This window comes from Canis lupus, chromosome 21 (assembly GCF_011100685.1).
Source record: "Canis lupus familiaris isolate Mischka breed German Shepherd chromosome 21, alternate assembly UU_Cfam_GSD_1.0, whole genome shotgun sequence".
Taxonomy (NCBI): domain Eukaryota; kingdom Metazoa; phylum Chordata; class Mammalia; order Carnivora; family Canidae; genus Canis; species Canis lupus.
This window is the reverse complement of record NC_049242.1, coordinates 44,902,351-45,163,561: the sequence shown is the minus strand read 5'-3', so window position 1 is coordinate 45,163,561 and position 261,211 is coordinate 44,902,351. Positions and strand designations below refer to the sequence as shown.

At 39.3% G+C, this 261,211-nt stretch overlaps 4 protein-coding genes across 11 annotated transcripts; 3 read left to right on the top strand and 1 right to left on the bottom strand.

Annotated features, from left to right (window-relative positions):
- Window positions 1-40,416: 40,416 nt before the first annotated feature.
- Window positions 40,417-54,053, top strand: CCDC179 (coiled-coil domain containing 179). Its single transcript, NM_001195607.1, has 4 exons — window positions 40,417-40,506; window positions 41,283-41,327; window positions 42,183-42,287; window positions 53,889-54,053. Exons 1-4 carry the CDS (start codon window positions 40,462-40,464, stop codon window positions 53,895-53,897), a joined length of 204 nt encoding a protein of 67 aa, NP_001182536.1. The 5' UTR covers window positions 40,417-40,461; the 3' UTR covers window positions 53,898-54,053.
- Window positions 54,054-62,890: 8,837 nt separating this feature from the next.
- On the top strand, window positions 62,891-72,081 carry SVIP (small VCP interacting protein). Its single transcript, NM_001195609.1, is given in 4 exon segments — window positions 62,891-63,048; window positions 64,803-64,853; window positions 65,323-65,436; window positions 69,635-72,081. Coding segments are annotated over 4 exon segments (234 nt in total). The 5' UTR covers window positions 62,891-62,994; the 3' UTR covers window positions 69,650-72,081.
- Window positions 72,082-74,788: 2,707 nt separating this feature from the next.
- Window positions 74,789-203,121, bottom strand: GAS2 (growth arrest specific 2). 8 transcript variants are annotated; one of them, XM_038569267.1, is made up of 9 exons: window positions 203,048-203,121; window positions 194,333-194,497; window positions 183,249-183,370; window positions 154,700-154,841; window positions 142,809-142,872; window positions 133,460-133,601; window positions 126,283-126,390; window positions 112,428-112,481; window positions 74,789-76,007 (listed from the first exon to the last, which is right to left on the bottom strand). In XM_038569267.1, exons 2-9 carry the CDS (start codon window positions 194,475-194,477, stop codon window positions 75,789-75,791), a joined length of 996 nt encoding a protein of 331 aa, XP_038425195.1. In that variant the 5' UTR covers window positions 194,478-194,497; window positions 203,048-203,121; the 3' UTR covers window positions 74,789-75,788. The 8 variants fall into 8 exon arrangements, with proteins under 8 accessions (XP_038425195.1, XP_038425193.1, XP_038425194.1 ...); XM_038569265.1 differs by lacking the exon at window positions 203,048-203,121 and adding an exon at window positions 202,742-202,842; XM_038569266.1 differs by lacking the exon at window positions 203,048-203,121 and adding an exon at window positions 201,043-201,189.
- Window positions 203,122-225,119: 21,998 nt separating this feature from the next.
- FANCF (FA complementation group F) lies at window positions 225,120-228,041 on the top strand. The gene has a single exon (XM_038568128.1). It carries the CDS (start codon window positions 225,120-225,122, stop codon window positions 226,161-226,163), a length of 1,044 nt encoding a protein of 347 aa, XP_038424056.1. The 3' UTR covers window positions 226,164-228,041.
- Window positions 228,042-261,211: the final 33,170 nt, after the last annotated feature.

Genomic DNA, 261,211 nt, shown 5'->3' with positions numbered 1-261,211 from the left:
CTATTTTTTAATATGTTGAGTTACGTCCATACTGTTTTCCACAATGGCTGCACCATTTTGCATCCCCCCAACATTATAACACGGTTCCTTTTCTCCACATCCTTGCCAACATTTGTTTCTTGAGGTTGCTTGTTCTCTTATTGCTGTGTTTTAAGAGTTCTTTTTATATTTTGGATAGAAGTCCTTAATCTCACATATCTTTTGCAAATATTTTCTCCCAGTCTGTGGGTTTTCTTCGCATTATCTTGAAGATGTCTTTTCACAGAGTAGAAGTTTTTAATTTTAAAATCCAGCTTACCAATTCTTTATTTATCATTTTTGTGTTGTGTCTAAAAAGTTATTGCCACATCCATGGTGAAGATAAGATTTTTCTTCTATATCATCTGCTAGAAGTTTTATAGTTTTGCCTTTTATGAAGTGAGTTCTGTGATCCAGTTTGAGCTATTATTTTTGAAGTGTGTAAGGTCTGTGTCTAGTTTCATTTTGGTTTTGTATGTGGATATCCAATTGTCACATTCTCTTTACATCTTCTTATTATTTAACACTTTGAAACATGTATTATAATGAGATTCCAGACACTAAGTACTTTGTGATTATTATCTTATTTAATCATTGCAATGATTCTATGCATAAGCATATACCTATCCTTATTTTTAAAAATGAGAAAGTCATTTATTTTATTTTTAAACAAATGCACAGTGTCTATTAGAGCTGGAAAGCATACTAAACACTTTAGAAATATTAACTTTCTTAACCCTCATATCAGCCCTCTGAGATAGGGACTATGATTATCCTCAATTTTCAGATGAGAAAACTGAGAATCAAAGGTTAATTATTTCACACAAGATCGTACTGCTAGTTATTGGTAGAGAATTAATTTAAACCGCAGCATTTTGATGCCAGACAAACACTTAATAGTGGTTCAGTGACTTGTCTTAGAATGTACAGCTAATAGTGGATGAACAAGATTTAAACCAAGGTCTAACTATAAAGTATCACCATTAGACTCAAGTAAGAGAAGTTTCTATCCTGGATCCTGTATTTTAGAGGGCTTCCTTTCTGGTCCTCCACTGACTAGGCTCCCATCCATGCACCTTGATCCTACCCCACCTTTCAGAACTATATTACTAGCAACCGACTTCCCAGAATTGCCATTACCAGCCTAAGCATGTCTACTGCTGCTTAGGTGTCTCCTAAGATTTTATTCTACTATTAGAAGTGAACCCACAGGTGTGAAAGAAATACAGACACAGCTTGGACATGCACGTTCAGGACTTCCACATACATGTACAAGAGAAATCTTGCAGTTCAGAACACATTCAGGGATGAGAAGAAAAGGGGATGAGCCATGGTCTACAAGCTAACAGCTTCCTCTGCCCATACTGCCATGTTTCTTTTTGTTTTGATTTCTTTCTTTCTTTCTTTCTTTCTTTCTTTCTTTCTTTCTTTCTTTCTTTCTTTCTTTCTTTCTCTTTCTTTCTTTCTTTCTTTCTTTCTTTCTTTCTTTCTTTCTTTCTTTCTTTCCTTCTTTTTTTCTGTCATGTTTCAGCACAAAATTTGATAGACCTTGAGCATTCTAAATTTGAAAATATGGTCTTTCAGGTCATTATGGGGAATATTTATGTTTTCAGGATGATTTGAAAGTTATCTAGGTAATTTGGTAAGACAGGTGACTTGGGGACACTACTCTTCCGCCATCTTGCCCCCTCCCCCCTGGAGCTAGATTCTCTGGGGAATATTTATGTAAGTAAGAAAATAAGACATGTTTTATCAATTTCTTAATTTTGTAACATTTACCTACTTAAATACCTGACCTGCATGTGAATTCTTGCCTGGGCCCCAAAAATTTTAGGGGTGGATCTATCTACCTATCTATCTAGATAATTCCAATAAACACACATTTCTAATCCTTATGCCATTCTGCTCCTCTTTTACAGTTTCACAAAGTAGTATTTGGGGAGTCTGACAACTGAAATGCCCTTCCTACAAATTTCTGTGACACTGTTTTCCTGGAAGGTACTCAAGTTTTTGCTAATTATTTCATTATGATAGCAATCCATCTTATTCAAAGCCTTAGTAATAGTAAAGAAATAGTATATAAGTTGATTTGAAAAATGCTTACAATTTGCAACAAAATATAACTTCAGAGAAAAATCAATATTATATTAACTCAGGGTTTTGAAAGAATATATGAAGGAGTCAAACATACTAAGACTAGCCACAAAGAATACAGAAGAAAAGACAATTATGCAAGGTCAAACTTTCTTATTAGAGACAGAATTCCCAATAAAAAAAAAAATTAGTCTTTCCGTTGTAAGTTAATATACCTCTATTTTGAAAAATGGGCTTTGAAAGGGCTGGTCACACATGAGTAAAACGATGCTTCTAGCCAACCCAGTAGATTAAAGCTGTTCACTTTGGAAGTGAAAGAGCAATTATTGAAAAAGTTCAGGAACTTTTAGTACGCCATTAAAAAGTTTTCTATTTGATCATTTTTAATAGCTTTTCTATTTGAAGATTTTTATTTTATGAAGGTGAAATGGAAGTGATGGTCACATCTAGTTCTTTAAAAACATCCGTAACATATAGGGAGAGGTCCAACTGGAATGCTAAATCAGATTCCCACGTGTTCACTCTTACAGCCTGTTTTCTGGGCGGACTGCTGTTTCATGGTCCAGTTCAACTGCCTCGTTAGGGACAGATACATTGATATTGAACAACATCTGCCCTACTAAGTCTGGGTCTTTGTAACAAGACGTCATCGTTCATCCTTATTCTATTGGGTTAAGTTCAGGTTATTGAGTTTGAAAAGCATCATTGGACCTGGGCCCACTGATTCCAATTTTGCTTTTACTATTCCGTTCATTAAAGTTAACAGCTTTATCATAGTATCCAATATTTGTGCCCCGCGGATGGATTCCAAAGCCACTTTGGACCAAGGTTGAAACAAAGATCACAGAAGTAAAAAGCAGGATATGTTTATCCCTCTATTTTCTCATTTTAGTTCTTGCCACCCAGTGGTATCTTCGGCTCTAACTCCTTGACTATTGTATCTAAATTTGGATGCCATAATATTTGTCAATGTCTCAGCTCACTACATTTACCGCTAACAGTGATAGCTAGCACTTACCTAAATCTTGCTATGTGCCAGACACTACCTAAGCATTTTGGCTCTAAATTATAAGAACCCTATGAGGTAGGTAGGATTCTTTATTTTTACAGAGGGGCTCTTGGTTCTGTTGTCCTTATTGGTTCCCTCACATTTAATTCAATCATGTACTCATTCAGCAAACAATTGTTGAGCCTCTGCTGTGTGCAAGGCACTGTACTTACCACTGAAGGAGATCAATGACAAATATGCATACACATTCTCTTCTTTTATAACCAAATTCAAGGGCTTCTCTCCTCAGGGTGCCTTAAGTTGAACTCAACCCAAGAAAGTGTTAAAAGCAAAGAATTGTATTACTTATTACAAGTAAGGAGACAGGGAGATAACTCTGGAAGTACAGTCTTCCCTTAGGCTTAGTACAGAAAGCCTTTATTCAGGGTACTAGGGGCAGGGACACGGAGCTTGCATATACAATTAAGAAGCCTATACATATTCTATTACTTAGGCATTTAAGCGGAACCCCCACATCATTAGGGTGTCAACATGCTAGGGCATATCTCCTACATCCAAAAAATGGCATTCAACCCTGCCCATAGGAGGAGATCTTAGTATTATAATGACCAAAAGTAACTTTAGGGCAAGTCAGGGGGCTTCTGCACAGGTCCTCAGCTCCAATCCGGCTCAAACCAGCACACCCAAGGACATATGGTGGAACACATGGCCATACCTCTCCTTGCTGGGAACTGCTAGTTCTGCAAAACAAGCCCATTCTTTCCTTGCTATTGTCCCTTCCCCCTCCTCCATTTTGCTGATAACTTTCAGCCCTCTGATCTGAGTAACTCCCTGTTGCAACTGAGCTAACACTTTCACAGAGAGTAAAATCTAGAGGGGGAGGCAAAGAAACCACGAGCCAATAGGTACATGCAGAGGGTTCCTAGTGTCAAAGGGGGGCCATATGAATCATACCAGGGGCATCTGAAGACTTTCTTTCTTTCTTTCTTTCTTTTTTTTTTTTTTTTTGAAGACTTTCTTGTATTCTTGTATAGAAGACTTTCTTGTATAAGGAGCACTTACCGTGAATTTAGAAGGACAAATACTAATTCACTGGAGAAAAGTGTTGGTGAGGGACAGAATTCGGGTGGGAGGGTGAGGCAGTACTTGTCATTCCAGGCAGAGGAAACAGTATGTGTAGCAATGATTTGGGCTATTTGTAAGAAAAAGTTTGACCTGTGGCAAAAATGTAATTTTAATGAGATGTAATTTTTAAACAAAATGCAGGTAGGAGGTATAGAGGGGTGGGGACTGGCAGTTACTTAGCCAGTGGGAGAGTCCAGTGCACTACCCAACAGCCATATCTCATATATTATTTTTGTCCATACTTATCTAGTTCATCATAAATTTCCTTGTGAAATAAAAATACATTTTAGGGAGTTTACGATAAACATAATAAAATTTATGATTCTTGATTTTGTGAGTATATTCCCTGGAAATACAACTCTTGAAAAGAGAGAGAACAAGAGGTGGACAGACAGGAGAAATAGAAATAGATTCCAGAAAAAGATAAGAACTATTTATGAATTAAGGTACACATAAAGGTCTTCCAAACACTCATCTTGGAGATTCTTGTTGAGAATAAACTCTCCTCTGTTAGCTTGTTAGCATCTAATTCCCTCAAGTTTGAATAAATGTATTCTTGTCCTAACCGTCACTTCTTGTTACCAGTAGCAGATATAGATATGCCCCCACTGTTAGACAAAATCTATGACTGTATATAATAATTTACATTTATTTTTACTTAATCTAACTTAATCTTTCACACGGAGTTAAGGGTTACTACACAGCACAGCATTCAGCATCACAAATGTTGCAGTAAGAGAGACCTTGTCCCATTCACTCAGGCAGCTCAGGCCAATCTCATCCCAGCAGTCATCTCCATGACCCATCCCCTACCGAGCACACATGAAGCTCTTGGCAGTCCCCTATCGTGCTGATTTGCTTTCCCAGAAGTGGAAGTCAGATGACGCTGGCTTCCACAAGTGTGAGTCAGGCATCCATTCTCCATGACTCCCACTGCAGGAAACATATTTTGAAGTTCTCCAAGAGGAACTTTTGATCAAATGTGGAGTCAGAAAACAGCCCGCCCCTACCCACCACCATATGGACACTTGTAATACACCCACAGCTCTCCAGAGAAAGCTTTTCACCAGTAACCTCTCCTCTCTTGATCTTTTTCGATCTTAGAAGTGGGTGAAGGGTTTCACATATCATAGAACAGCTTGTCTCCTTCTCCTTTGTAAAAGATCTATGGGTGAAGGGGATGCATTTGGCTTGACACTCACTTTTGTATCCTTAAAATATCTAAAACTGAGCCAAGAGGAATTCCTTTCTAGAATGTTATTGCATAAGAATTTGACATTAAATCCAAATGATATGAATTTAAATTTTCATTTCAGAAACTTAAGACATTGTTAGATTATTCAAACAACATTAAAGTTAAGAAAATAAAACATTTTCAGAGCTATCCTCTTAAATATCAGCACTGAACTCTAGATCCCTTCTCCCCTTTTATTGTACCCAGTAGGATAAAAAAAAAAGTCCAAAGGAGTTTTTTTAAATCAATTGAATAAAAAACTTATAAAGCAAAAGCATGTTTATAGGCAAGTCACAGATCAAGAAGAGACCCAGGAAATCAACATTTTTCTCTTAATATAGTTTTGCTAAGATTGTTTTATAATAAATAGTTTCTAGTGAAGGCTGGTCTGAGTTATTTAAAGTCATCATAAGTCACCTAAGAGTGACACTGAAATAGATGAAGGGGAAAACTATAGCCATTAAGATATTTAATAGTTCTACTGTTCCTTAATAGGAAGTATAATCTGATTTAGAAAACCAAGGTTCTTTTTTTTTATGGATTCGTAATCCCTTATCCAAAATTCTTGAGGGTAGATTGTTTTGGAGTTCGGAATATTTATGATTTTAGAAAAGTAGTAAAGTGCATGTTCTGGGTAGTACATTTTACCCCAGAGGGGTCTGAGGCAGTATCCTCTACCAAACACATAAATATTCCTGCAGGGAGATGTGTGACCATTCACAATAAATGGGAAAAATGAAGGCCATTAACAGATTCAGATCAATTCATTTCAGGTTTTGCCATGAAATCTTTTAACTTTTCTGATACATTTCAAAATTGTAGATATGGGGTTGTGAATGCATGCCACCTTGAGATAGAATATTTAGCTGGCTGAACAAAAAGCACAGAACACTTAAAGAGATAAAGGAAATCTCAGGGGCACGTAAAAAGAAAATGAAGTCTTCTCCCATAATAAGTAATGATTTGTAGTCTGAAAAGAACTTAAACCTTGTCAATAAAATTGTAAAAGTTAATTCTCTCCTTAAAGGGAATCTTAGGCAGGTGCACCAAATGCCCTAGGACTACATTACAAAGCACACACATAAGACAATTAGCAAAATCTAGGAAACTGAAGGAATAATAATTTTCTTCACCACGTTAGTCAACAGATTTCATCAATTTTTCAGGGGGGAGAATGACTGGAAATTAAAATTATTACCAGAATAATTAAAATTATTCTACATTTCTGAACGTATGAATATTTGTAAGTCAACTCTCTAGTTATCAGCATAGTGTCCTCAGTCTACAGTATGAGTTGAGCCAATCATTAGTAAAGCCTGAAGTGAAGAATCATTTTATTCATATAAATCATGCAGAATTCTTCTCCATTCTGTAGCTAAACTTTAAATGGTAATGGGGGCAGATTTGGTGGGTATAATTCTGAAATGGGTGCTTCCTACTGTCCTGCCAGATTTCCTGTGTGCATGCGCCTTTTATGTCATAAGCATTAAGGTGTGAGATAATATGTAGAATTAGTTAATTAATTAGCAATAAAGTAATTTTTATCCTGCTCAATTCCAAAAGAGATCGATGTGCAAACTAAAAGCACAGTGTGATAGATCTAAACAATGAATTTTTAAAAAATAAAGTGTATAAAAATGGGGGTGAGATGTGGAGAAAAACAGTATTAATTTATTTTTTTTTTAGGATAAAGTAATTGTGTACAAAAATTTAACCATAAGCTTACAAGTAATCATGACAAAAATGATGAATATAATCATATGCTTTCAGTGAAGTAAGGCCAGATTCACTGATAGAGATATTTCCCTTATTTTATAATTAATATTGTGAATTGCCTGCATAACCTTATTTTAGCATAAAAGTTTTGACTCCATTCTTTGAAATATGTATGAATACTATATAAAGGTGTAATGAGTTTGGGGAGATCCATGTCAATTTTAATGATTTCTATTCTGTCTTTATTTTGTCAAAAAACTTCAGAGGTCAGTTTCTTTTTTTTAAATAATTCTCAAGATGCAAAAGTTGAGATCACTAGTCTAGGTAGAAAATGAAGCTAATTGGTTAAAATTTTACTGCAGGGGAGAAAATTTATAAGGCAAGACTATATCCATGCTTCTTTGAAAAAAGTATTTCACTGAGCGGTTATCAAAATTTTGTGTAATATGAATAATGAAAAGCACTGAAACAAGTACTTTCTGTGATTCTTCTACATCAAAGTAATTTTAATAAAAGTACCTCTTTTTCAATATGATTAATGAAGGAAGGAAAGATTATTTCAAATTTACTTACATCCTTGAATAGCCTTCATATTTCCACATTCCCACTGCTGGAGTTTCTCGAGCTAGTGCTCCCATTCCCCACAAGATATACAATATGTGAAACAACAATAGAACCATGGAATATACCTGAAGAATAAATTTCTCTGGAAAATTTCAGAACAGTTAATTTTATATTAAAACAAGGTATATTTTAAAGTAGAATGAAAAATCTGTATGATCTTTTAAAGAAAAGAATCTAGACTTCAAAGGATAGCTGTGCCACTGGTGGGGCAACTCAAACCTCATCCCAGAAAATTATCACCTCGAGGAATGACTCAGGAGGACTGGAGATCTTTCCATAATGGCAAAATGTCCCTTTCCCTTCACCCCCCAACAGAGAAAATAAAATAATGTTCCTATTTAAGAAAGATAATATATTTAAATGAATGGAAAAATGCTATTTTCATTGCCTTTAACACATAATTGAAGTGAAAATAAGGAGTATCTTCTAAACTTTTTCCCAGTTTCCCTAAGTTTCCAATATATATACACTTTGGAAAAGGCCCTCCTCCCAGGACTCCTGGGGTTACACCTACCTTTCTTTTGGGGGAGGAGGGAGGGATGGGAGGGAGGAGGGAGGGAGGGAGGGAGGGAGGGTAGGAGAGGTAGGGAGGAGGGAGGAGGGAGGGAGGGCAGGAAGGAAGAGAGGGGGAGTAGGAAGACCCCTCTTCCTGCAGTCCTTTTCATTCCTATTAGGTCTTTCTTCTTTCTTTCTTTCTTTCTTCTTTCTTCTTTCTTTCTTCTTTCTTTCTTCTTTCTTCTTTCTTTCTTTCTTTCTTTCTTTCTTTCTTTCTTTCTTTCTTTCTTCTTTTCTTTCTAGATTTATTTATTTAGGGATGCCTGGGTGGCTCAGTTAGTTAAGCATCTGCCTTCAGCTCAGGTCATGGTCTCAGGGTCATGGAATCAAACCCCACATTGGGCTCTCTGATCAGTGAGGAGTCTGCTTCTCCCTCTCCCTTTGCCCCTCCCCTCTGACTTGTGCTCTCTCTCTTCTTTGAGAGAGAGAGAGCATGGGGGAAGGGGCAGAGGGAGAGAGAAACTCAACTAGACTCCATGCTGAGCGCAGAGCTTCACACAGGGCTTAATCCCAAGACCCTGAGATCATGACCTGTGCAGAAACCAAGAGTCCAATGCCTAACCATCTGCACCATCCAGGCTCCCCACGTTTATTTTTCTCTGCCAAAAAAAAAAAATTATTTTAGACAGAACATTTAAGATGCATGACCCTAGATCATATGATCTACAAGAATAAGGAATCTGATTTCTCCGTGTGTTCTCAGAACCGACGTGGTGTCTGAGCTCAGTGAATTTTTATTATAGTGAATTTTTCTCACTTTCTTCTATTTAAATATTCCAAAAGCCAAAACCACATAAATTAAAAACCACATAAATTCATTTCCAAACTTTTCACAAAAGCTCACACAGAGATCTGGAATTCAAATGATTTTCTTTCTTACTGGCTAAGCAGAACATTTTCAGTGGAATTATAAAATACCAATGATTCAGGGGCACCCGGGGGGTGCAGTTGGTTAAGTGTGCAACTCTTGGTTTCAGCTCAGGACTGATCTCATGAGATTATCGAGCCTGAACTGGGCTTCCTGCTCAGTATGGAGTCGGCTGAAGTTTCTCTCTCCCTCTCCTTCTGCCCCAGCCCCCTACACTCTCTCTCTAATAAATAAATAAAGCTTAAAAAAAAAAACAAACAAGTATCAATGATTCATTAATCGTTATTATTACTGCCTCACCAGTTTGTGTATGTCAACTACCGTGAAGTCATGTAAATCCAAAAAGGCAAGAATGTGGAATATATATGCCACAACTCTCCCCATGGAAGATGGGAGAAACTATTCAATCCCAGGACACCTTCCTGCTAATCAATATGGGCCCCCCTGTTCTCAGACCCACATTCCAGGTAGCCACACCTAGGTGAACTGAGTAGAACGTGAGATGAAATTTGTTTGCCATCCATCATGTAGATAAAGATTAATGAGCTATTCATGAGGAACTAATGTAAATAAAGAAGATTTTTATGTTCATTTATTAAGTCTTAAGCATCTCTACAAAAATGCTACCTCAGGTCCACGCATTCTGGAATCACTACAATGTGAATAAAGAATAGCACCACCAAGGGCTTTATTCTCTGGGACCGAGAGAGAGACTGCAATTTATCTGACAGGTATGAATTTAGTTAACCAGTCCACTCTAAAAACCTATTTCAGAAAGATTATTTACATCAAAATTACTGAGATAACACGTGCTTGTGTTCCAAGTAAAATGGAGTAAACGCACCCCACCGTATCACTCACACTGACAGTAATTATAAAATATTATACAGCAGCTATTTGAGAATTCTGAAAAGGAAATAGTAGTAGGTGGATTGAGGAAGAAGATCAGTATTTAAAGTACCAATGGAACCATGAGGCAGTTTGCCATATATTCCTGCCTTTGATCTATCCCCATCCTAGACCCAACAGAACCTGAAACATGGAATTGGGTCATGATGTGGATAGTGAGAGCTCCCAAGGTACTTTCTGGGTCTGACTTGTGAGCTAGAACAGGGTTTCTTCATGCTGTGTAGGAAAGGGGGCTGTACAGGTGGAGGTGCGGGAAGGGGGGGTAAGAGTCCCTTATTTGTTTGGGGTTTTTTGCTTCTTTTCTCATTCTCTAGCATCTCCAAAACCCCAAACAACAGTGGTGACAATGGTGCCCATAGGACTAAATCTTTAAGGAAAGAGACATTTTCTCCCTGATTGGAGGTCCTTACGAGGTGGGACAAGCTCCCATTCCTCTCTATTTTCCTATTTGGCCCTGAACAAGGGCATACCCATGGAAAATGTATAGCTTGAGTAAGGTAAAGCCCAGATTTCTAGCCAGAGGACAGAAAAAGGTAGCCCAGAGAAACAGAAAAGACTAGAGAGAACCTTGAGAGAGATGAGTTCAAGAAGCACCTCATAAAGTTGTGAGGTGTACACGCGTGGGTCAGATACTAAGTAACATACCAAAGATATTAAGAATTTTTGTTTGTTTTTATTGAAGTTCAATTTGACAACATGTAGTATCACACCATCCCATCAAGTGCTCTCCTCAGTGCCTGTCACCCCCAAAGATATTAAGAATTTAGGTACAGGATAGATCACTGCCCAAATTCCAACTGGGTGTTGGGGGGGGGTGCATACAAGAGACAGATCTGAATAATATAACTAAAGCTTTGAAAATGCAAGTGACACTGGCACCAAAACAAAGCTGATTAGAACTTGTAGCTTGAATTCAGCTCAGATAGTTAATTACCTGCTATAGCAAAAATATCTATATTGTTCATGGGATATAAATGAAAACCCAGGTTTCAGGTCATACTTAAAATGTCCAAGATACACCCCCAAGTCACTTGCCAGACCAAGAGTCAGGAAAATTACACCAATGTCTGAATGACATCAACGTTGAAATTATCACAAAAGGACTTGAAAGTAGCTTCTATAAAGATTCTCTGAGAATTGAGGGTAAAAGCCCTTGAAATAAATGGGAAAACAGAAAATAGCAGCAATGAGTGTAGAACAAAAAAAGCCAAGTGAAAATTTCAGAATATTAAACACAGTAACTGAAATAGTAACTCAGTCAGTGATCTCAATAGTCAAATTGACATGACAGAGGAAATAGTGAGCTTGAAGATAGATAAACAGAAATTATGGGAGCTGAACAACAAGGAGAAAAAAAAAAAGAGTGAAAAAAATAAATAAAGGAGACTCAGGAGCCTGTGAGAAAATAATATCCATGTTACTGGAGTCCCAGGAGACTGGATAGTGGAGAAAAACATATTCTAAGAAATAATGTGTGAAAACTGCCCAAATTTGGCAATAGACAAGAATTCAGCAAATCCAAACAGGAAGGGCAAAAAGAAAAACAAAAATCCATATCCAGACACATAGCAGCCAAACGACCAAAAGCTAAAGACGATGAAAAAATGTTTGAAAATCACCAGAGATAAATGACATATTCCTTAGGGGCAGTGGCTCTCCACAGGGGTGACTCTGTCCTCCCTGCCCCCAGGGGAACACTTGGCAAAGTCCGGAGCCAGTTCTAAGAGTCACCAAGGGGAAGAGGTGCTACTGCCATCTAGTGGGTAGGGGCAGGGGATGCTGTGAAGCTTCCAGTAGGCCCAGGAAAGCCTCCCCAAAACAAAGACCAGTTGGGCCCCAAGTATCAATAATGCTGGAGTTGAGAAACCTTGCTCACAGGAGGAGGAAACCCATTCACATGACTGAGAATTTATCTGAAACCATGGAGGCCAGAAAGGAGTGAAACTATTTTAAATGCAAAGAATTGCGGACCCAGAATTCTACATTCAGTGAAAACATCCACCAGAAAGGAAGATGAAATAAAGACATTCCCAAATGAGAAAATAATAAGAATTGTTCCCAGCGGACCTGCTCTTTTAACAAGTTACGTCAAGGGGCACCTGGGTGGCTCAGTTGGTTAAGCATCTGACTCTTGATTTCAGCTCAAGAGGGGAGCCCGAAGGAATTTATTTTAAAGTAAACTACTATAATCACCATAGTTTTCAAGATAGAAAATACCTTTGTGCATGCAAGGTTATAAATTAGGCAGCCAAATATACTCTAAATTGAAGTGCTTTAAATTGCTCTAAATTGAAGTGCTCAGGTCGCGACTTGAGGGTAGTGAGATCAAGCCCTACACAGGGCTCTGTGCTGGGTGTGAAGCCTGCTTAAGATTCTCTCCCTTCCTTCCTCTCCCTCTGCGCCTCCTTACCCCCAATTTGAGTACGCTCTCTTGCTATCTCTTTCTCGCTCTCAAAAAAAAGAAAAAATTGTGTTGATACCTATAAATTATACTAATGACAAACTTAAATGTGATAACAAAGATGTTCAAATCGAAAGAAAATGAAAGAGGATCTAGACCACTGAAATAGAGAGGAAGGAGACAGGAAATCTAATGCTGAATAACTCAGCCTTTTATATTTTATATGATTATGTTTTTACGATATTCTTGAACTAACAAAACTGCAGTCTTCATCTGGAGTTCAAGTTGGCAGGAGGGTGTAAATAAAAAGCCACAGCACAAGGCCATTTGGAGAGGTGATGGCATTTTCCTGTATCCTGATAGTGGTTGTAGTCAAACAAATATATATACACACATAGTGGAATTTCTAGAACTGTATGTCTGAAAGAGTAGACACTGACTCTCCCAGTGCCCTGATCTTGGACTTCCCAGCCCCCATAACTGTGAGAAATAAATTTCTGTTGTTTATAAGCTTCCCAGTTTACGGTGTTCTGCGAAAACATTCTGAACTAACGTTGATGGAAATGAAATAACGGGAAGCATCTTTAAAAAGTACAAATATTTCATTTGTCGATTACTTCTAAAAGTAGCAACTGTAAAAATTAATAATTAATTAATAGATGGACGGGAGGAAGGGGGGCGTGAGGGAGGGATGAATATAAATAAAAGCCCCATGAATGTCTGATAAAAAAAAAAAAGGTGATAGGCTAAGTCAACAGTGTAATATAACATAGTCATTCATAATTACGAAGTCTCTTAAGACACAGGAGAAATGTATAGTAAGACTTCAAAATCAGAAATGCTGTCGATGTTATGACTACAACTATTTAAAATGTGCATATGTATGCGGATTGGAGAGCAACTTTCTTCTGTGAAAGAGAGAACGTCATCAGGAGAGCAAAATTCTGGAAGCTTTTTTCTTCTTTCCGAAAATATTCAATTTGCTATATTTCTACCTCCAATGATAAAAGAAAGCACTTCAATTTAGAGTATATTTGGCTGCCTAATTCATAAACTTGCATGCACAAAGGTATTTTCTATCTTGAAAACTATGGTGATTATAATAATTTACTTTAAAATAAATTCCTTCGGGCTCCCCTCGAGGAGCCTGCTTCTCCTGCTGCCTGTATTTCTGCCTCTCTTTCTGCGTCTCTCATGATTAAAATAAATAAAATCTTTAAAATAATAAATAAAATAAAATAAATTCTTAAAAATGAGTGTCTTATAGGAGATCGACAGGCAAAACAGTCGCTTTTAGGAAAAAGATAATAAATTTAGGCAATGTAACTCATACATAACTTACTTTGAAAAACATTTACCCTTGATAGGATACAGTCGACAGTATGTCTGGCAGCAAACTAAAATAGCAGTAAGAGGCTAGCTAGCCTGAGTGAATGAATGAACGAATGAATGAATGAACAGAATTCAATTTTGGTTACTTTTATTCAAGATCTGTCTCAATATACTATAAGCTGAGGGAAAAATTAAAGAGCATGCGTTTCCAGGGCTTTATGAAGTGCTTTTTATACATGTGGAAGTAGAAAGTGATAAGTAAAGATTAGCCCAACTTTATGATATAAAAAGATTAAAACATAGAGCAGACAAGATTGTAATTAAATATACGTGTGTGTTCATGAAGACAGAACATGAGAACCCAATGGAAACTCAGAATCCTCTCTAAATATCCAGTTATACTCAATCTCTCTCTCTCTCTCTCTCTCTCTCTCAATTATGCTTTAATCATGCATATTGCCAAAAGTCGTATTAGTCATGCAAACCAAAAATGATAAAACTTTCACAGAAATTCTAGGTCTAAAACAGGAACAGCCTCATAGTCTGAGCCTGATTATACACTGCCTGGTGACACATGTGAACACTGAGTCACTCACTGTTGGTCACCCAGAGTACAAACCTCCCTGTAGCTGAGGAAGCTGAACCAAAGGAGGGTAAGTATTGTCCGCTTGTGTATACTTTGACCCTTCACAGGAGAGATAAAGGAAGTGATTAATTTCTGAGTGTCCCTTGTGAGCCTTCTATCTTGCATACGTGATACCATTTTTTCTAAACAACCACCCTGAGGTAAGTATGAGAGGAGGCTCCATTTCTCAGATGAGGATAGCAAGGCTCAGTTTCTTACATTTCCCAAGTCCGCTTGCTCACAAGGGAATAAAACTAGCTGTCTCCCTCCTAGTTATTTCACTATTCTCGTCCTCTTTCTCTTTGTCCCTCTCCCCCTCTTTGTTCTCCTGCCTTACATAAAAACAATGGAGATATGAAAAACTGAATCCATTTAAAGGAATAAAATAATATTGTCATTCCAGCGTTCAACTTCCATCAGGCATGTGTTACTAGAATCCCAATAAATACCAGAATGTCATACCTGAGTTTCCACTGGGCAAAACCAAAAAGGCGGCCTTACGTTCCAGGGTTGGCAAACAACAGAGCTGTAGGGATGGCAAGGAGCCATCGCATGTAGGTCACAACCCAGTCTTCTATAGAAATACCATATCCAACTGGGAAACCTACTCATGTTTGGAGATAGAAGGCAAAATGAAAGGTATAACCTATACTTAAAGCCAAAGAGAATCATTCCTATCCCCATATTCCCTCTTATCTTGGCAGCTGCAGCTGACTGAACAACATGTCCTGGTTGCACACAATTGAGACTTCCTGAGCAGCTGGGGCGTAGATCTGCTTTCCTTACTCTGTTCATTATTAAACGAAAATGTAAATGGAGCTTGGAGAAATCATTTTAAATGCACTAACGATCAAAACATTCTAATCATTTGCTTTATTCTTAGTATGTTGTTTGGGAAATGGAGCTTGTGCTAAAAGCACAGGTCAATAACATGTCGTAATTAAATTATGTACTTTCATATCTGGTGAATTAAAACCAAAGCACTCAAATGACCAGATGGTCCATCGAGTTTTAGTCCCTCATTTTATGACATACCACAAGGGCCAGGTGTATAACACACGGATACCCAAAAGAGCAGCCCTCAAATCAATGACCAATATAATTAGACGTCATTGTAGATTTTCGTCTTTCAATCCCCATATGCCTAGGGATTATGTCTCTGTTCACTTCCATATCAAGGATCTGTTTCTTGGATATTTCTAACTGTGTTTTGGTAAATTCTGCAGTTATATTTATTACCATTTTATCCACTCATAAAGGGCTACATATCAATGAAATTTCCAATATAAGACTTTTACTGTAGTCATCTTTTATCAGTCTGGAGAGGTTGAGATAGCCTTCAACAACAACAATAACAACAAATACCTAATATATATTGTCCATTACGTTGATATTTATCAATGATATATTTCTTGCAATTAGTAGAAGTAAACATTTTGGGTGCACAATCATCTTTATGTGACTTTTTAAAGTAAAGAATAAGTGATCTTAAGAGACTCATGGAATTTTAAAATTTATTGAGCCATAAACAACTGAAACCTTAACAAATAATGACTTAACGAAACAGGTGTTTGATCTTGGACTTCCAGCCTCTAGAACTGTGAGAAAGACATTTTTTGTCAGTCACGTTTCACTGTTGTTTCTGAGCTACCGAATCTGTGGTATTTTGTTATAGCAGCCCAAATAGACTAAGAAAGCTGGCTCTGAGAAGTTGGGGTGCTACAGTAACAAATACCTTCCGATTTGAACTTCTCTGATAGATCAGCTGCTCTAGGTCAAAGAGTTCCTTTTCCTGTTTCTGACCAGATATAGTGCTACGGGTTTTAATGAGCAGGGTTTTGGAGCCAGGTGAGATGTCCATATCACCTAAGAGCTGGGAGTCTGAGTTGGAAGGCCAAACTGAAAGTCCTGTGAGAATTCTCCTTGGTTCGTTCAGTCTCCCTCCAAGAGTTGACCATGGTTTCAGGGGAGCTGATACCTTCCAATACAGTCAGCTAAACAAACAAGTCACCAAATTATCTTCAACACCCTCAAACTCAGGGGCAAGTTTCTCTCATAATACATTTAACAAGTTATATGCACATCCATTAATGACCATTTTAAAAACTGGAAAAGGTTAAAAGCTTCAGGGACAGTGAATCTGAATTCACTGTAAGATGTAACTTTTGAAACGTAGGTCCCTTTAGCAGGAACCTTGAAAATCTCCTTCAGTGCAAACTTGCAGCTACATATACATGATATCCAGAAAGAAACACATTTTTCCCAGCCGTAGGGACTATGTGCTTGAATTCCCTTGGAAGTGCATTTAAATCAGCTGGACTAGTCCTCGTGATAAAAATTCATGGGTTCACTCTATAGCTAGACCTACTGTAGATCACTAAAGTTAATATATAGAATAAAAATGAAAAAAAAATATGTAGAATAAAAATGTACCAAATATATGCAAAAAGTATGGGTTGGCCTGAAAAGCATCCATGCTGAAGGACTATATTATGCTGGGGAATAATATATTCCTGATCGTTTGCTCCAGTACCTATGACTTTAATTATGTTATTACAAAAATTGCTTCCTCGGAGACTACTGAGATTTTTGTTCTGCAATTTCATCTGATACAATTATTTGCAAACTTTGAGAAGTAAATTAGCTTACTTTTCAATTTTTCTACCCGGCTGATTTCGAGTTATAACTAATTGCAATGGAATACAAGAAACTTTTTGTCAAGGCCAGCTCCACTGATAATAAAAAAATTGCTTCATTGTAGCCAAGGAGTGAGTTTTGCACTAATAACTGGCATGAAGTAGATTTTCATTAAGCATGTATGTGTCCGTGCACACATATTCCTTCATTTGGTCCAGTTATTACCCATCTTCCGAATTGATGCCTTCAGAGGCTGACTTGCACAAATTACATCAACAGCTCTTAGTACCTCTGGCTTCCACTTAGATTTACCCAAAGGGTAAAGTTGCCGAAGGAGAGTAAGATCACGGCACTGATTCCAGTAGTTATCTCCTTTCAAGTAACTTGTATCTCTTAATAAAGATCTTTTCTCCGATCACAATGAACATCTTATTTGACTCTGTCCATGGTCCTGTAACAATGCCTTCCCACAATTTCTTCCAATTCTCCCTGTAGGCGTGGACTAGGAAGATGGGAAATCACTTTGTGATCCTTCTGATGCAAGAAGTCTGGAAGTTTCTTTCCTCCCACCTTAGTAGCAGTAGGAAGGGGGAATAAAGGAAAAACAGTATCTTCCCCTGACAAGCTTCCAGATATCAGTGGGAAAGAGAATACAAGATGGCTACTCTTAGGAATAAGGGAGTCCCTTCTTGCTGAAGGATTCATTACAGAAAGGAGATAAACAATTATCAAGGGGACTACCATGAACACACCTACTCTGAGCAAGAGGTTGCCCATCACCAGATATCAGAAAGGTTCTCACATTCAGACAAGTAGAAATTTCTCCACACAAGAGTTTCTAGTAGCTTCCTGTGATTTTTATGATGCTAAACATTGACCCAAAGAAAATAAGCTTCAATAAAACTTTGATCTTATAAACTGAACATTTTATTGCCTGTTTGTTAATTAGGTATCTTTTATAATCATGCATAGTGTTTGTTTCACTCCCATGCCTGATAGTTATACCCATCCCAGTAGATCCAGCTTCTTTGGATTCATATCTCACATAGTTTAATACTGTAGAGATTTCAAACACATTAAAAAAATAAGTGTTCTCCAAATTGATTCCTGGGTAAAATCCAGGAGTCTGACCCATATTTCATCATTGCAAGATGCAAGAATGACCTGATTCATCTATAATAGAGGTTTTAAAGCCAGGCACCTGGACCACAAGGGTAGACAGTGCAATGAGATAGTTAAGAACATTTGATTCAGGGTCATCAGGCAGATATGGATCCAGTCTTGACTTTGACAATTACTGGATGTGTGTCTCTTGGCAGGTTACTAACATTCAAAGAGTCCCAGTTTCAAAGCTGTAAACAAAATCTGTATATGGAGAAAATATCCACCCCACAGGGTCACTGTATTTATGTAGGCATGAAAAAAATGCAAGCAAACTGAGCACGAAACCTGGTACAGAGTAAAATCTTGACAAATCTGGACTGCTACCACCTAATGGACATGTCTTAGAGGAGACCTGAGACTTAGTGAAATGAGGACTTCCATCTTACCTCCCAAAGCAACTCTACTATTATTCAGTTTCTATTTTGGGCTTTCAGTGAAGATTCTATTGGAAGAGAGATTTTTCACCAAAAAAAAAAAAAAAAAAAAATGAAAACAGGACTTTAAGAAAATAATAATAATCAACATGCTTTGATATTTATCACATCTAGGCACTATTCTGAGTGCTTTCCATGCATTAATTAATTTTTACAGCAAACTTTGTGAGAGAAATAACTATCTACACTTTATAGATGAACAAAAGGAGACACAAAGAAGATAGGTAATTTGATCAAGTCTACCCAGTTAATGACCTGAAAAGTCAGGATTTGAAACCAGGGACACTAGCACCAGAGCTGGCATAATTAGCAGACGCCAACGTGGCTTATACTCAGAAGTACAGTACTTTCTGAGTAAAGCCATTCTCTGTAAACCCCAAGTGCTTCTTTCTTCCTGTGTTTTAAGGGGAACAACTATATCATTCACTTCATTGCACAAAACAAGATATGGGGGCAGCCTGGGTGGCTCAGCAGTTTAGCGCTGGCTTCAGCCCAGGGCATGATCTTGGAGACCCGGGATTGAGTCCCACGTCAGGCTCCCTGCATGGAGCCTGCTTCTTCCTCTGCCTGTGTCTCTGCCTCTCTCTCTCTCTCTCTCTCTCTCTCTGATGAATAAATAAATAAAATCTTAAAAAAAAAACATGATATGGACTGGCAATGAAAGATTTTAAAAGTTGGCACTCCAGGAACAAACTATGGTAGTCAAAAATATTCCCAGCATCCTATATACATGTAAAATACTATAAATTCTTCCAATGAAAGGTCATGAACTTTAAAGTCAGGTAGACTTTATTCAAATCCAAGATGTGGCCACAGCAGCTGCAAATTCTCTATTAGAACTCTCAAAGTGATAAACACTCAGCTCTTCACCGGCATAAGGATTTAGAGATTGACTGGAAAACTACTAGATGCCTTCCAAGCCAAAGCACAAACAATAAAAAATGTCTACAGACATAACTAAATGCCTCCCTAAATCATGGCTTTAGGAAATCCTTATCTAATGAGACAAAACCCATTTTCTATTATAAAAAGTGAAAATTTCAAATGCTTGTTGTCCTGGCCTTTCTGGAAATTGAGGCTCAGGGATGTAGCCCACTCTCCTCCAATCACATATACCCATCCTAGATTTTGAGTCATATGTTAGTAGTGCAAAACCCAGTCTATTTTGCAGCGGTGCCATCAACAGAAAAGTTCCATCATTGCTAAGCTACACTGCAGATCTAAGATAGTGCCATAGATCAGTGTTGATGGTGTCTGCAGAGTAAACTGAGGTAACTATGACCAAGTCAGTGGGTATCTAGACCCATTCTTCAGTGTCCTTTGGGGAATAGTTTCTATCCTTGGGTTTTGTACCATTTTCTGAGATTCTGACAGCTGCCAATAAGCTTTCAATAAATCTTCTTTTCAGAGTAGTTATTATTGTTGTTTATACTTAATAATCCTGACTGATACAGTAGCTAATGCATAAATCCAGATGTTTCAGGACGCCTTGACAAATGACTATGAAATATATATAACCTTTTGAAAAAAAAAAAAAAAAAAGAAATATATATAACCTGTTTTCAGGTGAGTGTTCTTGCTCCATCCTCTAGAGAGACTGGCCAACCCCTTCTTGACATCTACTTGTTGGAAGAGAAACATCAAAGATAGGTATTTCATGTTGTATTAGAGAAACAGATTCTACTGGTTCTGATAGAGAAAGATTGCCTTTAAAGGGAAAAGCTAGCTTGACAGAAAAAGAAAGTATGCCCTTTGCTATATTTTGGTGCAAATTTTGTAAGGTTCCTGTACAACATGGCGCTGTAATCCCTGAAAGATGGTAACTGGTCCAGTGCCAAACTCATAAAGGGCTCTTAGGAGAAGCTTCTTAATTTGACTATATGAAGCACAGTATATGAACATTCCCTAATCATATTTTTTTTTTTTTTACCAGTTTCTGAACAGAATGTTGCTTTGGCTGGTGATTTTAGAATAAGAGCTATTCTGTAGAAAATCACATACCAGAACTTCTCATTCAGAGACCTACAAATCCGCTTCTTAACACAAGATGCCTTCTGTAGTTCAGAGCTCAGGGAAAGGGGAATTGAAAAGATGCTGGGATGTTAGAAAGAAGACTCATTTATCTGTCTGAAGTTGTGCTTTTAAGCCACAATCACACACTCCTTAGGGTGCAAGAGAGCATCCAATAACTACCAGCCTTGGGCATCTTATCTCTTTCATGAAAATACACTTAATTATCTCATTTGACCCATAGTCTTAGCTTCTACTGTCCCATCCAGGGACTTCGGATCTTTTGTGTCTTAGGCTTTATTTTCAGCTTCGGGTGTACTTGGACGTTAGGATTTTCCTTGGCTTTGTATCTCTAAGCTCCTTGGAAATTGACTTGCACTCATGTGAACATTTTTTCCTCATCCAGATGCTTCAGATGCCCCTTCCTTCTGACTCAATTTTATTCCACTATATCCTGGCACAAATTCAGGGGAATTGAGTTAGGAACAAATGGGGCTAGGCAGGGCTAGGTAGGGGGCCATGGAAGCAGGCTCACAGAAACCCCAAAAATACTGAGGTGTAAGGAAACCAGAAATGAGGGAACAGGCCAGATCACCCTGCCCTAGGTGTGGGTGGGGTGGAAAGGTGTCTTTTTTATGACGGTCATCTGTGATCAGCAAAGAATAACCAGACCCCAAAGAAGAAGTGAGCCATGAAAGATGTTATCACTAGTCCTTACTCAATGGTGATATCAATAGATAATGTTAAAAGGATTTAGGTTCCCTGGTTGGCTTTCAGTAAAAGACCAACCTTACAAGCCCTCAGTGGCAACCCTGTGGGGACCCCTCTCACTCTTAAGAACTCTCTGTGTAGCCTTGCTTACTAAAACTTCTATGGCTTTACTCACTCTCCTTTGTCTGCGAGATTCATTCTTGGACTCCATGAGACAAGAACCAAGCTCTCCCATATCAAAATGATGACCCAGTTTGTTCAAAAAATCAAAAAGGGTATCAAATGCCATGCTCTGGCCCTGAAAGAATGCAATCTCCAGCTGAAACCAGTTAAAACAACACTGGCACTTTCTACCATAAGGCTAGGGTAGGAGGAGCTAGCCTTAGAGCAGATATTCAGCATTATTGTCAACGATCCAAAGTCTTTCCAGATTTTCTCTCTGCCACCCCTGTGCTGGCAATGAGTCCCACGGGGCAGGAGGTTGCTGCCACAGCCTGGGGCACAGTAGCTTTTCAAAGCAGAAAAAGAGGAGCAGAGGTGAATTGGTGGCCGGGAAGATGGAAGAGTAGGAGGACCCTAAGCCTATATCATCCCAAGGATACAATTAGACGAAGCTTGCATCGGTGTAAACAGCCCAGGAAATAACCCAGAAACTAGCAGAACGTCAAAACCAGACTTAGAGAAGAGGACACATCGCGGAGACTAGGAGGGGCAGAGACACAGTGGGGAGCAAACAGACTGTGAGACCCCAGAGTGAGGGGCCCTTAGGCCGGGGGAGAGAGAGAGAAAAAGACCATCCTTCTGGGGAGTCCACACAGCAAGATGAATCTCCATAACATCTGGCCTTGAAAACTGGAGGGGCCAACGTCCTTGAGTCCTTACCATCAGGGTGACTTACAGCCTGGAGTGTTGAAATTCAGCAGGCTTGCTTCTGGAACAGCAGGGAGAGCACCCAAACCTGAGTCCCCACCCTTGAAGACACAACACAACCAACAGTCCGTGGAGATACAGCATAGAGGCAGCCGGAGGCCTACAGGAAGGAGAGTTATTTTGCTAAATCTCAGGGCAGGTCCCAGAGGGACAGAGATCCCTGAGAGACTGTTCCAGGAACAAAGGAGCGGACATGCACAGTTTCCCTCCCCCACCCACCAGTGTAAACACACTGCAGCCTGTGAAAACCAGCCTGGCTGACACTCACTGCCTAACTTGCTACCATCGCTGCCTCCCCTTCTTCCCCATCCACTTCTTTCCACTCACACTTGCCTCAGTCCCAGCCCTATAAGTCCCATCCCTTAGAAGACCAGCATCAACCTTGCAAACATCCTAAGTCCCGACCCACACCCTTTTCAAGACCCCACTGTAGCCTCTGCAATGTTGGCTGCTGCTCCTCTGTGGTGGATCCCCTCCCACATAGGACAGGCATGCACCCTTGTTAAAATTGCACACCCTGCCCATACACACTTTGTGGATCAACCCAGCTCGCCCTGGTCTCAACAATGGTGGCACAGACCCTCTCACTGGTTGTATCCTTTGCTGTGCAGAAGCTTTTTTATTTTGATTTATTTTGATGTAGTTTTATTTTTGCTTTTATTTCCCTTGCCTCAGGAGACATTATCTAGAAGGATGTGATGGCCAATGTCAGAGAAATTACTGTCTGTGTTCCCTTCTAGGATTTTTATGGTTTCAGGTCTCACACTCAGATCCTTAGTCCATTTTCAGTTTATTTTCGGGTATGGGTGTAAGACAGTGGTCTAGTTTCATTCTTTTGCAAGTAGCTGTCCAGTTTTTCCAACACAATTCGTTGAAGGGACTGTCTTTTTCCCATTGGATATTCTTTTCTCTTTTGTTGAAGATTAATTGACCATACACCGTGGGCCTACTTCTGGGCTTTTCTATCCTGTTCCATTGATCTATGGGTCTATTTTTGTGCCTGAACCATACTCTTTTGATTAGTATAGCTTTCTAATATAACTTGAAGTCTAAATTCTGATCTCTCCATTTTTATTTTTATTTTTAAAGACTGTTTTGGCTATTCAGGGTCTTTTATGGTTCCAAACAAATTTTAGGATTGTTTATTCTAGTCTTTTAAAACCTCTTGTGTGCTGAATGCCTTGCTTTGATGCATTATCTCTGGTTGTGAAAATCCTTACAGATAACTAAATGAGGTTCAGAGAGATTTTCCCGGGATGACACAACTCATACAGGATGGGGCTGGTCTTCGAACCCAAGTCTGTCTGATGCTAAAGCCCATTTGCTATCTCCTCCTACACTATTTCATATGTGCTAGTATTTCTCATAAAACCAGCGATACTTCAGGCCATCAAAAATGCCAAACGTGAGGAAGAGGGAAAGAGGACAAGAGCCACAAAGAGGAGCTGCTGAATCTAATCCTGTGAGGGGCACAGAAAGGGCAGGGGTAAAAGACTGATTCAAAGGGCCTCAGAGGAGCACCTGGGTGGCTCAGTGGGTTAAGCATCATCAGGTCCTTCTACTTTAGCAGAGATCCCAGCAAGTCCTGGGATGGAGCCTCCCACTGGGCTCCCTGCTCAGCAGGGAGTCTGCTTCTCCCTCTCCCTCTGCTGCTCCCCCTGTTTGTGCTCTCTCTCTGTCAAATAAATCAATAAAATCTTAAAAAAAAAAAAGTCCCCATAATAGGAGGACTGACTATTAAGAAATGCTGCTATAAGTAGTCGGGAAGAGTAAATCAAGAAAATTAAAACAACACGGAATATTTTTGCTGCTGAATCTTAATACTGGCAATATTCATAAAGCATTTCATATCATTACACTGAAGTTCTAGATTTTCCTCATTCCAATGAACATAGAAATGTCTTGAAGCTATTTCTGGATGTGTCCGTGAGGGTGTTTTCAGATGAGAGCAGCGTCTGAGTCAGTGGACTCAGTAGATTGGCCTCCCCAGTGAGGCTGGGCATCATCTAATCTGTTGAGGACCTGAGTAGAACAAAAGGTGGAAGAAGGAGGAATTCACCCGTTTTCGCCTCCTTCCTGCCTGCTTGAGTTTGGGACATCTCATTTTATCTTCTCCAGCCCTCAGACTGGGGTTTAAACCATCAGCCCCTAGTGCTTGGGTCTTCAGACTGGGACTGAATTATATGACCAGTTCTCCCCGGGTCTACAGCTTATAGGTCACAGATGTAGGAAATTCTCAGCTTCCATAATCATGTGAGCCAATTGTTCATAATAAGCCCTCTCTCTCTCCCTACTTCTTTCTTCTCTCCCTCCATATTTATATGTGAAAAGCACAGGTTGCAAAGTATGTCCTAGTCTATGATCACATATATGACGCACATGCGCACACACACACACACACACACACACACACACACACCACAAATCAGGAGTTGTCAGATACCACTGACAAAAATTAAGGTGAATAATGATTAGGAAAAAAATGAACCTGGGGTACCTGGGTGGCTCCATCGATTAAGTGTCTGCCTTTGGCTTAGGTCATGATCCAGGGTCTTGGGATCAAGCCCCGAGTTGGGCAACCTGCTCAGTGAGGAGCCTGCTTCTCCCTCTGCTGCTCCCCCAGCTTGTCCTCTCTTGCTCTCTCTCTCTCTCTCTCTCTCTAATAAATATTTTTTTAGATCTTTAAAGAAATGAACGTTTTGTTTCCTATAACCTATAAATGGGACTTAGGGGTGCTACGATTGGAGGCCACAAGGTTTGTTGTCCAGAAAAATGTAGAAGGATTGAAGTAGAGTTTCCTAAAAGAAAAATGGATGTTGTTTTTACCTAAAGAAGGGTAGGAAAGACTGCTGAACAAGCCAGGAAAATAATAACTACTTCCAACTGAATAGATGAAACAGACAGATAGATGGTTAGATAAACAGACTAGCGCACATGGAAAAAATAATAGATATGTGACGCATACTAATAGCTATTTTATGTGGATGGTCATATCTGGATAGTTAATTTTTTTTTCCTTTTTGGACATTCTCTACGTGTGGTGGATACTTTGACTCTCAACCCCCATTCTACTCTTCTTCAATTTGGAGGCTCTAGAAAGCTATCACTTAGATCCCCCCAATATTCTTGCAGCTAGAGACCGAGGGAAAAAGCAGACTTCCTTCTGAGCAGAGAGCCTCATGTGGGGTTCCATCCCAGGACTCTGAGATCATGACCCTAGCCAAAGGCAGACTCTTAACCTACTGAGCCACCCCGGCGCCCCCCTGGTCTATCTTCCTAATACCTGGATCACAGCTTCAGCTGCTCTTTCTCCACTGTGGGAGGCAGTTGTCCCAGGATATAATCATGGCTGCTTCAGAGATAGGAGCTCCTCTTGTGGATCAGCTCTGTATTATTCTGGAAACCAGTCCAGAAAGTCTGGCCCAGGAATTCTTCCGTCAGCCCTTCCAAAAATTGGATAAGTACCTAATAGCTTGTCATTAAATTCCTTTCTGCTTGAAATACCTAATTTCTTTTTCCTGCATATGGCCCTACTGATTCACCTATATTTCACCCTATGGTGACTGTTAGTATACCCATCTTGTATAACAAAAATATTTCTTCTGAATCTCATTCCACTCCTCTCCAACACAAACTTATTTAAGGTGGTCTAAAAATGCCCTCTGTTCATTCTTCTGTGTATGCATTTGTGTTGTCTGTGTCTCCCCTTTGGCACATGGTGCAGCAGCAAAGGGTTCTAACATTCCTGCCACATCCCCCCCCCCCGCCCCCCAGCCCCATGCCCAATAAAGCAACTGCAATCTGTGTAGGGAAACGGTAGTGTTCAATATGACAGGACAAAGATGTAGCAGGATGATGTGGTTGGAAATCCTCTGAGCCCATAAAAAAGTTGAGGTGCTAAGAGACTTTTTCCAAAGTCTAGAGCTTCTCCTTGAGCTGATAAAAACAAGAGCCAGGATGATTCAGAAGCATGTGCTTATATATTCTCATCTCTACGTATGATTTCATTATCATTCTTCTCTCAACAGAACTCTGAATTTTGACAGTGCACCCTGGAACTGAAAACCATTGATGTCTGTTTGGCTATGATTCATTTCCTCCTCTTTCTTCTTATAGAAGAAAGTTAACATCAGATGGTATTATTTAGTGTCCTTCTTAGTTTTTTTTTTTTTTTTTTTTAAAGGTAAATGCATATGGGAAAAGTCTGAGCTACCAAAGTATGTCAAATGGGTAAAAAGGGAGTTTCTGACCATCCCAGGCAATCCCTCTGCCCAGGGATAATCACTGCCACCAATTTGGATAAAGCTTTTGTGACCTCTTTTGATGTATTTACATACATTACCTTTTTTTTTTTTTTAATGTGAAACACTGTACATACTGTTTGCTACTTGATATTTTCTCTTAAAAATATATCATGGACACATTTCCGTGTCAGTGTTAATTATACTATCTCAGTCTTTTAAAAGGCTGCATGTGGCCTACTTTATGTAGTTTATTTAACCTTTATCCTATTAATCAACTTTGAGATCATTTCCTCATTTTGATTAATGAAAACAATGAGGCAATCTGTATCTTAATGCGGTTGGAGTTTGCTTGATTGAAAAAAACTCAAATGAAGGTTTTATGTGTCATCTACCAAGAAAAAATGTTAAGAACTATTTAATTTATATATTATGAGGCCTGAGGATAAATTAATACTTTTATTTGTAGTTTGACATAAAATCTGGGTAGGCAAAGTTATGAGTTAGTGTATTAAGTGTAAAGATCATGAACCTCTTTCCTGCAGTAGACTGAAAATAAATTCATGGAACAAAGATCCCATTAACCACTTGCGTTTATAAATGAAATTAAGAAGATTAATATATTTGAAATACAGGATGTATCCACCTCCTAAAAGGAAATTGGACAAAATCAAAATCCGAAAGTATTCTATGAATTGTATCAGTAAATCTTATCAGCGATTTAGTAAAAAGTTAATTAAACATGTAATTTGAAATAGATGATTTCAGTTATCAGAGAAAGTAATAAATACATCTGAAACAAGTTCTGGTCATATTTTGTTTCAAACATATCCCAAGAAGTGGCTGAAAATAAGAGTTTAAGCTGAACTTCATGGTACAGATCACGCTAGGAAATCACTTATTCTTGAAAGTCCTAAACACAATGATACTTAACCCCGAGAACTCTCAGGAGAACTCTAATCCCCACCCCAGTTAGCAGTGGCCTCAAAAGGCAATCAGCAGGGGGAAAGACAAATCAGACCTCCATGGAACCTCAAAGCTCAAAGGCCACCTAACCCACTGGCCTTGGAATTCCCTTAGCTGCTCCCTACTAGGACTACTAGCTTACGTTGCAGGCCGTTCCTTACCTACCACAGAATCTTGTCCTGTTTTCAGATACTCTGTTTTTCAAATCTTGGATTTAGCTCCTCCTGTGAACTTTTGGTTTTAGATCAACCATGGAGCCCTCCCGTGACACAACAATCTTAGAGATATCTGAAGGACAGTTATCACCTCCTTCCTGACGTTCTCTTAAGGGTAAACGTCTTGCCAGTGGAAACTATTCTGAACCCACCAAGTCAATTACACTTTCCAGAAGCCTCTGATCTTCATCATTGATCTTTATTCGTTTTATCAACCCACTAGTACTGATCGACAGCTTCCCACTTGTCAAGCATGACACTCTTACTCCCTGTGAATACCACAGTGAGAAAAGCAAACTTCATGAAGCTTACCTGAGAGTTAGGGCAAAAAAAGACATTGACTGATGTATGTGCTATAAATCATGTCCAGTTACGGAGGGGAGGGCCGTAAAGAAGAGGTGTTCAGTGCTGTTGGGAGCACATGGTAGAGAGCCTTGACCTAGCCCTCGGTGACCGTGGGCTTTCTGGAGAAAGGGATGTGTGAGCTCTGATCTGAAAAATACTTAAGAGACACATGGGTGGAGACACAGGAAAGCAGCCTTCCTAACTGAAAGAAGACTTTTGCTAGATTTTTAGAAGGAGGGACCAAAGCCTGAGGAAGGCGGTATAGCAAGCACGTAGGAAATGACCAGAAAGAATGCCAAATGAACCAGTAACAATTTTTAGAAGTCTCTGCTAAGATAAAAGTTTAAAACAAAGTCACAAAGCAGTTTAATTTTAATTTCCTATTATTTTGGAGGATTAAGGACTTGAACGCTGAATATACAAAGATACAAAAATTAAACAGTAGTTTCTAAAAGTCCAAGAAACGTTTGAAGCATTTCTTTTTTCTAATTTGGACACGTCAGAAAATGTATCCGCAGATTTTAATTTAGTGTTTCATCTTCTTAAAAGAATCTTAGAGGAAGAATAAAAGGAAAACAGCAAGGAATTTAGGGATGGATAAGTGCTTATATTTTTTAAAAAGGTATAATCATGAAGCCTATGAAAATAGAAGAACAGTAAAAAAATAAAATAAAATATTTTAAATATAATCTTTCTTTGGAAAGACTGCAAGAGGTAAAAAGTAGAGCCAGGAAGTAGTTCTTCCTTTTATGAGCTGGTCAGGATCCTTTTATTGTAAAAGTAATAATACATCGGAAGTTTAAATTTGAAGCCACTGGATATATTAAAGAATCCCAAACAATGGTGTCAACAATACTGTGATTATAAACCCTGGAAATCAGAACTGAAGTTGCCTATCTCAAAAGCAGACAATGCTTTTTTAAAGATTGGTCACCTAGCACCATCTTCTGGCTACATGTAATTTTTGTTTTCTCCCTCCCTTCAAATACTTACTGTATAACTATTAGGATTGTGGTGCCACCTGCTGGATATACATATATATAATATATACATATATATGTACATATATGTATATATTTTTATATACATAAAAACATTTAAACATAAAAACATTTTTATGTATATAAAAATATATATGGTTTTTTTTGTCTAAAAACAATATAACCCTGAAGAGTTGCCAAGGCATTAAATAATTATCTGCAAGGGCATAACTTCTACTCACCCTAGAAAAGAAAGATATATGCAAACAGCTAGACCTCCTGATTCTAAGAATTATTATAAATTATCCACACAATTATCCACATAATTATAATATAATTATAATATTATTATTACAATATTCTAAACCATGATAATGTATTCTACTATGGACAAAGAGGCTATATATTCCTTTAGTAACTCACTTTGGTAGTTCCTTTTGCTGTCCCCACACAACCTTTAGACACATGAGAAATTACCTACCCATTAGTTAAGAGGAAAATAAAATAACACTTGAGCAAACCTGAATACATTATTTCTTAAATTTTATCATGCTGAGAAATGGTATTAGCCCCACTGGAAAACAGAGATGTAATTTAGTCACATCTAAAATATCTATTATCAGGGGCACCTGGGTGGCTCAGTTGGTTAAGTGTCTGCCTTTGGCTCAGGTCATGGTCCTGGGGTCCTGGGATCGAGCCCTGTGCCAGGCTCCCTGCTTGGTGGGGAGCCTGCTTCTCCCTCTCCCTCTGCTGCTCCCCCTGCTTGTGTTCACTCAAGTAAATAAATATAATCTTTTTAAAAAATAAAATGTTTTATTAAAGTGGAACACAGAGAATTTGGGGGTTTTTTAAATTATTTTTTATTTGAGAGAGAGAAAACATAAGCAGGGAGAGGGGCAGAAGGAGAAGCAGACCCCCCATTGAGCAGGGAGCCTGATGCAGGGTTTCTATCCCAACACCCTGGGATCATGACCTGAGCGGAAGGCAGATGTTTAACCAGCTGAGTCACCCAGGCGCCGCATGAACACAGAGAATTGTGAACCAATTTTAATTTTTACACTTCATTTTTACACTGAAGCCTCTGCTTTTTCTACACCATTTGTTTTCATTGCTACTTAATGAGGTTTAGGTAAATGTAGACTGTCCATAAATATGATTATTTAAAGCCTATTAAAAGGTCTTCTAATCTCCATAATATGTTTCCTTGTTGGAACTTTCCAGCTTTCAGTCAAGATCACTTCATATCCTTTTATTAACTTTTCCACAGGCTAACCACCACATTTTCTATCTGTCACCATGGCCTTCTTTCTGCCTGGGTATCTGTAAAATCAACCACAAATTCAAATTTTCCATATTGGTATTTGGACAGAATAGCTTGTCACTTTTTCTGAAGTGTTGATTACTTTGAACCTAAAAATAAAAATGCTAAAATTTCTGAGTTTAAAAAAAAAAAAAATGCTATTACTCTCCTAACACTAATCATATTTAATGTGATTTAACCTGAGCTTTTTAATTATGCATTTCAAATGTTCTCTTAACTGGCAATATATATGCCAATCAGAATTCTCATCAAAAGGACTTTCTCTTAGATTGTGGGTCAAATTGCACAAAGGATAGTAACTTGGCAGGATGGAGGCAGGTGCTAGGGATCCCCATTGTCCGCAGAAAAACCTATTTGCAGCAAGACAAAGGCCAACCTACAGAAGGAAGCAATGCTAATAGAAACCAATAATTATTATTTGACTGAAGGAGATCTCCTCCTGTATTTCCCAAGCATGCAGACTGAAAAAGAATCCCTTTCACTTTGTTTCTGTTCTTGCAAATAAAGGAATACTAATACAATACTCCAGAAATATTTATTGACTTAATTAATGTTGGATGGAATGGCCTCCATTAGTTCCTCTAAGGTCACTGAGCTTCCATTTTTAAAAATCAATTATAGGGGCACCTGGGTCGCTGAGGAGGTTGAGCATCCAACTCTTGATTTTGACTCAGGTAATGATCTCAGGGTGATGAGATTGAGCCACTCCGTGCCAAGCATGGAGTTGGCTTAAGATTCTTTCTCTCCCTCTCCCTCTGCTTCCCACCTCACACTCACATGCTCTCTCTAAAAAATAATAATAATAAACAAGCCAATTCAATCATAAAATAAAGGGATTCATATATACTTTACTTTCCTCTCAAGCTTTATGGAGCTCAAGTGAAATGAACACCCTCTGAAAGAGTTCTAATTGAAAAACTTAGGAACGTATTATAAATATCAAGATCTCTTCATATCATTTATATGAATACAATATAAATATAAACCTGAATTGAACGCCAATAAAAAATACAAAAAAATATGTATATATATGGCAGGTTTGTATATATATATTTATATATATTATATATATTATATTTTTAAATATATATTATATTTTTATATATATATAAACCTGCCATCCTATTGAAGAAATCAATCCACGTGCCCAGAAGAGTGCTTCTTAAATACGGTATATGTTCAATAAAGTTTAACCTGTTTGCTGTGTCAGTTCTAACACATGAAGATAGGAATGGGGGGGCTTTCCAAAGGACTTATTATTTAATACAACGCTATTACTCACTGTTGTGACAAACTAAGTTAAGTTTGTGTATCCGTATAACAATCACTGGCATCTGTATTTGTCATTCAATGGGCACTTGAAAGAAAATAAGAAAATACATTGCATTTACATCTTCTTCTCTTTCCTAGAAAAGTCAAGTCATTATGTCTCTCAATACAAAGTGAGAATCATTTCCCACGCTGAGTTTTCAGTTCCTGCTACCTGGAAAACGACTTCCATGAAATACTGATGCAGCTCTTAATGTTCCTGTGATTGTACAAAGAATTGCAAGAGCAATTCATGTTTATCTCTATGATGCTAAGTTTTGGTAGACTAATTAAAGATCTAAGGTAAGATGGAATCAGATGTCTTGAAATAACGGTCTTCAGTAGAGATGAGTGTAACTTCAATAAGGTTACATTGTCTTGCTTACCAAATAGGTCCGTGCTCTATTTGAACCCCCAATTCTATACTATGTATTTTCATGTGTCCTCAAAATAGCAACCTCGTGTAGAAAATTTTAAGATAGCCAAAACTAGAGAATATATGCAGAAGAGATTTGTTGCCCTTGTGAACTTGAATACAATTATCTCCTCTTACGCAGGATGATAGTTTTAGGGTGCTCACCTTTCCTCATCATTTGAAATTTTAAGACTTTTTAAATACTCTTTCTTTATTACTACAACTCAACTCTTAATTAACCTTTGCTCTAAAAACAAATTGCTCGTACTTTTTTCCAATAAGTATAAACTAAATAAACCATAGATGGCAAAAAAAAAAAATTTGAATAAGAAGAGTCTTCAAGTAAGTCCTTTAACTTTTTTGTCCCTGTAAATTCAAATAAAACAGTGTAAACGTAGAGGAAATGGAGAGTAACGAGGAGCTATGACTTACTACAAGAGACCATGAGTCTCGAACATTACTGACACTCACATCCAGTTACTTTTTTTTTTTTAAGATTTTGCTTATTTTTTCATGAGAGACACACAGAGAGAGAGAGAGAGAGCCAGAGACACAGGCAGAGGGAGAAGCAGGCTCCATGCAGGGAGCCCGACATGGGACCCAATCCCTTGTCTCCAGGATCAGGCCCTGGGCTGAAGGCGGCGCTAAACCGATGAGCCACCCACATCCAGTTACTTTCAATAGATAATTTCTAGAAATGGATTCTATCTAATAAAGATGGATCCGGTACAGCCATTTAAGGCATGCCCTATTCAGATGAAAAGTTAAGTACTCAACAGTTAAAAAGTATGACTATAAGTCATTCATTTCACCTTTGCTTTAATAATTTCCTGAAAATTAGTGTTAGATTCTTAAATTCAGGGTTGTTTTTTTCCAAGACAGTTAACTGCCAATCCTGCTAAATAATCCACTATTAGGTTATCTTTAGATTTGTAACATTTCCAAGATGAAACATGAAAATATCGGCACCTTTGGAAGATTTCTCCAGATAGAAATTAAACCACTAGGGTTTTCTGTCCCTCTCTGAAGATCACCCTTAGTAGGGAAAAGATTGTTTAAATTTTGCTGTGAAAGTTGATCACCAGTAGCACAACAAGTCTTTTTTGCGTTGTTGATAATGGCATTTGGAAAACGCTGAAGATCCACCCTATTCTTGTGTGTGAAGATCTGCCTTTCAGGATGATGGAGATAAGAAACCAAGGCCATTCCTAACTAATATATTTTTCTGAAAAACTTAACTTTTTCAAGCTCAAGTAATTGAAAAATAGCTCTAAAACACAGAGACTTCATAATGTTCTGGCATAAAGTGACTTAATCTCTTCTGAGGAATAATTTTGAGGAAAGACCTAGTTTTATATTGGGGCAGTCATGATAGGTGCAGAGTCAGCAAAGGTAAAGAGGCTGAAATGCAGATAAATGCAAAACAACCTAGGAGCAAGTTTCCTTGAGTGGCAGCAGGGTTCATGGCATATGACAGGGAGGTGTGGTGCTATAAAGAAGAACAAAAAATGCTCTTGACAGGATGGACCAAGTTGAATCTAAAAACATGTAACTTATTATAGAGACAAATTTAAAGTCTATAACCTAGATTTCACCATACAATTGCCCAAGTACAGAAAAAAAAAAAATCTGTTATAAACTCATACATGGCAATGAAAGACAGACAGACAATTTCTCAAAAACTTTGAAAGGTAGGTTCAAGACCACTTAGGTGATTTGCAGGTCCCAGTGCCAAATAAAAACACAGAGCTATTAAAAAATAAGAGGTTTAAGACCACAAGAACAGAGCTTTCAAGACATGACTCCCTGTGTATTTTGCACAGACCCTACAACCATGAAGTTGGCTGCACCCTGGTATTATTTTAAAGGAGGTCCCATTCACAGAAGATTCATTATCTGCCCACTCAGTACAAAGACCTCAGCGCAAGGCACAGATTCTAGAACAAAAAGAGGACTCGGTGGATACAGAGATCAGTTGAATGAAAGAATGGTCCAAAGGGGTGGTGAATCTGTCCACGTCCTTCGTACTAAGCAGACAAACAGCATTTTATTGTGGAAAAGGAACAGACTTTAACCAGAAGAAATATTTTCAGTGTTTGAACTCTTAGGACTTGAAAAGGATTTCCTCCTTTTCATAAAGTCACGGGGAAACCCTGAATGTAGAAATAGTCACACGTGTCCCTTTTACCTTATAAAACAGTTTCAGAACAAAAGATAAACTTTGAAGTCAAAGCAAATAATTAAATTTTCTTAATGCCCCAGCATAGGTTCCATGACCCTCTGGGAACTCAGAAAATAGATAAAACAGAAAATCTGTGAATAATGGTACAAAATAAACCAATGTTGATACTCCATTTGTGTTTCTGCAACAAGTTGTTTCATTTACGGAGAAAAGCCTACAACTTAATTCTTTAAGAACCTGCACTATTTTTGTACAAATTTACGAAAATAAAATCTAATTATGGAAACATCAAACAAGTAGGATGAGCTGTTTTTTCTTAAGGTGTAAATGAAATATTAAAATATTTCTATAAATCCTGTTACTAATAACCAAGTTTTATTAAAATCCTGGGGATGGCAGAAGAAAAGTGAAGGACCAAATGATTTCATTTGAAAAAAAATGAAAGAAACACTTAATATTTAAACTAAGGAACAATGTGTCACTGTTCAATTTCACAAATCCTATCTTATTCATCTACCTAGGACAGATAAAGCATTCATTGGTGCCATGTTGCTTTGACCGGCTTCATCAGTGTATATTTGTTTATCAAATACTCAGGGAAAGAGAATAAAAACACCAGCTACCTTCTGGAAACATCCTAACAGGTAATTTTCTTTGCATTATGCAACAGACATTTTAGACATCAATAAATGAGCAAACATTCCTTAGATAGAAAAGGAGAAAAATCATTGGATGTGACAAAATTGTGATTTACATATTGATATCCAGAATCATCAATGTAGTTTATGACATAACAAGGCCAGGCTTGACTAACTCTGGAAACTGAGGAGTGCTAGAGGGGAGGTGGGTGGGAGGATGGGGTAAGGGCATTAGGGAGGGCACGGATGTGCTGCGATGAGCGTTGAGTTTTACCCAACTGACAAATTATCAAAAACTGCATCAGAAAATAATTAATACTATATGTTGGCAAACTGAATTTAAATTTTAAAAAAGGTAACTGTAAGATGATTGTGTTAACTGTGTAAATATCTCATAATGCATACATATATCGAAATATATCGTACATTTTAAATGTATTTGATTTTGTCATTTATACCTCACTAAAACTGGAAAAAGTCATTTAAAAAACCCCAAGGCCATACTTAAAGTAATATAAAATAATACTTAGCTATTCAAAAACAACTGCTATCTTTAATCTAGAATTCTCTATATATAAGACCCCTGAAAAGAGGGTCCCAAAAGCAAATAAGTTGGAGAAACAATGTATGATATATATCCTTCTAGAAATTCATAATCCTTTATTATAGGTTCTGTGTTGTCTGGCAGTAGAGATACGTGTTTAACTTTGTTTAACCTACAGGGTTCCAAACTTCTATGAACCTGGTATCCATGTTTGCATAAAGAGAAGAGGTGCTTGTTTGTTTTTCACATAAAACTATAAACATTTTGGAATGCCCATAGTTTCTGGAGTTGACCTTGAGAAAAGCAGCTCTCTACTAATTAAACATGACAAACAGAAGGAGTTTTCATAATTTATTTGATAGCTGAAATTTATCCATTTTTGCAAGGACAGTTTTTATGCAAAGGTACTGACCACACTTGGGAAGGTAATGCTTTGGCCCCTTTACTCTCAGTCATATCACACTCTGAGCTCTGTGCTCATGCAGCACAGTGATGACCGTCCTGCAACACCGCTGTCGACCTGGATAGTGGGGAGATTTGAACCATCCTAACGCAGGTGATCCGGGGCCATTCTGGTTGCTGTGCCACATTCACAGGTTGCCTTTCAGCTCTAGACCTGCCCCTCCGTGGCCTACCTTGTGATACGGTATTACAAGTAGGGCTGGGACTTTGTATATTTTTTCTCTTTAGAATTAAAAAGTTGGGAATTTAGCCAGCTCAAGCTCTGGTAGGTTCAGCCAGTGGCGGGGGGCGAGGGAGGTGAGGATGCTGGAGGAAGATTGGAAGGTGAGTGGAGTGGAGGAGGATCTTCCTGGTGCCTGGTTTCTGGCTCTCCGTGTCACGCCAGTGGCGACGCTCCACCTGGCACTAGCATTTGTCTCGACCAGCAGTTGTTTCCAGTTTCTATTTTTTTCTACAACCCAGAGATGGTTTGATGGCTCGCCCTTAATCATACAGCCCCTGCCAGCTGAGAATGCCCCTTCCTAAGAGATCTCTGAGCCTCAGCTCCCAAAGGATTCCCCTCATCCAGTGTCCTGCGGTACCACTTCAGCCTGACAATATTCCCCTCCTCGGAGGTCTATTCCCACCCTGTGGGGGCCCCTCTTCCAAGGCTGTGGAGTCTGACAATCTCAGCCTCTTCCCCAACCTCATCACCAGGCGGAGGAGAATTAGTTTATTTTGTGAGGCCCATGAGGACAGACCTAGCACCAGTGAAGTAGCAGGTTCCTATAATTAGAGACGACAAAAAACTGAAGGAACTGCCCTGATTTTCCTATCCATTCATTCAACCAAAAGAAGGCTCTGCCACAGAATCAACACATGGACAGAATGAAAGCATCAGATGGGAGACTGGACCGGATGAGATACGAGGTTCTTTCCAGTTGGATGATTCAATAGTAAAAGGTAACTACGATTATTGAGCAACTCCCCAGTTAGTAAGGAATGAACTCCCCAATTCCTTACTTATAATATTCTTTTAAAAAAAGTATTTATTCATGACAAACACAGACAGAGAGGCAGAGACACAGGCAGAGGGAGAAGCAGGCTCCCTGCAAGGAGCCCGATGTGGGACTCGATCCCAACTTCTAATATTCTTAATGCTCATAAGCAACTCTGTTGTTGGAGGAGCTCATGGAAAGGATGTGACTACAGTTGACTTGGAGAGCTGGACCCTGAAAATGCCAGAGGCTTCTCACCCCCTCCTTTGTCTTTGGAATGCATACGTTCTAGCTACTGTTTCTATAGTGAAAGCCATCGTCAAGGACACAGCCTTGAGAGAGAGTAAGGTGCTTTTGAGACCCTACAGGCTTATGAGGTACCCAAACCCCATTAAGACGTTTATTCAAACCTCCAAGATTCAAGTGGGCAAGTGCAGAGACCTACTCATCTTTTGAGCGCCCAAGGCAAGCCTCGCTTGTAAGTTTTCTTACCTACTGAACCTGCCACCTGCCAACCTGGAGTGGCGAGGGGCCGCCTCTTCCGCCTGCCTCTCCTTGTCTCCCAGGAACAGGGGTCAGGTTCAGATTTCACCAGGGAAATTCCCGAGTTTTTGAACCAACACCTATGTTGTTAGATACTATCATCCCCGTCTTATAAATGTAGAAAGGAGAATGGAAGCTGATGTGAGATCATTAATAGGCCAGGATTACAAAGTTTTCAAGTGAAGGCGATGAAGGCAGAATGTGGACTCCCTGTGAGTCCCACCACCCAAGTCCCCATAAGCCTCTGACATCACACTCAGAGACATTCCCTTGCAGCCGTCTCACAGGGCCTGAGTCCTGTGAAATACATTTGAAATAAATAAATAAATAAATAAATAAATAAATAAATAAATAAATAAATAAACAAACAAATTTCAACCTCAGCCCTGGTGGCTTTGTTTGCTCTGCAGGAGAAAGGAGGAGGAAAGGCAATGAGAAGTTGATGAATGAAGAGTGATAACCCCTTGACGGTAGTTACTCATTCATCAAATCCCATCAAAGCCCTACTCCTGCCATCTGGACAGGCTGCTCTGTCCATCAGGAACACTCTGGCTCTAGAACCCCCACACATCCTTTAAAGTACAGCTCAGGCACTTCCACAGGCACTTTCAGGTTCTGTCCTTAAACCCAATGCAACTGCTTTAAAGATATTATCCAACCCAGGGGCGGCACCAGGAGAATCCACCTGTGGACACATCATTCCTGGAAGGCAAAGGTAGATGAGGAACTCAGAAGGATGGAACCATTATCCGCGGCCAGTCTGGCTACCCCAGTCGCAATGATGTTGGCATGACCCTGAAGGCTTCATCTTTAGACGGAATCAGAGGCTTCTGCATTTCTGCACAACATGTGTCCCCTATTACTGTTCCCAATTATGCCGTTTTCCTGTTTTTTTCTTGCTATTTTATCTGACTTGCCTTCAGGGCAGTAATTCAGCTTATTCATTGTTCTATTCCCAGGACCTAGCAAGATATATAAGAGTAAGTATCCGAAACATATGTTCTTGAGGTAACATGAGATAGTGAAGACAGCACAGGATTTCAAGTCATTTCCTGGATTGTGAACATGAGCGAGATTACATAATTCTTTAAACTCGTATTCTTAAAAAAATAAAAATAAATAAATAAAGTCGTATTCTTCCCAGACAGGAGAACTTCAGGAAGGAAGTGGTCAGTGGATTCAAGCACTATCGGTGGGCAAGATTATCTCATTTTCCTAAGCCTAACTCTCCCAAGAGAACTGGCTGTGGTTCCTGACACTGCGCAAAAGCCACAAGGTAAAAAGTGTCTGTTGAATTTAGTAGGAAGATCACCAGTGACCACTTTAAAACAAGTACCAGTGGGGGTAGTAAGAGTAGGAAGCAGGTTGCAGAGCAATATTGCACTGGATTCATGTAAAGAAGAGGAGATGGGAACCACAGGCGGTGCTTTTTACTGTAAATACAGGAAATGGGCAATGGTCACAATTAGTTGCTTTTCAAAGGGCTTTGGTTTATTAGTTTCAATAGGGGATGACTTGAGCGTATTGCAGTTAATTGTTTAAAGAAAACAGACAATACAGATTGGGTAACAAGGGGAGGGAATAATCTTACACAGGATCTCTGAGAAGATGGGAACAAAAATGAACAGATTTACTGGAGACAAAAAGAGGGGCAACTAACTTTTTCCATTTCACAGGATTACAGGGAAAGGATAATATGGGTACAAATGAGGTGACAGACTTAAAGGTGGTAAGGACGTGAGGTAGCTCCAGTCTGGGCTTTTCGAAGCAATTGGTGGCATAGCACGGAGGTGGAAGAGCACAGGCCTGGAAGCAGGCTTTGTGGATTTAAGTCCCAGCAGAGCTTCTAATGGCGTAACCTCAGGCAGGATATTTAACACGCTAATGCCTTATTTCCCAGATGATAATAATCATGCTCTTACTGCTCTTACTCTCTCCGGTTGTTGTAAGGAGTTGACGACTTAATACATGTACATTCATCCAACAGTGCTGAGCACAAGCTCTGGTGTCCTGTTAGCCAAGCTCCGTGTGTGAAGCAACAGCTGTGTGGGCTCAGACGTTTCAACAGAGGAGAGACAGTTTGAAGAGAACGCCGTAGAGTACAAAAAAAAAGGAAGATCTAGGCAAACACAAAAGAGGTGGGAAGCAATGGTGAAGACCCGGTTCCAGCTGGCGATCATGGGGGTGCCTGGGTGGCTCCACTGGTGAAGCGTCTGCCTTTGCTCAGGTCATGACCCCAGGGCCCTGGGATGGAGCCCCTACATTGGGCTCCCCGCTCAGCAGGGGGGTCTGCTTCTCCCTCTCCCTCTGCCCCTCACCCCTGCTTTTGTGCTCTTTCTCTCTCAAATAAATAAAATCTTCAAATGAAAAAAAGTTGGTGGTCATGGGCAACCTGTAATTGGGGCATTTCTCAAAGCCCACTTCCCTTCCTTCAGGGCAGCAGTCCACAGGGAGAAGGCAGGGGGATGGGGCCAGTGAATGCTGCGGTGGGCCAAGAGTGAGGGGAGGGAATGGGGAGCCCCAACAGCAGGCTGAGGGGCAGGGCCAGGGACCAAAGCCAGAGGGCTCCCGAAGCCGAGAGGGCTCCCCAGGAAGAGGGCAGAGGTTGAGAAGTAAGAAAACGATGGAACGACCATGTTCGGGCTGGTGGGAGCAGGCCTGCTGGGAGAACTGTGGCAACCTGGGCCCTGGCCCTTGCCTGCGGGGCCAGGCGGGAGCTGGGGGTGGGAGTGAGGGCTAGGGCAAGGGTGAGGCTCGGGGACAAAGGGAATTGTGATGGGTCTGGCAGGAAGCTGGGGGCAAGGGCAAGGGCGTGGCCCTGGGACAAAGGGAATTGTGATGGGGCCGGGTGGGGCCCGGGCAAGGCCAGGCGGGGGACAGGGTGAGCCCTGGTCACTGCAGGGGTTGTCCAGCCTGGGCCTTAGCAGCATGTGCCTGTGCTGCACAGAAGATGATGCCATCCAAGTGAACCCCGTGAGTGCCCAGGGCCCCCCTTCGCCCTGGGGCCCTGTGATTCCCACCATCAGGTTGTGACCACAGCGGGTGGTCCTGGGGCACAGGTTTGGGGGTCCCTGGGAAGTAGACAGACGAGATCCTGGGTTGCAGGACCCACTTAGGAGCAGGGAAAGCCCCCACCTCAAGTGCTTCTAGAAGTCAGGCACAGTCAGCAGGGTGTTTGTTGACTGACCCACTGCTCTGCCCCAGAGGTGGCATGGGGCTGACAGAGCGGGGAGGCAGGAAGTTTCTCAATATTGGGGAGGATGAGGGCAGGACATTGCTTCTGGCTCTTTGGATTAAACAAGTGGATCAAAATGAGGTGCAGGGGAGGTATTTAAGGTACAATTTAGAAATCAGCAGAAGGTGTGGGAACCCCACAAACTAAACAGCCAAGCTCCTCATATCTCAGAAAACCATACCGCTTGCTGGGGCTCCTCGGTCACCCCAAGGACCGGCAGAAACATGTTTTGATTTCTTGTCCACCCTTTTCTTCATGATAAATCTCAGTACTCTACATGCTCCCTCCATGTGGTTCATGACACTATTGCCATCCTCCACCCTGATTTTTACCTTAATGTTCTTATTCTGAGCCTGCCTCTTGCCATTGAGATAATATCCATATGTTACATAAATTTTTAAAAAGTAGCATAGGCTTCCTATTATAATAACTAGTATTTCTATTTGCTCGTGTGTGTGTGTGTGTGTGTGTGTGTGGTTTGTTTTGTTTTAATTTCATTTTACCTTTTGTGTAGGAAGGGCCAAGATGGCAGCATCCTTCGGAAGTCACTGCAAGGCAGGTAATGTTTCAATAAATAATTCAATAAATAAGTTAAAATTGTACCTTGGTTATGTTCCTTTATGCCTAGTGGTCTCCAGTATGATAGAACGTTTATTATCTAGATGCTTCAGTGTCACCTTTCATGGGACTCTGGGATCTTGAGACCACTATGAGAATGAGTCTTAACTAGGATAACTTAAATGCTTAATATTCTTGTTTTTTAACGTAATAGGAATAGAATGGCTGGATCATAGGGAACGCAATTTTTTCATTGTTATAAAGTAATGTGACGTAGTTTTCAAAGCCATTATGCCAAGTGTACTCCCAATGGAAATGGATAAAGTTTCTCTTATTCATATAACCTGCACCCCGATGCTCCATTATCTTCAAAGCATTCCAGTTAGACCCTGAGATCTCTGCACTTATGGAGGCCACACAATTGGGGACATAAAAATCGCTGCTTAACATATGCAGCATTTAAGAGAACTAAAGAATGTGCATGAGTTTTGTTTTCTTATTTCTATAAAGAAAATCCCTTTGGGTTTTTTTTAATGAGCATTACTTTTAAGATAAAAGTAAACATATATATCCATGAGCCTTAGATCCTACCGTTGCTGAAGTGGGAATCAAAAGTAAATAGTATCACTTGAAAACTCTAGAGATGCTCCGATGGGTTTTCTTCATCTATGAACCCCGTATTTGAAAAATAGATTTGTTCCTACTTTTATGTAGCTATGTAAACCATATCCACTGACTGTGTTTATCTTTTTTTTTATCTTTTTTTATTGGCACCAACCAAAAATATAACCAGCATGTTAACTTTTTATGTTATAAAAAGTATAATTTGTCTTCCTTCCCTTTAATTTTCCAAAAGTCCAGAGATAAACGCATTGAGAATATGAAAAACATAAGGAAAGAGAAGAGGAAATTTAATAAACGGTTTGCAAGACCTGCTCCTCTTCCAGAACCAGGACTCCTAGTAAGTACAATATAGGCATCCCTGGGTGGCGCAGCGGTTTGGCGCCTGCCTTTGGCCCAGGGCACGATCCTGGAGACCTGGGATCGAATCCCACATCAGGCTCCCGGTGCATGGAGCCTGCTTCTCCCTCTGCCTGTGTCTCTGCCTCTCTCTCTCTCTCTGTGACTATCATAAATAAATAAAAATTAAAAAAAATAAAATAAGTACAATATAGAGACTTCACTAAAAGTAACAGGTCCTTAAATGCAAAAGATTTCTTTAATTTATGTAGTACTCTAAATTTTGGCTTTCCTCTTTCCTTTGAGAAATAGTGTAGGTGTAGTCTGAGAGATTACTTTAAAACTCCTCTAATCAAAATCTCAACTATTATTTAAATCTCTTTGTCTGGGTAAACTTTACTGATGGGACATGACAAGGTAGGGCTTTCTAAACCCTTCTTTAGGGGGTCTGAGATGGATTCCAGGCCAGGAGATTCTCAGTGCATTGGCAAATGAATTGAGGCAAGGACTCTATAGCAACTGAGGGCTTCTCTCTTCCTCTTGTACTCTCCCTGGATTTAGGGACTCTTACTCCTTGGAGGGCGTGTGGACCACAGGTCCACCACCCAGATGCTGTAGCCAATTCATGGTCATACCAGGAAATGAAGTTGGCAAAGTGGTCATTGAGAGCAATGCCAGCCCCAGCATCAAAGGTAGAAGAGTGTCACTGTTGAAGTTTCAGGAAACAACCTGGTTAGTGTAGCCCACGGTGCCATTGAGGGGGCCCTCTGATGCCTGCTTCACCATCTTCTAGAAGTCAGCATGTTTGGCAGCTGTCTCCGGGCAGCAGGTCAGATCTGTAACTAATACATTGGGGGTGGGCACATTGAAGACCATGACAATAAGCTTCCTATTCAGCTCAGGGATGGCTTTGTCTTCCCCAATAGAAGCAGGAATGATGTTCTGGGCGGCCCCTTGGCCGTCATGATACAACTTCCCAGAGAGCTCACCCACAGGTCTTCTGGATGGCAGTGATAGCAGGGACTGTGGTCATAATTCTCTCCATAATGCCAAAGTTGTCATGGATGACCTTGGCCACAGGGGCCATGCAGCTGGTGATGCAGCAGGTACTGTTGATAATCTTGAGGGAGTTGCCATACTTCTCATGGTTCACATCCATCACAAACATGGAGCATTACCAAAAGGGTCAGATAATGACCTTCTTGGCTCCACCCTTCTAGTGAGCCCCAGCTTTCTCCATAGTACTGAAGACACCAGAGAACTCCACAACATATTGAGCAAGAACATCACCCCGTTTGATGTTGGTGGGCTTTTGCTCCTTCAAGATGGAGACGGGCTTTCCATTGATGCCATGTTTCCAGTTCTCAGCCTTGACTGTGCTATTGAATTTGCCAGGATGGAATCCTACTGGAACATGCAGACCATGTAGTTGAGGTCAATGAAGCAGGTCATAAATGGTGACAACATCCAGTTTTTCAAAGTGAACTGTAGCTCCATCCACAGTTTGGCTATTGTGGACCTTGCTGCTGTAAACATCGGGGTGCAGGTGTCTTGGTCTTTCACTGCATCTGTGTCTTTGGGGTAAATCCCCAGCAGTGCAATGGCTGGGTGGTAGGGCATCTCTATCTTTAACTCCTTGAGGAGCCTCCACACAGTTTTCAGGAGTGCCCAACCAGCTCCCATTCCCACCAACAGTGCAGGAGGGTTCCCCTTTCTCCACATCCTCTCCACCATTTTTGGTTTCCTGTCTTGTTGATTTCACCCATTCTCACTGGTGTGAGGTGGGATCTCATTGTGGTTTGGGTTTGTATTTCCCTGATGGCCAGTGATGCGGAGCATGTTCTCATGTGCTTGTTGGCCATGTGTAGGTCTTCTTTGGTGAAATTTCTATTCATGTCTTTTGCCCATTTCATGATTTGTTTGTTTGTTTCTTTGCTGTTGAGTTTAATAAGTTCTTTATGGATCTTGATATCAGCCCTTTATCTGATATGCCATTTGCAAATATCTTCTCCCATCTGTAGATTGTCTTTTAGTTTTATTGACTGCTTCCTTTTGCTGTGCAGAAGCTTTTTATCTTGATGAAGTCCCAATAATTCATTTTTGCTTTTGTTTCCCTTGCCTTCATGGATGTATCTTGCAAGAAGTTATTGTGGCCAAGTTCAAAAAGGGTGTTGCCTGTGTTCTCCTCTAGGATTTTGATGGATCTTCGTCTCAAATTTAGATCTTTCATCCATTTTGAGTCTATCTTGGTGTCTGGTATAAGAGAATGGTCCAGTTTCATTCTTCTGCATGTGGCTGTCCAATGTGTCCAGCACCATTTATTGAAGAGACTGTACTTTCTCCAGTGGATAGTCTTTCCTGCTTTGTCAAATATTAGTTGACCATAGAGCTGGGGGTCCATTTCTGGGTTCTCTATTCTGTTCCATTGATCTATGTCTGTTTTTGTGCCAGTACCACACTGTCTTGATGATCACAGCTTTGTAGTACAACCTGAAATCTGGCATTGTGATGCCCCCGGCTCTGGTTTTCCTTTACAACATTTGCCTGGCTATGCAGGGTCTTTTCTGATTCCATACAAATCTTAAGATGATTTGTTTCAACTCTCTGAAGAAAGTCCATGGTATTTTGATAGGGATTGTATTAAATGTGTAAATTGTCCTGGGTAACATTGACATTTTCACAATATTAATTCTTCTAATCCATGAGCATGGAATATTTTTCCATCATTTTGTGTCTTCCTCAATTCCTTTCAGAAGTGTTCTGTAGTTTTTAGGGTATAGATCCTTTACCTCTTTGGTTAGGTATATTCCTAGGTATCTTATGCTTTTAGGTGCAATTATAAATGGGATTGACTCTTTAATTTCTCTTTCTTCAGTCTTGTTGTTAGTGTATAGAAATGCCACTGATTTCTGGGCATTGATTTTGTATCCTGCCATATTGCTCAATTGCTGTATGAGTTCTAGCAATCTTGGGGTGGAGTCTTTGGGTTTTCTATGTACAGGATCATGTAATCTGTGAAGAGGGAGAGTTTGACTTCTTCTTTGCCAATTCGAATGCCTTTAATGTCTTTTTGTTGTCTGATTGCTGAGGCTAGGACTTCCAGTACTATGTTGAATAGCAGTGGTGAGAGTGGACATCCCTGTCATGTTCCTGATCTTAGGGGAAAGGCTCCCAGTTTTTTTTCCCATTGAGAATGATATTTGCTGTGGGCTTTTCGTAGATGGCTTTTTTTTTTATTTTTTTTATTATTTATTTTTATGATAGGCACACAGTGAGAGAGAGAGGCAGAGACACAGGCAGAGGGAGAAGCAGGCTCCATGCACCGGGAGCCCGACGTGGGATTCGATCCTGGGTCTCCAGGATCGCGCCCTGGGCCAAAGGCAGGCGCTAAACCGCTGCGCCACCCAGGGATCCGTCGTAGATGGCTTTTAAGATGCTGAGGAATGTTCCCTCTATCCTTACACTCTGAAGAGTTTTGATGAGGAATGGATGCTGTATTTTGTCAAATGCTTTCTCTGCATCTATTGAGAGGATCATATGGTTCTTGTTTTTTTCTCTTGTTGATATGATCTATCACATTGATTGTTTTATGAGTGTTGAACCAGCCTTGCATCCTGGGGATAAATCCCACTCGGTCATGGTGAATAATCTTCTTAATGTACTATTGGATCCTATTGGCTAGTATCTTGTTGAGAATTTTTGCATCTATGTTCATCAGGGATATTGGTCTATAATTCTCCTTTTTGGTGGGGTCTTTGTCTGGTTTTGGAATTAAGGTGATGCTGGCCTCATAGAACGAGTTTGGAAGTATTCCGTCCCTTTCTATCTTTCAGAACAGCTTTAGTAGAGTAGGTATTATTTCTTTAAATGTTTGATAGAATTCCCCTGGGAAGCCATCTGGCCCTGGAGTTTTGTATCTTGGGAGGTTTTTGATGACTGCTTCAATCACCTCCCTGGTTATTGGCCTGTTCAGGTTTTCTATTCGTTCCTGTTCCAGTTTTGGTAGTTTGTGGTTTTCCAGAAATGCGTCCATTTCTTCTAGATTGCCTAATTTATTGACATATAGCTGCTCATAATACGTTTTTAAATCATTTGTATTTCCTTGGTATTGGTTGTGATCTCTCCTTTTTCATTCATGATTTTATTAATTTGAGTCTTTTTTCTTTTTACTAAGGGTGACTAATGGTTTATCTATCTTATTAATTCTTTCAAAGAACCAACTCCTCATTTTGTTGATCTCTTCTACAGTTCTTCTGGTCTCTATTTCATTGAGTTCTGCTCGAATCTTTATTATCCCTCTTCTTCTGCTGGGTGTAGGTTTTATTTGCTGTTCTTTCTCCAGTTCCTTTAGGTGCGAGGTTAGCTTGTGTACTTGAGTTTTTTCCAATGTTTTGAGGGATGCTTGTATTGTGATGTATTTCCCTCTTAGGACTGCTTTTGCTGTATCCCAAAGATTTTGAATGGTTGTATCTTCATTTTCATTAGTTTCCATGAATCTTTTTAATTCTTCTCTAATTTCCTGGTTGACCCTTTCATCATTTAGTAGGATGCTCTTTAACCTCCAAGTGTTTGAGTTTCTTCCAAATTTCTTCTTGTGATGAGTTCTAGTTTCAAAGCATTATGGTCAAAAATATGCTTTGACATGGATTTAAAAGTGCTTCCACATAACCTGTCATATTGCTTCCATGAGTTTTTTACTGGTAGTGTTAATTATATTTCTCATAGTCAAATATAAATCCAATGGCCCTCCATTTTAAAGCCCTTCAGGTATTTGAGCAAAACTGTTACCTTCCTTCATATTCAGGTTTTCTTCAGGGTGAAAATCCCCATTTCCTCATCCATTCCTTTTCTTTTTTTTTTTTTTTTTAATTTTTATTTATTTATGATAGTTACAGAGAGAGAGAGAGAGAGAGGCAGAGACACAGGCAGAGGGAGAAGCAGGCTCCATGCACCGGGAGCCCAATGTGGGACTCGATCCCGGGTCTCCAGGATCACGCCCTGGGCCAAAGGCAGGCGCCAAACCGCTGCGCCACCAGGGATCCCTCATCCATTCCTTTTCAACTTTGTACTGAGCCCTGGCCTTATTCAGGCAATCTTCAGGATGAGAATTATATTTTATTATGAAAAGATTTGTGAAAAAATATATTTCTAAGAATTAAGATTTTTTTCTGTTGGTTTTCTTTTAGAAAAAAAAAATATAAGCACAGCTAATGGATAGCTATGGCAATCAGTAATTTGCTAACTTTAGGTTCTAATAAGAGAAACTCAATTTCAGTGGCTTAACCAAATAGGAGTATAGTTTTTCTCCAAAGAAGAACTCCTGACCTAGGCAGTCTATACCTGACATGGTGGTTCCAAAAATCACTAAAGAAGTTCCAGGCTTCTCTCTATCTCTATGATCCTTCAAGCTTTTCACGTGACTGTCATTTGCATGGTCTCACAAAGGCTTCTACAATAGGAAACATTGTGTTTACATTCCAGGAGAAAACAGTATAGGACAAAAGGCAAGAAACATATGCCAGCAGCTGAGTCAACTCCCCTTTAGGCAGAAAAAGAGCCTCCTTTATATATAAATATATATTTATATACAAATAAAAATATAAAATATATTTGTATTTTATATACTTATATACAATTTATATATTTTTATATATTATATTATATATTTAGAAATATGTTATATATATTTTATATACATATATATAATCTTGGTTGTGGTAATGGTTTCATGAGTATACATGTGCTAAAATATTTTAAAATTGCACACTTTAAATATGCACAAGTCACTGTATGTCAACTTTCCTTCAATAAAGCTGATAATATATATATATATTTATATGTTACATTGGGTTCACTCTTTGAATTGTATAATTCTATGGGTTTTGACAAATGCATAACGTCTTTATCCACCCTGACAGTACCATACAGAATAGTTTCACTGCCCTAAAAATCTCTGTGCGCCACCTTTGACCCTTTGCTCTTCCTTCACCTGCCTCAAGGCCCTAGCAATCACTGAACTTTTTACTGTCTCTATAGCTTTGCCTTTTCCAGAATGTCATATAGTTGCAATCTTATAGTATGGAGCCTTTGAAATTGGCTTCTTTCACTCAGTAATATGTATTTAAGGTCCCCCCATATCTTTTCATGGCTTGACAACCCATTTCTTTTTGTCACTGAATAATATTCCATTGTTTATATGATCCCATTGTTTATATGGTAAACAATGGAAACAATGGAATCAATGGTTTAGTCATGCACCTATTCAAAGACACCTTGGTTGTTTCCAATTTTGGGTAATCATGAATAAAGCTGCTATAAATATTCATATGCAGATTTTTGCATGGACATAAATTTTCAACTCATTTGGCTAATTAGGAGTACAGTTGCTGGATCATATGGTAAAACTATGTTGAGTTTTGTAAGAAATTGGAAAATTGTCTTCCAAAGTAGCTGTTAATTTTGCATCCCTAACAGTAATGAATGAGAGTTTCTGCTGTTCCACAACATTCTTGCCAACATTTGATGTTATCAGTGTTTTGGATTTTAGCCATTCTCACAGGTGTGTAGTGATATTTCATTGTTTTAATTTGCAATTCCTTGTTGACATATACTATTGATAATATCTTCATATGTTTGTCTGCTATCTGTATAACTTCTCTGGCACAATGTCTATTTCAATGTTTTGCCCACTTTTTAATTGAATTCACTTTCTTATTGAGTTTTAACAGCCATTTTTATATTTTGGATACCAGTTCTTTATAAGATGTGTTTTTGCAAATATTTTTCCCACTGTTTTCATTATTCTAATAGTATCTTTCCCAGAGTAGAAGTTTTCAACTTTAATGAAGTCTAATTTATTAATTATTTCTTTCATGGATCATGCTTTTGGTATCGTATCTAAAAACTCCAAGATCACATTGATTTTTCTCTTGTATTATCTAGAAGCTTTACAATTTTGCATTTTACATTTAGGTCTATGATACATTTTGAGTCACTTTTTGAAAAGTACAAGGTATCTAGATTTTTTTTTTTTTTTTTTTTGCATATAGATGTTGTTCCATTTGTTTTAGTACCATTTGTTGAAAAGACTGTCCTTTCTCTATTGTATTGCCTTTGCTCCTTTGTCAAAGATCTGTTGACTAACTATTTAGGTCTATTTACAGGCTGTCTATTCTATTCCATTGAATAAAATATTTATCTGTTCTTTCACCATTACTATACTATGTTGATTACTATAACTTTACTGTAAATCTTGAAGTCTGGCAGTGTCAGTCTTCCAATTTGGTTCTTTCACTTCAATGCTGTGTTAGCAACTCTGTATATTTTTGCTTTACTATATAAAATTTAGATTCAGCTTGTCAAAATCCACAATGTAACTTGCTTGAGTGATTTAAATTGTGTTGAATCTATAGATCCATTTGGAAAGAATTGAGTCTTCCTGTAAATGAACATTGGGCTTCTCCTATTTATTTAGATCATTGACTTTTTTCGTCAAATTTTTATAGTTTTCCTCATTCAGACTCTGTACATATTTTGTTAGATAGATTTATATCTAAGTATTTCCTTTTTTTGGTATTAATGTAAATGGTACTCTGTTGTTAACTTCAAATTCAAATTGTTCATTACCGGTATATAGGAAGTCAAATGACTCTTCTGTAGTAGACTTATATCCTGCAACCTTGCCCAATAATTCCAGGATTTTTTTTGTTTTTCTTATTGTTGATTCATTGGGATTTACTACATAAATAAATATATCATCTGTGAATAATAGTTTAATTTCTTCCTTCCCAATCTGTATACCTTTTTCTTTTTATTTATTTATTTATTTTAGTTTTAGAATTGCATTAAACATTTATTTTCACAGCTCATCTTTTACAAAGACAATAAGAAATTCCTGAAGTCTACCTTTGAGTTCTTTTGGGATTCACTTTGACTAAGCAACATTTTTAGTTGAGAAAGATGTTTCTTTTTATTTTCTTTTATATTGCATTAGCTAGGACTTCTAGATGATGTTGAATAGAAATGTTGAATTACTAGCATTTGCTTCTGATTATTTCTTAGTTTCCTTTTCTCTTTACATTATCAAACTGTTCTTGCATCTTGTCCACTTTTCCATTAGAGCCCTTAGCATAATTATCATAATTATTTTAAATTTCCAGTCTGATCATTTCAAAATCTCTGTCATAACTGAGTCTGGATTGGATGATTGCTTTGTCTCTTTAGACAGTTTTCTTTTTTGGTTTTGTTTTTTACTTTTTAGCATGTCTTATATTTTTGTTATTGTTAAGAGCCAGACATGATCGATTAAGTTAGAAAATAAGATAGATAAGTCTTTAATGTGAGGTTTTGTGTTTATCTGGCTAGGATTTAGGCTGTTTTTTTGTTTTCTGTAGCTGTGGTTTCAGAGGTAAAAATTCATTCCTGGTTTTTGTGTCTCCTCTTATATTTGGGTTCCCCTGTAGCCTCTTTCTTAAATAAGAACTGAGGCTTGCAGTTCTTTAAGCTGACCTCCTTGATGTTATATAGGAGACTTATTAATGTGGTGGCAAGTTGTTGGAGCAAGAGAAGCATATTATAGGCCTATGAGTAGATTTTAACATTTTAGTGAGCCTGTGTCCCTAAGACATGACTTTCTCAACAACTACTTAGCTACCCTTACCCTTCAGTGAAACAGGAAGGCTACAGGGGACTAGAGTTGGGTATTTCCCTCTGCTATGTAGAAGAGTATAGATTTGGCTGTTTCCCTTCCCTAGGTCAGTAAGGGTTTAATAAAACCCAGGTTCATTAAGTTGTGATAAAATGGTTTCCCTTGAGGACAGTCCCTATTAAGGAGGAGAGCTTGGAAGAATTTCAAAATAGTTGCTTTTCCCCTCCCACTGCTGGAAGCAAAAGGAGATTTTTCCTCCTGATTATTGCAGTAAGACCTGGTGGGGCTCCTGGAGGTAAGACTCAAGGAAATATGGGGGCCTCCCTAAGACTGACCCCTGCACTCTAAGTTTTTAACTTTGAAGCTAATCCATCATGAGGTTCAGCAATTCATCTGTTGAGGTTTGAGTGTTCCTACTGGAACAGTATCAGCTCCAGCAGCATCGTTGTGTCTCCAGTTTCCAGCACAGCAGCTTGTCCCACGATCTCAATTCTCTAATGGATCCAAGAAGAGATGTTGATTTTCCATTTGTTCTGCATTTTTCTTGTGAGGATGGGACTGATGATTTCCAAGTTCTTTGACATGTCAGACTGGAAACCCCACTTATATTCTTTGGTCAAAACTGAGTCCCTGGCCACCCCAAGCTGCAAGTACATTTAGAGTAGTGAAATGCTGAACTGGCTTCTTTGCTGCTCTGACAAGAATTGAGGTTCCATTAGTGTGGAATAAAGTACTTTCTTTTTTTGTGCTGTGATGGTCCTCCTTTCATAATTCACCCTCCTCTCTTAATTTTGGAGTAAATACAAATTATGAGTAATGGTTCAGCCCTTCAGCTTTTTTTTCTTCTATTTATCTTTGCATAGTCAAGGGGCCTTATGCATTGCCACCTAGAAACTCAGGATCCTCAAGCTTCTAGAGTTACTGCACTGTCTTAAATATCTACAGTTCTTCTCTTGCAGATATGTTAGTGTTTGAAATACCATCCACATAATCATGGTCTCTCAGATATGCATTAAGATATTAAGATATGTCTGCACAATGTATCTTACATCCGTATAGTTATCCCTTAGTAAAATATAATTATATGGGATATGGGGAGGGGAGGGAGCAGTGATTCTTGAGACCATCTTTCTGTTGAGTATGGCAATTACCACTTCTGAGCCCTTTAAACTTTTGACTAATTTCCACACATTAATTTGGCTAATTTTTCTATCTCACTGCCAGTTCAGATGTCTTGTGCCATCAATCTTTTCTCCTCATGACTTACTCCTCAACACCAAACCATTTAGGATTTTTCCATTAAAAAACTCCCTCCTTTCTTTCTTGAGCTACCAGTTTTATGTAGAAATGCCTACAGAATTGTTCTATCTCAATTAGAGATAATTATCTCAATTATACAGACAACACACTTGAGCTCTCAAAGACAAATAAAATGTCTCTATAAAAATATAAAAAACAAAACGCATGATACGTGAGAAGCCTGAGTTCAATCTGGTACTTAGTACTTATTCTCCTTACTACATGGATTCTTGGAATTGTCTTCAAAACATCTAGATATTTTTCCTGTGGCCGTATTACGCAGAATGAAAGTTCAGATATCCTGTAGAAGAGAAAATACACCCTTTTCCCAAGAAAGAACATCAGGGGCTCAAAGCCCCAAAGTACACACTATGCTAAAGGGCCTCTCAGGACTCACCAAAGAATAATAATAGCAAGGAGGTACTGTGAACAGTCTATTCTAGTGTTTCTTCTATATATTGACCAAGATGTGTAATGTGTCATATTTAAGCTTGAACTCTCAGTGCTTCTCAAATTTGGTCAGGACCAATTTTGTTTCATTTGGTTTGGTTTGATTTCCAAATCATTGTGGACTGTCGTTGTGTAACATATGATCAGAATGTCACAGCAATGTCAAATTGTTATAAATGAACATAAGTATTTATTCCCCATTTGCCTAAATAATCTTGTTGCAAAGTTGTAATGACTGTTAGACTAGCACTAAAACCAGGACACACAGAATAACACATCTTTAAACTGTACTGATCCTTTCACTGTTTTTCCCTTTAAACCTTTTGCAAATTGTTGAGTTATAAGCAGCATCCCTACTAACACCCTCTTCTATTTTTCTTTCTTCTTAAACTGATCTTTGGCTTCAAAAAAATATAGCAGTATTTATACAACTTAAATGGTTTGGGATGAAAATAAAAATCTGAGTCCATACGTATAAGTATCTTTAACATATGGGTTGGGCCCAGTAGAACAGAGGATGAGGATAGAGCACTCAGTTGTAAAAAGTTTGACAAAGTATTTTTGTTTTGATATTTGTCTGTCTAAAGTCTCTATACCAAAACTGCCTCTTAATTATTTTATTAATAATCTTAATCATGGATATTAAAATAATCATGAAATATTCTCTTATGGTTAAATTCCTGCCAATACTGATATTTCTATTTTTACTTATTTGTCCCTGTTGCTCACTTCAACTCATTTCAAGACTTAAAAACTCTCAATGGATACATATAATAATATGCTTTCTTGGCCAACCAAAGATCATAAGACTGGAAAAGAAAACTCCTTTTAACATCCCTGTCACATCCATTATGTTTAGAAATGACTTTAACCTTTTCTCTAACCTGTTGTTTTTGGTTTCTACAAATTCTTCCTCCTTGTAGTGTTTGTTATCTGACTCATAGAAGAAAAAAAATTTATATCATACTCATTCCCAGATATGAGTTATTTCATAAAAGTGCTTTTCGTATCTGGCTATTATCTTAATGTGATGTTACAATAATTTAGAATAGCACTTCTAGCTCTTTATAAAAATTCCTTTGTGTAAGAAAGCCTACTCCCTTTGAGATCTTTTCCAGATGATTTATTACTATGTATAAACTTTGTATAAGTTTCCTTATATACATTTTAATTGAATTTATATCTATGTATTTTAATTTCTTCCAGTGGACATAAAGCTGAATGAAGTCTGTATGGAAGAAATCATGCCAGACCAAAATATGTGCATTTATGACATCAAGTGGCATTTCATAATTTGACTTCATTTGAAAAATAAAGACACCTCTCTGTTGTTTCAGCAAAATAAAAGCAGTGCAACCATCTGACATCCAAGACATTGAGTCTAAAATTTTATTAATGACCATAACTAATTACCACTTTCTTTTCTGTGGTAAATTTGAGATTTGCTGCTTTTCAACAAACAATATGTACAGGCCTTTAAAAGTGATATACTCCTCTTTAAAGTTTTACAATTAAATTTATGACTTATCTAAAGATTTAGAATTATGCTTTAATAATAGGGGAAATGCCCCTAACTTAGAAGCAGCCAAATATATAAATCAATTAAAAACAAACTTAAAGAAATGAGAGTAGGGGATTTTAACACCCCATTCACAGCAATGGACAGATCATCAAAGCAGAAGATCAACAAGGAAACAAGGGCTTTGAATGACACATTGGACCAAATGGATTTAACAGATGTATTCAGAGCATTCCATCCCAAAGCAGCAAAATACACATTTTTTTCAGTGCACATGGGACATTTTCCAGAATATATCACATATTGGGCCACACATCAGGTCTCAACCCACAAGGTCAGGAACACAACAGAGAGGTCCACTCTCGCTGTCATTCAACATAGAACTGCAAGTCCTAGCCTCAGCAATTAGACAACAGAAAGAAACAGAAGGCATCCAAATCAGCAAGGAAGAAGTCAAACTTTTACTTTTGCAGGCAACATGATACTCTCTGCAGAAAACCCAAAGACTCCACCAAAACATTGCTAAAACTTATACAGGAATTCGGCAGTTGCAGGATATAAAATCAATGCACAAAAGTCTGTTGCATTTTTATACATCAATAATGAAGCAGCAGAGAGGGAAATCAAGGAATTGATCCCATTTATAATTTCACCAAAAATTTTAAGGTACCTAGGAATAAATCTAACCAAAGATGTAAAAGATCTGTGCTCTGAAAACTATATTACACTTATGAAAGAAATTAAGGAAAACACAAAGAAAGGGAAAAAGATTCCATGCTCATGGATCAGAAGAACAAATACTGTCAAAAATGTCTACACTACCCAAAGCAATCTATACATTCAATCCAATTCCTATCAAAATACCACCAGCATTTTTCACAGAGCTGGAAAAAGCAATTCTAAAATTTGTATGGAACAAGAAAAGGCCCTGAATAGCCAAAGAAACATAAAAGCTGGAAGCATCACAAGTCTGCTGTATTACAGAATTCAAGTTGTATTACAAAGCTGTAATCATCAAGACAGTATTGTACTGGCACAAAAACACACAGATCATTGGAACAGAATAGAGAATTCAGAAATGGACCCTCAACTCTGGGGTCAACTAATCTTTGACAAAGCAGGAAAGAATATCCAATGGAGAAGACAGTCTCTTCAATAAATGGTGTTGGGAAAATCGGATAGCCACATGCAGAAGAATGAAACTGGACCACTTTCTTACACCATATACAAAAATAAACTCAAAATTGATGAAAGACCTAAATGTGAGACAGGAATCCATCAAAATCCAAGAGGAGAACACAGGCAGCAATCTCTCTGAATTCAGCCATAGCAACTTCTTACTAGACACATCTCCAGAAACAAGGGAACAAAAGCAAAAAATAAACTATTGAGACTTGCTCAAGATAAAAAGCTTCTGCACAGCAAAGGAAACAATCAACAAAACTAAAGGGCAACCTACAAAGTGGGAGAAAATATTTGCAAATGACATATTAGATAAAGGGCTAGTATCCAAAATCTAAAGAACTGATCAAACTCAATATTCAAAAAGTAAAAAAAAAAAAATTATGAAATGGACAGAAGACATGAACAGACATTTCTCCAAAGAAGAACTACAAATGGGCAATAGACACATGAAAAGATGCAAAACATCACCATGCATCAGAGAAATACAAATGAAAACCACAATGAGATACCGCTCACACCAGACAGAATGGCTAAAATTAACAAGTCAGGAAACAACAGATGTTGGCAAGGATCCAGAGAAAGGGGAACCCTCTTGCACTGTTGGTGAAAATGCAAACTGGTGCAGCCCCTCTAGAAAACAGTATAGAAGTTCCTCAAAAAGTTAAAAATAGAGCTTATGACCTAACAATTGCACTTGCAGGTATTTATCCAAAGAATACAGAGCGATTGGAAGGGGCACAATATTTATAGCAGCATTATTAACAATAGCCAAAATATGGAAAGAGCCCAGATGTCCGTTGACTGATGAATGGATAAAGAAGGTGTGTGTATACATACATTATGCTTATTATATTATATATATATACATATATATACATAATGTAATATTGCCTCAGCCATCAAAAATAATGAATCTTGCTGTTTGCAATTACATGGATGGAGCTAGAGTGTATTATGCTAAGCAAAATAAGACAAAGACAAATATATGATTTCACTCATATGTGGAATTTAAGAAACAAAACAGATGAACACAGAGGAAGAGAAGAAAAAATAAAATAAAATAAAAACAGAGAGGGAGGTAAACCACAAGAGATTCTTAACTATAGGAAACAAACAAGGTTGCTGGAGGTGAGCAGGATTGGGAGGATGGGGTAACTTGGTGATGGCATGATGGAGGGCACTTGCAATGAACATTGGGTGTTATATGCAAATGATGAACCACTAAATTTTCACCCTGAAACTAATAATACACTATAAGTTAATAAACTTAAATTTTTTTAAAGATTTTATTTTTTCATGAGAGACACAGAGAGAAAGAGAGAGGCAGAGACACAAGGCAGAGGGAGAAGCAGGCTCCATGCAGGGAACTTGACCGGGACTTGATCCCGGGTCTCCAGGATCACGTTCTGGGCTGAAGGCGGCGCTAAACCGCTGAGCCACCCGGGGTGCCCAATAAACTTAAATTTAAGTAAAAATCTAAAACAAAACAAAAAGAGAAAAAAAAACAATACAGGGAAACAGATTTCCTTTGCTGTATATTTATAATGACTTGTGTTTAAACAAAATATTTAAAATCTTTACACAGTCCTAGGAAAAGGTTATACTATAACTACTGGCTATGTTATATCTCGATATTGCAAATAAGCTATCATGTAGTTAAAATTTCCATTTAAGGTAACATTTGAATATTGAATTGAATTTTACTTTTACATATAAAATTATAATCCCATCTGTCTCTGTAAATGCTATCTTAATTACAAAAATAATTTCTAACATGCAAATGCAATTATCACAATTATTTCATAAACAAATTATTGACTGTGAATTAATGAAAACATTACATTCAGTTACTGATTTGCAGTTTCCAAAATAAAGAGAGGAGAAATGAAATTTTTCCAGATCTGGATGAAGGGAAGACAATCATAAGCAGAGCAGAGTAGTTTTCCTGAGTTAAGGATAAACTGAGGAACAGAGATAAGAATTCAGGAGTCTTGGAGTAACTGGAAGTTGTAGGGCCAAATTCCAAAAGCAAGGAACTATTCAAAGTACTTTGTAGATCTGTAGTAGTTTGCATTGAGTCTTTGATGAAAGCTAAACTGCATATGTATACAGTGAAACTCAGAATGGTCAGATCTGTTTACTCCTTGTCTACTATCAATATCCAATGTCTATTATCCAATCAAAATTAGGCATGATAAGAAATAGCAAATTGTAACACATAATCAAAAGGAAATCAGGTCAATTGAAAGAGATACAGAATGAAAAGAGATGACAGACTTGGAAGAATTAAACATCTGTTACAAAAATGTTGGCTACGCACAGCAATTTAGAGGAAAATGTGAATGCATTTCACAGGACATTTCAAGGACAAAAATGAAAGATATCAAAAACAACTAAATGGAACTTTTAGAACTGAAAAATATCTGAAAGTTTAAAATTCACCAAGTGATATTAACAGTGCATTTGATGTAAAAAAAAAAAGTCACTGAAATTTAAGATATAGGAGATATAGCAATAAAATGGTTCCAACTGAGGCAAAGAGAAAAAAAAAAAAAAAACTAGGAAAAGATTAGCTCCTTGATGAACTGTGAAATAATATCAAGTAGTCTAACATATGAATAATTGGGAATGTCTGAAAGAAGGAGGATGGGAGTAAAAAATATTCCCAAAATGTTTCCAAATTTGATGAAAATGAATCCCACAGATGCACAAATTTTAATGAACACCATGTAAGATGAAGACCAAACCTTACGAAATTACCTGATAAACTGCTGAAAAACACCCAAAAGAGAAGGAAAACATCAGGGAGGACTGGGGTACTTTAAATACTAAGAAATAAGTATAAGAAAAAACAAACCACATTAGAAACCAAGTAAACCAGAATGGCATCGTTAAAGAAAAAAAAAAAAAAAAAGCCTAAGTTTTATATGGATCAAAAATATCCTTCAAAACTGAAAGCAAAAATGCAGAATGTTTTCTTCAGAAAATAAGAGCCAAAAAAAAAAAAATTATCACTAGCAGACTTGCAGGAGAAAGTTCTTTAGGTGGAAGAAAAATTATATCAGATAAATTTTTGGATCTTCGCAAAACAACTAAGAGCTCTGGAAATGATACATGCATATGTCAATATAAGATAATTTTATTCTAATTTAAAAAAATAATGCTGTTTTACGCAAAACTAATGTATTTTGGTATTAATAACATGCAGGGATAAAATGTATGACAATAATAACAAAGGATGGGAGAAGGTTAATGGAAGTAGAATTCATTGAAAGCTTATATTTTACATGAAGACATATATTGTTTGAAGGGGGACTCAGATATATTAAAGACATGTATTGTAAATACCATAGAAACCACACACACACACATACACACAAAGAGATACAGCTATTGGTGGAGATAAAAATGGGATGCTGAAAATCCATCCAAAAAAGATAGAAAAAGAAGAAAAAAGAACAGATTTGAAAATAAACAAGTGTCAAGATGATCAATCCCAAACTGATCAATAGCTACATTAAATGCAAATGGTCTAAACACTCCAACTAAAAGGAAGTAGCAAGAACTGTGAAGGATTTTAGATTTTATTTTCACAGAGGCTGGCAGAAAACAAAGGACTTTGTTACCTCAAGGGCACGCTTACCCTGGTTTCCCTTAACTCTCAGCCCCATGGGAGTAATGGGAGGTATGCCAGGTGGATGCTGTGCACACAGTGGGTTTGTACCCAGCCAAGGAAGCCCCAGTCTTACATAAGAGGTTACTAGCAAACCTCCCCAACTTTTGCTCTCGAGGAGACATTATCTCTATTATGCTAGACAGTAAACAAATCTACTCTAGAGGAGACTATATTTTCCAAGTTTGCTTACTATACAAATAACCTTGAAAAGATCGTCTAGAACAAAAAAATATTAAAACCTTTGCTTAGAAAACAAAAACATGAAAGACCCCTAGAAAATTTTCCCCAAACGGGCAGAGACTATCAAACTGCATTTCTAAGATGCAAAAAGATCGTCTAGATCAAAAAAATATTAAAACCTTTGCTTAGAAAACAAAAACATGAAAGACCCCTAGAAAATTTTCCCCAAACGGGCAGAGACTATCAAATTGCATTTCTAAGATGCAAAAACTACTACAAATTATTAGAAACACACTTTGTATATAAATATTTAGGTTTAAATATTAGACATATGCAATAAAAACACTCTTAAGAAAACTATAATGGCTGTATTCATGGCATACATTGGTTGTCAGAACAAGTCATATTATCAATGTATAGATGATAGGCTGTATATGAGTGTATAGATTTTATAATGAAAGGTTCACACAAAATAATAATAATCATAAGCATATGCACCCAATAACAGAGCACCAAAATATGTTAAGCAAAACCAGAAAATGCAAAGAAGAGACAAAGCCACAACTATAACTGAAATATGACCTTCCTGTCTTAGAAATTGAGAAAATCAGTAGAGACAGGAGATTTAAATGACATTACCAGCCAATCATCTTACTGATAAAGCATACTCCAACATAAAGAGAACACACATTCTTTAAAGTACCCCATGGAACAATAAAATAGACCGTCTGCTGAACCTTAAAGTAACTCTCAGTAGATTACATAGGATTGAAGTGATAATATGTTGACTACAAGAAAAAAAAAAAAAAGCAAAACAACTTTTCGAACTAAAGAATATAAACATTCCATAAAGTGGACAAAGGATTTGAACTATTTCTAAAAAGATATACAAATATCCAAGATGTGCATGAGAAGATGGTAAATGCAAATTAATACCCCTATACACCTATTAGAATTGGTAAAATTTAAAAAGCTGACCATATCAACTTTGGCTAGGATAAGAAATAACTGCTACTTCCTTACTTACATCATTGCTATGAATGGAAACAGCATAAGCACTGTGACCTACGAAAAGAAATTCCTGACAGTTTTCCATACATGTGAGATATGATCCAGTTATTCCACTCAGGTGTTCGCTAAAAAGAAATAAACATGTTCACACAAAGAATTGTACATGAATATGTACACAGCTTTGTTCAGAACAGCCTCAAAATGCAAACAGCCCATTAAGTCCATGGGTAGGAAAACTGAGTTTTAAAATGTAGTATATCGGGGCAGCTGGCTCTGGGTTTTGGCTTGGGTCATGAGTTGGGTCAGTGCAGAGTCTGCTTGGGATTCTCTCTCTCTCTCCCTCTCCCTCTGTCCTTCCTCCTGCTCACATTCTCTCAAGTAAATAATAATCTTTAAAAAAATGAAAACCTGTGGTATATTTACTTATCTGATGAGCACTGAGTAATGTACAGAATTGTTGAATCACTGTATTGTACACTAGAAATTAAAACTACGTTAACTATATCGGATTTAAAATAAAATAAAATAAGGTATATCTACAGCAATGGAATATTATTGAAGGAACTTACAATCATACTGATGAACTTTAAAAACTCTCTTTTTAGTTAGATAACTAAAGATAAGGCATATATGATATTCCATTTATCCGAAATTCTAGAAAATATCCTCAACCTCTAGGGACAGAAAGCAATCAGTGTTCACCATGGACACAAATAAATGAGAAAATATCCTGTTCGTAGGTAAGAATTAATACTGTTAAAATGTCTATACTGTCAAAAGCGATCTACAGATCCAATGCAATCTCTATCAAAATTCCAATGTCATTTTTCACAGAAATAGTAAAACATCCTAAAATTTGTATGGAACCACAAAGACCCTGAATTGCCAAAGCATTCTTAAGAAAGAAGGAGGCTAGAATCCTCACATTTCCTGATTTCAAACTGTATTCCAAAACTATTGTAGTCAAGACTGTACAGTTTGGCATAAAAACAGACATAAAGGTCAATGGAGCAGACTAGAAAGCCCAGAAATAAGTCCACATACATATGGCCAGTTAATTTTTTGACAAAGGATGCTAGAACATACAATGGGAAGAGGGTAGTGTCTTCAATAACTGGTGTTTGGAAAACTGCACAACCACATGCAAGAGAACAAAAAATGGTCTTAACACCATACACAAAAGTCAAGTCAAATGGATGAGAGATCTGAACATAAGACCTTAAACCATAAAACTCCTAGAAGAAAATATAAGCAGTAAGCTCACTGCCCTTGGTCTTGGTGATATTTTGGATTTGACACCAACAGCAAGGCAACAAAGGCAAAAAATAAACATCACACTAAAAAACCCTTCTGCACAGCAAAGGAAGCTACAAAGTGAAAAGGCAACCTATGGAATGGAGAAAATATCTGCAAATCACATATCGGATGATGGGTTAACATCTAAAATATACAAGTAAATCCTACAATTGGAGCAAAAAACCATAAATGACCCAATTTTTTAAAAATGAGCAAAGTACCTAAATGGACATTTTTCCAACAATATATGAATGAATGGCCACTGAAATGCGCTCAACATCATTAATTATCAGGGAATTCAAATCAAAACCACGACGAGGTATCGAGTCACACCTGCTATGATGTCTTTTACCTAAAAGACAAGAGGGCCTTGCTGGCCAGGATGTGGAGAAAAGGGAGCCCTGTAGCTGCTGCTGGGATGGTCAACTGGCGCAGCCACCATGGAAAGCGTTATGGAGATTCCTTAGCAATTAAAATTAAAACTGCTCTGTAAATGGCCCAGGAATCTCATTTTTGGGTATATGGACAAGGACACCAAAGGATTATGATGAAGAGGTACCTGTAACCCCAAGTTCATGGCGGTATTAAAAAGGCAACCTATGAAAACAACTTAATCTGCCCACTGACAAATGAATAAAGAGAATGTGGGGCTTCTATTTCTGTCTCCCTCCCGCTCTCTGCGCAAACGCAGCAGGCTCCCGGCCACCTGGGGCGGAGGCCTCGTCTGCCCCCCCCCGGCATTGGTCTGGCGGGAGGGGGCGGGAGGGGGCGGAGCCAGGCGGGAGGGGGCGGAGCCAGGGCGGGGCGGGGCGCGGCAGAGGGGCGGGGCCACGGCGGAGCGTTGCCGCAGAGGGATGGAGTGGGGGCGGGGCCAGGGGTGGGGCGTTGCCGCAGATGGGGGCGGAGCCGTGGTGGAGGGGCGGGGCCAGGGCGGTCCGTGGCGGGGGCGGGGCCATGGGCGGGGCGTTATCGTAGAGGGGCGGGGCGAAGCCGCGGGAGAGGGGACGGAGTGTGGGGGGGGAACCGGGCGGGGCCGGAGCGTCGCCACAAGGGGCGGGGCGTTGTCCTGGGGGGCGGAGTCGGGGGCGGGGCGATGCCGCCGGGGCGGGGCGGGGCCGGGCGGGGGCGGAGCGTCGCCACAAGGGACGGGGCGTTGTCCTGGGGGGCGGAGCCGGGGGCGGGGCGTTGCCGCCGGGGCGGGGCGGGGGCGGAGCGTGGCCACAAGGGGCGGGGCCGGGGCGGGCCGGGGGCGGGGCCGGGGCGGGGCGGGGGCGGGGCCGGGGGCCGGCCGGGCGGGGCGGGGCCGGCCGGGCGGGGCGGGGCGGGGCCGGGCCGGGCGGGGGCGGGGCGAGCGCAGGAACCTGGGCCGCCGCGCTCCGGGCGCCGCTCGCACTGCGGGTCGGGTCGGGTCGGGGCGGGCCCGCGGGCCCCCAGCCGCTGTCCCCATGGGGCTGTGCTTTCCGTGTCCCGGGGAGTCGGCGCCCCCGTCGCCGGCCCTGGTGAGTAGGCCGCGGCCGGCCCGTAGCTCGCGTCCGCCGACCGCGCACCTGCTCCGGGGGGGAGGGGAGGCGCGGGCGGCGGGAGGCGGCGGCGGAGACGGGCGGCTCCGAGGCGGCGCTGCAGGGCCGAGGCTCGGTGCCCGCCGGGCTGCAGGGGCGGTGCGGCCGCTGGGCCTCCGCGGGCGGGGGCGGGGGCGGGGCGGGGGCGCCCCCCGGATCCGCGCCCCGGGGCTGAGCCTGAGCCCTCCCTGCCTCCCTCCCTCCCTCCCTCCTCCGAGGACCGCGCGCTGTCCGCGGTCACGAGGGGACGATTTGTGACGTTGCCACATTTAGCAAATACAAAGCGCAGGGCGCCCACTTAAATTCCAAGTTGTTTTTTTTTTAATTTTATTTTCCTTAAGACTTTATTCATTTATTCGTGAGACGCAGAGCGAGAGAGAGAGAGGCCGAGACGCGGGCGCGGGAGCAGCAGGCTCCGTGCGGGGCGCCGGCGGCGGGGCTCGATCCCGGGGCCCGGGTCCCGCCGGGCGAGGGCGGCGCTTCCCGGGCGGCAGCGCTGGGACGTGCTCACGCGGGAGTGATCGCGGCCGGGCCGGGGTCGGGGCCGGGGTCGGGGTCGGGCCGGGGTCGGGCGCCGGGAGCGGCCGTGGCTCCGCGGACACCCCGCCCCTGGCGTCGTCCGAGGAGAAGGCGGTGGAGGAAGCGAGCTGTTGGGGGAGAGCTTGCCGCACGCCCCGCTGCCGCCCCCGCTGCCCCGGTGACCCCGCTGCTGCCCCGGGGACCCCGCTGCTGCCCTGCCCGCCGGTGTCGGCTAGGCCCTCCCCTCCCCCAGGTGGGCACAGGGCTCGCACCCGCATGTCACCCACCTTTGCAGTTGCTGGGGGCCACCCTAGCTGAAGCGGACCCCCCCGGCCCCCATCCTGATCCCCCGCACGCCCCTGTGCATCCCCTCAAAGCGCCCACGGCTGTGCAGCACCTGCACCCACCCGGTTGCACTCACCTCCGTCCGCCCATCGCGTGTGGACACATTGGCGTGTTTTCACCGCTGCATCCTCAGCGCTTGGAATAAGGTCCTGGGGCAGGTAGTTGCCCAGGAACTGCGCGTGCAGTGGAGGAATGGATGTGCTTATTGTGGCATGAAAAACAAACGCAGCCAAGAGAATTCTATTTACTGTCTTAGAGATTTTAAGGAACTTACCAAGGCCAGCAGTACAGGATAGAAAGAGGACCCCCCCCCCCCGCCCCCCGCCCGTGTCCCAGCATGGAGCAGGGCCTCCTAACAAGTTTCCTTCGGGGCTTGGTGTCCTGCACGATGGCATGAGCCCTGGTCATCCGTGGACATTTCCCGGAAACCCCAGCCTACTTCAAACCACGCATTCCGCTCCTTGTCTTACTAAAAGTCATTTGTTCTATATTCTTGCCCTGACTAGCGTATAAGCCCCCCTTTTTAAAAAATAAGTAATAAATAATAAATAATTTTACAGGCCAACCCGATCTTGTGTATGTCTTATATGCATATAAAACATTTATTATGTAAATGTGTCTTAAATGTGCTTACCTGAAGGTAATATCAACTGGGAGGATGACATTCAGGAAGTTGAGGATTTCCTAAACAGTGTAAATAGCGACAGTCTTAGTGGACATTTTGAACAAATACTAAATATTTTTGTAAATTACATCGCCTCTAAGACAGGACTTCTCCGCGATAATGTTTGCTTTGATTCTAAAAACCTGCTTTTACACATTTTCTTTAGGAAGAGAAAAGAGCAAAGCTTGCAGAGGCTGCAGAGAGAAGACAGAAGGAGGTAAGAGTAGACATAAAATCCTGCCCACAGAGATAACTGTGTACTTTATTCTATTTATTACTAGTGTTCTCTAGTGAAAATGCTGTCCGCTAACGTGTAAATTTACATGTAGTCATTTTTCAAAATGATTTCTGTAGGTTACATAAATGCATTTATATCATTTAATACATGAAGATTACAGACGTCTTCTGTAACATAAGATTGGCCCTTAAATGACCTCCTTCCCTGGGATAATGCTACCTTGCCTTTTAAAACACTGACAGATGTGAGATTTACAGAAAAAAATACCCAATGAAGAAATAGTAAGATGTTTTCTATGAAGCTCTTATAGAAATAGTCTAGCTCTTTATAGCCAGAATTAAAACCCCTCACCTTCCAAGAAAAACCCAAAAAGCAACAAACCCACACCTTTTGGATATTGAATACTGATTTTGTTGTTTCCCTGTACCACTTAATACATTCTCTAAAGGCTGCATCTCGGGGCATTCTGGATGTTCGGTCTGTGGAAGAAAAAAGAAAGAAAAAGGAAAAAATAGAAAAACAAATGGCTGAATCTGGGCCCCCACCAGAAGGTGGACTTAGGGTAAGTATTAAAATTTACTTAAGGTTTAATTTATCTGGAGTTTTTAAAACCTTCAGTAGCAGTCTATTGAATAATTTCCTCTTGCAATAGATTATCAGAAAATTTTGAATTAATTTAAAAGCATGAATAATAGAGATTGGAAGAAGTGGCAATTTATTTGGACATTCCAACATTTGTTGTAGTAGATCTGCCTTTTTTTTCCCCAAAATGAAAATAGATTGTTTTTTCCTGATTACCTTAACACTATCTTAGTACTTTATATAATTAACACTAATACATGGGAAACTTACTATGAAGAGTATAAAGAAGAACATAAAAATTACCCCGAATTCAGTGTCACTTTACAGACATTTCTAATCTCCATTTGTACATTAATCTTATTAAATTGGATTACACGAGGGATCCCTGTTTGCAAATAACCTTTATTTTTTCACTCAGTGGTTTGAGGTTTTCGAGCTTTCCGCTGTCACTCATTATCATGGTTAAGTAACTGTCAATTTGGACAATACGGGGGTGGGGGAGGGGATGTGCATGTGATCCGTGTACCTCCCACCTCCCAAGGTAGCAGTTGCAGTTCTTGACGGTCTGCAGGACTATGAAGATTTTGTTTTACATGTTAAAGCTCAAGAAAATAATTGTGCAGATACTAAGATTTTATTCTTTGGTCCATTTTTAATATTTGTGAAAAGGACAATGTCCTGAATTTCAGTCATTTATATTTAACTTGTCAGTGACTTATTGGCACTTATTTAGCTGATTTACTATTTTCTCAATTCTGTTGGGTTTTTTTAACATAGTTTTTTTAAGTCTAGTTAATACACAACGTTACCTTAGTTTCGGTGTACTACATAGTGATTCGTCTCCTCCGTGTGTTTTGCTATCCTCACTTCGACTTAGCTACCCATACAACAGCATCACAACACCGCTGGCTTTTCTTTGCTCTTAAAACTATGTAAATACCATATATATATCCTTCTAGCCTGTGGGGCAGGCAGTTTAGGAACTTCCTGAGCAGAGGTGATTCTGGCTTCTTAGAATATCACATAGAGATAAGAGTCGTCTATGTGTTTTTTACCATATTACTTCATCTAATTTTGTATAATAAATGAAATTAAAAGAAAACAAATTTCTTAATCATTAACAACGTGTAGGATGATTGGTTTCAATGTTAAGGTAAATAGCTGTGACCATTGTGCTAACATTTTTTTTATATACTTCCAGAAGAGAATAGAAGAAATTTGTAAAGTAAAACAGTTGGTTGATACAAAGGCAAATGTTTATCAGAAGTATAGATATTGAATTATTCTGCTGAGATACAGGTCTATGCCACTTCATAGAAGGTTCTCAAAGTGCAAAAACAGAAATTAATTCTCATAATTTCTGTTTTTGATTTACTGTTTTCTCAATTCTGTTGGGTTTTACAAATTAAATTGTAGGACTGGAAATAATGCTGAGTTTCAGTGTTTCATAATAGAAGAAATAGAGGTGCTGGCTGACAATCAAAGTCACATATAATGTTATAAGAAAAAGACACTTTATGTGTAGCCAGAATTAAGAAGGTACTTACTTGACATACCCTAACCTAACAAATTTCACATCAGCTTATAGCTTTTAAACTCTAAGAAAGAAAGGAGCCTTCTTAATTAAACCTGAAGCATAGCCAGCAGCCTATAGATTAGAAGTAAATTAGGCCACGTACAGCTGCTGATCCCTCCAGAAATGCTCAGAATTAAAATAAATCATCTCAGTTTTAAATTAAGTACCTGTTTTTCTCTGTGGACGGTTCTTACAAGAAAGCTCTCTGGCTCCGTTAATAAAAATCGCCATCAAAGTTGGACCGTGGCTCATTCTGATACACAACGGCTGTTGCACGCTGTGTCATTTTCCCTTGGGATATTCCTAACCAGCCACCATAAATACACTAGCTTTAAGGAACGTGCCCCTTTCTCCTTGACCACCTGCACAGAGCATCGAAAGCATACAGTGACGTTCAAAATAAATTTTAGAGGCTCAGAGCTAACAGAAGGGGATGCATAAGGCAGAGTATAACTTTAATTTTCAAACCCCTTGGCCTAGGGTCCTTAATAGCTGCTGCCAGGCCTGGAGATCCTGTTCTGTAGCTAGATTCTTCCTAACTGGACTCCGTAGTACGAGGAAAACCTGTCCTTTCCCTGTCTCTGCCCAGGATAATTGGAAAGGCAGTCTTACTTGTTTACCTTTTTAATTTCTTTTTATGGACACACAATGTGATGTCAGATTCAGGTGTGCAGCAGAGTGACCCACAAGTCTCCACGTTACGCTGTGCTCACCACGAGTGCAGCTGCCATCTGTCACCGTACGTGGACTGTGTTCTCCGTGCCGTACCTTCCCCCCCCCCCCCCCGTGACTTACTCGTTCCGTGATGGGAAGCCTGTATCTCCCACTAACCCTCACCCGTTTTCCCCATCCTCCTGCTCCTCCCTCCCAGCAGCCAGCAGCTTGTTCTCTGTACTTAATGACTCTGTTTTCTGCTTTTTAAAATTTGTTTTGTTTTTTACATTCCACATATAAGGGAAATCATATAGTATTTGTCTGATTAATTTCACCTTGCATAATACCCTCGAGGCCCACGCAGGTTGTTGCAAATGGCAAGATCTCATCCTTTTTTATGGCTGAGTAATATTCCACAGGTGTGTGTGTGTGTGTGTGTGTGTGTGTGTGTGTACACAGCACATCTTTATCCATTCATCTATTGATAGACACTTAGATTGCTTGCATATCTTGGTTATTGTAAGCGTGTTGCAATAAATATACAGGTGCATATATCTCTTCAAATTGGTGTTTTCATTTTCTTTCTTTCTTCTTTCTTTCTTTCTTTCTTTCTTTCTTTCTTTCTTTCTTTCTTTCTTTCTTTCTTCTTTCTCTTTCTTTCTTTCTTCTTTCTTTCTTTCTTTCTTTCTTTCTTTCTTTCTTCTTTCTTTCTTTCTTCTTTCTTTCTTTCTTTCTTTCTTTCTTTCTTTCTTTCTTTCTTTCTTTCTTTCTTTTTCTTTCTTTTTCTTTCTTTTTCTTTCTTTTTTGTGTTTTCATTTTCTTTGGGTAAATACCCACTAGTAGAATTACCAGATCATATGGTATTTCTGTTTTTCATTTCTTGAGGACCCCTCCCCCCCATACTGTCTTTCACAGCAGGGCAGCCAGTGTGCTGCTGGCATCAGGGTGCAAGCTGCTGTACATACAGGATATGACAGGACGGGACTAGTGGCAGTCGGCGCACGCAGTGGCTCTCAACCTTGGCCACACGGGAGAATGTCAGGAGGAGCTTTCAAAAACGGTCGACCCCCGGATCCCACCCCATACCAGTCGGAACCTCTGAGAGTGAGCTTTAGTCATCAGGACTTCTTTAAGCTCCTCAAGGGAGCCTAAAGCCAAACCAGATAGAGAATCACTGCTCCGGTGTTTTTAACACTCATCTTCAGAGATCTGTTGTGGGAAACAGAGTACCGTGGTAAAAACAAACCAAATTTAAATCCTGGATACCACATTGTGCACTGAATCCCTTTCTTAGAGATTACAAAAGGCAGTGTTGGAGTCCACTAGAAGCCCTAAGATAAACAAAAGCAACTTTACTTGGATGAACCCTTGATTCTTAAAACTTTAAATACAGATTTTTAGAAAATGCATAACACCCAATAAAATTCCTTGGATGTACATGAAAACCAGTCCTCGGGAGACTGGTAAATCCCTGGTACCATCCCAGTGGCTCTTTTCGGGATTTACTGCTGCAGATTTAATAGACCTCAGTGAACAGAACAAATTTCTCGAGTCAAGCAAGGAAAAGACCTTGCCAAACCATTATGTAATTTCTGCCATAGCTGGGATCCCTGCCGCAAGTGGGAATTCCTCTGTTTTTATTTTAAGGGTTCATTGTTTTTTATTTTGTGGTCTCTTGTGTTTTTCCTGAGCTGACCTGGATATCTGGGATTTAGCTACTCATTCATCTGCCTAGAGATTTCGTTTGACTTCATTAGGTTTTTAAACGATCACATGTCTTGTTTCAGACGTTTGACCATAATGTAAAATTATACTAACCACTGCTACGTGCAGAAATCATTTTGCATTTCTATAGCCCATATTCCTATTTCTGTTCACTAGGATATTTTTATTTTTCCATCACTTTACATGAAATTTACTTTTCTCCATATATTTTTATCTTTTCTAGTGGACAGTCTCATAAGCATAGCATGAGTGGAAGAGTCTACTGCCAGTAACTACTATCTGCAATCAAGTGGACGTCCTCAGCTTAATTTCTTCTCTTTGAATAAACAAATATTTAGACTTTGTAATTTTAGTGCCATTAAATGCAGTCAGTGCTTTTTCAATATTGATGTAAAATGCTTTTGATTTCCTAACATAGAAAACGGCCAGACTTTTCATTAAATACTTACTTTCTTATATTTGCTCTTCTGCAGGTGGCAGGTGATTCGCCTTTTTTAGTACTTAAAATATGGACCTTAATAGTGAATGAATATATATCGCATGTAAAGTCTGCATACATCTCAGACATTAAAGTTTGCCGTTGTATTTTCTCTCCTCTATTAATGACCTCGCAGTCTGTAGTTTTCTGCTCAGCCTTATATCTCCTTTTATTTCATTATCTATGAAGGCTTTTGCTTAAACTTATGGACTTTGTGCCTTTAAACTGATCATCAGGGAAAATCTTGAAGGGCTTATGTGAAGGAACACTGTAAACTTTTATAACTTACTAAGTAATGAAAATTTGTAGAAAATGATAAATTTCTCCTAATTTATTTTCTATTTCTGTGGCTTATAAAATTAACATATGGTATTTTACATTGCAATAAAAGTGGGTTTTTTTGCTTGCTGAATTTGAAATTATATGTTAGCAGTGCCATCAGAGGGCAGTGATGTACTATTGCACAATACCAGATTCAGCTCTGAAGATCTTTGTGGGAAACGAATGAGGTTAAACTAAGAATCTGGATGGGTTATACTGAGTAGTAATATATTTGTCCAAATTTCACAGGTGTTTTTATTCTTTTGTATTTATTTATACAGATGCGTAATTGCCAAGGTAAATGTGAACGTATGAAATAGAAATAGGTGTTGTATTTTAAAAGGTCTACTTTAAACATAAAGATATATGAGGTAATTCTATGTGATGCAGACTTCTAAACTTTCCAGATTTTTGTTTATTAGTAACATTAGTTTACAGCATTTTTGCTTTTTGAGTTTTCTTTCTAGTATATATATAATAAGCTACAATAGAAGAATTGCTGTATCTTCTAATTTGGTTGCTAACTCTTTTGGATGACAGGGCCACAATCTGAGCCCTAAATCAGAATTCATAGACAGTACCAATAGAGATTATAAGTTAAATAGACCAGCTCATTCGATTTACAAAAAACTGAGCCATTATTGTGCTCATCCCACAAAACTTATGTTATATGGCAGTATGTTGTATATGCTAATTTTAAAGAATTTGAACTCTAATACAAATCTCTTGACTCTTCATTGGAAAAATTACATTTTTTCTATTATGGTGTAAAATGGGTTATGAATATCCAGTCAAGATATATATTTAGATAGGCTCAATTTTCTTCATCCTTTAGAAGATGAGTGCTCTTTTTGTTCACAAAGGATAGTGAAATCATTAAACTGTATCTTAGAAATAAAATTCTTGACTTTATGAACATGTTAATTTCTCCAAGGGAAAAAGATCCTCAGTAGCTGAACATAGAACCAAAGCATATTATCCCTGAACTGTGTAAATCCCTCCTTCTGCTTTAATATAGAAAGAACAATTTTAACTGTACTGTATTTAAAGAATTACAACTTGGGTTGGTATAAACAAAGGTTTACATCCAGGGATAATGCCCTATTTCTAACAAAGTTCATATCCAAATACCAGGTTTATTTACTGTTGAACCTTGAATGAGATGTTGATGTATTTTGCTTTCTAGGAAGAGTGGGATATGCTGCTCCAGCCAGTCATGCATGGCCTGCCTCCATGGGTGTAGTCCACTTTCCCAAAAACCACATGGGACGCAGAGGCCAATGGGTGATACAAAAGCATTAAGAATAGTTTTAGGAAGGGGAAGGGAAAAGAGGAGACTAGATGCTTGATAGGAAACCAATAAGTGACTACTAGAAAAAAAAATTGTACGTATATATCCAAGCATCTCCCTCATCAAGTTATGAATCAGTTCCTGATGAAAACCTTAACTTGGAGCCAGCTTCCCATAAATCCTAATTTAAATAGGAAAACACGGTAATGCTTAACATGTCACCCAAGCCCTCCAACAGATTACTAAAATATAACTGAAACAGTAAAGTGCATATATATTAACTGTCATGTTAAAATGTAAAATGCTAAAACCACTGCTTTTTTTAACTACTGCTTCTTGATTCTAATAGTCAAATTAATATGATAACAAAAAGTTGTTATAATCACACAGCCCTTTTGTTGACATGCTGCATGTCTTTTAAAACATCTGTATGTGATACTTTGGTTCCACCGACTGTATTTGGAATGTAATTAATAGTTTTCACACACATGGTTTGTTATACATTCTGTATTGCTTTATGGGGACACAAATATACTTTTTTCCTATATAAAAATTGACTTTGGCCATCTCTTTAACAAAATTTTATCTTTACTGAGTATTAAATAATTAGAACTTGGGTGAAAGGTTATGGAAACCATGATACTTTCAGCTCTTTGGGATGAACGAGAACAAGAGAACTAAAGGCTAGTTTGGTATGTCCATACAATCCCTGAATTTATAGGAATATAAAGTTCTTAAGAATTTATAGATAAGTATGCTTCTTTTTCTGTACTCTGAAGGAGAAATGACATTTTAGTGTTCTGTGTTCATTGAGAAATAGCAAAGTAATATAAAGATTCTAGCTATCATCCCTGGTACCCCAGGAGAATCGACACAAGCTTTGAATTTTCCTTTTCTCTTCCAACAGTTTGACTTATTTATCTTTACTAAGAATTTATACTACACCCTTAGAAGAAAAAGTAACTTGTCAGTTTTAGCTTTGAATAATATCTGCATAAATAGGTCAATAAGAGAGACGTAGGCAGATAGGCATTCCTTTCTATGTTGACGTATATATAACGTGTTTGGTGCTTTTTTAAAAAGAACGTTTTCAGACAAGCACCTCAAATTCCAATGACTACTACATGTGTTTTGGGTTGATTCAAATATGGCTCCACAGCCATTTTCTTTGATTTTCTCAAAAGCCACTGAGAAGGCATTTGTATATTTTACAGGCTTTAAACACGTTTTGGGTTAAATCAGAGAAGTTTGTTTCAACAACTCAAACAGTTTAAATTTTTCATATGACATAACTTTTTATTAACCTGTTCTCCGTGATCTAGATATGTTTCATCTTGCAAATGTTGCCTCTAAGTATGATTATTATGGTCTTAGAACTGAATATTCATAAGTTAATTGGCTAGTTACTTTATTATATTCTGGATTGCATTGCCTATTTTTATAGCACCATACCTGACTTGAGTTTCAAATTAGCATCCTCTAGTCACAGACAGGTTTGAGCCAACTTTTTGCAAGTACGTCAAACATACACTCAAATGGAACTAATTAGTTTTGCCCACAAATTGACTCTTTCTAGGCTATTTTTCTGAAATCTGTTTCATCACGTAAGTTAGAAGTCAAGGAGTTATCCTAACTCCTTACTCTACCTAATTCCTAAGGTACTCTTTTCTCATTCTACATTTCTCAGATAGAGGTTATAAGTTACAGACCTACTTAAAGTAGGTTAAAAAATACCAAGCATCTCATGTAGACAATTCTTAAGTATCTATACACAAATTCGTAGAACTAATGAGTTTTAGCAAGTTTGCAGAATACCAAATCAATAAGAAAATGTCAGTTCTATTTCTGTATGCAAGTAATAATCTGAAAATTAAGAAATAATTTCAATCATAGTATCACATAGAATAAAATTCTTAGGAAGTAAAAGATCTGAACTAAAAGTTATAAAACACAGTTGAGAAATTTAAAAAAAAATCTAAATGGTTGAGACTATTGCATGTTTATGGCAAAAGTATTTTGCAAATGTGATTCAGTTAATGACCTTAAAATAGGGAGATTATATTGCATTTTCTAGGTGGACCCAGTCTAATCATCTGGATCCTCAAAAGCAGAAAATCCTTCCAACCTGTGGTCAAACAGGTGTAAATAAAGAAGTATCAGCGAGATATTATATTGCTGGCTTTAAAGATAGAGAAAGGAAGACATGAGCCAAGGAAATGAGGCAGCCTCTAGAAAGTGGAAAACCCAAAGAATCGGATTCAGTCCTAGGCTCCCAGAAGGGAGCACAGTCCTGCTGACATCTTGATTTTAGCCCTGTGAGACAGTCTCAAATTTCTGACCTATGGAACTATAAAACATAATAAATGTGTGTTGTTTAAGACACTAAGTTCCTGGTGATTTGGTACATTAGCATAGAAAACAAAATAGATGATGGCATTAGTATTATTTTTGTTAACCTATGCATTTTTAAACCAAATTAATGAAATGAATTTTATTATTGAAGACATAGATACATTTATGGAGAAAATTTAAGCATAGGAGAAAGTTTTGATGAAAACATTATTGCCGGGATCCCTGGGTGGCTCAGCGGTTTAGTGCCTGCCTTCCGCCCAGGGCGTGACCCTGGAGTCCCGGGATCGAGTCCCGCGTCAGGCTCCCTGCATGGAGCCTGCTTCTCCCTCTGCCTGGGTCTCTCTCTCTCTCTCATAAATAAAATCTTAAAAAAAAAAAAAAGAAAGAAAAGAAAACATTATTTCCAATAGAAATGCAGTGCTAATATTAGGCTAGTAACAAAAATCAAATGGCTCAACATCTGCGTTTTAAAAGATACTACAATTATTACTGTTCCAAGGTGATTTTATTTCTGATAAAACTTTGTTTCCCCAGAATGATTACTACCACTTCCAGTACCACATTCTAGTACAATGTCTTTTGTTTAAAAACTTCACCATTAGGTTGTGTGTACTTTGACTAAATCAGTCATGTGACAAAATGAGCTACTTCCTAACTTTCTGCAACAAGAAAGGTGGATTTTTGCTGCTGTTGTCGAAAAATGAGGAGATGAAAAATTAACTCTGCCTATACTTATACTCAGGGTAGCACTTAAGGGATCATCTATGATAATATTTAAATTTTCTGCTAGGGGAACAAACAGTGCCATCACCCAGCTGCCCAACACAAAGAAGTACTAGGTAACCCTAATTTGACTCTTCCTAGAACTTCCTAGAAAGTTGCCATTTAAAGATCATCTTTATTTCAGAATGAAGCATTGATATGGAGACAGATGATTTTTTTTAAATTTATCTTTTTAATTCTTGAATCAGTGAGGACAATAGTGTGCTGTTTATGGGTACAGAACAGCCCTGTCCTAGGTATACAAGGGTATACATAAGTCTGTAACATCATCAGCTACAGTGAATTTACTTTACTAGACAGCATAGCAAAGTAGGATTAACTAAAGATATATTTTCATAAGAAAATGCTTTAAAATAATATGAAGTCAATGAACATTTGACTGTACAGTTTACTCTGTCAAAATATAAACGTATGGCAGCTTATGTGTGTGAATTACACTAGGTCAGTCTCAACACAACCAGGTGCTTAGGAATGTGTGAAACACTTCATAAGCGATTCTCTAAGGGGTGTACTGAAAATTTCCAAAAGTACCCCAGATATTTGGTCAAAGGTAAAGGATAAACTTTAAGGCAATCTTCCAAGTGAATGTAAACTTTTCTGAAGTGGCCTTTCCATTAAAGTATTACTGTCGTGAACACTCTGTACTTATTAATAGTGCTGTTGAATATTTTTTAGTAGCACATTATCACATTAATTGTCGCTTTTTAAAAATTATCTTAAAAATCCTGCAATGATAAAAGTCTGGGGTGCCTTTTGTAGACATAAGGCAGGCACTTCCTGTTGACTTATCTAGAAATCCTAAATATTTTCTCCTAATAGCAGTTTTTATCTCTAGCTAGAATTGTATTTTTTTTTTTAGAATTGTATTTCTAATATCGTGTACTAAATGCTGTGTTCACATAATTGAGAAATAATAATTTGCCTACACTTTCTCTAATTTAAATCTGAGCTTAGAATTTCTTTTAATTGGTCATTGTCTACAGAAGCATCAAAATAAATAGTGCTACTCTCTGAACGTTTTTCAGTAATGACGTTTTTCTGTCTGTTACGCCTTTTTCCAAAGTAATTTTCAGAGCGTGTGAACTAAACTGACTACACTGGAGGAGTGGGTACAGGCCATTATGAGAGTCCCCTTGCAGCGACCAACTAGTTTCATTTAATCTCCTTCTTGGCCTTATAATTGGCAGAGACCACCAAGTAATTATCTGGATTCATGTCCTTAAGGGTTGGAGATTTGCTCTGGATGGGGGATGTTTTGCCATCCACACGGGAGATCTGCAGCATCCGGCAGGGGTCGTGTTTCAACAAATACCCTGCAAAAGTTTCCCATCCTCCGCCCACACGGACCATGACATGTTTGTTATGCAGCATCTGAAACGAAAGAAGAGCAGAAAGATTCATTTCTGAGAATTCTTACGGTATCTCAAATCGGCCTTCATTCCTAGCACTGTTAGGGATTTTTTTGTCTGTCTGGTTTTTCATGCCCCCTTGTTTTCCTACTTGGTGCACAGTGTCTGAGTTAGCATTTAGTTTATGAAAGAAGCTTTGTTTTTCCCATGCAAGTGGACCATGGGCACACGTCCCCGGGATCCAGCTTCACCCACCCATGGGAATCCGGATCCATGTATAATCCCTTATTTGGTTGAATATGTCCAGGGGCTTCTCTCTGACATCTGATGTTCCAAGACAGCCTCATCACTGCCCCTGTTTTCTGTCCACTGCCTCGGATAAGTGCTCTATTCTTGGCCCCAGGTTATATCCCTTTGAACCAGGACTCAAAAGAGCATGGAAATGTCTGCTACTGTATGTAATGTGAATAATCACACAAATAATCAACATGAAACAGAACAGAAATGCACTCAGGAGCATCCAAGTCTTCCCCAGTCACTGAGGCCTTCAAGGCAAGATGTTGCTGAATGGCCAAACATTCGTTTTCCTTTACTCCTATTCTTCTAATTCTTCTAATTACTTAAGAAATAACTTACCTTCCGGCCTACAGGCCATCTAGAGTTCCAGATTAACAAAGCTACAGATTAAGAAAGTGAAGCATATATGGTTCTTTTTATCTAGTAAAAACATGTCAGAGCTGTAGAGGTTTGGCATGGAGAGCCAAAGAATTTGATCTTGGCTTCTTTCAATTATCAGAAAATATAAGGTGATGGAGAGATGCTGCTCCATCATCAAAGACCCTGCTGACTCTGTTCCCTGCGCACAATATTCTGCATACGCACTGGCAATGTAACCTTGGGAAGGACATAGGGTGGTGTGAGGGGATCTGGGGAGTCATTTTCATTGCAGAGACTATAAAATCTATTTGAATTCCTCTTGCTGTGTCGGTTTGGGATCTGGAGTATTTTTATACCCATCAAGTGGAAGATGATTTGTGCTGACTGCTTTCATTTACCTGTTGAGAATCTGATGGAAATTCTGGACTTTCTTTTCGAATGCCTGTATCCATGAAATTTTGTATGTGTGTTCAGGGGTTTCACAGACTCCCAGAAATCCATCCATGGACTCAAGTTACAAAATCCTGATTCATGTGGTTGACGTGAAGCAGTTTCAGGTGTTGAGCAACATAATAAAATTGTAATTGTGCTAGATATCAATAAAAACTGAGACTCATGAAAAAAATTGTAGTTAAATTTTACTCTACTGGTTATTCTCATTTAGAGAATAAAACTGAGAATAGAATCAGAATAGAAAGGGTCTTCAGAAACATCTAGCTAGAAGTTTTTAAACTTATGGCATGAGAATCTACTCATTAAAACCTCAACGGGAACCCCTGTAATATAAAGCAGACAAAAGGAGTCAGGATTCAGCTGTAACCCTATTGCCTCCTCTGGTCCTGCCAGTGGCACCACAATCCTGATTTTCAGATGAAGATCCTGAGGCCCAGATCTTTGGGGTTGCTCAGACTAGCACCCAGATTTCCTGACTCTAGTCCAATACGTGTCCCACAACAGTTCATTGTAAAACAAAATCCATCAAGGCTTTTATAACTTGACTGGCCTACTTCCATTCCCACAAGCTCCTGTGTGTGTCTCTACTGCCTGCTTCCAAAATGTGGACTTACTGGGACAAAAATTGTAATCAAAACAGTACTCTGACCCCTTTTCCCAGCTGTTCTGGAGAACAGCTTTACCTATTGTTGATGTTCCAGCACCTCCCAGCTCTGCAAATTACACTGAGGAGTTGCCTCCAAACATCCTTGGTATGAAGCCTGACATAACACCCAAATACAGTTGACCACGAGCAGGCTATTTCCAGAAATGTTTTTTTTTTTTTTTCTGTCTGGCATATGTGATCATTTCGGTACAAACCCTTCTTGCAGATTCTTTAAGGAATCCGCACATGCAGAGTGGATCCAACGTGAAACAGAGTCATGCTGAATGTGAACGACATAGGAATCGATTTCTGCCCCCCTCCTTTTCCATATCCTTTGATAGCTAATCAGCAGTCTATACCTCGCTAAGGAGGCCAGTGGTCAAACTGAACAAGAGTTTCAAGCATGGGATTAAGATTTCAGGGTCATAAGCGTTTACATCCTTGATTATGGAGATTTAAATCCCATGCCTTATCTTCATACATCCTAAATTTCAGGATAAAAAATAATAATAATACTCATCCCCATCTCCATAAACAAAACCCCTACAGTTTAACCTAAAATCCAATCAAACTGCTATAAACCAAACCACTTTCAACTCTTCCCTCCCACCTCCCACAGGGCGCGCCCTACAAAACCCCAGCTTTGGTTTAAGTGTATAATCTTCCTTCTAAATCAGGATAGAGCAGCTGAGCTCCTGCTGGAAGAACTCTTTTCATCTCAGGGATTAGTGATGTGAGGCCAGTTGCAATTAATTGAACCTTGAGGTTTGGGGCAGCTCCATTTCCTCCTATTCCTCTTTGTTCCTCTCAAACACGCTACTCAGCTCTGTCCCCATCATTCTACTGATGGCCTCACCATCATCGGGCTTAGCTTCCTCTCTCAGCACCTCCACTGGCTAATTTTGGCCAATCTACGTTGGTCCTTTTCTCCATTTTCCTCATCACAGAAAGAAGTCCTTCCGTCTAAAGTCAACCCCTCCCCATATGTCCTAACTCCCATTACCTCCATGCAGAAGCTCCTGCATCAAACATCACGTCTCTCCTCTCTGTCTCCAACTTACCATATGATGATCTTTATCCTTCGTGCCCAAGCCTCTCCCACTCTTGTACAAAGCAAAACTCTCCTCCTTCCACCCAAGGCTCCTTCGTTTTCCTACCTTTTCCTTACATCTGAGGTTTCTGGTAAACTTAGACGTGGTGCCTTCACTTCCAACTTCTTTTCATTGTCCGGCGCGCTACCCACTGCTGCTGCCCCCACCTGTTAACCCACCGTACACTGAAGGGAATCGGATGTCTTCTAGAATCATCAAATCGAATGGATGGTCCTTAATCCTTATGTTTCTTGATCACTCAACTAAGGGGTCTGATAGTGTGGACCACTCCTTCTGTGAAACTCCCTACTCTTTAATTCTCTTTCCTGGACGTCCTCCTGCCTCCCTCCTTGTACTTTCTCTGCCTCTCTCACAGGTTCCATTTCTTCTGCCTACTTTTAAGCTTTGCTGTTGCAAAGGATTCTGAAGGATTCAGTCCTTTCTCCACTGCGTTTCTCACTCTGACCACTCTGTACTTGGAATCTCCGAGTTTTCTCTGCTATCTACTTTTGTCTCTCAAATTATAGTTCTGGTCCTTGCTGCTTCCCTGAGCTTCCAAATAAATGCAAGGGCATAACGGGCCCGCCACCTTCCACCTTCTAGCTCCGCAGGCCTTTTTCTAAAAGAGTTGGGAGGATGGGCATTCTCCGTAACTAGTCAGACACCAAAAGCATTCATTTCTCCCCAAGATGTGTCTCAGGGTCTATGCTACTGTGGCTGCTATTCATCTAGGCATCTCATCGTTTCCATGGGCCACCCTGAGGATCCCACTGCCTCTAGCCTTGCTGATTCTGATCCATTTAGTAAATCTATTTCCCCCGAAGGGAATTCCAATGCCTTTGGAGTCCAACAGGGAATGCCTGTCAGATGGTCTCAGGCCTAAATGCCTTCCCTAGCTCCCCGCTCTCCCTTGGGCTCCTGTTCATTCCCCTTTATTTGCATACATTATTCACCAAGACCCCTCCTGCTGGCCTCACCTGCCCCTCCCTGAGCTCAGGGGCCAGTGAATTATTTTAGTTCTGTGTTCCCTGACAACAGCAGGGAACTTGCATGTTTGTCTTGCTTTTGCATGCTTGTCCCTAAATGTGGAGTGTCCTTTCTGCTTTGCCCTCCCTACTTGCCAGGACCCCAGACATTATTTCAAACCTCACCTCTGTCTGAAGAATTATCCACCATCACCTTCCTCAACTAGATAAGTGAATGCTTCCTTGCTGCTGTGCCTTTTAGATTACTGGTGATCTCAGTGTTTCGCTCAGTGTCCTGTAATTGCCCATCTACCTGCCCCGCACACCTCTTTTAATAACACGTGAGCTCTCCGAAGGCAGTGATGACGTATTTCTCAAGTCTCCCATATGCGAGCCCAGAACAGTAGCAATAGTGCAATCGCATTAATACCCTTTTCCACATATGCTTCCACAGCCTCTACTTGATTTTACTTAACCGATAATGTCGTTTTCAGCATTGCTCCATTTTATAAGATGGGAAAACGGATGCTTTGAGAAGAACTGATGCCCTTAAGCAAGCTGTGCAAGATCACAGCCCGAATCAATGACAGAACTGAGCAAGAATCGTTTTTCCCGTTACGCCACACCCACTAGTTTCTGTAAAACTTTTAGATTTGGATTTTCCTAGCTGCTTCCTTACCAGGTGAAATTTAGCACAGGCAAGGAACCATCAATGTCAGGAGTAGTAATAAGCAGCCCAAGCAAATTAAATGCCCATGTAAAATGATTTATGGTGCTACGTTCTAATAAACCCTATATAAACATCAAATTTCATCGCAGAAGCTTAATTTGCTGTGGTCCCAAGGACTTCAGAAATAAACATGTGTCAAGTGCAGGTACTAGGATGGAACGTGTTTCTAGCCAGATAGCTATAGGTTTAAGTAGGACTGGGCTTTGATTCTCCAGTTACACTGCCTTTCTTTTTAATGCTCCCCAATATTGAACAATCTTGTGTTCTCCGTTCCCGAAGATAGCCCCTCTCGACTGGAAGCAGCCATGCACATGTCAACTGAGTATTTAATATTGGTTTTCTATGCTGTTGTTTGATTTGTTTCTTCTCAAGCGAAGAAAAATAAGTTAGAATTGCTACAAATCTTCTCCAGTACTATTATGCTGGGAAGCAGTAGTGTTTGCACGTTAGGCCTATGCTGGCTGTTACTGGTTTTTACAACCAGCCTCATGCCTCACTGTGCCTTCGATCCTATAAAAGGAAGAAGATTCATTACAGACTTAGCAACATCTCTCAGTGCTGAAGGGAAAAAAAAAAACCAACAAGACAAATAAAAATCTGTCTCAACATTTCTCCCAATGGCCTTGATGAAGTTTAAGCAGATCTGGGCTGCTGCAAACACTGCAAATTGGAAGAAACAATTTCCCAGCGATTCTGATATCCCCTCTGTGACCTCTGTCCCTCCCCTGCCAGCTCTGAGAACAACCAGCCTGACGCACAAAACACTGGTTGGTTCGGCTACTCTTCCTTCCCCACCTGCTTTCTCACTATGCCTTCATGACCACACTGCTTTCCAGGTTGTGCACTGTACAACGATGCAGCTACTGGGTGGCCCTCCTTGTCCGTGCCCATGCCTGCACTCTAAATTACCTAACCCACAGATATTCTGGGCTCCTTGGAAGTCCCCTAAAAGTTTCATGCCTATCTACAGAGAAGGCAGAGGGCTGTTCCATACTCCCCAGGTAAATCAGAGTGAGCCCCTTCCTTGGGCCATTTGACGAGTATTTACTGAGTGCCAGGCAAGGTTATGCCTGAGTAAATTTCATGCCTTGGGGCCCTAGTGCAGTTCCAAGTATACAATGGGCACTCAATAAATGCTTGCTCAATTAATGAATAAATAGGGTTAATGCCTACTAATGCTCCACTTAGGCATCCCTGCCTTTATGAAATATTTTTGCTCTCTCCAACCTTTAGATTATTTTTTTTGGGGGGGTGTAACCTTGAGATTTTCCTGCACAGACTTCAAGCAGAGTATCTATCATATTTTGTTGCCTTTTCTTTAAAAAAAAAAAAAAAAAAAGATTTTATTTATTTATTTATTTATTTGAGAGAGTGAGAGAGCGCGAGGGCAGAGGCAGAGGGAGAAGCAGGCTCCCCACTGAGCAGGGAGCCCAACTCCCAGGACCCCGGGATCATGACCTGAGCCAAAGGCAGACGCTTCACTGACTGAGCCACCAGGCGCCCTGATGCCTTATTTTCTTGTCCATCTTTCTCTAATTCGCTGTGACCGCTTTAAACGGTGACCAGCTTTGGAAACCTGGCAACAATTACAATGTATAATATGTAGAAGAAAGACATTACTTATTTACAGAAAAGAACAAGGAAAAGATGAAATGATTTGTCTGTAGGAGGGACAGTCTGGAAAAACTAGAATGTGAATGAAAGTCCACATGGACCACTGCTTAGAGAATTCCTTTGAGATAAAGATGCATTTTGGGTCAAAGAATAAAGAAGCAGGAATCATACAGGAGAGAGGAGAGAGCACTGGGCAGGAGAGACAGAGAGGAGAAGGGGGAAGGGAGGAGAAAAGAAGGAAATATCTCGAATGGATCCAGAATCAAGTGTATTATTCTCTTCATTATCTCCCTTCACAGATTTTCATTACATCCAGAATTCAGTGTTTAGGAAATATCATTCACTATAGTAACAGATTACTTAATAAAAATTTTACTTCCTCCAAATATACAACCTAACCTCACACCGAAAGGAGCTGGGAAAAGAACAGCAAATAAAGCCTAAATCCAGCAGGAGAAGGGAAATAACAGAGATTAGAATCAGAAATAAATGATACAGAAATAAAAAACAACAACAGTAGAACAGATCAACGAAACTAGAAGCTGGTTCTTCGAGAGAATTAACAAAACTGATAAACCCCTAGCCAGACTTGTCAAAAAAGAAAAGAGAAAGGACCCAAATCAAATCACAAATGAAGCAGGAGAGATCACAACCAACAACGCAGAAATGCAATTATAAGAGAATATTACGGGCAATTATCTGGCAACTAACTGGGCAATCTGGAAGAAACGGATAAATCCCAGAAACACAGGAACTACCAAAATGGAAACGGGAAGAAGTGGAAAATGTGAACAGGCCCAGAGTCCTTTCTCTGTTTTAATGCTTAAGTGTGCGGAGTCCCTCAGCACAACTCTGGCTCTCACCAGGCCGTCCCCCCACAACCGGCACCAGGGCTCCTATTCCTGCCCAGTCTGTTAGCTGCTCCCCACCACAGCCATCCCTGAGAGAGACAACTGGCTCTGACACCGGCTGCCTCGAGGAGCAAGCCACCTACATTTAAATCAGTTGAGCCTCCTGGGACATCATATGCTTCCTAACACCTCCCCGTCAACCCCGCTCACTGCGTGTTTTTACAAGCCGTCATAACTCGAGTGAAAATATTGGTTTTAGAACGCAGTCATCTGCTCTCCAGAGAAAGAGTGTTAAATTAATTTATAGGACAACAGACACTGTCGTCAACTGATATTACCCTGAAATGGCATATGCTCAAAATTGGATGACTGGGAATTCAGCTGGCTGCCTGAGGTTCGTGGACACATGGAGGAGTGAGGTGACAGGTGTTCCAGTCGCTAGTTTGCCATGTTGAAAGCCTGCTCCCTGCATCTTCAAGGCAAGTGATAAGGTCACCTGTCAGCAGAGTGAGTGAGGCCCTGGTGACCGACCGCAGAGGCCACGTGAAGACTTCTTAGTCAAAGGCTGGAGACTCAGCTCAACCTTTCCAGCTCTCTGAAATCGTAAGTGGTTAAATACTATCCAAACAGACAAGCTTCTGGAATTATCACTTTATTGCCTGCAAAACATTTTTCATAGGCACTGTTTCATTTTCCTCGTCCTAATAGTCCTTTCTGCACTTTCCTTAGACTAAAGCTGCAAAGAGACGCGTGACAGCGGAGCAGAACCTGCCACGTCTTTGTCTTCACCAGAAGGCCTGGATATGGTTGCCACGAACCATCTGGACATAGAGCCCGAAGATACTATTCAATCTCTCTGTGCCTCGCTCTCTCATCTGGAGAATGTCTATAACAGAGTTTTTTGGACAAAGATCGGTGTCAGCGTGTAGTAACATTGCCGGGCACGTGATGCTCAACGGTTGCCTGCCATCATCTTTGTTGTTATTATTTTTCCAACCATAACGTTGTTATTGTGATGATGATGATGGTAAGCAAGCTCCTCGCAGGTTCCATTTCAGCTAGTTCTTGCAGCACCTCTGAGTGGATTGCACTGTTAGCCACATGGACAGATGGGAAAGTGGCAGCTCCAGGAAGGTTAAGTAAATTGCCCAAAGTCACGTAGCTAGGAAATGACAAAGTTTAGACTTGAACCTGAGTCTCTCCCACTTAAAAGACAGTACTCATTATCACTTACACACACACCCCCTCAAAAGGCTTTGCCAAGGGGTTATGGTTATTGGACTTCTTATCTAGACTATTTCTGTGGACAACGCCCCCTTTTTCTAGGAATACGTGTTGTCGCTTTATGGTGTCTCCACTGATGATCATATTGCTCAGCTCTAAATGTGCCCTTGTCCCAGAAAAAAAGAAGGTGTTTTAACAAGTGTTCAGAAGGGCTTACTTGAATTTGAATCTGATGTTTCACCCATACAGAAATGTTGAAATTAGCCCCCCCCCCCAGAGTGCTTGGCTGTGGGTCCCACACTCTACAAGGAAACTAATAGAGGAGGCCCCTGACAGTCTGCAAAGTGCTTTCTCTTAAATTATTTCACTTGGTTATCACACGTGCCCTGTAGTTCAGCAGGCCAGTATTACTGTTCCCATTGCATAAATGGAGAAATCGAGGCTCGGAGAGGTTAAGCACGTGGCCCACAGACACAGAGCAGGAACGTGGCCCTGGTGCTTGGGCTCCCAGTTTTGTGATTTGTTGTCTTCCGTAGTAAAATCATACATTAGAGAGAACACAATCCTCAAACCCTCAGGTGAAGGATGAACTACTGCAGTGTCCCAGCAAGGTGACAAACAATCCTTCAACACGAATAGGGCCTTGAGTCAGAAATCTGGCTACTGAGGCTGGCCAGAAAAAAAAAAAAAAAAAAATTCCTGGCCTGCTGTTGTTGCGAGAAGGGGAGGGAACAGTTCACTTCCCAGGCTCACCGTAGACAAATGACTGCCAGTAGCTTCTTTCTGGAAGCAAACATGAGAAGAGCAGCTTGCAGATGAATGTAACGATCGACTGGCAAAAAGTTCCATTTGCATCGGCCTGGAAATATGTGTAGGAGCACTTAATGCCAACTGCCTGTCAGTTCTTATCGACTTGTTATGTAAGGTCTCCATTTTCTCAGCTCTGCACCAAATGCAATTAAGAAGCCTTAGCTGCAGTCTAATTACCAGTCTATGGCACCATTTCAGGCAGGAAAGGCAAAATTATGATAAATATTTCATAGAACACTCAGCAGAGTGAAAGCGATGAGGTGAAACGGCTGGTGGCGGCAGGAGAAGAGCTGACTAGGGGAAGGATCTGTAGGTGGTATCGGTCAGTGGAAACTAGGCTTCATCTACCCCAAAGATCTAACAACTTCAGCAGAGGGAGCTGGGCTCCGAGGGGCAACGAGAACCCATTCCTTCTGCTAATCAGATGGGGTCACGTTTGTCTGACTCAGCCTGAGCTCACGTTCTCTCGCCTGAACACTGATACCAAAACCCAACAGCCCAGAGAGAGCCAAAGGCTAACCTTTCACGACAATGGTGCACATCAGTGGTTCCCAACCTGGGGTCCTCCTGGGTCCTGAAAGGCAACAACAGTGTCTGTAACGCAGACACTGGAAAAACTATTACTTTGCTACTGTTTTTAATGTAGCCTTGGTATACTGGTAGATCCATCAAAATGGAAAACAAAGTATGAATAAACACAGTTAGCTCTTCTCTATCAACAAAATAGTTGACAACATGAGTCTCTGTCTTCTCAGGGGCCCATTCAAGTGAAAGGCCAGGAATAAAAACGTTCTGAAACCACAGGACAGAGGGAGATTGAGAGGGTAGACGGTAGATAAGAAAGGTCAACACATTCTTAGAAGATGGAAAACAGAGGGAAGAATCGTGACCCACCACGGGTGGAGAGAGCTGAAACTTGAAACCTGAAATAACAGCTTTGCCAAGAAGAAGCAAGTCAAACCATGCCTTGAAGCGATAGGACATGCAGGTTTTGGGACCCTCAGGTCCTTCCATCAGGTGAGGAGTGACGTGCAGCCAGAGAAAGGAGAACTGGTTGCAAGTCAGTCTAAGGCTTGGCGAGGCCCTCAGATGTGCTGCGCCTGTTGAGTAGCCCATAGCGCAAATGACTCCGTTACCCCAGCAGGACACCGAAGGTTTATCTTTGCAGAAATTGAATCAGAGATGCTCCCAACCAGGGGATGATACAGGACCCGGATGGAGAGATGGATAAACACACCGATACAGCAAATACGGCAAAGTGTCCATTATAGAAGCCAGAAGGTGGTTCTGTGGGTATTCTCCGTATGTTTGAACGTTTTCACAAGAAAATGTGAAAGGAAGAATTCATCCTGAATCCCATCTGTCCTCCCCAGCTCCCCTCCTATCTCCTTACACCCAAATCTCCTCCATTTTACCTGGATTACTGTACCTCCAACTGCTCCTCCTGCGTCTGCCCTTGGAACCTTAGTAAATTCTCGACAGAGAACCTGGGGGATCTTGTTTCAACGGAAGTCACCTCATGCTACAGCTCGGCTCAAAACCCTGGGTGGCTCCCCATTTCACTGAGAGTAAACTACAGAGTCCTTCCAAAGGCCTCTAAGTCCCCATATGATCTGGACTCCTGTTACCGCTCTGATGTCACGTCCCACCGCAGAGCCCGGCCCATGCTCTGATTTAGCCATCCTGGCCTCCTGGCTATTTCTCAAACACTCCAAGGCTACTCCCAGCATGCTCTCGACTTGGTGTCCCTTCTGTTCAGAAGATATTTTGCCCTGATAACCACAAAGATAACCCCTCACCTCCTTCATGCCCTGACAAGCTCTCCCTTTCTCAAGGAGGCTACCCTAACCGCCCTTTTAAAATTGTCATCTCTGCTCCTGGCCCTCCCAACCTGCCTTACCCTGCCCCGCTTCTCCTTTCCCACCCTCACATGGATTTTATCACTTTCTAGCAAGTATTTGCATATTTATTATGTTCACTGTCTATACAATATACTCCTTCCAAATTAAGGTTGCCAGATTTATCATACAAAAATACAAGAAGCCCAGTTAAATTTGAATGTCCGATAAACAACAAACATTCTCTCAGTGTAAGTATGTCCCCTGCAAGATTTGGAACGTAACATATTAAAAAGTATTTGTTGTTTGCCTGACATTAAATACATTATTGGTATTTGATCTGGCAACCTGGCATCTCCCCCCACCCCCACCCCTACCCCCAACCCCGCCAACACAACACTCAGACACACACAGAGTAGCATAAAGGCCCTCAAGTCTTTAAGGAAGTCAGGGCTCAGCTGTGGTTTTTCCCTGATACATCTTTAGCTCTTCGCACAGGTGCTTATTTCATAATAGATGTTCAGGCAATAGCTGTTGAATGAATGAACGATTATGCATTTTCTCAGGATGACCCTAAGAAGACAAGGGAGCAATCCCCTGAAGACCTGCGATCCAGGAGACAGGGGCTGCAACATAAGAGCAAACTGAAGTGTCGATTGATACTGCGAGGCCAACCTGGGGAAGGACAGACACGGAGGGACAGAAATGAGACTCCTAGATTAGCTGGTGTCTCTGCGGAGGACACCGTTGCCACAGGTTTCATAGTTCTCTAAGGGGATCTGGTAAGGGCGTCTTAGTCCCTACTTCGGAAAAGAAGCTGTGGTCTATGTATGCAATGGAATATTCCTCAGCCATCAGAAATGACAAATACCCACCATTGGCTTTGATGTGGATGGAACTGGAGGGTACTATGCTGAGTGAAGTAAGTCAATCGGGAAAGGACAAACATCATATGGTCTCATTCATTCGGGGAATATAAAAATTAATGAAAGGGAGTAAAGGAGAAGGAGAGAAAATGAGTGAAAATATCAGTGAGGGTGACAAAACATGAGAGACTCCTAACTCTGGGAAACGAACAAGGGGTAGTGGAAGGGGAGGTGGGTGGGGGGTTGGGGGACTGGGTGATGGGCACTGAGAGGGGGCACTTGGCGGGATGAGCACTGGGTGTTATGCTAAATGTTGGGAAATTGAACTCCAATAAAAAAAAAAAAAAGGAATGGCCATAAAAAGGAAAGATAATCATGGCCCACGACAATATTTACATGAGTGTTATAAAGTAAACACTGAATACTGATTTGACCAACGTTGGTATCACCAATGATGCTGGGCAAACAAGGAAGGAAAACCCATGTGCGGGGGAGGGGGGAGATGGGGGCAGAAGACTGCCAAATCATCATCTTCCTACTCCCACTACCCTGCGCGTAGGAGAATCCCATAGAAAAATGTCCAACGTGTCAGCACTAAGATAGACTAAGCATAATTATATAATTTGGAAACTTGGAGATAAATAACAGAAGAGACAGCTATGAAAGATGAAACAAAGCTCCTTCTGGGAGAACTCCAGGGAGAGAAGGACGGGGAAGGGGGGAAGAGGGTGGAGCAGGCTTGCGGGTTGGGATCATAACTCTTACAGCACCATTTTGCTACCTACATACCTGTAGGTATTTTTCTTTATAAAAATGAAAATTAAATTTAAGAAAACCAAAGAAAAGAGAAAAAAATCAAATTTCCAAAACACAGGGAAAAATACATATTAATCATCCAGAAAATTATTTATTGCTATGAAAACCTTTTCCTTCTTTGCAAACTATCTGGCAGGCTCTCACATACTTCCTGATACAAGGACGCACCTTTACCTGGAATCATAGCAGGATTAATGATGAGCTTTTTTCCCCTTCCACATACTTTATGGACAAACATGCAGACCTCAGGTACAACCTGGCTACCTAATCTCACATATGTTTTCTAACATTTTAGTAGTACTTTATGACATCATTTTATGTTATCCTCTAAGGCCACTGTTCAGATTATTTTCATATTATGCATATTATGCATTTTTGGATTTCTCCCAACAATCACACCAAATCATCACAATATCCTCATGTAAGACTATGCATGACATGAACTTAGGAAAAAGCTCTCCGATTTGCATGGTTTTCCTTTGGTTTGTTTTATCCCCTCTCTCCTATATTTCTGAGTCTTGAACAGTTAGGTTATAAACCTTAGCATTTCCCTTCCAGAAGCTTCCTTTCCAAGATCATGACTGCTAATTCTTCCTACTTCATGCGACGCTCTAATAAAATGCCTTTGTAGTCCCTATAATCCTAATTGACTCCCAAAACCTTCTCTGAGATGCAAAAGTATCCCTCTTCCTGTTTTTGTTTTAATTTTTTAAAGATTTATTTATTTATTTATTTATTTATTTACTTATTCATTCATTCATTCATTCATTCATTCATGATAGACATAAAGAGAGAGAGAGAGAGAGAGGCAGAGACACAGGAGGAGGGAGAAGCAGGCTCCATGCAGGGAGCCTGACGTGGGACTCGATCCCGGGACTCCAGGATCACGCCCTGGGCTAAAGGCAGGTGCCAAATCGCTGAGCCACCCAGGGATCCCCCCCTAACTGGTTTCTTATGCCACTTACACAGCTCAAGAATATAGAAGAATAATAAAAACCAATCTCAGTTATCAATAAACCCATAAAATATCACTTTTGGAGATGGCTTTTAAAAAACCTTTGTCTTTCTCTTTCACACAGACATACCCTTGGCCACATCTTTTAAGTAGATGGTGCTATTTTGATTCAAACATCTTGCTTTGCTGAATATTCTATTTCCAACTTTCATTCTCCAAAATGAGTAGGTGAAGTTCGGAGCTCACTTCCCATTATCCAGTCTTCCTAAAGATGAAGTCCAGAAGAATTAAACAATTCACCACAGACTGACCATCCATTCTTGCTTCGGGAACAGGTCACATGCTCACTTACAAAGGAGACTATTGTTCCATGGGGCCACCCAGAGGTCCCAGGAGGGAGGATGACACAAACTCTCTTGATAAAAGCCACACATAACGAATGCCTTAAAAAATGATCACTGGAAACCACTTGCTCAAATTCACCATTTTCAGATATGAAGTCTCCAAACTCCCTCCCACGTTGACTTTCTTTGCTTTTACATTTACTTTCCCCTCCAAGAATGCTAGTTACGCCTCATGTCAAAGTTTACACTAAAATTTTCACCAGCCCATCTCTCAGCTTTATGTTTTTTATAATTTTATATCCCTATTCTCTCATTTCTGTAATTTTGCTTTTTCAAGTCTTTCATAAGTAACTCTGTCGGGGCATAGGGGGGTGGGTGTGTTATATACACACATATAGTTTGGGAAATAACTTCCCCCAATTTATCCCATGTCATATAAATATATACACATGCATCCCCATCCCCATGCAGTTTTCCCCCCTCAACTATTATTAGACGGATATCATTTGCCTAATGAAGGCCTGGCTGGCCTACCCAGTGGAATGACCTTCTGTCTGTTTAGTCCTGCTCTCAGAATGTACATTTTCTTGTGACAAAATCCACAGAGCACATCCTCAGCCAGGTGGGTCCCCTGGCCACTGGCTTCGCTCTCAACAACCCACAGCATGTGATGGCCTATTTCTGTTTGTTCAAACATCTTCATATATTCGAAGAACTTTCCAGCACAGCTCTCTCTCTGCATGTCGACTAGAATTTACTGTTTTTCTGACAAACCCTTTCCCGCGTCCCTTTTATTCTAAGTTAAATTATGACAGAGGAACAAGATCCATCTACTCCTCACCGGCAAGTAGAACCTATCCTTCCTAACACCCTGATTCGAATTCAGCTAAGCCTCCAGTAAAGTGCTCGTTCATGTCAGGGCCTTGCATAAAGCCTCCCCTCTGCTTGCTAACAGGAACATCCCCACCGTCGACAGCCCGAAGCCATCCCCTTATCAGAAGTGTGGGTCCAAGGCAGCGAGCTGATGACAGTATGGCTCGCTCTGATTCTGCTCCTTCTTTGGTTTTTAATGTCCTCTTTTGTTTGTTCTACTGTCTCACGAGGCCACGCAAAGCTATTTCCTGTCACTTTGTGATTCGTGTCCCCCAGCACCTAACAAACTTCTACGGCAAGATCAAAACAAAAATTTTATAATTAATGTTAAAGTCCCACCAGTGGCCTCCAGATTTGAGACCTCTCCTTTCTCCTTTTGTACATGATTAATACAAATTATTTAATGGAAGTGGATACTCTATATTTTGCCCATTAGCTTCTAAAGTACTGATTAAAAGCATGACTGTCTGAGGTTTCGAAGCCTCAGCATGTGCTATCCATCAACACCAACCTGGCCATGGTCTTTGAAGTGTGACATCAGGACCTAACCCCCACTCTTCCCTGCTTGCCTCATTCATTTAGAGGACTCTCCTTCCCCCTCTATCCCTTCTAGCCTCTTACACAGCCTCACAAAACTCCATTATCCAGACTCTCACACTTTGACCATCATTCATTCTTAAATCTCAGACGTCTCCCCCTTCTTCTCTGTCTCTCCCAAATCCTAAGAGGTCTTCACGAAGGGGATTTAATCTTGCCTGATCGGTCTTTACTTTTCATCCAGAGACTATGTGATCTTCGAGGGAAGCTGTTCCTGCTCAAATGTCTACACCTTCGTAGGAGTCTTGTTGCTGTCTACATCCTCACGTTATTTTTACTCCTCCCGGAGGTACATTTTTGTAGGTTGTTTTATTTCCATGTTCCTTGACACTCTGGAGCAAAAACAGGTCTTCTCTACATGTACCATGTTTTAAATTTCTTTTTATTCTAACACAATTTGAATCATCTCCCACGTACCCTCGTCAAGCTTGCTCTGATAAAGGTTTGCAAAGGATGCTATGAACGCCAACTAGAAATACTTTCAGCCTAGTCTTTGAGGGGCGAGGGTTCTTGTGAATATTTCTTGGAGGAAGTCATCCGAGTCTCAAAGAGCACTCTCGAGATTTCACTGGATAAAGGAGCAACAGAAGGACACCAAGGCTGCAGGAAAAGCACATGCAAAGGGACAGGCACATGAAGCAGCATGGTCTGTATATAACACTGAGTAGTTTACTACTTCCACAGCTGAGATGCGAGAGGGAGAGGAGAGACTGCTAGGAGATTCAGCCAGTGAGGTAGAAAGGGACCACACATAAGATGACCGTGAATCCCTTTCTAGGCACAGGAGGCAACAAGGGTCCCTGACAGATTTTAGGCAAGGGATTGGCCTGGCAAGATTTCTACTGCACAAAGATCTTCCATAGACCCACAGAAGAGTCAAGACTTGGAGCAAGAGATTAGCTAAGAGACTTCTACAGTACATAGGAAAGAGGTAGAGAAGACTGAGATTTTCATGAAGATGAAGAGAAAGGGACCCCTTGAGGTGAACTTTCTGGGGTCCTTTGACCACCAAGTAACTTTATACGATATCCATTCCAGCTCCTGTTATGGGAGACAACAGGACATGATGAGCATTAGGTCTCAATGCTTCATCTTGAAATCTCTTCTAGCCCAGGGCTGGACACCACCTGGTTACAGGATCCCAGGATTGGAAAGAGTTTGTTCATAGAGATGAACCAGAAGAAATCTCAGGAGGAAAGGGCGATTTAGGGAATATCTCAGGACACACGGCTCTGGACAAGGGATGGGCAGGACAGACTCAAAATGGGACCCAGAAGCTAAAAAGCCAGCCCACGCTAGGCAGTCGCCATGCCCAATAGGCTTGAACTTCCGATGCTTCTCAAATCGGTTCCAGGCTTTCCTATTCCCATAGGCCATTATCAGGTCTTTGTTCTCTTCCTGGAATGAGCAATGGTTGCTTCTCATTGCTCAACTTTCTTTTCCACGGGCCTGGGTACACTGTGCTGGAAGACTGAACCTATTAGCCTTTACCTGGAAATCCGTGACATGTACATTCTAGGTCCTTTCAGATATGGCCTGAACTCAACTCTTTAAGCCTTCTTCCTCTTATTTTTGTTTTGTCTTGTTTTGTTTTTAGCCTTCTTCCTCTTAGACACCTACCTGACACAGCCATCAGCCAAACAACTGGTTCCTGGATGTTATCATTTTCTTTAAATAGAATACGCCCTCCTTGATAACATGCAGAAAGCAATCCTAAATCTGTTCCTTTCCTGGATGTTTTCCTGGCTTTCATACCTTCCTATCACAAATCAGATGCCATTTGCCCCTCCTCTGAGAAAATTCCACTCTCCTGGAATTTTTAAATTATAATTACTTGCTTATTTCCCTCATCTCTTACCAAATGAAGAAAAGGGAAAAATAAATGCTTACTGTGAACTGGAGTCTCACCCAACATTTTGTCCTCACAGTGGCAAAAATAGGTTCTTTGTACTCTTTATTCTTTCTCCCACAAAACACTCACTAACAAACTACTATATGGCAGATAATAACCACTGGAAATGATTCATATAGAATAAATCCAACATTCTCCTGCCTTCATGGAGCTTAGAGTCAACTGAAGAAATAGACATTAACCCAATAAATGCAAATGTGTTGGGTGCCATAGAGGACGACTGCAGGGAGCTAAGGATCAAAGAACACGTTCTAAAAGTCAGTTTAGGTTAAGTGACCCAGAGTCCATTCTCAATCCCCGCTCTTTTGCTTCTATGCTAGGTATTAATAAGTCAAAGTACTTTCTCTGCTTTCCTTGCAGTGGGATGGCTATCACTCTACTGGCCAACAAGTAGTAACACATTCTGCAAAAAGAAGCCATGACTGGCACCACTCTTTCCACCTCCTTCCAGCCTTAAACTCAGACACACTGGCCCCAGCTTTCAACAGCCATCTTAGAACCATGAGAGAAGAGATGTGCACATGGAAGCCAAGGCACTTCAGCAGAGCTCAAGACAAGAAAATCCCTTGTCTCCTAATGGGATCAGTGTGGTGGTCAATGAACAGCAGTAGTAACCAACCTCTGAACCTCTCTTTTTGTGACGTTCAAGCCATTAGTCAACACAGTTTTTTGTTACATCTAACCAAATGCAATCCAAATGGACCCAAAGGAAGAGTAACAGTGTTGGGAAGCCCAAGAAGGCTGCCTGGAAGATGAGCCTTGAAGGGATGTGTGTGTGCGTTGATCTGTCAAAGGAAGCTGGGGGCAGCAGCAGGCAGAGAACATTCCAGCCACAGGAATCAAGGTGGGCGCTGATGTGGAGCACCTGGCTCCCTGCAGATGCTGCAGAAGTGCATGTGGTGACAAAGGTGATGAAAACAAGGCGGAGAGTGTCAGCGTACCAGCCTGGAGAACCAGGCAGGAGTCCTGTTGAGCCATTTAAGGATTCTGGTATCTAAATTCAATGCAAAACCTTTCAAGGACTCTGAGGGGGGAAATAATGTGTTTACACTTTTACTAGCTCATTCTAGCTGCGCTGTGATGACCAGATAGAAAGAGGAGGTATAGTAGATGGCCAGTCTGGAGGCCAGAGCGGTGGGCCAGGCCGAAGATGGCTGCCAGGGCAAGGTGGTGGATGCCTCCCTGAATATTTCCTATTGTAGCCCAATTATCTCATTCTCACCTCATTTCCCCCCAGGGTAGGCACTTATCTTCTTCCCAGAACATACCCCTGATGCACAGGTGGGAATCATGTCTTCCTCTCTACACCGTGTGAGGAAGGTGGAGAGAGGAAGGAGCACATTCCCCGTGTGATGGAAAAAAGTGAGACATGGAAGGCAAAATGCCTCACCAAACAGTTCATGACTTTAGAGCAGCTTCCAGAACAGGCTCTCAGACCCAGGTCTGTATATCATGGTAGAAAGACATCAAATGGGGCGCTTGGGTGGGTCAGTCAGCTAAGCGCCCAGCTTGATTTGGGCTCAGATCATCATCTCAGGGTTGTGAGATTTAGCCCCATGATGGCTCCATACTCAGTCTGCTTGAGATGCCCTCCCTCTCCCTCTGTTCTTGACCCTGCTCTCCCTCAGGCTCTCTCTCTAAAATAAATCTTTAGAAAAAAAAAAAGAAAAACACTGAAATAATTAGTGTATCATCATCAACCTTCACTTTATTTTTATTTTTCTATTTTTTGATTTTTCTAGAGAGGGAGCCTGACATAAGGAGCCCTGAGATCATGACCTGACCCGAAATCAAGAGCTGGACAGTGAAGCTACTGAGCTGCCCAGGTGCCCCAATCAACCTTCACTTTAAATTGCTTCACAGTTTATAATTCAGCCTAAAACTGAGCTATAAACACAGGTAAAGCATATTTCAGAGGTAACACATATTTCGTTTCTGCTAATTAATTTCAGAGTATGTACAGTGATATAATTTTCTTAAATCTAGGGGTCGAAATACTGCTCCAGGGTGTTGGGTTTTTCTCTGCTTCAGCTGATTAATTATTGACTATCAGGAGATTCTCTAAAAGCGTCTCCGTCATCTACTGGCAATCTCAATAAAAATGACATCTAAGAGGGCCGTGTGCTTCCTCATCTACCACAATAGTAATCAAAATAACTAGGCATGCCTTTATGTAACTCCTTTCACAACTTCATTTTGGAAAAAATAGGTTAGCCAGCACTATCTCCCTAGTGAGTGGCACGATCCTTGGCATAGAGCGTTAATTAAAAATATCTATTACGCAATAACTAATAATCATCATGTAACTACTCATTAGTAAACACTGTGCTAAAGACTTTAAATACAATATCTCATTTGATTTTCACATTAATCTTATGAAGCAGATACAATTACCAGCTTAGAGTCGAGGGAAATGAAACTGAGAGACGTTATTTATTTAATCACAGTATTTAGTTGGTTGCAGAGCTGGGATTCGAATTCAGAGCACTTATTAATATATGACACTGCCTCTCTTGAATGTATGAGTGAGGGAATAAATCCAGGAGCCGATTGACTGAATTTGCTGCTGATGCACCAGGCATTATAAATCTTACCCCCAATTAGTACAAACCCTAGGCTAATTAACAAGTGTAAAAATCACCTGTTTATATGTAATTACCGTAGTCTGCTTTCACCTTAGTTATTCTCCACCCAGGGGACGTTTGGACGGCCCAGGGGGAGCTGCACCGGCACCTGGTGGGTAGAGACCCAGGGCCCGCTCGGCCTCCTCCGCCGCACAGGTCAGCCCCCCACAGCAGAGACCTACCAGCCTGGGGAGTCGTCAGTGCCAGATCCGAGGGGCCTTGTTCTGTAATGTACGGCTGCTCACGTGAGGTCAGATCACACCGAAACCCTCCCTGTAACGCACACACACACGCACACACGCACACACGTCAATCACTGACCCAGCCTCAGCCATCATTTCTTGTTTCTCCTGCTGCTTTTTCTCCAACTCACAAAGGAGCATTCACTATAGGAACAACCGAGGAGACCCCAGTGGTGGCAACATCCATTCCTCTTGCAGGGCTGAGCAGTGGCCGCGCACACCACTTCATGGTGCGCAGAGAGCGCCTTGCACGCCTGAGGGACCCACCGACCGGGTGCCCAGCAGGACGTCAGGAAGCCAGGCCAGGCGGGCCAGCGGCGGTTCCCTGGGACACGATCCCGGAGGGCAGGGGACGAGGAGATTCCCACAGACACATCCCAACATTATCTGACGTCTGTTTCCAAATGACTAGCGAGGAGGCGAGCTGTTCTCCAACCTGGAAGACCAAGGCCAGGGCCCAGCGGCGGAGCTGCAGCCACGCACCCCGGCACCAGGTGTAGCTCACAGGTGCGTGATCACCTGTTCCCACCTGCAGGGCGGAGGGCCTGGGCGAGCCCCACTGCTAGGATGGGGGGGGGCATTTCCTTCTCCCCAGGGTTTCCCACCATTGACTTATTTCATTTACTGGACTGAGAAAACATCATGAGGTTCCTTTAGTTTTTCCAGAGAAGCCTACTTTTCATTCCAGAATAGTTCTCCATGTGAAAGTAACAATCGTTAGGTGTGCACGTGCCACACGCTCTGTACACACGTATACACACACACAGTCACGCTGCATGCACAGAGTCGCGTATATCGTGATTGCTTAAGTGACACACATTCAGTTGACAAAAGGAGGGACAGTCACCACGAAATGATCATCACGTCAGTCGCTTTCTGGTGCACACGTTCTCCCATGTAGTACTTCCAGCCACCTTAGGGGAGGGTAGTAGCTTCCTCCCCTCGCAGTGTCACTGCCAAGGAGCAGGGAGATCGGACAGCTTGGCCAGACTCCCGCAGCCTAAGGGGCTGCAGACGTGGCATTCAGGGAGCTCCAAGTCGGCGAGGTTTCTGAGATCAGGGGTCTGCTCTTAAGTTCTGAGCCCTTAGCAAACACGGATACGCGCTGCACCTGTCTTGTATCAGCTGTAAGACTAGCTGGTGCCTATTCGGTGGTGTTAAGGAGCCACAGTTCACGTGGGAACAAGGAAAGCAGTTCCCAGGATGCGTGTTGACATGCAGATTCCCTGGGTGCCTGGGTGGCGCAGCTGGTTAAGCACTCACCTTTTTTTTTTTTTTTTTTTGAAAGGTTATTTATTTATTTATTTAATCATGAGGCAGAGACACAGACAGAGGGAGAAGCAGGCTCCCTGCGGGGAACCCGATGCGGGACTCGACCCTAGCACCCTGGGGTCACGCCCTGGGCTGAAGGCAGATGCTCAACCGCTGAGCCCCCCAGGCGCCCCAAGCACTCACCTCGTGATGTCAGTGCAGGTCTTGATCTCAGGGTCCTGAGATGGAGACCCCCCCTCCCCACCCCAGGCTCTGTGCTCAGCACAGAGTCTACTTGGGTTTCTCTTTCTGTCACCCTCTGCCCCTCCCTGGCCACTAAAAATAAATAAAATCTTTCTTTTTTTTTTATTTATGATAGTCACAGAGAGAGAGAGAGGCAGAGACACACGCAGAGAGAGAAGCAGGCTCCGTGCAGGGAGCCCGATGTGGGACTCGATCCCAGGGTCTCCAGGATCGCGCCCTGGGCCAAAGGCAGGTGCTAAACCGCTGCGCCACCCAGGGATCCCAAATAAAATCTTTCTTAAAAGGGGTGGGGAGGGGGGAGAATCACCAAGCCCCAGCCCAGACTAATTAAATCAGAACTTCTTATGAGAGTAGTTTTCTTAAAGGTTTCCAGGTGATTCTAATAGGCAGCTATTGTACAGTCGTGACTGAGAGACGAGTCTTGAGCAGTCTTGGAAGGCTTTTCTTGCCTCTTTTTGATGAGCCCTCAAATACAGGATGGAAAATGTGAAAGAGCTTGGAGAAGGTTATGAAAACGATGTTTGGGCAGCCCGGGTGGCTCAGCAGTTTAGCGTCTGCCTTCGGCCCAGGGCCTGATCCTGGAGACCCGGGATGGAGTCCCACGTCGGGCTCCCTGCGTGGAGCCTGCTTCTCCCTCTGCCTGTGTCTCTGCCTCTCTCTCTCTCTCTGTGTCTCTCAGGAATAAATAAATATAATCTTAAAAAAAAAAAAAAAAGAAAATGATGTTTGGCACTGAAGGAGATCCACATGTCCCGCCCTCTTGTATTGTATCGTGTGATGGATCCTGTGACTTCAGTGACAAAGATGGGAATCCTTTTTTTGCCTATTTTCACGAAGAGCACTTCCATGCAAGACCAACCTTCACAGAAGTCAGTGGTATATACAGTTAGAATCCTCTTCGTGCTACACTGCGGATTGTCTTCTAGGATCTCAGCAAGATGTTCAGGATGTATCCCGAGATATGATTTACTATTAATACCAACTCTAAATCACAGTTATTGCACACAATGGGCAAGTGATGACCTACTGCTACCTGAGTATGTGGGTAAATGGACGGAGGGTGACAGGTCACCCTTGTTCAGTGAGGAGACTTATGGCTGGTCTTCTTGGTTAATCTTCAAAACCCACTTCAAGGCTTGCTCGGTAATCTTTACCGGTCTCTCTAGCCAGTTAATTAAAACACAATAAAGACCGAGGCAGACACCTCAGCTAACTTTCTCCTTTTCACATTTTTTTTTTAAGCCAACTGATTTGAATGCAGATATGTTATCAGAACTGAGGGTCTGGCAAGCTCTGTGATTTTTTAGGCCTCACTATGAGATATGATCAGGACCACTTTATGCTATTCTGAGGGGGCCACAGCCAAAGTGGCTTGCCTTTGGGAAGATAAAATAAAAAGTGAGTGGGGGTTTACTGTTGTTGGTTGGTTGGTTTGCTTTGCTTTGGGTTTCCATCAAAGCTTTCATGGAAAACGAAGTCCTTTTGTAGGACTTAGCTGAGAGGAGGTCTGCTTCATTTCGTGTTCTGCTCCTTCATGTTCAGAATCCACTCAGATCACTACATGTAACTCGTGGCATAAAAGCAATCCGTGGACGTGCCAGCGTGCGGACATCTTCCAGAGTGCTAATGTCAATCCCTCCATAAAAGTAAAACCATCTAGGGCAGCCCAGGTGGCTCAGCGGTTTGGTGCTGCCTTCAGCCCAGGGCGTGATCCTGGAGACCCGGGATCGAGTCCCACGTCGGGCTCCCGGTGCATGGAGCCTGCTCCTCCCTCTGCCTGTGTCTCTGCCTCTCTCTCTCTCTCCTCATGAAAAATAAATAAAATCTTAAAAAAAAAAAAAAAAGTAAAACCATCTGTGTTAATAGCTAGTTTGTTTTTGTATTTGCCTTCCCGTAGACACCATCCTGCAGCCCGGCACTTGGTTCTTGGGAGGCAAACAACCCTGACAGGGACCGGGACACACCATCCAGGACTCTGAATGGCAGAAAGCTCAGAGCAAAAGACCCAAGCGCTGCACGCAGGTGCAGTAACAAAAGTGAAGGTGGAGACACACGTAGCAAAGAGTCCCCCCAAGAAGCTTGGAATCCATAGGGATTGTCAAGGCACAGCTGTGGAGGTGACTGGGGCATTCCCTGAGTCCCAAGACATCAGCAAAGTCCTTTAATCAGCACGTACATTGTTCTGTTCCGCCTATAATATTGTTCTTGAATATTAAGCAGCTGGTGATTCAGTGCCATCTGGCACTTCCTGGTTAAGCAGGGCTCTGATACAGTAGGAATGTGTCCGGAGGAAGGGAAGAGCGTTTCCAGGGAGGATAATGTGTCAGGATGACTCAGGGAGGCTGGGTGAGAGTGGGGGGGAAGCTGGAAAACCCACTCATTCAGGATGAATAGAAAACGAGGGGCGGGTAGGGTACCTAATGCTTTGTGCCACTGACCCTCTTTGTCCACGCAGCCTATAAGGATGTGCTTTCCAAAAAAATTTAATAAATAAATAAATAAATAAAAATTAAAACAAAACAAAACAAAAGGATGTGCTTTCCGAGGGCTGTGGGGGTTTTCTCCCTTAGCAATGATGTTGTGAAGCATGGGCCTGTGATCCAGAGAGTAGGTTGGACCTGGACGACAGCAGGATAACCGCTCGCACAGGTCATACAGGCTGTCCCTGGCGGTCAGAAGCCCTGGAGATGGAGCATGTAGAGCGCGACAGTGGAACCTTGGAGTTTTCCTTATCTTCCTCCCTTTTTTCTTCTCTGAGAGTGAGGACGTCCTTGCGATGGAGCCACGGGGGTTTTGCCTATGTCAGGTTTCCTGGAGCTTTCTGTGGCCACACCAGAAGACGCAAGAATGGTCTACAAAGGGATCTGACCCGCGACCTCAGGCCTTACAGAGTCAACAACCAGTGGAGAAAACCAGGTGGAAAAAGAATCAAGAGAGATGACCTCAGAAATGAAGGGCGAATGTCATTGCCGAAGAGTAGGGAGAGGGGAGGGCTTAGGAGAACAGGGTGCAGGACTGGGTTGGGTTTCCAGGCCTTGGAGGAAGGACGCGGGCCATGTGGCCCATCCGCAGAGAGCGTGGCCAGGATGGTGAAGGACCCGGGAAACCTTGCTTGTGGGAAGGGCTGAGCGAACGCCGTTGAGATACCGGCTGCCACTTACTCTGAACCAATTTCATACGTGCCAGGCTTTTCCTATGTGCTCCAGAAAGCAGATGTTTCCATCTCCGTTGTGCAAAGGAAACAGGCTCACAGAAGAGCAGTGTCTATAGCCGAGCCGGGGAGGGGACATCTCGGTTGGGTGGTGCCGAATACAGATGATCTAAGCTAGAAAGCGGATCTTAGAGACGAGCAATCCAGTGCTTTCCCCCTTTCCCCCCACAGATGATAAGGATCTCTGCAATGCTATTGTGGCTTGCTCCAGCCGGCTTTCCCCAGAGTGACTGAGTCCTAACTTTGGTGACAGTCTGCTTGCCGTGTGCTGCTTAGGGGCCAGGGATGAGCCTTAGCTCTCCCAACTGGCTTATGGGACCAGGGATGAGCTCTAGATCTCCCCACTGGCTCAGGGGGCCAGGGATGAGCCCTAGCTCTCCCCACTGGCTCAGGGGGCCAGGGACGAGCCCTAGCTCTCCCAACTGGCTCAGGGGGCCAGGGATGAGCCCTAGTCTCCCAACAACTTTGTCACAGACGCCACAGAGCCCCTTTGTACCCATGAGAGAATTCCTTGTCACAGAAGCTGCATGGCCTACTCAAAGTGACGTCGCAGTGCCAGGGCTGCATCGGATATTTTATTCTAAAATCCGCACTTTTTATACATCTCACGCCGAGAAAGCCTGTCTGCCAAACCTATTCGTTAAGAAATGACTTAGACCCATTCTAATTAATCAAAAACGAAGCTGTGCTAAACAGAACACAAATTGATTAGTACAAAGACACAATTATTCCACTGATCTGACCTAAGACCTGATAGTTTGGTGAGCCCCCTGCTAGTGGTGAAGAGACCAGTTCCATCGTGCTTTCTGGGATACGGAGATTGGCCTACAAACCCCCACTTCCACCAGCAAAGACCTGGGGACCGAGATGCCTCAAGGTAGGAACCACTTTGTTACATTAATACAAAAAAAAAAAAAAATAGTCCCCATTAATATTCTATTCTATTTTGTAAACCATTACACCGAGTCGAACAATAAACCTCAGGGAGTTTACGCATACGTCTGTAATTAAAAGCGCAGGCCAACGATTATGATTTGCTTTCCACTGAGGCTCACAGGGAAAATCTATGAGTTGTCAAAGGGGTTATGAATCTCTTCCTACACAGACACGAGCACCATAAACACACATGGGGTAACGAGCACCAAGCTTCTCTCTCTCAGAGAGAGAGAGAGAAAAAAAAAATCACAAAAGAGAAATGATAGATGGTGCCTGCTAGAAATTTTAATTAAACCTGTGAGTGAAAAATTCTGAATCAGGCCAAGTGGCAGCTGCAGTCAGACGTGACCTGCTGTAACAGCAGAGGCGGGACCCACGTCAGGAAATGGATATCCTGTGAGAACAGCCGTAATATCCTTGAATTTCATTTCATCTGGCTCTCCGAAAGGTCTAGCTCTGAAGGGCCTTCTGGGAGCCTCCCCCACCCCCCACCGCCCCACCAGCCGAGTGAATAACTCAGAATACAAAGAAATCTGCTCTTGGTTGCTTAGTGACAGCAGAGTGTGGACCACAGCATCTTTAGTGCATGTGTGTGTGCATGTGTGTGTGCGTGTGTGTGTGTGCGTGTGTGTGTGCTGTCCCTTGTTTGCTGAAAGGCCGTACACCCTGGCAGGCTGCTGGCTCTGCTGCAGTAATTAACTGATGAAAAGCCCTGACCATGGAAGATTCCATAAAAGATTTCTCTCAGGCCTATGATTCCAGAATAATAGCCATCCCTGCAAATGTCATGATGAACCGTCCCTCTCCTATCGCCTGCTTTGCCAATAAGGCATTTAGGAGGTGTCTCTTCTTGTCCCTAGTCCCCATGTTCCCTCACCTGGTTTCCGTAGGCCTCTGGGGACAGGGGGAGGAGCCTGGCCTTACCAGGAGCAGATATAGGAGCAGAGCTCAGCCTTAACCCCATCTCTCACTAGTTGCCTGGCCCTGGCCCAGTCTGTTCATTCCCATGGTTCTTATCCATCCATCGGCCTCACTTCTGGGGGGCTGCTGGGGGCCACATGTCCTTCACTCAATCTGCTTTGTCAACGGTCATGCATCAAACACACATCAAGTGTCGTGACTATTTTCTCCCCTTTGTTTCTAAACTTCACTTCCTCTTCTTTATCCTGCTTTTTTGCAGGTTAGAGACCTACATGGCTGATGGAACTGAATCTCGAATTCCAAGTTACAGTGAAACTGCTTGCAAGTCAACCCATTTCATGCGAAAAGCGCGCTATTTCTTTTTGAAAACATTCCTTGACGTGCGTGTCTCCTATATGGACTCCAGTAAAACAAAAACAGAAGCCGCTACTCAAAAGAATGGATTGTTTTAGTATCAGTAACCCCTGCACCTTTTCACTTTCATTACAAATTACAGACTCGAAGCCTTAAATCCAAGGCCACGATTCATGCTTGAGAGCAGGTGTGTGGTCATTCAGCATACACCCGGTCTCTGGGATGTTTACTCCGACCTCCTGGGAAAGAAAAAGTCCATCTGTATGGGACCTCCTATCTCCCTCTAGAGCAGCAGAAGTGGAGGTGGGCAATATCTGCCCAGTATAAAGGCTGCCTACTTGGTCTCCCATGCAGGTGGGTGAGTCCAGTGAGTCAGGAACTTCCCATAAGTGGCACAAGCACTTTGTCCCTTCTTCATCTTTTCCTCCATGTCTTTTCCTCATGTGCCCCCCGGGGTCACAGAGACATCGGAGACCACATGTCTGAGACCCACCCCCAGTGATGGCAGAGGGTTGAGCTGGAGAAAGCCTGAGTCCCTGAGGACTGGGAGGAGCAGAGTCCCCCAACCAGCCCTGGACATTCACAGGAGAGAGACACACATCTATCTTCTCTAAGTCACTGATGTTGGTTCCCATTACTCACAGCCAAGCAGTGAAATTACTTCCCCACATCTTTGTGTTCAGAGTCCCTCAACTTTCAAGAATTGCACGGTGCCTCAACAGTACCTGTTTATTGCAGTGCAATACGGCTGAAGATGTTATGCAAGTCTCGTAGGCAAGACCAAGCACCGGAGAGAAGTCAGTGAGCAACTACCACACGAGTCATACCCCTAAGGGCCTTAACGGTGAAGGAGAAGTACAGGGTGCTTGGGATCAGTGCACCTCAACAGAGGAACCTCACTGAACGGGGGCCCAATGTGGGGAGCACGGAAGTTTTGTCCGATGACAGGCATTAGGAGTAATGACTTAAAAACGAAATGTTAGGTAACGGGCAGAGAGAGGAGGTGCATTCCATTAAAAAAAACAATATTTAAAAAAATAATAAAATAAAAAGAATAATATTTCCAAAGACCTTTGAGGAAACAACACGATGTGTTGAAAGAAGAGAAGTCCAGTGACTGGAGCAGAGCAAGAAAGACACCGGAAGGAAGGGTTGAGGAAGTTAAGAGTCCAAAACCTTCCACTATCTTCTCTACTGTCTCCCCATCGCGTTCTAAACTAGGGACATGGGCCGAAAAATAAGAAATGAGGACAAGAGTTCATCAAGAAGAAAATTCTATGGCCCTTTTTTCAGAATTTTTCTCCTGGGTGAGGAGTTAGAATTTACACCCACACCACGGAATCGAAGCATTCCCTGATTCTGGTTTCTCTGCCCACACCCCCACCCCCACCCCCACCAAAAAGGAAAAACACTGAAGTGAGAAAAGACAACCCTTAATGGGACCATTGTTTTGCCCTAGTTTATATAAGAATGAACAGACCAGACCAAAATATGCAAGTCATCCCTCTCAACAGAACACTGCTTGTTCCCCTCTGTCTCCAAGCCTTCTCATTTGCAAATATAAAGAAATGAATATAAATCTGCTCTTTGACAGAAGCTGGCTTCTTAGAAATTTGTTTTCTTTGTTTCCTACCTACGTGAACGCATTTCACTGAATGCAGAACCACTTTTAACATCCCCCAGGCACTGAGAAGAGGTAAGGAAAATCCTATTAAAGGCTTAAATAACCCGGGGAGGACACTAGAGGGCAGGTGTCCCCTTTAAATCTGCCACAATTTCCGCCCACAGCCGATGGCCCATCACTAAGACTGTAGGGACGCATACCTAAATTGGTCTCCTTTTCCAGAACTGTTGTAACACAAGGTGATAAATAAATAGATAAATTAATTAATTAATTAATTAATTAATTCTGCTCCACTGCTCCTCAAATAAGCTGAGCTTTGCACTTGCTCTCCCTGTCATCTTGTCCCTGCTCCTCTCAAGCCGGGCTCCTTCTCATGGTTTAGGTCTCTCTTCAAAGATCCCCTCCTTGGAGAGGCCATCCTTTAGGCCTTTATCTGGGCAACCCCTCCTGAATCCCACTGTTCTCTATTGCATGTTTCCTTTTAACGTTACCCAAAACCCCAAACTACCCTGAGCGCTTGCTTACTTGAAAATAATCTGTCCCTACGACAGAGCATGCTCCTTAAAGGCAGTGAGTGACTGTGCCTTAGTCACCGCTCTCCTCCCAGGAGCTAGAAAATGATTTGTGTCTTACCTGCTGACCGAACGAACGCACGCTCAGTCCTCGAAAATGAGCACTATCGTGGTTCCCAGTACAGATGCCTTACAGAGACCTCAGAAGAACACGATCAAAGTTATGCAGCAAGTCGACAGCAGAATCACGTTGACCTCAGAGACTCTTTCAAGCTCTATGTTTCTTTTTATATTTTTGGGGGGGGGGAGGGGAAGCTAATTTCTCATAAGAAAATCCCCATTTTCAAAAATCTAGTTTCTTCCTTGCCTCTTTCCTGTACTCTACGAATATCCAGTCAAGCCTACCCTCAAAATACTGTTCACATCATTCTTTCCACTCCTCCTGCCACCATTTTAATTAATGCTCATCTCCTAAGAATAACCTTTTTTTTTATTTAGTTGCATTTGCCTTTAGTTTCTTCCTGCTGCGATCAATAATCCTATATATAAACCTCTCCCAAATTAATTGCCTTACATTTCAACTTTATCAGGCTATTGATCAACACCTTCCATGTCTGTCCAATGCCTTCAGGTCAAAATGGAGAGTTTTTGGCTTTATTTTCAAGGCTGTTGCCCCCAGCGTACCTTTCTCACACTAGTCCCTACTTAAATTCCCTCCGTGGGCTCCCGCTACCCTGGCCTATTCACTACTTAAACCTCTCTTGAATTTCTACTATTCTTCCACCAGCGACACTGACCCTATTGTCCTCCAAAAATGCTCTCCCACAACCAAATCCCATTCATTTCTCAAAACACTGGACAATTTCCACCTTCTCTTTGAAAGCTTTCCAGATACATCCCACGCACACGGATCCACCTGTCTCTAAGTTCATCAGGGCCTAGAACAGCATCCAGCTCATTGTTGGTGCTCAGCACATTTTTGTCAAATGAACTGCTGAATCCGTAGTTGAAATCAGGCCCTGTCTTACGGCTACCTTTATTTTCTCTTTTATTTCCTTTGTGGTATTAATTCTTGGATCCCATCCCAACTGGATGTTTGAGGTCTGAGTCATAACTTCTATTCAGCTCCTTATATCTTTTCTCTGTTACCCTAAGCTCTTGGAACTAACTCCACATGCTTTAACTATCAATAGTATTATTGATAAACTTGTAATCTCTCATTTCTGGGATGGCTCAGAATTTAATAACTGCCCAGAAAACAGTAAATCCTACCGACCTTATCTGAGAGACCTCTTGGGAATCAAAAGTCTATCTCTTCTCTTTCTTTTCTTCAATTAATGTTTTACCATCATTGATACGTTGTGAAAGCAAATTATCAAGCAGCGGCCCTTTCTTGTTGGAATACCTCGCTGCGTTCCTTAATTTGACTTTTCTGATCCTCACGATTCGATAACCTAATAGTTAGTGTGTGTCAACAACATAGGGGCACCAAACTAGGCACTTAAGATAGAAACTAGTACAAAACAGGTTCAGACACTTCAGAGCAGCAAAAGGCAACTGACCAATATTGCATTTTCTCAATGTTAACTTAGTACCATCATTTAATAAGTGCCACGGAAATTCAGAGGAATTACAAATTAATGAAGACTGGGACAGTACGGGAAGCCATCTGAAACTGTCATCAACAAGACTCCAACAATTATTAAGTCCCTGCACATGTCAGGCTGCTCTCTACAGTTCCTACCTTCTAGAACTTTGTGATCTGTAACTTACCTTTAATAGCTTTAGGTATATTCTAAGAGAAAGACAGATGATGTTGTCAACTTGCTCTTTAATCATTCAGATGCCGATTTAATCCAGTCCCAAGGAACCACGGATGCCAACGCAGCCACACGCAGACCTCTCTTCTACATCATCCCATTCTATCCTCTCTCTTATTAGTACGTGAGAACGGCCTACTTATTTATTGATCTATGTCGGGGTCAGCAAAATATGGCCCATGGGACAAATCTAGCACCCATTCTACTTTTATAAATAAAGTTTTATTGGAATACAGCTACACTCATCCATTTTACATTGTCTTCAACCGGCGTTTGTGCTAAAACAATAGAGTTGAGTAGTTGTGACAGACACTGTATGGCCCACAGAGCCTAAGACATTTACATCTTGCTTTTTACTGTCTGCCCCATGGCCCACCTGTTTATTGTTTGACTTTTCACAACAGAATACGAAGGGAGACCGTTTTGTTCGCTGTCCTGACAGCGAGATGTATATCTGGGACATAGTAGGTGCTTAATATCTGTTGCTGACCACTCATAGACTTGACAGGAGAGGAGGATAACTTGCATTAACATGGACCTCGGAAAGCTCTGAATCTGGCCACACATCTGGAATCACTGCTTTCTGGGCATATAGGTAATGAACTCATGTAAAGAAATTTGTAAATGGCCAAAGAATACTCTGGGGAGGATTCTTGGCCCAAGGAATAGTTTTCACTGAAAATGCCTTGGTCTCACTGCTGGGCTTATTTGGGGACAGAGCACCGTATTTTTTATAGCCCTGCTACGCTAAATGAAATATGTACTAAATCACCAGGCGGGCCTGGAACTGAGAAACTGGGTAACATCTGGAAAATAAGAGCTTAGGGTAACAAACTTCTAAAAACTTGTTGATAGGAGCACCAACATGGGCCTTTCTATTAATTTATTTGACTCCTGTCAATTGATATTACCCAGAGGTTTAAAAAAAGAAAAAGAAAAAGAATAAGAAAAAAAGAAAAAGAAAAAAAAGAAAAAGAAAAAGAAAGAAAAAGAAAAAGAAAAAAAAAAGAAAAAGAAAAAGAAAAAGAAAAAGAAAAAGAAAAAAAAAACCAGCCATGGTTGTAAAATATAAAAACACCATTTCCCGTCCTTCTTTTTTTCAGTTTCCACGAGTAACTTACAATTTTGTTCTATGTAAAATTCATACCAAAGAAACTCTTTATTAACAGACAGAAATTCTGACCTACTGAAACCCAGCCAATGCCAGGCAGAGGTAGCAGAACAAGCCAAAATCAACATGCTGGTTTTTAGATATTCTGTTTAAGGGGCAAACAGTGTTTCAGTTCTGAGTAACCTATATACCAAGATGGACAGCCTCACCCAGGAGACCACAACATGCCTTATATTTCAGATTTTTATCAGCTAGGTCTCCAGGCTGAGCTGCCTTGCCATGACCCGCCCACTTCCCAGGCCAACCTGGTAGACCAGTACTCCCCAGCAGTACACCCTTTCTATTCATTCCCTGTGCTATGGCCTGAGGGATTTAGAATGTAATCTATCCTTATCTTTTCCCATTTAAAAATTCTTCAAATCTCTGTACTGCCTTCAGGGGAAAGCCAAAGCTCTCATAACACAGGAGGATCTTCATGAATTGGCTTTGTGTGCCTGCCGACCCGTCTCCCCTTGCCATGTGCCCCTCTTAGCCCTCTCCTCCCCTTCCCTTCTGGTCTAAAGGCAGGACTTCTAGGAGTTTTGATAATGTCTCATTCTCTTTCTTCCTTTTGTCCCTTTCTCTTTCTCCTTTTCTCTTCCCTCTGGGGCTTCTGAGCCTTTGCACTTGCTCTTTCCTTTCTGCTTCTGCTTGAAGCACTTTTCCTTCGCTTGTCTGGCTAACCTCAGTTTACTCCCTGAGTCTCACCTCAGATTTCTCCCTAATAGCCTTTCTGGGTTCTCAAAGTCCAGATTAACAGAAAAATCTCAGGAGTAACACTCTAAGGAACTAGGTAACCCTCTACTAGGAACTCCAAATCGAATCCCAAAGAATGTATCGCATGAAAGATTAAAGAGGAGATCCCTGGGTGGCTCAGCGGTTTAGCGCCTACCTTCGGCCCAGGGCCTGATCCTGGAGACCTGGGATCAAGTCCCACGTCAGGCTCCCTGCATGAAGCCTGCTTCTCCCTCTGCCTGTGTCTCTCCCCCTCTCTGTGTGTCTCTCATGAATAAATAAATTTTAAAAATCTTTAAAAAAATAAATTAGAAAAAGACAGATTAATGAAAGGTAGATCTCTAACTTATTTTGATGTCACCCCCAACATGGTCTAAATTCTTAAAGTCAATGTACAAGTTCTGCCTTAAGCATGCTCCCAAAGCAATTCAACTATGGGTCTCCTAGATAAATTTTCAAATCCTTTGCTATCAGACAAACAGAAAGTCCAGGAATTGTCCTTCTAAAATACGGTACAAGTGTTCTGTTCAAAATGCATACTAAATATACTGCAATCAAAGACATAACGTTTGCCTTGAAATCTTTCACTTCCAAGAAATCAAGGAGAGAACACGGATGAAGATAAACCACTTGAATGGCTCCAACACCTGGCAATATGAGAAGTTACTGCGTTATTCTGGAGAGATACTTATTACAGAGTGCACAGGTTTGAAGATCACTGAATATGAAATTGCACAAAAAAATGAAAGTGGACCTTGATGTATTCAACTAGCAACGTCTGGGCTGCAACACTGGGCACATCAACACCTCCTGCAATAGCCTCTGGTTATGTAGGAGGTGCTGCAATCTAAATGGTTACAATGATGCCTGTCATCTTTTTTATAACCTGGCGTGGCAAGTAAAATCTGGGGGGTAAAAAGGATTGATCTACCAAGTGCCAACAACAGCAAGCAGAATAGATAATCTTGCTTCAGAGAGAACAACAGTTCATAGCAAATAAGTCCCAAGGCAGGTGGCCAATTCTAGGCCTCTACAGATCTGGCAAGATTTGAAGGTGGTCCGAACTGGAGAGACGAGGATTGAGGTGTGGCCTTGGTTATGAAGAGGGAAGAGGATTAGAGCATTAAATCCCACCTGTGGAAAGGTGTTTGAAACAAGGCAGGGAACACTGGACCGAGGGTAAAGGCTTGGCTAATGAGAGTCAAGAAAGAAAACAGCTTGACAGCCTCCCCAACAGGAGTTAGAAAAGCCACAGCTTGAGCTTCCTCTAGAGAACAGCGTGAAAGCAAAGTGGGACCACAAGAAGCAGACTGCAGCCTCCAGGAGAGGCGGTTGGCCGGGGCCGGCCTCCAGGTATACCAGCCCTTGGGGCCACGCTGTGACAAGGCTTCCTAAATCCTGTTTGCCACTGTCGAGGAAGCTCTTAGTACTCTCCCAGAACCTCCTGGGTTCAAGAGAAAGGAGAAATAACTCCTGAAAGGACCATACCTACCAAGTGTTGAGCAAGCTAAAGCTTAGCTCAAAACTCTTTCTTTAGGCACTGCAGGGTCTTTGAGAAATGCCTCCAGGAAGCAAGCGTGGCTGCTGAATTTAGCTCATTTCACTCCTGTTAGGACAATGCCAGTGTTGTCATTCTATGTCCATACTTACACAGAAGGAAGAACAAGGAACCAGGACAGGGGCGCCACCTTTAAAAATTTGGCAAAGTACACTCCCTTCCTCCATGCCTCTTCTCAGGGGACAGAGGAGAAGGCAGAGAGAAAGGGAGAAGAGAGCTCTGCACAGCTTTTAGCCTCCCCAAAGGGAGATGCAAACTCCACCCCCCCCCCCAAAGAACTGGCGTGCCAGCTTCATTACAAAACTCTCCCATAAAATCTGCAAGGCCTTCTGAGATCACGCTAACTTCAAAGATTTTCTATAGAGGTTCACCCTTAAAATACGAATAATCATGATGTGGGTGAGCAGGTAATCACCTTGCTGACTTTCCAGTGCAATCTACATGCTTCTTAAAAAAAAAAAATCTTCAAACTTACTATGATCTCAAGAGGCATCGTGGATTTTTTTTTAACTTCGAAAAAAAAAAAAAAATGCCCAGGGAAGCAAGGAGAGGTGTAACAATTTAAGCAGCGAAAAGAACACAGTCACTCATGTTTTTAAAAGAAGAAAACCTGTAGGACAACCTCTGACATGTCACATTCAGTGACATCTGAATATTGATGAAGGAAACTGCACCCAGACAGCAGGAGCGGTTCAATCAACTTTGGTGATAGATGCGGGTCAAGGCTGTGACAGCCGGGTTAGCACAACCAATCCAGATTTCACCCTTACTTTAGTAGTAACTTGCTTCACAAAGACCTGATGCAATGTCTTGCAACAGGTCCAAAAAAAGTCACACCTGGTATTTCTGCCACTCGGCTTGGTCCCCTGTCTGATGTCCTGTAACATTCTCAGGTTCGTTGAGAAGATTTCAGAAGTGACTTTAAGGGAACTCATCCATCTCTCTCCCTTGTCAGTTATTAACATGGACGACCAATTAAATTATATTTCATCTTCAGAATTATTAGCAGTATATATGACCCATTATTTACATCGTTAAGCATGATTCTTACAAAGGAACAGAGAAGCTGTATCCTCAGGATTTCTGGGAGTTCTTTGCACACAGCGCACACTCATGTATTTGGTGCATGAATAATGAGGCAAATTACAGATCAAGAAATGCATTTAACAATACTTTAGAGATCTAAAATAATTCTCATAATTAGCTTCCAGATATAGTCATCCGGTTTTAAAGAGAATTCACCAAATGGGGCTTTTCTAACAGCCATTTTATGTTTATGTGGAATAGATACTTGAGTAAGCTGTTTTTTCTAGATCATAACTGTTGATATTTAAAAACTAAAGATGATCCAACATGTCTGTTTACACTGGCAACCTCAAGGCATCAAATTCAGGCCTTATTCCAGTCCCAACCTCTTTAACTTTTTATTGTACTAAAGTGGGAACTCACATGTGTTCGTTTAAGCACTGCTGATACGTTGGGAGGTTAGGTGTGGTGTCAGATACAAAAATTTGGAAGAGGTCCACGAGTTTCCACGTGTTCAACCACAAAGGGCAATTTGTGCAATGGGAATAGTATGGAAATATTATGGAATTATATTGTGTTTCATGTTTATTCCACAAGTGTATTATCTTAAATATTTTAAAGCAAAGTTAAGCTGATGCTGCATACAGAAGCCAAACCCAGGTTAATACTTTCAAAGAATTCTAATAATAAGCTCAGTCGAGGAACACGCTGGAGCAGGGAAATTGTACTAAGAAAAGACAGAAATCACCAGGTTACTGCCTGCCACCCATGCACAACAAGCCCCACGTTGCTATTTTTACCAAGTATTATGGGAAAACCAAAGAAGAAACAGCATTTTAACACCTCGCTGAGTTTTAAAGCAGGTACAATATTCACGTTTGGGTGCCCAACTCCCCTCGTTTGATTTGAGGCCAAGGCTCCACAGTGAAAGCAAAGTGGAGAGGTTTTCCCCTTAATTATCTAAGTAATTACCTTAAATGTCTGCTTTGCTTTGGCTGTGGAGACATAGTCACAACCATGAAGACCCTACTGAAAACAAGAAGATACGAAGTTCATAAAATGCTCTTCGTCTCCGTTGCAGAAAGGCACACGAACATCACCTGAAAATGCAAACTGTGATCTTTTGCAACAAGATTAGAGAACACCAGGTTTTGTCAAGCTGCAGTAAGAACTATTCCTGCATTTCCTCGTATCCTACAGTGAAGGGAACGTCTGTTGCCTAATAACCCACACTCAGTGACTCCTGAAGCACAGCCAGACGGACAATTGTGGACTGTGCTGGCCATGGGCATTGTAAAACATACGTACTGGAATGATCTATTATGTGGTGTCCTTCAGTCTTCTGCTCCTTGCTCAGAGCTCTCATACAAGAGATTTCTGCAAGGAAGTAAGTTCGCCGGGGAAACAGACATCAAGTCTGTGTCTCGATTCCATGAGAACGTACCTCACCCTAGAGAATATCTAATGAAATCCTAGAGAAAGTGGTTAAGTAAACAAAGTGTTTATTTTCTGTATGAAACTTCCTATTTTAAGGGAACATCCTGTCATCTTGTTCTGGCTTCGCTGGTGCCCATTCTCCTTGTTTGGCCTCTTGCTTTTCCTCAAGGCCCTACCACAATATTCGCCCTCAGGAAATTGTGTGACGCACAAGTTACTCTACCCCTTCCTTCCATTGTGATTTAAAATGTATGTAGAATTCTGATCTCACAATTGTCACACACTCACAAGGAGACACCTAGCTTACCTGAAAAGTCACTTAGCGAAAATTCTTTCCTCAGCATTGAAGGATGTATCTAGATTCTCTGCCCTGAGCATCAGAGTTCCAAGTAAAGTCACTCTTGGGACACACTGGTTTCCCTTCCCATGGATACTGGATACTATCATGGCTGTAACTTCTTATTAGTCAAAGAGGGAACTGTTAGGCTTGGAATATTCCATCCTCACCTTTCCCCTAGTTGATATACTTCAATGTGTTATTCATCAGCTCTAAGGATGCTGTACACCTGAGGGAAGATCCTAGTCAATCTTTGGTGCCAAGATGTCAATTAAAATTCAGGTTTCTCTGGAATTCTTTCGGAGCTCACTGGAAAATTTCTTTTTGTTAAGCTACTGAGTAAATACAGGAGATTAGATAAGATTTTCAAGGTTGATATGTGAGACGTTCCTCCCTTTGCTTCCAAGAACACTACATTCCTAGTTCCTTGTCATGTTGGCTGCAGACATAAAGGAGGTAGAAAGGCATTTTGTGGACATTGTGATGGGAAAGGAATTCGGTGACATATACTTTGGGGTCCAAAGTGCTTTGCTATGCATGACTGAAGCCCACCTTAGCCTTAGTCCCATCAGGTGGGCAGGCAATGAGACATTAGCAATATTCCCAAGGTTCTGTGTGCCATATAAGTTTCCATATTTTTTTTTCTGTCAACCCAGGACTTCAAAACACCATGCTTATTAAAAAAAAAAAAAATCCTGGACCGGATAACATTATCATGGCTAACACACTGGTGGATGATGACAAATTAACGGGTAACTATTTGTCTTGGTGTTGCCATTTTAGAATGTGACTCTTGGAGGCCTTCTGCCTGATGCCAAAGTTAGAAGACAGATTTGAAATCATCCCTGCCCTTTACCTGCCTTGAAATGAGGTTTCAGACAGACTATTTAATTATCTCTGCCTCACATATTCTATGAAGCTGGACTTCAAGAAAAACATGACAAATGGCACATTCAGAATAAAAAAGACTGTTAACCAAAGGTAAAATGAAAGGATCTAACACTGAATGGGTTGGTTTAAAAAAAAAAAAAAAAAAAAAAAGGATGAAAAAGCCCTTTGCATGGTGATTATCTCAAGTAATTATCAGTTTTTTCCATGGAGTTTACAGGCCCCTAAAATTTGTCTATAACACAAGTAGATTATAAGAACTTGGGGTGAAAAGAAGGCATTTCTTTATAATAGCCAGGAGCATTAGGAGAACAATGGGTGAGTGTAATGCAGGAGGATTGGAAGTCGGTGAGAGAAGCAAACGTGTGTAGAAGAAATGACAATGTAAAAGAAAGCTGCAACTAGAAGACCAATGTCATAATGTACTGATTTCTTGCTGGTGTTCTTTTAGGGAGACAGGGAAAATATTGCCAAAGAACTCATCAGGATTTGGATTTTTTTTGGCAACAACGAGATTTTTATTATAAAGCAAATTGAGTATATACCTACCCTAAGGCCAACATTAAAATGAAATTCTTATACTTTGTTCCTCCCCCAAATCTGCACAAGGACTTCCTCAAGATCTTAGTATGCTTGTAACAAGATGGCAGGAATTGGGCCGAACGTATTCTAAAACAACACACAACCCAGCTTCAAGTGAAAATGTTGATACTAGTAAAATTGGAACATGCTACTCCAGTGAACTAAAATTTGATGTGAATCAGAAAGGCTCTTGCAAGCAAAGGCTTGGCAGTTAGGTAATGATGGTACCTGCTGGGTCCAGGACTGAGAATTCATGTTTTTACTGAGCAACTGAAATTCAAAATGCCAAGTTTAGAGGAGAAATGCAAGGAAGTCTAAAACGACCAAGTCATGCAGACACTTGATTGATTTTATGAAAGAGATACCACTAAATAAATGAATCCTAATTTATTGTAGTCAACCTTCATAATGAAATTCCATCATCTTGATTGACTACATTTGATACGAACTCAGGATGGCCACATTTGCAAAGTGTCTCTTAATGCATCTCGCTACAACCTGGTTATGGTACTTGAGCCCACAGGATAATTATGTACAATTATTTAATTATTTATTTTCAAGTAGGCTCCACACCCACATGGAGCTTGAACTTATGACACTGAGAAGAAAAGCTCTATGCTCTACTAGCTAGCTGCTCGAGCCAGCCGGGCACCCCTAATTATGTACGATTTACAATGACAGATATTTCACTGGTTTGTTCTTTGCCTTCTAGAAGACTCATCAATCATTCAAGAACATGATATATTATGCATAATTGTTTCATTTCTTTCCCTTTTGTAAAATTCGTTGATACTAATCACTAAAAATTATTCTCATTTATATCAGCATTGTACATATAAACCAAGAAATGTTCTTGTGGGGATGATGACAAAAGGAAGGAAGATAAAAATCTTACAAACTTTACAATCTCATTACTATGAAATGTCTACTTTGCAAACAAGGCCAGTGATCCTTAAAGTAAAAACACAGTGAACAACTAAGTGTTTTCACTCATGTTAAGATTTAAAAAAACAAAAAAACAAAAAAACAAAACTCAAAGGGACATTTTATTGTGTGAAACTTAAAATATATGGAATTTAATATATAAAAAACAATGATATGATTGAACCCTGGATCAACCATTTGCTAGCTGGATTACCTTGGGAAAGTTGTTAAATCTCCATTACCTGCAGTTTCCTCATCAAAAAGTGGTATAAATCAACAACCACACTGATGTTTCTCATTGAGTAGTAGTGAAAATAATATAAGATAATGTATAGGTGAATGTACTTTACAAATCATATAAAAGTAAGATGTACTCAACCACTGTGAAGTACCAGGATAGAAATTAAAGAATAAATGTTATTTAAAAGTCACTTGGCATCCATTTTTAAGGAACTTGCTTTCAAAAGCATCAATAGCTATGCCAAAAATGTTCAGGTTGTACTTCACCATAAGTCTAATTTATTAGATCCTTTAATAAAAGTATAAAAAGGTTCAAAAGACAATTTCAACTCCCTACTCCACCATAGCATGTGTAGGAAATCCTTTCATACATAATCAGACTAAGGGTCTTACTCTTAACTGCATAAAGCAAACTGGAAATGGAAATATGGCAATGTATAATTACAGTAACTTGAAAATATTTCTAAATATCCTCATTCTCAGAATAAACTTTTGCTTTGGGAAGGCTTCTCAAACCTGGTCAATATATTGAAAATCAATGAATACATTGAACAATGTGAAAATCACTCTGGCTGGTTTCTCTCTATTTTTTTTTGGGGGGGGGGAGGGGACTGTTATTGTTTTATATGATGTTTTGTTTCCTGGGCACTCTTCCTACACTCCAACAGGGATTAGCTATTCAATTCCATTTCTCAGAGCATCACTTAGTAACGGATGCTGAAAAGTTGAGCGGCAATACTCACAACATGACTTGCCAAATGACTAGATGGTCTGAAACAGAATGAATAATGTATAGTTAAAATCAGGGCCCTGATATCAGATATGTCGAATTCAAAGAAAGTCTGACTGTTAAAGCTTTGTGACTTTTGGCAAGCAGTTAACTCCCTAGTGCTTGGTTTCCTTACCGATAAAGCAGAGATAATTGTAGTGCCTATTTCAAACAGTTATGAGGGCTAAATAAAAGAATCCAAAGGAAAAAAAAAAAAAAGAATCCAAGGAAAGTACTTAGAGAAGCATCTAACATGCAGAAAACATTCAGTGAGTGTTAAATAGTATATGTAAAGAAATACAGACAAAATAAGAGGTTTATTTTTTTCATAAAATCCTTGACTAGAGATTTTAGGCATAGAAAAATCAACTTGAGAACATTTTAACAATCAAAATGCCAAATCATTGAACTAATTCAACTCAATATTGCGCCTTTTCCTTACATATACATGTGCATACATGCATGTGTGTATACCCATATGCACACACATGTTACTATATAAGGCACACACACACAAATTTATCTTGATGGCAGGAAGGCTACAGCAATGCAGATCATAGAACCTGTGCTTTTCTTCAATTAAGCCGTTTGATTTTCCAATGCTTCTGTAAGTTCAAATAATTTTGATTTGTGGCCAGTGGGGGGAAAAAATTGTCCATTTCTTTAGATGCAGTACGATGGCAAAAGGAAGTGATTCAAGGTGAAATATGGTCACACATGCATTGTACAATTTAAAGGCTTGGTAAATCTATGGTAAATCCTGTTGGAGATGAATGAAAATGCTTATCAGGTCAGCTGAAAAGCAGACACAATTTTTAAAAACCTTCTTAACGCTAAGTGGCCAATAGTGGCAAATTCGCAGGGAAAGGGGATCTTTGGTTTTTGAGTTCTCATGTATTTATTGTTCTTCACACTTGATAAACCTTTTTAACAGTTCAATGAAAGGAGCAGTGAATTCTCCAGTAAGAAAGAGTATAGAGAACTGTCCCATTTGTTAACGAATCTTTCCATTCTTGTAAGAGATATTAAATTGCATTTTTTCTTCTTGCTTTCAAAAGTGGTGTCACGTGTCATAATGGGTGCAATTTTGGACAAAGTCAAGTTTGAATTTCTCCATGTTTAAAGGTTTTCAAACTCAAGGGATAAATCTCAGAAAGATAGTACTACATCAGCTAAATTTTTCACAGCAGTGGTTAATCACTATTTATTGTGCATTCATCCAAGATCTAAGCCTTTCTCAGGAAAAAGAGGTGAAGAGAACTTATTAACATTTGCAAAGTCCTTTGAGAGATGTGTTACCAAAGTGTAAATTATATCCATGTTATTAACCCAGCCTCATTGAACATGAATAAATTACAAACAAATGAAAGTGCCTTTAGTGGAGCAACACTATTACACAAAAATAATTTAAAATATGAAATTAAAGTGTTTGAATTAATTTTAAATGCCATTGCTTGTTTTTCCTGAATCAGTGTTCAATTTTGAGGCAGCTGGGCAAAGAAAGGGACCCAATTTGGAAATATTCGCATTCTAACAGCCATGCTTCTCTCACCATGGATCAGAGCACTATAGACACTGCCTGAGATCTTACGTATGTCAGAGGCAAACGTGGCCGTATTTTTTTGCATAGAAAAGAATATAAGCCATTGGATAGTTCTGAAATCATAATCAATGCTCCTATAAATTGCTAAATTAGAGGAAAGGTTTATATTCATGTTACTCAAAAAATGAATTTTCCACATCCAGTTGCTGAGTAATGGCTGTTTGTGCAATGTTTCCGCTAAGATAAATGAAAGTTTTATTTTCCCTGCTACTTGTTTAAAACTCCTTTGCATTTTTACACAACAGCCCATTTTTCATTACCAGGAAAGGTATGCAATTTGAACCATGCTACTCTTAACTCACAGTAAATCAATATGTGTCATAAGAGCAGAAAAGAAAGTAATATCACTCGCTATCATTGGACCTTCCCTTAGAGCCAGTCCCAGAAGACACTGCCAGGTTGGGTTGCTATAGCAACCGAGCTGGTGTGGGCCTCTCTTGCTTGGTTTGTTACAGGGAATTGATCTTTACCACGCAGGTATAAACCTGAAGAATTCTTATGGTAAATAAGAAATTACAAAGAATCGATAACAAGGTGTTTGACCTTTCCATTGATCGGAGATGATCTAATTCAAAAGTAGTATTAAGAAGGTGGACTCCCTAAGATTTCAAATTCCTCTGCTGACTTCCAACTAAATTATTCATTGTCTTTTCTTTAGGATCCTTAAGTAGTCACAATTCTCAAAACGTTGGGGGTGGGGTGGGGAGGGTAATACCTTGCACCATTAGACTGCTAGCATGGAACCTCATCTGGTTTTACCCAACAGTGAAGGTCTACTATAAAAATGTCTTGAAATAGTATTAATCTACTTTAAAAAAAATATCTACAATTAGTAAGAAGATTCAACGAGACTCTATGGGTAATAGAGAAAAATTAAATTCTAACGTCTATGAAAAAGATACCAGGACAGATAATATATCTTAAAATATAGAGGGTTCTACTTCATTTGCCTATTAAACAACATAGGCCATATAAAGCATCTGGCTGGCATACAAGTAAGCACCTAATCCTAATAAACACTGTTAGGATTTTTTTTCACTATCATAATACACATTATACCTCTTTCTTTACAGTAGGCACTACTGATTATGCAATTGTAGTGACCTCTGCATTCAGAGTATTTTTTAAGTAAAAGTGATATAGAATACACCACTATGTGCTGAGCCTTAAATGTACTGTAAAAGGGGCAGGTCCTTTTTGGAAGATTAGCCTTGTGAATAAAATATCTGCATTTAAGGGACAGGCCCCAGGGAGGCAGCCTGGAGTGGAGTGTGTAATGTGTTCGGCAGTTGGGACTTCAGTTTGTTCATCATACTACTTACTCGAGACATTAAACTCTCTAAGACTTTGTATTTTCATCTGCAATGAAAAGATAAAGCAGTTTCAAAACGGGCTGTGAGGTGGAGAGAATCCAGTGAGACAATGCATAGAAAGCCCCCGGGGAAACGCTGGTACAAATGATACCTTTTACATGATTTTAATACTTTTCACATTTTAGCTGCCTTTCTTTTAAGGATTTTCCAGTCATTTCCTTGAATCATTGTTTCCAAATGGAAGTTGAAGGGCAAAATGGATATAAATGCAACGTTTCTTAGCAGTACTTTAAGACAGATGGGTTGTAAGTCTGGCAAAAGGTAAGAAACTTTCACTATAACTCTATGTTACAAATTATTTTTTTTAATCTGCTTCAATGGATAATGTTTTTCCCAAAGCATATTTCCATGGCCTCCTAGCTTAGGATGATGCTCTGGGGGGACAAAAATGGCAGGAGAGGGAACATTTCTATGCTCAGATGTACTTAGCCTTAGTACATCTCGCTCTAGGAATTAATAGGTCACATGAGCACATCCAACCCTCTGAGAAATCCCAGATAATCTCAGATAAAGAAATCAATGTTGCTCTGTGGTAAAGAGCACTGAGTGGGAGTTAGGCCTGTGAATGCTGCTTTTGCTGCTTATGAGCTTATCACTTTGGGAAGTTATTCAACTTCCATGCTTCAGCTTCCTCATCTGTAAAATGGGAACGTGTCTACCTCACCCAATGGGAGGTTAAAATGAGATCTGCCCTGTGCCCAGACAGAGGCTAATAAAGTCAGTTCAATAAAAAGAGTTCTTAAAGAAGCCTATTTAAACTCTCTAGCATGATAACTGTTCTTCCCAAATAATCTCTCTGGATACCTTCGGGAACTATTATTCCTTGGAGCACACTCTGTACAATGTTAGGGTGGTGACAAACTGTAATTAAGTAAAAGACTATTCAGCATCTTAGTGGCCAAGTCAAGTAGCACAGAAAATCAGCTGCCTCACCATGTGATCCCACTGGCTTGCTATTTCTTGCCAGAAAGTCCTACTACCTGGACATTAGAGCAACTATGCTAAGTGTAAAGCTCCTGCCCCCTCGATGCTCTACTCATTAGAGCCATTTACATTTATTTCATGTATTAGCAGAGATCAGTTCATCATATTAGGCCATTTGCATGTCACTAAAAATTGAGCCATAAGGGAAAGGAATAAAAAAAGGATTAAAGGTTTAATAACAAGTTGAGAGAAAATTGAATATATGGCTTACTGATAGGGTTTGCAAAGAGAAGGGACATTATCCCGATGTTTGCTTGCTTCCTAGCATGAACCTGAAATAATTTGAGTCAATTTTCAAAATGGAGAGATAAAATAGTAAAAAAAGATAAGAAAAGGTGAAAGCTTCATACAAGAAAACAATATGCTGCAAGTGCACAGCAAGATGCAAAGTCCTCCCTCATCTAAATAACACAATTCCAATAAACCTCCTGACCCTTTTCCAAAACATGGGAAGTTCAGCCAATGACCAGAAAAATGAGTCGTCAGCTAATTAGTCTGACACCTTTTAGAAGTGTCTTTATTTTCAGATTTGCAATTGTATCAAGTTGCTGGCTTTTCTTCTTTTAAATAGTTCATATTTTAATGTCATCATCAGAAATGAATGCAGAACAAAAAAAAAAAACAGCTCACTCATAATTCCATGCCCTCGGCAATTAAAAACTTTTTAATAATTATTTCTTTTCCCTTCAAGCCTTAATCGTAATTATATATAATTTTTATAGAGAGATATTTTACATATAAATATAATTTAAAAGTCTAGCTTTTTCTACTTAACATTATATCTAATTTCCTCACAATGATACGTAGAAGTCTTTAAAATGATCATGTCTAGTATCTGAATGGTTACATTTTTCCAGGGTCAGACATGCAAATTATTTGTAATTGTGCTGTGGTACAACAACCTCTTCCTTCATATAGTTCTTCCCATCTTTTAGATTAGTGATTTCAAATTTCAGCACACATCAGAATTACCTGGATGGCTTGTTAATACACAGGTGGCTGGGCCTCAGGTGAGGCCCAAGAATTTGCAATTCCAACAAGTTCCCAGATGATGCCCATGGCTGCTTTTCTGGGAGATCACTTTTTTTTTTTTTTAAGTGTAATTTTTCTTTCTTTCTTTCTTTTTTTTTTTTAACTAAGCTCTATGCCCAGGATGGGCTTGAACTCATGACCCCATGGATCAAGAGTCATATGCTCTACCAACTGAGCCAGCCAGGTGTGCCTCAGGGAGATCACTTTAATTACTCTTATTTATATAGAATATTATCATCACTGAGTTGGGATTGACAAATCAAATAGTACTTTTTTATGGCATCTAAGACATATTTCTGAAAACCTGTCCTACAAGCTTATACAGATTTATATTGCCACCTGACTTGATATTCGAAAGCCTGGGTAGGAACCAACTAACTGAATAAATAAAACAATAGAAAATTGGTACTTTTCTCCTCAAAATGACAACTTGAAGCCTCAGATCCATCGATTTATATTTCAAATATACATAGCATGGCTAAATGGTAAGATTCAAATATCTGTTACCATAGATATCAACGAAGACTGTTATCACCATTGTCCAATTTCAATAGTCACTGAAAACTAACTGAAATATTCATACCTTGGAGGAGAGTAAATGTGTATCTGCCCTGTGCAGAGGCAAATTCGCTGCACTTAGCTTGCTTGTCCACCAGACAGTTCAAAAACAGTGTCACTCACTGGAAGATGTAGGGCAAAAATCTGGCTTCAAGAAATAGTTTTCGAAAAGTTAGAAATAAGAGCATTCTGACTTTGGCAGGGGATTAGTAGTATGTTTGCCTAAAAGCCACAGTAAAAAAGCTCAGAGGTTCTCTCTTGTACGAAAAGATTCTTCATATTTGGGTAGAGATTAATCCCCCACCGTTAAATAGAGACATATGCATATAAATAAACATACCCACATAAGCATATGGACGTGTGTATATAAGTAAATATTAGATAGCCAGAGATGCAGAGTAGCTATTCACACACTGGTTTCTAGAAACCCACAGATAAAACATATGCTTAGCAAAGATATCTTCTGCAGAAAATGTCTTCTGGGCTCTTTCACTGTAATCTGCAAACATTCTTATATTTTTCACTTGGCATTGTATCTCTCTGAATGTATATTTAAAGAAAAACTGTGTCCAGATACATAATAATCATAAAACCATACACAAGTAAAGTGACTGGGTGTTGTCAACAAACCTTGAAATCTAGTCAGCAACGAACTTGTTAACTCTGGCTCGTGTTGAAAAGAGTAGATGTAGAGTAAAAATATGAGAATCTTTTAAGAATAAGGGAATCTTGTATTTATGACTTCCTACGGGATGGTTTTTACTGAGTTAGCATTTTGGTAATTCCGTTATCTTTAAGTAAGAGCTAAGTCAATAGTCCTAACAGCCTTAATTGACTCTAAATTGTTCTTTGCATGGACAGGTTCATTATGGCCATATGAACACACTGCTGCTCTCAGAATGGACAGAAAACTAGCAGATAAACGCTAATATAACATACCACGTATATTTCACTGTAGGTATGTTTTCTACGATAAAAATGCGTAATTGCATCTACTTATATTATGTAGTAAATATGGCCACACCTTGCATCCTCTAAAGAGACATGGCAAATTTTAAAATATGCAAATGTTAAAAACGTAAACTTAAGAAACACAGGACTGCGATGCAGAGACAGTGAGGCAGTCACTCCCCTTGTGTGTTTGAGATTCTGACTATAGGTACTTAGTACTTGAATTCAGGTGATCAGAGCAAACTAAAATTACAATATTAGCAGCAACAACCATGTGATCACTTGAAAACCAATACCTCTACGCATTTTTGAGTCATAACTGTCAGCTCCTTACAGTGAGTGCAGAATGACAAATATAGTCCAAGCCACAAATCAAAAAGTACTAGCCAAAGTGTATACGCATCAGTAAGGCTTTTTTAGCTTGTCCATTCAGTGTAGAAGAAGAAATAGGGAGATAACATGTAATGAAAGGTGCAGATGGTCTTCATGTGAAATTTCAGCTCCTAAACTCAATAGAATGGGAGGGAAAGGCCTTTAGGGCAAACACAGACAAGGAGAAGGACCTTTTAAAAATCAGTTTACTCATCAGGGTGGGAATGGAGCCCTAGCAAGCTGAAGGATAGGAATTTCAATGAATACATATTAATGGATATTTTCCTTTTTTGACAAATAGTTTTAGCTTCCAATTTATGCAGTGATAGTAAGTTTCCTTTTAAAAGGATCGAAAAAAAAATGGGCCACTTTTAAAGTAAAACCTGTTGCAAAAAAAACAAAAAACAAAAAACAAAACAAACAGTATAAATTATCTGTGGACAGTGTAAAAAGAGAAAGGGTTTAGTACAGGTCATTACTACACCATTCTACAGTACTTGTCATAGCTGAGTAATCCCATTACTTGCTGGGCCAATCAGGGAATGATCATATTCCAGTTAATTCTCTTATTGCAGCTCACGTGGAACACCAGAAGCATGAAACTGAATGTGTGCAATATGTTATGCTGTGTTAACTGATATTAAATTCAAATGCTCTCACTCAGGACTTGGATGCAATTTTTTTCAGCAAAGCAAATCTCAATTCTTCTATAAACAATACATGAAAAGATTGCACCAAAAGGAAACCATCTTCTGAACAGAAAAACAGAACATCAAAAAATACCTTAATGTCCAATATGATATAAATTTATATTTTTCATAAATGTGGATATCAAATTCTCTGACCATTAACTAAATATGGAAGACCTGACACAAATAGCCATATGTGATATATATTCTTGCTTAAAGATATTAGATTACATTATAGGGAGAAGGATCTAATTTATTAATCATGTGCTTGTCAACACTTGTATTATAAAAATAAAAAGCAATAATTAAATAAATGAAGCCCTAGGTTTTGATTCTAGGCTCAATGGCCTAATATTCTCAAGAAGTCTGAGTCTCAAGAAAGGTTGATCTGAGAAAGATCAACCTAGTAAAATTCAAAAAATTTTAATACAATTATTATTTTTTAATGTACAAAAGCAAAAGAAGGTAGCTTGGCAAAAATAAACATATATTATTTTTGTAATAAAGACCAAGAGAATAATAAGCAAATACCAGGGCAACTCTCCATATTAGTGAGGCCATTCTTCTAGATTTTTTCTCAAACCCCTAATCATTATATATCATTATATTTTTCTCATTGTCATTCCACAGCAAAACAGCAATTACTACCTGGAAATTGTTTTAAATATCAATAAACATGGCCCTAAAGTTATATTAAAAAAACAAAATGATCAACATTATTTTTGAAGGCAAATTACAGTCAAACTTTTCTTCAACTAACATGTTGTAGAACCTTAAAAAATTTGTCATATAAATAAGTGTCAGTCAAAAGTTGAAATTAAGACAACTTTACACTCATCATTGACTTTGAGTATTGTTAAGAATTTTCATTGATGGGGCAGCCCGGGTGGCGCAGCGGTTTAGCGCCGCCTGCAGCCCAGGGCGTGATCCTGGAGATCCGGGATCGAGTCCCAATCGGGCTCCCTGCATGGAGCCTGCTTCTCCCTCTGCCTGTGTCTCTGCCTCTCTCTCTCCTGTTCTGTATCTCTCATGATTAAATAAAATAAAATCTTTAAAAAAAAAAAGAATTTTCATTGATGGTACTTGCTGCACACATTCAATCTGCTCTACCAGATTAACAAGCAAGATATTTTAACTTATTCAAATGAGAGAATACAATTCCTTTGAATCATAAGCTGTTCTTCAGGAAATGACTAAGACTATGGTAGAAAATACTTATTAATTGCAGATTTCTAGGATTATATGAGTGCTATATTTTCATTTTCTTACGTTTGAAAAGAAGAAGCTTGGCCTCAGGAAATGTTACAAACTTATTTTGAGTTCAAATTATCTTGATTATTAGCAAAAAAAGGATCACAAGTGAAAAGTATGAAATGTTACTTTGAGCCACTAATAACCTAAAACTTCTTATGATATCTAGTCAGAGTTTTCATTAGTAAAGTGGACATTAATGACTGTAAATGATTGTAAAATGGACAGAGATCACCAGAACATTCATTGGCACACATCCATGCTTCATTATTCTAACCCAGAAAACGAAGTGAAAAATGGCAGTCACAACTTAACCATGCCTTTGTAATGAGTCTGCATTCTCACTCTGGTTCATGACCCAAGCTTCTTGAAAAAAAAAAAGCCTTTTCAAATAATTTCAAAGTTACCAGGATCAACAGGATGATCATTTCCCAAACTTGGGATATGGAAGACCCAGGAAGAAAACTCTTTCTGTTTCCCATGGGGTTTGGGGCCTTGGGGACAGGGCAAGGTGTCTAGTTCTTTTGAAACTAAATGCATAAACAAAAAAGGAATTTGGTTTCTCTTTTTCTCATTGCAGTTGATCTCTATGATCTGTTTGGCATGTGTGTTTGTATATGTGCAAAAAGAGAAAGACAGTTCTATTTATTTAGCCCTCAGTAATAATTATGTATAATATATTAACAAATGTTCATACCTCGTATCTTCAACTCCAACTGTAAGCAGCATAAGGGAAGTTCCTGCTTAGTGACGGGTCATATTTCCCCTATAATTCCCAACTCAAGTCCTGAATAGTCTCATAAGGCACAAGAGAACAAGTGAAAAGTAAAACTTTACCCTAATGAAGAGGATCTTTTCTCCCACTCGGTATCTTCCTTGAGAGAGCCTCTCCACACAGAATTTGTTTGGGCATTTGCAAGGAGGATCTTCAGAAATTCGCTTCACCTAAAAGAAAAGAGCAGACAAGTTCAATTTTCCTTAATCAGGTTCCATTTAGATTAATTTGTTCCATGGGATCAAAGGCCCCTGGACCATTAAATGCTTTTAAATTTGTTCTAGATCAAACTATGGACATGATATGAGCACAGAAATATCACATTCGGGGATCCCTGGGTGGCGCAGCGGTTTGGCGCCTGCCTTTGGCCCAGGGCGCGATCCTGGAGACCCGGGATCGAATCCCACATCGGGCTCCCGGTGCATGGAGCCTGCTTCTCCCTCTGCCTGTGTCTCTGCCTCTCTCTCTCTCTCTCTCTCTCTCTCTCTCTGTGTGACTATCATAAATAAATAAAAATTAAAAAAAAAAAAAAAAAAAAGAAATATCACATTCAATCCTAACTATGTAAAAGTCAGGCCCTGGGGGCATTTTCTGAAGGCCAATAACAGCACTAAGGCATAAGTTGGATGATGACAATAATAATAATGCTGGAGGATAATGATGAGCAAACCAATTGGCAGTATAGGAATAATGAGCTAAAAAATAAATAAATAAATAAATAAATAAAATAAAAAAAAAAAGGAATAATGAGCTAGTTTCTCATTTGGGAAGAATTAAAAAGATCGTATACGTTGTGTTGCCAAGATAAATATCCTGAAAGCTAGAATAGAATGTATGTTAACAGGATACATTGTCCTCATTACAATGGTAGTGATATTAATCTTGCCATTTCTAAAATAAATGAGAATTAATTTTTCAAAAATGAGCCTACTATTTCATATTATTTTGAACTCTAAGATTTCCTTGAGGAAGTCATCTCTTCTTCACCCAGAGTCACCCAGCATTTCTCCCCATCTCAGTAAGTCTCACCTACCAAAACCTACTTCTGTGGCAATACCTTACAATGTACATGCTGTCTAGAATCCATGTGTGAATATTAGACTTCATTTCTATTTTATCCATCTCCTTACACCTTAAAAAATACATAATCTAAGGGAGATGCACACAATTCTTATAAATAGTTGTGGCTCTTGGAAGATCATGAGTAGTCCATGATTTTAGGAATAGGTTTATATTTATGTTTTCCTGGGTTGAGAAGCTACCATGTTGTATCTCACGACTGCCCTCTGTTCAACCAACCAACCAAACAAACCAGAACAATAATTCCCTGAGTCAAAGTTGCCATGGAAGAAAGATCTAATAATGCATAGCATGCATTTGAGAAGCGAGATCGAGTTAGTTGAGATTCTACAGGAATACGCTTGGGCTCCCCTCACTCAAATTCTTTTTACCGCAAATAAATGGTTCCTGGAGTTTTTTCATTAAAGAAACTCAAACAGTCCCTTGATTCAATGTCTGACTTCAATTAGTAAAAACCATTGGGAAGAGTGACACACGCACACACTTGCATGTTGATGTGAAGGACTCAAGCACCTTGGTTTCCCTAGAATAACAGAGGTTTTAGAAAGAATGGATGCATAAGACACTAGAGGGAAAACCAGAAAGGACGGAGGAATTCGGAAGCAAAACTTACCTTAAGAACTAAACCATTAATGCCTCAGTGAAGACCAATAAAGAAGAACCAACACTACCGCTGAGGGAAAGAGAACCAATCTCAAGACGCAGATTGTCATCAGTCCTAGAATCCCTAATTCTTTCATTTTTTTTATTAAATATTTTATTCATTTATTTGAGAGCGAGAGAAAGCACACAAGCAGGGGGAGCAGGAAAGGGAGAAACAGGCTCCGGGAACCGGATGCAAGGTTCGATCCCAGGATCCTGGGACCATGACCTGAGCCCAAGGCAGATGCTTAACCAACGGAGTCCCCCAGGGGGACTAAAACATTTAAAAAATGTTTAATTTATACCATATCTTTTCACCACAATAAGGGCTTCCAGGAGAAAGGAAAGAAGAGAGAGAGGGCAGGAAGGGAGAGATGGAGAAGGACTTTCACCATCCAGCAGAAAATCAGATAGCTTCATAAAAACACTTGGCCCAAACTTTAGGAGAGCCGTGCTTGACACAGCTTCACTGCCACAGGGGAACTGGGCAAGATGGTAAATTGGTGTTCAAGTGGTTCCTCTGCCAGGACAAGACAATCATGATTATGTATGGAAAGTGGTTCCATCTTGAAGTGTCCTAGATGAAACCCAGAAACCACTGGCTGGCATCAAATGGAGTAAAAGACAAGAAACATATTCTCAAGTGACCTGCCCTTCTCCATTGCCTTCTGAGCTTTGAAATTGGACTCGTTTTTTTTTTGTTTTTTTTTTTTTTTAAATCAAGGGCTTTTTTGTAGTTGTGTGAGAGGTAGAGGCAGAAATAGAAGAGACAAGGCCAGACTGTGGGTAGTGGAAATATATTGTTAAGTCAACAGTGACCGATGACATCTGTGCTTCTTCTATTACCTTGGGACAAGTCAGCCTGGCAGGTGCTCTGGTTCTGGCCAGGAACTCAGCCAATTTTCTGCTGAAATAGGATTTCAAGAGGAGCTTGATTGCTCAGAATTATACTATCTTTCATCCCCAGACTGAGGAAGTTGGTGGAGAAGAGGAAGAAAGTAAGAATGGTTTCTTAGAACTGTATTCATTGCACTGTGTGGGAACGCGCTCACCGGGAGGGAAGGCAAACACAGAACTCAACACACCCCTATTTTATTTTTTTTTATTCACAGCTGATGCCCTCTATCAGGACATCTGGAGAATATATTAATCTGAATAGACACACATTCACTGTGTTTCTTGGATGATATCTTGATTAAAGAAGGTGGCATGAATTATTGGCATAAAGGCTCATCTATTTTTTTTTCAATTTTTCACAATTCCCCTAAGAAAATGGGAGGATATATTGAAAGTTGCAAACTGGCAGTTATTGTTGAAACTGGAAAATGGAATATATCTTAGGTCAGCTTCTTTTTCTTTATTCTTTTGTCTTTTTCCCCCTTCTTCTTTTGCTCTCCCCCCTTATTCTCCTTTTCCTCCCTTCTTTTTTCTTTTTTTTTGTGAAATAATAACTTTGCTAGAGTAAAAATATCCAATATATCCAATAGTATTAACTAACCACAGGGACTTTGCAAGCAATCTCTATCTTACACCCTATTTTTTAAAATATTTTATTTATTTATTCATGAGAGACAGAGGTAGAGACATAGGCAGAGGGAGAAGCAGGCTCTATGCAGGGAGCCTGACGTGGGACTCGATCCCAGGACCCCGGGGATCACGACCTGAGCCAAAGGCAGGTGCTCAACCACTGAGCCACCCAGGGGCCCCTCTTATACCCTATTCTACAGCACACACTGCAGCTTATGAATTTCAACTCCCCAACAGCTGTATATGCCTCACAAGTAGTGAAACAGTTGCCATAGGGACTTTACTTTCTTATACTTGACATATGAAGCTCTGTTCTAAACCATGGGTGAGGCACAAATTATTTTTCTCTTTGTTCCACTGTCCCTGAAATAAAACATACCAATGAAAAAACTATCACTCAAACAGAATGTGGATATTAGGTGCAATTTTGCCAACATAGACTGAGGGAGACTACAAAAGACTGCTGTGGCTAAATAAATTTAGAAGATTTAAGATTAAATAAGATCCTCTCAGGGGCAACTGGGCGGCTCAGCAGTTGAGCATCTGCCTCGGGCTCAGGTCGTGAACCTGGGTCCTGGGATCAAGTCCCACATCGGGCCCCCTCCAGGGAGCCTGCTTCTCCCTCTGCCTGTGTCTCTGCCTCTCTCTCTGTATCTCTCTCTCTCTCTGTCTCTCATGAATAAATAAATAAAAATTAAAATTAAAACATTAAAAAAATATCTCTCGTGAATAAAACAATTCTTTAAAAAATAATAAAATATCTCTCGTGAATAAAACAATTCTTTAAAAAATAATAAAATAAAAATAATAAAAAGGGCAACCCGAGTGGCTCAGAGGTTTAGCACCACCTTCAGCCCAGGGCCTGATCCTGGAGTCCTGGGATCGAGTCCCACATCGGGCTCCCTGCAGGGAGCCTGCTTCTCCCTCTGCCAGTGTCTCTGCCTCTCTCTCTCTCTCTCTCTCTCTGTCTCTCATGAATAAATAAATAAAAATTAAAATTAAAACATTAAAAAAATAAACAAGATCCTCTCAGAGAACTCACTACTGTCTCTGATATGGCAAAGTGCATTGCCACATTCTAGTTAGGGACTATAGTAAGCTATATTTCTCAAACTAACATAACCATGGAATTCTTTTCCCCATGGGGCATCTGGCAGTGTGTCTGATTAAACATTATTTGAGAAATATGGATTTAAAGACTTTCAGAACATAGTATTCTAAGGAGGCAATAGTACAGACAAAACCCAGTTCATACATTTCCTACAATCGATTAAAACCCCTTAACTAAACAGATGGTTGTGTTCCCAAACTCCATTTGGTAAGCATTACAGGGGGTTTAAAGCCCTTGTGAAATCCCCTGCACTGTTTGCAGTGGAGAGAACAGGAGCTGGGGTAGAGGGAACAGCCGCAGAGCGACAGCGCTGCCATCCTGAAGGGAGTACCCAACTCATCACCTCCCCAGCTGCAGTACTGGCAAGACTCTCCCCAAATCCCTTCCACTCTTCGCACCACCTTCTCTCTCCCATCCTTTTACTCCCCTACTCGAGGATGAGGGGTGGCCACATGGGGGACAAGCTGGTGAAGAAAAGGACCCAGCTTCCTTCTAGCGACTGCACCCAGGTTCATGTGAACAGCTTCGAGTGGCAACGTCCGCACCCTCTGCAAAGCCACAACCTTTGAGCCACAGCCCCACTGAGTAGCACACATATTTGCAGAGCACACAGCTCTTCGCGACACATGGAAAAAGGCAGAAGCTTCTTAAAAACTTGTATCACCTATACGGGTAATTTATCCAGGATGCTTGGTGTTGGATAGACGCAGATGAAAAAAAAATAAGATATGATCCTGTGATAGAGAATGGGCATTGATGCCCAAGAAAGCACGTACCTCATTAAATACCCACAAAACTTTGGGGGATCAAGAACTAGCTTGTAGGCTTGGCCTGGCATGAGAGACACTGACAAAAACTTCACATAGGAGGCTGTGCAACCTGAGTTCTAAAAGGTGAAAGAGGGCTCATAGGAAAGTTCAAATGGTGAGTAAGCAGCAGTGTGATGAGGGAAGCCAGCGCGGAAAAGCCAGGGTTAGGATTACCCGAGAAACCTGGGATCGGCGTGGGTACATCACAGGCAAGAATAACTCCACGGGGTAAAAATCCAGGGAAGACAAAATGGGCCAGAACACGGAGGGCTTACGCAACACGTAAATGAGCTTGGGCGTTACCCCGGAATGCTGCAGGGCACCCCTGTAAACATTTTGATCAAATCTGAGCTGCATCTTTTGGCTGACCATTCAGGTAGCAATAATGTTCCGGTGGGAGAATCTGAAGGACAAACAGTATCAAACAGCAGAAGGTGGTCTCATAATTTGCAAACTAAACAAAATAATAATAATAATAATAATAATAATAATAATAATAATAATTTGAGGGGGCACCTGGGCGGTTCAATCGGTGAAGTGTGGAAGCATCCTGACTCTTGATTTCAACTCAGGTCATGATCTCAGGGTCGTGAGATCGAGCCCGGCCTCGGGCTCCAGGCTCAGCCCGGACTCTGCTTGTCCCTCTCTCTCCCTGCCTCTCTCTGCCTCTCCCTGGTGTGTGCTCTCTCTCTCTCTCTAAGATAAATAAATAAAAATAAAATCCTTAAAACATTTTTTCATTTGATTCAGTAATTCATTCATTAAAAGGCTAAGGGGTGACATTGGCCAGAACTCTGCCTATAATGCACTGGAGAAAGTGAACGGAGGTGACAGCTAAGAGGAGAAGGAGAAAAATCAAGTGTAGCAGCCCTAGAGGAACCCATTCCTAAGGAAGACTAAAGGAACATCTTACTCGAAAGTTAAGTTGAATCAGAAGAGCGTGACTGGCAGAGAAGGAACATTGTGCTCATCAATATATAAATAATATGCCTTTGCCTAGTGTTAAAACAACATGTCATTCAATTTCCTTACACAATAAAAGTAAAATAATATGACAAGCAAGGCATCCTAAAAGAGTCCTTGACTTTAAAATCCTTTTAGATGGTATTGCATTAAAATGCCCTGCCTCGTCTTTAATTCCTGAGGGGATTGAACAAAAGAAACAAAATGAAATTGGTATTGGCTAAGAAGCCTTGACAAGCTAAGTTTAGGTTTGCTGCCCTCAGAAATGGAAATTCTCAGTCTGTCAAACTGTTGTACTTCTGCTTATCTGACTCTGCAAGACAGCCACAGTGTGGCCCAGGGAAAAGCAAAGGGTGAGGCCATCACTCTTCCACATCCTACAGAGTCAGGCGGCCCCTTCCCAGCCCTTTGCAGCTCAGAGCCTAGAGAAGGAAGCTCTCAGCTAAGGGTCAGCACTGCTTCTCAGCCTAATCTGTTCTCTGGGATTACGAGGGTACGTGGAAACATTCCCTAATCTGCCAAAGACAATGCATGACTCAATTACTCTGCTAAGTAGAGGGCTGGGGATCCCAGACAGCAAAAGTGGGTTGGAATCAAAGCTCCTCTCCCCTCAGCAGGTGATTCGACTCCTGTTTCAGTTTTTTCAACAAGAAATGAGCCCTATGACAAGAGCATTTGAAAACCAATGATGGGCTCTGGCCCATGGCAGGCAGGTGGCAAAGGCCAATTATGTTCTCTGTGGTATGTTTGTGTCCTCTTCTCCCGCCTCAGGCTTCTCATCTGTGAGACAAGAACCGTGAACCAAAACCATCAAGGTTGAGCTGTTTCGCAAAGAGAATTTTTAGGAAGTTAACTTGTAATCCTAAAATTGTAGATAGACTCAGTAGAGTCCAGTGACACTGAATTTGAAATGACCGGCTCAGTTTCGAATCTCAAAAATGACTACTTCTGTCGTTGTAGGACTACAGACATTTTCATCAGACTTAAAAGTGAATTTCAGTGAAACTGCAATAGGTAAAGGTCAGACTGACAAAATATTGTGTAGAATGGGTTTTGAAGTCCAAAAACGACTAAGTGCTAGTAAGAAATTCAACCAATTGTACTGACCGCATCATCCAGGAGGTTCCCCGTACTCTTTTTTCCAGAAGACTTTGATGAAGGAGAAGGTGAAGGAGAAGGAGCAGAAAGTGTTTCTTCTTGTTCAATCTCTTTTTCCAATTTTATCAAACCGGGAGGCTCCACACCATACCTTTTGAAAGACACCAGATCAATACACACGCATGACTAGTAACGGTACATTTATCATATGTTACATTTGATCATGAACACCATAGGGCCAAACTGCTGGCTGTTAAAACTCATTTTCTCTGGCACAGAAATAGTAAGTTCTTAAAACAGCCTCCTTCTAAGCAGGAAAAAAAAAACACACACACACACAGATCTGATTTTGATATAGTTACACACACACATATGTAGGTTTGGATGTGTACATAGACACATGAATAGACACCTGGACATATTAAGAATAAAAATACTCCACAGAACATATTGAGGCAATAACATGAATTATCATGCAAAATTTAGTCTTCAGCTTTTAGATTTACTAGCTCTGAGATTTGTAATTGAATCCCTATTTGGAACACGAGCGTGTTAAAGATGAAAATAGCAAAACCCCAAAACAAACATCCTTAAATGATTTAACAGAGAAGAAATTCACTGTTAATGGTACATCCCCTCTGAGCCCAGGGCAATGCAGTGTGGGGTTATACACCTAAAAACAACATAATGAAAGCATGGATAGGGGCACAGTGAAGGAAAATGAAAAGAGAGGAAACAGAAATAATTTAGAATAACGATATGTTAAAAAGTATGTGTTGTAAATTTTCAACACCATAGAAGTTCAAAGAGAGAAAGAGATGCAGTTGTTATTTGCATTCTTTACCTCCCATAATCATGTTTTTCTTAGGCTAAATTTAAAATTGGTTTGGTTTCTTAGATGGATATTAGTTTACCAAGGTGGAGAAGACCAAAGGTAATTCCAGAATTTGAGAGTTGTGAAGGGCCTTTGGGATCATCCGGTTATACTCTTTACAGAATAAAGAATTTAAAGATCCAGAAAGGGCACAGAATTGGCTAGAAGTAAGACAAAGATGCAAATCCAGATTTTCTGAATGTGGGGTTGAGGCTCTTTTTTTCCCTGACATTTTAATCAGGTGATTCCATGTTAGAAAGGAGGGGGAACAAGTTGTTTGGAAAGCTAAAATATAGGTAATGGATAATCTGCAAAGAAAATCATCTACATAGAGAGAACTAATAAGTACACGGTATGTCCACTACCTTAGAGTGAGTAATGTATTTAAAAGATCATTAAGGGGAACCCTGGGTGGCTCAGTGGTTTAGCGCCTACCTTCGGCCCAGGGTGTGATCCCAGAGTCCTGGGATCGAGTCCCATGTCAGGCTCCTTGCATGGAGCCTGCTTCTGTCTCTGCCTCTCTTTCTCTCTGTGTCTCTAATAAATCAATAAAATCTTAAAAAATAAAAATAAAAGATCATTACATGCAAAAGCTTAGATTATCATCCCGTTCTAATGGCTTATTATGTTAACTTACATCATCAGACATGTGTTCAGGACACACTTCCAGAGGAAGCAATTTCCCCACCCTTGACGTCTTGTTCTTGTCAAGGGTGCTCAATTAGTTTAATCCCTGGCTTCTGCCTTTCATTGCTCATTCTTCTCCAACAAGATGAAGGGGTGTATCAAATTGTAGACTCTAAGACTCAGCTGAGCATGCCTGATTCAGTTGCCCTTCTTCCAGGAGGCAGCCCACAGGAAGGCCTCCAGAGGAAACTCCACCCTGTTCATTCTTGTTTGTAATTCGGTCGTTAATTGGCCTACTTCTGGAGGTCAGTTAAAGACACCAAGCATGGGATCCCTGGGTGGCGCAGCGGTTTGGCGCCTGCCTTTGGCCCAGGGCGCGATCCTGGAGACCCGGGATCGAATCCCACGTCAGGCTCCCTGCATGGAGCCTGCTTCTCCCTCTGCCTGTGTCTCTGCCTCTCTCTCTCTCTGTGACTATCATAAATAAATAAAAATTAAAAAAAAAAAAAGACACCAAGCATGTCTGTCACCTTGGATCTTATCTGTAGTAAAGCTGATATTTGATGTTCCATCTGCAACTCTTTTATTTCATTTTCTAATTTTTCTTCAGAACTTAGAGGGTAAGGATGCATATTGTGTCAGATGCTCTTTGAAAGCTGAAAACGTAGAATTTAGTACAAAACAGTTTAGGCTGTCCTAACAGCTGAACAACTGCTTTTCTGAGAACTGTCTCTAATGAACAGAATAATTTTTAGTTAAATAAGTCATTAGCTAAAAGACCTAGGCGCCGTTCATCATATTTCTAATGTTTTCTACATATTATCCAGTTAATAGGACATAATGGAAACATGCACCTGACTGGAAATCTGTAACAGCAGAGACCACTGTCTAATTCACAGCATCCCAAGAGCTAGCATACATCCTGGCACACAGTAGGTACTTAAAAGCACTGTGTGAATGAAAAAAATATCTCCTAGTATCATATGATGATGATTTGTGGTTCCAAATATGAATTTGCTTTCATTGTTCTGGATCTCTAATTGCACATCACTTTATTTTTTAAGGTATTTACTTGTGTATTTAGAGTGCACATGAGCAAGGGATAAGACATATCAATATTACGTGCACATAAATGCTTTATCAAAAGTTTTCCCAGAAGATTGTAAACCCTATCCAAAACCAAACCAAATACTTTTTTTTTTCACCCTTTCTAGTAGTTCATTAATTACACTGAACTCAACCCAGCATCTCACTACTGTTGACAAGTTCCAACAACACTCACATGGAGATTTGTGTATCATTCTTCCCCGAGGTAGACTTGAGCTCACTGTGCCATTAACCTGCTCTTTAAATTTAGCAAATCACTTAACCTCTAGAAGTCTGTTTTCTATCAGGAAAAGTAGAAAGGAAAATGGCCTGCCCTAGAAGTCTGATGTAATGGTGTGGGAGGTGGAGAGGATGTGGGAACAGCAACCACTGTTGGACCTCTTCAGTGTAAGAGCACAGTTGGGCATCATGCAATGCATTATTTCTGAGCCTCCTTGTAAGTTCAATGTAAATGGGAATTCTAACTCCTGTGTTTTAATGTTATTAGAAGAAATTAAAAGAGTGTCCATTACATGAGCGGTACAGTGTCTAACACATGGCCTAGCCTCTGAAATGGCCTTGATAAGTGATGTATCAAAGCTTTTACCACTAAGAAACTGCTGCACTAACGTGCTTTTGCCAACGCTTTTTGAAAAATATATTATACCACCAAGAGAAAATAATGTAACGGCATGAAAATTAAGATGTAAAGTAGTAAGATTACTACTGTTTATATTATCACTATTGTTTGTGACCTTTACAAAAGAACTTATTACAGGCCTTCTCTATACCAGTTTTCCTAGAATTATGGAACAGCAGAAATAACTCAGTGCTGGATGTAGCCAAGCCAGTTAGAAATTCAGCTTTGCCACTAACTCACTGGATGAACTTCAGCAGGCAACTGAGGTTTTTAATCTCCCTAGACTTCTTTGAATTCTTGGTCCATCAAGGTATAAAATTTTGTTATATTTAATATTCTTAAGAGAATAACACAAACTGAGCGGTGAAGCGAGAGGAATGTAACACACTAGAATTCACAGCCAATTAAAAGTCAATCCTAAGTAAAAGCATCGTATTTGAATGCATAAATTAAGCCAATTGGAAAATATGATTTCATTTGTAATTGTCGGTGGATTCAGGCCACCTCTCAGGAATACGGTGCATAATTTTTTCTTTTTTCTCTCTCCTCTTTTTTTTTTTTTTTTTTTACAAAGTAAAATAATTAGATGTTACTAGAGAAACAACAGGCTTCACCATGTCTGCTACCAAGTTTGAGCAAACTAAGTTTGAATGAAGTTGGTAACAAAGTCATCCATGGAAAACTTGCCCTGGAGAATTTTTCTTTATCTGGGAATGCTGAAAATTAGCTCTGCCACTGAACATAGAAAATCAACACTAAGCTCCAAATCTCTGCTTATATTGGCTTTTAAATACTTCAAGCTGCCTAAGGTAGAGTCAGCCAGCCCCAAAATGCACACTTAAATACGATTCATTGGCTTCCTGTCTGTCTGGAGATGTCAACAGGCTGTAAATCATGACACTCCCCTGGGGCCCAGGGCTCACACCTGCAAGCCAACTTAGTCACCAAATAGGTCTTTTTTCCTACTCTCCAAAAGGCTGCTTCATTCTGGTTTCCATGATTAATTCTATACCACTTTGTCTGTAAGGTTTTCCCAAATCTATACTGTTTTCTACTTCTTTCTGGCTACAAAATTTTAGAGTTTTAGGAGAGAGAATTTGTCGCTCTCACACTGAAATCAGGGTCAAACTAAAGATAGCAAGAAGGTTGAATCCACTAAAACCAAACCCTCCCATCTGAATACCCCATTGATGGGAGAGTGGAGTGAAGAATGAAAGGGCAATGACTTTGGTTTTGTCTGATTGAAAAAAAAAAAATGCAACATGCTAGGGAAAGGGTCTTCTGGTTAATAACTTTATGAAGTTTCTAGGAGTGAACTTTCCATTTTTCTGGCATGTGACACAATTTTTGAGATGTGTCTAGATGACATAATTGAGCTTCCAAACTGAGCCCTGAACTACAGAATTTACTCAAACTATTTAGCAGACTAAATAGACTAAGTACACTACTTAAGTAGACTTCAGTAGAGTTTTCAAACAAAAGACATCTGGGGCCTATTTCACTAGAGTTAGGGGGATACATTTTTGGAACCCCCTCCCCTTTTTAAGGCAGATAAGTTTATGATAAGTAGATAAGTTGATATTTAACAGACGGCTTATATAGGCTCTTGCAAGATAGTTTTGCTCCATTTCTATTCTGTTTTGAAGTAACTTAAAGATAGATTTACATTGGGAAGGAAATTTCACCCATGTGAACACATGTGATAGTCTTAGCAGAGTCAAATCCTTTAAATAGGATGTGTTAATTAATAAACCTTGTCTAAGAATAGTTTTATTTTAAGCAACACTCCGTTAGGCCACAGATTGAAACGGGAGACCAGGGAGGATGTTCACCAAGTATATTTCTTTCAAATGGTCATAAATTTTGTTCAAAACTAAGGAAGTACTCAAAAATTAAAATATCAAAAGCTCTCCTAAGATATTAATTCTTGATTATGGCCCCAAATCAAAATATCAAAAGTTTTCCATTTTTAGCATAAAGCTGATCTTAATTCTGTAGTCTGAAAAAAGGCTGAACTCATGGGCAAATTTTTCAGCAATGAATATCAAAGCATTGTCATTAAAAAGATCTTTCAGGTTTTATTGTATTGACCTGCTTTTGCTGAGTGTTTTGCTTTTCAAAAGGAAAACATGCATATTTTACACTCAGAAACTGACATGGTTTCTGCAATATTAATAGTGGGATTTCACTCTCCAGTGATGATAGCTCTATTTAGTTGAAAATAAAAGGAAGTTTTACCCCTGAGAACAAAAAATAAGTGGTCTCAGTCTCCCAACTCAGAACTCAGAGAGGCCCACAGCTCTCAAAGGAGCCTCGCTGGGTGTTCGCAGGCAGGAGAACACGGCAGACAATCAGAAACATCTTGAGAATCATATCTGAAGTGATGTTGATGCTTTTAAGACGACATTTATGTAACTTTAAGGAGTAAATGTTCAGAATCAAATGTAAAAAAAACCCCACATCATCTATCAGTGATTTTTAAAAATGCTCACAACTCAAGATTGTGCTGGGGATTTTGTTATGGTCAAAGCTCCTCTCCTGTGTATACGAAGTAATGTCCTGATTTCTAAGAGCTCTCCTCGAATCGCTTCTAGTTTTGGCTAATGCTGTCTTAACTCAACAATTTATGGAGCCCTCTGTGGAGGAGTGGGGAAAGGAGGAAGCACAAAATAAAGATGCAGACATAGTTTAAATATCTTCAAAGAAATATTTAGGAGTAAAATTAGCTCACGTGGTTGAGTTTTCCTTTTTTTCTCTTTAACTAATATGCTCTCACATACAGCTTAGGTAGTGAAATTTGGGCTTACAGGGTTTGTCTGTAAAGCACAATTGAGCTTCCATTAACATTTTTTTTTTTAGAAAGTTCTTCAAATGTGTACAGATAGAAACTTAAGTAGATGTTTATATTTACTTTATGCTGCACACAACAAAAACAACAGCCTAAATAAATAATCTTGGCTTATTTTCCGGTTTTCAGCTTAGGTGTGCAATACTTCACACCACTCAAGTAGGTGAAGAAAATAAATAACAATGTTTACAAACTGAGCACTGTAACATAGGGGTTATCTTAATCCTTAGATAATTTCTTTGTGAAATTAGTAATTGTTTTTTTAGATTTTATTTATTTATTTATTTATTTATTATTTATTTATTTAACAGAGAGATAGGGAGAGAGAGAGAGAGTGCACATAAGCAGGGGGAGTGGCAGGCAGGCAGAGGGAGAGGGAGAAGCAGGCTCAGGGAGCCTGACGTGGGCTGGATCCCAGGGTCCTGGGGCCATGAGCTGAGCTGAAGGCAGACACTTCGCCACTTGACCACCAAGTGCCCCATAATATTTTTGTAATATGAATAATTACTGCTTTAGCCAGCTCACATGGTCATAAGTGTGCTCAGAAATGGAGCAACCCATTCTTATCATAAAATAACAATGATGATGGTGATAATTTTCATCAGAGGATGAAAATTTGGGGGGTGACAGACAGATTCACTACACAGATTGAAGTTTGGTTTCACATTTGTATACTTATCTCCAAACTCATGAACTTGTATACATTAAAAATCTACAGTATTTTGTAGGTCAATCATACCCAACAAACTGGTTAAGAAAAAGAAGAAAGAAAAAGAGCAACTCAGAATCTCAATTGAATATTACTCAGCTATTAGAAATGACAAATACCCACCATTTGCTTCAACGTGGATGGAACTGGAGGGTATTATGCTGAGTGAAGTAAGTCAGTGGGAGAAGGACAAACATTATATGTTCTCATTCATTTGGGGAATATAAATAATAGTGAAAGGGAATATAAGGGAAGGGGGAAGAAATGTGTGGGAAATATCAGAAAGGGAGACAGAACGTAAAGACTGCTAACTCTGGGAAACGAACTAGGGGTGGTAGAAGGGGAGGAGGGTGGGGGGTTATTCTATATGTTAGTAAATTGAACACCAATAAAAAATAAATTTAAAAAAATCAATTTCAAAATATTTGGGAGAAAAAAAATAACCTCCACAAAAGTTGACATGATCCTTCACCATGAAAGGGGATTTCTAAAGGGATTTTGTCACTGGGTAGCATGTCTTCTCTTTTGATGACTCCATCACAGTTAGAAAGTCTAGTCGGCAGGATTCCTAATCAGTGCGTTCCAGTAATAAAAAGTGTAATTACAAAAAAATAAAATAAACCCAGAAAAGAGGCAAAAAATAAAAACTCTAAAGAAGAGGATAATGACGTCTCACAGCTAACTCTGCAGGTGGTGCAACCCCTTCTCCTTACCTATCAATGACTTTCAGAATCGCAATGCTGATTTGACTCGTATATTTAGATTATTAAAGCAACAAAATGGAATTTGGCGCGTCAGAATATTCTAGCAGTATAATTAAAATAGACAACAAATAGTGTTCTGCGCAATTTCCTATTAAATAGGAACTCTAGACCACCCGTGTTTCTCTCACTCTAACATTTCAGTGGCAGTTACTCATTTATTGAGATTTCACTTTGTTGTGTTTCCTTCCCCCTGTGTTTTTAACCTTCTCCTTTTTAGGGGATATCTGTAGAGTCCTTGGTATTCTTTGGACTCCAGGTTGTCTGCCCTACAGCTCAGAAGCCCCAACACTGGGGCTAGAAGCAACTGATACCTTTGTCTTGCTCTCTCATAGAACCCAAGAAGGGGGCAGCACTGTAGGGAAGTGGGGTTGAAACAGCTGGACACTACAAGCTCAAACCAAGCTCCAGCAGTAGAGACCTGGTGGACAGAGGGCGAGGGGAGCCCCCCTCAAGGCCTTCCACAGTATCTGGGAACAATATGGGAGAGAACAGGGAAGCCTCCAAATGTCTCAAATTGGCTTTTCCACTCTGAGTGAAGCCTCAATCATATTTGAATTTGAATTTTTTTTAAAGACTCTTCCTTGTATCCACTTATTGTGGTAAAGTAAAATCCACACCTGATGTACAATTTGTTGAAACTATGTTGGCTATCATGTTTTACAGAACTTGGAGTTACTTCTGATTGCAGGTGGATTTTCCATTGGATCAAAAACAACGACAAAAAAATCAAACCCACATCTATTCACCGGCAGCAAGCTTTCTACCCATTGCTGTAGTTTGCTGGTGTGTATACTTTGTATTTTCTTTACTCTGATTTTCTACCCAGAGATGGCTCTCACTTATCTTATTGGCTCATCTGATCTCTATCCTAAAAATATACCTAGATCTAGATGAAAATCATATAATTAATTCTGAATTTTTGTTTTTTTTTTAATTTTTATTTTGAATCAAGACTTCTTCATCCATTTATAGCCTCATTTCTAAATCTTTGGGCTTCACAGGGCTGTCAGAAGTTCTGCTTGGTCATTTGTCAGATAATAAAATATAAAACGTGAAACCCAAACAAGTCAGCTGAGGTAATAAAACCCCTTTCTCTGCCTATTTAGCTATGATTATGACCTTTACAATTACTTCTTTTTTCCGAGAACAAAATGATTCCAAACATATCTCCACATATGAAGGATAATATTCTACTTCTTTCTGTAATCAAAATAGGAAGGATAATTTAAAAACTACCCCCCTACCCAGAAGTAGAAGCTAAAAGACGTGAGAGATGGGATGCTGGATGAGGGAAAATGAGAGAAAAGGAACAAGAGAGGATACAAGTATTACAATTATTAAATTTTAATACATTTATTAAATATTAATAGATGATATTAGGGATTTTTTAAAGAAATAAGTTATAAAGAGTAAACAGGGAGAGAAGAGGTAAAGGAGTTGGAAGAGAGAGGCATAACGGGAATAGACTTCAGTGGAAAGAGTAATTGTCACACACAACTTTGTGTATAAGACACCTACCCCCACCCCCACCCCCAAGAAAAGGTTGGAGGGAAAATGTATTAGATTAGATGATAGGCTTTTGGTAAATGCTCCCTAGACGTCGTGGCTTTGACAAGATCGCGGTGCTAAGAATATGGGTGGCATGCTTTTAGTGTGAACAACCACTCTTGAGATGTTTGTAACAATTATATTAGAAAAAGTAGCTTCTCAATACGCAGGTTAAATTAGCAATGAAAAGCCAGCAAGCTTTTCAGTTACTTCTGTGCTGAGATGGTCCACGTCTTGACATAGTGGCAGCGGTGTGACCTACCTGGCTGCAATCCGGCCAAGCTCTAGCAAACAGAGACACACTTCTCTGGGTTGCTTGTGGAGGACTGAAAGACAAGACAGAGGTGGACACCTTTACAATAGAAGGGATTGTAAAGCAGCTCAATAGTGAACAGGCTTGCCAATGACCTCTCATCCCTCATGCTTCCAGTGAATGAGCTAGTCTTCATTCTCACCTTCACAGAAACCATCCCATCCCTGCGCTCTACTAAAGTCTTGAGGCAACTTTCAAAACTCTCTGCCTAACCTCACTTCTCAAAGTCACGAGTCCCTGGAAATCTCTCCCTGAGTAAATCTCATCCTGAAGAATGTTTTCTTTTAGTAGGTAATATTAGTTAAGTCAATACTGGAAAACGTGTAGCTGTCATGATGATATAAATGGTTGATGTTTTAAGATACATAGCACACAGTAGACTATGGAGCAAGACTGGACTTTGCAAAATCCTGAGTCTATCTCCACCAGTGATTTGCGCAGAAATAATGCAATGAATAAGGATAAAAATTATACACCACAGCCCTTTGTTATCCTCCAAGCAATGACATCAAGGGAGATGACATCAAGTAAGACTCTGAAACTTGATGTCCTCTCCTAATCAAATCTGGTTAAATGATACTTTAGAAAGACATATCTTAAACTGAATGGATTTGTAAATATGTATCAATATATACCATCAGCCAGCTTTGCCCCTAAAAAGAGCAAGTTAGAAGACTCTTCTTTGTATTGATCAGATTCTAATATAATCTGATGACTTAATAAATCTTGCTTTAGGGCAGCCCAGTAGCTTAGAGGTTAGCGCCACCTTCAGCCTGGGGTGTGATCCTGGAGACCCGGGATGGAGTCCTGCATCGGGCTCCCTCTGTGGAGTCTGCTTCTCCCTCTGCCTGTGTCTCTGCCTTCCTCTCTCTGTCTCTGTCTCTCTGTCTCTCATGGATAAATAAAATCTTTACAAATAAAAATAAAAATAAAAAAATAAACCTTGCTTTACTAATTGCTCTGGACACATTCAATAATGCTGACAAATCATACTTGCATTTGTTGAGCCTACCAAAAATGTATGTCCTGCTTACATTGCCCTCTTTTTAACCAAGATTAGAGAATTTTTAAAATATTGTTATATAGGACATCTAATAAAGTCAATAGATATTGAAAAAATATATTGCATTGAGAATGGTCTTTACATAGACAATATCCTGATAAAAGAAAATACTAGCTTATTGATATCTTATTGATAAATTTTAAGAGAAATAGGAATATTGCTTTAATTGTTAAACATAGACTCATGTAATAATTCCATTTCCCAGCATTATTCTATTCCTTTAACTTAAATATCTAATTCTTTCACTCCACAGATCATGGTAGTGGCAATATTTGGTCCACTGATACCAGAATGTAATTTGTTAGGAGTTTATGGTGAATAAAAAAAGAGTACACTTATTTGGACTATAAAAGTATATAATTGGCTTTAAACGGACACAATTTTATTATCTTGTTATAAAATGTCACCTTTAAAGCTTACAAAATAAATTCTATTCCCAGCAGCAATGCTCATTAAAATAGAATTATGGAAAATCTCAGTTACAGAGTATTTCAATTCTTGGTAATAGAGAATTTAGTTTTAGCTGACCTTTAGTGAATTCGTCTAATCAAGGAGCCTAAAATTATTTCTAAATACAGGATCTCAAAATAAGGGTATTTAATAACACCAATTTCAAGTGCAGTACTGGTTGGCTAGAAAAACTTCACAACTTCATTAAATCAACTTCAATGCAATATAACTTACGGACTGTAATATCACATAGGCATCAATTTCAAAAAAAGAACAATAACAAACATCACAAAACGGAAGCAAACAAATGAAAATCAGTCTTTCTGTCTAGATAATCAATTCTTTCCGATTCTGCCCTTAAAAAAAATCCTATCCATGGAAAAAAACAATAAGCAGGAATTTTGAGTGGAAAAACAAATACATAAAAATTGAGGAGAGGAAGATTTGTTTAGGCCCTCATCTTCAGCGAAAGCTGTGTGAAGCAAGTGACTATGGCTCTGCAAGACCTGAATACAATCTCATGTATTCCTTGACGGAAACAGTGTCAAATTTTAAAAATTACTAGTGAGTTGACCAAATTGTGTCAATGTGCAGTCAACAGCCAACTATAAAAAGCAGGGTCTGACCTAACTATAATGATTCCTTAACCAATTCATTATACATATAGTTTGAGGACTATATAAGCATTGGAATAGATACATGTTATAGAAAATAAAATTCATCCTGAAGAAAAACAATAATGCAGATAATAAGGACAAAGTGATATGTAAGACACATTACTACTGCGTACTTCTTTGCTTCCTCAACTGAGCCATCAACTTAAAACGGCTTTGGCATGCCCAAACTCAACCGTTGAATCTATCATGGACTCATTAGAAAATCAATTTTGGTAAACTAAAAAGTAATTGCATGATTCTTCATTTTATATCTTATAAAATTTAAGAGAAATTAACCTCTCCTCAGCATTATTTCTTAGGAATGACTAATAGAATAATAATATTTTACATCTCAATTTTCTTGGAAATATTATTTTTCATAAAGGAAAAATTTTTTCAAAAAACAATTAGTGTTAGTGTCTCACATATTAATGGCTTTTTAAATAGCAGGTGTATTATGTCTGGCTCATAATGACCAGAAAACGCTACAAAAAAAACAAAAATGACTGTGAGCAATGAATGAGTTGAATCTGTAGAGGTGCATGACAATCATCTGGTGATGATGGTAGTTGTGACAATGAATAAGCTAAATACAGACTAAAATCTTACCTAATGTCTTAAAAAAATAATGACAATGTTTACTTAATTTGAAAACAAATACTCTTGCCTTATTGCTATCTCAAAAAATTCAAGAGTCTTTAAATAGCATCTAAATTTGCCAAAGAGTTGACTTTGTTTGGTTTTTGCACTCAACCAAGTTCTAAAGTTAAGTTAATAGAGTACAGTGGCCATGGGATTCAAACCACAAAGATTGGGTGTGAGTATTAACTCTAAGGCTTACTGGTTGCATTATCTTGGGAGGTTATTCTATAAAATCTAATTTTTCTGAAGAGAGACAAAAGCGTATACCTTGCAATGTTTTGGTGAGGATAATCAAACAGAATAATATTTATTCTTATTCTTAGCACAGTGTGTGGCACATAGGAAAGACTTGCCCAAGGTTAACTTCATTATTTTTTTATTTTTTTTATTATAAATTACTTAAGATTGTCTTCATTCGGCTTAGTCTATAATAATTAATTTTTTTTTCTAAAAACATTTTTCCGTGTGTAGACCAATTAGGTCTCAGTCACTATACTAAGCACTACAAAAACTCTGGAATAAAAAAAATTACTGCTTGTATAATATGCATAATTTAAAGCAGTCCAATTATAATGAGTATATATTACATATTTTATCATTTATACTATATCGGAGACCACTAATTATAAATCAATCTAAATCAAGTGCCAGTTTAGGCCAATTTAACCAGCACATACAGAAACATAAAGCAGATATTCTACAGCTACCACAAGTTTGTGCTAAGTATAAGGCTTAGGTAACAATTATATTAAAATGTGTCATTCTGTGAAATGGCAAACACCTTACCATTAATTTTCCTGTCTCTGAGAATATAATAATTTAGATGAGTCCATCTCTAATAAATTACTTAGGTGGATTATGTACTATATATTTTAGAAGATCAAATAATTGAGTGCTTGTCTTTGTCAGAATGATTAAAAAGAAAACTTTTAGTCTATTGCATTTGAACTAAAGCATAAATAAACTCATAAATTGAGTCATAAATGTACTCAACTTAAATCATTTTAATGATTCATCTTTTCATAAAAAAAACAAGAAAACTTTTACTTATACTGAAGTTTACAGTAGAAAACATTTTTTTTTTCCACTCTATCACTGAAACGTTCATATGGTCTTTTGCTTTGAGTTAGAAGAGGGGATTGCTTGCTTTCTTTGCTCTAAAAAATTCTTTTTGAAACAAATAAAAAGCTCTGCTGTCGATGGTAGTTATTATGCAAAAGGATTTATCATTGGATTTTTTAAAAATAATCAAAGCCATCTCAAAGAGAGGCATAATGCAGAACACCTCTGGGGACAGTAACACAGATCCCTATTCAAAAATATGTGACAAGAGACTCAATCGTATAACCTAGATTCTATAAAAATCTCATGGGCATCAAATGTCAAATGGAGTGCTGCTAGCTCCAGGAATAGAAAATGAGGTCTTCCACTAAAGCAAAGGGTAGAATTTCAATGTCACAATTTTGCAAGGATAAAATGCATTCAACCATAAATGTATAATTTAGCTAAACATATTAAGTTTTAACACACGGGCAAAGAAATGAAAGCATGAAAAGCTGTAATGTCTATTTGATATCTATACAATAGAGACTACAATATTCACACTGGTTTTGAAGGAAACGGGTTTTTAGATTTGTATTTAGGAGGGAAATTTGAAAAAAATATTTTTAGCTGAATATCATTGAACTATGAAAGTACCATGAATTAATAGTTGTCTATCTTCCTAGAATTGAGAACAAGTTCAAATACTCAGAAAGAGTGGTATGATAGAAAATACAATAAACTAGAAGTCCAAGGATGGGTTCTAGTCGAGGCTGTATAATTGTTCATCTCTCAAACAGGCATCTTGCCTTCTACTTACTCTTCCTTATGAGTTGGTTTTATGGTTAAAAGTACTTGGTACACAAGACAAGCACTCAATAAATGTTACTCCCTTGGTACATAAGTAGGGTCCACTGACCAGCAGCTCTGGCCTCAGTGGGGAGCTGAATAAAAATACAAATTATTGACTCCCTCCCAAAACTTATTCATCCGAAATCTCCATTTAAACAAGCTCTCCAGGTGATGAGTATGCACTTCAATGCTGGTGAAGCACTGTACTAACCGATGCTGCGTATTATAATAAACATCAGTTACGATTCCTCTGCTTTGTTAAAAACATTCAAATGTGCTCTGCAAATGTTTCAGATAATAGTTGGTGATGATGATGATGAACAGAAGGAAAATAGTTCATGCTTTGGATTAGGCCTTAATGAGTATCATGGGCTCCTGCCTAGGATTAATAAGGTACAAAAGATGCTTCCCAAAAAGTGAAGGGCTAGTCACAAACTGCTCCCTATATCATGTCATCCCTGGTAAGACTCCTGCAGAAACCTTTGAGTTTCAAGGCTAAGAGGCAATTTAGGGGCCTTAAAACTGATCTTGGGGAGGCTAACGAGAAGTAAAGGCAAAGAAGCTCACCAGCTCATGAATGATGAGTGTGTGTGTATCCAGATTTCTCAGAACCACCAGTCACATTTAGAATAGGCTATAATAGACATATATTCAGGTAAACAAGAATAATTCGCTTATATTCTCATCAGTTATAGAGGATATATAGAATAAAATGTAGTTAATTGCTTATGCCACTAAGTTGGGAAATGTCCTGGAACAAGTAGTGCCCTTCCTTTCTCCAGACCCAATCTTATGTTAAATTAATAGATAAAGCCACAAATACTCAGAACAGCAATAAGAGGCAAGAATCTTTTCTAATTTGATTTATATTTATGTTTTATTTTTCCTCCTGCTTGAAATAATCATATGAACTTCTAAAATTGTTCAAACAGAGCATAACTTCCTATAACACAGGGGCATGATCCCTGGAGGTAAAAGGAGCAGAATTCAAATTCCAGCTGGGCCCTTGAGAAGTGGACATGGGGAAAGTTATTTAATTCTCTGGGTTCCAGCATTCTCATTTATGAAATGATGATTGTTGGAGGAATAGATACGATAATGTGTGTGCTACTTGGTAACCACTATTGAGCACATAGCTACTATTATTGAATATTGTGCAGCAAAAATTTGATTCTGGAAAAGCTGGAAAGCCATCCACTTCCCTCATTCAACTCTGCCTCCATTGAGTCTTGATATGATTATCATTCCAGGGAGACATTTAGCCCTCAATCAGATTCTATATTGTTTTCTCTTACATTTGCTTTGGCATATGGCAAATGGCTAAATTTGGGAAGAATATCTGAGTTCAAAAGTAAAAAAGTGAATCGAGATGCCAATCAATCAACTTTAAGAACAAGTGTTAAAAAAAAACGAAAGTCTAAAATAAATTATCCCTGGTAAAGAAACTGAATATGAATAACCCAAGTGCTGACTGGGTATCTTGAAATTGCTGTCCCATACTAATAAAAGTAGCATAGCTTTTTTTCCACAGAAATACTCTAAGAGTCCTCAATACAAACAAGAAATGACTTATCAAACACTGGAAGGTAGGCAGAGATTTTTTTTCTGATATATCAGGTGACTTTAAAGTATAAAATAGAAAACACTGCTTACAACTCTACACATAATCCTTAAGTTTCGGCAGCAATACCAAACTAATACTGCAGCTAGATCAGTGCTTGATCAATGTTCAATAAAACAGAGGATTTTGTAAAAACTGCTCATCAGAGTCATGCATCAACAGAAGACAGTGCCACACAGCAAACACGAACACAGAAAATAAAAACAAAGAACAAATCACACACATTTGCATGCTAGCACAGCAGAGAGCAAACCCTTTTCTTGCTGAGTAGATTCTTTCTCTGAGAAATAGATGAAGAATAGTCACTGGCTTCCAAATCCTACAATCATCCAATAACATCATGATATTGACACAATTAGAGCAAATAAAAATTATGCATTTTTAAAGTATTTCCCTCCCATCCCTTTTTCTTCCCCATCTCCCAGCTCACCACAACACATACAAAATTAAGCAACGTAAATAAGCTCGGGGAGAAATAATTATATTTGACAAATTTCTAAATTAGTACACTAACGTAAATTACAAATAATCCGCGACAAAAGAATATCACTAATTGAAGGAAAGAGTTTCTTACTTAAATTGTCTTAGAAAGATTCATATAAGAGCATCAACTTTAGGATTCATTACTCAGAATTTTTTAAGATTGAGAATCAATCATAGAGTTTTGGTCTTAAATGATAAAAAATGAGCCAAATCAAAATATTCAGCATTGTGTTAGAATAGGCTATTAAAGCATTTAACCTTGGAAAAATATACATTTACTATCAGGAGGAATATTGATACATTCTATTAACTTTTATACCTCTATCAAACTGAAAACAGAAATACTTTCACACCTGGAGTCTTCTAAATATTTTTTTCTTCACCATTAAAAGTAAAGTTCACTTCTTTAACAATAATTTTTGGGGAAGCATTTTGCCTTTAGGCTGATAAACCACATACTATTATATTCAAGGAAACATTCATGTTCATCTCTTTAACCTAAAGCATATCCTAAACATTTTTAAGGAATCCAGTGAAACCAATTACAAAATATGAAAAAAAAATCTCCATTAGTCACTGACTGATAATCAGCCTGGTTTGAACAGTGGGGGTTGTGGCTGAGCAGGACGTGTAGACCTGAAATGTTAAGCATGTTCCACAGAGCACACAAAGGGCCATGTCATCTGTTCTTACAGTGGCATCAAAGTCTATAATCACTGGAAATGTCAGTTTAACCTCAGTAGTGCAAAATAGCCATTATAACTCTCACTATGTAAAATCTTATGTCAACAAATAACTATCTTCTATGCAAATTGGTTCGAATTATATCTTAGTATAAATAAAATTAATTGTTCGTGCTTCACATTACATGCCACACCTGTTTTGCTCTCCAAATTTTGTTAATAATGGAAAAAGAAAATGATACAATTTATGGAGTAATTACTATTTATCTTTCCTTCAAATTCTGAATATATTTTACTGTTACTTACTAGATATAAATTTGTGGCCTCATGTTCATAGTATAATGTAAGTTTTCTATATTATTTATTTATTTATTTAATTTATTTTTAGTTTTCTATATCCTTAAGTAGTCTAAAGAATATTATTTTTGGTTGGTATCCACGGATGACTCTAGTTTAAGATTCCACTAAACGTCATCGATTCCATTCATTTCCATTTGTTTTACTATTATAAAAAACATTTCAGTGGACATTCTGGTGCCTGCCTCTACTTATTTCCTTTGAATAAACTTTTGGAAGTACACCAGTTTGACAAAAGAACATGAACACTTGTGAGTCTTTGATACATGTCAAATTGCCCTCTAAGGAAGGCATACCAATTTCTAGTTTTCTTCAGCAATGTATAGAAGATCCTATTTTCCTAAGTACTGAACAAAAAATGTTTAATTTTCTTAATCTCCATTAATTTTTATAGCTTTTATTTTCATTACTTTACTGCTAAAATGTCCAACATTTTCATATCTTTATTAGTTATTTCTAAATCTTCTATGACAAGGCTGTTCATGACCCTTATGCATTTTTCTATTGACTCATTTTGGAAACACTATTCAGGATATAGTGAATTTACGATCTGAGACTTGACATTTCACAGAGGAAAAATTATCAAGAATTTCATAGAAGATAAACTACGGGTTATACTCTGTGTGAGACTGTATTGTGTGGCCTCAGAAGTTATCTGCCAAGAATCAAAAAAGGTAAGAAACATGAGAGAAGCATATGGAATAGGGTGCGATCCATACTCCCCAGTTCATCCCTGGCATACCTTCCCCACCACTGAGATTTCTTGTCATTAGCTGTTGGGGAGAGAGGACAGATTGAGTGAGTTGTGAATCAAGATCCCCTTGCAAATAACTGTACAAAAAAGCACTGCAACAGAGGGGACCATATCAGTTGCCACAAAGATAAGAATGCTTTATGCAGGCAAAGACCTTTGAACAGCTAAAGACAGAAGCCTCTTGATACACACTCGGTACAGTGATCTACTTTATCATTCACTCAAACAGATTTTTCCCCTTCATCAGGGCATCTTTTCATTTTATTTGCTGTTCAAAACACTGGGACACAAAGGATGCACTTCATCTTGTGTGCTACTGAAATGAAATCTTGAGGTAGGAAAAAAGAAAAACCCTTGTCCTAAATTCCCTTTCAAAAGTGAAGTGTGAAAAGACATCAAGCAGAGTACACAGTGTTATTGTTGCAAGAAAGTCAATTCTGCAATACAGAGTCCAAGGCCATCAGCAGTGACTCAATCACTTCCTTACCTACAGTGAATAATAAGAAAAATCCAAGAAGAAAGGGTTCCACTTGGGGAAATGGAATTTCTCGTTGTCCTTCCTCTTGATTATCATTAGCATCTATGGGCACAGCTGTTTCCTTTCTCTGAATAATCCTAAAGTCAATGCTATAATATTGGCTCCCTTCTTCTCTCTCTACAGGGCCTATTACACCTCACCTCGTCTCCTATTCTGAGCAGCAGAAATCTCAAATCTGTCTTTTCACTGAGCAGCAAACCAGAAAGCCTATCTGCTTTAGTTTGGTGCTGAGTGGATTAAAAATTACTTGAAAACTTGGTCTCCTTAAACCTTCTTGGATATATAAATACATCTTAATTGCAAGTTATAAGCTAAGTTATAATATAGACGATAATTAAAATGAAAGATGTTTAAACAAAATACTCAGTAGCAAAAAAAAAATACTCAGTAGCTATCATGTATAAATTATCTTGGACTTTCTTTTTATAAAGTCAGGGTTTTTTTTTTTTTTTTTTTCCAAACAGAGTGAAGAACTAGGCCATTTCAAAGTTCATCCTGACATAATTTTATATGCCGCAAAGTATGTATTTATATACCGGGGCCATTATTATACAGTTGCTTTAGGCTTTATTGTTTCAAGATAAAATGTATTACTTATCTGAAGGAGGTTTTAAAAATCCATCCAAGCCTCTTGGTTTCCAGCTGAAAGTTTTATAGGTTCAACTAACAAAAGAACTCAGAGGCAGTGAGAAAATTGAGATAAGATCCTATTCCCACTGACAGCTTCTAGTCACCCACCTTGGCCTATGGTGGGTGCTTCGTATTTTTGCCTTTTTCAAAATTTTATGTAAATTGTAGTTAGTTACTACCTAATGTAATATCGGCTTCAGGAGTAGAATTTAGTGATTCATTACTTACCTATAACCTCCAGTGCTCAACACAAGTGCCTCCCTTAATGCCCATCACCCACTTTGCCCATTCCCCACCAACCTCCCCTCCAGCGACTCTCAGTTTGTTCTCTGTGGTTAGAAGTCTCTAATGACTTTTTTTCCCCCATGTTCCCCTACATTCATCTGTTTTGTTTCTTAAAGATGCTTCTTAAATGAAAACCTGTTCAATAAACACATTCATGAACAATAGAGCAGTTTCCCAGGGGCATCTGGGTGGCTCAGTGGTTGAGCATGATCTGGGGTCCTGGGATCGAGTTCTGCTCCCTGCATGGAGCCTGCTTCTCCCTCTGTCTGTGTCTCTGCCTGCCTCCTTCTGTGTCTCTCATGAATAAATAAATAAAATCTTAAAAAAAAAAAAAAAAAAACAGAGCAGTTTTCCCATTTGGCAGTTCTTTAAGCAATGCAGGGGCACTTTAGAATTCTAAATCATGATGTTGTTTGCCCACGTAAGAAAAGTATACTCCTAGTGACTAAGATCTGAATTATTTATTTATTACTCATTCATTTGATCTTTCAGAGGTTTTTATTTTTTGTTTTCGTTTTTTTTTTTTTGCAAATAATTCCATCATACTCCCTCCCTATAATTCTTCACTCATTAGTTTCCTATAAACCTGAAAGTTAAAATTTATTTGTAAAATTGCCATCAGATTGAAATAGGGCTACATCCCTCCACACACATCTTCCACTAAGTTTGGTTAATTTTAATGTGAGAAAATAGTAAGAGCAGTCAAAGTCCCTTTTCTATAGCAATCATTTCAGGAGCACACTGCGTACATAGTAGGCTACTGTGCAATTATTCTAGTTTATTTTTTCTATCAGGTATAAAGTGTTCTCCTAATCTAAATCCATATCATCTTCTCTGTTGAGAGAATTCTCAGAAATTGTATACCCATTCTCTCTGAAGGATCCTCAGTTTACTTCCACGCTAATATTTGGTATGATGTGATTTGGTGAACTGATTTTTTAAAGCCTCAGGCAAAACAACCCAGGCTCCCCTCCTTTTCCCACAGAGGTCTCCTTTCTCCACTCAGTTCTATTTCATTAGAATGGGACTTTAATTCCAATACTCTCCATATGGGAGCCGTCCTGGTCAGAGCTGATACAGGAGGGCTGGACATTTAACAGTAGCCTAACAAGGAATGTCGAAACACTGTTGAACAATGTACGTTTTCCCCCAAGGAAATACAAAAGCTTGTTTTATGGTCTGGAAATGGCTTTGCCAAAATTCAATCATAAGGTAAAATAAGACAAGAACCCCACAATTATCTGGGCAGGTTTAGATGCTAAGGTATCTATCTTTTGTTTCACCATCTTCAATTATCCCAATCTCCTGCTTGCGTACCTGATTTTTAGCTCACTAAAAATAGATCAATGAGTAGACTTCCATTTCAACAAACATAGACTTTATAGGAAATGGCGTTTCATCCTTCTGTAGAGGTAAGACAATAGTGCCTTTATGTCTGGAGCATATACAGCTCCCCTTCAAGTCCAGCTCGAGCCTAATGGTAAAATATAAGCCTACATTTTCTGAATATCCCCAATTTTGCATTGTGTATACTTGACTTCAGCTTAGAAAGACTTGTGCTACTTATATTCCTACCCTTTCATGCACAAAGTGACCAATAGTAAAAGGGCATGCATTTTTCTACCTTCAAAGATTAAGTTTACAACCAACCCGTAAATTTACAACAAACTGAATTTTTCAAAGTTAACAATCTACGAAATGACATCACACAAAAAAATTTTGATAGTTATACTGACAAAGATACATAATAATTTCATCAGCTAAAATTCTGAAGGAAATACATACCCAAACCTTCCGATTCAAATAGACATGTTTCATCTACCCCTAAATCTCGGCACCAGGATAAGAAATTTGCTGTATTGTCTCGGGCAAAAAAGGAGCCTGAGGGTGCAGTGGCTTTGCATGGAATCTTCTTCAAGGGTAGATTCTGAAAAACAAAGAAAGCTCACTCTGATGGAATGTCTAGCAAAGTCATCACAGTGACACATTAAATATACATTTATGTTCTCAACAAAATGTTTGGAATGACCTCATGTCAATAAATAGGTCAATGGAGAAATATAGAAAAAGAAGTGAAATGCACATGAAACTTACTGGTCATTAAGAAACTATAAAAGAGGGCAGCCAGGTGGCTCAGCGGTTTAGCATCGCCTTCAGCCCAGGGTGTGATCCTGGAGACCCGGGATCGAGTCCCACATCAGGCTCCCTGCATGGAGCCTGCTTCTCCCTCTGCCTGTGACTCTGCCTCTCTCTCTCTATGTTTCTCATGAATAAATAAATAAAATCTTAAAAAAAAAAACTATAAAAGAAGGCGATTGGTTTGGTCAATTGGTTAAGCATCTGCCTTTGGCTCAGATCAGGCTCCCTACTCCACAGGGAGTCTGCTTCTCCCTCTGCCTCACCCCCTACTCATTCGCTCTTTCTCTCTCAAATAAATAAATAAAATCTTAAAAAAAAAACTATAAAAGATCTGTGTAGGTAAACAAATCCTTGCCTTTTTTACTATCTAGTAATAAATACATGTTAAGTTCCTTCCCCAGCTCATATTGCCTCTTTTCTCGCTTTTCTATTTTTGTTTTGTTTTTTGGTCTTACGTTTCATCCAAATATTCTACCATAATTTTTAAAAATTATTTATAAATGTATTTTCCATTTGTGAAAGAAGAATGAAGCACGACTATATGAATTTACACAATATGTAACACACAAGCCTGCATTTTTATGTGCATACATACATAGACATATCAATATGTTATATTATTAATGATTTACATTATAAAATGTAATTCTGTTGGATTCCTGCTATCTGACCTTGAAATATATTGACATTCTGCATCATTTTTCTCCTGGGATAAGAAAATGCTTAAGGGGAACCTGGATGGTTCAGTTGGTTAAGCATCTGCCTTCGGCTCAGGTCATGACCCCAGAGTCTTGGGATCAAGCCCTGCATTGGGCTTCCTGCTCAGTGGGGAGCCTGCTTCTCCCTTTGCTCCTCCTCCTGCACATGCTCTCGCTCTCTCTCTATATATATATAATAAATAAATAAATCATTTTTTAAAAAAGAAAATACTTAAGGGAGGGTGTGAACCTGGACAGACTTTTTTATTAAGAGTCTGTCACAAATTTTAGCCAAGAAATATCAACTGGCACCATACCAATTTTTATAAAGAGTTGTATGGTCTTTTTTTTTTAACAGAACGGTAACCAGTTTCCATGGCATTCCAGGAAGGCACAGAATGCAATTCTCTGTGATGTGAAAGACTGAGCAACAGATTTGGATGATGTGGGTTACATAGGGCTTCACCTCAAAGAGAGGAAAGATAAAGGGAGAAGCACCTAATGACTTAAGTTCGTAAAATGTTTCCTCCATTCACTGAGAACCAACAAACAAAAGCAAAATGTTGTTGATTGTTGAACTCATTCGCAAGAATGGTTATAGAAAATGAGATAGTGGCCTTAGAGGATTGGTGAAGTCCTGCTAACATCATACTATTACTAGAGTTCTTCATGTCCAACAATTTTATGGCCACATAACTAAAACATTCAATTACTATATCACTTAATGTCTGTGTCTGTCCAGTCTCAAAGGTCTATTTCTTTCTTGTGGACTGAATCTAATTTAGAGGAGACATAATCAAGATTTTTGCATGAATACACAAATATTTGTATAGCCATATATTTTAGGCATGACTGATTTACAAATCATATATAAGGTTACTTGTGTAGTAATGCCTCCTTAACCATTTTAGTTAAGTAATTGTTTTCAAAATGATTTTTTACATAAGTTGTAAAAATCATCAGAAATAGCATAAGATCTCCGTTATAAAATATTCACAAACATCAGTCAGTATTTATTAAAATTAAAAAATATATATCCTTAAATCTAGCAATTCACTTCTAAGAATATATCCCAAAGACATCATAGCATTAGTGCTTAAAATAAAATATATGTATGTATTTTATATATATATTTATACATATATATATTTGTTAAAACAATGACTGAACAAAAAATATAGAAATAAGAATATGTCAAAAGAGGGCTGATGGAATAATATATAGTATACATACAATGGAATTCTATGCAATCTTTTAAAAAGAGTAAGATAGGGGATCCCTGGGTGGCGCAGCGGTTTGGCGCCTGCCTTTGGCCCAGGGCGCGATCCTGGAGACCCGGGATCAAATCCCATGTCGGGCTCCCAGTGCATGGAGCCTGCTTCTCCCTCAGCCTGTGTCTCTGCCTCTCTCTCTCTCTCTGTGTGACTATCATAAATAAATAAAAATTTTAAAAAATAAAATAAAATAAAAATTGTTTAAAAAAAATAAAAAATAAAAAGAATAAGATAAATGTATATATGTTGAATCATATAGATGTTCAGCATGTACCTGTAGGCAGAAACAAAAAATTTGCAAACAGATATGTATATCACAATTTCATTTTGTGGTCATATGTATATGTGTACATACACACACACACACACACACACACACACTATATGTCCACTTTTCAATTTGACCTAAGGAAGTACTACTAAGTTTTGAGTGTTGCCTAGGTGTTTGAGAAGCCTAAAGTCATCAAGATGAAATCTAACATCAAAAAATTGGAAGCCAAGTAACTTGTGCAGAAGGAATACACAGAAAACTTGGGGTGGTTTAGTTAGAGTATAATTAGAGGAGGGTGTGCATAGGTAGATTTTTCTGGTTTTCAGAAATTGAATTGTAATTTTTTTGATGTGCTATTTCAATTTTTAGTAGCAAATGTGTATGTAGAGGATCTTATTAAAATTGAGACTTATTTGAATAAAAAAATATGTGTATATATACACACTATATATGTGTGTGTGTATACATATATATGTGATATATAAGATTAAGTTGCATATAAATATATTTATAAATATGAATATTGTACTCATTTTTATAATATTAGTTTCAGGAAAATTTGCAAGAAGGACATGCACCAAATTGATACTAATTACCTTGGAGGAAGGTGATTGATGCATAGTTTCATTTACCTCGTTACATAATTCCAAAATAAGTAGGAGGATTTTAAATGACTTTTAAATCTTATCAGTATTTTCAGATTAAATAATTAAAATTGGTAAACTGTGTCAAACAAAACATAAGAGAGGATTTGCTGGAAACAAAAATCTCTACACGATGACTATAAAGCTTTTTTATGATATGACTAAAGCCAAGGTCATCTCTAAGAAAAGAACATAAATAGATTAAAATACAGAGCCATGTTAAGATTTACCACCTCTATCCCTGAGTGGGGAAAGAAAGAAACATGTAAAGCCACTTAAAGCCCAGAAATGAGTTTGCATATAGGAAGTATAACCTAGAATTATGAACTCTCTGACACTGCTAAGGGCACCTAAGGACATAAGGCTCATGGCTTGTGTAGCAGAAAGGAATACAATATCCATATTGCACTCAAGAAGCTAGAGATTGATGTGACACTTAATCTATCAAGGGACACATTTTGAGAGAATACCCGCAAGCAACAAGCCCTCAAAAATCATTCAGTCTACTATTTAAAAACTTACAAGGACAAGCACCGAGCATAGAAGTGAAAATGGCATTCTTCCCTTAAGAGCTTGTGATCTGCACAAAGTTATTTACATAACACACATCTGAGGATAAGTATTTAAAATTCATTCCTATTCAAAGACACGGAGGTTATTTTAGGACAAATAAAACAAAAGCTGGCTATTGATAGTTCATAATTTAGGGACTCCCAATGCAGAGGAATTCAATAGCAACAGCAATTGAACAAAGTGGTAGTTAAGTGATTTATGGGATATCTGTTTCTGTTCTGGAGGTCAGATTTAGTGCTTCCATGTCCCCTGAAGACTTAGGACACTGTAAATAGTGTGAATGGAAGCTTCCAGTCCTCAACCAGATGAAATGTTTTATTTGGTAAAATTGTTACAAGTCATCCTCATTATTTCAGATGACTAATGAACTGAGCCCCTCCCCCCCCACCCCTCACAGTACCTATAAAGCTCGTTACACATAGCCAGAAATAAGGATCTCTGTGCTTGGCAAAGAGCAGTAGCATGCTTGTAGGATCTAATATTCCTCCTGGTTGAACACCAATCACAAATCAAAGGGCTTTCCAGGGTTATGGTGCCATTTATAATTAAGAGCCTAAGGGCAAAAGTTTGACTTCATTTGAATTCAAGAACAAATGAATGATTTGTTCATTGATGATTCAATAATATCAGCACTCAATACCTTTAGAACTTAAATGTATTTTTGACATCTTTTACACAAAAGTCTTTATAAAGTTCTCAAAATCCTGGCAAGTGTATCTCTTCCAGGTCTGTGATCTTTTTTTTTTTTTTTAAATTTGTTAATTTCTCCAGGTTCTCATGAAAATCCTGGGGGGGAAGCCAGCTCTGGATCTCTTCGGTATCAACAAATGCAATAAAAACCAATAGATTGAGTGACAACTATTTTCTTGCTGATTTCCTTGCCAAGGGAATCCTGAGGATGAGTTTTAGAATACAGAACTGCCCTAAAACTCATGGATGTGTATACCTGAAAAGCTGAGAACTAACTACAGATATGGAGAGGAATACTTCTGATCTAAAGATATGGAGATTCGAAAGGGAACCTCCCCCACATGGCTCATCTGATATACCTTCCATATTACTTTTCCCTTCACTGCTCACCTCTTCAAATAACTCCTACAGCAATAGACCATCTTCAGTTATTTACCTATGTAATTTTTTCCAGACAGCGCTGTTACATATTATGTCCTCAAAACCTGACTGATGACTGCATGCATGAACAGTAAGACTTGACCCCTCAAACTAGATTGTAATCAATATGGAGCAGGAGTAAACACTGTATTAGAGTTTTTACATTCCAATGGGACACATTTACAGGGCCTTCAAAATTCACTAAATTCATAACATAACTTCTACATTAAATGAATTCCACAAATTAAGATATGTATAACTGAAAAATTTAAGTGACACCTCTGAACTATTTTTGAAAGTTAATGAATATAGAATGATGAGTAGAGAATAATTGCCATGCTGAACTGAGATTGGGTAAAAATTTAGGCTCACTTACTGGCAGGAGTCACACTACTGTTGCCCAGCCTCCAGGGTGTGGGATTCAATTTTTTGCATTAGCAAAATGAGAAGTGACTACTAGTAAACCATCACACAGGTGCACATTAATTTCTCTATTATCAAGAATCTAATGTTTACCTTATTTCTGTCAGGGGGACTAACTCGGAATATGTACTCATGGCCCCCAATATACTTATAGACTGGATGATTAACATACAAAAAATGGTTTGAATTCCAAAAGTGCCTTCCCTTTCCTTTCAGGCAATAAGCAAGTTAGGTTGCAAAAAGAATTTAAATTTAGTTCCAAAGGCTTTTAATTTAATCCATTATCTGCTGGGGTTTTGGAGTCCAATTCCTGAGTTCAGACTCAGCTAACTCACCTTCTTAGGATGATACTTTGGGAAAATTACTTAGTGTTTCTGTATGTCACTCTCCTATTCAATGTACACAGAAAACAGTGCATCTCATCAGCTATGTGTGTGTGAATGTGAATTAAATAATATAACTCAAGTACAGAATTAAATGTTCCATGCAGATGACTTATTACCCCTGTGATCAATGCATGTAAAAATATGCCAAATTACCTATGATTTCCTTCTTTCATATCTTCTTGCAAATATTTCTTTTTGTTGTTGTTGTTGTTTCTGTTATGGGTACTAGGACTCAGGAAAAGACTGACAAACAATTTCCTTCTATCTTCACCCAAAAACTTGAACCTCACCTTTTGAATAGTTTTCCCATAGAACTTTCTGTGCTGGTGGCAATGTTTTGTATCCCCACTAGTAACTACTAGTGACATGGGGCTGTTGAACACTGGAACTGTGGTTGTAAATTTTACTTCACTTTAATCTATGTGAAATGATGAATGTAGTTCAACCTATTGTGGGATTCCTTTCACAATTTATGCAAATCAAACCATCATGCCATATGCCTTAAACATATACAGTAATGTATGTCAAGTATTTCTCACTAATACTGGGAAAAGACCCATTTAAACTTAAATAGCCATATGTGGCTTGTGGTTATCCTGTTAGCACATGCATAATCGGGAAAGGAAAGCCAGTATTTGGGGTTTGAGAGTCCAATATTTGACCACTGGACTAGTTTCCCTTGAACTGATACCATTCCCATGTCTTTTAACTACCCTCAAATCCAATAATTCCCCTGGATATAGCTACTGAGACACAAAACTATGTTGGTCACTTACAAAGAGTTTACTTCTATGCTGCAGAGTGCAACCTCTATGTCCTAGTTAAGGTTGTGAGCGTTACAGCTTCAAAAGGGCAGTAGTGATTATTTATAGTACTTATAGATCTATTTATAATTCTTATAATAGCCTACAGCTAGAGAACCAGGATCTTATTTACCGTTTTACTGCCATTGCACCAAATATAGAGTTTCATCTATTAGCAGTACTGACTTTTTTTTTCCTGAATCATATGATGGGTGGGAAAGGAGGGAATTAACACCGTGAGTGTAAACCATGCCTTAGGCACACAAAACTTACTTTCATACAGATTATCCTATTTAATTCTCAAAAAAATTGATGCCCTGAATTAGGTAGGTAATAGTTTCTCTATTTTTTCCAAGATGAAAAAATTGAGCTCATACATATTTAAAGTCAAATCATTCAATCCCTTATGCCCATAGACTTCTAACCGTTCTCTGACAGCTCACCGACGGCTGGAAGTTAATATATTTCAGCAGTTGATTTATTCCCCCTTTTTTTGGCCAGGTGACATTAAAATAAAGAATATGTACTCTCTTTCCCCTATTCAAACTACAAAGAAAATTGAGAGAATGCCCTCTCCACTTCTCTACATGCAACGAACTGAACATTTAATACTAGTAGTTTAAATAATCCATTCTTCACAAAAGTTTGAGGCAAGCTACTCCCTTTGATTGCATCGAGTAGACGTTTTAGATATAAAACAGAAGAGATACATTAAAGAAGATGTGGAAATTGCCAAGAACTAATATCTTTCTTTTTCCAAAGGGCATATAGAATGTACTGTTCAAATATGCAGGCAATAAAGTCACTCTTTCCATGATGGAAAGAATGTTTCCACTTGCATTGTCTTGCTGCTTTTAGTTCCCATATATATTTTACTGGGGAAAATCTCTCAATAAAATTATTTGAACATTCACGGTATCAAGGTATCTAAAAATAACTACCAAGTGGCTTTAGAAAGAATGAAAATGTATTCCTTAAGATCAAAATCATTAAAACAAAAAATAGGGCGAAAACACTTTCTGGTGCCACCAACCTCTGCAGGGGATTTTGCTATAGGGCCTCATGCCTCAGACAGGGTGAGCTGTGATTTAGTACAGTAGCAGATGAACTCACTTGATTGGATCCAAACTAGACCTCTCCTCTCCTTTCCTTCTCCAGATATATTCCACTCTAGAGAGAACAGGTCTTATAGCAAAATTTAGTGTGATCTTCATGTTCTGACGCCCTACAAATATTCACATAAATTTTAAAACTATGAAAAAAAAAAGTTTCTCATATCAGAATTCTGGTATACCCAGCCAAATCATGAGGAAATCACTTAAATAACAAAGACAGAAAAATATGTTAAGAATTTGAATTATCTGAAATTATCTGTCGGGATCCCTGGGTGGCGCAGCGGTTTGGTGCCTGCCTTTGGCCCAGGGCACGATCCTGGAGACCCGGGATCGAATCCCACATCGGGCTCCCGGTGTATGGAGCCTGCTTCTCCCTCTGCCTGTATCTCTGCCTCTCTCTCTCTCTGTGACTATCATAAATAAATAAAAATTAAAAAAAAAATTATCTGTCATTATGTAAATGATGCTAGTAATGAAATTCAAGCTTAGTGCTCAAACGTGAGGCTTAAAGGATGAGATCGATGATGAAAAGTTAAGATAAAAATGAGTTAAAAACTTACATCCACATGAAAACCTCACCTGGCTATTCACAGCACACTTTATTATTTAAAGCATTTATTTATTTAAACATGCTTAATTCATAATTGCCAAAACTTGGAAGCAAGCAAGATGCCCTTCAATAGGTGAACTGTCATACATCCAGACAATGGAATATTATTCAGCACTAAAAAGAAATGAGCTATGAAGCTATAAAAGACATGTTAGAACCTCCAATGTATATTACTAAATGAAAGAAGCCAATCTGAAAAGGCTCTATATTGCATGAGTCCAACTACATGACATTCTAGAAAAGGTAAAATTATAGAGACAGTCAGATAATTAAAGGTTAGGGAAAAGGGAGAGATGCATAGGAGATTCATCATGAGATTCACCACAAAGAATTTTCGGGGCTGTGACACTATTGTAAGATACTATCATGGTGGACATACATCATCACACATTGGTGAAAACCCATAGAATGCACAGCCCCAAGAGCGAATCCTAATGTAACCGTAGACTTCAAGTGATAATGGTGTCAAAGTAGGCGTAGTATTTGTAACCAAGCTACCATTCTCTTGCATTTCCTGCTCAATTGTGCTATGAATTTAAAACTGCTCTAAAAATTAAAGTATATAAAAGCGTTATTATTATGTTATTGATAGTTGTTTACAAGTATCGAATGCTTCACAAGGAGAGAAAAACATGGTGTTAAACAAAAATGCATTCTTTCCATTTTTATGTGCATTGTGCCTAATTTTACATATACACCCATATGGCAATCATTATATAAATGCTACACTACTATGGGAAGCTTCTGTTCTCCCAACTAAGTATTCACATATGACTGGACAGAGACTAGCTTCTTAAAAATTTCAGAAGTCTAGTCCTACACATTAAAATTCGGTTAACTGGTATGGCTAGTAATTTTAAATAGAAATAATTTAATCGGATTCACTTCAGCCCATCTGTATTAAATCACAACCCCACATCAGCTGTGACACTTAGCACCGGGAGACTGAAATAGAAAAAAGATAAGGCCAAGTTTCCTTTCTGGAAACCCGCAGTGTCCTACTTTGAAATCAATGTTTCATATGGTAAGAAATACAATCGAAGCTTAAGTATTTACGTGGTAGTTAAAATTTAACTCTGTGGGAAATGTCAAGGTGTGCATTCAACTTTGGGGAGGGGCAGATCTCACCTCATCCCAGGAAGGCCTTACAAAGGAGCAGCAATGTGCAAAATTGAAGGATATCAAATGCTTAACAGGCATAGAGATGAAGGGCAGTACATTCCATGAGGAGAAAGCTCTGACGCGACCTGGAGAAGCATGGGTGTTCTAGATGAGCGGGGAAATGCATGTAGAAGAGAAAAATGAAACCTGAAATGTCAACTGGGCCAGAATCACAAAGGGTATTTTATACCTAACAGGAATTACCAATACTATAATCCCAACCAGGATTGTTATAAAGTCAAAGGCTCAGAAGTGGCCATACAGATCAAATAAAGGAATGAAGTGCTAGCTCCAGGGGACTGTAAGGAGTGGTGGGGACTGTGCAAAACTGAAGAGCTCATGCCATGTCCAGGAGGGGCAGCCATATCTATTTAATTCTAAGTTGTTACCATAAATACTGTCTCAATGTTGTCAGACCTTTCATTTTTTTTATATGAATTTGGAAATCCAGATATTTTAATGTGAAAACTTCTGGATGCTGAATAACTGAATAGATAGACAGATGCATGTGGTTGCCTGCTTAAAATCTCAGTGTTCCCACTGGGGAGTAATGAAAAGATTTTGACGTTTTAAACGAAGAAGGAATCCAATGATATGTGTCCTTTGGAAAAATAATTATATGTCATTTATTGTTAAGGGTGAATGGAAGGAATGAGGAAAAAATTTTCAGTAATTCTATGAAAGTTAAAAAAAAAAAAGGTCTTTTTGTTCTGCTACACGCATCTTCAGAGCTGGAGTATCAGGACTGCATGAGTAAGGCTTCCATGGGAAGAAGAGAGGCTTACTCTGTGAACATGGAAGATTTCTCAGAGAAAGGGCTGTGGGATACCAGGCACAGCAGTCCCTCAGATTCTCAACAAAGTTAACAGTAATTGTTAACTATGAATTAATTACAGTGGCTTAAATGAAATTATGATAGTTTTAAAGACATTAGTGAGAATACATGTTTTGGGTCCCTTATTTTTTTTTTTTTTCCTACGTCCCTTCTAAAATTAAGATATTACATTAAGGAAACCAGCAAGAAAACTCTTTTAAAATGTGCCTTGAATTTTTCCTTCCCAGCAAACATTTTGTGCATGTCAAGACATCACGATTTATAATCATTGGCAGCAAATTCTGAGTTCACGTAGTCACTGATTCCAATATTTTAATTAAAACTACTTTTTGGTAGGCATCTGTAGAATAGTCAACAAAGAAAAAGCATTATTAGGAGTCCTAAGATTGTTTTCTGAATGGATTCCAGGAAACCCAACTTATTTTAGTGGCTAACGTACTTCCAAACACCTTTTGAGCAAAGATTCTCTCTCTCTCTCCCTCCCTCTGTCTCTCTGTCTCTCTGTCTCTCTCTCTCTCTCTCTCTCGTTTTGCTTTGCCTCATTGCACTGCAGACTTGGGGCACGCTGTACGTGTTCATCAACAGAGATATCTCTCTGGACTCTCAGTAAATTTGAAAGATAAGAATGTTTAACTTATAGTAAATCAAAGAGGCAAGGCTTATGCCTCGAAACTACCACTCACCAGCAATAAGACGCAGTCATCAAGAACAGTTACTTGCAAATTGAACACCAATAAAAAATAATTTTTTTATTTAAAAAAAAAGAACAGTTGCTTAATCTATTTAGCCTTTTCGAACCTGAGATCTATCATCCATAACATGTTTTGAGGGCTAAATGTTTTGGAAAGTGCCTAATACCAATCCTAGACCATTGCTTATCTTCAATTATTGTTAATGTTTTCAGATACATGTCTACATTCGTTTCTATTTACAAAGAATGTCCCTAGGAGAGCTGAAAAATAGTTACATTGTCACATCTGTAATTTCTATAATAAGCCTACATGTATTTAGGGGAAAAAAATTTTAAACAGATGGTCCACATTTGTATGGTGATTTAATTACGATTTGTTTTTATCCATCTTCTAATTTTTTTAAATTATTATTACGCTGTGCGTTCATATCTGTTTGCCACACTCTACAGTGGACTTTTCAAAAGGCAAATGTAGCTTCCCAGTGCTTTTAGGATATAGGCAAAGCTCCCTATAATTCAGCTTCCACTGTTTGTATTAGCCTTGTTCCTACCTGCTGACCTAGCACCATGACCTCTCAATCTCCCCTACAGGCCCACTAGCTTTTGCTCCCACCCTCGCATGTCCCCCATGCTCCCTCCCACCACACAGCCCTGACATATAAGGGTTCTCTCTACCTTTCTCTTACCTCTCTGCCCAACTAAATCTGCATACTCATTTGCTTATATTTTTTCTTGAGCAGAAATGTAAGGAGTGGTATGAGAAGGAGCCCACAGGGCTCATAATCCTTGGGTACCCATGCAGGCATAATGCATAGAAACCCATTATTTTTCTCCCATTCCTACTCTTCCTCTGACTTTCCAATTGTAAAATAAAGCATCACCATCCATTTCTTCACATCTGAAACCGGGGACCAATCTCCCTCACTTTTGCTACCCAATTCATCACCAAATCCTGCCAAGCCAAAGGAAAGGGGAGCAGATATGCCACCCCAGCATACGCCACTTTTGATATATTGACTCTTGAATTAAAGGTACTTGAGAAACAGCCAGAATATGGACAAACCCTCAGAGAGCAGGAGATAAATCTCCCATGTAAAATGTACCGTCCCTGTACCAGGAGGGCAGATGGCATCCTTATCACCAGAGAATGGAAATTTAGGGGCTAAGGAGTCTCTATAAACAAATCTTACGCTTCTTTACTTCTTCATCAGTATACTACCCCAAGTCCAAACCCTTTTGTCTTGTCAATTCTTCACAAAGGTATTGTTTCTTTGTCTAAAAAGTACAAAAGCTTCCTGCTTTGGTCCCTTCTTTGAGTCATATATTTTTATGGAACTCCCAAACTATGAAATTAAATTTGTTTTTCTCCTCTTAATCTGCCTTATGTCAGTTTAATTATTAGACTAGCCAAAGAACCTACAAAGGAAGAAGGGAAACGGTTTCCTATCCCGATCCCACCAAGTTTCAATAGATCTCAGAGCCATGTGCTTCATTCCCAGTACTACACTAGCATCTTAGGCTAATGGTCATCATCTCTCACCTGACCAGGGCAATAGCTTCCTAGGAGAGCTCTTCCCTTCCGCATTCACCTCTCCATCCCAATCCATTTACCACTCTGCAAATGTTATCTTTTTAAAAGATTTTATCATGCTCCTATTTAAAATACTTCAATAGCATAATGTTGTTCTTAATATAGAGGCCAATATCCAGTAGATTTAGCTCTGGTCTCATCTCCGGACACCAGTATTACATGCTGGCATCCAAACACCAGCTTTCCTTTAGTTCCTCAAAGTCACCATGCACCTCCACATCTGAGGGCTTTCCCAGGTGCATATTTTGTGTTTGGAATGTCCTAGATTCCTCTCTATCTATTTACCATTCCTGCTTCAGAATAATATAAAAGTCCTGGCACACCTATGTGGCTCAGTGGTTGAGCGTCTGCTTTTGGCTCAGGTCGTGACTGGGGGGTCCTGGGATTGAGTCCTGCATCAAGCTCCCTATGGGGAGCTTCCTTCTCCCTCTGCCTGTGTCTCTGCCTCTCTCCCTGTGTCTCTCAAGAATAAATAATAAATAAAATCGTTTTAAAAAAGGAATAATATAAAAGTCCCTTTTACAAGACTAAGTCAGGTTGCCTGCTTAAAGCCACTCATCAGCTTGGATTTTCCTATATTTATACATAACACAGTAATTATTCACTGTTAGCTTAATTATTAGCTTGATGTTATTCTTCCTTCCCTGCTACTCTATAAGGCACCCAGTCCTGCATATTTTAGATGTTTAATAAATGTTTTTGAATAATCGATTGAATGGCATCAATGTAATGTATGCTGTGGTGATACAACAGCACCTGCTGGTATCTGGTTTTTTTTTTTATATGTTCATATTTTATTTACTTAACTAGGTGGTAAGCCCTTTGAGAGGGGACAGGAATGCCCGCTCTTCTTGTTATCTATCAGTGTCTTGAATACATCACTCAAAAATGTCTATCAGTTGAAAATTCAGGATCATCTGTGAAAGACTTTACATAGGGAGGTCTGGGGAGACATTATGACCGAAAGACATTTGAGCAGAGACCTAAAGCGAATGAGGGACAACTCATACACATATCTGAGAAAGAGTAAGAAGATAGAAGAACAATTGCAAAGGGCCTGTGGTAGTTGGGACCTGATCGTTGGGTTCAAAGAACAAGGAGGTCATTATGACAGCATCACACAGTAGAGTGAGGGGAATGTCAGAGGAAATGGGATCAGATAGTTAGCTGGGGAACAGAATACATAGGGCCTGGAGGCGGTCATAAGGACTTTGGCTTTTAGTTGAAATAATGGTGCCATTAGATAATTTTGCACTAAGAAGTGGCATGATCTGATTTAAGTTTTAAATTACTTGATGATTTAATCCACGTTAAAGTTCTGACACAGAATAAGTACCTAGCAAATGCCTGCTTTATTATGACACCTCATGGCATTCAGGAAGTCTGAGAAAAAGATCAGATAGCTACTTCTCCAACTTTAAACAATGTTTAAATATAGCAAATATGACAACATGGAACAAAATATGAGTTGGTTCCTCATTTATGATTTTCAATATATATAATTTATACATATATATTTTTATATGTTTGCACTTGTATTTATTATATACATAGAAATATAAAGATTAATCTCTCCTGTCCTAATTTTCCCACTGTAGTTATTTAAAATCTGTTTATTCTGAGTTTTGCATGTCTATGATATTATTCTCACTAGATTGTGATCATTCAGAATAAGTTCTTGGTCTGGGAAGACCATGACTTGAGATGAGCAAAAATTATCTTTTAGTCTCCTCTATCTGAATTTTAATATTCTTTTATTATGAACATAATCAAACTACATAGCTTTCTCACCAACAGAAATTGTACATGTTTTTATTTTATATTACAAATGTTGCATATGTCTGGAAATATTACGTTTACTTTCTCCTATGCTTTAAAACTACAGCATTTTTCGGAACCCTCTTCCACTGTTGGTAGGAATGCAAACTGGTGTAGCCACAGTGGAAGACGGTGCGGAGGTTCCTCAAAAAATTAAATATAGAACCACCCTATGATCCAGTAATTGCACTATTGGGTATTTACCCAAAGACTACAAAAACACTAAATCGAAAGGGTATATGAACTCTTATGGTTACTGCAGCATTATTTACAGCAGCCAAAATATGGAAGCAGCCTAAGTGTCCATTGAAAAATGAATGGAGGGGCAGCTTGGGTGGCTCAGCGGTTTGGCGCCCGCCTTTGGCCCAGGGCATGATCCTGGGGTCCCGGGATCGAGTCCCATGTCGGGCTCCCTGCATGGAGCCTGCTTCTCCCTCTGCCTGTGTCTCTGCCTCTCTCTCTCTGTGTCTCTCATAAATAAATAAATAAAATCATTTTTAAAAAATGAAAAATGAATGGATAAAAAAGATGTGTATGTATACAATGGAATATTTCTCAGCCATAAAAAATTGAGCTCTTGTCATTTCCAACAACATGGACAGACCTAGAGAGTTTAATTCTAAGTGAAATAAACTAGTCAGAAAAAGACAAATACCCTGTAATTTCATTCATACGTGGAATTTAAGAAAACAAATGAATAAAGGGGAAAAAGAAGAGACAAACCAAAAAACAGACTCTTAACTATAGTGACAAACAAAAGGTTACCAGAGAGGAGGTGGGGGTGGGGTGGGGTGGGTGAAACAGGTGAAGGAGAATAAGAGTACACTTATCTTTTTCTTGTGTTGTTGTTTCAATTTTTTACTTAAATTCTAGTTAGTTAACATGGAGCATAATATTGGTTTCAGGAGTAAAATTCTGTGATTCATCACTTGCATATAACACCCAGGGTTTTTCAAGAGTACACTTATCTTGATGAGCACTGAGTGATGTACTGAATTGTTGAATCACTACACTGTACATCTGAAGCTAATGCAGCACTGTATGTTAATTAAAATTTTTTAAAAAATTAAAACTATACTATTTTCAAAACCAATTCCAGGTTAATAAAATGAACAACCATACTGCTTATTTTTTAACTTGTGCTTTAATATTTATTTTTAAGGCTGTAGTGACCATATTTCAATAAAATTGATTCTCTCTCTCGTGCGTTTGTACTCCGTGTTTTATTTCATGTCTCTAAAGACATGGTCATGAAAAAGGATTGGCAGGCTTCGCCCAGTGGCTAAAGGAGGCATGGTACAGAAACAAAGAAGTATTTCTCATCTAGGAGGAAGAGTCTATGACTTATTGGCCTTCACGTCCTTCATAACATCTAGTACATAACTGACTCTCACTGGAGTCCCTGCACTTATTCAGAAGTTAGTTCACTCCCATTTTAAGATGAGAGGGTTCAATTCTTCTTCTTTTTAAAGATTTTATGTATTTATTCGTGAGACAGAGAGAGAGAGAGACGCAGAGACATAGGCAGATTCTTTTTAACAACTGTCGATAGAGCGAAGTTTTTGTTCTGTTTAGATTTTAGTTTTGGCTTCAAGATACAGGAATTACTGCATTATTTATTTCTTAGACGGAGCAGCGATGCTAGCGAGGCACCCATTAGATGAACAGCCTACACTGTGTGAAATTAGACATGACTAGCAAAGCAGTATAAACACAAAATACACACTACACAGCTTCATGCATGATAGGTAATGCATTTTCAAACTGCTAAGCAAAACAATAGCAGGTATTCATACAGTCAGCCCCTAAAAGCTTAAGATACAGCTGAAGAGCCCCATACACCATAAACTGGATTACCTCATCTAAAAAACATTATGCCATTACTCTGTAACGTACCAGTGCCACATACTTTGGACCACACACACATATAGATGGTGAGAACTTACATTGTAAGTCGTCTAGCCATCCTCAGACATTTTCAAATTAAGAAGAAACATTTTCCCCCTCAAATTTCCAGTCCCTTAAAAAAAGGTTCTTGTTATAAAATCTGTAAACGCTCTACTTTAAGAAGTGGCATGCATGATCACTATTTGAGTTGTTTCAGTGACCTGGATTTCTCCAAAGCATTTAGTAACAGCTCATTTTAAAGCAATTAATTTTCTATTCTCCATATGGTGAGAGTGAGTTTTCTTGACATAGTATTCTATACCCACAGTGCTTTGAAACAGCAGTGGCCACAGTCAGTGCGATCAAGTATCAGGAAAACAGCTCCCCAGTTACACTCCTTGCCCATGTGCCTGCATGTGGTTAAATGCAGGATGTGAGCCTGTACGTGGAAGAGATGAGGTCATTGTGGAAAAATTCGATCAGGTTTACTTTTAAGCTCAGGGGGCAACGTTCTGCTGATGCTATGAAATTATGTAGATGAAAAATGTGTGTGTGCATTTGTGCATGTGTGTTCTCCTCCTCCTTCCAATGCAGATTTTGTTTTAATTGTTTTCCATGCTTTCGGAATTTCAATTCGACCTGTTTTATTTTTAGTCTTATGCTTCTAATGCAACCATTATTGACACTACCAAACAATAGCTCACAGTTTTAATCTTTGAAAAGCTAGAACTGCTGAGCAGTGTTAAAGGAGGGTCCTATCTCAGCAGATTCACAGAAACTTTTAGCCTCTGAAACTTTAAATTTCTAGATTGTATGTTTTTTTTCTTAAGATTTTATTTATTTATTCATGAGAGACAGAGAGAGAGAGAGAGAGAGAGGCAGAGACACAGGCAGAGGGAGAAGCAGGCTCCATGCAGGGAGCCCGACGTGGGACTTGATCCCGGGACTCCAGGATCATGCCCTGAACTGAAGGCAGGTGCTCAACCACTGAGCCACCCGGGCGTCCCAAATTTCTAGGTTTAATGCTGCCACCTTGCCTTTCCCCTCTCCCCCTCGCTGCTCCGGAATGTGGGGATCCTCAGCAAAGTACTGAATAAGGCTAGAAATGCCCTCCCACATCTCCTGGCTCATCATAAGCAAACTCCAATATGAAAAGAACAGTAGAATTTGGGAAAATGACCTCCTCTTGCTCATACAAAGAAGGTTGGCAATAGTGGTCGATAACAAGTAAGGAGCCAAACATAATAATAGCAGATTACATTTTATTCTCTTGTTATCTGAGAGAAATTCTAAAATAATTCTGATTCCTTTGTTTCTTCATACATAAAAAGAAAACCTGAGTGCTTGCCCCAAAGGTTAATTCCAGGCTTTGAACCTGGTTATATTCCATTTGGCTAGGACCTGTACACTTGTCCAAATAATAATTGTTAAGTATGCAAATATGCTTCTAATTTCATCAAACAGATAATTCAACAAACTGTATAGCGTTTTAAGTAGTTTCCCCAAATAACCTCAGCCCACCTTCTTAGACAGTGGCTATCTTGGCTCCTACCAAAAGAATTATATAAGAGGAACAGTGGCAATTCTATGGTTTACTGAGGACAACCAAATGAGAATGATTTAAATTTTGACTTTGTGATAATACAAGAGGAAAGAGATACAATAATTATGTGTGGGTAGCAGGAATGGTCAAATTAATATCCTGAAATCCACTTAAAATCATTGCAATAGCCTCATATATAGGCACACTGGGCACTGAGATATGTGTAGCCATTATATTTTATAAAGCATTTTAACTGGTGTACCTTTGATTTAGGAAGTAGATGACACACACCCGAAATAAAAATGGTAAACAGCTACACGTAGGAAAACTTTTCAAGGTTTTATCACACAAAAACCATATCAACAACAACTAAATGCTTTAAATTCTAAATTCAGCCACATGGTAAAATGTTGCCTTTCTTTTATTTAACCTATGACTGCTTAAAATTAATTTTTTTTCAAATCCCTTTGTAAGCTTGATCTCAAAACCTATGTAATACCACATATACCTTATTTCTCCCCAATATAGAGTAAATTCCTTGAGGAGATTGTGTCTACCTTTACACCACGACCTTTCTTACCAACAACACGTATGCACATAAATATTCATAGAAAATCACATCATCTCTCATTCCTAACATATATTCACCAATCATCTATCAAATTATAAAATAACATATATATGAGTAAAGACTCAGTTATCACAAAATGTTTGTAGTTTATAATATTCTGTATTATTAAAAGTTGTTAAAATGATGATCTTGCTACACACCATCATCATTTTCATCTCCTTTTCTGAGTTACCCCCTAGCCGATAAAAAAGCACATTTTTGGCAAACTGATAGCATTTATTCTTCATTGCTTCTACGCACTGGAACGCTCTGATTCCCTCCTGCAGTTCTACAGAAACTATTTTTATCGTGATTGTTAGAGACTGTTTTGGTCAATGGCTAATTAGGGCTTCTGAGAAGAAACAATGGTTTTTACATTCCCATTTCACTCACCAACTATTTTATTGGACAAAGGGGGCAGTTATTGAGAAAAAGATGCAAAGAAAACACTTCCTTAGCGATTTCATCTTTACAGCTCCTTCAGTAATTGAAAGACACAACCCTTACTTACTATAGTAATACCTCATTTCAGGTCAAAATATCTCTTGAGAACTTATTCCATGAAAGGGCCTACAATTATTCTTTTTCTTAATTATCCATGATTATTAATTATTATTAATTATTCATAAAACCACTAGTTATCATTCATCCGATCCTTATTTTATTGGAACCATGGTAAACACTAAAAGCAGGTCTTGAAAGATACTCCTCAAATGGAATGAAACAAAAAAACAAAAAAACAAAAATTAAAAAAAAAAAAAACCAATGGAATGAAGCACTTGGATATTAATGTGCTCATTTTGTCATCATTTTTACCTTTATAAAATGCCCTAAACTCAAATAATAACATACCATGTGACTGTATGATAACATTTTCAATTAGCTTAAATGACCAACCTCCAGAACTCTCTTACTAATTTAGACTTCCATGGTCTATTACTTCACCAATCTCTTGTCAGCACTTCAAATGTCCTCAGATCCTTTTTATTTCCCTGAACCACCCCAAAATTCTCCAGTTCTCTGTCTTTCCCGTTACTTAAACATCATTAAAAATTTTTAACATCAAAGACTTTTGGGTTAAAAACCAGCCAAGGGAGAAATTTCAAACTTGGTGAGAATAAAAGTCTTCATGATTTCAAATCAAGAATTGCTGAAACCCACTGACAACAAAATTCTGAATCTACAAGTAGGCATCTACATTGGACCATTCATTCATTCATTCGTTCATCCAAAAACATATCTACTGAGCACCTATATATCAGATTTTATGGAAGACTGATATACAAATAAAACATTAATCATGTTCTCGAAGATCTTAGAGTCCTGTAAAGGGATAAAAGGAAGCTAACAATTAAGTATAACAATATGGTACAGGTGCTCTGATGGATAGAGAAACCATAAATATGGAGGCCGAACTACCTACACAGTATGATCATTAAAAACCTCTACTCTTGGGATCCCTGGGTGGCGCAGCGGTTTGGCGCCTGCCTTTGGCCCAGGGCGTGATCCTGGAGACCCGGGATTGAGTCCCACATCGGGCTCCCGGTGCATGGAGCCTGCTTCTCCCTCTGCCTCTCTCTCTCTCTCTGTGACTATCATAAATAAATAAAAATTTAAAAATAAGTTAATAAAAAATAAAAAAAAAATAAAAACCTCTACTCTTCCAAGATCCCTCTTCCTTTAGGAAATCATCCCTCTCTCATTTTATTCACTCAGAACATGTCAATCAAGGTGAGGCCATAACCTGGCTGGAGAGTTGGCTGTTAATCATACGAATCAGATCCCTCTTGCTAAAATTTGAAACTTGAGAGAAATGATAAATGGATTTAATAGCTTCATGTTAATGAGCACCCATATGTACCAGGTATTACTCAGTGCTTACATAGATTAAATTTAGGCTCTATAACAACTTATTATTAGCTACATGTTACAAATGAGGAAATTAAGGCAAAGAGAAATTAAGCAATTTTCCCAAGCTAATTAACAGTGGAGTCATGATTTAAACCCAGGAAGTGTAGCTGTTGGGTCCACATGATAAACCATGCTGCTTAGCTGAGCTCTCAAAAAGTGTTAAAAATTATTCATTCTGGCAGTGGTACTCTGAAGTGGCTGCCCAAGTATCTATATTTTATAGCCTTAGGATTTGGTATAATTCCTAGGTCCTCCAAAGCTATTGGTTTTTATTTCTTTAATATCAGAGAATAAAGTTCAGGCATTGGGCATTAGAAAAAATATGAGATATCTGGAATTGATGTTGAGGCTAATACTGGAACAAAACCAGAATGGAAAACGAGCACTCTCTTTTTGGAGAATAAACTGTTTTTGTGGGCTTTTAAGTTTACCCTATTTTGGCATCCTTTTTATGAAAAAGAATATAGGATTATGAATATAAAAATAGATATGGAATTAGTTACTTATTTAGGAAATAAAAGAAGGCACAATAAATAAATAACTTTTAAAAGATAATATACACTAGAACTATCAAAAGCACACAAAAAAGACATAATATTTTAATTGATTAACTGCCTGACATAACTCTAAGTTACTTTTCTTCTTTTTTTTTTTAAGATTTTTTATTTATTCTTAGAGATGCAGAGAGAGGCAGAGACACAGGCAGAGGGAGAAGCAGGCTCCATGCAGGGAGCCTGACGTGGGACTCGATCCAGGGTCTCCAGGATCAGGCCCTGGGCTGCAGGCGGCGCTAAACCGTTGTGCCACCGGGGCTGCCCTATTTTACTTTTCCTTATAGATTTTAGCCCTATACTTTCAGGTTACCTCTTCACAAACAATAACTTAGAAATATTTTCATAGGGAGAATATAGAGATAACCGAATCTTTTAGCATGATTAAGCAAAACAAGTCTTTTTAATACTTTAGAATAATCTCTTTCAATCTCATAACTCATTATTGATAAATACCATTAATTTTGAAATCTACAAAAAGTCTATTGTCCTAGTGAGAGAAATCGATCAAGTTTCTTTTACACGTGAGCCTTTGGACGCAGAAGACTGTTTCACAGAATAGATGTGGTATAAAGAACTCAAATATGATTTGCGTTTGGCATTGGGTCCTGTCCTTTGCTTAATTCCTGTCCCCTAACCAGTTTGTTTCCAAATGGGAAAGAGCTGACTTCTTATCTTGGGGGGAGGGGACAGAGACCTTACGTGGGGGAGTGTAGGCTGGGACTCCCTCTCAGGAAGTAGGGAAGGTACCTGGTGGATTCCCATACCTCGGTGTTCTCCTGGACCAGGCTAAGAGGAGTATCAACCAACCTGGACATTCTTGGAACCATGGCTCTGTCCTTAAAGTCTCAGCTAGCCATAGTCAGAGCTGATGATCTCCACCAGGTATCAAAACATTGCGGCCTGGATTAGGTTGGACTTCGATCCATCTCCCAGCATGACTCGTAGCCAATACAGGAATTCTTGGCTGACTGGCGACATGGTCTCAACATACATTTAAAATCTTGCGTGCCACTGAGTGTATTATGGCAGGGTTTTTCTCTACTTATGCAGTAGACTTTGACGGTGTTAGTTTGAAGAAAGCAGGATGTAATTTTAGATTTGGCAGATTTAATGAAATTGAACTGCACTAACTAGAATTCAGTGTGCTAGCATGGACAGCTACAGATGATCTGTTAATAGCCTGCTAGATTTGCTAACACAAACGTAGATGCAATACTGGCACACGCTAAGTGGCACTAAAAGGCCAGAATCACTTGGAAAATATAGAGAAAGGAATTCAGGACTTGGAAAAGAAATGTTGCATGCAATTTATAATGTGCACCTCACCTAAGCATACTTCTTACAGTGTCACTCGGTGGGGCCCAAAGAGGCTCTACATTTTACTAAGATAGGAAGAACAGGTTGGTGAGGAAAGTTCCAGAAGCTCCTAATGTGACTTTTTGCTCCAGAAAGAGGACGCTGGTAACAAGAGTTTTGTCTTGTTACTGTGAATGGGGACTCTCGAGGTGGCAGGAATACATACATAGCGACACTTAACTTTCACAGGCAAGGTGGATGTGGTTGCCAGAAGGCAAAGTAGGCTAATCAGATCTCAGGATAACCAGTCCGTCAGGAGACCTGACTATGGTGTATTAATCATGGGGCTTTTAGCTGTAAATTGCCTAAGTTCTTGATTTGTATGACAGAAACACCACCAGCAACAAAATGAGAGAATATTTCTGATGACCCAGTTCTTAGACTAGAGCCGATCTGTAGACACCCAGGACCCACTGAATACAAGGAGTAATGATCTCAAGCCTTTCCTATAAAGCTTTCTCCTAATCTTTAAAGGGACCTGATAGTTTGCTATCCATTAGGGAAAGGGAAGTACCTTATGGAGTTACACTATGTTACACTATGACTATTGTGCCTTTATACATATAGAAGTTATTTTTATATTTTTCCCTGAATGTGCAATTGGCAAGGGTAATCTCAGCAACTGTCATAATTTTTATTCCCTAACATTTAGGATAAAATACCACAACTTGGAAAGGCAGAGATTCGTGCTACTATCAATGACCTGAACATTGCAAGGAAAGTGATTCCCATCACATCTCCACTCAACTCAAGCCAATACAAAAGATGGATGCGACGTGGGCAACAGCAGGGAAATTATCATGAAGTAATAGTTTTAATCAGAGTTGCCGTCCCAGAAGTGGTGTTTCCGCTGAAGCATACGTATTAGAAAATATCCTAGGGGCACCTGGGTGGCTCAGTCGGTTTACGTGTCTGACTCTTGATTTAGGCTCTGGTCATGATTTCAGGGTCATGAGATTGAGCCCCATGTCAGGCTTCATGCTGAGTGTGGAGTCTGCTAGAGAACCTCTCTCTCCCTCTGCCTCTGCTCCTCACTCCCTCTCTCTCCCTCTCTCTCAAAATAAATAAATAAAACCCTACAAAAGGATAAAAGAAAATATCCTAGTACTTAACATGCATCTGTTGGTCTGGAAAATGCAATTTTCTTAATCCTGATAAATAGAGAATTCCAGAAGCGGTTTGCATACAATTGACAAAAATAACAGAGGTGTCTTACTATCCTGTACATCAGCTCAGGCTCTGTGACATAACCTATAGGAACATGTCAACACCACATGACACATTCTTCTGTTAGATCATGGTATTTTGCAGACTTGATATTACAGAGCAGGAAAAGTAGGCAAACCAGTTGGCTTCATAACATCCATGGACTCCAGAGGGCAGGAGATACATCATGTGACAACCCAACTCAATGAAGTTTCTAGGTCCAGTAGGAGGGGCCATGTAGGAACATTGCCTTCTTTGTCGAAGATATCATGCAAATGTTCCTCAATTGTCTGATGGAGACTGAATCTCCATCTTGGGACACGAAGGACCATGGAACTTGAGATGTTCATTATGAACTTAGTGCCAGATGATCAACTTGGCCACATTTTTAGTTGTGCCCAGCAATATTCCATCACCTACAGAAATTCTGTCGCATTGGCACTAGTTCAATTAGATTGAGATTCAGGTAAATTCCATAAGTACATCACTCACTTTCTATTATGTCTACTTTTTGCTTTCCTTAGCCCACACATATAGCAACCCAGATCAAGGCCCATATCAAGTGTCTTATGACTAGTTGACTATGAATAGGGAAAAAAACCTCAGCAAGATATTTCATTGTTTCTGACTAAAAGATGAAAGATTTTCCCCATGGTCCAGAACTTAGAGAAATGGTGACAGGGGAATTAATTTTATACTGGGAAATCATTTATTTTATATATTTAAAACTTGAAGATATTTGTATTTTTTTAAATCCTGAGGAACTGGACTTTCTTACTAACTTTTCTTGTTTTCCTTTTCCTCTCAGTCCCAGGCAGCAAAATAACCCATAAAAAATCATTTATTTCCACATGATGACACCTGTATTCCTTCCATTTATCATGACTCCCTTGGTTGGCTTATATAGTCCTAGCATTACATTTGCATTGAAAAACCATGAATTTATTAAGGAAAACACAATCATTTTAGCTGTGTAGCCACATATAGATGACTCGAGATTATTCACAGCTGAGATTTTCTTTTCAAGAAAAACCTTTTATTTACTTCTACCACACTTTCTTGTTCTCTCAGAGGTATCAGGAGTAAACACACATTTCTGGATTTCTCTGAAATCTATCTTGATAAGATGTTTTCTAAACAAAATGTGCTATTGATTTTTGAGGGTAAAAACTCTAATCTCTATGTTTTATTTAATTCCTGGATGGTAAAACATCCTGAGGTAGTGTTATCTTGCAGCCCAGAGAACTAGATATTCTTGATGGGCAAATGTGCTATGGACATTCTATCTGACTAGGATGTTCTTTCCCCCAAACAAGGACTGAATTCTACATTTAGATGGTGAATGTTCAGTTCCTTCCTTGGAGCATAATGTAGCATTCTACTAGGTAACAGAACTTCTTTTTTTGTCTTTTCCCTTCATGTGCTTCAAAACTGATCTAACCACCCAGGGCTCTTTGAAGTCAAAGGAAGCTCTGAACCCAGGGAAACTCTGATGTCTGGGGCAGGGACTCTCAAGATAAATGAGACAAACAGAAAGGAATGTTAGGAGAAAAAGAGAGGTTGAACCCTTTGAATGTCGTGCACCGTGTTCATGCCCCAGTGGTTGAATCTTGTACACAAATCAGCAAGTCATGACTGGTGGAAAAAGAACACAGTAAATAGACAATAACAAGCGGTTCATGCAGCTGAATTCTATCTGGACCAGGAAGTGAAAGTTCATACATCAGTGTAGCGATTATGCTGTCTTGATTGGAGATGCCAACTTTGAGTCAGGTAACCAAGGGTCAAAAAGAATAAAATCTGACCTTGGACTTATCGCTTATTTTGGTTTTCTCACCCCAATAGGATACTGGAAAGATTAGTTTGGGTTAGATTTTTACCTTTCAAGGTCCTGAGCTCCAAGAATATTTTGTAGTTAGAGTGAATTAATCATATTATGGTACATATAAACTAATCAAAATCAGATTGTATTGTAAACTGCTGCACACTAGTCTCAAATGTGTCTAGCTATTGCCTAATTCTGTGAAATTTCTATATTGTTTCCATGCAAAGTGAGAAAATACAAAGGCTAGGATTAACTACTGATAGTCAACAAACTCAAAGGGGCAATTTCTACTGAGCTATTGAAGCCTAGAATAAAGAATCAAAGGATATCATTTATTTTCATTCAGAGTATTTTATCAAGCCACAATAGGATATGATTCATGGATTTATAACTAAAATTTTAAATATGTAAACCGTCTAACATAGTTATTAAGTATACTTGCAAATATTAGGAGTGTGTAAGGCACTCTTAACATGGACATACCTCACATATACCGGGCATAACTTCCTTGTTCAAATGTGTTTACACAGGTGTAAAATCCCCAAATTAAAGATCAATCAGGAAAAGTAACAATATTGCTGTGAGAATGAGCATGTGAGATTTAAGTGTCAGGAGAAAATTACAAAGGGCTTCCTGTGACATGACTTTAGGTGGGATCCAGTTTGTGGTGGTTGTTTTTTTTTTTTTTTTTTTTTTTTTTTTAAGTAAGTCTGTTTTAGCATCTCCCTAACAGTTTCACTAATTCATCAAAGGTATTGACCAACTTATCTGTCTTTATCACTATTGTTCCTAGATTTTAAAATGCCAAGGTGGAAAATAATTACACACACACACACACACACACACACACACACAAGCAGGCAATACTGTAGTCTACAGGCTATTTATATCAATTTGAAAGCCTCCTTTTATTCTATGGATAATATTCAATGTAAACCTAACTGCCTGAGTTTTAGCAAATTTATTCTTGTTTAAAGTTAGATTTAATAAAAGCAAAATGCTATATAATTTCATATAATGTCTATTTCTATTTTAGACAAAAGATGGATTGAAAACAAAATTATACTGGACTTACAAAAATGCTCATGTCAAACTTGGATGGGTTGACAAAATTATATTTATGACCCATAATCGCTATGATGTATTAGCCATTTGGCTTCACATCTATTGAAAAATCTCTCATAAAATGCAAAAAAAAAAACAAAAAACTAGCCTTCTTTGCATTTTTTTCATATAGTAAGACACATGCTATTTTGATTTAAGCTGCATATTGTTGGAAGTAAGTTGTGAAATATATAATTCTGCCAAGGACACAGAAGGTAATTCAGTCAAGAGTAACTGTGTCAACTTCTAACTCAGATTAAATTTGATTTTTTGAGCACTGAAAGTGAGTCATAAAGGGTATTTTTAAATCTATGTTTATTCAATTACCACAGTTGAGGTTTTATACTAAAATATATTTATCGTAATCAGAAAAAATTTAGACTTTATATTTAATTAAAAAATACTTCCTTGGGGTCAAGGAACTATTTTGAGTTTAATAAATCCTTGCTGCAGTTTTACTCACTTCGAAAGGAAAACGTAATCTGTTTCTTTTTATATTTTATAGTTTTATTATAAAAATGATATAATTTGAAATGAATGTTTCAGAGGGAAAACAGCTATCAAAATCCTGATCCATAGCTATTCTCAACATCACATATTATCCTGGAGATTTAGGCAGAGCTTTGGAAACATCCCAATCCCCAGGTTGCACCGCATTGGGAATTTTTTTTTTTTAATTTTTATCTATTTATTTGACACAGAGAGAGGAAGAGGACAAGCAGGGGGAGTGGCAGGCAGAGGGGAAAGGGAGAAGCAGGCCCCCCACAAAGCAGGGAACCCCACGCAGGACTCGATCCCAGGTCCCTGGGATCACGACCTGAGTCGAAGGCAGATGCTTCAACCGACTGAGCCACCCAGGCACCACCCCCTCATAGGGATTGATTCAGGATGTTCCGGCACGGGAGCCAGGCTGAGTAAATTTTAAAGATACACAATGATTCCAATGTGCAGCAACATTTGGGAGCCACTGAAATAATTAATACTTTCAGAGAGCTCCTTTTAAGAGGAAAAGAAAATGGAGGGGCTTTGTATACAGCATATAATACTTTACAGGGTGATGTGAAATATAACCCCCAAAGGAAGTACAGTGCTGTAAAAAAAATACATTATTTTAAGAAGCTTGATTTTTGTTTGAATTTTAGTTGAACGAATCATTTAAAAAAATACATAAGTAATCAGTGTCACTCTATTTTTTTGCCAGCATTATAGCCAATCTAACAATTCTTGAAATCTTCACCTTATTCATTTCAATTTTCATTTTCCTTTCACTTAAAGCTATCTTTAACATTATTTTATCCTTAGTTGTTTCTTAATTTTTCCTTCTCTTTTAAAAATTAAGAAAAGTGTCACCTATCTTGTTTCCTTCAAAAATGATCAAACACCAGGCTTTCATTATGTGCTTATAATCATCACAAAGGAACACATGGGGGCACCTGGGTGTCTCAGTCGGTTATGTGTCTGACTCTTGATTCAGGCTCAGGTCATGATCTCAGGGCCGTGGGGTCGAGCCCCCTGGGGGTCTCTGTGCTCAGTGTAGAGTCTGCTTGAGATTCTCTCTCTCCCTCCCTCTCTATCCCTCCCACACTCCCGGTTCCAAGTGCATGTGCAGGGTGTGGGCTCGCTCTCAGTATCTCTCTCTTTCTCTCAAATTAATTAATTAATTTTTTTAAAAAAGGAAGGAAAAAAGAAGTGCAGAAAAGAAATCTGAGCAGTCAGAAAAAAAAATGTCCAAAGTGACTTAGTTCAATGCTACTCCTTATTTAAAAAAACAAATATGTACACACTCTAGATATGTTGTTCTAATAACCTGCCATAATAATCTATTTAGAAACAAAGACTGATCTCGTAAATCTTTCTTGGCCAGATCTTTTTCGTCACCTTGATGACATGAATTATTTCTGGGCTAAATTTGTAATCGATACATCAGATTCAACCGGCTTATACACAGTACTTGTTTTGTTATTAACACCAACAATTTCCATAACCTTCTAGTTAATTAGACTTACCAAAAGGATTATGTAATTTATGTAATTAGAGTGCAAATAACATGCTGCCTAATTAAAATGTACCCTCTGTGTTTCCTTAATAGACACATTAATATATCCATTGACAACAAAATACTAAAATTAAACTCTGTTCATAAGCAACTAGAAATGTAATCCACCTCCTGAATGATTCTGCCTGGGGACCTCTTACCTTTGGAGGCTTATTAGCATCCATGCCCTCTTTGAATTTCTCCTGCACAGTTTCTGCAAGTTGACAGAGCAAGGCACCATTATCCAATTTCTCCATAAAAGTTTCTGCTGTAATCTCCTTCCCTGCAATGACATAAAGAAGCGTTATAAAAGCACAATCATTCCCTGTTGCACATGTGACATGCCTGCCAACGTAGTTGACACGGTTTTTATCACCAAAATTTCTATTCCAGCTGAGTTACATATCTCTGGGATGGGAACTCAAGGACAGAACGGTTCTTTGGAATTTTAGATTTTCCTTTGGTGGCAGGAATCTCAGGGTTTTATATTTTCATAACACAATTTCAACCGCGTAGAAAGTTTTATTTCGTGTTAAAAGCAGCAAAATGATATCCTACGGGAGAGTCCCACCGCTTGGCAATAGGAATAAAAACCAGCCAGTCAATGAAACCCACACAGTTTTACCAGTGGTCACACTACCCGACCTCTGAGGTTCATTCAAGGCTCATTCCTCAACAGGCCCTGTGCTCACCCTGGCCTGCAGGGCAGAGGCAGAAGCAGAACAGGCATCCTGTGGTCTGCTCACATCTTGGATTACAAGAACCCCGGAGCTCTTGTTTCTTTAATTTTAAGTAGAGTCGTGGTGCATCAAAAATCAACCACCACTGGCAACTGCAGTAGTGTGGCCAATGCAGAAGCCACGTTTCTAAGTTCTACTGAGCTTGTTTTCCTGATTAAGATGAGGCCGGCAAAATCCACACGAGTGATAGACTCTGAAAGAACCCCCCCCCACCACCATTCCTCTTCCTGCCCTCACCTTTGAACAGTGGGTCCTCAGGCCCAGTCTCTGTTCTTCTCTCCCCTCAAACCCTCTCAGCTTCTACTACTGCTCTTAGGCACATGACTTGCGGTTGTCTGTCCCTGTCATTTTAACCAGTGACAAGGCTATTTTCTTTCCTACCATCTTCCACAACGTATTTTTGCTTCTTCTTTTTCCTTTTATTTTATAGGGTTTCATTGCGATATAACTCCCACACCTTACAATTCACCCATTTAAAGTGTGTCATTCAGGGGCTTTTAGTGCATTCAGAGTTGTGTGACCATCACCACCACCAATTTCAGAACATCTTATCGCCCCCCAAAGGAGCCCTATCTCCTATATCACTCCTGACTCCTTCTTTCCTTCAGCTTTATAAACCCACTACTATTTTTTCTTGTATACTCCCAAATTCATCTTTCCCAAAGCTCTCTCCTTTTCCTGGTGCTCTAATTCTCTAAGTTTCAGCATATTTTATTTTCCTGCCTTAATTTCCTAGAACTTATTAGTCACAAGTCCTTGTAGACTCATGCGTCCTTCTGTTTCTGGTACCATAATCTCAATAAAAATGTTCGTGATTTGATACCTAAACCTCAAGCAACGAAAGCAATGGCTATTCCTTGTACCCTCAATTTCTCTCTCCAATATGTATCACACTCATTGCTAAAATTACTGTGGCTAAACACCGCCCTCACTGGGGCATTACACTACTTCACTGCATAGTCCCTAATCTTCCCTTCCACCAAAAATATGAAATCTATCCACTTGAACATATCCAAAGGCTGACCCCTATGCCTCTAATCCACTTCTCTAATCAACCATCCTTATACCCTCTCTGATTCTTAGTTTGCACCCTGCCTTCACAGTTCCTCCAGCAAGGCCTTCCCATTCCTACTGCCATGCCTTTTTTCCTGGCCTGGCCCCTTCCTACGATGTCCTCCTCCCTTGTATCTGCCCCACCAAGTTCTATCTTGCCTTAATCAAAAAGCCAGAAAGATTTTCCCAGTGCATTCTGATCTCTTTTTCTATATGGTGGCACTCAAGGGCAACACTCATTTTGGCAACTTCTCAAACCTCCTCTATTTCTAATAATTATGTCTTGTGTAAAGTTCTTGTCTTCCTCAAACCTCTTGGGGCATATTGTGTGTGTGTGTGTGTGTGTGTGCGTGTGCACACACGCACATTCCTGCAGAGGTAAATATAATGTTATTACCATCGTAGGCACCTAGGAAATGTGTCCAGTGAGCATGTAAATTAACAAATGAAGAAACAAACTGCTGAAAAACTTTGAGAAAATGTTGGGTATTATTTTTGTAAAAAGTAGTTAAGTTGGAGCCAAGAAAAAAAAAAAGGGAGCACCTTAAAGTTTTATAGTGAGACTCTCACAGGATTAGCTTTAATCTTAAGAAAAATGCATGCAAAAAGAAAAAAAGAAAAAAAGAAAAAAAAAGAAAAGAAAAATGCATGCAGCTCAATTCCATGAACACTTAAAAATATTACCCAACTGGAACACAGATAAACTACTGGCTTAAAGTTAAACTCACGATATGTAATATATTTGGATTGCAAGAAACATCTGTTTGAAATTTTTTTTTTAACGTTTTGGGGGAAGGGCAGGTAAAGGAGGAAGGAAAGGAGAAAAAAAAGAAAGGAAAGAAGGAAAGAAAATCACCTTTTTAAAAATGTTCTTTTCTCCCTACTGGATACTTCACATTTTAGCCCCCAGTTAGGATAATGACTTCTGCAGGTGGCAAAACATCAGTAGCTCTAACTACTCACCACAGAAGTAGCCTGTACAAAACGACTATTATTTCAAAATCGTATGCAGCTCAACTTCATTCAGGAATGAAAGTAAAATATTCTCAAGATACGAAAAGCCAGCACAACAAAATTTGTATTATGCATTCACCATACTGGCCTGCATTTGCTAATAAGACAGTTATTTTGGAAATAGATATTTTGGAAAAATAAATATTAGAAATATTTGAAAATTGCCAATTAAATTTCAAGGTAAAGAAAGTAAATTTTGCTCCAAATTGTCAAATGACTCCTTTATAAATTACTTATAAGATTCTCTACATTTGAGAGAGGTCTTTAGGTATTAGTATTTCATTATATCCATGGCAATTTAAAGATTCTATTCATAATGTTAAGTGACAAGATGATTACAATTAATTTAAAAGAACTTGTAAAGTATAAAAAGAAAAATGCCTTTCATTAAAAGGTTATTAGCAATTTACCAAAAGGTATGATTGTTGCGTTTTATATGTTATACCTGAAAATTTTTAGTTATCCCGATTTTCATGAATACTTGAAGAAAGAATTTACATTAAACATCTGTATCTAATGAAAAATATATTAGGTGTCAGCTTTCAATTCTGTGTATTTTATAGCTCCAAAGGTGGATGGTTTTTTTTTTTGTTTTTTTTTTTGCTAAAACAGACACTGGTACATACTTTACAGTTGAAACATACTACCTCAAATGAAGGAAAAATGCAAGATGGAGAAGTTATTTTTTTTTTAAATCTTCATATGTAATATATTTTCCACTCAAAGAATCATAAAATACACATTTTAAACATACATTATAATTGTAAGAAATCAATATAAGCTCTATTTGGAATGTTGTATTATCTCACTCTTATTACATTAATATTACAAACAATTTTTTTAAAAATCATACATAAAAGTCAGCTCAATTGAACCATGAGAAGTCCATTAGAACAAACTATATGAAGCAGTAATTACAATTTCTTGAGTAAACATTGTAAAAAGCTAACTATCTCTGTTAGGCAAAACCAGATCTTCTTTAATCAGAATTGTGTGGCTCTTTTGAGACATGAGATTATAAATACGAGATGCAGTAGGATTCTAGAACTATAGAATCCCTTCTTCCCCAGCTCTGTCCTTCCGTGTTATTGGTGTGTTTAGGAAAAGATAGGGCAATGCATAGATACAATTAAATCATCTTGGAGTACCGACTGATCCACACTGGAGCGAAAAGACTATTGACTTGAACGTTAATCTAAAATAGCCTAGTCTAACGATGTCTGGGTGGCTCAGTTGGGTAAGCTTCTGACTCTTGATCTCAGCTCAGGTCTTGATCTCAGGATTATGAGTTCAAGCCCCATGCTGGGCTCCATGCTGGGTGTGGAGCCTACTTAAAAAAAAAAAATTGCCTAGTCTAAAAGTAATACCTTTACTTCTTGAGTTCATAATTGTGGACTTTGATCTTCCTACCACCAATTGAGTCATGACTGACAGCCTGCCAATAGACAAAGATCAAGGAATTTGGTTAAAGATTGTGGTTAGTCATTTCCTCATAAAATGGCAGGGCACAATCATATGACGTAAAGATCTGCCTGAAATTTTCTTGTCAACTAACTAAATCAGAACACATGCTTATACACATCAGTGTATTCTTCCCAGAAATACGAGCTTGCCATAATTTCCATAATGATTAAGTATCAATCTGTAGTGTTTTAGACTGGAGCCACCTTAAAAAGAATCCTTTTTCTCTTCTACTTTGCTGAGAAAAAAAGTTTTCGTCCCAATAAATTAGCAGTACTAAACTCAGTTTCCTAAATACATGGCAACATCTAATAATGGTATTTAACATTTGAGACTTAACTATATGCCAGGCACATTACAACTATTCATCTGTTTAATCTCCTCATCAATAAAGTGCTTTTATTGTAGCCATTTTACAGATTATGAAAACTGAAGTTTTAGATTCAGTAATCTGCTAAAAATTACTCAGTGAATCTGGATCTTTAACCCATGATGTCTAGCATTAGAGTCTAGTGTTCTTAGCCACTATGCTTGGCTACTTAAACAAGTATTTTTGCTAACTACATAAAAGACTATTTTCTACAATAAAGCGTTCTCCCTAATTCTGTAGTTATTTTTCTCTGCAGAAACTCCATCAAAAGCCCTTCAGAAACAACAACAACAACAACAACCAAAAATCACTTGGGGCTGAAAACTGAAGAGAAGTCCATGGTGTAGACTGGAGAATGGCTGAGAGAGTCACTCAGGCATGTTCTGATGTGTGGCCTGGTTCACTGCGGAAGAAGACTAGGGTATATCATCTCTAAAGCTGATCCAGACGGGATCAAACTCTATTCCAAACTCAAGGGCACTTCTTTCCAGCAGATTTCTCTAATTGGAGAACTCAAACCAATCTGTTCATCTCTTTTCTTAACTCAGATTATTCAGTGCTTTGAAGGTTGGGAAATAGGATATGATTCATTATACCCAGAAGTCCTAGATCAGCACCTGCTCCCCACTGATTCAAAGCATCCATCCTGCATTTATATCAAGAAAAGATAAAGCTGCTTCTGTTTGAAAAGTTGGGTTAAAAAAAATGAGGCAGTATCTCTCTCAAAGCTGTCAACTTGTGAACATGAATCTGATTCTTTAAACTTTTGAACCAGCATAAGATACCACCTTTCTTAAAGAATTTTTTTGACTATATCAAGAATATGGGAACTCTGCATGATAAGGATCTGGTAATGCGCTTTAAGAAAAAAGAAAGAAAAGCTGAACTCATTAGACAGCAGTTGCATTTGACAACAGCAACTCCAATAAATAGGTGCTTAACTTTTTAATACTGAAATAGGTTAATTTTAGAAATAAGTGAAAATTCTAAAATATTATATATTGATCACATTAAGCATATAACAACTAGATTTTTCTTTCTGTGCATGTAAGAAAGTCAGACAAAGGGTAAATGATCATCATATCAATTGTTATGATGCATTTCTAAATTTAAGTGAAATCAATTAAACATAACATAATTTGTAATAGATTTTATGATTTACTCAAAGTCTCTGCATATAGCCAAATACATATATCTTTAAAACAATCTTTAAAAACAATGTCAGTTTCTTTGATACTTAATAACTAGAATATTTTCTCAAAAATATATTGCCATATGGTTCATATTAGTGTTATTAACTAAATACTGATTAAAGATAAAGGTAGACAATTATTTTCAAATGATTAAAGAAACACAGTGAAATATACCATTTGAGAGCATTTACATTAGTATTCTCATTTCAAATTTAAGCCAACAACAATCTTCAAGACTCCATGAGCAACCAGGAAATTCATAGAATGTGCCTCATCTATTTGAATGATGGGTGGAGACTATAATTTGGGACTGTTAATTTAATAATATGCTGTCTACTCAAAGTGACAACCAAATGATCACTCAAGATTTTTTTGTACAATGATTTGATGTTCAGACATGTCCTAAGGACACAGTTAAATAACCATGGCCAATAGCAAGTTCATGAACAAAAATAACAAAACATAAGACTGCAAATAAATATGAAATGTATATATTTAATGTGTAGCAGAGGACAGCGGCCAAAGAAATGTTCTATAGGGAAGAATAAAGGGATCCTTTCTGAAAGTTGGTAATAAATGCTCCATGGTGCCAGCTATTGGAAAACATACTTGGACTACAAAGACTATTTTCAATAAGATCAGTAGGTATTTCCAAGGATATGTGAGTAGTCAGTAAACATTACATGATGATCTTGCCATGAATCAAGTTGGTATGCTATCTCTTAAATAAATCCCAACTACCATAACTATTTATTCATCCTAATTAGTTAATTTATCACAAGATGGTTGGCATTTAATATTCTAATATATAAATTTTAATCTAAAAGTTTGCTACTGTTGATTTAATTCTATACCTAAGAATGTAGGGTGGTATTTATTATTGTTACTAAGTATATACTACCTGAAAATTATGTATTATACCTCCATACATGGCATGAATGTGAATATTAGTCTATGAACCAATGAAACGATTTTTTCTCTATCACACATTTTTTTTTCTATCACACATTTTTAACTACCAAAGAAGCCTAAATATATTGAATGTTCTTTAAGAATCTACATCTTACAAGTGACATTTTATATATAGGACCAGAAATACATGAATTTAGAAAACCACTAACAGGGGCACCTGGGTAGGTCAGTGGTTGAGCATCTGCCTTTGGCTCAGGTCATGATCCCAGGGTCCTGGGATCGAGTCCCACATTGGGCTCCCTGCATGGAACCTGCTTCTCCCTCGGCCAATGTCTCTGCCTCTGTCTTTGTATCTCTCATGAATAAATAAATAAAATCTTTAAAAAAACAACAACAACAACAAAAGAAAACCGTTAACAAAAGAAACAAGTAAGGTCACATCATAATGGCAACATCTAAATAAAAGTTTTAATTTAGTATGTAAATGTCTACCTCTCCAAAAAATGCAGATACTTTACACAGAGACAGTATCAACTTTGAAACTATTTTCAAAACATCTCTACCTTTCAAGTAGATGAAAAACAAGAATTAAAAGAGAACTACACAGTGTAAATTTGCAAATATTCAAGGTGATAAAACTGTCACTAATAAATAATTTTAAAATTTACTTTAATGGCTCATTTCCAAAATATGTAAAATCTAAATGTATCTATTATGTGTAATGCAAATATCTTCTAACACAGCCATACTTTTTTGAGTTTTTGAAGATGAAGGAAGACCACTTTTTTTTAATTATTAAAAAAACACAAGTGAAATGAACAATTTCAGAGCATTTACATTAGTATATTCATTTCAAAGTTAAGCCAACTTAGTTTTCTTAACTCCAAATGTTTTACCACTTTCAAATAATCTCAAGTTATTGGTCTACTTTCTAAGTTACCATGAGGATATTTACATGAAAGTCATTATCTATCTACTTCTATGAATTTAAGTCAACACAGGGTTGTTGACTTCCTTGACTATATCTTGAAGTTAAGATTCCTTTTCTGAGGAAATTTCACAAGCCATCAGTTGCATTTTTGTTACCAACTACTAGCATTATTTTTTTTTCTTTTTATTCTTTAAAAGAAAGATTATTCACTTATGTAAATTGTGTTCTCCCTGTTTATGCATATTGATGATCTCAAACTGGGACTCAAGAGATGGATTTCTTGGAAACCTAGACTTTTGGAACTGGAAAGGACATTAGAGATCATCCACTCCAAGCTCTTCATTTTATGGTTGAGGACACTGAGCCCAGAAAAGATAGCTGAGTGACTTTGGGCAAATTTCCTACTGAGTGGCAGAGCCAGAATCAGAAGCCAGGTCTCCTGACACCCATTTAGGAGCCAGGTCTCCTGACTTTGAGTCCAAGGATCTTTCCATTACACACACACTGACTCTCTATTCTTTGAGGATGTCTTGGGCTGCTTACCCTGATCAAACTGCTTTGTAAATGATTACATTCACCAAATAAAATACCTTTGATGACAAGTCATGGGGCCTTGGAGCATGCCTATACAATCAGGCTATACTCTAATGATGATCTTTCCCTGCCTAGAACATGTCAATGACTCCTCCTTGACCGTACAATAAATTATTAAGCTCCTTAACACAATCTTCAAAGCAGTATGTGACCCACCCCCAACAAGTTGCATGAAATTCTCCCCCTCTTGATCACTGCTATTGATGCCAGCCTTCATTCAGTTCTTCCTATTTCAGTACATGCCATTCCCTCCACTCAGGCTCTTCTCCCGTGCTTTGTCTGGCTAGCTATTAGTTATTCTTTAGTTCTTAGTTAAACAGAAAACCTTTTAGGAGCACCTGGGGGGCTCAGTGGTTGAGCATCTGCCTTTGGCTCAGGTCGTGATCCTGGGGTCCTGGGATGGAGTCTCCCTCTGCCTGTGTCTCTGCCTGTCTCCGGGGGATTCTCATGAATAAATAAATAAAATCTTTTATTAAAAAAGACCTTTTAAAGAGGACCCCCCCATCCCAAGCCCTCTGATGTTTTATTCTAATCCCATGTCATTCTTTTTACATTCTTTTTTTAAAAGATTTTATTTATTTGAGAGAGAGAGAGAGCACAGAAGGAGAAGCAGACTCCCTGCTGAACAGGATCCTAACATGGAGACTTGATCCTAGGACCCTGAGATCATGACTTGAGCCAAAGGCGGATGCTTGACCAACTGAGCCACCCAGGCATCCCTCTTTTTACATTATTATTGTAACCTGTATCTTTTAGTGTTTACAACAAACCCAATTCATGAACTATTTATTCACTTACTTATTTAAAATGTTTCTTTTTCAATCCATTTCAAGCCCTAAAAGAACCGGCACTCTTATTTCTAATCACTCAGCAGACTGTGCCTAAAACACAGTTAATTACAATGCTAAGTATTTACTAGCTAGTTGATCATTATGTGCCAGATCTTGTTCTAAAGCTGGTGATCTCATTCAAATTTCCAACAATCCTATGAGGTTGGTACCAGTACTATAGTTATGTTACTGGTGACAAAGCTGAGGCACAGTGCATTAGGACACTTGCCTAGGATCACAGGGCTGGTAACTTGCGGAGGGGAGATTTGAATTCAAGCATTCTGATCCCAGAGTCTATTTTTTAGACTAATATATGCTGCAGCGCACTCAAATATTTGTTGAATACACAGACTTACCCACAAAATCAAAGTAATGCTATCATTGAACTATATACAAATGGCATAACAGCGACAAAACCTTCAGTATTTACAATATGCCCAGCACTAAGTAGTACACATATTGTAACCATGTAAGCCCACAACAGCCCTGTCAAGGGGACACTACTATTATTACCACTTTCCCAATGAGGAGACTGAGGCACACAGAGAGGTCAAGCAACTTGCCCAAGATCATATTGCTAATCAGTGGCAGATCTGGGGTTCAAACACAACGAGCAGTGGTTGTAACTTCCCTTCTATGCTGCTGTCCTTGCCACAGCCCATATCTGACGACAGCTCAACGTCAGTAACAAATTACTTATGTAACGATCACTAGTGAACCCTCGAAAGACAAAAAAATTCTAAAAAAAAAAAAAGAGAGAAAGAGAAAAAAATCCATCTGTTCAAACTTGACTCCCTGTATGTGATAAAGATAAAAACTCCTTTTTTTTTTTTGTACCAATGTCTTACAAAAAGGGGATAGCCCCTTCCTTTTAGCAGATATAGTGCCATAGCACAGAAAAGGGTCTTGCTGAGAATGCCTCCTGCATCTCTGCCTTTACCCTGTGGCTGGGAACCCTGGTGAAGGCTATAACCTGCACACCCACACGCAGTAGCTCTGGCTACACAGCACAGAGTCGTCAAAAACAGTGTACACACTGAGGAAAAAAGGAGACATCTGCCCTTAGGATGAAGGCTTAAAAAAAAAAAAAAAAAAACTGCAAAACTCCAGAGCCATGGTGAACAAAAGGAAAATTTTGCTAAAATGTGATAAAATCTTGCTGAACCTTGTTAAAACCTTGCTAGGACTTTATCTAAACAGGATGCTCCCCACTAAGCTCCTTAGTTTCATCAGCTAGACAGTGGGGATAAAAAAAAAAAAACTTGCCTTGAAGGATTCCTTAAACAAGAAAATCACATTAGTGAAATCCCTTCTGCAAATGATAAAGCACCACATAAATTCTATGTTTGCTCAATATTCAAATCTTCTATGTCAGATGTCTATAAGGATCCTTCCCTCAGGTTTTCATTCTGTTCACTGTCAAAAACTGCCAGTGAAAACAGTGCTGTTGTACATGGTGATCCTTTAAATGCACGATTTCATCTCGCACATGGTTGAAATTTTATCCCACAAATATGGCAGCACCATAGAAACAGAAAAGAAGAGGGAGGCTTAACAAGAGGCAAGCCTTTTTCTCAGAGACAACTTTTGGAAGACTACTTCAAAAACAAAAGTGAAATGAGAAAGAAAAATTTCAGTTCAAGGCTGGATGACCCCAGGTAGCTCATTTAGACAAAGGATAGATGTTTTTGTTCTAGAGTCTGGGTATTCAGCAGTTTCAGAAGGTGTCCTATGAAAGTAGGGCAAAGCAATCCAGTTTTGGAAGTCAGATTTCACATACTGTGGCCTGTGTACAACGTCAAAAGAACAGGACAAATTGGTCAGCCGCACGAGAGAAAATAAGCAGAGATATAAATAAAGAAATAAAAAATAAATCAGATCAACATGCAGATGGAACAAGCCATTGGACCACACTTTTCCACATTTCAAGGTATGACAGTGGAATTACTAAGCCCAGTTAACATAAGAGATATTGAGAAATTCATTTAAATCTTCCACATGCTTCAGGTTTCCCAGATGCAAAATCCAAATAATGCAATCTTTCTTCCCAAGGAGCTGTCACATGCTTAGGTGAAGGACACGACATGAGGGAAGAAAAAAAACAAACGTGTTATCTTTGCTCCCCAAATGAGATCTTATAACCTTACCTAATAGATTGGTTAACCACAAGGCCAGATCTTCTTTCATCGGGAGCAAATTAGCTTCATGTCTGCTGGCCAGCCATTGGCTATACTGATGCATATCAGAGAGGCCAGGTCCACTGCGTACCTTTGGGCTCAGAGCAGTGCACATTATTTATCCACTTGTAGTACCTGTTTTGGAAACAAAAAAAAAAAGCAGTTGCCTTTTATATAGATGTCTCTTGTTAAAATCGTTCTGCCAATGACGGAGAAAGGAACCAGGTCGATGGGACGTTTTGATGACAGGTCAGGTTATTAATTATTAAACCCCATGAAACACTATTTGCTTTTTTCTGTACTGAGCCTATCACTTTTGACCAACCACCTGGTAGGAAACAGCAGCAATCTAAGGCCAACTAGCAAAATCAAACACTGAGCTCTAAGCTCATATAAAACATCGATGTATACTGAGAAAAGTCAGCTTGTAAGGCAAGAAAGTCCTCTGATCCAAAAGCAATAAAAAGGGCTTGACTAAAATGTTAGCATCTAAATTGTAAACTCCCAATGTTTCGGTTAATATTTGAAACCACAGATTTCCACAGAATTTTAGTACTGAGTGCAAGCAGGGACATAACTTGCACAATTTACTGTAAACATAAGGTCACTACTCTTAAAACTATTACCTGGAAGCTTAAACAGAGCACTTGGTTCTCTGCAGGTGGAGTCATGTTTAGAGAATTGAGGGGGAGACAGGGTAGACGGTGCCTTCAGAGAGTACCTACTACATTTTTCTCATTTTACACTTAATCAAAAAAAAAAAGAAAAAAAAAAAAGGAAAGAGAGGATAGGTGACTTAACTAAAATCATGTATAGAAGATCATGGCAGAGTCAGGCTTGAACCTGGCTCTTCAGCATTATTTCCAGAATGATATATTTCACAAAATAGATTCATCAAGAACCCACATGATAACACAAGAATCCAACACAATTCTAATAAGTACTGCCATAGGGTTTTCTTTTATCTTACTTTTACCTTCCCACCTTATATATTTCACAGACTAGTTTTGCTTGCAATCATCTTTCGAGCAGAAGTAGTTAAATGTCTTAGGTCTACAAAATAAGCGATGATTTCATTAACCTGGCCACCTTATGAGTGGCGCAGTCGCCTGCATGGGTCATAGAGAAGATGTTTGAACGTACATGTGGCCTTGACACGTAGCACTCAGTATGCAGCATTTATAGGACCTAAGACTATGCAAGTAATATTGAAGTAGCTAAGGTAAACAAATCCATCAGTTTAACAATGTGGAAGACTCTATTTTGTACCCAAATAGTGAACCGAGTGTATTATGAAATGATAATGAAAATGAAAACATTTACATTTACAGCTGGCAAGAAGTATGATAGAATAAACTGGAGTTTCCAGCTGTGTTTCAATATTTATATATTGATATATATAAATGTATTTATATATTATATATAATATTTATATTTATATTTTTTAAATTTACCAATACAAGGTTGTATATACTTTCGTCAGTTTTATTCCTTGAGACATCACAAAGTATTCCTTTCTACTTAAAATCAAACTCTAAATCTCTTAGCATAGGTTAATTTTTTTTTTTTTGCCTTTTCAAGACTGCTTTTGAAAAAAAAAAATAAGACCACACTAGTGTTCAGAAAATTGCATGACGTGACTGTCTCCCCAACATTCTGCTGTAGTATCAGAAAAGACCGATGAAGTGGTATAATTTAAAATCAGAAGCATAATAAATGTATAATTTAAAATCAGAAGCAATTTCATTTCCAAAGCAATTAGGCATTGGTATAACTTCTTGCAAAAAAAAAATTATCATAAATTGTCTTTGAAAATACTTTTATAAGTCTCTATAGTATCTAATTATCTGAAGTGAGCCAGTGCAAATGTGTAATATTTTTAATACATTTTGTCATATGTTACTAAATTATCATTTCAGGAGCCAGAGTATCATCATTGCCTACTTTTTTGCAGTTTATCATCACATTATTCATATAATGTCCTGAATCTTTCTCCAAACCTTGTGATTAAATACCAGAAATCTAAAACATTTTTGCTCCAGTTCTTTTAAAAATAGAAAACAAGACATCTCCCTGTGGCTAGTTAGGATTCCTATACGCTGGCCAGCCCCCAAAACAAACATTTAAGTAATAATACATTTAAGCACATGATTCATATGTTTAAATAACTAATTGAAATCTTAAAAGGGTTACCTCTAAAATGCCTTTCTTCTCAAGACACAATCTCTCCCACTACTTTCCTGAAAGTGAGATGTGCTACTTCAGTAACCTTACCTACATCCTATTATGTGCTCTGCAAACTTCCATTTAAGCCCCAGAATCCTACCTTGCTCTGTAAAAGCAAGAAGACACCTCAGATTCTTAAGCTTATTGTCCAGCAAAGAATTCATCAAGGGATAGTTTACAGTAGGCCTAATGGCATGTAACAGTTTCAATGAGCCAGAGGGACACAATCCTTCCCCTCAATGCTTCCAAACAGTGAAGTTTTTCTTTTCCTTGACAGTGGCACATTTATTTCTCATGTAGTCTGTCCTGTATTTTGCCAGAAATGCAATTCAAACTATCTTCTAATATTTATAGATGATCATTAAGTAAAAACAATAAGAGTAATTAAGCCATCTTCGTTTTGCTGTTTCGGATATAATCCAAATTGTATACAAAGGGGAGAAAACAGTAATAGGATTATACTTTTCCAGGAAGCAAAAGTGGGAGAAAGAAGGCTTAGTGGGTAATCAGCAGGTGATAAAAGTGAAACAATTAAACATATGCCAAATATGTGGACACCGAAAGCCACTGTCATAGATAGGGACTTTTCTGTTTATGTGCCTTGGGAAAAAAAAAACTGGGATTTCAACCCAAGTTCTCCTGATCCATTTTCCGAATTGCAAATCACCATCAAACCTAGCATGATTGTGGTCTAGTTGAAAGTCACTACATGGAAGTCTTCGATTTAAATATGGCAGAGACATGAATAGGAAACACAGAAATGAATCTGGCAAGGATCGAAATTTAGAGTGCGGAAGCTATCCCACAGTGAAGTGGTTTCTAACTGAAATGTTTAAACTGGAATGAATAACTATCAGATAGATTTAGATTACTCAGATAAAAAGATCACTACAGGATTGTAGCCTTTCTATAATTTTTTTACTTTAACCAACCAGATGAGTCGAATTAGATCACAAATAACACACCATAACAAAAAAAGGTACCTTCTGATCCTTTGAATTCATTCAAAAGTTTCCAAAAACCAAAGGAGATGCCAAAGAATAGCTTTTGAAGATGGGAAATAATATGACGAAGGGTCCACTAGATTTGAAGGAAAAAGTTAGGTTTGGGGGAAAGAAAACGTTTTGCATAATATAATCTAAACACCGAAAGATGTTACCATGAAAATTCATATAATCCAAATATTTTAAAAGCTTGATAAATGACCTTGGTAACTACTAACCAAAGCCAGTTGCTTTGGAAACAGAAGGACTCAAAGGCTTCTATGCCTCTCTGAACTGTGGCTTCTCCAAGCTCTATGGGTCTACCTAAAAACGGATAACGCAATCCTTAGGATTTGGAATTCAGAAAAATAAAACTTGAAGGGAAAAACATGCAGAAACTTAATACAGAATTCTTCAAAGAATGTGTGTGTGTATTATTTTTTTTCTTTCTTTCCATAGTAGAACCGATTCTGGAATAACCATTATGAGTATGATGAGACTGAGCTAGCCCAGGGGAAAAAGAAAAAAAATTAATGACTCCATAAGTAAAATATCACATGTTCAGTCTGTTGCTCCAGAATCCCAGTCGAAGACATCATAGTTCTGACTCTGAAAAAAATAATATTCTTTCACACCACCTAGAGGTGTGCTTCAATTAGGACCAAGGTGGTTTCCAGCCTATCTCTGCACTGCTGACATGGTATCAAAAAATGTATCACATAGAAAATAAATCAGAAAGAAAGAAAAATAAGAACAAAGTGATAAACATTGTATCACTACTGTCTGCTATGAGATCCACTCAGCAGCCTGATTAATGGATAGACCATTGGGGGCGCCCGGGTGGCTCGGCCAGTTGAGTTTCATCTCAGGTCATGATCTCAGGGTCCTGGGATTGAGCCCCACATCGGGCTCCACGCTCAGTGCAGAGTCTGCTTGTCCCGCTCCCTCCCCCTCTATTCCTGCCTACACTCGTGTGCACTCGTGTCTCTCAAACAAATAAGTTAATCAATAAAAATCTTTTTAAAGAATGAATAGAAGATGAGATTCAGAATGAGAAGTGCTGGAGTCCAGTTAGACGACTTCTCCTCTTGGTGCTGGCGTTCCCAGTGCGTACAATGGAGGCAGATACCGCAGATATAATTATGAAGATTAAATACTTGGGCCGGTTTTTGGCATATCCAATAAATACTAGCTAAACCTAAATCATCTTGCAGAAAATGTGCCAATATAAAACTCCTATTGACATATTTTAAAAAGAAAAAAAATCTGTAACAAAACAAATATTTTATAGGACGATACTTTAAAAAAAAAAAAGCCAAAAAAGAGAGAAATGAAAACAAAGTATTGATGAAATAAAACCCAAAATAGTGGAAAATCCAAATTTTCTTCATCTTGATGGGGGCGGGCGGGGGATGAAACCCCAAGGTGATGAATGAAATGTTAAGCTCTAAAATGAGAAGTTCACTTGTATTCTTAACAGCAAAGTTTGGTAACAAATTATACTTCATTTTTGACACCAGTTAAAGACAGAGGAATGCTAAGCCTCTAAAATAAATGAGAAAGGTTGTCACTACACAATCCCGCTCCAACACACACATGCTCCTTAGTGGTAACTATTTAAAATAGAGTGGCAATGAACCGACAGTCAAGTGACACATCCCTAAAGGCCAACTTTGTTCTGACTCTCATCTCTAATTCAATTTTGTGTTATAAGACAATGAAGAAACAAAATGTATAGGCCAATAACACCATTTTAAAAAATTAAACAATAATGCCTCAAGTCAAAACCCCTTCCAAAATCTGGAAGGAGAAAATGCTATCCTTCAATTGAGATTCAAAGAACTAATAACCAAGGACCACTCTGGATGGCTCTTCCATCATTCTGAGTTCTCTCCTCCTATGTGATTCATTTTGGCTAACCAATAATAATATCTCTACAAAGCGACATATTCTCAACCAATGTCACGAATGCCAAATCTTAACCTAAGGGCCTAATTCGCAAATAAAAGTCTAAAATCTAAACAGAAAGATGATTCTAGATCTTAGAAATGGACCTGCACTCTAGCGAAGAGGCACAACTTGTCCACAAATTTTAAAAAGCACCAAGAATAAAGACAAAATGACACTCATTGTCGATTTTCCTAATTTAAACTCAAACGGACCTTAGAAGATGTAGCAGCCAAATTCCTGGTTTTTAATAAGAGGCTGGAGGCCTACGACATTTTGGCCAAAGTAACAAGGTTATTTAGTCACAGAGTCATTAAAAATATCCTACTCAGCTACCCTGGTGTCCAATTTCGAGTAATGTTAAGGTGTTTTTTTTTTTTTTTTTTTCCCCAGGAAGTCTCTTTTCTTGCAGCTCCATGATGATCTGTCTTAAGCTAAATGATGGTATAGCTGTGATAATGATTCCTTCTCAAATCATGACCAAAAAAATGAACACTGAGTGGGTACTGGATCCTTGTATCCTTGTGGCTTTGAAATTCTTTCGAGTCTTTAAGAATCCTGCTCCTCTATTCTTCCAAACAAGTTAGCACTGGTTTATTGAACCCCTACCAGATGAACTTGAAACATCATTCGAATAGGAAACCATCTGAAAGTCATTCATCAATTGGGCTATGTAAGGGTTTACTTCAAAATTCCATCTAAGTTGATTCAGTAAACCTTAATTCATGAGAACATTTCGGGGGCTCTGATGCTGTGATACACAGATTTCTGTTTCACTTGACCTCAAGGTGGTTGAGAGCTAGCAGCGATCTACACTCTGCTGATTATATCTACACACATAAACCCGTTGTGCATTGTCTCCTATAGGGCGAGAACAGTAGCAAAAAAGTCCATCGACCCTAACAACATTTCGGACAGACACCTTACACAGCATTACTCGTTGACGAGAGCTATGATCTACCTTCTCTTCGGTTCTTTTCTCTAGTCTGAAAACACTGAGCGGAAAACCTTGAGCGTTGCTCGAGAGAAATGAGGAAAAAAAAAAAAAGAAAAAAAAAAAAAGCACCTCTCTATCAAACCCCCAAAGATACCAACGTGGCCTTCCCATCAGTTGTAGTTCTCACAAAACTCGGCAAGCTGTCAAGAGCCTCGTTACCTGGTTTTCAACCAAGACACCTTGGGCCTTCCCGAGCCTCCAGAAGTCTGCACCGTACAGACTCGCAGCCTTGAGCCAAGACGGTGATTACCCCCCAGGAACCTGCATTCATGCACGGCCCCACACCTGCCCACCTGCCCGTCGCTGCGGGTTTGACGAGGGTCTAGAGAGCTTAGCGGCGACCCCGTGACCTGCGGCCCCGGTGCAATCCGGGGGGCCAGGCGCCCGCCCCTCGCGGGCAGGCACAGCTGCACACGGCAGAGCGGAGGGGAAGCGACAAGCCCGGGGCCCACCTGCCGCTGCCTTTCGGTCCCGGGGAGGCAGGTGCGCCGGCTGCCCGCCCCTCGCCTCGGCCCCGCGAGCCCTACCTTGTCTAGGCGGTCAGGAGCAGGGCGCCCACGTCGGACTAGGCCGCCGCACCAGCCCTGCTCCTCCGCGGCTAGGGGGGCGCATTCTTGGAGGAGGACCCCATGGATCGCGGCCCAGGCTGGGAGGCTAGGCCCGGCGGCAGAGCAGCGCCCACCTGCTGAGAGGTCGGGGGCGGGGGGGGGGGGGATGCGCGGGGAGGCCGGGCCTGGGCGCCAGGTGGGGGCAGGTGGCGCTCGGCTGGGCTCCCGGGGCTCGGCAGGCCCTGCAGGCTCCTCGCTCGCTCGCGGGCCTTTATCCTAACGCTCGGAGGCCAAGGGGGTGTTCCCGGGCGCCCGCGGATCTTATTTCCCCCACAAAAGAGCTCCCAGGCGCGAGCGGTTGGCTCGGGAGGGGGACCCTGAAGTCTGCGAAGTCGCGGCCGGCGGCGGGGGGGGGGGGGCAGGGACGGCGGAGAGGGTGGGGGAGGAGGCGCTGCTCCCCAGAAAGGTGCAACCGAGCCCCCCCCCCCCCCCCAGCCCCGGGACTGCACCGCACAGGCTCGGTTAACCCGCCGTGCTCCGCGCCGGGCCGTCGGACGTCTGCGCCTCCGCGTAGGGACAAGTCCCCTGGCCCCCCCGGGAGGATGGACGCAGCCTCGGACCCCCCAAGGCTCGGGCAGGGCGCCCCCCCCCCCCCCCCGGGAAGACCCGAAGGCCGCTCTCCGGCTGCGCAGAGCCCGGCCGCCCTGCGAAATCCGCCCCGAGGGTGGAGCGCTCGGGAGAAAACCCGACTCGGGCTGTGAAACTCATCAGCGAAAACACCGAGTATCTGCCCAAACCCGCCGCGCGGCGCCCCTTCCTCCGCCCCCCGCCTGCCGAGGGACCCGCGGAGACCCCTCCCCGCGCACCAGGCCCGCCGCGCGCCCCGCAGCTCACGTGCCCGCCGCCCCCGCGCCCCTGCAGCAGGGCTCCGGGGGGCTGCAGCGTCCGGACCAGCCCCTGGGCTGTCGGGGCACCCCCGCCCCCCACACCCCTGCAGCAGGGCTCCGGGCGGCTGCCGCGTCGGGACCAGCCCCTTAGGCTGTCGGGGCAGCCCGGACCCCCCACCCCGCACCCCTGCTCCCGGGCTGTCCGGGCATCCCCGGCGCCCCCCCACCCCGCGCCCCTGCAACAGGGCTCCTGGGGGCTGCAGCATCGGGACGAGCCCCCTAGGCTGTGGGGCAGCCCCCACCCCGCGCCCCTGCAGCAGGGCTCCTGGAGGCTGCAGCGTCGGGACAAGTCCCCTAGGCTGTCAGGGCATCACCGCCCCCCCCCCCCGCGCCCCTGCAACAGGGCTCCTGGGGGCTGCAGTGTCAGGACGAGCCCCCTAGGCTGTGGGGCAGCCCCCCACCCCGCGCCCCTGCAGCAGGGCTCCTGGGGGCTGCAGCGTCGGGACAAGTCCCCTAGGCTGTCAGGGCATCACCGCCCCCCCCCCACCCCGCGCCCCTGCAACAGGGCTCCTGGGGGCTGCAGTGTCAGGACGAGCCCCCTAGGCTGTGGGGCAGCCCCCTACCCCGCGCCCCTGCAGCAGGGCTCCCGGGCGGCTGCCGCGTCGGGACGAGCCCCCTGGGCTGTCGGGGCAGCCCGTCCCCCCCGCCCCCCGCCCCGCGCCCCTGCAGCAGGGCTCCCGCACCCCTGGCGGCGGCGGCGGCGGCGGGGAGCGGCTCGGCCGGCGGCTCACCCCGCGTCCGGAGCTGGCTGCTGGCGGCCCCCGGGGCGCGGGGCGGGGGGCTCGGCTCCCGCGGGGTGTCGGGGCCCCTGGCGCAGGTCGTGGCGGCCGCGCTCCGCACCCAGCAGCCCGGCGGCGGCAGCTCCAGCCGCGCGGCCCCTCCTCATACTTCTCTGGTGGCTCCTCTCGCTGCTGTTTGGGAAAACGATTCCCCCTCCCCGCCCCCGCCCCCCGCCCCCTCCCCGCCCCCGCCCCCGCCCGGAACACCTCGCTTCAGCTCCTCGGGCCGCGTGGAGCGAGCGGGGGCTTAGGGCTTACTTTCTCGGGTGGACGGCCCCGCGGGGAGCCGATTTCCCCTTCGCAGGGGGAGAGATCGCGTTGCACGCCCTGGGCAGGGGGGGGGGCGGGGAGCCCCGGGCCCCCAGCGCGGCCCGGGAGCGGGGGTGCGGCGGGAGGGGACCAGGTTTAACTCCGGGGCTTGAGCACAGCCCGGGGCTTTAGCTCGACATTGAAACTGGGTGTTGGAAAAGTCCTGCCCCGCTGGCCGCGGGTTCTGCAGACGCAGGGGCAAGAGCTTTCCAGCACCCCGGCCGCCCTCCGTTCCAAACTGGACGATCTGATTTCCTACGATTCTTTTTCAGCTGCAGGTTTTGGAAGAGCCAGCGCTCAGCTCACGGCTGTTTTCGCTTTTGCAAAAGGAAACACAAGTCCGCCCTCCCCTCCCCGCGCCTGCAGCTCAGCTGTATGTTGCATAGGTCGTGGGCCATTGTCTCCAACTGCTGTCTGTCTGTCTGTCTTCTCCAACTGCTGTCTGTCTTCCCGTGGCGTGCACGGAGGTGCGAGGCCCGCCCCACCTCTGCTACCCACGCTCAGGGTCCCCACGGCGGCCAGTGACCGCTTTCCGCCCAGAGTCCGACCCAATGACCACGTTTTCTGTGTTTGCTTTCGTTTACGTGTCCATCAGTCGCCTGTGCATCTCCGACCGACGCATAGGATGGCCTTGGCCCAGGTAGTCCGATCCTCTCCTGGACCTCCTTTCTGTTTTAGCGTAGTGAGTAACCTACCCACCCCACCCCCCACCCCCCAAAATAGAAACTACCTGTAGATCCATATAGCTAAGTGATGTCGAGAGTTGCAAAGTTGCAAAAAGGCATTTTGCATTCATTATTGCTCTCATCTGGAAGGGGTTACTTGCTTTAACACATCCAGAAACTGCATCAGTTGCTTGCTGGAGCTGGTAGTACAAGTAAAGAGGAAAGGGACAAAGGATTTTGAAGTTTGGTGGCATTGAGCTCTGAGGTTTTTCGTCTTAGTTCGGTCTGATGTTGCAGCTGGCAGCTCCCTATTCCTCCTGGGCTCCCCACAAGCCAGTGAAAAGAACCACTCTTCATTTGAAGGAGAAATGACATTATAAAAAGCCTGTGTTGTCGCTCAGACACACAGGAACGACAACAGCGAAGCACACAGAGCGGGTTAGTGATGAATTCGAGCAAATGATGCTGACATTTCTCAGAATTTAACCAGATCTGAGTATTCCAATAAAGTCTCTTGAGTTTCTGAATCTGTGCCATTTAGGAAAAAGACCAAACACCCTCGATAATTGTTCATGATCGAAATATCATCAGCCGATAGATGGTTAATTTAAGTATCATCGAGGTATATAATAAGAGTTCAAAGAATCTAACACCATGAATTTTGAAAATTGTATGTCCTATTTTTCTGCAGATATAAATATTGTCACATTGTTCAATATTGATAATATAAAAAGCAATATTTTTGTTGGTTTAGGAGCAGTGTTCAACCCAGTGTAGGAAAATAAGGAAGCTTAACAGAGGCATGGGGAAAGCATAGTCATTCAAATGACTCCTCCAAGGCCCTCCTTTCCAGGTATTTTTAGTGTTAGTATTGGCCTTATAGCAGATCCTCTGTCCTTTTAGGAAGAGCCAACAAGGAAAAGCGGAGGAGAAATATGCATTTTTTCCCCCTTAACATCTGAGCATTGTGTTGAATATTCTTTTGATGTCAAAAGAGAAGTAATACAGGGCTCAGTTAGTTAAGCAACCAACTCTTGATTTCCTGATTTCTGCTCAGGTCATGATCTCAGGGTTGTAAGATCAAACCCTGTGTAGGGATCTGCACTCAGTGTGGAGTCTGCTTAAGATTCTCTCTCTCCCATTGCCTCTGTTCCTCCCACTGCTCATATACTCTTTCTCTCTCTCTCTCTCTCTCTCTCAGAATAAATAAAATATTTCAAAAAAGAGAAATAATACATATTTCTAAAGAGGCATGAAAATAATATTTCCATTTAACATTTTTTTCAGCATTTTTAACAACTCCTGTTTGATTTCATTTTGTGATTTACAAAATCAGATTTCTGTTTATGTATTCCAATTGGCCACTGGTACATTTGTCAGACACTCTTTGTCCAAGAATTTTCCTGCCTTGGTCTCAATCTGAACGTATTCATCTTGGGAAACCATGGCCCAACAGACTCAACTATAACTTCTGCAGTGTGAAAGTGAAGGAAACAAATTCCTCATCTAACAAGGTAAAAAAAAGAAAAAAAAAAGTCTAAATACATTCTTGAAGCTTGACAGCATAAAGAAGAAAAGTCAAGCCAGATTCAGGTTAGTTTTCTTTGTAAGTTATCACAGCTTAGAGGATTCTCATATTGAAAGTTTAGGGGTTAATATGTGTTTTGGGCATTCTAAACCTTCAATATTGTCTCGCATATGAACTGGACCTTTTCTCTTAAAAAATACATATGCAGAAAATGAACAATACAATTATTTTTGTCCTCATCTTTAGGATAGCCTCTCCTCCTCCTCCACGTCCCCCTCCCTTTTTCTCCCTCTTCTCTCCCCCATAGAAATAATAAATACTCACTTATTCTGTAACATAGGGCAAACTTTCACTGGATGAGGGGGATCTGTCGGCGTGTTGGAAGACGTTAAATCACGTGGCGAGAGATACTGGGTAAAATAAATTTGCAAAGGTGACCAAGGCATTCTTATATTTCTAAATAACTGCGAAAGGCATTTAACGGTGGCAAATGATGGCTGGAGAAGCAAGTGAGAATGATGATGCTGAAAGCAGCATAAAGACGTGCAGGGGGGCTGGAGAAGCACATGAAGCAATGGAATAAGTGAAAGCACTTACATTTTACTGAAATCCTTTATCAGTGATGTTGAACATCTTTATATTTCCCTCCCTAGCAGCTTGGCCCACAGGGTAGGCCTTCCATTGATATATACTGAAATAAAATGTTTTAATGTCTTAAGGCAGACAGAAGTCCTAATATGGTAATTACAGCTACTGTTAGGGATAACTGGTAAAGGCTGTGACTTTTCATCACCACTCATATATAAAACTACAAAGAATAAGTGAGAAATTTCATGGGAAAAGTTCAAGGTTTACTCAGTTTGACATGCTACTTAAAAAAAAAAAAATCTATTGCTTTACTCTCAATGGAGAACTTTAAACTTTATAAGCACAGCACAACAGTAGCATCGATATTCATTCCCTACTGTTCAAGACTCATATTTTTGCAAAATGTGTGCTATATATAAGGCCACGTCTTCTCATTTTTACACAGGGGATAGATTAAAATCGTTTTATGAAATATGCCATTTATCTCATCTAGTTTTAAGTCCCCTATACAGTACATACTGTTGTGTGATTTTTCTCGTTCAAGTTGGAATTGGGCTTTTTATTTTACCTTCATTAAATATTCTTATGGCTTGTTCCTAAAACTTCTGTTAAAATATCATGCCATCCTAATCGCAAGCTCAAATTTAATAATGAGTGTTTAATGTAAAATATTTTTATTTCGATCATCTTGTCTTTCTTTTATACCATTGTTATCTCCAGCATCTAGAACGCCAATGGGTATATAGTAGGCACTCGATAAATAATTGTTGAATGAAAAAATGACTATTACAGTAAAAGCCAGTCTCTTAGGAAACTTAGGACTAATTGGTTAGATTTTTATATATTGTCTTTAATTTAGTAGTTTGGAACTCAGAATAGAAAAATAATGTTAAAATAACATCATAAATGATGGTTTCAGTCCCAAGCTAGAATCATTTCATCTGGTAAAATGTAACTAGCATTCAGTAAAACAGATGCTTGCCTGTGTGCCAGGCTTATAAATGAGGTCAGTCTGTGTCACTTGTCACTTCATTAAAACCCAAGGTTGATTTGGACTCAAGGTTTAATCATAACCAATATAATACGAGTGCAATGAAAAGTAATAGAAAAAAATTACTACCTCAGTGGCTTTCAAACTTTTTTTTTATTGTGACCCATAATAAAAAATACATTATGGAACAGACACATAGACACACACTCAGACACCCACGACCAACCCACGCAGTTTCACAGAACAGTACTTACCTTCCTCTATCAATGCACTTGGATATTTTTTTTTAATTTTATTCTGATATTTTTCTACTTGGCTTTATTCTAGTCTTTCTATGCCATTCAGTTGAAAAGAAATGCTGTTGAAGAACTGCTAAATATATTTCACAACCCACAGTTGAAAAAAAAAAAAAAAAACGACCTGGAAACTAAACTAAGAATATCAGTCAAAATGAAGATAGGGTATCAGTGAACAGACGATTTCATTATAAACTACAAACCAGATGTGCGTATATATTGTTAGCAGTGGACTTGACATGATGTCATGTCACAATATCCCAAACATCATACACCCTCACACCTCCATGCCATTGCTCATGCTGACTAGAATGATCTTTTACCTTTTACTTTCTCCCTTGGAAGAAATCAGATTCATTCTTCCAGGACCAGCTTAATAGTCGTCTTCTTTGTCGCTCTCCTGATCTCTCTGGCAGAAATATTGCTGTGCTCTGAGAATTTTTCCATTTCTTGTATCTCATTTATGATGTAGCGTCACGGTGATTTTCTTATGCATCTCTATCCCCACCCCCCCACTAAACTGTGAGTCCCTTGAGAGCAGTTAAATCCATCTTTGCATATCAAGTACTCAACAGAGTACCAACCAAAGGTTGTTGAATGATGGAGTGAATGAATAAATGAGCCATAAACCATGGAATATCTGAAAGAGAAGAAGTGGTATTCACTGGGTGATGGAACGGATAAAAGTGTGTGCATCAAAAGAGAATTAAATGGGAATTCTGCAGAGATGGTGGCAGCTGTTGGTTTTGCGTCATCATGGATAGAAAAATTTACAAGTGACGTTTTACAATCACTTTTCTTGGGACTCTCTCGCAGGTAGACTTTGGTCGAGCTATCCATTAATTTTTAAGAACACCGATAATGACAAACTTAGGAGTACTTTGCTGGGGGATGAGAAAACTTGCTGAAATTTCCATTGTTGTAACTAGAACGTAGTTTACGAACATGGGATCTTTGCCAATCTCTGATTTACACCAAACATTTAGAGAAATGGCTCTTAAAGTTATCTCATGGAAGGGCTTTTCTAGACTAGGCAATAGGTCACAAAAGGTGTCACAGCCCCAAAATGAGAGAGCAGCGCAGGAAGGGGTCAGGGGCTTCTCTTGGCAGAGGAAAATACTGTTGCTGTCACAGTGGCCACAAGGACTTGAGAGATTTGCAAAGAGCTTTCACTAGTCATTGTCCCCACTGGAGCTGTCAAGGAAGGAGACATGCTAAATTGTAAAAATAATAGTCATTACAGTTAGCATTGTAATTAAGGGTCCAGGTTGGAGACAGACAAAACCAAGGTCAAATTCTAGTGTCTTCACTTAGTTCCTAAAAATTATGGGCAAATCACCTAACCTTTTGAGTTATCAGTTTCCACAACCATAAAGTGAGGATATCAAATAGCTCCTCACTCATAGGCATGACTCAAGTGCTATATAATACCCATAAAGCATTTAGTTTGCTGTCTGACCTACAGCAAGTGTCAAGTCAATGTTAGGTATTTTATTACTGAGCCCCTAAATCATCTCATTGATTCATGATAACAATCTACTCCCCCACCCCGGGATAGGAACATTACTGTCATTAGATACACAGAAGAGTGAAAAATTTTATGAACCCTTTCTCTGAATCTTTCTCTCCTCCTCACTTTATGGCTTCCCATTTTATACCATTTTATACCAATGGCTTCATGGTTTATCCATTCATCCATCCATCCCTCCATCCATCCATCCTCCAGCCTTGTGTGTGCACTTGTTATATAAACGTGAAGTTGCAGGGCCTGCTCTCCAGGAGCTCACAACCTAGTAGGGAAAATGGTCTAGTGAACAGCAGGGGTGGGACTGACCTCATGTCTTCCTTCTTCCTTCCTTTCTTCCTTCTTTTCCTCCTTTCTTCTTCTTTCCTTCTGACCATGCTTTCTTTTTTCTTTCTTTTTAAAGAGAGGGAAGAGCCCATACATTAATAGTTTTACTTCTGAGATAAAATTAGAATGAACCGATGTTCAAATTTTAAAATACAGTAATGCAATAATACTCAGAAAAATAACAGAATCATTTTTGAAAAGACGAGACCACCTGTGTCAGGTGTCCTAACTCAAGGTCAGATGAGCTGCCCCTGGGGCCAAGGGCTCCACGTCACAAAGAATTAAGTCAAATACTCTATAGCAATATAAAGAACTCATTGAAGGAACACAGAAGATACGATGATAAAGCTTCTAACCAAGAAAAGTCAAGAGAAGATTTCAAACACTATCTAGAAATAGTTTCCTTCCTTTTGGCTTTGGCTGCAGGAGAGGATAGATGTAAGTTAGGGAAGGCTTCTTGCTAATTAGGTCCCACAGCATAAGCAGGCCAAATAGCCCAGAGACCGAAGGAGATGATTATAAGAAACTGGTTCTTGTGATTATGGAAGTTGACAAGTCCCAAGATCCACAGGCTGAGATGGCAAGCTGGAGACTCAGCAGAGCTGAGGGTGTAGGTCCAACATGAAGTCCAGAAGTCTCAAGACCCAGGAAGGCAGAAAGAAAGGCCATATTCTAGTTCAAGATCAGTCAAGCATTCACTCTTACTCAACGGAGAGTCATTCTTTTTAGTCAACCAGGCCTTCAACTGATTAGACGAGACCCATCCACAGTAGGGAGGTCAATACACCGATTTAAATATTAAAACATTTAAAACGTCTAAAAACATTCTCACAGAAACACTCAGAATGATGTCAGATCAATATTTGGGCCTAGTCAAGCTGACACATAAAATTAACCACCACAGGAGAAAGAGGTGAAGAGGAAATATCCACCCACAATTGCCCTAATCTCCCTGGGGCCAGGTATCAGACAATTAGCAGAGCCCCTTTACCTTACATTTGCAAAATTATTCCAAATATCCAGTCCCCTGGGAGCTCTGAAAAGATTTGTAAAGCCACTGAGCTTGCCATACAGAAGCCATCCCCCACGCGTAACAGTTTGCTTTACCGTGTCCCAGGGTGCAAGCCCTGGTGGGGCTTTGCCCAGCACCGTCCTCTCCTTTGGATTGTAACAAAGAGTCATGACTTTCATCTAGGGTCACCACGTTCTGATGTGTCCTGCCATGAAAAGTTAAATTTATAAAATCGGATGGAGGAGAGGGAAAACTCTGGTTTTATCCTACTTCCCTTTCTTCACCTTGTTCCAATTTCCAGAATTATTCTTATGTGATATCCAGATTCTTTGTGCTTCGTTGTCCTCCTCTCTTAGAATGTTCCTTCCTTCCCGCTATCTCCTTTCCATAGAAATCTACTAATCATATGTCATGTGAATGTTTGTAAGTCACCTCAAAATACTTTCTAAAAGTGAAAACTAAAGAAGAGTAAAAAAAATATTAAAGCTTTGGGATCCCTGGGTGGGTCAGCGGTTTAGCGCCGCCTTCAGCCCACGGCGTGATCCTGGAGACCTGGGATCGAGTCCCACGTCGGGCTCCCTGCGTGGAGCCTGCTTCTCCCTCTGCCTGTGTCTCTGCCTCTCTCTCTCTCTCTCTCTCTCTCTCTCTGTATATCATGAATAAATAAATAAAGTATTTAAAAAATATATTAAAGCTTTGATAGAATAAAAATGAAAATATCCAGTGTAGAGTATAAATGTATGTAAGCACTATAAGTAACACACACACACACACACACACACACACACATACACACACTCATGACCGACACCTCCGGTGGGAAAATAATAAGCAATACCTCTGCATGATATCCACTGTAACTTGAACTGCCTGTGACCATTTCCACTGTCAGCAATTTTCTTTAGCTCATATATCTTGCAGCCTATGAACAAAGAACGGGGATGATTTTCATTTGTTAATCTTGCCTTACCACTTGGTTGTGGATTTGTCAAAGCATAAGGTTTCCTTTTCGGTGCTTTTTATTTATTTTTTTTTAATTCCAGTAATTGTTTTTTTAAAAGTTACCTGGATTATACATTGTTGGGGTTTTTTTCCCCAATATGTGAACATTCTCTTCACATTCATTCGATTTTTTTTTCTCTTTTTTACATGATCATATTCTATTTTTTTTCTTTTTCTTACATCATTCTCTTTGCTTCATCAGATATTTATTTTCAACATTCTATGCCTTAGGCAGATCGCCTTAATTGGTGGTTGGTGTCTGTCATGTGCTGAATTAAGAACAATAGCAGGAAAGTTACCCAACTCCCTTCATTAATGACATATGTTGCTGCAACTCATAAGGAGACTAGGGAAAGCTTCAAGTTTCAGGAAATATAGCCAAGTTTAAGACCCAAGTTCTAAGTCAAGAATCAGAGGAGACATCAACAACTAGTATATGCTCTGGTTTAAGGTTTGTAGAAATTATAGATGTGATTGAAATAAGAAATTTCCAACTTGTTTTGAAACATTTTTCATTCCTTATTGATGAATAACCTTGGTCTGCAGTCTTATTCAGACAATATGACGCCACATAAAGATATTTTTATTTTTTACTAAATAATATTTCTATGAAATAATAGGGGAAAAAGTATGATCCAAGAGGCACAGAAAGTACAAAAACATGCTACAGACAAAAAGTTTACTTAACACTCCTCCTTGGAATTATTAAATGACTTATAAAATCTCACATACTCACCTTTAATGATTGCACTAATTTTCCTAATGAAAATTTAATATTTAACCTAAATATTTGTGCCAGGCACACAGAAGGTAAGGGAATAAAGCTAGGCTCTGTACCAAGAAGGAATATTATTTACATTTTATGGTTTGGTTTAACTTTTTTTTTTCTGCTGAGTGAGCTGATGAGGCATTTGTGAGGCCTGCCAAACCGTACATTAATTTTTTTCACTGAGGCAGAGCTTGTGGAACCACGTTATGTATGGGAATTATACAGACGTCTTCCTGAGACACTAATTTTTTCCAAAGCAAATTGGCAATTTTTACAATTTGGAGTTTATGATTCCAACAAAGTTCAGTAATTTTCTTGTTGTTCTTGCTTTTCAAGTTCTTTGAACAAATTTTGGAATTAAAGAACAGATGGAGATTCGGATAGTGTTTTGGGAAGGCTTCTTGCCATATTATATAAACTTACTTCTGAATATTTTCTATCTGTATTTTTTATCATTTAGGAAATCTTTATTAAGTACATAAGATAGGTCCTGTGGGAATGCAAAGATGAATCTTTCCCTTGAAAAATCTTCCATTGGTGAAGGAAGCAGACATGAAGAATGAGCCTAATGTGGAATGAAATAAATGCTAAATATTGATACAAATGACCATCTACAGGAAAACGAAGTGATGAAAGGGCAGCATGTCTCTGGGAATCAGGGCAGGCGACATGGTGGGGTGACTTTCAGGATAATGCAGGGGAGGTGAGCCCAGGAGTGGAAGTGCAAAAGTGTACAGTCTTCAGGAAATGAGAAGAGTCTGGAGAGCCTGGGTGTTCAGTTTATAGAAGCTGGGATGAGGCTCTGACCAGATTTTAGATAGTGTTGGATACGAAATTTAAAAGTTTGAACTCTTAAACACATAACTCAAGTTTCAATTCAATTAATTTTCTAACAGATGTGGTTATTAATTCAGACGTACGCATCACACAATAGGTTTTTTTCTCTAATGAAAATTTTTATTTTCTAACCATGAGGACTAAACAGTTAACCCATTTAACTCTTTACAGTCTATCTATCTATTAGTTTCATAATAAAGGTCCAGGGAGATACTACACATTGGGAAAAATGTCCCTTTTTATCAGAAAAAAAAAAGGGGGCAACTTTTACATTATTTATTATTTATTTCCTATCACTTGAACCTATGAGTTACTTTACAAGTTATTTTACACTTACTTAGGAAGGAAAGTATTTAAATAATTCTAACTGGAGGGGTTTTAAAATGTTATTGAACCATTAAGTGATAATGACCTCATAGTCTTTAGCCTGGTTTTGAATTAAGCACCTTCGTCCAGGTAACACCTCATGCTCTAGTTTCTATTGCCGTGTAACAAACCACCCCAGATTTAACGATGTAAAACAACCACCCATAATTTTGCTAACAAACCCTATGGAAAATATCACACGGAGCACTGCAGGGATGGCTTATCTCTGTTCCAAGATGCCTGGGGTTTCAGGTAGGGAAACTCAGGGATTGGAATATCCTGCAGACTCTGCCACTCGCACACATCTGGTGTCTGAGGTTGGATGACTGAAGGCTTCTTCATGTGAATTGGCCTGCTCACAGCATGGTGGCCAGATTCCTAGAGGGAGTGTTGCTAGAGGAATGTCCTGGAGCAAGCCATCTGAGAAAACCATGGAAGCTGCATGACGTTTTCAGGTCTAGCCTCAGGAGGCACATAGCCTCCTTTTTGTTGTGCAATATTGGTCTATCCTTTCAATAGGAGAAGTGTCAAAGATTCCTGGGATCCTGTTGAAAACTGCCACATAATTGGGAAAGGGAAAGAGAACTCTCTAATAGGAATTGTACGTAGTGTACTAGTAATGTGCTAGAAGCCTTGCAACATGATTTTACTGAGTCCTCCTAACAACCTTATGACACATATTATTATCTTTTCTTTATAGATGAAGGAATAGACTCAGAAAAGTTAAGTAACTTGTCCAAGGCTAATGTAAAAGCAACACTGGTACCAACTATGTAACAGTGATTATGCTAAGAACCAGAGGTTCAAAGCCTTAGTCCCTCCACCTTAGAAGCTCAACGTCTGTTGAAAAGAAGTCTTACCATGTAAGAAAATGCATATCCTTTCCAGTCCATCATCTTGCATTCCTGCACTCTGCAAAGTACTATAAACATTATTGTGGACTTTAGAAAACGTCCTTAAGACACAGTCATCCCATTCAAAAAGGTGAAAGTTAGAGCTGAGGTGCACACATCCGCTTGAAAATGTAATCAGCTCGTGTATTTGTGCCGTTTTTGTGGAGGAGAGTCCCTACACAATGAACCCGGACTATTGAACCCTTGTAGTAGCAATATACGGAGCTTGGTAATGGATCCAGGAGGTTCATGTCATTAAACTATTATGCTGTTTGCATCATAAAAGGAACCTAGCTTGTAGTAAAAGGCAGTAAATAGCAAATGACAAATTAACAGTCCAACCACAAGTGTTATAGGAATCTGCAAGTGAAACAGATTACTTTCAGCTGCAGCTATCAGGAAAGACTCATAAAGGAGGTAGGCTTGGACTTAGGTTGTGTAGCATGGTAGGAAGTGTTTCACGCAAAGCAGAAGGGAAGACAATGATTCCAGGTGCAAGAAACATTAGTCCTATAGTGGCTGAGGAAAGAAAGAACAAGACTGTTGTGGAATAGAAATAAGATTACTTTGGTCAAGATAGAGGTAAGGTGCATTTTTTTTTTTTTTTGGAAAACATCATAAAATAAAGTCTGCATGTATTTCTCACTGCTCCAATTTACACAAAATAATATTACCTCCCTTTTCTGAGTGCTTTGTATTCAGAGAAGCTGGTGAGTCTTTCTCTGACCATATATAAAAACAAAGGAGTGAACAAAAGAAAAGAAACAAGAGCAATATCAAAAAGAAAAGGAGGGAAGGAAGAGGAAGTGAGGGAAGAAAGTGTAGAAAGAGAAAACAAACTTGGCAGGGTGCTAATACTACTTCACTAAGCTGGTGTGTGAAGGAGGTTTTTGATTTCTGGATTACCTTCTAAAAGAGACGCCACACAAAACCCATTTAACACAGTCAGTCAGATGTTTTATGACTGTGTTTCCCAAACACCCCACCTTTCTCAAAACAGACTTTTCTTTTGGCAGTTCCAATTGCTTATTTCCTTTAATGCTGTGTGGGGAGTCCTTCCAATTTCCTATCACCTAGGTATCAGATTAATAATATTCATAGTTTAGGTTCCTCAACCATATACCTTAAGAGATTACAAAATTCAAGAACACATCGATGGGTTCAAAGTTGGAAATACTTGAACTGCTAGAACTTGAGTGCTAGATTTAGTGGACTTTAAGTTTGAAAAAGTTGAGGAAAGTAAAGGAAAACCTGGCAGCTGGCATAGGCAAAAGGCGGCAAGCCCATCCTCATGCTCGCTGTAGAGATATTCAGTCATCCTGTTTGAATTACGTTTTTTTTTTCCCTTTTTACTCAAATCTATTTAAAAAAAAAACTAATTAGAACTGTCACATTACAAAGCTAGAGGAGAACACAGAGTTCACTTCAATCATTTCTCCTTATACAGAATTGTGAATATTCACAGATATTCTCCTGGTTGGGCAGAGGATAAAAACATCAAATTGTTTTTACTCACTTAGAGGAGTAAAATCATGTGTATTTTGTATTTTTACAACCAAGAACACCATCGACAGAAAATACTAGAAAAAGTTAAGAACATTATACCTTGGTGAATGAATTCCAATCAACAATGGAGCCAGGAAATAGGAAATGGGGAATCTCACGAGTGCACCCTCAGAAGAACCCAATTTAAGAGCCGAGAGACTGATTTCCCATAAATGCCTGCTTTACAGAAGAGGAAGATTTACCTCCTGACCAATTCACATCTGCTAAGACTCCCTCTCCATCTTCAAGCCAATGCACTTACTGCTTGGACGATGAGTGAACTCCCTACTCTTTGCGCTCCTGGGCCATAAACGCAGCCCACTCCAAACCTTCAATGGATTCACCTGTATGTAGCTTGCTACAGCATCCCCTTCCCAAGCTGTAATTCCTCTGCTATTCCCGAATAAACTCAATTTCTGGGAACTTGAGCTTGCCTCAGTTTATCTCTTTACTTAGGTTGACATGCTTTAAAAATTATAATGTTTAATACACAAAAGTTTTGACTAGAAAATTTGACATTTTCAAAATCTTCAAAAATTATATTGTTGGTTGAAATCCCTGACTTTGTAGAATCTCAGTAACGTTATTGTTTAGGCAAAAATCTCCCTGGAAGAAAACGTTCCTCAATGTTTCCCATTATGTAGTCAAATTTAAGTTGCTACATGTATTTTCTGAAACCTTGCCTTTATTATTATAAGTACTTTTTTCCTCCTACCCTACAATTCCCTCAGCAATTTTGTCTTGTTCTAAACTCTTGGCATTTTCTGACATGCCAGATTGTCTAAGGAATACTGAAATGTCTTTAAGTGGCTACAGGTATTATGAACACATCCTGGAAGAAGAGATGCTGCTCGGTTGTGTACATCTCATCCTCTATGCCCAGTGTCCATAAAATAGATGAACACCAAAATACATCAACTAGAGAAAAGGTGAAGAAGACTCATGATACTCTAAGATACCGAGAAATAGGGGCCTTTACTCACTGGGTCAGTGTAAGTAATGATACACAACCTGTAAGAAAATTACAACTTTCATTAATCCATTCAAAAGAATCAAGAAAAAAGAAATATCAGTTACAGCACATTTGCTTCAAACGTCCCCCCCCCCCCCATGGAGTGTTTCCCTCAAATCTGATGGTGGAATATTCCCTTTAAAGCCTCCCTTTATATTTAAAATTGTGTAACTTACTGATAAAAACATTACCAGAAAGAATTTTTACCTTCCAATAAAACGTTTCTGTGATACTGTGAATTTTGTTTTAATCACTTATTTGGCTTATTTCAGCCAGTTTATTTTGCAATGTTAGGAATCTTTGGGGAAAACATTTCTTGACATTAATGATATTAACAGACTAGCCCAATCTAAGAACTAAGATTAGGTCTGGAAGTTATTAAAAACAAGAAGGTTTCTTGATGACTTTTTTACCATATTTGCTGCTCAGTGGAGAGAATATTAATATGAAAAATCAGATTTATCTATTGCTTTTTCAAGGAAAATTTAAAATGATTTTATGTGTCTATATGCATGTATTATACATGTATACTTTGCTTTCCATTTCCTTAGCTTTATTTTTTTTATATGTTAATTCTCTCAGGACATTTCAGGTTATATGTCTGGAAACTTCAGCCATCCAGAAAAAAAAAAAAAAAAAAAAAAAAGAAGGTTGGGAAATAATGAAAAAAATGTGCTGAAAGAATTCACATAAAAGTTTTGGAGACTTGAAAATGGGAACAACAGACATTTAAAAAGTTATTGAACCAGAAAAAAAAAAAAAAAAAAAGCCCTTCCTGGCAGGTAGTTATATAGCAAGAGACTGATAACTGTGGGATAAGAATACAGGCATCCAGACATTACTACAGAGCTCTCCTGCATGGAAATCAAACTCCTAATTCGAAAGTAGAGAAACTGATTCATATTTTTTTTTTCTTTCTGGTTTGGACATTAGAAAAAAAATCACCAACTGTAAAAGAAAAATCTTAAAAATAAATGTAATTCAATTATTTGGCCCAAGCATCTTCTTACTAGAAATTTCATCTAGGGGGCACCCAGGTGGCTCAGTGGTTGAGCGTCTGCCTTTGGCTCAGGGCATGATCCCGGGGTCCCAGGGTCGAGTCCCACGTCGGGCTCCCTGCATGGAGCCTGCTTCCCCCTCTGCCTCGGTCTCTGCCTCTGTGTGTGTGTGTCTCTCATGAATAAATAAATAAAATCTTTTTTTTAAAAAAAGAAATTTCATCTCATTTACTTCTATACAAATACATATAAATAGAGAAAATAGAGAAGGGTGTTTAATCTATTAATATATAGTGTTAAATGATATATTTATATTAAATGATATATTCAACCAATGCCAACATGAGTTTCATCATTGTCCCTTACAGATAGAATTTCTTTTCAAAACATGTGCCAAGGAAAAACAAAAACAAAAAAAGCAAAAGCAAAAACGTGCCAAACGGTGGACAAAATATAAAAATGATAAAAGTCTGGAGAGCTTCTTCCACTGTGATTAATTCAATTATTTCAGTAGTTTCTGAATGCAAGACATATCACGGTAAATGTTCAGATTCTGGGAGTTGCATTAGAGATTATTTAAAGAAGGGGAGAGAGATTCTGGTCTAAATTCCTCTTTTTGCATAATTCAACCCATGTTTTCAATAACTCCATCCTCAGGCAATCAAGATGTCTCCTGGAGTTATCACACTACTCAAAAATCATTTGTTCTACTATGTAATATACATAATCCAGGGGATAAAAATTTCTGCCTAGCCATGTTTGGCTATGAGTTTTTATTTTCTTCTCTTTTTTTTCTCAAAACTGTATCAGTCAAAATCAATACCAGTCCAAGCATTCCATTCCAAAGGTAAAGAGACGTCGCCAGTCACTTACAAGAGAATATGCCTAGTAATTTTGATTCTCCTCTCCATTAAGGAATTGATTCTTCTTCACAAAGAATTTTCCAATCTATTTACCACCCTCTCCCCACCCCTCCTTCATGTTTGCTCAGCTGCTTCCTTAGTGAAACTGTCGTTTTACAGACTTTTGCAATATTTTTCTACTGGACCTCCCTCTCCAGCCGTTTGCCCCCGTTGGCTACCACCAATTGTCTACATTATGTTAGAGCATTCATGATCGTAGGCATTCTTGTGCTCCAAAACTATCAATAGCATTTGATTGCCAATTGAACACAGATCCAAGGTTTTCACAAATTCTGCTATCATTTCCTACACCACGACAGGCGATTTTCGGAGTTCTGGATTTCACAGATTTATAGTCTATATATCCAGATGTAAACATGCATCTATTCTCACATACACATATATTTTATTTTATTATTATTATTTTCTTTTTCACACATATATTTTAAAGTAGGTTTCTGAGATAATAGTGGCAAACTTTAATCTTTCCAAAGAACGAAAACACAAAATTACCACTTAATATCACCACTGCTTTACAATGAAATGCTTTCCCCCCCTTTGCTTAAATTATGTTTATGAAAACATTTCACATTTTCTGTCATATTTTTCATGTATCACTGTCATAATGATGACTTTGTCATAGATTAGCAGCAGTGTATGGCAAAGAAAGGTATCTGGGAATCATGGTGCTAGACTACTCAGTGTTCCCTAAACATATACTGCTTGATGGTATTAGGATTCACAGACTTCTGTTAATTCAAATAACTGTGTCCATCAAGGTCTTGGCAGGAAACAGGCACAGTCAGCAGGGATTTTAAAAATAATCTAACAGGGCAATATTTACAAAGGTATGGCCAGGGATAAGGGCATCAATAAGGCATGGGGAAGCATCCAGGGATTAGTAGCAGCAGGAAGTACCCAGGGCTGCAGGGAACAATAGTTGCTATCAAAACTCAGGGGGCACTTCTAGAACTTTTAGAGGAAGGAACAAGAATTCTGAGGCCTTCGCAGAGAGCAGAGAAAGAAAAGTCTCTTCTCCTTCTGACTGCTTGCTGATGCCTCTCACTGGTCAATTTAGCAGCAAAAAGAGGGTAGGAGACGAGGTGGACACAGTCTAGGGTCAGACCCGTCCTCTGTGCAGAGCAGGGAAAAGGAAGAGAAAACAGATGAAGTGAAATGGGAAGTACAAAAGGAAAATAAGGAGCCAACGAACTTTCTCCCCATTCTATTTACAAAAACATAAGGCTAATTTGAATTGCAGAATTGCAATGTCCCTTCTTTGTTTCCCTTTCTTTAGCTAACTGCCTTGGAATGCCTATGTGCAGCAATCTTTTCCACCCTTTTCACATGGTGGCACCTAGCAGTCAACAAAGAGGGTTCGGGAGCCATGCATAAAATACTGGGTGGGAAAAGCTTTTTTTTTTTTTTTCACTTTCTTATCTTAGAACGCTAGTACAGAGATGATTCTACATATTAAATTTACGTGAAACTTCTTCATTTAAAATTCTGAAATTTTTTAGCAAGAAAATCTTGATTCCATGATTTTTTGTTTTGTTTTGCATATTGGTTTTATGTTTGGCAGGGTCAGTCCACAATGCTTAAGACGTTAAGTTCTCTTCATATTCTTGAGAGTCACTACTGACTAAAAATGTTGTTAATGAAACAGATAAACCACTTTTATGGCCAATCAAAATTTATAAGAAATGAGATATATTTAGTCTTTTTTTTTTTTTTTCTTTTTTTCTTTTTAATAGGCACCCAGCGTGGAGTCCAGTGCAGGGCTTGAAGTCACAACCCTGAGTTCAAGACCTGAGCTGAGATCAACCAACAGTTGGCTGCTTAACGGGCTGAGCCACCCAGGCACCCCCACAATGAGATAGTCTTTAAAGAAAAGCTCTTCTTTCCTTATAAAGGCAACATAGTGTTAAACTTTATCATGATGATGCAAATGGATTTTGAATCTGAAGATTTCTCGTATCAAGTATTTCAAAATTTTTCTGGAAGTTCCGATTTTCAGAACATAGATGCATTGTTAGAGTGGTCTTTCTACTGTCAGCTTTGAGGCTGCTTAAAGCCACATATGGTGCAAGTGGAAAGGAGTGTCTCAAATTTGTGGGAAAAGAGATTTGGAGGGGACATCCTACACCTGTGCCTACGAGGTGAGTTCTCCAACAAGCTCCCCTGAATTCACTAGGGTGACGCCCTGTCCTTCTTGGACATCTGGAACCCTTCCGCTGACTTCCTGGGCCCCTCACCCGGGACAGTTTTCCCGAGAAAGATGGATTGCATTGTTGGAAAAAAAATGACAAATGTGTCTGCAAAGTTTTTACGAGAGATCTCTCTTCAAAAGTTGTGCCAACTTGACAGATGGTAACTATACTTATTGTGGTGAGCACTGCTCAATGTATGGAATTGTCAGCTCCCTAAGTTGTACATCTGAAACTAATATAACATTATATGTCGGCTGTATTTCAATAATAAATTTTTTTAAAAGGTGTGCCAGCTTGTTATTTATTGTTGTTACTGAAGCATACAGAGACCCTATTCTTACCCCTGTTTTTGAATGAGGTCATGGGGTCAGGATGAAGGTGTAATCATTGCCCAGCATATCTGCCCCCCACCCCAGGGACTGTAAAAAGGTCAAAACACTTTCCTCCCATGAAGCAGGTTCCTGGATGAAGGAAAAGCCCTCTATGTCTGTCTTGCCTGAAGATGTGGCATCCAGGTTTACTTATTTTTATAGACAAAGATTATTTCAACAACCACATAGCTGAAATTAATATGGTGATGTGTAAATATGGCATTTTCCAGAGTAGAATAAGGAGATATCAGAGTATTTCTTTTCTGTTGGTTGCTCAGCTGCATTGTCTCCTATAATTTCTGGCTGATTGTATATCTTAAAAGAAACAAAAATGTAGACCTGACCTAGAAACTAAACCCAATTCGACTTTTCTAGTCTTTATAGTCCACTGAACAACATTGTATTAGAAAACTCACGGGACCAAGAGTAAATATTGCAGCAGCAAGATGCATCTCTCTTCAATCAAGTCTTCTTCACCATTGCCCATACCAGTGTCGGTGGTCGCTCTTTTACACTTGGGACGAGTGGAATTTAGGGAAGATGTGGGAAGATGTATACTTTGGAGGCTTATATAATAACAAGTGCCAGTGTTTGTTGTTTATATATGTCATACGCTGTTCTACAGGCTTGTACTAGTTGGGTGCACGTAGCTGAAAGTGACAAAAATGAAACTGAAACTGGCACATGTGCCAAAAGCAAACCAACAAACCCAAACAACCAAACAAATAACACACCCACACAACCCCACAACTGGGAACATTTAGGGCTATGATCCCAAACAGGGTTAGTCTTAGCATTGTTGTGATCCAACGTAGTCTTTGTGATTCTGAGATTCTTTAGGCCCTGGGAAGTCGATGGCTGTGGCAGCTTTGGGCTTCATATAAATATATAGCAATATCAAGAGGAAGACAGAAACTCTAGCGTGCCTGCTACTCACCTTGTATACGCTCGGCCTGTTGCCACTTCCTCTTCCTACTGGTCAATGCTCACGCTCAGCGTTCATGCTCGATCAACTCTGAAGAGTAAGAAAGCATCCTCTGAGTCATCTAGGCCTAACTGATGGAAAATGATTCACCTGGTCATTGTTGAAAGAATTTCTGTCATTAGGAAACGCTATCCATTGAAAGGCTTAGGACTGGTTTCCTAAATCAATTCTGAATTAAGAGAAGGAGGGGCAGGTTAAGATGACTGGTTCAAGATTACCAGGCACTACCCTTGGGCGAAGTCAGTATTCCAAATCGCATTGTTACCATTCAAAGTGGGTGGGAGTGGGCAGCCCCAGTGGCTCAGCCCTTTAGCGCCTGGCATCAGCCCAGGGCCTGATCCTGGAGACCCGGGATCGAGTCCCATGTCGGGCTCCCTGCGTGGAGCCTGCTTCTCCCTCTGCCTGTGTCTCTGCCTCTCTCTGTGTGTTTCTCATGAATAAATAAATAAATAATAATAAAAAAAAAAACTTTAAAAAAAAAAGTGGGTGGGAGTGACTGTAGAATGGATATTAAGAGACAGTCAAGAAACCGAGTACGGCATTTGGCATTTGCTATCTCATTTCATCTTCCCCAAGACCCCATGAGGTAGGATTCTCGTGGAAGCCTTTCTTTTCTGAACCTCAGCTGTTGATGTTGCTTAACCGCCACGGTTTGAATGATTACCACGTTTTAACAAAAATCTGAAACTCGGCCTTCTATCCGCTGTCCTAATTTACGGCTACCCTGGGAATTTAGGGATCAGAACCAGGAAGCTGGAGATTGCTCCTGGTAATTGTAGACCACACTGTACATGTTGTTTTACCTTACTATTTCTCTCATTTGAATTTTCCCTTATTCCATGATTGCTCAAACAGCTTAAGGCCTAAATGAAGTACTGGTCCTTTATAAAGCTTTCCTCAAACTCCCCAGTTTACAACTGGCCTGTCCCAGAACCATTCTTACAATTTTTAAAACATAGGACATGTGATTTGCGTTACCGTTAAGTGTGTTTTCGTGTCCCTCCCCACTCCAGCCTCAAGACTGTATGTTTAAGGAAAGCCCTGTCATCATCATCTTCCAACCCCCAACACTTTGCATTTCGTAGAAGTTCAGTAAATGCTCACTGAAGGTTGTTGAATTAAATGGAACATTAAAGAGAAGCTCTAAACCCCAGGTTTTTTTCTTTCTTCTAAAGCGGAAAACTTCCTAGACCTTGTTTACTGAAAATAGGCTAATGGGAAATATGTATAAATTTACACATTATAATGCTCAAGTAAGGACTTACAATAAAATAGCATTTTAAACAGGTAAGTGGAAAGGTGGGAGACTGGAAATGTTAATATGAACACAACTTGCCATAAGGTCTCACTCCATCCTGAACTAAAGGCATCTTTATTGAATTTCTTTCACCTCCTTGAATGGATTAGACCTTCTCAACTCAGGTACCTGCGACCTAACGGTTCCCTCGGCCATGAAAACAATTCTCAACCCTCAGCTTTTGAGTTTTCAGGTGAAAAGCCAGTTTCTTCAGGAGGCCTCCCTTATCAGGTAAGTCTTCCTGACTTGTCTCTATTAGATCCTCCCATCACATTTCAGGCCATTTGTTTAAGGTCTCTCTTCCATGTCAGGAGGTGAACCCCTCCAGTGGGACAAGAGCTACATTTATCACTAAATCCCTAGTGTCTACATGAGGAGACATAAGTGATCAATAAAGGAATAAATGAACGAATGAGTGACGGCTGTATATTTCCCAAAGGCAGGCTGCACGTTGGGCTCAAAGTGTCTAGGAGTCAATACAAAGAATTTTAGGGTATATGGTATCCTGGGCTTAAAACCAAGTAATACTACAGGACGAAATGAGTGTGGGTTGATAAATATCAAAAACTGAAGGGCATCTGGGTGGCCCAGTGGGCCCAGGTCCTGGACTAAGTCCTCCCCTTGAGCTCCCTGCTCAGCCAGGAGCCCGCTTCTCCTCCTCCTCCTCAACCCATGCTCTAATAAATGGATAAAATCTTAAAAAAAAAAAAAAAAAAAAAAAAGAATTAACAACATAAGCATCACTACTTTATTTGTCCGTTAAAAAAAAAAAAAGATGTAGGAATACTCATTCTAATAAATGAAACATGCTTCTTCCCCCTCTTAAATTTCTCTTTCCCTTTTGTTGAGACAAAACATCAGTTGCGTCGGCTTCAATTAGAGTTTTGGCCGGTGTTTTCAAGCCTGTCAATTCCGCTCACCTGAGCCATGTCACCAACATCAGGAAGCGAAATTCTTGTGGGCATTTGCAACAATGCAACCTCTAAAAAAAAAAAAAAAAAAAAAAAAAAGTGCAACCTCTAGAAGGTGGCAAATACATATCTGCTAAGTGCATGAATGGGTGAAGAATCCAGGGGCCCCTCCAGAAACAGATCCTTCCTCCTCTCCCCCGTGCCCTGCCCCAGTCTTAGTCAAACACCCCCTTGTCATTTTGCTCCATTAGTCGTTTGCATGAAATAAAATTCCACTAAGCTGCCTTGCCATGGAAATAATGAAAACGAAAAAAAAAAAAAAAAAGGTGCAATATTGCAATGAAAATTTAAGCTCTTTTTTTTAAAAAAAATATTTTTAATGAAGCATCAATATTGAAATTTCCTGGTTTCCTTCAAAGAAACTGGGCCTCCAGTGCTAATATAACGAACCAGCAACATGAAGGCCCGGAATCGAAGAGAGTTAGTTAGTTAATTAAATAATTAATTAATCAATTAATGGGAGGTCAGCACTTTTTTTTTTTTTTTTAAACTAAACTGAATCAACTACGGATTTCGTCCACTGTGGAGCAGCATGCCTGGCATGACCCACTCGGCAGACCGTCTCAGGCAAAGCTCAGGAAACTTCCACTGGGGGTTGCTTCCCAACTGGAAGGAAGCGTGCAGACGCCGGGGACCCCCGAGCATCTCCCCGAGATGCTCCGCCCCCACCTGCGGCGCCCCGGGTTTATTGTCCGCCGACCCCGACCGCCCCCTTAAGGGCGGCGGCCCCCTTAAGAGCGGCGGGCTCCCCCCAGCTCCCGCCTTCAAGGGCCCAGGATGCCCGGATGGAAGCCCCGTGCGATTGGCAGGGGGCTGGCCCAATAGCGCCGGACGGGGGGCGGAGCCTTCCCGCGGGCGCCCCAATCGGCGCGCGGGGGCGCGGCGTGCCCGGGGCGGACGCGGACGCGGAAGCGGAAGCGCGCGCGGCCGCATGGAGTCGCTGCTGCAGCAGCTGGAGCGCTTCTCGGAGGTGCTGGCCGTGTCCCGCACGGCGGCGGTCAGCGCCTGGGGCCCCGCCGCCGTGCGCAGGGCCGTGCAGTGGGCTCGCTACCTGCGCCGCGCGCACGGCCGGCTCCGCGCGGCTCTGGAGGGGCGGCGGCGGGCGGGGCCGCGCCTCGGGGCCTGGGGCGGCCGCGACGTGGTGCTGTCGGCGCGCCTGCTGGGGAACCGCGCGCTGGGCGCCGCCGCGCACCGCTGCCTGCTGCGCCTGCTCTTCCCGGGCCCCGCCGCGCCCGCGCCCGCCCCCGCCGCCGCGCTGCAGGCCCGCCTCGCCCGCCTCGCCCGCCGCCGCGGCGCCGTCCGCCTGCTGCTCCGCGGGGGCCCCGCCGAGGACGCGGCGCTGCGCACGCAGGCGGAGCTGCTGCTGCGGCGGCTGCGCGACGGGCCGGCCGGCGGCCTCCTGGACGGGCTGTGGGCGCGCGCGCCGCGGGCCGCCTTCCTGCGCGCCGCGGCGGCCGCGCTGCTGCTGGACCCCGCGGGCCCCGCGCCGGGCGAGCTGCTCCGCTGGCTGCTGGGCCGCGCCGACGCCCTGGCCGCGCTGTGCCGCGACCTCCCCGCCGCGCGCCTGGCCGCGCTGGCCGCCCGCCACCCGGCGCTGCGCCGCGCCTACCTGCGCCAGCTCGCACGCTGGGGCTGCCGACTGCGCTACGACCTGCCTTCGGGCCGCTGGGAGGCCGCCGAGCCCGCGCACGTGTCCTGGGCCGAGCTGCGCGGCCGCTTCCTGAGCCTCGCGCGGGCGCCGCCGCCGCTCAAGGACGCCGCCCTGGCCGCGCTGGAGGCCTGGAGCGCGCGGGACGGCGCCTTCCGAGTGCGCGGCCTCAGCGTCTGGACCGACCTGCTGCTGGCGCTGGGCCCGGGGGCCGGGACGGACAGCTTAGGGGCTGCGTCCTCCTCGGGGGTGCTCGGCGCGGGTGGGTGCCGCCTGGCCCGGCCCGGCCCGGCCCGCAGCCCCGAACACGCGCACTTCCCAAAGTGACTATAAACACCTGGTTTTTTTCTTGCTGCCGCCACGCCTTACTTCTGTAGGTCTTCCCGCCAACCACCTCCACCACCACCAGCGCCTCCTCTCGGTACTGCTGCTTGTCACCTGGAGCAGGTGTGCTCAGAAGAAACAGAGAAACAACACTTCGTTTGGAAAGCTAACAGGCCTATTTGGAGTTTAAAGCTGGGATTTTTGGCCTTTCTGACCTAACCTGTATTAAACAGCCTCAACACGTATTAAGTTAAAGAGCCTCCACATGTATTAAGATTGCGTCGTTCAGTAAGTTTGTTTCTTATTTATTATTTTTTGTTCTCTTTTGAAGGCATTTTACTTTTGTTTATTTATGTATGAGAGACACCTGCAGAGGGAGAAGCAGGCCCCACGCAGGGAGCCCGACGCGGGACTCGATCCCAGGACCCCAGGACCACGCCCTGCGCCCAAGGCCGCCCCGGGATGCTCAGCTTGTTTCTTATTTCTGCAGATCACTACCCTCCGAAATCCAGAGACCAAAGAGTATACTTTTTTTTTTTTTTTTTTTAACCAAACGGTACTTTTATTTATTCATTTTTCCCAAACGGTATTTTAAAGCACGGACTTAAGAATGAGGGAGAGAAAAAACTGCTTCAAGTATAAAAAAATGGCAAACATACACCCTTGGATTCAGCATTTGATGGTAAAAGAAACCCCACATGGATCGAAGACTCAGATTTTGGTGCTTCAGCCATGGACTGGGTTAATAAATCACAATCTTGGTGCTACAGTTGCCTCATATGTTGACTGAAGTGTTTAAAAATAGCCGAGTTTCCTCATTTTTCCTCCCCTGGCTGCCCTGTAGGGACATTTTTAGAATAATTGATCTGTGTGCTGGCTACTTACAATGTTCTGATTCTAATGGAAAATGCCTAAGATTTGGCTTTTGGAGAATAAGGTACATGTATGGTGTCATAGTTTACAAAGTCTTAGGGTCAGATCATCTAGCAGAGTCTCTGTGAGGCAGGGCAGTGTGCTGTGAGCTCTGGATTGTATTAGTTGAGACTCCAGATTGAGTATCAGGGTAGCGATTTGTCCAACATTGTATGGCTCCTACGTGGTAAAGCCAATGCACCTGGATCTTTTCTGACTTAAACTGATCCACAAATCTAGGTGATTTTAGGTGATTGTTGATTTGAAAACCAATATTCAGTTGTAAGGTCTGTATCATCATTGTATACTCCAAACTACACAAGGCCTGGCACATTGGGATATATGTATCTATATACATTTTTAATTGAAATTCAATTTAGTTAATGTGTATTATTAGTTTCACGGGTAGGATTTAGTGGTTCATTATTTGTGTATAAACCGGGTGCTCCTTCCATCAATTGCCCTCCTTAATGCCCATCACCCAGTTACCCCAAACTGCCACCCACCTCCCCTCCTCAGTTTGTTCCCTTTATTTTTTCAATGTTCTTTAAGTTTGGGTTATTACCACCTGCTGTAACTTTTACTAGGTTATTTCACTCTCTGAATGAGAGTTTATTCATCCACTAAGTGGAAAAATGCTACCTTTTCTACACCTAACATAACTAAAAGATAAAAATAATGCATATGAAAGTGATGTCAAGTTATAAATAGGCATATTCTCTTTTTTAGGTTGATACTCATAAATGCATATCTGTAAATTATGATCTACATTTAACCCATTAGAATTTATGAAAAGCAAGTATACATAAACATATAACAAGGACCAAGAATGAAACTTAGATTTGACCATTAAAATGAATTTAAAAATAAGATGCGGCTAAAATGAGGTTGAGAGTTTAATATAGTAATACGTTTTGTATAAATAGTATGTTAACAATATTAAAGGAATATTCTGTCACCTTGGCACTATTTTAATGTCTGTGTATTCCTTTCCATCTTTTGGTCACATTCCACTATTTCTAGATTTCATAAAGTTATCAAACATTCTCATGTTTAGCCTTTAAAAATAAAATAAGGAAAACCTGCAGTAATTATAGACGAAGTCTGGGGTGCCTGGGTGGCTCAGGGCGTGATTCCAGAGTCACGGGATCAAGTCCCACATCGGGCTCCCTGCATGGAGCCTGCTTCTCCCTCTACCTGTGTCTCTGCCTCTCTCTGGGTCTCTCATGAATAAATACACAAATACTCTAAAAAAAAAAAAAAAAAGTATAGACTAAGTCCTAAATAAATATCAGTTGAATACATTTAATGAGGTGAGAATATTGAGGTCTTTTCCACCTTTATTATGTTAACCTTCTTAATGATAATTATTGTATTTCTGGGATATTCAACTTAGTCAAATATATTAATTTTTTAATATTCTGCTTAATTCCATGTATATTTTGTTTAGATTTTTGATTCTCAATTCTTAAGTGAGGTTGGCCTATAATTTTTTACTCTTACTTTTGTTTGAAATTAAAATTATAGGGATCCCTGGGTGGCGCAGCGGTTTAGCGCCTGCCTTTGGCCTAGGGTGCGATCCTGGAGACCCGGGGTCGAATCCCACGTCGGGCTCCCGGTGCATGGAGCCTGCTTCTCCCTCTGCCTGTGTCTCTGCCTCTCTCTCTCTCTCTCTCTGTGTGTGTGACTATCATAAATAAATAAAAATTTTAAAAAAAAGAAATTAAGATTATATTGTCCATACCACATTTGAATTACGGACTGTTTCTATTTTTCTTTTTGTATGGAAGAATTTCATAAAAGTGGAATGACCAATTCCTTGAGAGTTTGGTTTTTTTAAAGATTTTATTTATTTATTCATGAGAGACACAGAGAGAGGCAGAGACACAGGCAGAGGGAGAAGCAGGCTCCCTGCAAGGAGCCAGACTCCAGACCTAATCCCAGAACTCCAGGATCACTCAGCTGCAGAGCCACCCAGGCGTCCCTCCTTGAGAGTTTTGTAGAATTATTCTCTACTACAATCTGAGCTGAATGTTTTTTTTAATTACATAACTAAAATTTAAATTTTGTTAATGGTTGTAATAGCTGTTCATACTTCTATTTCTTCTAAGGTCAGTTTTAGTAAGTTAACCTATCAAAGTTTATTTCATCTAAGTTTTCAAATTTATTGGAACAAAGTGGTTTCTTATTTTTTTGATCACTAATATTTCTGTTTTTTTCATCATAAGTATCTATATAAAGTTCTGTTTCTTTTTTTTACTTAGCCTGTTTATGCTCTTTTTTTTATTAGTCTCTTCAGATGTTAAATGTTACATAATTTTTACCAATAATTAATACCTTATACATTTTTCCTTTTCAAAAGCTTCTGCTCTTATTTTATCTATTTTGTTTTATTCTGTTCTTTCCTTCTTAAATGAGAACATTTAGCCTATGTGTAGCTCCTTTTTGTATTATTATATAACATTTAAATTGTCTTCTGAATTCTGCTTTCACTGCAAGTCTCATGTTTTGACATATATCTTTTTTTGATATATAATAATATCTCACCCCCACATTTCAGCTAGAAATGGCCACCCAATTAGAGAGTAAATTCCCAATGTCTCTTGCAGTTAGGTATGGTCCTCACACTAGGTTTTGACCAGCTGTATACAAGCAGAATTGATACATACAGCTTAAGATTCACACTCTAAGGATATGAAATTAATTTGCTCTTAGGCCTTGTTTCTCCTTCCCAAGACCTGGGATGTCAGTACAATGCTAGTGAGCTACTTTGAATCACATGGTTGAAGGCGACTGGAACAACTGCTATAGGCTTAAAGGTGAAGCCCCATGTTTGAATGCTACTCACATCTCTCTGCCTTTGGAGATCTATGTTTGGCAGGGGGCTGGGGGAGGGGGGCAGGGTGAGGAAGGGTAAGAAAGGTGACTTGGAAATTTCCTTTATTTCCTAAAATTCCAACAAAGCACTAAAAAAGTATGTTTTGTTGAGAATCTAAATGTTTGTAGCAGTTGAGTCCCATCTAAAATACACTTGTGGCTTTGCCAGAAGTGGAAGTGTTCCTTTTTCCTTTAACCCATACCAACTTAACTTCGACACCGACTTTAAAGGATAGTTTTCTGGTATCAAGTTATTTGTCCTCTCCATAACGTTAGACAAACTGGCATATTAAGTAGTTGATAACTATTTATGAATGCATGAGAATGGAGCACATAATAAGGTAGGAATAGGAATGGAGCGAACATTTCATTAGAGTGTTACCCTTTGCATCACATCTCTAAGAAACGCAAATATTTTTTCTAGTGGCTACAAGGAGGACAAATCTAAACAAGAAGAGTGGGGAACTCAGTACGTGGTAGCATTTTCAAATTGTAACCCAACAATCTGCAAAATCTTTTATTTTTTTTTAAGATTTTTATTTATTTATTCATAGAGAGAGAGAGGCAGAGACACAGGCAGAGGGAGAAGCAGCCTCCCTGCAGGGAACCCGATGTGGGACTTGATCCCAGGACTCCTGGTGGGCTGAAGGCAGACGCTCAACCGCTGAGCCACCCAGGCGTCCCTAAATAATCATCTAAAACTTCTTTGTTGCATTTGATATGGATCAACCTTCATTAATGTCAAGATTCAGTTGCTGTGGTTAAATTGCTCAATTTCGCTTGGATTTTATAACTCTTTTACACATTTTTGGAGCTCTGAAACAGTATACCGATGCCCTAAAGTAGTAGCCTGTTATGAACAGAATGGCCCATCTTCCCTAGATAATTGTGGATATAGAATATTTGTATTAATATAAATTAGTTAACATAAATGCTCTAGGAAGGAAGCATTGATTTCTCTTAGGAATTAATTGGAAATGATCAATCACTATCTTAGAAGTGTGGCAGTAGCATCATTTATCAGGTGCTAATTGTCATGGTGGGCTAAGAATGCCCTTTCAGCTTAGAAATCTGATGGCCCTAAGGGAAAGCAGCTTGAATAATTACAATAATTAATGTGTATTCAACTGTCTCTTGAAGCTCCATTACTCTTAATATTGGGGTAAAGGTTTGAGTTCAAAAGAGCTTACAGTGTTTTAAAGTCTCATTGTGGTTTTATCTTTTTATCTCATGGACGATCGGGACTTAAATCTTAGAAAAATTTTATATACAGCAATTCAGAAGTATAAGCATAGGGATATAAAAAGTGAATAATCACTGTGTATTTTAAATTTATACATGTACTACAGAGAGTATTATCAACTTCTGAATGAGGCCTATTATAATCTCAATGTTAGGGACATGTTTGAAATTTGTACTAAGGTATGGGTTTCATATTCAATATTTAAAACAAATTTATCCTAAAGGCGTATTTATTTGTTTATCACTACAAACAAACCCTCCTCACTATAACCTTCAGTTTCGTATATGTGTTTCAAATTTTTACTCATTTATTTATTTAAATAGCATTTGATCACCTATTTATATGTTGGTCTGTGATTCAGTCGTCTAAAATTGATTACAAACCAATTTATTTGACTTACATATTTTTATGTTATGAACCAAGTTTTTTATTTCTTAAAAAGATGTGTCTGGAAAGCAATATGTATGGATATATGTGTAAATCAATATTGGATATTTTATTTCCATAATTGTTCAAAACTCTGTGGGATAGCTGTTGAAATATTCATTATTATACCAAACATCTGACACATTATCAATACTCATTTTGTAAAATATTCTGTTTGAGACTATGCATACATTTATGAGCATTGACAATACGCCAAAATGGAATAAGAAAACAGCACACTGTTAGCTTTCACTGACTATAGATGCAGCCATGGACAAGAATGGGTAGAAGAAGGTGTTTGCTAGTCTTAGAAACATTAGGCACCTTAAAAATGTCAACTGAATTTGAAGCCACAATGGATGTTAAGATAAAAATTTCAAGTAATCTATTATGAATATATTGACTATCAGAATAAAGAATAGGGAAAGCAGCGCAGGCTGTAAATTATAGTGTCTTTTGGAGATAAAGCAACCTCATAGTTTTGAAACAAATATCCTGAGCCAGACAGGAAGTATGTTTTCTATCCTGTATTTTAAACGAGAAATTATGTTCACAACCTTTGTTGATTTTCGGAAATATTCAGTAGTTTACGTAAATATTGATAGCCAATAGTGGGGATATGGTTGGAGGCGCACATTCTCTGGTCTGTTTTTCCAATAATTGCAAAAACATGTGTTCCTGACATTGCCGGTTTGAAATTGTTGTTGGAAACATAAAATAAATTACAAGTGACTAACAAGAGCAATTTACAAAAGATACACGATCTAGTTCACTAGTCAGCAGGCATAGGTTGCATATGGAATTACTATAGTCACCGAAACTAATCGAGGGCCGGCGCCGTTTTCTAATTATAGCTGGAAGCCCTGGACCCTGTGCACCGCACCAGTAAATTGGCCCCAGTAGATTCAAAATGATTTCACTGTTTGTCATTATAGACGTTAGCTAAGGCAGGATATTTGAAGAATATGGTCTCTGTAATTTGTTTAAGGTATTATACCCATTTTTATAGTCTAGATCTATGAATGGACTAGGACACTTTATATTACAATTAAGAAGACATTTGTAATTCCATTTAAGAGTTTTAAAAGATTAAAGAAAACAACGACTTTTTTATGGGGAGACCACAAAAGTGTAACACAGGACACAAAAAGGGGGAAATGAAAACCTTGTTAAATGGGTTTTCCTTTATGACTGATTTTTTTTTTTTTTCTTGAATCATAAAACGCTCTCTCTGGACAACTTCGGATACGTTCTTTCATTGCTCTGAGCTTCCAACTTTCCATTTATATAATTTGGATAAGAATGATTACATCTTCCTTCAGTAAAACCATCAAGTGCATGCATGAATATTCAAGAACTTCTTTTAGGCCTTCTTGCAGGTCTATCGGTGATACACATTCTCTTCATTTTTCTTCATCTGAGAATGTCTTGATTTCCCCTTAATTCCTGAAGGATGATTTGGACCAGATACAGAATGTGGGGCTGACATGTTTTTCTTTCAGCATTTGAAAATATGCCACTTTCCTTTGGCATTTGTGTTTTATGATGACAAATCTGTCACTTAAATAGTTTTACCTCTAGAGGCAAAATGTCATTTCTCTTTTTCCACTTTTAAGATTTTTTTCTTTGTCTATAGTTGATGGAAGTTTGATTATGGTGTGTCTTTGTGGATTTCTTTGGCTTTACCCCATTTGGAATTGGCTCAGCTTTTGAAATTTAAAAAAAAAAATTATGAGTGGAGTTGACACACAATATGACATCAGTTTCAGGTGCCCAACATCGAGATTCAACTGTCTCTATATTATGCTGTGCTTGCCGCAAGTGTAGCTGCCATCTGTCACCATACAACACTGTTATAATATCATGAACTACATTCCCTATGCTGTGCCTTTTATTCTCCAGACTAGTCCATTCCATAACTGGAAGCCTGTATCTCTTAATCTCCCCTTTACCCATTTGGTCCCCCAACCCCTTCCTCTGACAACCATCAGTGCGTTCTCTGTATTTATAATTCTGATTCTGTTTCTGTTTGTTCTTTCACTTGTTTTGTTTTTTAGATTCCCCATATAAGTGAAATCATATGATATTTGTCTTTCTTGGTCTGACTTATTTCAATTAGCATAATACCCTCGAGGCCCATCCATGTTTGAATCTATAGGCTTATGTCTTTTGCCAAATTTGGAAAAATTATAGCCATTATTTCTTAGAACATTTTTCAGTCCCACACTCTCCTCCCTTTCCTTGAATCTAATGACATAATGTTAAATATATTGTTTTACTTTAACAGGTCACTGAGCTCTGCACATAATTTTTTCCCCTGCCGTCTGTTTTCTCTCTTTTGTTCATGTTGGGTAATATCTATAATTCTATCCTTGTGTATACTAATTCTTTCCTCTGTCCCTCTGCTCTGTTGTTGAGTCCTTCCATTGAATTTCTATTTCTGGTGTATTTTTTAGTTCTAATATTTTCACATGGTTCTTCTTTATATCTTTTATTTTTTTTAAGATTTTATTTATTTATTCATGAGAGACACACAGAGAGAGAAAGGCAGAGACACAGGCAGAGGGAGAAGCAGGCTCCATGCAGGGAGCCCGACGTGGGACTCGATCCCAGGTCTCCAGGATCATGCCCTGGGTCAAAGGCAGGTGCTAAATCTCTGAGCCACCCAGGGATCCCATATCTTTTATTTCTTTAGCGAGACCCCTCCTTTTTTCCCATTTGTTCTAAGTGCTTGTGATTGCTTATTTTATTTATTTATTTATTTATTTATTTATTTATTTATTTATTTATATTTTTATTTTATTATTATTGATTTTATTTTACTTTTATTTTTCAGTCATTTATAGGACTGATGCTTTAAAATCCATGTCAGGTAATTCCAGCATTTGTGTCATTTGGTTGTATTTTCTCAATTTTCAAGGATATATTTTGATGAGACAGATTTATTTTTTCTACCTAAGAGAAAGAAAAATGTAGCCCCTTGAAAGTTAGGTGCCTAGTAGAAGACATTATTTGTGATGTTAAGATCAGAGGCTTTCACCATAATTTTTCTGCTAAATTCAATTTTTTGTATTGTTATTATTTTGTAATGTTGTATGTAAATTATAATTCAATAAAAGAATCACTGAATCAAAGTATTTACTTGCTTACTTATACTTACCTACTTGTCTACTACATAGTAGATACCATCTACTATTTATCTGCTTGCTTATTTACTATCTGCCTACCTGACTCGCTATCTATACATCTATACAGAAGTGGGTATGGACACAGGTATCAACATGGATATAGACGTAGATCTATGCATAGAAAAGTATCTGGCGGTTCAGCTGAATTTAATGATTGTTATTGCTAAGTAGTAGGATAGGGAAAGATTTTTTACTTTTTAATTTGTGCTTTTGTTGAATTAAAGTAGTAAGCATATAAAATTTTTATAGACAATAAAAGTGCCATATATTTTTCTTAAAAATAATCTTTATGAATGCAATTAAGGAAATATGTCAATATAGCCACCATCCAATTGATTTGGTAACCATTGCCAAGATGACTAGACACATTAATTTTATACTTATCAGTGGAGCATTGATTTGAAGAATTTTAAATGGATCTGTAGACTCTATGGAATTGACTTATGTCTTCTTTGAAAGCAATTGTGCAGCAATCAGGTATATTTTCTCCCTGGACTACCAATGTATAACATAACAGCAGAAGGCACAAAGATGAGAGAATTCAGAGAAACTAGACAATTGGCTAAATGATTAAACAAAATGTGTGTATGTTGCTATAAAAATTACAAATAACATAATTAACAACTGAACTTATTCATTTATTTATCATTTATTATTTTGCTAGAAGTTGTTTTTTCTTTTTAAGAAGTTAAGAGGGATGACAGACTTTGTTTATAATTAGATGTTTTAATTGAAAATGATTTGTTGGTAACTTTCAGATGGTACCAAACCAGTTCAGCTTGGGTGGCTCAGCGGTTTAGCACCACCTTTGACCCAGGGCGTGATCCTGGAGACCCGGGATTGAGTCCCATGTCGGGCTCCCTGCATGGAGCCTGCTTCTCCCTCTGCCTCTCTCTCTCTGTGTCTCTTATGAATAAATAAGCAAAGCAAAATCTTAAAAAAAAAAAAGAAAGAAACTTTCTTTTGAGTCAGAAAATATTGAGAGAGCATTAGAAATGATTATAACTTTTCTGCAACTAGAAGTTGCAAACTATTGGCATGTCTTATTTTTTTAAAGATTTTTACTTATTTATTTGAGAGACAGGGTGAGGGAGAGGGAGAGAACACAAGCAGGGGGGAGGGGCAGAGGGAAAGAGATAAGCAGATTCCCCACATGGGGCTCGATTTCAGGACCCTGGGATCATGACCTGAGCCAAAGGCAGATGTTTAACTCACTGTGCCACCCAGACACCCTGGCATGTCTTAAAAGATAACACATAGGTTAACAACCAATTCGTTTATTAGTTATCAAGTAAATCTCTAGCTTTTTTGATATCCTAATTATGGATAAATACATAAAGATATATAGTATTAAGATTAGAGGAAAGAAAGAAAAAAGAGCATAATAATTACCCAAATGTCCTGTTTTACATAAATGAATAAATAGAAATTTGTTTATCATGCTTTAAATATTCTATTCTGAGATTTCTGGTATGAGTAAACAATATTTACTTCACAATGGCTCCTTGAAGTTATATTTATGCATGGTGAATAATTTAAACAAAAACACAGTTACAGGGATTCCTGGGTGGCGCAGCGGTTTAGCGCCTGCCTTTGGCCCAGGGCGCGATCCTGGAGACCAGGGATCGAATCCCACGTCGGGCTCCCGGTGCATGGAGCCTGCTTCTCCCTCTGCCTGTGTCTCTGCCTCTCTCTCTCTCTCTCACTGTGTGCCTATCATAAATAAATAAAATAAAAAAAATTTAAAAAAAAAGAATAATTTAAAAACACAGTTACAGATTAACTTTCAAAAAAATGGACACTCATAACATTTTGAAGACAGGGTATTATTTGTCCTCCTGATGATTTCTTCAGCCTATTCCAAAAGTTGGGTGTTGTTAAGCTTTAACTAAGTCCAGAAATTGGTAAGAAGCGATTTTTTAAAAGTCACTGACAATAGTGCCATTCATTCAGTTTTTAGCCAGCCATCATTCAATAGGATTCATTTTCTTTTTAATTTCCAACCCATATTATATCAGAGAAATTAACAACTAAAATGGGTGTCTCCAAGAAGATAAACACTCTCTCTCCAACTAAACTTTAGTTAGGCTCCTCTGAACTCTCTCTTCAACCAATCTTCAAAGCTGACCGCAGTCCAGTTCTCTTTGGCCTCCTCAGCCCAGTCTTAGCAAATAATCCTGCAAAATAATCCCATCCTTGATATCTGATCACCCTTGATATCTGATAAAGTTCTTCATCTCCCACTTTAAATGTCTAGGTCCTTGGCCTGTCTTTAGCAAGAATACCGTAAGGCCAGTTTAGCAAGAATCCCCCTGTGTTCGATGTCTTCTCTTAGTAATTTTCCACCTACTTCTCCCTCACTCTGCTGGTTTGCTATAGATCCCTGGTTATCTTTGCTGTATTCAGAGTTGAGCCTCACATCTCTCCTATTGCAATAGCATTAAGTGAAGTATTTCTTACCATTTTAATAAGCATCAGAATAATTTTTTTCTCCCAACAGATTCACAATGGCAAGACAAATCAGACTTAAAGATGTAGTTTTCTAGGGTTTTCTATGTAATCTGAGCATAGGTAAGACAATATAGAAACAAGTGTTATGCTTTTTACTTTAAAATTCATAACCATAATCGAACAGATGATTTGATGAACCAATGGCAGCCAGCAAAGATTCGCTAAGGAAAGTCACGAAAACAAAAATTATTTAAGTGAAGCTTACTAGGCTAATATTCTTGGAAATACCATAGTCAAAACGTATCACGATTTGGGTAAAATATTTGACAAAATATTTCATGGTATCTTTGTGTGCCAGATAGAGGAATATGAGCTGGGTGGTTGTTGGTTGGGTCTACTGATTGTATGAAGTAGTCCTCTCTCCCCCCATCCACACTCTACAGTCTTGATTTACTCTATTATATAAATTTGTTCTGTATTTGCCATAGCACTTATCACTGTTTGGGAGTACTTACTCATTTACTTGATTAGCCATTTATTCCTTCACACCACCATGTAAGTGGCATTATCTTCCTCATTTTATAAAGAAACCGAGGAATAGAAAATTAAATAACTCAGTCCAAGTTATATATCTACGACTGCTGCATAATACCACCTTCCTTAGCAGGAATCGAAGATGTTGAGTTTTATGGGCACAAGGGTGGATATTTATGACTCAAAAAGGCATAGCAGGTACTAAGTTTATGACTACTAAAATCTCTTCTCAAGTTCTGCTCCATGGTGAGGATTAGCAGGGGAAGTAAGTGAGGAGGGTATGCTATTTCGATGTATTGGGTTCTGGAGATCAGATGACTGGAGAAAATACAAGACTAATATTAATTAAACAATCATCATTCCATTATCTAAAAGGCAATTTCAGTGGTCTAGGCAAAAATCCTAAAATAATTTAAATAGTTGGCAGGATTTAGTGGCCTAATGGTGCTAATATAGAAATAGACGTGTTCCAAAAGTTGGCCAGTTAAGATACACTTTAAAAGTAGAGGTTTGAAAGTCTAATGGTCTTCAGACAGCTGCAAATATTAAATTAGAATTTAAAGAGTTAGAAACTAGTATACAGCATTTGGCATAAATAGCATTGAAAAATGATGGCCCTAAGATTTGATTCACTCTTTAAAAAATTTGGCATAAAATTTCTGTCCTTGGCCTTGGGCTCTTTGTCTTTGGAGCTTATGCCTTATGCACAGAGAAAGTCATTCAGTTATGGGGCAAAAGGAGGAAGTATGATCTTCAGAGATGACATAGAGGAAGATGGGAGGAGGACAATAGGAGCATGACATCATAAAAACTAAAGGATATTTTATTTTATTTTTTTATTTTTTTTATTTATGATAGTCACAGAGAGAGAGAGAGAGGCAGAGACACAGGCAGAGGGAGAAGCAGGCTCCATGCACCGGGAGCCTGATGTGGGATTCGATCCCGGGTCTCCAGGATCACGCCCTGGGCCAAAGGCAGGCGCCAAACCGCTGCGCCACCCAGGGATCCCCTAAAGGATATTTTAAAAAGAGAATGATCCATGGTGTCATCTGGAAACAGAAGGCTGAGAGGAATTGAAATTGCCTTGCTTTTGACTAAAAGAAGATTTTTGATACACTGAGACTCAGTAGTTTATCAAAGATTGAAAGGAACAGAAGGCAGTTTTCAGAAGACTAAAGGAAGTTATTAATGCAAGAAAAACATAGAAAACAGACCACAGACCCCTGACTGATTTGAAAAACTCATAGCAACTAGAAATATTCCAGCATATTTGCTTGGAACCCAGTATTTGGATTCAGAAAGATGCAAGCTGGACCCTATGGAGCAACAGAATTGGTTTCTTCACCTGAAAGAAATGAGGATCATCACAGCACCTACCCGCAGAGTCCTTGTAAAGACAAATAATACAGCGTCTGAAAAATATTTAGAATACTGTTTGCATATGGTAAATGGCCAATGAATGGTATAAATCATTGTGGAATGACTATTGTAAGAGGCCAATCATATAATATTTTAGGGTGTGCATTTGTGTGCACATGTGTATTTAAAGTGGTTTTGTTCATGTTTGAAAGGGAAGTGTAATGGAGACTTGTAGTTTATGCCTCCTAGCATGCAGTGCCCCCTCAAGGAACAGCATCCTGCTTCTGCTTTGGGAAAACTATACTGACCCTCTGTATATAGCCCAGCAGCACTCTGGTTAAGGTGCTCTGCTCTCCCCTAGACCAAAACACGAAACACGTGGTTGGAATCGATTCACCTTAATCATGGTGTCCTGCCCGACTTGAACTCATCCTCTGGATCCTTAGAGCTTCTCTGGTTTCTGGCCCTTTCCTGTTTTATTTTTTTTTTATTTTATTTTTTTTTCCCAACTATTCCTGTAAGTCTATAAGGAATCTATATACTTCCAATAAATTTTCTTTTTCATAGGTTGGCTGGGGATAATCTCTGTTGTTTGTGACCATATAATCTTATCGGATGTAAAGAGGAACCAGGAAGGAGTTAGAGATTTAAGACGTTAGGGAAAGGACAAGAGTGGGTAGAGGTCAAAGACAATGGATGGAAAAGTTCTTTTGGACACAAGGTAGGCTCTCTTTCCCAGAGGATTACAACATCAGGGAGGGGAGAGAACAGAGCTGTAGACAAGATGGTACGGGTGCAAAACATATGAGAGAGCTTGCATATAGAAGCACAGATAGGTAGCCTTAACCTCAGTAAAGAAAACACCAAAAAAAAAAAAAAAAAAAAGAAAACACCACGTAGTCCCTTGCTCTAAGGACAGAGGAAAGGAAGTAGGGCATTAGGAAGAAAGAAGGTGTGAAATAACCATAATTAGGAATCTTTTGGAAAGAGAGAACTTATAAAACTAGAAGAATTTTCAGGCCTTGATAGGAAAAGTTCATACTAAATCATAGGGGAGAGAGCACTGAATATGCTGTTTTGTTTTGTTTTTTTTCCTTATGATAAAGCCTCCCAGTATCAGTGAGCCTCAACTAATCCAGGTTCTTTGGCAGCAAGTGATGGTGAAGAGTAATTACTTTACATTAACCAAGTTAAAAAATTAGATTTTCAGTCACAGTAAAATGTTTGAGCGTAAAAGAGTAATGAAATCCTGGGAATTAGTACCACAGTGAACTCCAAGCATGACGTGCCCTAAAGAAACAGAAAAATAATCACATCCATGTCACATCTGTAAGAAAGGTGCAGGAAACATTATTTACTGGCTGCCTCTGCCATTGAAATATTGAGAAGATTAAAAGGCAAATCTTGAATTATTTATATGCAAGACTATGACTTCTGAAAAAATACCTTCTAGTTCTTCCAGCTGATTTGATCTCAACTCACTAGACAAGAGCAGAGCAATAGAACTTCTGGGATGATGAAACGTTCTATAACGGCAAAGATAATTTTAGCATGCATAACCTGTGCTGTCCAGTATGGCAGCCACACGTGTCTACTGAGTACTTGAAGGATGCTAGCACGAATGAAGAACTGAGGTTTTAATTTTGTGAAAGTTAATTTTAATTAAGTAAAATTTGAATAGTCATATTTGACTAGTGCCTACTGTATTGGACAGTACAACTTTAGACCATATGTAGTTTATTCATCTAGTGATATTCTAAAATCATACATGCAATGTTCAAGATAATCCAAGTGGGTGGTATAGATAATGATCTAAGAACAGGTAAAACGACTAGGATTCTATTACAATTTTAATTTGTTTGCAAAGGTGCACTAATTGTTGTTACATATACTAATGCTGCCATATATTTCCAGTTTAAGTTAAAATGATAAATCTCTGAATTCGAAATTAAAGGGGACAACTATTATCAATACCACTATAATCACTGAAGATAATTTAACACATATAATTTTAATCGTACACTATGTATTGAAGTTTAAGAAATAGTTTCAGTGTAAGATATCAGCAGCGGAGAGTAGTGGTCAGAGAAAAAATTATTCAGATATATTTCTATCCTGGTTCATATACCTATTGATGCAACTGTAATATTTGCGATTTTCTTGCTTCCAGAAACATCTAATCAAATGGGGAAAATAGCATAAGTAATTTTATATAAGAATAGTAAAAGGCATAGAAGAGGACGTCTGGGTGGCTCAGTGGTTGAGTGTCCACTTTTGACTCAGGGCATGATCCTGGGGTCCTGGGATTGAGTCCCACATTGGGCTCCCCTCGAGGAGTTGGCTTCTCTCTCTGCCTGTGTCTCTGCCCCTCTCTCTGTGTGTCTCATGAATAAAGAAATAAAATCTTTAAAAAATAAAATAAAATAAAATAAAATAAAATAAAATAAAATAAAAGGCATGTAAGAAAGTATGGAGAAAGAGAAGATTAATTCAAATTGAGAGATCCTGATAAAATTTTAGGTGGCAAACAGAAAATATATTCCTAACCATAAAGGTGTTATACAAATGATCATGCTAGAATTATAAAACATGGAGAGATAAGAATTCATATCTGCTGAGACTCTTATGTGTACGAAATATTTAAGTAGACCATTAATTTCCATTTCTTAGACTTATGCAAAAAGAATCAAAGATTAATTTCCCATGAGAGACTTAATAGTGCAGAAATAAGTAGCTTATTTTTATTATGATACAAAAATATACGTTTTCTACATCTGTAATATTTTTCATGCAAGTGGGAAAGAATATGATATTATTTCTTAAAAGTACAGAGAATTTTCTTATGATTGAATTAACTTAATTTAGACTTCTTGACTTTGTGGGAAATGATTCATTCTTATCTTTGGAGGATTTGCGGATTTGACTGACATATCCACTGAATAGATTCTGATGAAACATGGAAAGAATATTTTGCATTATCTCTCAGAATTTTGCTCCTGGGAATTATACTTTAAGCAATACAAATAAATATGTTTAGTAGCAGTAGCAGTTTGGGCTAGAAACTAGAAAAATATGTGAAAGATACCTGTAGATGTAGAAAATTAAAATGCAAAAGATTACACATATATTATGATGTATTTATTGTATATGTATAATTATATACATCATTTATTAAAAATGGCTTCATCTCAACGTCTAGAATATTAAGACTGTGGCTGACCTACATAAAAATAAGTTATTCAAATGAGAAGTATGACTTTCAGTCAGGAATATGATGTGTTAACTTTATACAAGAAAGTTATTATCATATCTACATATCAGTTATCATACAGATGTTACTAATATTGCGGGAGAGCCTAGTACCTAATGTGGCTCATGTAGTAGAATTTAGATACATATGCACAGGAAAAATATACAAGTCAGAGAATATTAAGGCAGTATCTTGCTGATGTATACATAGCAATGTGTGTGGGATTCAAGTAACTAAAAATCAAGTTGAATCCATAGGAAATAATAATAATTATTTGCAGCACAGCTTGCTTAATGCCCCGATAGTTTACAAAATGAGTTCTGCCCTAAATATAGGTCTTGATTTGGGTATCTATCCTCATAGCCATTTTTTCTTATCTTTATATTTCATTTCTACTAGATTACATGGTAGAGTTGGAAAGCCACAACTAGCTTAGCATTTCACTTTCCCAAAATGAATTCCAGAATTCAAAGGATGTCAGCAACTTGCAAAACAGAAATTTAAGAATTCCATAGTCTCCCTTACTGAAGAGTTCTTCCGAACTTGTAATCCGGTGGTGTACATCATCGACTTCGAACTGAGAGACATCTTAAATTTTATTTAAAAATTTTAAAAGATATTGTGGAGGGCCTACTCTTTGTTATGTCAAGGAAAAAACTATTCTTGGTAAAGACAGTAAGGCCGACTTTGGTCAGCAGCATCACGAAAGCTGTAGGGCCACGGCAGTGGACTTTGGTAGTAGGGGAGAGAACCTGAGGACACTCCAACTTACAACAAGGAAGAGCAAGTACTTTACAGCCAAGTTGCAGGGTGGAGGGGTCAGTGGGTGGATAATTACTGAGAGGAAGCATCAGGGGTGAGGAGGACTCTGGCTTAACCAACCGATTAATAGGGTTCCTATTGAGTACAGGCCAGGCTGACCAGACGTCTCCTGAGGGGTGATGGGAGATGAGCAAGCCGATCAGATTTGAGTGTGATCAGATCTCGATCAAGGGCAGGAGATTCTGCTGAAATTGACTTAACAGGGATTCTTTTTAAAATTGGACTATGCAGAGACCAACAAGGAAGCCCAAGCGTCAGAGCCCAGTTGAGAAGTGAGTTCAGAGGAGCCTGCCTAAAGTTTGGTCAAGGAGAATCTTGGCCAGGTGGTCTGAATATAATACCTGTGAATCTCACCATCGTGGAATTCGTAGACTAATGGGAAGGATGTGAAATAAGCACATAAATAAACACACATGTATGTAGGCAAACATTCACAAGTGTGAAAGATTCACAGAGGAAATCCTTAAAATGAAGCTGCTATGGTTTTGTTTGTTTTAATATGATAAATATCCTAGATTACATATGAAGCACATTTTTGTAGATTAATATATTATCTTTTGGGGGCACCTGAGTGGCTCAGTCGATTAAGTGTCTGCCTTCGGCTCATGTCATGATCCCCCCGGGTCCTGGGGTCAAGCCTCATGGGGGGTTCCCTGCTTAGTGGGGAGTCTGCTTCTCCTTCTCCCTCATCTTCTCCCACTATCCCTCTCCCCATTCATGCTCTCTCTCTCCCTGGCTCTTAAATCAATCAATCAATCAATCAATAAATAAATAAATCTTAAAAAAATATATTATCTTTTAAACTTTACCTTTAATGAATTTTTATTAAATTAATGGCAGTGAAATTCCACTGCAATGGTTTAATTGTGCTCCTAACATACCTATCAGTCTGGAAAAGATTATCAAGTCATTTTAACAATGTAAATGATAACATTTAAGATGAAGCTTAAGTGCTTATTAAAATATATCCAACAGAATAAGTCATTTGGACATATGTCCTAATTTTTCAGATCATCATTAAGGAAAATTGTTTTCCTATTCTGTACATATTTTGCTTTCGAATGTTTTTTTTCTGGTTAATATGTCTATTTTTCTAGGAAAGGACGATGATTACATGAGAGATGATATATTTCTATTGAGTATATATGAATCATACAGGGCATAGAATTTGAGAAAACTTTCTGGACCCAAATTTCTAGTGACTTATGCCACTTGTCAAATTTCTTCATATTTTACCTGCTGGAATGGCTCTTTGGTGAAGCCATTAAAACCAGTCATTGCTGATTCAATGTTGAGTGTGAGTGTCGTTTACACATAATTCTGGACACATTTTTACGTTTCTAAGATAAAGAGGTGGCTAAAGAGGAGTATTTGAAGTACTATAAGACAGAGACAGGTTCCATAGCTAATCTCTTTCCTTATCTACATCAGCCATTAATTCAAAGGTTCCCCACCACATTATTACACATGGGAAATATGTGACTTTAAATCAAGGAAGTGCAGTTAGCACTTACTAGAATTTATTTATATGTAACTTTTTTAGTCGTATTTATTTCACTGATAAAACAGTTAAGATTCTCCAAATTGCTGAGCATCTGTGTTGGCAACAAAGAATGAGAGGTGTAACTCCATCATCAGTATGCATAATAAGTACACACATTTTACAAATCATGCATAATATGCTATACCGAATCTTCCATTGAGTGACTATAAACGTATACTTTAATACGTAGCACCTGTTTATCAAAGGAACGTCCTCCTTATTCATTTTCTGATTCACATACTTAATTCTTCATTCAGTTAGCTGACACCTTGCCATAACTCCTACTAGGTAAGGCTCTGATCATGATAAGGAACAACAAGAAGATGAACACTTCCACTCTGTACTGTGGGACTTGTTCACTTACAGAAACTATATTAATCTTCAAATCACCTTAAATTCCTGGCATGGATACTAAGCTATGAAATTTAGAGTTGCTTGTTACAAAAAGTGATAAAAAGCTATTTCACCCACTCCTGACCCTCTTAAAACTAAGAGGGTTAAGAGGATTTAATAATTGATTAGTTTTGACAATGAAAGTGTAACCAGGACTCTAAGTTGTAGATTAGCTAAGTGTTAAGTTTATATCAAGTAAGGTTTTACTTATTTGATCTATTCCTTTTCTTAAAATTTGACTTAACGTATTTGTTATTGCAGAAGTAATGAATAGAATGTACCGAAATCTTTAATGTTATTTTTTTCAATCTGGAAATATTGAGAATGAAGGCAAAGCAGGCATAAATGCTATTACAAAGACAAAGGAAAAAAGAATAAAAGGGGGGAGACCTAAGGGCCAGCTCTGAAATGGTAAAGGCCAGAAGAAGTAGTTGCCTCATATTAAACTTTGCTTTTGTACTGAGGTATTTATAGATGGTGTTTCCCCGTAGAGAGCCTTGGAAGGCAGGTGACGTTACATGCTAAAAATTAACTAATGATTCGTTTCAATACAGTGAGGAAAAGACTGGTCTTTCTGGCTTCGAGAGTATAAATAGGACAAAATTTAAAGAAATTAATGTAAGTGTTTTTTTTTTTTTTAGTTTTCCAATGTAGAGTACTAAAAACAGTACCGGGCGAATCCTTAGATTCTTGAAATTCCATTTAACACACGTTAGAGTAGGTGTATGGACAAAGTCCTGTGTCAGTAGCAGTGAAAATATTCCTCTATTGGATCAGATTCTTTTTTTACTCTCATCAACCATCACAACGATTCAAAGTATTAACCTTGAGAAATCAACAGCAGAATATCTTGACCGACCACAAGTATTTTAATAGAAAGATTCAAATGGAAAAGTGGAATTTTTTGACTTTCATGTGGCTTGGGGATGATCTTGGTTGATTGGTCATGACTGCTGTCCCTCATGAAGGCTGGACGGAGGATTCTGAGACTACCTTGGGCACAGCCTTGCTGGTCATCTTCTCTGGGCCCCGCTAGGATATGGGATAGGGGCATTTATCCCAGGTCTTTAGGAGGGGCTGTGTCCAACGTCTCAGCAAGAGTATTTCTGTGTGGGGGCGCCTGGGTGACTCTTGGTTGCAGCTCAGGTCATGTTCTCAGGTGTGAGCTTGGGGTGGTGAGATGGAGCTCATGGGCTCAAAGTGGCACCTGCTCGGGGTTCTCTTTCTCCTTCTCCCTCTGCACCTTCCCTGCTCAGGCTCTCTCTCTCTCCCTCTCTTCAATCATCAATCAATCAATCAATCAATCAATCAATCTTTCTTTAAAAAAGAATATTTTTACGTGTAATTTGTCATGACTGAATCAGGAACACAACGTCCCCCTACTTAGCTGTTCCTCGGATTCACATCACAAGTAAAGATTACGTCATTATGTGAGATGGATGGTAAGTAAGGTTCAGCTGTTTACTGTTACTCAGCAAGGACCGAGAGGTTCAGAAACAACATTTGGTGGATGTGATTACTTTACTTTCTACGTGGCATATGGTTCTTTTATTGAGGGAAAGGAATCCCTCCTGCTGATTTAGTTATTTTTCATGTTTATAAGGTGTAAGTATAGGCTCATATGGTAGATTCATATAAAGCAGTCAGTTGCAAATAACTTGTAAAACGTGATTTATTTATATTGGTTCCACATTTTCCTTTTTACATAAAATGCATTTTATATATACGGCCAAAGTGATCGCATTTCATCATTTAAAAATTGCAAAGGTTGTGGCTATGTCTTCTTTGTTTTTCAGTTTAAAATGAGATTTATGACTTTTAGCTGAAAAGGCACTTTTCTAATTGCAATGCCATATGTCCCTGCTACCTTCGTGCCCCTGCCGGCCTGGCTGGCCGTCACCCCTGCGGACACACCTTTCTCATCTGTTGCAGTCTGCAGTCTCCACCTCAGCATCTCGGGGGGCTGCCCTGTGAAGGATTTGAGAGGCTGACTTTACATAGAGAGCTTACCCAGCCCCCTGCCTCTCACAACTCATATGGTGTTAACATTTTCATTTTTTTTTTAATTTGAAAAGTAATTTAATTCCTGACATACAGCAAAAATAATGATATTCCCCTTCGCATTGCCCCATCACCTATCCCCGGTCTCTTCTTCATTTTTCAGAGATAATCAGTTTTAACAACTCAGTGTGTATTGTTTCTGACCAAAGGGATTGATTATTTATTTATTTATTTATTTATTTTCCAAAGGGATGATTTTAAAAACAACACCAAATCACATAATACAAATTGTTCAGTCATTTGCTTTTTCTCACTTAATTAAATATCTCTTGGTGATATCTCCAGCTTTGTTCACACGGACGTAACTCATTTCTTCTAATAGCTGCATGTTATTCTGGAATGTGAATAGGTCACTATATATATTTTCTAAATATACAAAACCATTCCCAAAGTAAGGATGTTTAGATTTCCAGTTTATTGCTATTAGAATACTACAGTATGAATCCTTTCACAAACATCATTTTTTTAAAAGATTTTATTTATTTATTCATGAGAGACACACACACACAGAGAGAGAGAGAGAGAGAGAGGCAGAGACACAGGCAGAGAGAGAAGCAGGCTCCATGCAGGGAGCCCGACGTGGGACTTGATCCCAGGACTCCAGGATCACACCCTGGGCCAAAGGCAGGCGCTCAACCACTGAGCCACCCAGGCGTCCCTACAAACATCATTTTTTAACATTAAAAAGTATTTCTACAGGATGGGTTCTGGGTCCCAAGGCATAACTATTTTAAAATTTAAAGCTGTCTCCAAATTGCCTCCTCAAAAGGCTACGCTCATTTGCAAATGCACAAATATTATTTGATTCAGCAATTGTACTCCTAGCAATTTACCCTGCATAACTACTTCACATCTATGTGATACAATTTATGTATAGCAGGGTTTTTCTTTCGTTTGTTTGGTTCTGGTAGCATTGCAATCAACCTATATAGCCAACAATTATGTCACACCTACACAATGGAATACTATAAAGGCATAAAAAAGAATGAGAAAGCTCTCTATGTTTATGTGAAAATTAAAGTGCCAGTGTTGTGTATTTGCTTATAAATGCATATAGTATTTTTGTAAAAACACATAGATGACTAATTGAATTAATTGCCTATAAGAGATAAACTGCTGACAGGGGCCATGGGTGGGAAGGAGAATTTTATTATATAGCACTTTGTACTTGTGCATTTTGCCCCACATGAAATATTACCTATTCAAATATTAATTAAAAATATATAATTTGCCCTACCAGGTTTCTTACGAATTCCTTCTTATCTTACATGCTCACCCCTCATTTTATAATGTATTTCCTGATCATCAGTGACATTGAGGATTTTTTATATGGTAATTGGCCATTGGTATTTCTTTTTCAGTGAAATATCTATTCTTTACGTCTAGTTTTATCTTGTAGGTTTTTAGTCTCCTTATATATTTGAGATGTTAGTATTTTATATGTTAAAAATGTTACAAATACTTTCTCTACAAACTCATCCTTATTTTAAGTGTTTTTTTTTTAAGATTTTATTTATTTATTTGAGACACAGAGAGAGAGAGAGAGAGAGAGAGAGCAAGCGAGAGGGCCCAAGCATGGGGAGTGGCAGAGGGAGAAGCAGCCTCCCTGCTGAGCAGGGCACCTGATGTAGGGCTCGATCCCAGGACCCCAGGATCATGGCCCGAGCCAAAGACAGATGTTTAACCGACTGGGGCCCCCAGGCACCCAGTTTTAACTGTTTTTATACCATCTTTAATCACAGTGATGTTTTAAGTGGTTAAAAGCCACCTCTGCTTTTTTTTTTTTTTTTAACAGTCTCTAATTTGCTCACTTAGGAAAATTTCCCCTACCTTAATATTATGAAAATAATTTCCCTCTATTTTCTTTTACAATGTTATAGTATTCGGTTTTTATGTTTCTTACGCATACTTCTTATTTATACTTAATTCATTTAAAATGGATCTGTATTCCATATGGAGTATGTTTTTGCTTTTAGTAAATATAATGGCGATCCCATTATCCCAACGCCACTTATTAGGTAATGCATATTTCTCCCACTGATTTGTTAACTTGTTACATACTAAAATCCCCATGCAAATACTTCTAGACTATTCTGTTTGACTAACCTAGCTTTTCATTACAACCACTCTTTTAATATCTGTGTCTTTATAGATTTTATATCCGATACGTTTCCTTGCAATATTTTTACCAAGAATCTCTCTGTTATTCTGACATATTTTCTAATCAGGTGAACTTTAGAATTACCCCGCCAATTTCCATCTAAAAATTTAATGACTTTCTCTTTTGATTATATAGAATTTACATATTGATTTAGGCTGACATCTCTATAATTTTTGGGTTTTACCATCTGGGGAAATTGTATCTTTCTTCTTTCATTTGGGCTTTTTTTATTTGTATTATTTAATTTGTTCTTCATAGATCTTGGACACTTCTTACTAAGTTTCTTCCTAGTTATTTTATACTTTTTGTTGCTCTTTTGAAATGCTTTTTGTTTCTAAAGTACTTGAAAGGACCCTAAATAAGAGGCATTTACTTCTGCTAGTCACTTCTTATAGTCAATATTCTTATCTTACTATGTATAAAATCTTTTATTTGAGAAATATCATTATATATATGTAGAGACAACAAATATATTTATATCATATATACACACATATGCCCACATACTCATGTTTGTTGATCTTTTAAACTTTCCTTATTTGAGTGTTAAACGAAAGGTTGCCTTATCTAACTGAACTCTCCAAATTTTAGAAGAAAATATTCTATATTTCTTGTCCTTGAAAAAAGGCAACTCCTCCTTTTCTTCCAGTTTCAGTATTTTCTGTAACAAGTGCAAAAAAATACATTCAAGTATTTTTAGTTTTTCACCTCAGATTGAGTTCGTGTGCAATGGGAAATATGGGGCTAGACAGGAGTGCTTGCATTACCAGAACACTGCAGTTTATTTTTACCCTAAGACACTTGGTTCTACGTTCAACTTCTAAGTTCCTGCCAATCAAGTTATGAAATTTAAAACAGCACAGTTATTTTAGACATTATTCATTCTATCGCTGGTCCAGCTCTATAGTCGTCATGTGAGCTTACTCATCTCAGAAAATGAGAATGCAAGCAAAAGAAGGAAATGATTTTTTAAAGTCATAGAGACTAACTATATTTTTTGGTGCCATATTTTGTTTCATCGTAGTATGTCCTTTCTGGAAATTTTTTTCCTTTCTGGTCTACACCACTAGGTTTTAAGCAACTTGACTACAGCTAATCTTTGATCCAAATTTTATATGTGATGTATATGTTTATCCCAATTTCTCCGTACGTTGGTGCTTACTAACATTTCCTTCATCTTGCTTGATTTCACTAGTTCTGGTTCTAAACAGTGATTAAAAAAAGAATAAAACAAGACAAGACTTAATGTTGAAAAATCAACCGGACTTGCAGGGAACAGTGGCATTTCTGTTTAATGTCTCCTAATAAGAAGCCGTAGGCATTGAAAGAATCAGAGAAGAAGAACTACTTTCATTGCTAGCAGTTGTCCTGGGAAGGTATAAACAATAAAGTTGCCTTTATAATTTGATTTCCAGTGGTCTGGCATCTATCATCTTGTGTCCTCTCTCATCTTTCTGTAGGGTTTATCTTCAAACCTCAAGGACCTGTGGTTCTTTATTGAAAGACTGCTTTCAGGCGCAGGGGCCTGCTTTGTCAGCGCTTGTGGAGAAATAGAGATGTGTGGAGATTTAAATTTATGTCTTGCACTTCTCAGGGGTAGCTTGAAACCAGTGAATACAAAGCCAGCTCGCTCTCCTCAAGTCAAGACATCTTTGAGGCGAAGTTACACTCCAGGAATTTCCCGAAGATCTGGCTGGTTTCCTTCTGTGAGACTTTGCCTGCGAGCTGGTCCATCTCTGTTTGGCTTTCTCCTTGTCCCTTATCTGCTTCCCACACTCTTCCCTGTTTTCCCCAAGAACAGCTTCTTTACTAAACCACCTTCATGGATCCTTGTCTCACCATCTTTCTGGTGCCCAACCTGACCCAAGATGACAGGAGATAAAAGCATATCAAATGCCATTTTTATGTTGTGTACACAGTTCCCATCTTCCCCATAAAACAGAGTGTCTCTGTATGTCTCTTCTCTAGCCCCCTTTCCTTCTTTATTTTACTATAAAAACACTGTTTTCCAATAATTAACTCCACATTACTGTCCGGTGTCTTGAAGTCTCTGCTTTTCATTAGTCTTGCCTTCTCACTCAGACCTACCTCTCAACCCTGGGCCTCCAGCATTTGCTATCAATTTCTGCAGGGGGCCGGGGGAATCAAATTTGGCAAGACTGGCTTGAGGTTTAACCTCACTTAGCCTGCAAAGACGTTTTGAAAGTACGATCTTAGGCCCGGGCAGGGAGAAAAATCATGAGAATGCACATTGAGTGCTTGCCATATGCTAGGCATTCTGCTAAACATTTGCAGACATTATTTCATTAAACTATTATGATGCCCACAAAATTTGATATATTTATCAAAATTTTTATGTATAAAGAAATTAAGGCATGGGGAAATTAATAATTTTCCTGGGTTTGCTCAGTTCAGAAGTACAGGAGTAAAATTTAGGCTCATGTCTCTTTGACTCCATTTCCAGTTTCAACTGTTATGCAGCATCGCTTCACAGAAATAAGACCCTTCGGGAGTGAGTGAGATCCTCATTTCTGAAAGTCCGGGCTGAAGAACAGCAGCATCTAAGTAGCTTGGGAGCTGCTCAGAAGTGCAGAAACCCCAGCCCTACCCTCCATCTCCTCAATCAGAATCCGAATTGTGACATAATTCAGGTAATCCTTCACATTTCTTTTGAGAGGCACTTGGCTACAGCTCTTGATGCAATCAATCTAGGTGGAAGGCAAATGGTTAAATTCATTCCACAAACTTCCATTGACATTTTACGGTGGCCGAGCAAGGCTTCTTCTTTGGCAGACGTGCTAAGATTGATGGTTCCCTGTCTTTAAGGTGTTTATGGATGAACTGGGATTCAAATGAGTCAACCGCTGAGATAGAGCAGGAGTCTCAGCCAGAGCGCCAGTGTGCGAAGCACTGCAAACTATGGAGCTGGTCACAGTGAGTGGGGAAGTCTAGCATCTAGAAAGGTTTGAACCTGATCTTCATTAGGCTCACTTTTTACTTAGATCTACCTCTCAACCCTAGGCCTCCTGCATTTGCTATCAATTTCTGCATGAGGTTGGCCGAGTCTAACTTGGCAATATTTAAGCCCAAGATTTAACCTCACTTAACCTCTATCTATCTATCTATCTATCTATCTATCTATCTATCTATCATCTATCTATATATTTATCTATCATCTATTTATCATCTATCTATCATCTATCATCTATTTAACTATCTCTCATCTATTTATCATCTATCTATCACCTATCAATCTATCTATCCATCTATCTATCCATCTACCTATTTATCTATCTATATATTTATCTATCATCTATTTATCTATCATCTATCTATATATTTATCTATCATCTATTTATCTATCATCTATCATCTATTTAACTATCTCTCATATATCTATCATCTATCTATCTATCTATCTATCTATCTATCTATCATCTATCTATCATCTATTATCTATCACCTATCTATCTACTATCTATAAAATATCTTAAAACAATCAATGAATGATACATCTGATCTTGGATTCTAGACCAAAACTACCATGTTTTAGAGGACTTTAGCATTTTGCCATTTGTTTACAGTTGATAAAATGTACTTGGCCTATGAGGTATGTACCCTAGGTTACCAGTGGGGGAACTTGTTGCTACCTTGAGGTGGAAGTGGAAACTCAGTATCTATTTTGAAGGAAGAATTACATTAAAAATAATGAGAACTTGATAAAACAGTACTTTTTCCCAAGAAGTGAAGTAGTCCTAAGTTATTTCGGTGCTTGCTTTTACTAACTCCCTTGTGGTTTAAACGGAATACCTGACAGTTCTAAAACTATCTTTACCCAAGTAGGTCAAGGATTTATGCAAATATTATCTTGTTAGGTGTGAATATTTATTTTGGACACAGACTGATTCTTTCCATTTTATAGTTTTAAGGCAGGGGATGCCAGATGTCCAGAAAATGACTAGATTATCAGAAGAACAATAAAAAAAAAAACCAACCCTCTACTCCCTACTCCTCAGTCTAGTACTGAAGGCGAACTTTTTTATATGATCACCAGGAATTTGTGAATAACTGATTATTGCCTTGTCCATGACCCAAGAAGCCCCACAGAAACGTCCACATTCAAATAATAGCAGGATAGGTATTGTTTTTTTATTAACTCCTCAACGGCCTGCAATCACTAAATGTAGTTCAGTTGGGTCATCAGCTTAGATTTGAAATTGAAATAGAATCTCTATCTTTCATCTTAGTTCAGCTGAAAACTCACCCCAGCTGGCCTCTGAGTCAGAAGAAGTGACAGTACTGGTGCATGTAGCAGAGAGCACAGGGGAGATGGTTGAAACTGCTGTCAAAACCAGACTCAGTTTACCTCCCCCCCGCCTGACATGCACACGTGTGCCCTTAACTCTGCCAGTAGCCAGTAAGTAGTAAATGAGCCCAATTAGTACCCATAATCCACCTATTTCTTTTTCTGTCTGTGTCTGTAACTGTATTTGTATCTATATAGAAAACATTCCTTTGGAAGAGTGAAGAATTTTTCTTGGCTGGGAGGACAGCAGAGAATTCCCTCCCCATTCAAGGATTACAGCAGCCTTTTTCAAGTAGAATTTTTGACATCTTTACCCAGAGTATGTTCATTTGATCAACTCCACCAAAATCAGTAGGTGAATCAAGGATATTGAGTAGGAACTTAACCATGAAGCCATAAAGTGACCCCTCCCACAATTAAAATAATAATGATGATGATAATTATATTATTATTATAATCACTATTATTATTATAAATGATTTAATAAGGAGAAAAATATTTTATTTTACCCTTAAAGTTATAAACATCTACCAGTTTTAGGATTCTATTTCTGCTTTCACCCTTTAAAAGTTCAGGAATATTGAGTTTACTTTGAGCTAAAAACAGGCTTAAATGGAGCTTCCATCTTTCATCTTCATCCAAATTGAAAATTTACTGCTACCTGGTCTCTGAGCAGAAGATTTGAACCAGCCTCTTAGGTGCTTATGAAATCACTACAAGGGCTAGAGGGGCAAGCTCTAGCCTTGATCTCTTAGGAAGGACTCCCAGAATGAACTACAGGAATGGTTTATTATGGGAATCGTTAGCTCTTCCACAATAAGGAAGCTGGGGAATCAGGAAACCGTTATATCAACTATTGGCCCTGGCACTACATTACCTCATCCACAATCCATTCAGGAAGGTGCTACACCTACTACATCATTGTCCCAGGAAATCATTTCTCAGCAGTGATATGGACGTCAGGAGGAGCCTGGAGGAAAGATTGGCTTCTGGGCTTCCCATTCATGCTCTCTACCTGCCGATCTCACCTGTAAAATGGATGCTCCAGGTCCTGATTCTCTCTTCAGGGTTCACCTGTTTGGCAGAACCAATATCACATCTGGAACCCTAGCCTCAAGGGAGGCTGGGAAGTTCCACTTTCACATTTCCAGATTCTGTCTACAAGAAAACACTATAAAAGAAGAGATGTTGAGTAAGTCAATCTAGAGAATAGGACATGGTCCACTCCAGGCTTAGAGAACCCTGCTACAAAACCAAGAATGTCTTAATGACTAAAATATAATATTTCTATGTTTATTTTTTTCTTATTTCATTTACTATAAAGGAGGTTAAAATGACAAATTATTATTATTTTTTAAAATAATAAATGTATTTTTTATTGGTGTTCAATTTGCCAACATACAGAATAACACCCAGTGCTCACCCCGAAAATGACAAATTATTAAGTTAAAGTTCAGATACCTGGCAAAAACACATAGCATGGGAAATTTAAGTAGCAAAATAAAAGCTACAGAAACTGTCAGTGACAAAACTATAGAAACTGAGAATAAGAAACATGTTTCAAGTTCTAAGTATACTGCTTCCTTAGTCATTATAGAAAAGCGTATGAATGATTAATAAAAATATTTTTTATTCATTTTACTTTCCATGATGAGTTCTGGGCTTTTGGGAACATCTTTTCATTTTTCATGATTTAATGATTTCTGTAATGTCAACTATCTTAATGACTGGCAATGCTGGATAAATGTGGATCATATTTTAAGATGCAAATCTGAGCCATGAATCTGTTTTCTCAGATAACACCCTTACTAACCACCCTTACTCCACAGTTCTGAAATATATGGTATAGCCATGAATACCTAAACTGAATCTTTTAATAAAACTATCGTGTCTTCATTTTTTTCCTATTAAGCTTTCATTTTTCCTTTAATTAAAAATTCTTTGTATCCTATGCAGATTTCTAAGGAAGAAAAAAAAATGGATTTGCAATTCACTTTGTTCCCCTTTGGTAAAATGGCATCCATGTTCTACTATGTGAAAAATGAAGTGGTCTTCTAGCTGGATTATTTAATCTGTGGTTCCTCACCTCTTTAGAGAAGCTGTGCCCTACTATTTCCTACAATTTTGTATTCACTATAAGCTTAGCATGGTGGTAAGGCAAAAGTATCATACTCTCAAAGGATGTAACTGAAGCTTTATCAAGTCACACAGTCACGTAGTCACACTCTAAGATGTATACTGCCCTGAAGATTCTAGGTGCCCTTGCTTGATTCCTTGAGGTGGCTTGCCAGATATGGAACTTTGCTATGGGGGTGAACCTAACTATTAAGGCAAGGAATTAGAAAGGATAACCACCAGATCCAGGCATCATGAGGTTTCAAGACTTAGAGAGTCATAGGCTGTTATATGAAAAATAAAATGGTAAAAGGCTAACATAAAAGCAGAGGTGGAGCAAAAAAGAAGTATGCATAATTTATGCCCCCAGCTTTTGGCATATCTGGCTCTTCCTCAACATTTAGATCTCACTTCAGTCTTCATTTCAGCGAGCTCTTCCAGAAGTAAGCTACTCATACATTGACCACTTTATATTGTATCGTGTTTTATTTTTTCATATACCTTAGCACTGTCAGCAGTTCTCTTATTCATTTATTGCTTAGGTGTATATTATCCAATTCCTTCCAATAGAGCATTATCTATCTAAGCACAGATGCTTTGTCTCTCTTGTTCCCCATTTGTTTCTCTGGGGCCTAGAACAAAGTGTGACATACAGTAGTCACTCAATAAATATCCCTCAAATGAATGAATACATGAATCTTTAGCCAGGTGCTCTCACTTTCTCTGTGAAAGCTTTACATATACACCTTCATACACATGAATTTATAATATGTAGTTGCCAGGATTATCCTCAGGCTTCAATGGAAAATTCCATAGGGTTGTTCCAATACCAACTTGCATCCCCTGGCTATATTGAATCTGCTAAAACCAGTCTATAAAATCTCAAAACTAATAACTTGACACTTAAGGTTAGAGCCAAAGTTGCAAATAAAATATGCCTCATGATTAGATGCTCTGTGAGGGTTTGTGTCACAGCTGTGATTTATTGGATATTGCTAATGAATCAGGTCTTCATATCAAATCACTCTAGGTCCATTTTACAGAATATATATTTATACAGAAAATAATAGTAACATTATAGACCTTGGCGTAAAGCTTGGAAAATTCGCTCCCTAGATTCCACTTTTCTCATAACAGTGATTATTTTTCCTGCGTGATGTTTCTGGCCAAAGCAATGAACATTCCATTTTACCCTGGATTGATTCTCCATTGTTGAGTTTGGGTTCCACGTCTATGGCTTTCTCTGCCCACCCATTTCCAGTTTATCTTTATTACTCATCATTTTATTAAATTTCTAACAGAATAGTTATGCTTTCCAGATTATAAGGTGTTTTCATCGGGTGGATTTTCTTTTTTGATCAAGCATTGCATTAGTAAATGGAGGCTGCATCATTAAATCTTTGATGATGGCGATTTTATAGTGTTGCAGGTCATTACTCTAAATATCAACTCCCATTTCAAGTACCTTAGATGCTGAAGAAAATGATTTGGAGAATCATATAAAGCATTTTTTAATGATACCTCAGAAAAAGGACAACTGACAGGTTGAATAGCTAATTTCTTAGAAAAATTGAAAGTGGGAGAAAAATCTGATCTATCAAAATGCTGGTACTTTGTAGTCTAAACCATAGACAGTTTTTTGGAAAACCAAATTATTTTAACGATCTGGATTATTTTTCTTAAAGATTTTATTTGTTTATTCATGAGAGATACAGAGAGAGAGAGAGAGAGAGAGAGAGAGAGAGAAGCAAGCTCCAGGCAGGGAGCCCGATGAGGGACTCAATCCTGGGTCTCCAGGACCAGGCCCTGGACTGAAGGCAGCGCTACACTGCTGAACCACCCGGGCTGCCCTAACAATCTGGATTTAATCTGAGAGAGAAAAATTATTCTTTTTTAAAATTTTTGTTTATTTATTCATGAGAGACAGAGACCTAGGCAGAGGGAGAGGCAGGCTCCCCACAGGGAGCCCGGTGTGGGGCTCAATCCTGGGACCCCAGGATCATGCCCTGAACCAAAGGCAGATGCTCAACCACTGAGCCACCCAGGCGTGCCCCCCCCAAAAAATTATTCTTAACATCCATTCAAAGTCATTCATAGTGCGAAAATATTTAATATAATTTGTAACCATTTTAAAAATTCATTTGTGAAGCAAACCATCATTTCCCTCACGTTGTGAGACTTGGGAGGATCATAAAGTGGCTATCTGAGTACTCAGTCTAAAAATTATATATTGTCTGTGCAGGCTCAGTGTAAGCATGTGAGACACGTATCTATATACTAGGTCTTAGAAAGTTCAGATCTTACAGCAATATTTTAAGAGCTTAGATTTTACAGTTGGATCAACCTGGCTTCGACCCCAAGCCTGATAATTTGATTTTGAACACATTGCTCAACTCTGAGTTTCCTCATTTGTTCAATGAGAAAAATCATAGCATCTACTTCATAAGGTACTGTAAAGATTAAATGAAAACTGTTAGCACAGTAAATGAAGCAGAATAAACTCTCTCTTACATTAAGTATTGCTCCTCTAGGTTTTATTATTCCTTGGACCCAGAAAAAGTTGCTTCTAAACTATCCTCCCTTGTAAAAATGCAACAACCAAAATCTTTATGATGCATTGTAAGATCTGTGGATGACAGACTAAATATTTGAACCTGGGCTAATCTCAGCAGTTTAAGATCTGTTGGTAGAATCTAGTGACTTGTAAAATTCCTCTCCCTACAAATTTGTTTTATCTTCTACCTACCTGAGTCAATCATTTATATTACCGACCAGTCCTCTGTAGTCTTCTCAGTTTTGACCTCAGGTATATAAAATAAAATATCTGACTTAAGAGCATAATATACTGTTAGAATATCTATGTAGATAGGTGTAGATAGATAGATGTAATTATATATGACCTAAGAGTATGTCTCTATATGTACATATACACGCAGGAGAATATGTGTGTATACACTCTTAGAAATTCTAAGCCATGTGCATGTATTCGTTTCAATTCTAAAAATGTCAACAAAGGCAATGTGGATTTTGTGGGGTTATGGTTTTTTGTTTTGCTTTGTTTTAATTTTCCTAAGGTAATAAGGGAAGTTTATAAACTTATCTGATTAAAGTGGTGTCTCTTCCTATCTCTTCCTATTTCCTTTTCCTGGTCCCAAATATTAGGTCTAGTCATAATTTATGGAATGAACAGTATGCAAATATTAGTTTTCTATTATCTCAACTCTCATTGGTTCGACAGCCGCAGCCAATTGTTATTTTGCCTTGGATATGAGGACACCAGTTTAATTACAGTCTTACACAAAAGGGAATTTGTGAATGTGAAAACAGCATTCCACATAAGACATAACTGACTCTTGGAAGCTTTGTGCTGTGTTGATGGAACATACTAGGATTCCTCTGACGGAATCTGGCCGGGTGATGGTGGCCGATGGTAAAGAAAATACCCAGGGACTCAACCCAGATCTCATTCATTTAACACAGGAGCTATGGATGGAAATGCCTTGAAATATATTTTCTGGTCTATAAACTGTAATAAATCAACTCCAGAGACCATCTGAAACAAACTTCCAGAGCACAATGTCATCAAAGGTGAAGATTTATCATTTTAAGACATTTGACAAGAACAGATTTTTCAAGAAGGAAGAAACACTGAAGAAACCTGAGTTATATCTAGTCTTAACTTCTCTGAGAAGAGTGGTCTGATGGAGTGGTAGGCATAGTTCTGTGCTTTGTGGTATACTTCAATATGGGCTATGAACAGACTCAATATAATTTCTTAAATCTCACTATAACTACCTTTCAAACCTTTATGCGGTACAGAAATGTATTTGGGAAAGATTCATCTAACGGGAAGGGGAAAAGGAGAACTTAGGTTTTCACTCATGCAAAAGTGAGCCAGGTAAATTGTTAAGGTGACATAATGGCCTATTGCCCTCATAGCAACACATCTCTTGGGATTTAACCGAGTTTTTCTTTAGGACAGAAAATGTGCCAAGTGTTCAATATGTCTTCCCATATTTAATGCCTTTATAAATTCTGAGGCAGGTAGTATTAATATCTTCATTTCACACACACACACACACACACACACACACCACATATAGTTGAGGTTCAGAGAGGGTAAGCACCTTATCTTGAAGCTTGTACACGGCTAAACTGGAATTTGAAGCTAGCAAGTCAAATTTCAAAATACATGCTCTTAACCAGGAAGCTCTACTGACAAACGTAGAACATTTAGCTGATGGATATATTACAAGATTTGACCGATCTTTTCAAGTATCTGATAACCTGCAAATAACCCTTAGTAATTTATAGAAACCTCAAATTAGGACCACTACAGGTGGCTTACCTGGGATTCCTGAACTTTTTAATTGAAACAATCTAAGCCTCCTATGTTCTAAAAGACTTTGATCTCTCTAAAAAGAATAAAAGGTAAAAACATTTGCATGTGGAGGGACAATTAAGGGGAAATGTGCAATTCTTTGAGTTATGGGAAGAGTCCCCTTAATAATCGTTGCCACTTGTAAACTATCCGGAACTAATTTTAAATCTTGTCCCCATTACAAATTTGGATGGCAGGTATTATTTTACTGATGAGGATTTGAAGCTGAGAGAGGGTAAACAGCCTGCACAGAGTCACACAGGACTCTGATCATATGTCTCCTGTGGCTTTTTTCTCTGTAGCCTACTATTTATGACCAATCAGCTAAAATTTAGTGATTAAAGAACTCCTAAGGCATCTTAATTGGCCTTTCCAGGAACCTTTAGCCTTTGAACATCCTAGACATACAAGGAGTATGTGGAAAATTGCTGCACAATCTAAGAAGAGTTTTGATATGATCCAAAACAAACAGGAAATAATTGAAGCCAATAAAGAAGCACAGAGTTCTATCTGGCCCATGCTGGAGAACTCATGACCCTATGGAATGGAAGGATAACCACAAATCAAACACATGAAAGCCCTGGAGTAATATATCCCCCTCCTTCAACTACTTCAATGTGCTCGTAAGAGCCACTTTGAGCAGAATGATGGCTGGTGGGATATATGTTCCGCATTAACATGGCCCAAGAAAGGCTAAGTCATGAAAAGGATATGGGTAGAGTATGATGTTAAAAGTTTAACTCACCTAAATCAGTATAAAAACACAGGAGTAAAAATAACAATGACTTAGAATTAAGTATTAGCAGCAAGATGCAGCCTGGTGATGATATTAATTGGAAATATTCTACGTCCAGAGAGAGACCCTTAAAATGAGATAAGTATAAAAGGTCAAAGATCCCTCAAGAAATGGGGTTGCTTCCAGCAGAAAATAATAAGGAACGCAAAGGCTGAGATGAGAGACCGTGGCTGGGTTAAGTCCCTCTCGTCTGCATTGGTTATCTATGATGGAATAACACGTCAGCCTCATAA

Excerpts from the sequence above, each read along its gene's own strand:
- FANCF (XM_038568128.1), top strand. The coding sequence starts at position 225,120 with ATGGAGTCGCTGCTGCAGCAGCTGGAGCGCTTCTCGGAGGTGCTGGCC.
- GAS2 (XM_038569267.1), bottom strand. The coding sequence starts at position 194,477 with ATGTGCACTGCTCTGAGCCCAAAGGTACGCAGTGGACCTGGCCTCTCT. Across the intron at positions 183,371-194,332 it reads GTGGTTAACCAATCTATTAG|GGAAGGAGATTACAGCAGAA; the intron begins GTAAGGTTATAA and ends ATGTCATTGCAG. Across the intron at positions 126,391-133,459 it reads GGAACCTCCTGGATGATGCG|GTGAAGCGAATTTCTGAAGA; the intron begins GTCAGTACAATT and ends CTTTTCTTTTAG.
- CCDC179 (NM_001195607.1), top strand. The coding sequence starts at position 40,462 with ATGTGCCTGTGCTGCACAGAAGATGATGCCATCCAAGTGAACCCC. Across the intron at positions 40,507-41,282 it reads ATGCCATCCAAGTGAACCCC|GAAGGGCCAAGATGGCAGCA; the intron begins GTGAGTGCCCAG and ends CCTTTTGTGTAG. Across the intron at positions 41,328-42,182 it reads CGGAAGTCACTGCAAGGCAG|TCCAGAGATAAACGCATTGA; the intron begins GTAATGTTTCAA and ends ATTTTCCAAAAG.